Consider the following 224284-nt stretch of genomic DNA (forward strand, 5'->3'; position numbering starts at 1 on the left):
GGGGGTGACTGCCCTGAGGGCCCCGATGACCACAGGCACCATTGTGGTCTTCACCTTCCAGGCCTTCTCCAGTTCCTCTCTGAGGCCCTGGTATTCCTCCAGTTTCTCGTGCTCCTTTTTCCTGATGTTGTGGTCACTTGGTATTGCTACATCCACCACAACGGCTTTCCTCTGTTCTTTATCCACCACCACAATGTCCGGTTGGTTCGCCATTACCATCTTGTCTGTCTGGATCTGGAAGTCCCACAGGATCTTAGCTCGGTCATTCTCCACCACCTTTGGGGGTGTTCCCCACTTTGACCTCAGGGCTTCCAGTCCATATTCGGCACAGATGTTCCTGTACACTATGCCCGCCACTTGGTTATGTCGTTCCATGTACGCTTTCCCTGCCAGCATCTTGCACCCTACTGTTATGTGTTGGACTGTCTCAGAGGCCTCCTTGCACAACCTACACCTTTGGTCTTGTCTGGTGTGGTAGATCTGAGCCTCTATTGCTCTGGTGTTCAGGGCCTGTTCCTGGGCGGCCAGGATGAGGGCCTCTGTGCTGTCCTTGAGTCCAGCTTTCTCCAGCCATTGGTAGGATTTCCTGATATCAGCCACTTCAGTTATTTGTCGGTGGTACATCCCATGTAGGGGCTTGTCTTCCCATGATGGTTCCTCCAGCACCTCGTCCTCTGTTCCCCATTGTCTGAGACATTCGCTGAACATTCCATTGAGGCTTTGTCCTTGATGTATTTATGGATCTTGGATGTTTCATCCTGGACAGTGGCTCTCACACTCACTAGTCCTCTGCCTCCTTCCTTACGGCTTGTGTACAGTCTCAGGGTGCTGGATTTGGGGTGGAACCCTCCATGCATGGTTAGTAGCTTCCGAGTCTTAACGTCCGTGGCCTTTATCTCTTCCATTGGCCAGCTAATTATTCCGGCAGGGTATCTGATTACTGGTAAGGCATAGCTGTTTATTGCACGGATCTTGTTCTTGCCATTGAGCTGGCTTCTCAGGACTTGCCTTATTCGTTGGAGGTATTTGGCTGTGGCTCCTTTCCTTGTGAACTCATCACAACTTGAGATTGACGAGATACAACACAAATGCTACAAGGTTGCCATTTGCTTGTGGTATTCCCAGGTACTTGTAGCTGTGCTCTATGTCTGCTATCGTTCCCTCTGGGAGTGAGACCCCTTCTGTGCGGATGACCTTCCCTCTCTTTGTAACCATCCGGCCACACTTCTCTAGTCCGAATGACGTCTCTTGGCGTACAGCTTGATGCCATCCATGTAGAGGATGACATGGATCCTCTACATGGATCCATGGATCCATGTAGATCCATGTGCCACCTTACCAGAGTGACATTATGTTCAGCATGGTTCCATGACGGTGCACAGGATGTCATAAGTTATAGTGGCTGCCTGGTCTATTATTCAATAGACCAGGCAGCCACTATAACTTTCATTGTTTTTTGTTAAGATAATGCAATTTTTAAAAAAAAGAAACATGTTATCATATTTTTCAAAAAATGCCTGTTAACCATTTTTAAATAGTTATTACTTGTTTTTATTTATTAAATTTAATCCCCGCTATTTTTCATTATTTGTCAAGTTCATTACAGATTTGTGTGGCATAAATGAAGGTTGCTTCTCTGTGTTTGTTTCTGGTTCTGTTCATTGTCTTCAAAGTTTTCTTATTCAAAGATGAGAAAATGACTAAAATCTGAGCTACAAAATGCATTTCAACAGCATTTTCAAGGCAGCAGGAGGACTTTCACTTTCAAGTTAAACCACCTTCAAATTTTTTTACACCAATATTGAATATTGATAAGTCAAAACACAAAGTATTTACACCTCAAAAAATTTGACAATGTGTGAATCTAAGCAGCATTAAGAACAAGATTGTTACATATTTTTGGAAATAAAAATTACTTTGGGTTATACTTAAGATGAAAATGCTTTTTTCAAAGAAAATTGTGCTGCTTACATATTATTTTATTTGGCAGATATGTTTCAACATTTTTTCAAGTTTATGTCACAAAGTATATGCATGGTAATTGATTTGTCAATATTTATTAGCCATTGTATGTAAATACTTTAAACAGCAATTTGAAGTCTGCTGTAAAATTCATGTTTAGTCAACGTGTGAATTTACTACATCAGGATCAAATAACTTATTATTCCTCCATGAGAAATTATGATCATTAAGCTTAAATTTATTTTTCAAACTTTATTAATTTCTACAATATACGTTTTACACAACTACTACGTTTTTCCATCTTGACCAAAGCCCTATCTGGCAACCCAACGGTGCAAGAAATTTACGTAAAGCCTAATGACGACCACGTTATTACGACTCTGCTTTTAGTAGTGATCGAACGTTTGAGAACGCACTGATACAAAGGTAAGTCTTTCAGTTTCTTTTGCAACGCTTTTGATGATTTCAAAAACATGATACATGAATGACACTACAATCTGCCACAGTCATAGGCTACGCTAGCGTTTTTCTGCAACCACATGGGATTTTTTCCCCCCCATTTTTTTTAAACATCGTTGCTAAAAAAAATACCTTCTTGATATATTTATCACCAGCGTATTATAGCGTTACAGTTAACACTATTTTAATCGGGGTTATAATAAAATTAATATTTTTTGTGGTTGACTTTGCTTAGGGTTATAAGCCATCGCATCGACAGCTAACACTCTTAATGTAATTGCGCCTGTCCTGGGAAATAGCATTGGGAGTGTTAGACCGCACATAAAGTGAAGTTATGTACATCCATTATTTTGCCCACAGACATTTATTTATGTGATTATCAATTAATTAGCATGTGCTTCTGCATGTGTATTTGCGTTTTAAGTGTACTGTAACAACAATTTTATTACTCTAATTATTATATTATCATGGCTGATTATGCAACCTACTGAAACAATTTCTTTTCCGTTGTCCTTTCTTTTTTTTACATGCATAGATTCTTAATTCTTTGACTGCTTACAACAAATTTGTGAACATGGACGGTAAGATGTACTATATAATATTTGTATGGAATGAAATTATTCTTATTTGCAGAAATAGAACTGTAACACTCATAACCTATAATGACACTACATTCTGTGTTATTATTATCACACATTTATTGTTTCTTATAATTTCATGTTTTATCTGGATCTTTCTGTGTTTTTTATCACAGCTTCCCATTGTTTTTCTGATAAGGACTCTTTTTTGGCCAGTGCAGCCTCACAGTGTATGTTTTGTGACAAGAAAGAAATTGGAAATGCTTCTCATCTCATATCACGGCATCTCAAAGAGGCAATTTATTATATTAACAACAGTCAAGGTATGATAGAATTTATTTATATCTAACGTCTATTGATGATGAAATTTCTTTTATTTGTATTATGCAATGCTTTATAATATCTGTATATATATTTTTTAAGAAAAATTTGTGGTTGCCTGCTTTTGTAAGGATGGCACAGATTCAAGCAGGAGTCACTACCACTGCCCAATGTGCAAATGTTCTGTTTTCTCAAGATCTCAAAACTTCATAAAGCATTTGGATCGCATACATGGTTTGTAGTTTTGATTCAGACAAATTCTTACCTTCATGTGAAATGGTATGATTAAGCATTACAATAAGTACTCCCAAGACATTTGTATGCAATGCGCTGAGAAGTCAAATTTTAATATTTATCTGGTTATATGAGTGTATGACTTTTTAAGTTTTATTTAAAATTTCTGTAATCAGAATAGTAAACCTTAGAAAAGAGGTAAAAGTATCCTATTGATTATTTTTCTTTACAGGTTCGAAACAGCAGTTTCAAATTTATTAACAACCCTTTTCATATTAAAAATATGAAAAGGGTTGATAGTGTCATGTCATGAGACTGACATGACACTATCAAAAACATGACAACACTGTCATGACCATGAAGAACTCTTTATGAATGTTTATGACAGTTGTCATGAAGTGTCATTTGGTAAATAATGACACTTTTAATGCCAATTTCCTCTAAAAGTTGCATTGAAAGTCCATTAAAAATGCCAACTTGGCATTAAATTATAATTTAAAAAATCATGCTAAATTGGCAGTTTTAATTGACTTTTAATGCAACTTTTAGAGAAACTTGGCATTAAAAGTGTCATTATTTACCAAATGACACATCATGACAACTGTCATAAACGTTCATAAAGACTCCTTTATTGTCATGACAAGATGTTATGTCATGTTTATGACATAACATCTTGTCAGTCTTATGCTCACCCCTTCAAATGAAGTGTTACTGAAAATACAGTTTTTGTTTCTTCTTTCAAGTAACTGTTGGTACCTTTTCAAGGCTAATTCATTCCTATTCATGTTTTTCTCTTTTAGAAAGTCTTGTCACTTCAAATAGAAAAAAAAAATGAAGACCGCAGATGGGAAGGATAACATGGAGTCCAAAACAGAACAGTTTGCCTGTCCACATTGTACATCTATGTTAAGCACATACCGAAATTTAACAAGGCACATTAGGGATGTGCATTATATAGAAAAGACACCGATGACTTGTGTTGACTTTGTACACGGACTATATGTGACTCCAAAACATGACCACAGTCCTGTTTTTCCTATTCACGTCATGAAGTCGACAAACCCACCAAAGATTGACTGCGAGTTGGAGCAATGCCGCAAGTTCATGCAGATAGCATGGTCGTCAGGTAATCCAGGGAAAGAATGTGTTCACCTTGAAAGAACAAAGCATGCCAAGCAGTATGTCAAACCAGCAGTACTAAAGTCAGACTCACTGCAGGACATGCTTAGCAAAGGCTTGATGTCATCAGAATGGGCTGCAAAATGTGAAAACCTGGATCTGGCAGCTAAGAACATCAATGTAGACAGTGTGTTCCCTGTGATTTTTGGAGAGAACACAGTCCCTCAACGTTGTATTTTTTTTTCCATCTTCACAAATGAAACTGACAGCTGGTGTCAATTTGGAAGAACAAGAGTTGTTTTTGATTCAGTGGCTGGAAAATGGAACTGCCAATGCAAGGGAAGTGGAAAATCCCATCGTTGCATTCACAGAATGATGGCAATGTGGTGGATTTACCAGGAGTCACCAAACACTGTGATGATCCAGTCTGATGTGCAGATTGATGATATAGAAGACTTAGAAACTCACATGCTAGACAGTACCATATATTCTGCAGAGCAAAAACTGACCACACAAAAAATATGTTCAATGACTCTCTACATATATACGCATAAGCATATCCCTTGCCTACAGGACTTACCAATAAAATTAAGAACATGTGAGGAAGTGCCACCACCATGCTTTTTGCCTTCTGAAAGCACCTGTCCATCCTGTCCAGGACCTACCCCTCCACAGCTTAGTCCATCCAAGATAGTCACCTCACAAGCCATGGTTTATGGCATTAGTTATGTCAAAAAAGGTGAGTATAAAGCGTTCCTCTGCATTGTTCTGGATATACAAGCCATATTTTGTTTAAGTGACATTATGTTACTATAAATGTATGCATTTTCAGGCAGCTGCGTTGTGTATATTTACTATAAACTAATGCAAGTTATAATTTAATCTATAGGTATCTCAGTTGCCGAAAAAGAATGCCCAGTTTGTGGTAACATTGTGAGATTCCAAGACTATACTTCAGGTTTTCACAATTTCAACAATAATGTCCTTCTTACGCTTCCTTTGTGTGAGCTTCTGCTGTCAGGCCTGGCGGTGAGGAAAATTAAAGCCACACATCAATAATGGTTGTTTTTGAGTTTTTCATTTTTAAAAACTAAAATTTCTTGTTATGTCTGTAAATTTGTGTTTACTCAAAGAACAAGTCAACAAGTGGACGGATGTTGGAGACATTATCCTTCTTTAATGACAACAGATACCATCATCAAACTGTTCGAAAGGCATTTCATCACTTTCTTTCTCTGACAAACTTTAAATTTGACTTCTCGTGTTATCAGTGCGGACACCACCCACCGGTAATAATAGCGGATGCAAACTGGAAACTGGCTTTTGACATACCACGTAAGACTTTTGTTATACATGTACATTAACAAGACAAACATACATTTTAAAAATTTTAGTATTTGGATAAAGTTATGATTTTGTGTTTTGAAAGTATGTATGTACTGGGAATTTTTTTTAGAGAAATTAACTTAAATTTTAATGTCACTTTTTGTATGTTGATACATTGTTATATATCCATGCATTATGAGTGACTTGTTGTTTTGCAGTTGGCATATTTAAAAGACCAAATCCTGATGACATTTCTGACAAGGAACTTGAAGTTGATATTGTTAAGGCGTGGTCCGATGTAGACAAATCAATAATCGCAGATGCCCTCATTTCAGGTATTTATTTATTTGCTGTGTAGAACTGCAGTAAAGAGAAGTCATATTAATGAAAGACTATTTTAAGTCAAGCCATGTTACCGAAGTTAAATAATTATGTCATGATTCATATTTTCATTAAAGGAACAACAGTTGTGAATCCATTCAGCACATCAACTCACCACTCGACTTTGGCACCCTGGATGGGACAGCACACCCGAGTTGGAAACGTTCTTCCAAAAACCGAAATTTTTTTGGAAAAAAAAATTTCCAAAAAATTTGGAAATTTTTTTCCAAATTCAAATGCATTGAAAAAAAACAGGACAACACCACACATACAACGAGAGAGATAAACGAAGACATACTTTTGGAACTCATCTAATCCAAAAAGGTGCATTATGTGTTTCACTTTCAGCACAGTACTCACAATTTTATCTTCTATTAATGAAAACGTATCTCTCAAATTGCCAGCATTCCAAGAAGGATCTTCAAAATGCTTGCCTTTCTCTGGGTGTGTCATCTGAGGGGACAATAGCAGAGCTCATTAATAGACTCCAGGAACTGCTATGTTTTAGAGATGTCTATCCTAAACTTTTCCTGAAGCTGCAGAAAGCTGGTGGTGAGTCTTTGGTTTTTACTTTCCATTTTTGTTAGTATTGTGATGGACAGTTTATTTATTACATTTTTTTTTTCAATTTGAAGGTGGTGTCCTTCACCTCTCATGTATGCATGGTGTCGTTTATTACGTGAACTTCCTGTTCTGGATGGAGTCTGCCAGAGATCATGCAGACGGTTTGCACTTGCGAGGAGACGATTTCCCGTGTCAATCAAAGACATTACCAGTGTGTGCACCTCAGATTTATTAGAAGAATCTTCATTGGTTATGCCGTGGTTGACAGATGATGTAAGTATTGCTTACATGTTTTTGTTTAATTAACTATTCCTGTGTCTCCATTGCTATTACAGAGCTATTGCTATTATTATATCTCTTAATTGTAGGCTGTCAACTACCGAGTAGCACAACTGGCGGCCCAAGACAATACGGTGAATTGAAAAGTCATTTCGTAAATGAAAAAATAAGTTGGCATTGTTAAAGATAATATGTGCTATAATTTTGTAGTGTACTTCCCTGGGTACATATGACTTCATTTTATGGCACCGTGAGTGGACCAAAGATGGAACTGTCCGAGATCAGATTGTGAAGCAGATACCAGTAAGTACTACTTTATTAAAAAACAATTAATGAAATATTAACAATGTATTAATTATTAAATATATTAATATATTCAATTGACAGTTTTTTATGTAAATGACTTTACATTTTTGTTACCTTAAAGCAATGTGGAAAAATATACCTTCCGAGGATTGTGGGTCATTCTTCTCCTGAGACTGGGAATCATTTCATTCTCTGGGTGAGCTATCACAAAGTGTTTTAGGTAGTTTTCACAACTTTATACATACAAAGTATTTAAACAAAGCAAAACAAAAACTTTAAAAAGTGTAACTATTAAGATAATTTTGCAGAAATTATCTCAAATTTTGAAATTTATGAATGTCAACATGCTTGGCCTGTAGGTCTTTGACTTCAGCTGCAAAGAGATCCGGATATATGACTCCCTATCACTTTACAAAAACATAAGTGATGACGACATGGCTTTACTCAGGTACAGGACGACTGATGCACACAACTTATTTGTATATTCATGAGAAGATATTGGTTACCTAAAATGCTAGCTTTGTTTTTTTCAGAAATGTGTTCAGATCTTCTGGTGGTCTTCAAGGTTGGACAGTAATATTTCCTCCACAGTGGAAGCAACAGGATTCTATCAATTGTGTGTGTTCAGTGAGTTGCATTGCTTATGCAATACTTCCATAACAATTTTCTTTCTGTGGTTTAAAGAAATGTTTTTTGTTGTTAGGCTGTTGAAAATGAAGTTCAACGTCACAAGGTCAGTGCAGAGCCTCTGACACTTAGTCAATACCGGACTCTTCGTCTACATCATGCCAGTGAAATGTTGAAAAATGTTGATCCAAAGGTGTTTTTTTTTTCATCCATTACACTGTAATGCACATTACTTCAAGAAATAAGTTGTGAAGCAACATTTGTCTTTGCCAAATAGGATTTCCCCCCAACAATTGCTTCAAAAGAAGCAATTGTAATGGAAAAAAAGGAAAGTAAACTTCAAGAAACAGAGCAGAGAGACACGGATTCAAGTATGCATTGTTTGGCCTGGAAGATCAGGACGTGTTTGTTTCAGCGAGCAACAGGGAAAACATTGTATGTGTTGCACGAATTCAGTCTTACAGTACATTCAACTCTGCAAAATGTGAAGTGTTGTTATTAGGAAATGATATGTTTAAGTTATTTTTAAAAATCTTACTTTAATATGTACTTTTGCTATGTTTTTATTTCTTCTCAGACTTTTCCACGGTCACATTAAGAAGTACCGTTGGGTACAATGCACAACCTGTAAAAACTGGTTGCATTTTCAGTGTGCTGGTTTGCCAGAAGACTGGAATGAGGTGGACTTCTTTTGTGGATGCAGTGCAAACCCTGATATGTAAGAATTACTTATCTCATGTAAAAACTGTGGTTGTAATTGAATCAAACTTCTCTTAATTTTGAATTATAGCTTGAAGGATTGAATGTATTATGATGCACTTTATAATAAACCAGCTTAAGCAATTTAACAGTGCAGACCATGCAATTTTCTAAAATGAAAGCTAAATTACTAACTTTATGTTAAAATTGATTTAATAAAATTAAAGGATTACATGAATATCAAGGACTTATGCTTAGGTTTGAAGAATAATGGAATTGAGAGGAAAAATACATACATTTACTTCTGGGTTGTATCATCACCTGCAAAGTTATGCTAATATTGATTTCTCTTAAACAGTGACAAGATTCTGCAGTCTACTAAAGCTGAAGACATTCTTACAGATTCAGAGATCAAGGTATTATCTTGCATTATGTAAATGATAATTAACTTTTAACTAATTAAATTAAAAAAAATGTTCTTACATATGAAATTTTGCAGGATCTGGAAAAGAAATTGCAGACCGGGGATATTCTGTCAAATAGGATGTATATGTGGAAACACAAAGGATTTGATCTACTCCTCCGCAAATTCTACAGTGACCATGACACCATATTTAATGATGTGATGGTATGTATTTGCTGGTTTAGGCAATATAATCCAAAAGCTTCTATCAATATAAAAATCAATGGATGGCCTTTACCATTGTACAGTATTAGTAAAGTAATGTCAGAATACTGAAAGGAAAAGTGGATCTCAAGCTGTGCAATTTCAAAGTCTGTACAGTTTGACATTACACAGTTTTCTCTTCATACTCATACTTTATTTTTTTTAACTTTGAACAATATTTTGGTTACAAGAAGAAATCTATAATTATATATGAAAATACAATACAAAGTAATGACTTACTTTGATATCTATCACTGAAAGTCAATTGTTACGTGTAGGCTGTATACAAAATTGTAAAATACCAAATTTGAAGTGTGTTCTTACAATAAACATAAAACTAACAGACTGATCTAACAGCATCCCTTCTTGTTACAGACAGACATCCTCATCATGCGACTTGAAGACATCTTTTGCGTTCCTGGCAATGAAACTGCTGACCAACACATGATCACAGAAGTGATTCTGCCAGAGGTTAGCTAAAAAAGGATGTTAACACATCATTAAAATCATGTGTTTAAAATAAATGTATTACTTATCTACTTATCAAAAATTTATGAAGTTGGTCTTGAATGTAAATCACAATTTCTACTATTGTTGATTTAAACACAGCATAATACAGTACTCATTGTCTTTTATATTAGTTTTGGTGTGTTTTCACACTTTATAGTCCAGTAGATTCCATTCGATTTTGGACCAATATTGCAACATTTCTTACATTTTCAAAAATTTACTTCCTGTTCACAATCCACTGAGTCAAACCACCCAAACTAACTGAACAACCTGTCCCCCCATCGCCAGTGGGGACGCAGCACCAACAACTACTCGAATCAGTACTTCGATTATGAACAACTGAGTCAGAATCAAACTGAATCTGAATCAGCTTTTTATATCTATAATACTTGTATAAATACCAGTATTATACATACTTGGATTTATAATACATGTATTATAAATAAAATTATTTCTAATTTTAAAGTAACTTGATCAGATAATAAAATGAAATTAGTAATTTTACAATAACTGTTCTGAAAATTTATATTTCTAGGTTGTGACCCAGTGGCTGCAAAAGAGCATGAGTCTTTGCCGGTACCAAGCAGAGGTTGTTCTTCAGAAAACGGTCCGGAAAGATTCAGGGTAAAGAACATTTATGTGTAGATATAGTAGACCAAGGGGTATGAAAGAATTCATTACCGACTCATTCCTTATTTCTTATTTTTTTCTAGAGATAAAGTGAAAGACAAAACACCAGAAAAGGTAGAAAAAATTCAACAGTTACTTGATATTAAAAACAAATGATTATGTTCAATAAGTATTTCAATGTATGTGTTTTTGAAACCGTGGCTAAATGACAAAGGCACACAATAATTTTGCAATTATTTAGCTTATATGAGGTAAAACTTAAAATATTTAAATCTAGGTTAAATGGCCAATATCTACTATTTAAAGGGAACGGTATAAAGATAATAATTACACAAATCTATATTATTTTGTGCAGGACAGCACAGTCATGAGGGACAGCAAGACAGCAGCCCAATGGTGCCAGAATGAGAATTTTTTGGGACAGCTCACACTTCCTGCTGTTCTGGATTATGATGTTCAACACACAGAGGAAGCTCTCCATGACCTCAAGAACTGGGATGGAGAAACTGATGAAAATTGTCCAGTGGAGCCATTCACTTTTGTGTTTGAAAAAAAAAGAAGACCATGAGAAGTTCTCCTCAGAAATTTGTGACAAAAAAGGACTGAAGGTTTTTGCTAGATTTCAGTAAACATTTAAAATAAAAACATTGAAAGATTTTTTGGTTAATGTTTTCATTGCTGTAGCCTATTTACATATGACATACAGGTAAGGAGGAAGACATAATTACCATAGCTTACAGAGTCTGATTATTATTACTATTATCCAGTTGCAACATGTCAGCCACTGTTCTGCGATATAAACATGGGCAAGGGTTGAATGTCATTTTGATTAAGTAAAAAGTCCTATTAACTATCAGTGATGTGTGATTAACCAGATGTGTCCTTGAACATAGTGACAGGTTCCACTGTAATAGTGACACTTTATAGTATATTCAATTGGCCATTTTGCTTGAATTAAACTCAGTCAAAAATATTCAAAGTGTTAAATGGATAAATAACCAATTACCATTGAAATTTTTTTTATAAACACGCATTATAAGTAACACGTTTTCAAAGAACTGTCACTGCCATCCCCCAAAACATCGGCACCAGTTGTGACAGCTCTGAAACATCCTGGACACCTAACGGCAGCTCTAGTGGAAGCCAGACTCAGCTGTTACAAAGGTGCCGAAACCAATGGCATCCCTGATACCTGCTGTGTATTTGATTAATACGAAGACGAAAGGAGTCGGCTGGATTATTCAGATGAACTTTAGTGAATAAATAGGATGAACGAATCATACATGATATACAAAAAGTGTAGGAATTCAGCTAACATAAGTATTTCTGCGAAAAAAAACTCTTATTAAATTCTGTCTTCTTCGTCTGTCTTTAAGTTCTTCTTCTACTAGTAATAAAGCATCATGGGATATGTAGTCCATTTGCCTAAGTCAGTGGCAACACTGACAGCTAGACCCGAAAACAGTGGCACTAATGGCAGGTGTCAGCGGAAGTGCCAGTACGAGGTGCCGAGGTCAGCCGAAGTCAGCCGAACGCAGTGGCAACTCTGGCAGCTAGTCCCGAAAGCAGTGGCACTTGTGGCAGGTGTCACACCTGCCACCGGAAGTGCCATTAGTAGGTGCGGTTTCACGATTTGCGCTCGGCCCTGCTGTCACCGGTTTCGCTTCCAAGCATTTGAATGGGAAAATGCGAAAATTCAGCAATTTTGAAGAAAAAAAATCATCAGATTTGGTTAAATTAAATGAAAAATAGGTTCCTTATAGTACAAACCACAGAGTGAAAATATCTTTATAAATGATTTTAATGTTATATATTATTTTAAAAAAAAAGGTGAACACGTTTCAGGGTGAGAATCACATAATGAGCATTTTGTGTTAATATCCTTTTTTAATTGTAGCATGTAGTGAATAACTGCACAGTATTTGTGTATAATTTTGTGAGACACCTCTCTAATTTTATTAGTTATTAAAAAATTATATGGAAACATCCAAACTTTTGTCCTATTTATATTTTTAATATTAAGTGACAAGTATAAAATGACATCGGGGGCGGTAACAATGTATTTTTAAAACGGAACACAATTTTCTTTATTTACATCTTTTCTGGGTGCATTGAAAAACATATTTTACCTACAGGACAATCAGTAATTGAAGACGGGGAAAATAATAATCTAGGAGACGGTATAAGTGTGTTCTTAAAGAGCATTATATTATAATTTGATATTATAATACACATGATTGTCCCTTCCGGCATGTCGTACACATTCCGACGAAACATAAAAGTACAATGACCAATCACATGCTGACATTTATTTCCGTGTTTTGGGACTTGTCAGGTGTTGATTGGTTGTGGACTGAAGCAGTGATCTTACGAGCAGAGGCTGAGGATACCGGGTGTGAAAGGGAGCTGCAAACATGGAGAGGTTGTGGTTGGTTCGGTGGCAGCTGCTGCTGTTGCCGCTGCTTCTGCTGCTGTTGTCTAACTGCGAGGGGAGAGAGTCGGAGTTAAACTATGTGACTTGCGGCTCGCTGGTCAAACTGCTCAACACCCGACATAACGTCCGTCTACATTCACATGATGTCAAATACGGCTCAGGTAACCGCAGGCCCAAATGTAAAAACAAAGTTTTGACCAGTAAAGCTATGAAGATTTTGTTTTAACTTTGTAAAGCTGACTTCTGCCACGTGTGTGAAAGCTTCTGGATCCCCTCAAAGGCTCTCGAGCGCCTTACCGTTAATAGCTGAACAATAACAGAGCTTCTCATGCGCATGCAACGGAAGATTAAATAACATGCTACCTTCTAAAATCTGTTAAAGCTGAATATATACAAGACCCGAAGAGATTTCTTAAAAATGTTCAGCTCTTTTTTTTTAATGCTCAGCCTTGTCAATATTGCATGGATGTGAAATAATCAGCTGAACTCGTTTTATGCTTTATTTTATTACTACTGTGATTTGTGTTTGTAATTACCCTATTTGTTTTCGCCTCCTGCCATCTTTAGGCGTTACCATGTAGTGCTGTTTATGTAGTTGTACAGGAATCGGTATCATTTCAGTTTAGTGTCTTTATTTTGAAAGAGTGATGGACGGATGGATGGAAGAATGTATTAATTAGATGGTTACATAACCAGGACCGCTGTAGATATAAGAGCTATGTGTCTTACATCTACAGCCAGTAGAAGTTTCACGGGCCAGTTTCAAAGATTCAAATGCATTTTATTTAGTTTAACCTAAAAGAAGGTTGTGTTTATTGTTGTCCTCAGGGTGGCGCTGTTGCATCACAAAACCTTTCTTTGAAAGATTTTGTTTTTAAAAAATAACTTTATTGGGAAAAAATTAATCAATACAGAACAGTGAATATTCACTCAAGGTACATAAATTAATTGTTTTCACAGCTTTCTTGATGTTGGAGTACTGTTCAAAGTCTTTTTGAAACAACATAAAAATGGATTAGTATGAGTAACTTTAAATCAGTGTATGTGGTATTTCCAGAGTATTATTAGATTAATAATATAAAGTTATTTCTGTTTTTGCTGTTTTTATCATGGATTCCAATAGTGCAGTCCTTCGGACATAACTGGTCCAAAGGACCCAGTAGTGAGACAGTGATGATATCACTGTCTCACTACTTCAGACCCAGTGTTGCAATTATTAGTTTTGGAATTAACAGAAAAGTATATATCGCCCACTGGTGTCACAGAAGGTTCAAATGGTAGAAACTCCATTTATTTAAAATATAAATAAAGGGTTTCCCAGCACTCCTTAATAAAGTTAGAAAATACCAAGCCAAACAGCCTGTCCCAATTTTGTCCAATATGGGGTAATAAGCTGTTTACTCCAGGTGGAGCGATGGAACGTTCAAGCTATGGGCATTGAAAGGCCTAAAAAGTATTTGTGATATTCAGCCATCAAATTCTGATATATGTTTTTGTCATCTGGAGAGTTACAAACCAAGTTCAAGCTGGATAAAAAGCATTATTTTAAATTTCATCAAGTGAGAAGAAACAAGGGCATTATTTCAGACTTTTATAATGTGGTGATCTCTAACTCGTCAGAGAACTCAAATAATAAGCTTATGAACTGGAATATGGATCTATCATCAAATATCAGCGAACAGGATTGGGAAAGGGCTTGCATTAAAACTCACACAATTTCCATAAACAGCCGTCTCAGAATCCTACAATTTAAATGGCTAATGCGTGTTTATGTTACGCCTGTGCATTTAAATAAATACAATAATAACATCCCAGATCTTTGCGTAAAGTGTAATTCTAAAGGGATTTTAATACACTACATGTGGGAATGCAGACAAATCAATGCATTTTGGACAAAGGTGAAAGATATAATTGAAAAAATTCTCTCACAGCAAATCTCACTAGATCCTAAATTGTTCCTGTTAGCTTTATACCCAGAGAAGCATAACTTTAGTAAATCAGAATGTACTTTTATAGATATAAGCTTATTAAATACAAAAAGTGTATTTATTGCTTTGGCTTGGAAAAATATCAACAGATGTAGTGCCACCTACTGGTTAAAGCAGATGTCGTCTATTTTGCAACTAGAAAGAATAGTATATATTAGGAAATCCAAACAGTATCTTTTTGAGAGGATTTGGGATCCTTTTATTAACTTTAATAAGGACTTAGATTTGTCAGAGGGTTTGTTTGAGTTTTGATTTAAGGTTTCCCCCAGAAAATGTGCTAAGCCCGGTGGTTGGGGCACCGTGGTGGTCCACCAGGGTTTTGTATTGAAAGATGTTAAATTGACAGGAAACGTAAAATATTACTGGGTAATTATGTTACTGGAAGACATTCCCGACAATACTTAAACCCACAACTATATAATCTTAAAAACAACAAATCGAATAAATACAATTAAAATAAATATCAATTATTTGCATTTCTGTTCAATCCAAATTAAGTCATCAGTTAGTGAATCTAAAAACATGATGTAATGCTTATCACATTTAGAACTGGCCAAAGGCATAAATGAACTAAGAGAATATCAATGTTGCTAAATTTGATTTTATGGTTTCAGCATAGATAAATTAAAATATTTTAAATTGTTTAACATTTAAATTTAAGATTTTAAGGAGCTGGCAAGGTTACTTTGTAAAAGTTCGGGGAACGATCTCCATAGTTAGATTGTTTTGTACCATAGCTACAATCTGATGCTTTCAGTTTAATCTTTGAGTTTTAGCTGTTCATAATTGCATTTTAGTAAACTACAATTATAACTGACTGCTTTTAAACTTTGCCAGTTAAACTAGGCCCCTCTCCCAGATTTCACTAAATCCATGGTGAAATGCTGTAGTGGTGCTGATGTTCTTAGTAGCAAGAGGGGCCTCACCCTGGACTTTCTGGAACCTGCAGTGCGCCATGCTGAATAGACGTGTACAATTATATCCAACCTGGTTGCAATTTGCTTAATTTTAGAAGTGGTGTTTTAAATTGATTCAGTTTAATCAATTTAATTTAAAATTTAAAATGTTTTGTTTGCATGTTATTCACTTCTCTGATATGAGAAAGAATAACTGTCATGTTATGACTACAAAGAAAACTTGTTCAGACAGTTACATGATTGTATTTTCAAAGTGGAAAATCTCAATGAAAATGTTTTGTTTAAAAAAAAACATGAAAGAACTTCTAATAGACTAAAAGGAAACCAGCGTGCTGTGTGACTTTGTAGTCACACAGCACCAGGTTGGCCACATCGCCTCCACAGGCTGAACCACTTAACTATGCACTGTGTAGTTAAGTTTATCCCAGTTACACAATGCACTGTGTAACTGGGATAAACTTTATCAGCAGAGACGCATGGCCGCGTGCTGGGCAGCGTGTGTGAGATGTACATGCACATGCCGCACATATAGTTCTTTGTTCATAAAGATAAATCATTCCCACTACTTGCTCAAAGTGCACCTCAGAAAGCGTGACTACAGGTTATATCATAGAGCTGCACAAGCAGAGCTAACCTGGTGGGTTTTAAACTTGAATCATACCTTGATGAAAAGCTCTGGAAAGAAACATAATTCCTCACAGGGGGTTGATGTAACTATCCATTCAGGTCACCCTGTGTCTAGTTTGAGGGAAAGGAGGCGCGTACGGTCCTTGTTGAGGTAAACTTCAGAGATCAAGCAGGAACAGCGTGCGAGGCAACGCGCAGAGGCCCCAGGGGTGTGATTGGGCTGCGCTCTGGCAAGTAAAGCCTGGCATACTGTTTTGGTGTAACAGGAATACCAGAAGTTTGGAGGGACTCAGAAAAATGAAATTCCCATTATTGTTGAGTAGCTGAGTTACTAGAACTGTATTGTTGTTACACCACAATTTAAAACACTTGGATTTATTTTTGTATTGGTTGCACCTTCTTTTGAGATCTTTATGAATAGACAAAATTACAATGATATACTTCCAGTGAAGAAACGCGAGTCACCAAAACAACTCGTCCGAGACTGCACACTCTAGGCAGACTAATAACAGTTGTATAAAACGCAAAATGCTCATCAGTTGTTGTGCAATTCAATGAGATTCCAACGCATGGCCACAAACAAAGTGGTTCTTTGATCAGGAACATCCAGAGAGTTTGTCCTTTAGATCTATATGTCTGAATTTAGTGGACACTTTATCTGAGGTACGCAGCCAGCAGAGGGACAGAAATGTTTTAGCTTTTCTCATGAAGCTCTTTCCTTAACTACCTGCCTGCTCGAGTCTGAGACACAGAATAACAAAAATATTATTAAATGTACTACTAAATTAAATTATACATGTAAACAGAATCATTAGAATGATTAGCTTGTCACGATCAGCATGTGAATGGATGCTGATCCATGCATTCACATGCTGAATGGATGGATCCAGCCATTCACACTGCCTTTACACTACAGTGTAAAAGCCTGTAAAAACCTTCACACTGTAGGTTCCTACTGTAGGAAAACCTTCACACTTCACACTGTAAAAACCTTCACACTGTAGTGTGAAGGTTTTTAATTTTAACAAGTTTGTTTTGCAAACACAAATGAAGGCATAAGCTTAAGTCTATTACTTACAGTATGATGTGTCTGTGTGCCTGTGTGTGTAGGTAGTGGACAGCAGTCTGTAACTGGAGTGGAGAGTGCTGACGATGCTAACAGTTACTGGCAGATCCGTGGGAAGCCAGCACGTCCATGTCAGCGTGGGTCAGCCATCAAATGTGGTCAGCCCATCCGGATCACACACATGAAGACCAGCCGGAACCTTCACACACACCACTTCAGCTCCCCTCTGTCTAATAACCAGGTCAAAATTTTCACAAACTTATTTCAGATTTTTTTTATGTCAGCTGTTTCCACTCAAACAGTTCCAGTATCACAGGCCCTTCTTTCTTTGTTAATCTAGTCTTCTAAGGACATAAAGGTCTACCAGCACTTTATTAAACACACAATGCTAATATAGGTTGAGGTTTGTATCAGAAGATGGGTCCACTGTGGTCCTGAAGGGATTGACATAGTCAGCAGGCTGTGACGTTGGTTTCCCCTCCTCCATCCTCCACTACCAGCCTGAGTCACACTCTGACCCCACCAGCTGAATTGGGGTGTTTTGCACCACCTTTTTCCAACCTGTCATTGTCTGCTTCTGATGACTGTGTGAATTGCACCTCAGTTTTCTGCTCTTGGCTTTGTAGATGAGGCATTTGTGCCCTGTCACAGAAAAATGTTCAGATTTATTAATAATAAACTAAAACTGAAAATGTGCAAAGCCCCACAATATCTCCTAGGCTAGCATAGGCTTCAGTTCTTCAGATATTGGTCCCAGATAGGTGACACCTATGGGCTAGTCTGTGAATGCTAACTATAGGAGAACACATTGTGCAAATTAAATATATAATTAATTTATCCACATTTGTAATTACAAGATATTAAAACATGTGCAAAGTTGGGCAAAAAAACCTGTCACAACAATTTGCTCATTATTATGATGATTGTTTTTACAAATCGTGCACAAATCATCAGCTGTGGACGGATCGGTCAACACTAGAGCACAGATCAGCTTTCAACTTTTGAGACATTATTACAACAAAATCTCACTTGTTTGGAGGACCAAAACTGACATAATAAGAAATAAAAGCATAAATATATATTTAGTTTTTCCTTATCCTTACACATGAGTTTCTGTCAATAAATGTATACATTTTCTTTTTCATTTACCCTAAACATGTGTTTTTGTCAAGAAAAGTTGATGTTTTGTTTTGTCTTTTCCTTTTACAAGCCCTCCCTTTGTCATTGCCTCCTGCATCTTTATGTTAATGAGGAGAGCTGCCTTCTATGTCCAGCTCCTCTACTATTGGTCAATAGAGCTTTGGAACCAACGTCACTGCGTCAGACGTTGTGGGGCGTTTAGGTCACGCACAGTCACTCGGTGCCATCTTTACAGGCCACAGATCTAAACAAACTTTATCCCGGTGATTTTATTGTGTTACTGCAGTGAAGTTAGTTTCAAGTTGGATATTGGATATTCCAATATCCGCCGAGTAAGCAGCATTTAGCTCAAGGTTGATCCAATTTATGAACGCTAATTTCAGCCAGCCATTCTCCAGCTCCCTCCTCAAGCGCTCGGACGTTCACTTGGGGCCTGTCGCCAAATCTCCGAACCAAACACTCCTGTAAAACAAATGTTAATAACTGCCTTGCCTTGTGACCAACTGATACAAAAAAGTGGTAATTCATGCTTTTACATGAGACACACTACCCTCTATTAAAATGTCAAGTCATATTCAATATTTTAAATAATTTTAATATTAGATAATATAATGTTTTCTTCAATAGCTTCCATATTGTGTCACATTGACTAGAAATCAGTGTGTAATTGTTGTACTAAACTGTGTATATGAGGCACATGCATTTTTATTCCATTTTAACTAAATTTTTATTTTTGTTACCTATTTTTTTAGTTTGAATTTAGTATTTCTCTTCAATAGCTTCTAGGTCATGTGACCTTTTGAGTTAAAGGCAGTGTGAAATTGTTCTACCAGTCTGTACAGATGCGGTACACTCATTTTTATTCGATTTGACCGTTTTTATTCTCGGACGATACACAGCTCTACATTACCATGTCACCAGGTGACTCTGAACCCCTCCAGTCACTGAACAGATGCTTAAAACAGATAAATGTGTCAAAACTTTCTGCAGCTTAACAGATACAAAACTGAAGTTATCTTTGGACCTAAAGAGGAACAATCTAGAGTTATAGATCTAGAGTTGTAGATCTATAACTAGTGATGGACTCTGACCTGAACCTTCAGAGTCACAAAACAGTCACAAAGTCGGCCTTCTATCACCTGAAGAACATTAGAGGACTTATGTCTCAGCAAGATCTAGAGAAACTCATCCATGCATTTATTTTTAGTCGCATTGATTACTGCAAGAGTGTCTTCACAGGTCTGTCCAGCAAATCAATCATCCAGCTGCAGCTGATCCAGAACGCTGCTGCTGGTGTTCTCATTAAAACCAGGAAGATAGAGCACATAACACCAGTTTTAAAGTCCTTCACTGGCTCCCTGTAGCTCAGAGGATAGACTTTAAAATACTGTTAGTATAAACTAACAGTATTTTATAAAAATCACTGAACAACTTGGCACCACAATACATTAAAGATCTGCTGCTGTTGTATCAACCTTCCAGACCCCTCAGGTTCTGGTTCTGGTTCTGCTCTGCATCCCCAGAATCAGAACTAAACAATGAGAAGCAGCATTCAGCTTCTATGCACCACAAATCTGGAACAAACTTCCAGAAAACTGTGAAACAGCTGAAACACTGAGTTCCTTTACATCTCAACTAAAAACCCACCTGTTTGGAATAGGGATGCTCCAATTAGCCTTTTTGCTGCCGATTCTGATCACCCATGAGGCCGATCTTTGCCGATTACCTGGATTGACTGTTAATTTTTTTGATTTAGATATAAATGCTTCTAAAATGGAAAAATTATCTGGCAATAAATCCACCTAGACATAAAACATACAAAATACTTGCAGGCAAAATACAGCCAACCCCGTACGAGGACACCAAGGCACACTTACTCCACCGCCATTCACCCGGAAGTTGTAAAACAATATTTAACAGTAAGGCTCTCAATAGCCTAATTTATACATAAGTCAAATAAATCTCATAACACTGCCTATATCAAATAATGTCAAGTAAAAAAGGAAACATTTATTCAATGCTAAACACAGGTTGCATCAAAATAAACAGTCCTGAGTTACTAAATCAAAACTTCTTGAGAACATGACTGTTTTGTTCTGGTTCTGATTGGTTGGTTTTGACTGAGTTGAGTAATTCTGCAGAACACAGGAGGAGGCAGAAAAGATTGATTATTTTTTCAGAGACTATCCATCTTATGTTAGGACATAGCGAAAGTTTTAGTACATATTCAAAATATTTTGTCTGTTTAACTTACATGCTGCAGCGTTAAGTTCGTGTGAGAGTTCACTGCTGGGTGGAGGTTGAGCGGCGCTCCGTCAATGAAATATTACTACAAGCAGTGGGTAGCGGCGGTCCAACAACGAGAGCAGAACCAGCGTCTTTCACCACTAGCTCGTTGATTTAAATTATTTTTCAGGTTATTTGTTTAGCTTTCTGACCGTGATGCTAATCCAGGTGAATGTTGGTAGTTGGGCGCTGCTTTATCCTGCTGTCTGTTCGCTTTTTTCCTGCAGTGAGTCTCGATGTAGCCAAACAGGGCCGTGCAGAGACCACTAAAAGGGGCAGGTGCTCAAAAAAAAATGGCACATCTAACTTCGTTTTAGGACAGAATATTAACAAAGCCACACAGCTATTAATAAACAAGATAAATAATAAATATTGATAAATTACAAAATTGTGAGATATACAATCAAAGCTAAGGAAAATCTCTATGTAGAGCATACAACTATGCATATCTAAGATATTTTATTAGTAATTTCTTTCTGCAGGTCTATTTTGTTACAGGAAAGTATTGCAATATTCAAACCCGCAATTTAGCAAGATATATAAATCAGAACTAGACCACCAGACATATTTTGTCTTTACAGAATTACACTATTAAAAATATAAACAAGGGCACAATGCAACCTTTTAGTGACTGTAATCTATAAAACAGAGCTGCCTGTTTGCTGCACTTGCAGTGGAGATGAAGATGGTCCATTCAAGAAAGCAGAGCTGCATCAAACTTTAATGTGGAACTACAGAAAGAAGAAAAAAAACAAAAGCAAAAATTGAATTCTTAATGCATGTCACCATGAGAAAAGCCTACTGAGTTTTGCTTAATAAAACTTGTTTTTAAATTAAAATCACACATTTTTGGCTCATGAAGTGAAAAAAATATTTGCAAAACAAACTTATTTGCATATGTCATAAATCTTTTCTTGCTATTCTAAGTTTTTATTTGTGACTCAAAGTTTTGCTTGTGATTCTCACATGATGTCGTGGACAGGGCCTAAAATCACAACAAAAGTATAAAGTATCTAAAGGACACAAAGTTAGCTGATAATTTAATATATTTAAACTTATACTTTGATATTTAAAAGATAAAGGGACACAGTGCTTTGCTACCATTTGTCAACATTATGACAACTAGATCACAAAGTCGAACAATTCTGTTGCCACCTTGAGTTGTCTTGCTTTTTATAGGAAGTCAGCGCCTTTGGAGAGAATGGAGAGGGTGACGATCTGGACGTGTGGACAGTCCAGTGTGATGGAATCTATTGGGACCGTGATGAGCCTGTGCGCTTCAAACACGTGGGCACGGACGTCTTCCTTGGCATCACAGGCGAGCAGTACGGCCACCCAATCCGTGGCCAACGCGAGGTGCACGGCATGAGCACCCCCAACCAGCACAACTTGTGGCGCACCATGGAAGGTGTGTTCATTCAGCCCAGCCAGGAGCCGCTCCGGCACGATGAACTCTGACATCTGTTCCAGGACAAATAGATTTTGGACATGCTTTCTTCTGTTGTGGGGCTTTTGCAGCTCACCTGAGCCAAATGTTTTTGTGAGTGATGTAGATAAGGACTTTTTATGTGACAAGGTGGAACATGTTCATTTATTCTACACACGCTGTAGTCCCACATGCAAACTTGAATTACCCACTCAACCTGCCATGAATGTTCTCTATTCACTCCTTTGTTCTGTTAATGAAAGATACAGCATCGTTACTTTAAATAGTGAGACTGTGTTTTGAATGCAGTCATTGTTTTTGTTGATTTGCTGAAATGCACTTAGGAAGGAAAAATACGTGATGAAAGTACTAATGCCATTTACACCCAGTAAAGCTTTCTGACAAACTTTGATATGTTCTCTTAATAATGTTGCATGTCATGGGACACCTAACCACTAAAACCCATTAGTGGTTGTAATGCTTACTATCTTGTTTTTACTGTCTTGATCTCTTGGTTTGGTTTGCTGATCATTTGGTTGAGCTTTTAGAGTTTACTACATTTTCCAAAAGAATTTCTAATGCTTTTATACTATCTTTGAAAAATGTTTGAGGTCCTTGCTGAATCCAGATTGTTAGAACTAGGGGTTATAACAAATAATCTGTTGCACACTTCCTATTGGCCATAGGAAGTGTACCATACTTTAGTTGCTTGGTCAATCTCACAGTCCACAGTGAGATCATCTCAGTTTCCTTTGGGTTTTCCTCAAGCTTTTAAAAAGGCTTGAAATAAGAATTGCTATTATGGAAGTATATTAATATCTGACCATGGACCATGCTGTCTTCTATACATAGATCAAAGCCTGATCACAGAAATACCTAGACAGACTTTAATCCAAAAATATCTACAAGATAAAGAATTTATGAAATATGTGGAGAAAGAAATAGACAATTACTTTAATGAGAATACAACAAACGTCTGAAACGATGAGGTGGGAGGCCTTTAAAACCTGTTTAAGAGGACACATCTTAAACCTCATCCAAATCTAAAGAAATAAGACTGAAAAGACTTGGAATCTAAAATACAAACTTTACAAAAACAGTACTTTAGTACTAAAGTCCCTGGAGTAGAAAAGGAGCTGCTACTTTTAAGAGCTGAATCTAATATATTAATAGTAGACAGAGCAGCTTCCAGTATGATCAAACTCAACCAAGCATCTTATGAACAGGGAGGGAAGTCGGCTAAAAATCTGGCCAGGCAGATTAGCAGTTGGAATCAAGACAAAGAATAACTTGTAATGTTAATGATAATAGTGAAACCATAACAGACCCAAGGGAAATAAATAAAGAGTTTGATGTGTATTATACAAATCTGTAAGTCTCAAATTAAATGTGACTTCCTCAGAAAATATTCTTAGAAGAAATAATTATTCCAACCATTTCCCAGGAATTTAGCAAACAGTTGGAGGCAGACCTAACAGAAGGAGAATTGAATGCAGCAGTGGATGGCATGAAAGCAGATAAAGCACCAGGGCCTGATGGCTTTCCAATTAATGCACTGATAACAAACATCTCTGGATTACATCACAAAAAATCATTTCCGTCTGCAGCTATTAGACTACAATGTCCAAGTCTGAGTAACTTAAGTGTCATTTTCTCTGCACTCATTTAAAGAGTATTTATAGATTAACATACTCACATGATATATATATATATATATATATATATATATATATATATATATATATATATATATATATATATATATATAGATAGATAGATATATAGATAGATATATGGGTTAGGGGGTTATTTTTATGGGAGGGGTGTGACATCCCTAAACACTGACATTATTTACCGACTGTCTTTTGGTCATTTTGAAAAGCTTTTCTTCGACCCTCCAAGATCTTTATTCCTCTCTCTCTTGCTTTCTGTTTTGTGCCCCGGAGAGCTTTATTTTCTTCTGCTGCTCCATCTTACCCATATATAGTGTCAAGTGCACTATGTTCGACAATTCAAATTTAAAAGACAAAAAAGCACGCCTGAGCTTGTCCTTGAAGGGGCGCGTGCCCAAGCGACCTGTGTGGGAGGGGAACGCGACAGGAGGGAGATGAAGGAGCGGAGGAGCGCCTCATCAGTGCCATTCCTCTGTTATTGATCATTTCATACATGCTGTTAAATACATAAAATGTCAACTAGAAAAAATGTCCCCACATCGTTTTGGCGCCCCCTCTAGTGTAGCGCCGCTGTGCGTTGCATACAGTGCATATCCACTTTTTGCGCCACCGGAGTGCGATGGTCCCATTTCCAAATATGGTATTGGTCTGCCATGTGGTCTGTCCCCGCCCCTTACTGTTTGCTGCAGCCAGGTCCTTTTCCCCTAAAGTAAATTTTCTTTTGTTTTCTTTTTTCTTCTCTTTTCTTTTCTTCTGTTTTAAGTATAACTTCGTTGTTTTTTTTAAACAGTAACTTTAGTTCTCAAAACTTATAGAACAGTTCCAAACAGAACATCGTAGTATATACGGACCACTGTAGCAATTTTCCATTAAAAGTATCCTGCTCCGGTCTTTAAAGTCTTGTTCCGTATGCGAAAGCAGTGGCGAGATCAGTCGTCTTTCATATGGCCATACCCTGTTACCCCTGTTTCCTAGGAAACTAAGGCGTGGTTAACGCGCTCCTGAAACAGGTGACTAATATGATTGGCTAAAGTGTCGGATGATGTAGTAGCGTATCATCGTTCCATCGTTGTTGACTCCGACTCCGAAAGCTGCTGAAGCTCTTGCTACACAGGCTCAGCGGGTCCAGTCCACCGCAGCAGGACCTAAGGTAAGAACCCCGTTTCCTACCGTTCACTTCTAATTCCAATATCAGTCATCATTCTGCCACCCTACAAAAACTGCTGGCTCGCGCGAACACTGCATTAACTGCTGTTAATGAGATAAGCTGAAGGCATGAAGTTAGTGGCTACAGTGTACAATCAATCTCTTCCGTTACATCTTCATATTTAATTAACAGCAGTATTTTATTAAAATTACTCAAATTACATAAACGTAATTTTTATATATATTTAAAAAGTAGCAAAAAAGAAAGTTACGAAACCTTTTCATAAAATTGGCATCATAGTGCATTTTCTAAATAAAATTAAACCCGATTTCTATGCTGAAAAGGACGCATCAACAGAGATATTTAGGGATATTATATTTATTTATGTATTTATACGGGGAAGTTGGATGAGAACAAAATAGTCGTTCTAATTAATTAATTATGTGCACTTTCTCTTTTCATCCTACATCTTTGCAAAATTTCATCTCAATATTTTCCTGTTTTATTTCTTAGCTTTGTTGCACCATGCTAAGTCCTCTGTTTCGAGCCCACGGCCTCCTGGTGGCCTCACACCCATGGGAGGTGATTGTTGGCACTATCACCCTCACCATCTGCATGTTGTCCATGAACATGTTTACCGGCAACGATCAAATCTGTGGCTGGAATCTGGACTGCCCCAAAACAGAAGAGGTAACACAACCAACAATCCGTCAGTTAATTTTTCATAGGTGCTCACAAGGGCTGGGTAATATGTCTCAAATAAGTTGTTACCACAGTGTCTTGTCATTAATATTATATTAATATCAATAAATCTCAATTCTGAAAACAGATTTTGTTGGCTGTTACTTTTCAAGTGTCTAAAATTCATACAATTCATGCCAACAAAAAAATCAGGCTGTTGGAGCGAGTCGCCCTGCAGCAGATGGTCACACAAGTCACAGGTGAAAGTGTCCAAAATGCTAAGGGTCAAGGAGAGAGTTAGAGATATACAGTACATGGCAGATGACTGAGAGAATAAAATCTGGATTTATTGACTTTGCTATTTGACAGTAGCATCATCATTGCACGACTCCCTATTGTTATGCAGCCCTTGTTCTCATGTTATATTTAAGAACTGTAAAAACTAAGAAGAATAAGGATACTTTACGGTGTCTCTGAATAGTATTCTCCTCCTTTTGTTGCTTTTACAAAAAACTAATTTTAATGATCATGATTGATTAATCATGATCATTAAAATTAGTATTTTTGGCAAAGAAAAATAATAATAAAAAAACTCTTTAGAGTCAAGGTGAAAATTGATTTCTACAAAATACTGGCAATTAAATGAAAATATTTAACATAAAATAGGTGATTCTAAAACCCCCTTCAAGTCAGTATTTAGCTGATGTACCTTTAGCTGCAATCGCAGCAGGGAGTCTGACTGGATTGGTCTCAACTGGACTGCACACCTGGACTCTGCAATTTTCTTCCATTATTTTTTGCATAACTGTTCCATGTTGTATTGGGAATTGACTCCTTTTGAAATCTAATCATCACAATACTCTATCAGTCTAAGTTCTGGACTTTGACTGGGCCACTTCAGAACTTCTGGTTTGCTGGCTTCATATCATTTCTGTGAAGCTTTAGCTGGATGCTCCAGGTCATTGTCTTGAAAACAAACATACTTCAAAGCCATGGTTTTCTTGGAGATGGACACAAGTTAACCTCCAGAATTCGTCTATGTTTTGCTGCATTCATCTTACCTTCTATCTATACAAGCCTTCCAGCGCTTGTTGCCAAGAAGCATCCCCACAGCATGATGCTGCCACCACAGTTCGTCATAGTCAATGACAATGTCAATTTTATTTAAAAAGCACTTTAAAAACAGATATTAACTGCACTGAAGTGCTGTACAGTATTCATAAAACACAAATAAAACACATAAGAATAAAACAAATGAAAACAGACAGGGCAAGTAAATTACAATGTCAGGTCTTATGGAAAAGTTAAAGAATAAAAATGAGCTTTAAGGAGTGATTTAAAGTGTTCCAGACTGGGGGCAGATCTAATGTTAAAAGGCAAGTTGTTCCACAGACTAGGAGCAATGACAGTGAATGCCCGGTCTCCTCTTCTTTTCAGTCTGGTTCTGGGAATATGTAAGAGAAATGTATTATTTGATCAAAGTGTTGTAGAAATGGAATGGTTATGAAGAAGGTCTTAAAGATAAGCTGGGGGCTAAGCCATGTAAAGCGTTAAAAACCAGTAAAAGAATTTTAAAATCAGTCTGATAAGAAACTGGCAGCCAATGAAGAGAAGCCAATATTGGGGTGTTATGTTCTTGTTTCCGGGTTCCAGTTAGCTGCAGCATTTTTAATCATTTTTAGGTTAACAGTGTAAAAAAGATGTTAGGATTTGGGGGGTTTGGTGTTTGGTTTTGCTTTTCATTATGTTTTAGTTCATTTTAGTTTAGCCCTTCATGGTCATTTTAGTTTTATTCTTTTGATGTAAATTATTTTGGTTAGTATTGTCTTGTTTTTTGTTTTCCTTATTTCAATTCCCTTGTAGTGTTTCTAGTTATGTTTATTTCTTAGTTATTTCGTCAACCTATGTTCAGTTATTCACATATGTCCGACTCTTTGTATGCCTTCCTTTAGAGGTCCTAGTTAGTTTATTTCTTTATTCCTTCTAGGGTAGGGTCCTTATTTCAGCTCACTCGCAGTGCGTCTAGTTTTCTTATCTAGCTACCTTAGATTTAGTTCTGTTATGTCTCCATCCATGCCCTGTCTTCCTTTAGTAATCCTAGTTAGGTTATTTCTTAAGACCTTCTAGCTCCCCCTGTAGTGTACCGGGTTTTCTTTAGGTTTAGTTACTTTTTTAAAGTTTAGGTTTACTTTTTGTCTGAATCTATGACCGTCTTTCTTTAGTAATTCTAGGTTATTTCTTTGTTTAGTCCTTATAGTTACTCTAGCTCACAGGTGTCAAACTCCAGTCCTCAATGGCTGGTGTCCTGCAACTTTTAGATGTGCCTCTGCTGCACCAAACCTGAATAGAATATAGGTCATTAGCAAGGAAAACTTATCTACACAAGGAAGAGGTAATTAAGCCATTTCATTCCAGCGTTTTTTTGTACCTGTGGCACATCTAAAAACTGCAAGATAGTGGAGGACTGGAGTTTGTCACCCCTGCTCTAGCTCTATATTCCTTAGTTCTTATTGTTAGATCAGCCTTGTTTCTTTTATAGGTTTGTTTATGTTTTGTTTATGTCTTTTTCTCTTCTAGTTTATCAGGTTTTCTTTAGTCATAGTGTGTCTTCAGCATTAGAAGTATTTTCAGCTCTCTGTTTCCTCCCTTTTGTTTTCCCCAGCAGATCTTCTTTGCTTCCCTGTGCCGCCTTCTCCCTGCCCCTCAGCTAGTTCCTGTGCCAACTACTCACACCTGCAATCAGTTATCTCATCTAATTAGTCCATTGTTCCATTTGCTGCCTCCCAGTATTTAAGGTTCTCTATCTCAGTCACAACTTGCCAGTCTGTCTTGTCACTCCTCTTGCTTCCCTACCTGTATTATGTTATTCCCTTGTGTCTCCAGTGTGCTTTGTGTTTGGATTTTCTTGTACCCTGGACTTTGGATTTTTTGTAAGTTCATTTCTTCACTAAATAGCCCCATTATCCACAAACATCCTTTCACAGGACAATAATGACGGCGTACATAGAAATTTAATTGCAAGTTTGTATAAGATAGGGTAATGTCTTTTTGTTTCCCAGTATTGCAGTGGATCCTGTGATCTAGGTGTGTTCGCCTCAGAGATCCATATTTATACATCGATAATGGCCTCGGTGGTGACATTTGAATTTGCTTTGTTCTCTTCGACTTCCATGTTCACCTGCTGCCACAGATTGTCATCGGAGAAAAAAATAAAATGCATCTGTGTTACTAACTCATTGTAATTATGTGGAGTGATTTGCAAGAACATTAAAATACAAATAAACACAATTAACAATCATGACAAACCTGAACCGGGAGCAGATTGTTTGAAGGTCCGGTTCAATCGCCTGCTTTCTGGAAACACCAGGGTTTATCATGGAGTGTTAACTGGTTCATCCCCCTCATGCTGGGCGCGATGATGCCTCAGCATTGTGGAAGTGCTCCGGTTACAGACAGCACCTGGGAGCAAATCCAACATTTCATCTACAATAGAAATAAAGGTTAATCCATGTAAATTAATTAAAATATTCTATAAAAAGGAACTGGAATAATCCAAAAGAAAAATGATCAAAAGTGGAAATGAGAATGGAATAATCATTTACCTTATTCTCTGTGATAAGATGAAAATGATCCTACACAAGGGAAACTTCCCCTGCCTTGGTTGATCCATGCCGGTATTCAAATATGAACCAAAAACTAACGTAAGGCAAAGAACACATTATCCATACAACAAAACCCACAAACGTGTCAACACAGTTTCTCCCTCATAAATACAATTTGGCACGTTCACATCCAAACGACATAGGAACTGTATTGGTCACGTGGTTTTCCTTAAAACCCTTAAAAACCCAGCACATTCAGCTTTCATGTTTTTTTTATTTTGTTTTTTTCATTCAGATGGCTTCCCGCGCCCCACAGTTTGGGAACCTCTGCCTTAGATCAACATTTAGCTACTTTTATAAACTGTGGAGTATTTATTAATTTAGACCAACATTTAGCTTTATACTTTTAATATTGGAGCAAGAACGAGAGAAACTCCTCTTGGTTCACAAATCTAGAACAAACTTAGAAAGTGCCATCTACTTAACAACCCAGAACAAGAATCACACATGGAAAACCAACACATAGCTCTATATTGTTCAAATTTAGAACTAAGTCCAGAACAACTTGAACCAACATTTGGTTCAAAGATTTGAACCTACTAATGGAATCAAACATGGAGAACCAACATTTAGTTTTATCAGAGCAAGAATCCAGAGAAACCCCTACCAGCTAATAATTATTTACTTCTTATTCTTATTAAACATGGGGAACCAATATATAGTTTTACACTTTTATCTTTTAATCTTTCTTTTGGTTTGTATTTTCTTCTAATTCATGTAAAGGACTTTGAACTGCCTTGTTGCTAAAAATGTGCTATATAAATAAACTTACCTTACCGTAACAACTGTTGAGAGCTTTGAACAGCTTGTGATGGTGTATTTCTTTATATTTTCTGTGACCTTGTTGCTTACAGGAAATTCTAAGCAGTGACATCATCATCCTGACCATCACTCGTTGTATAGCCATTGTCTACATATATTTTCAATTCCAGAGCTTAAGACAACTGGGGTCCAAATACATTCTAGGTAAGATATTGTTTCCACACCAGCATATTTGCAGGATACTGGAAGCATGTAAAATGTAACAGTTTTCAACTGTATTTCTTTGTTGATGCATTTTCTTCTAGGAATTGCTGGTCTTTTTACCATTTTTTCCAGCTTCGTGTTCAGCACAGTTGTTATTCACTTTTTTGATAAGGAGCTCACTGGCCTCAAGTAAGATTGCTCTAAATATATCATTTTATCAGCTTGTTGTGCAGTAAGCTCTAACATGTCCTTGTCCTACAGCGAGGCGCTGCCCTTTTTCTTGCTTCTCATTGACCTTTCCAAAGCCTGCACCCTTGCCAAGTTTGCCTTAAGCTCCAATTCTCAGGTAAAACAAGACATTTTCTTGCAGCTTGTTGAAACTTTCTTTAAAAAATTGCGATGCTTTTTCCCTCTATGCTTTTTCAGGATGAAGTGAGGGAAAACATTGGAACTGGCATGGCTGTACTTGGACCTACCTTCACTTTAGATGCTCTGGTGGAGTGCTTACTCATTGGAGTAGGAACCATGTCAGGTACTTCCTTCTGCTCTGACGTTGCAAAAAAAATGTAAAGTGAGTCAATCAAACCGGTATCACTGAAAAGAGCAGAAAGTGGCCTTTAAAGAGAGAAGTGCCTACCCAGATAGCAAAATATGAGTGAATCAATGTTGAAATATGGTTAGGCAGAAATTTTGAATCCACGTTGAGGCCTGACATTGAAAATATACAGAATATGTATTCATGAATATTTTAATGTTTGTTGACATATATAATCACACATTTACCTAGCAAGCTGCAGCATAGACACAAAACAATGCAGTTATTTTTCAATAAAAGAAATATCACCAAACTTACTGCAAGAGTGCTCAGAATAGAATTCAATTCAGAAGCAGACTGCAAACAAGCCACCAGCAAAGGCGCTGTGTAGTTGGGACATACCACTGGTGTATCAAGGGAGAAGTGGACTGGTCCACTGCTTGTAGTGACTTGTAGATATTTTTATGTTAACACATTGCACACCAACAGGCAGCAATAATTTTTACAGACAAGTAAGAAAATGTAAGTAAGTAAACTTTGCACTTTATATAGCACCTTTCACAGACATAAAAATCACAAAGTGCTTTACAAAAAAGGAAACACATCAATAATAAAAAAACCTCTAAAATCAATGAACAAAATTAACCCAAAGCCAGTCTGAAGAAATAAGTCTTGAGACATTTTTTAAATGCGTCAGTCGACTCGGAGCAGCGCATTGATAGAGGGAGATGTTCCAGAGCCTTGGGGCCTCCACCTGAAATGCTCTGTCACCACGAGTTTTAAAATGAGTTCTGGGAACCGATGGCAGCATCTGATTAGAAGACCTCAGAGTCCTTGACGGACAGAGAGGCTTCAGAAGGTCCAATATATATTTGGGAGCCTCACCATGAAGTGCTTTAAAAGCTAAAACCAAAATTTTAAAATGAGTCCTAAAATACACCAGGAGGCAGTGGAGAGAGGTCAGAACAGGAGTTATGTGATCTGTTCTGTGGGTTCTAGTTAAAAGCCTGGCTGCAGCATTTTGCACAGACTGAAGGGAAGCCATGGAGGATATACTCAGACCCACTAAAAGGCCGTTACAGTAATCTAAATGAGAAGAAATAAAAGCATGGACAATCATTTCTAATTCCTTCTATGATAAAATAGCTCGCAGCTTCGAAATATTCCTTAAATGGTAAAAACAGTTGCAAACTAACAATTTGCAATGATTGTCCAATGACAAAGAACTGATGAAGAGAACACCCAGATTTCTGAGGCTATTTTTATTCAAAGGGTTTAAAAACCCAAGATGCTTCCTGATTTCCATGATTTTATCATCAGGAGATACGATAAGCGTCTCGGTCCTGCCTGCAGGTGGTTGTCATTCAGCCAGATTTTAATGCCAGGCAGGCAGTTACTGAGTTCAGTCAATTTATAAAATTCATAAGATTGAAATGAACAATATATTTGAATATCGTCAGCATACACATGGTATGAGACGTTACTGTAGCAATTTAAAACAAAACCCGGTGGGCGCAAGTACAATAAAAAGAGGAGTGGGCCCAAAACGGAACCCTGGGGCATCCCACAGGACAGCTGAGCAACATCAGAGAAAACATTGTTCATAAAAACAGTAAAAGACCTATCAGATAAATAAGAGTTAAACCAGTTTAAAACAGAGCCAGAAATACCAAAAAGATCTCTTAGTCTTTTGATAAGAACAGTGAGATCCACAGTGTCAAAAGCTGAAGTCAGGTCCTGAACAACAAACACAGTGAACCTTCCAGAATCAGCTGCCATCAACACATCAGTAGAAACTTTTAATCATGCTGTTTCTGTGGAATGCAGTCTACGAAAACCAGGATTGAAAAACACTGAAGTTGGGATTTCAATCATAGGAATTCGACCATGAAACAACATTGATTCCATGAAATCTTTTCAACATCAGTTAAGTGGCCAGAATTGGATGATTGTTTAATGGTTGATCCACTGTCAACCTGAACCATAATTTTAACCTTTTTGATCATAATTCAACGTTGAACTAACATCTCTTGCTATTTGGATAATCATTGTCATCATCAACACAGATTACAAGCAAGGATCTAATTTTAAGTTTTGATCAGTTCTTATTTGCTCTCCACTTTTAAAATGTAAACTCTAGATGGGCTAGAAAATAAACAAAAAATAGCTGTAAAGTGGCACATACTTTTGTGGAAGTTTATAAACAGTTCAGATGTTCCCCACTGAGGTATGAATAATTTCAGGAGCTAAATGATGTCAGATTAGGACATCAGAGTCCAACAAATCATCCAGTTTTAGCTATTTTAGTGTCAAAAGTGAGATTAGGATTTGGTACCCTACAAATAACACAACTCAGCTACTTGTGATTATGGATTACTAAAAAAAAGTAGTTTGAACTACATATACATAGTTGTACATTAGCAACAGCTGATAGCCGTATTAGGAAACTATAAGTTTTATTTCAACTTGACCACACTTCAGCTTGTCAGATGAAAAAGTTCAACATTCTTTCAATGCTAAAATAGATTATAAGTTTCTACACTGGGGCCTCTGTTTTACGCTACATATTTATTTGGTGCTGCTTCTTATCCAGGACTCTTGAAAAAGAGGCTTTTTATCTCAATGCGATTTTGTCCTGCTTAAAGATTAAATAAAAAAAAAACATTGGTAAGAGCAGTAACAGTTTTATGTGGACAAATGAAACAGGAAATGAAAAGTCCTGTTTCATTTGGAAAACAATGCATCTTTTTTTTAATCATATCTTGCAAATTTTATTAGAATACTCCAGATATTGCCTTGATCTTGTTGTAATATTTCCTAAAGTTTTAACTCAGCTACACATATAATATATGTTGTCATTGAAAGAATATGCTTTAAATACTTTGTGATTGTTTGTTTTTGCACTGTGGTTCCTTCTTATGGGAATTACAACTGCTGAAATTTTTTCTTGTGTCTTTAAGGTGTGAAACAGCTGGAAATCATGTGTGGCTTTGGATGCATGTCTGTTTTAGCCAACTATTTTGTGTTTATGACTTTCTTCCCTGCCTGTGTCTCACTGGTCCTTGAGGTAAAACCCACTTTTTGAGCTCCCATAGATAGCTGTACTACTGAAACCTTTTTTTCATCATGTTGATTTTTTTAATATATACATTTGCTCCAGTTGTCACGTGAGAGTCAGGAAGGTCACCCGATCTGGCAGCTAAGTGACTTCTCCAGAGTGATGGAGGAGGAGGACAACAAACCCAATCCTGTAACTCAGAGAGTCAAAATGATCATGGTAATGTTTTGTATGCGAAGAAAATCCTTTCTATGTATTTATTTTGTAAGGGTGTGTGCATCATTGCTGGTTCCTCTATGTGCAGTCTCTTGGACTGGTGATGGTTCATGCCCACAGCCGATGGATTTCCAAACCATTGTCCTCAAATACAACAGGAAGTAATGAACAACTTGGCATGGAGCTGGATCAGTTATCTCCTAGAAGAATCGAGCCAGAAATGCCACTGTGGCACTTCTACCTCAGCAGGTAGGGCTCATCTGAGCACTTTTCTTTAAACAATTTTTTGTGTTTTGCAGTGTGTGCAGAAAACATGACATACATTTGCTTTAACTCTCACCCATTACCAGGATCTCTTTTGTCCAAGGACTTGCAGCGTGAACAATTCTTTGTTCATGCTGCAAGCACATGTGGCCCATATCAGATTTGGATGTGGTCAAGTGTCCAGGCCAGACTTTTTAGAATAAAAGTTAACACTCAGAACTGACCCGTATATGATTTTTCGGAGTTAGATTTGAGCCACTTCCATACGTAGTCCTGAATCCGACTTGTTTCCAGTCTTTTTGAATGTAATTCCATTTGGAATAACCAAAGCAGCTTTGATGTGACTTTGATACCACTTTCCATTGATGTTCCTGATAACTGTGCAGTGGTGGGAGGTGTTAGTATTCAGCAAGATGGACAACACAATCCAAAATTAACACGTTTCTCCACAGAGATGGGTCTCTGTAGATTTACTGATGCACAATGTCTGGCTGCACCCTGGCTCCACTTCTTCTGCTTCTGGGTCAAAGATGTATTATTTCAAGTTTATCTCCTGTAGCACATTTCAGCGAAAGTGCTTTACATCATGAAAGAACATAAATACAGAGTCATAGAACACAGTCAAGAATTGAAACATGACATTTTGTCAAATGCCATCGTTACACATCAGATTGTTTAACAATTAATTGATTACGTTTCAAAAGCAACTCTAGACAGCTGGGTTTTTAGCCTTCATTTAAAGGAACTCAGTGTTTCGTCTGTTTTACAGTTTTCTGGAAGTTTGTTACACATTTGTGGTGCATAGAAGCTGAATGCTGCTTCTCCTCGTTTGTTTCTGGGGATGCAGAGCAGAACCAGAACCAGAGGATCTCAACAACAGCAGATCTTCAATGTATTGTTGTACTAATCTGTTCAGTGATTTATAAACTAACAGTATTTTAAAGTCTATTCTCTGAGCTACAGGGTGTCAGTGTAGGGACTTTAAAACTGGGGTGATGTTTTCTATCTTCCTGGTTTTAGTCAGAACAGCAGCAGCAGCGTTCTGGATCAGCTGCAGCTGGATTTTTTTTGTTTTTTTAGTCAGACCTGTGAAGACGCTGCTGCAGTAATCAATACAACTAAAGATAAACATGGATGAGTTTCTCTAATGCTGAGACATAAGTTCTCTATTTCTAGAAATGTTTTTCAGGTGATAGAAATGGTTGTACCACTGTATGTCTGTAGCCATTTTTCCATGTCTGAGATGCTAATGTAAATGCTCAGTTAGAAGGGTGTGGCCAGCAGCAGCTCACTGGCATAATTTTGTCGTAACCCAGCGCATTCCTTAATGAGCTCAAAACAGGCAGAACTGATTGGGCAAAATCTCAATATTGGAGAATGATTTTGTGTATTAAATGTTATGAACATGTTTTGTTTAGCCCCACAGATCTATCTTAGCTTGTTCAATGAGTCATAATAGTGAACCTTTAAATATATTGAATGTTTTGAGTTATTGTTGCAGAAAATCTCCAATTCACCAAATAATTAAGTTTGTTAAATAAATATGTTGACCATCGCTCAGTCTGTATCTTGAGAATTAAGTCATGACCAAAGCAAAAAAATAAATAAAAAAAAATAACAGCAAGAAGAATACCAGCCTGCAGTCAGTCATGAACCTGATTAACCTGTTTGTCTTGTTTACAGAATGATAACTATGGACATAGAGCAAGTGATCTGTCTGGCCTTGGCTCTGCTGCTGGCTGTCAAGTACATCTTCTTTGAGCAAGTGGAGATGGAATCTACACTGTCTCTTAGGAACCCCATCACCATGGCTGCTCCCAGCCCAAACCAGCAATACAAGACCTGCTGCATGAGGAAGTCTTCTGCACCCAGATCTGCAGCCCCTGCAGCCCCCTGCAGGGAGGAGAGAGGTGTGTCTGCCCTCACTGACGATCATGGAACAGATAAGCTTGTGTAGCACTGTGTCTTATTCCAACTTGTCTCCCTAGATGAAGTTATTCGGCCATTTCCGGCCTCCACCATTGACTGTCAGTCAAAGAGCTTGTTTGTCATTGGGGAAGAAGATGGGGAGATGAAGTATGACAACACTGAGCCCAGTCTGCTGCAGAATCCCAGAGGACTTGATGAATGTGTGTCTATCTTTAACAACCCTGAGGTAAAACAGAGAAGAAATCCTATAATGCCCCTTTAACAATTCACAAGTCATATGATTACATTTTTAGAATTTAAATGTGACTATTTTTTTGTTTTGTTTTGTACACATAAGGTTAGAATATAGACCTTTGAGAATCTGGTGAAAACCACATTATTAGGCTCACGTCTGCATATTTAAAAGAGGGTGTACTTACTTTCCTATGATTCTTACCATTATATTTATATTTATAGCCTCACCTACATTTTAGCATCATAGACACAATCAGAACTATCTAATTGATAAGGCTATAACCACTAAATACATAGTTGATTGGTCAGAATCAATTATAAAATAAGTGTTTTGAAATAGATAATTTTACAGTTTAAATAGGCCACCCATAGGCCTTTCATTGGAATGGCCTATGGGTGGAGCAACAGCTATTCAGACTCCAATAATAACCACCAGCTCCTATAACGTTGAAAAGTTTGGTTGTGTTTCTGCAGCAAGGGCCATATCATCTAAGTGATGCTGAGGTGATGCTGCTGGTTACCTCCAAACACATCCCAGCATACAAACTGGAGACTTTGATGGAGAAACCAGAGAGAGGAGTGGCGATACGAAGACAGATGATCTCTGCCAAGCTTTCTTGTCCTTCTGCACTCTCCTCCCTTCCATACATCAACTACGACTACTCCAAGGTGACATTGAAAGCTATACAAGAAACCCTACAACCACATGAACCTGTGTCTTTAACAAAGATGCATTTTCTAGGTTATGGGTACCTGCTGTGAGAATGTGATTGGTTACATCCCAGTACCGGTTGGAGTTGCAGGACCGCTACATCTGGATGGAAAACAGTTCCAGGTTCCCATGGCAACTACAGAAGGTTGCTTAGTTGCAAGCACTAACCGAGGCTGTCGTGCAATTGCTGTAAGTGTTTGAATTGTTGTTACTGGCTTTTACAGGCACTAGCCCCATAACACATTTAGCTCCATGAAATTTCAATTCAAGAAGGTGAAGTTTTCCTGATGAAATATTACATGCACCAGGACTGGTGTCGGTGTAACAGACACTGATTTTTCCTGTAAACAGGATAGAACAGGTTGAAGTAACGAGGCAGAAACAACTGTACTTCTCAAGTCTTCCTGTAATGAACAGTTTCTTTTAATCCTTCCATATAAAGGCACAACTTCTTCTACACTTCATTCTCATGGTAACTCCCATTCGCTACCCAGTATTTTACTGTATCAACAATATACATTTTTTTTTCTTCTGTACATAAACATTCTCACAGAAAGGCATATGGCTAAACAGATCACAGGTGACATATTCATAACTGATAACTAAAGTAAATTAAACAATGTGTACATGACAACAATAAAACACTAAAACTCTATAAAAACTACGTTAACAATACTAAATAAGTTCCTCAAAAGGTTACGTTGTGAGAGTAAGACGATTATAGACCTTACTAACCCGTAAACAGGATAAAACAGGTTGAAGTAATGAGGCAGAATCAACTCCGTACTTCTCAAATCCTCCTGGAATCTGTTCTGAAGCCAGTTGTCAGTTATTGCTGGGTTTCAGATGACGTAACACTTACGTCACCCAAATCACATAGAGGGCCACAAGTAAATTCCGCCCATTTATTTCTGTTGATCCAGCATCAAAATGTCTAAAGTCTGAGACCCCGTTTACATGACAACGATTTTGGGTGAAAACGGAAGAGTTTTGTTGCGTTTGTGGTGTACATTTACACAAAACCACCGAATGTTTTCTCTGACAATGGCACAGATTGAAAACGGGTTCCAGAGTGCGATGTTTCTGAAACGTACCGATGTCCGTTGTTGTGTAAACAGAGAAAATGGATCTTTTCTTCCAGAGAATCCCCAGCTCATGCATAGTATGACGCAAAACATAGCTGCTTCCTACAATCCACAGAAGAAGAAACTACTCACAATGCTGGTGTTACTACGATTCGTGTTTCCCCATCAGATACGGTTCCCTCAGGATCTCTTCACCGCTCCGCACCGCCCAGGTGGCAAAATACACGGCTGCTTGTTCAGCCTCTTATCTAGAGAACTACCTCCATGAAGTTCTCTAGACCAGCCCTGGCTCCAGACGAGTTTAACAAGGGGGGCATCGACTTTTTTTTTTTTTTGGGGGGGGGGGGGGGGGGGGCATAATGAATGTACGTAGCTGAACATAGACAACAACATCAGTAGCCTACAGGCTACTTGTTAACAAGCTTAGCTAGTCATCTTTTAGCTATCATTACCTGCATCCAACAGCTTTACTCAACTCAAGTCGGTTAGTTTGGGGGGAAAACTGTGCAAAGTTATTTGCGTTTTGCTGGTTTGCTGCCATCAGTGTTGTGTTCAAGACCACCTAACCCGAGACCAAGACAAGACCAAGACCAGAGTGTATCAAGACCGAGACAAGACCAAGACTTTTGGGGTCTGAGACCAAGTCAAGACCAAGACCGAGGGGAGTCGAGACCGAGCCAAGACCAAGACCAGCGGCCCGCGCTACATGACACAATAAAATGTAAAATATGATCGAAATTGCTTCTCAAAATAATCTGAAAGATCCATATTACCATAAAACACCTAGATATTAAATACTTAATACATTTTACCAATATTAAATATTCCATTTATGTGCTAAAAAGTGTGATGGTCTCATGCCATCCCTAAAAACATAACGCCCTGGGCATTTGCCCATATTGCTCATATAAGAAACCACCACTGTTGCACCATTAAACATAGCAATTGAGGCAATGCCCTGACGGTAAATAACGCTCAACCATGACCACTGACCAAGGAGCAACAAGCAAGAAGTAAACAAACAGAAGGCGCTCATCGTGACTGTTTTCACTCTCATTCCCAGTACATGAAGCCAGGTAGTCTGACACCATGGCAGACATTACAGCTGCCACTTTGAACAAAAACAATCAAAGAGCAATGTGCATGCTCTGCGTGCTCTTTCGTTCTTGTTTTAGTTATTTGTAAAATTAAATATCAACGTACATAATTAAATAAAATAATGATGCAGTGCACACAGAGCATTACAAGAACAAAGAACCGGTGTTCTGTCAGGTCAGATCGTCATACGCTTAGCACGAACTCACGGTGTTCTGTCAGATCAGCATACATTGTCAGATAGTCATACCTTAGCTCAGACATGCATACGCTGTCATTACCATATGATTTTATTTAATCAGCAACATAGAATCATGACGTAGATCATCATACACTTGGTTATTAACAGTTGTATGGCATCCAGCTGCAGCCAGACCTGCTTTAAACACACTTAGAAACCATGACAATGCATGTATATCTATCTAGTTATCATATTATGTCATATTATAAACAATTTAATTACTTATTTTCATCATAACTACACTGACGGTCGGACTTAATGCGCATGCGTTGGCATGGTACTCACTGCATGTATGCTATTTTGACAGCGTATGGCTATGTGATAGAACAACGGCTGTATCTGTCAGACACGTCATTACCATAAGATTTCATTTAATCAACAACATAGAATCATGACGTAGATCGTCATACACTTTGTTATTAACAGTTGTATGGCATTCTGACTTAGCGGTTAAGTGAGTTTTACATGAGCGTGTGTTGTAGCTGACTCCAGCTGCAGCCAGACCCTGCTTTAAATACACTTTGAAACCATGACAACACATGTATATCTATATAGTTATCATTGAAAACAATTTAATGACTTATGTTCATCATAACTTGCTGCGTATGGTGAACTGACAACTCCTCTGACGGTCGGATTTCTTAATGCTTACTGCATGTATGCTATCCTGACAGCGTATGGCTATCTGATAGAACAACGGCTCTCCGTGAGCGACACTCCAGTCCTATCTAATAAGTAAAGAGCCGTGGAGAAGAATAGACTGTTTCTGAATGTCACATCACTATATTGCAGACTTTTGGACATAGCGTTGTCCCATATATGCGACAAGTCAGTCAACATCTCCGCACAATAATTCAGCACAGTGAGTGATAACATTTTTCATCACAATGCTTATGTGTCTCTGTACAGCTAGCTTTGCTAGCATCACGTTAACGGATCTTACCTTCTTTGAGCTACTTTTCTAAGTGACGAAAAAAGTTAAGACGTTGTCCCCACCGTCTGTGAAAGCGAAGCGCTGCTGAGTTAGCTGTGGCCATCGGATTTCTTATGATTTATGCAGCGCTATTATATTACTGACGATTAGACAAACATTTTCTGCCGCTGAGAGGAAACCACTGCGCATGTCCTGGAGCGCCCGCGCGAGTGAAAGGTGGGAAGGGGAGGGGGGAGTAACAGAAACACGTAGTGGCTTGGATTTTAATAGGTGTGTTTTGCATCCACTGAAAACAAAGATGTTAACAAATAAACTGGACAGTATGCTGTACATTTAGTGATATTTTCACAGTTGCGGTCTTGACTGGTCTTGAAATAAAATGCCGAGTCCTCAGCGCCCGAGACCGAGACAAGACCGAGACCAAATGCGGTCGAGTCCGAGACGAGACCATCAAAAAATGGTCTTAAGACCGGTCTTAAGACCAAGACCAACTTCGAGTACCACAACACTGGCTGCCATGATTCTTACACACACCTGCGCAGCAGCAGCAGGTCTACTTCGCTCCCGTACAGGTGTAAATCCAGCGCGAGCGTCTCAGCGTTTATGTGGCGTTTGAAGGCGGCTCGGAAAAACAGGTTACGACTTGTTAACAACGGATTAAACTTTTTTAACTGCTGAAAAAGGTGACAGAGGACACGGATTGGGAAGTGTGGAAGCTCCTATTGTATCAAATTGATATTGGCCATTCCAAGGTAAAAACAATAAACAGCTTCCAGTCAGGGGGGGGGGGGGAGGGGAGGTGGAGATCAATGTCCCCTAGCCCTATGGACACTGTGAAAGCTCAAACAAGGAGTTTCAGCAAAGTTATCCCACATTTTTCAACTGCACCCTAATCAGACGCACATAGTGTTTTCTCCCAGTCTATGAGAGAACGGTACCTGATGGGGAAACGCGAATCCACGTGCCTTCAATTTCTTCAGTTTCAAAGAACCTAGCACCAACTAGCGCGCAAGAGCATTACATGTTTTCGATGTGTACCGTTACTGTGTAAACAAAGATTGTAATTAGAACGTTTTCATGTAGATGATCCAACAAAAACGGAACAAAAATTCCGTTTTTGTTGGATCATGGGCGTTTACACCAACCGTTCAAATAAACGTTATTTTTGTATTTCGAAGGTAGTTGGTCACAAGGGAGTTAATTTTAAAAAACTTACTGAAAAAAGAGGAGAAAAGTGGATCAGTGCAGAAACAATGCCAGAGTTTGCAGCACCACTTTCTAACAGGAAACAATCGCATCGTTTAAATTGTATTTCAGATATTTTGTTGGACAGTTACTTAGAAAGACAAGCATTCATATGTAAGGTAAGATATATTATTTTTGTGCCCTAGCGTGGTTGTCCACGCTAGGGCACAGAGTGCTAATGTTGTTAGCAGCTACCTCAGTGCCGAGTCACGGGTAGAAAATATGTTTATTCAGTGGGACTTTCATCCTAAAAAAATAAATAAATAAAAAAGCTAAATAAGTTAAATATAATCTACCCAACCATATAGTCACAGTGAGCTGTTAATATTCCCCCACATGCTTTGTGTCTGACCACGAACTATACTAGCCAGACGAACACGGGGTTTCTCTAGATCGGTGCTAATCGTTGACCTACATTGGACCTGAATCCAGCGTCCTGCAGCGACTCAACATTAACGTACAACTCGAGTATGAATTTGGGTTTACAGAAGCTAAATAAATTATTTACCAGGAGATTCAAGCTCATAAAAAAACATGGTTAGTTCGTTGTTAGCGATAGCATCGTTATCATAGACTAATTACTTAAAATAGCACAACTCACTACTCACCCAGCAGAAACTAGTTGACTGTCATCTTATGCTTCTTTTGATCCTAAATGCTTGACTCAACCTGAAAGTAAATGATTGTATTTTACAGGCTTTTGAAAACTTTCTTCTGGCTCATGGTATAATACGGAGGTTCCCAAACTGTGGGGCGCGCCCCCTAGGGGCCATTGCAGGCGCCTTGCCATTTCAGGTGGGGTTGGGGAGTGGGGGGTGCGGGAAGCCGTCTGGATTTAAAAACAAAAAACATGAACGCTGCATGCCTCGGTTTTTACCTTTGAATGGCCAACTCTCTGTTATTCCTATGTCAATTTGATACAGTAGAGGCTTCCGCACTTCCCATATCTGTGTCCTGTGTCACTTTTATCAGCAGTTAAAACTGCTTAATCCTTTGTTAACATGTGGTAACCTGTTTTTCGGAACCGCCTTTAAACGCAACATGAGCGCTATGACACTCACGCTGGGTTTACACCTGTGCTGCAGCGAAGGAGACCTGCTGCTGCTGTGCAGAGCTACACAGGTGTGTTAGAATCATGGCAGCAAACCAGCAAAACGCAAATAACTTTTCACAGTTTTTCCCCCAAACTAACCGACTGAGTTGAGTAAAGCTGCTGGAAGCAGGTAAAGTTAGCTAAAAGATGACTAGCTAATATCCAGGCACGGAGCTATAGTGGGGGCTGGGGCCTGTGCCCAGATGGGTGCCCATGGTGGCCCGGGTTTGGAGGTGCCAGGGAGGGAGGAATGGTTTCAGGTCACTTTAATTTATGATTATAGACGGAGAAAGTGCGCCATTGTAACAGGTGTAGAATGGATCACGACAGGAACCAGGATTTGCATTGATTTATTCCTGTTTAGAACAAAAACATATTCAGCAGCAGCTCCTGGCTCTGGTTCTCCCACACACACCTCTCCACAGCGCAGCTTGGCGCGAACTGACAGGAATGGGTTAAAATCATCTAAAGTTCACAAATAATAATAAAATAAAATCTGCATTCATACAAAACAATTAAAATAAAACTGAAACAGAAATAATCTGCCCAAAGGTTACAATTTTACACAGTAATATAAAAATATACCAAAATACATGCATTTAACAACCAGATAACATTTTGAAATAATTCACATACCTGTTTAGAACAAAAACATATTCAGCAGCAGCTCCTGGCTCTGGTTCTCCCACACACACCTTTACCATCCAAAAGAACAAAAATAAAATAACCATGTTGGCACGGTAAACTGAATAAATGCAAAAAACGTGGGAATTAAATACCCAGAACAGTGCTGTGCTAAACATCAAAAAGTTAACCAACTATTTACAAGTTATGAGTTGAACAGCATACTTTTTCTTTTTACATTTTTAATATTTTAATGTACAAGCAGAAGACAACTCTGTGCGCTTACCTCTCCACAGCGCAGCTTGGCACGAACTGAGGAAGGCAGCGGGAACACACAGGATGTGACACGGAGACAGGAAACAAGAAAATAAAAGCTTCTCCACCAAAATAAAATACAATTCAAAAACCAAGGAAAAACTAATATGGGGATGGATTTGGGGCCACATTAGGATCCAAAATAAAACAGTATAAAACAGAAATAAGTGCAAAGGTGACAGCAATCATGTAAATTCAACAAGGTGTTTTGAGAAGGTTCATCAAAAAAATAAAAAATTAAAATTAACTCAGCTACACCATCGCCTGTTCAGAAAGGTTTATGTAACGTTGAATTTACTGTCCCTCAATGGAATATATAGTAGTCAGTCCCAGTGACTGTTTCACTGACGGTTTAGCCAATGTGCTTCCTGGGTAAAAATCAAACAACAAAACGCGGAACAACACCCCCCTCCACCCCCCTCAACAGTTTCGAGCAGCGCAAGTGATACACGTGAGGGGCTCAGTCATTGGCCCCGCCCCCCGGCCCGACGCTGACTTGTTCCGCTAGTGCTAATATCAATACAGCTACCGATGTTGTTGTCTATGTCCAGCTACGTACATTAATTTTGCCCCTAAAAAACTCGATTCCCCCTCCTCCTCCTCCACCGTTCTTAGAGATAGGGAGTCTCAAAGAATCCTCTTCCTCCCGCCCCCCTCACACACGTCATTCAACCAGACAGCTATTTGTAATCTACGGAGCCCTCCAGGGGACATGGGGAATTTTTTTTCTTTTGTGTTCCCTTGCAAAAGGTTTTGCGTTCCCTCGGAATAATCTACTGATCATAATTGACACTGTAAGCCTTTTTTACGGTGGAAGCCGTACTTTCTGCTTTAATACAACCTTATAAGGTTTTTCCATGGACTATTGAGTTATTATCGCGGGGTAATAGGTCATCTGATTGTGTCTCTATTGTGTTCATAGTCTGAATGGTTTAAAGGGCTGCTTTCAGTGCCGTTCCATCTTAGCCTTAACAGACATAAACAATAGTAAATATTAATAAATAATAATAAACACGTTTTCACTGAGACTCTATAAGAGCAATATGAATGAAATAAGTAATTATTGATATAACAGGAGCAGCGGCTTTGACACCTGTTGGTGTGGCAGTGATGTGGCAGTGACGTCATCAAGTATGAATGGGAAGGTGACGCTGCTGGCTCTGTGTGTATGAGGAAGCGGGTGAGCTGGGGGGTCAGTCCTCGCAAAGTTTGGAGCATGATAATAAAAAATTAAATAAATCGATAATTGTGACAGAACAAAGAGGTTTGGAGTTGATTGATACACGGACAGATGAGATTCTCTGAGTTAACCCAGTGCGGCCCTCTACCACCATTAGTTTGCTATGTTTTATAATAATAAAATGTGTTTATTGTTATTAACGCTTTGGTGCAAAAAACTGATTGAAAATCGATTTATTTACTGCATGTTTTTGTCAGACGAACACAATAGAGACACAATCAGATGACCTATTACCCGCGATAATAACTCAATAGTCCATGGAAAAACCTTATAAGCTTGTATTAAAGCATAAAGTACGGCGGCCACCGTAACAAAGGCTTACAGTATCAATTATGCCGCATGAACTGATCAGTAGATTATTGCGAGGGAACGCAAAAGTTTTGCGAGGGAACGCAAAAGAAAAAAAATTTCCCATGTCCCCTGGAGGGCTCCGTAGTAATCCATAGGGGGGGCCTAGGAGAAAAAGTTTGGGAACCACTGGTATAATATGAGGCCTACAGCTCCAGGTAGTTAGTTATGTGGATTGCCTCAACACCTGGTAAATCCTCAAGATTATAAGAGAAGTCTTTTTTTATCGCGATAATACGGATCATATCCTAAATATTTCGTTTTTTTTTTCGAGATACCTCGGCTGTTCCAGCCCATTTAGGGCATTAGCATACTCGCTGTGATCAACTTTGCTTTGTTTTGAACTGGAGAAATCCACTTCTGGCCCTCCATCTGAATTTCGTGCGTCATCCGGGTCACATGACTGAAACCAGGAATACAGACTGGAATAATTACGAGAGCACACTGCCTCCTACTGGTAGCTTTCTGCTGCTGCAATAGTTAATTACAATAGATGCCAAATCTCAAAATTATAAATATACATTAAAAAAAACATATCAATTAATTCAATATCAAAATAGAAAATGAAATAATAATAATAATAATAAATAATAATAATCTAACAGAAATCATTACTTTTTGTGTATGCCACAAAATATTATGCCAATAAATTTCTCCTGGTTAATACAACTTAGTGAGGACCTGTGGCTGCACAGGCCAGGAAAATGTTTCTGTACAAGGAAATATCTAATGCCCCTTTTCCACTGGCTCTACTTCAGCAGCCCGGCTTGGCTCGGCTCTGTAGCAGGGTGCCGTGTCCTGGCGGAGGGGGAGTCTAGAGCCCCACCTCCAGGCGCCATGTGCTGTGCTTTGTTACTATACAATCTAACGCGAGTTGTTGTTTTTCTGAGACAAAAGAAGAAGAGAGCTGAGCTACTTTTTATAGCCTGTGATTAGGATTTTTTCTGAGACTTCAAGAAAATGCATGGTGGGAGGAAAGCTGCGATTGTGTTAAGGAGGACAGCTGATCTCTGCCTTGCAGCAGGAGGAAAGCAGGTGGCTCAGACGGTGCAGGTGAGCTAACAATGATTTTTGTCTTAAACTATAATATAACTTGTAATACAGTGCCGAATATACATGTGCTAATTTTAACTAGGGTGTTGCAAATAACTTAATAGTGTCAGAACTGTATGTTGGCGCCACACATTCATAATATGTTCCAATGTGTTTTCAGATGTTGGTAAACTGCCGCCGCAAACCATCAGTGTGGTTCTTCCTTCAGCCTTGGAGTTGCAAGATTGTCTCGTCAGTGTCCGTCTTCCTGACTGCCAGTCGGTGTTTACCTTCAAGATGTCCAGAGACCTTCACCTTTCTGGAGCAGGAATCACATGAGCTCAGTGTGCTGATGAAACATTTCTAATTAAAAAAATTGGCTGATGTTCTTACAGAGTTGAATTGCATTAACAATCTGTTGTTTTTAACTTCTCAATATGTTTAATTATGATTCATTTATACTGGAACCTGTATTCCTTCTAATCTGACTGGTTCTAGTTTTAATCAAACCTTCCATGTTTTCACATTTTGGTCACTAAGAATTAAAAGTTTAAACTCAATCTTGTTTATCACTAAGGTTACAATTTTGGACATATTTCACTTTCTTACATTAAAGATTCTCCAAGAAGACAGCTAAACAGTGAGTGGATAGAATGATGATGTACAAAGTAGAAATAAACAAACATGACTTGTATTTTGAGTTCTTGTTAATAGCAACTCTGATAATAATGACAAAATGTTTGGTTTGCTGAATAATGTATTCACTTTTGAAAGCCTTCATTGATAGATGTCCGGCAAACTAATGGTGTTGTAGAGGGCCGCACTGGGGGAATTTCAAACTGTCCGACACGTTCTTCGATACACTCCAGGCCACTTCTTTGTTTAATCACAATCATCAGTTTATTTCACTTTGACTGTCATATTTCAGTCTTTACACAGATTGACACATACTGACTAGGCCAAACAATGAAATGGTGCAGAAACAATACAACATTCAACGTTTTCTGTTATCTGACAAGTAGCAAGTCTACTCCACTTTATTCACCAAAAACGTTGTTTTTTTTTTTTTTTAATTCACCAAAAACTGTTCTGTAATCTGGATGTTCACTACGTTGAGCTCCACAGTTAGCCACCTTATCTCACTGTGCGAGAGGCAATTGCGTTGTGCGTCATGGGCATAAGTCAAAGGTAACAAGGTGACCGGAGGGCTTATTATGTTGTTTTTCTTGAAAAAACAAAAAACTAATAAATTTAGTACTTGTTATGTGTCAGAGGGCTTAGGAAATAATGATAATAATAATAATAATAATAATAATAATAATAATAATAATTATACAATAAAAAATTTGACCAAAAGGGCACTTGGGGGCAAGGAGCAAAAGGGGCAGGTGCTCAAGACCCCCTAAATCCCCCCCTTCTGCACGTGCCTGGCAACGGGAGTAAGACACTCCGTTTGAATGATGTAAATGGTCTGTCGGGAATATTGCCATAAATATTGCTTGTTTACAACATTTGTTGTCAGTTTACTTTCATAAATAGAACCAAATCTTTTTGTTTAAGTCGTTTTAATTCTGGGATAGTCACATGTCTAATGTTTTACTCCTATCTTTGTCTAAAAACTTAGCTACTCTAGCCACAATGTTGTATTTCATCACAAGGAAATTAAACGGTAGCAAAATGAGCCTTTTTTCTTGTTTAAAGTGTAATGTCAGTGTGAGCAATGGCCACACAACACTTGATCATACTGACCACTTAATGTGTATTATATTATATTGAGGAGAATGGCAGTGCTGTTGAAGAAAGGTGAAGAGACCGAAGAGGCTGGGGAAAGTATAGGTGGGGGGAGGGGTCGTGGAGGGGGTTTAAATCCTACTAATAGTTTTAAAGACAATAGTGAACTACACAAAAACATTACTAAAGTTTTTTTTTGTACTGTGGTAACCATTAAACAATCTCCCCTTCAGTTCAACCATATAAGAGACACATTGTTGATGTTACCATTATAAAATAACTTGTAATTAAGTATTGGCAAAGCTCAATGTAATATTCACAGGTGGTGGAGCGTTGTTGTTAGCAGCAGCTACTGAGAGTAACTAAAAGTTACTTTTAATGTAACTTAGTTATTTTCCAAATCAAGTAATCAGTAATCTAAGTTACTTTTTCAGAGTAATTAGTAATCTGATTAAAGTTAATATTTCAAAGTAACTATTCCATCACTGCATTTAACTTTAACTTTGCCGAACCCCCCAAAATTGCTCTTAATCCCCTGATACATGAATTATGAAATCCTGAGTCAAGATTTTAAAAAAATCTCTTTTCACTCTTCTTAGGGCATGAAAAAAACATTAGATCATTCACATACCTGCTAAAAAACAAAACTTTACAAAGTGCAAATACAATTAAACAAAACAAAATACAAGCTACTAACAGTGCTAATCAAAACAGACATATTATTAAACAATATGCAACATCCTTTAAATAATTTACAACAAATAGTCTGCAAATTTGAATAATTTAGGCAACTTAATTTAAATGGTTCACTATCCATTACAACTCCAATAACTAAAAATGTAATTTATACCAGGTGAGTCTTTCTCTCCTGAGAATGTGGATTGGTACTGGACTGATTCTGAGCCTTCAAATGATTTTAACAGAAGTTTCACATAACTTGGAAAAATAATGTTTGTTTTAGCCACAAAATGATTATGCTCAGCAGCAAACAACATATCCACAACTACAGCATAGAGCAGCAGCTCATCGATGTAGCAGCTATGTAGCCTGACGTAAAAACATTTTGCTAGACAATGTCAGAGATTGAGACGTTTTAATTATTGTTATCAAACGTTATCAAACGTTATCAAACACGGCGTTTTGAAGTCAAAAATACCTCAGAAATGTACACCGCCAACCATGAGAATCAACTCATTTAAAGTTTAAACTCAGTTTCACACAAACACAAAGACGCTAGCATAAATGTTTGTCTGTTGAACTGGACCGTTCACACTAATTTTCTATTAGCAGCTTTACAAATCTTTTACATTACATTACATTACAAAGGCACATTAAAACAAACCTTTATCTTGGCTTTTTTTCTATTCTTCCTCTTTCTTTTCTCCCTCCCTGAAGGATAAGTCCTTTTTTGAGACATTGTTTTGCTTACTTAACTTCTGACCAGAGCTTTGGACATTTGAATGCTCTGCACGTTGCAAGGCAGCTCAAATTACCGGCGAAGCGTGCGGTATACCTACCGCGGCCACCAGGGGGCACCAAGAGCATTTTTTCCTTTTTTATTCATATAATAATGATTTCTACGTAGATTATCAAATATTTATTATTGTTAAAACAAATCACTTAGTGGTGAAATTGTGTGTTTTTGATATTATAATGACATAGAAATTATTACTTAAAAAAAATCAGCTCCACTGAGGAGGCCCCTTAGTGGCCTTGGGGCCCTAAGCGGCTGCTTACTTTGCTTATGCCTGGGGCTGGGCCTGGCTCTGCATTTTGCTGGACGTGGGGGTCCACTGGGTCTTTCTCTTCTGTTTTGCTGAACAGACCCAGAATTTATCAGTGCACAGGCCACAGAAGCTTAGAAAATGAGGAGATTCTTCTTTTCCAATCCAGACATCAGGTAGAGTCGCTAGACATTTACAACAGTCACATCCAAAAAATGAAAGAACACTCTGATGTACCACCACTTGTTTCTACATCTGTGAGGATATATTGCCACACACTGGTCAACAAGATCCACCCCACCCATGAGTTGGTTATAAAGGGCCACCAAGCAGGGTTTTTGGACCCTGATCTTGGTTTGTTCTTTCTTCAGTCGTCTTTGGGCCATGTCTTCAGAGGACTGACCAGCACAGGTTGATACCATGTGGATGACTGAGGTGTCAAGCCAACACACGACAGTGATGTTACTGTTTGTGCTGACAACAGAGCAGGCTCGTCTGCCTTCTTCTTTCAGTTGTTCTTCACTCTTAAGTTTCTGACTCGCTCCTTTCACTCTGTTTGCTCTGCATGTACCTGCCTAGGTCTTTCAAGGCCTTAAGGAGTGGAATACTGCAGAAGAAATGGTCAAAAAACACCTTGTGGTTTTTATGCTTTATGTCAAAACAAAGGCGCATCACTACATCTCCAGCCATTCCCAAACCACTGCTCAGACCCCTAATTGCTGAGCCCTGGTACACTTCAAATCTGTACATACATTTGAGGACGGTATCCTGATCCATACTTTCACTCCCCAGGGTTTGGGCTTTTTTGGTATGTATTGCTTGTTTGACAGTTGGCCTTTGAAGGGAAGATTTGCTCATCAGTTGATTGGAATTCTTCAGGGTTTACTGCCGCCAGGAATGTTTTCTGAAGTGTACTTAGCACTGGTGCTATTTTGAAGAGCCTGTCTGTGTTTGCTGGCTGGTAAGTATAGTTATCCACAAAGTGCAGATAACTCAGAATTTGCTCATATGTGTTTACAGACATAGCATCTGCAATTATTCCAAGACGAAGCCAATATTCACTGGACCAGTACATCCGTGTCCTAGGATACTGAATGTACCCCATGACCACGTTGATTCCTAGAAAAATTTGCATTTCTTCACTTGTCACTGCCAAATTTTCTTTCCCTTTCTGCAGAGCATACATGTTGGTGTTATGCACTATCTCATCAATGATGATGAGATAGTGCATCATCATGCACTATCTCTTTAGGTATTGATGATGAGATAGTGCATTCTCATCATCAATGATGAGATAGTGCATAAGGGAAACAAATACCTAAAGAAATCAATTGCTTCTCTAACGTCAACATTTACTCTCCTGTCTCCTAGAAAAGATGGCAGGTCTTCATCAAAGTTATTGTTTTGGACCTTACCTTCCAGACATATTTGCAGGGTTGAGAGCTAACATGGCCCTTGTGAGCATTTCTCTGAGCAAGTACCGTGTGAACATTTCCTCAGCTCCCTCATCATGCTGACCTCCCTTTGTATCCTGTTTTTCATCATCCTGGCCCTCATCATCTTGACTTTCAGCATCCTGATTGTCGGCATCTCCTTCATCATCCACAACTATGTTTCCAGTGTTCATCATTGCTGTCACTATATTCGTCATCAGAGGGAATTTCCTCGACTATTCTTTAGTGTTCCTTATTCTTTGCTGCACTTGCGGCCTAAAAGTATGAGAAAATTATAGTTTTACGAACACAAACTACAACTGATCTGCATAAAAATTATATATTTTTAAAACTAACTTATAGATATACTCAAAATGAATTTAATTGCAAGCAAAACAGTCATAATGAAAGGTAAATCAACTACATGACTGATGTTAAAAATATAGTCAGCAATGCATGCCGTCCACTGTGTTGGATACATGGTTAATCACAATCTCCTACTTATGTGGAATAAAATTTTCCAAACAAAGTTAATAATGTTACTTAGATACTCCTGCATATCAGCATTTTTTTTTACCTCTAGGATTCTCCTAGAATAGAAGAACTGAGAGGATATTCCAGGAGTGGTCATTGAATGTGTACTCCGATGACATTCACATGCTGGACCTTTTCAAGATTGGGGGGGAGAGGGTCCTGACCCCCCTGGGATTTACATCCATAACAATGATGCCAAAGTTATTTTTGATAAAAATGTGCACTTAGTACCTCTTTACAATTGTACTTTAGTTACTTTGTGATGAGCAAAACAAAGTTCAGCTCATCACAAAGGAAATGAGGACATGTTGGTGTTAAGCTATATTTATTTAAAGGAGCACATTTATAAATAAAAAAGCAACAGAAAATATTATGTGTATTTTAATGGGACATTGATTTCCAATATATTATGTCAGCTGCTGTTTGTTACTCCCATCTAATAGTTTTAAATAACCGACTCCAAACCGATTTTCTGTTGTCAGTTTCAGTCAATACAAATTATAATCACAAGTACCTGATAAAACTGACATTTTCATTTGTTGTTAAAATATTATTCAAGTTTACAATGTATGATAAACCTGCTGCCTATGCTTACAGTTAAACTGATGCATTAAATTCAGCAAGGGCTTTTCTTTTTCTCAGAAGATAACTTGAACTAAACTTGACAGGTTTTCCTTGCTCCTCTGTCTTGTCATTGATGCAACACTATAAGAACCCAGCCAAAAGATCAATGCCATTTTTTCTGCCATTTTCTTTTTTTTATCTTTACTCATTAATGGATATGATTTAAAATGTAACTGAGTAACTTTATTCAAAACAAATTCAAGGAAAAGTAAAAGTTCAGCTTTTATAAACACCTTAAAGGACAAATTAGACAAATTGTAATTACACTAATAAATGTAAATGTAACTTACTACTTTACACCCCGTATGGCAGAACCAAAACACATATTTTTTTCCACATGTGAAGTGCTTCTACTTTCTGCATTATTCATACAGGTAGCCTATAATACAGTAAAATATTTATGATTTTACTTGTTTTGGTTCGCACAATGTGTGAGGATTTGGTTTTTCTGTGTTTATTTAGGTTTCTGTGTTCAGTTGAGTCTCCGTGTTTTCCTGCATACCCCTTGATTGTCTCCAGCTGTCTTTTGTTTCCCCATAATTACTCCCTGGTGTATTTAACTCCACCTGTGTCTGTGTTTCCCTGTCGGGTTCTTGTTGTTTGTCTATCCGGTCTGAAGTCGTATTTATTGCCAGTTGTCTCGCTTGCTACCAGAGTGAGAATCTTTGCTGTTGCTCGACTGTGCTGCCTGGAAAATTGTACCAGTTGCTACCAGTTCACCTTTGTTTTTAGTTTTGTTTTTAAAACATTTAGACATTTATAATTCCGAGTATATGTTTAATTCTTTTTGTCTCCTTGCTTTAGCTGTCCGGAGGAGCCAGCAGCTGTATCCTGGCTGATGGCATGACTCGTGGTCCTGTGGTCAGACTCCCATCTGCCTGCAAAGCTGCCGAGGTCAAAGCCTGGCTGGAGAGTCCAGATGGCTTTCAGGACATCTCAGAGGCTTTTGACAACAGCAGCAGGTAAATCGCTTGGTGTAGCTGTACAGACTCACTACATAAACTGTGTTTAAGACCAATACCAGTAAAAACTTCTTCTTGTCTTCTACAAATAATTTATGATTTTTGCATTTATTATTGGCAGATTTGCTCGGCTACAAAAGTTGCTGGTTGGTCTGGCTGGGAGAAATCTTTACATACGCTTCCAGTGCAGGACAGGAGATGCTATGGGAATGAATATGATCTCTAAGGTAACCATGAGAAAATAGTCTTCAACATATCAACTGTACTTATCAATTTACATAAATGTACCGTAAGCAACCTTTGTTTTAAAGAAAACTTGATTGTCTGCAGGGCACAGAAAAGGCTCTGAGCAGGCTGCAGCAGCACTTCCCTGAGCTGCAGGTAGTGGCAGTCAGTGGGAACTACTGTACAGACAAGAAACCTGCTGCTATCAACTGGATTGAAGGCAGGGGCAAGTCTGCTGTCTGTGAAGCTACAATCTCTGCAAAGGTGGTCCAAGAGGTAAGAGGAGTCAGGCCTACAAGTCAGGCCTACTCTTTACACAAAACTACTATGAAGGTTCTACTTTGCTTTCCCATTGTATTATGCTTTCTTCACATCATGTGCATACAGTTCAATAAATTATTTTCATTGTTTTAGTAGCATGGTTTTATGTTATGCTACATATACTTATAGAGGGTTATTTTTTCCTTTCACTACTTGTCCTACCACAGGGGCATGTCAGACAAAATATATATAAAATTTTGGATGGACCCTGAACTTTAGGTAAAGCTTTGTGATAAAAAGGCAAACATATTTGTATCTTCTTTTACCTAAGTTTTATAACTTGATTATTCTACATTTATTTTCAAAGATAATATTTAAATCTCGTCTTTAAAGCTGCTGTATGACAACAAAAAATAAAATAAGTCCTCCCCATCCATCTCCATCCCTTCCCTCACTTCAGGGTCATGTTGAGGGGCACTCTTAAATTAAAAAAATCCAATGACCTTCATGATCTTAAAATCCTCAAAGTAATTGTATAAAGAATACAACTTTGTCCGAAGTTTATTTAAAATTGTTTCAGATCAATCTTTGATTTCAGTCCAGTAAATTCCTATCATTTGTTCAGATTGTTTATATAGAGTCAAATTCAGTCCAGCTATAAGTAAGTAGGTAAAATTTTATTTGTATAGGACTTTTCACTGATAAAATTACAAAGTGTGCCACTGAGGGTGGCAGCATGTTGGAGTAGTTCTGTGTTAGGGCTGTTGTAAACGAATATTTTAGTAATCGAGTGATCTATCGATTATTCTTACGATTAATCGAGTAATCGGATAAAAAAAAATTCTAAAATGAAATATTGGTAAATCTGGCATAATACCAGTGTTACTATCAGATATCAATATCAGTCCAATTTTTCATATTTGAGCATCCCTAACAGTTGCTTTTTTGTAGTTTAGAAAACTAACCTGTAACAATAATAGCTCACTTTCTAAGTTAACCAGAAGAAAAGTTATAGAAAAATCTGAAATTATATTGAATTTAATAACAAAGAGGCAGGCTCACAAATGTGCTTATAAAAAATGTCTACAATCCAGCTTTTAGTTTATGTATTCATCTTCAGTGAGTTTAATAAATTAAACTCACCTTGTCACCTAACCTGTCACGCTTTTGGTTTGAAAATACGGGAAATGCCGCCTGGAGTGGGAGGAGAGGGCGAATGAAGAATGTAAGATGGGGTGGAGGGGAGGAAATAGACCAGCGGACTGACGAACCGTTAGACCGGGGGACGAACACGGGGGGAAGCAATACGGGATATTTACGACACCTTCACTGGTCACACTCAGAAACTCATCTACCAGCCATGTACGATGCGCTCCGCCACCCGTTTCTTCAGACCGGGATATGAAATTTATTGTGCGGTTCGTCGGTAAAGCTACATTTACACTGTAAGCATCAGCTACTCAGCCGCCCGCCCTGTTCAGGCTATCCGCTCACCTCAGTGCTCTTCCCGCCGTTCGCTTTCAACCAGCAGCCCCGGAGGAGAAATGCTGCCGTACTCCAGGCATTCCCCCAGTCATTTTAAGGATGCTTATTGGTTCCCCAAAAACGATAAAAAGTCGGGCATTATCATCAATCAATAAAATCCCCACGGACCAATCTTGAAGATTGGACTTTATGCCGCTGAGACTTAGCTTTTGTCAACAACTCAGAGGCGGAAGTGAGAGCTCCTCGCAACGCAAATGAAGTCCCGGCCGGAACACGGTGCGCTAACTAATAAAACATAAATTAACGAAGCTTCGAGGCAGGTAAATTTTCCTCGAGGAATTTTTGTAATCGAGGTACTCGAATCATTCGAGGAATCGTTTCAGCCCTATTCTGTGTTTTCATTGAGATTTTGTCTTTTTTTGGCCCAAGCAGCAAAGCCCTGCGAAGGCCTATTGTAATCGTACTGTTTCTTGTTATTGTGCTTCTGCCAAATTAATTGGCTTTTTGGGGGCTTTATCAATTCAAAAACTCACCAAACTTGGCAGATGCATCAAGTCTGCGTGAAAATTGCGTATTTTAAAATCCTTGCAAAAATCATACAAGAAACGGCTCATCAGCGCCACCTGTTGTCATAGTGCAAGTCAAACAGGAAGTCGGCCATTTCGGATTTAAGTTCCGATTTTGATCCCATTTTGGCCGTTTACAGCCTTCGTATTTGATCAAACTCTTCCTAGGGATTTCGATCGATCAGCTTCAAACTTGGTCTGTTCGTTCTTAAGGTATGGCCGATTAAAAGTTATCAAAACTGTGAGTTTTCGTGCATGCTGAAGGGGTGTTATCAGGGGTCAAAGTTCACCTACTCGCCATGAAACACGAAACTGTTATCTCCTACACAAAAACTCAGAGGCACCAAACTTTCAGTAATTGATCATCTGGTGACCTACAATGCCTAATGGTCAAATGATGACATCACTTAGGCCACGTACCCCTGAGAACAGGAAGTGTCATGTTTTACTGTGACCCCTTTGACTTTATCAACATGAAACTGTGTCCAGAGACAGAAGACATGTTGGTGAGAAGTGGATTCCAACCCTGACCGGTATCAATGAAGTGGGTGGGCGTGGCGAGGTGACCTGTAACGCTGTTGCGATACGTTTGGCTTCAAATTCCACGGTTTTGAGCCGAGCTGCACCAAACTCACTAGGATTGATCTTTATCCACCCTCTGACAGGAATCCATAACAAACTTTGGTGGGTGTGGCCTAATTTCTCTACAGCGCCCCCTATAATATTTTAAATGATCAGCCCCAAGCTATGCTTTAACCTAGAATAATGAAACTTGGTACACATGTGTACCAAGGGCATACCAAGGGCATATCAAGACATACAAATTTTTTTCTTGGAGCAATGGTCCAAACCCAACAGGAAGTCGGCCATTTTGGATCAAAGCCGTCATTTTCATTTTTATAGACGTCGTATCTGATTGAACCCGTCCTACAGTTTTTAAGCTACAGACTTCAGAATTACTCAGCACACTCTTGAGGCATCAAAGGTAAAAAGTTATCAAAAGATTTCTCGTACATCAAAGCATGTGGCCGTGGCTAAGTGTCAAACTTTGACTATTTGCCATGAAACATCAAGGTTCAATAACTTCCACATGCAAGGTCACAGCTGCATCAGACTTTCTATGTCTCACTATAGACCAGTCTTGATCACATTCTCATGTTCAATTGATATCACCTTAGCCCCACCCACTTCTGACAGGAAGTCACCCGTTTTTTCAACTGTATGTTTTACTTTTACTCTGATTCAGATGGGTTTAATCCTGTGCCATCTGACATAACTTCTCGGTGTAGAAGGAGCCGCTTGCAGCTTTAATTTTTTTTATTATTATTTTCAAACATTAATTACTGCTTTTTTGGAGAAAAAAATATTTTTTGGACAGCTGTTTCTTTTTTTGAATGCTGTGGTTTGACTGATTTTTGGCAATATTTTCATATTTTTGTTATGATGCATAACTATAGCAACAGAGTGGTTTACAACAGAGAGCAGTTGATCAACATTTTAAAAGCTGACATAATGCCACAGCTGTAGCCAGAAATCCCAGAGAAGTTGAAATGGAGGCATCATAGATGGAGAACAGCAACAAGGAGACAGAGAAGGAGGAAGGTCAAACCATCTGTACCATCCATGGGCAACGTGAGATCGTTAGGTAACAAGATGGAAGAACTTCAAGCCCTGACAAGAACTCAGCAAGAGTATAAGGAAGGCAGCATAATGTGCTTTTCATAAACATGGTTGTTGGATTGTATCCCCAACTCAACATCTCTCTGCCAAGCTTCCTCACTACTTGAGCAGACAGATTTAAAGAGCAGCAGGAAAAAGGGAGGTGGATTAGCAGTGTTTGAACAACAGATGGTGTTATCCAGGACATGTTACTGTGAAGTGTTGTCTCTGCAGTCTAGACCAGTGTTTCTCAACTCTGGTCCTACCGCCCCCCTGTCCTGCATGTTTTAGGTGTTTCCCTTCTGCCACACACCTGAATTGTATCTCTGGGTGATTAACAGACTTCTGCAGTACTTGATGGTCATGCAATCATTTGAATCAGCGCACATTTAAAACATGCAGAGCAGGGGGGCGGTGAGAACCTGGGTTGAGAAACACTGGTCTAGACATTGAACTCTTGGAAGTAAGTTTCCGACCATATTTTTTACCAAGAGAGTTCACCAGTGTTATTTTTGCAGGTGTTTAAATTCCCCCTGAGCTGTTGCCAATAATGCATGTGCAATATCTGGTGATTTTAATCATGCCTCACTCTCTTCTATGCTGCCAATGTTTCACCATTTTGTCAGCTGCTCCACCCAGGAAAACAAGATTTTTTATTTGCTTTACACTGATGTCAAAGATACATATGTCTCCAAACCAAAACCTCCTCTGGGGGAAATCAAACCATAATTGTGTTTTTCTCTGTTCTTAATACAAACCCCTAGTGAAGAGGCTGCCTGTTAGGAAGATGACTGTTTGGAAATGGTCACAGGAAGCAGAAGAGGTCCTCCAGGTTTGTTTGAAGCAACTGATTGGACTACTCTCTGCCAGCTACATGGAGATGACATCAGTGCCATGACTGAGTGTGTGACTGACTATATTATACTTCTGTGTGAACGGCACCATCCCCACCAGAACAGTGAGATGGTTCCCGAATAACAAACCCTGGATCGCCAGTGACCGAAAGGAACTTTTAAACAAGTCAAAAAAAAGAGCCTTTAGGGAACAAGACAAGGAGCAATTGAGAAGTCTACAGAAAGAGCTCAATGTCGAGATTAGAGACAACAAGGAGAAGTACAGGAAGAGGCTGGAATAAACTGCAGAAGGAACAATATCAGAGATGTGGTCAGGGATGAAGAAGGTTACAGGCCTCAATTAAAAGGAGGATCAGACAGATGGAAGTGGGGACAGAGCAAATGAGCTCAGCTCAAGAACAAGCTCATCATTCTCCTCTCCTGACCCCAGACAGACATCCCACCCTGTGTAGGATTCTGCAGCATCTCTTCAAACTGTCGTGGAAGACATCCTCCTGGTCCCAATACCAAAGAAAACTCATCCATCAGTCATCAACAACTGCTGGCCTGTTGCCCTGACATCCCACAACATGAAGGTCCTAGAAAGAATCCTGTTGGCCCACCTGAGTAAGAAGACAAGCTCATATCAAGACCCTCTGCAGTTTGCTTATCAAAATATAGTTTGAGTTGATGCTATCATACATCTGCTTCAACAAACTGTCTTCTGGACAAAGCAGGCAGCGCTGTTGGCAGTTCCTCTGGGGGGAACCTCAGATGTATAATTCTATACACTCCAATTTAGTTGACCATGTTACGATAAAACATATCTAAGAAAGCTCAGCAGATTGCCGTTGATTATTAATTTTGGATGAATTCCTCATCCAGAGGAAGCATATTGTGCCAGTAGGGAGAAACATCTCTCTATTAACAGTGCTCAGTATGAGTGGTGATCTCCAGCACATAGAAACACTATGGAGGTTGTCTCACAATTGATTTCCTTGTTTTTCCTATTCCTCAGGTTTTGAAGACTACAACTGAGGCACTGATAGAAGTTAACATCAGTAAGAACCTGGTTGGCTCTGCCATGGCAGGTAGCATTGGTGGATTTAATGCACATGCTGCCAACTTGGTGGCTGCCATCTACATAGCCTGCGGGCAGGTAAGGAGGTTCTTTTTAATCATTGTTTATTAATTTATTTTATTACATTTCAGCATTAAACATGTCTCTCAATGTGTGTTTATCAGGATCCGGCCCAGTCAGTAAGCAGCAGTAACTGCATTACTCTCATGGAGCCATCAGGACCAACAGGGAAAGACCTGTACATCAGCTGTACTATGCCCTCTATAGAGGTGGGCACTGTGGGAGGAGGCACCAACCTGCCCCCTCAACAAGCCTGCCTCAAGGTACACGCAGCACACCTGTAAACCTGTTTCAGTAACTCATAGTAAAGCTGAGTTGGCAAACAACATGCCTGAATATTATTGTTTCCTCTGTAGAGTTTAACCAAGTACAGCTGGTTTTGTTAGGCCTAACGGTTGCAACGAACTGGATCAGTTTATCAACATATGGTACAGTAATTAGATTACTGTATTTACAGCTCTCCAGCTGTCAGCCGAGCTGGTTAAACACCAGCCTGTTAAAACACCGATTTTAACAGGATTCCTGTAGCTCCATAAACACACTGTTCGTCTAAGTTACCTTTAAAGTTTCACAGATTCAAATGAGAAATTATCATATGGGGCAGTTTTAGTTATGTTTATTTTACTGTTCCTTAATCATATTGTTGGATAAACAAGAAATCATTTTTAATTTGGCAAATTAATTTTTCTTATTCCCAATATAAACAAATAAATCTCCTGACAAAGGCTGTGTTCACGCTGCATCTTAAAGTGGCCCAAGTCTGATTTTTTTTTTTTGCCTTTATGTGACCTATATCTGATCTTTTCATGACAGTTTGAACAACACAGATGTTTTGTTTTTTTGTTTTGTTTTTTTTCCTAATGCGATCCAGGCCACTTGGATATGTGGTTTTAAATCCAATATGTATCCAATCTTTTCTAATATGACCTGTGTGTACAGCCAGGTCGCATTGATACGCTGTGTCATTGATGATTGACACAGAAGCTAGAAGAAAAATCACTAACATGCTGGACGATAATGAGGATTAAGTTAATGTGCTGGCTCCACTTGGGCAACAACTTTAACACACCAGGCTCTGGTCCCCACAAGTGCTGTTTTTGGGCTAGAGGTTAGATTTAGAACCTAAAGTCAATCAATCTTTATTGTCGTTGTAGAAAATGTGTAATAAAAATTACACGGATTATAATTTGGTGATAAATGGTACTAGGTGGCATTTAATGCCCTTATGGCTACTGGGTATCTGCAGCCAGATGGCAGCAGTTGGAATAAATTGTGTCCAGGGTGTAAGGAGTCTTTTAAAATGTTCCTGGCTTTCCTGAGGCAGTGGGACCTGTGGAATACTTCAAAAGAAGGCAGAGAGCAGCCGATGGTCTTCTAGGCAGATTTAATGATTCTCTGGAGAGTCTTCCTTTGTGCTGCTGTGCAGCTGGAGAACCACACACAGACAACAGCAGATGATGCAGATGATGCAGAGCATCAACAGGACACCAGCAGAACTGGGCCTTCTTTGCCAGTTCTGCTGTGTTTACATCGGAGGCCAGGTTATCCATGATATGAACTCCCAGATAACGGACGTTTGACACCCTCTCCGCAGATGTATAGTGGTTGAATGACTCTTCTCCTAAAAATCCACTATAATCTCCTTGGTTTTGCCTGTATAAAGGATCAAGTTGTTGTCTGTCCACCACGCTGTAAGTCACTCCACCTCGTTCCTGTGGGCAGGCTTATCTCCCCCTGAGATGAGACCCACTACAGTTGTGTGGTCTGGAAATACAATCGTGTGTGTGTGTACAGCGTGAAGAGCAGAGGGCTCAGCACACTTCCCTGAGTCGGTGCTGATAACTAAAGAGGTATGCGGGTCCACTCTGACTCTTTGTTTGTGATCTGTCATGAAGTCCTTAATCCAGCAACAGGTGGAAGAGGGGATTCCCATGTCTGCCAGTTTACACACAAATATGTCATGGAGGATGGTATTGAAAGCCAAGTTAAAATTATTGAAGAGGATTTGTGCATAGCGCTCCAGGTGGGACAAGACAGAATGCAGGACAGTGGCAACAACATCTTCAGTTGACCTGTTAACTCTATAAGCAAACTGGTGCATATCAAATGTGTGAGGAATGAACGCCAAGATGTGACTCTTAAGCAGTCTTTCAAAACATTTCATCACCAATGGGGTGAGAGCCACTAGTCGGTAGTTGTTCAGGCAGGTGATCGGTGATGTAATTTCTTATTTTTTTAGGAATGGGAATGATGGTGGAGATGGGCAGGATGGGACTCTGGCCTGAGACAGGGAGAGATGTTAAGATATTTAGTAAATACCCTATCCAGCTGTTCTGCACAGTACCTCAGCACACATCCAGGAGCACCATCAGATCCTGCTGCCTTTCTGGGATGGACAGAGTATAGCAAGCGTCTCACTTCATATTCCTCTACCTTGAGGATAAAGTTGCTTAACTGCACACTGCATTCAGAACAGCTGTCACTGGAGGCTTCGACCCAAAACGAGTAAAGAAGAGGTTCAACATCTCCTCTAGTGAGATGTCACCTTCAGTTGCTCCATTGCAGCTGAAGCTGTTGATGTGCTGGATTCCCACCCAAACCTGCCTGCTGTTATTGCCTGGGTGCTCCTTCATCCTCCTCTTGTAATCTCTTTTAGCCTTTCTAATTCCTCTCTTTTGGTCACTCCATGCAAGCTGCATTGAATTGAGTTTATGTAAAGTTTAGGGTTAAGTATATACTGGTAATGGTTCAGTTTAGTTGGGGTTAGGCGATAGAAATGAATGGAAGTCGGATAAAGAAGCATAACATGTGCATGCATTTGTTCAGATGCTGGGAGTCCAGGGTGCCAGTCAGCAGTACCCAGGGGAGAATGCCTGCCAGTTGGCCAGGATTGTATGTGCCACAGTGCTGGCTGGAGAGCTCTCACTGCTGAGTGCTCTGGCTGCTGGGCACCTTGTCAAGAGTCACATGACTCATAACAGGTAAGAGCAGTGTTGTGTTCAAGACCACCTAACCCGAGACCAAGACAAGACCAAGACCAGAGTGTATCGAGATCGAGCCAAGACCAGCTACAGCTACATGACACAATAAAATGTAAAATATGATCAAAATTGCTTCTCAAAATAATCTGAAAGATCCATATTCCCATAAAAACACCTAGATGTTAAATACTTAATACATTTTACCAATATTAAATATTCAATTTCTGTGCTACAATGTATGATGGTCTCGTGCCATCCCTAAAAACATAACACCCTGGACATTTGCCCATATTGCTCATGTAAGAAACCACCACTGTCTGCACCATTAAACATAGCAATTGAGGTAATGCCCTGACGGTAAATAACGCTCAACTATGAACACTGACCAAGGAGCAACAAGCAAGAAGTAACCAAACAGAAGGCGCTCATCATGACTGTTTTCACTCTCTATCCCAGTACATGAAGCCAGGTAGTCTGACACCATGGCAGACATTACAGCTGCCACTTTGAACAAAAACAATCAAAGAGCAATGTGCATGCTCTGCGTGCTCTTTCGTTCTTGTGTTTTAGTTATTTGTTAATTTAAATATCAACGTACATAATTAAATAAAATAATGATGCAGTGTACACAGAGCATTACAAGAACAAAGGACGGGTGTTCTGTCAGGTCAGATCGTCATACGCTTAGCACAAACTCACGGTGTTCTGTCAGATCAGCATATGTTGTCAGATAGTCGTACGCTTAGCTCAGACATGCGTACGCTGTCATTACCATATGATTTTAATCAGCAACATAGAATCATGACGTAGATCATTATTAACAGTTATTAACAGTTGTATGACATCCAGCTGCAGCCAGACCTGCTTTAAATACACTTTGAAACCATGACAATGCATGTATATCTATCTAGTTATCATATTATGTCATATTATAAACAATTTACTTATTTTCGTCATAACTTGTTGCGTATGCTGAACTGACAACTCCACTGACTTCTTAATGCGCATGCGCTGGCATGGTACTCACTGCATGTATGCTATTCTGACAGCGTATGGCTATCTGATAGAACACCGGCTACATCTGTCAGACACGTCATTACCATAAGATTTCATTTAATCAACAACATAGAATCATGACGTAGATCGTCATACACTTTGTTATTAACAGTTGTATGGCATCCTGACTTAGCGGTTAAGTGAGTTTTACACGGGTGTGTGTTGTAGTTGACTCCAGCTGCAGCCAGACCCTGCTTTAAATACACTTTGAAACCATGACAACACATGTATCTATATAGTTATCATTGAAAACAATTTAATGACTTATTTTCGTCATAACTTGCTGCGTATGGTGAACTGACAACTCCTCTGACGGTCAGACTTCTTAATGCGCATGCGCAGGCATGGTACTCACTCACTGCATGTATGCTATCCTGACAGCGTATGTGCTATCTGATAGAACACCGGCTCTCTGTGAGTGACACTCTAGTCCTATCTAATAAGTAAAGAGCCGTGGAGAAGAATCGACTGTTTCTGAATATCACATCACTAAATTGCAGACTTTTGGACATAGCGTTGTCCCATATGCGACAAGTCAGTCAACACCTCCGCACAATAATTCAGCGCAGTGAGTGACTTTTTTTCATCACAAATTCTTATGTGTCTCTGTACAGCTAGCTTTGCTAACATCACGTTAACGGAGCTTACCTTCTTTGAGCTACTTTTCTAAGTGACGAAAAAAGTTAGACGTTGTCCCGACCGTCTGTGAAAGCGAAGCGATGTTGAGTTAGCTGTGGCCATCGGATTTCGATATTCCATTACTGACGATTAGACAAACATTTTCTGCTGCTGAGAGAAAACCACTGCGCATGTCCCAGAGCGCCACGCGCGAGTGGAAGGTGGGGGGGGAGGGGGGGAGTAACAGAAACACATAGTTGCTTGGATTTTAATCGGTGCGTTTTGCATCCACTGAAAACAAAGATGTTAACAAATAAACTAGATAGTATGCTGCACGTTTAGTGATATTTTCACAGTTGCGGTCTCGACTGGTCTTGAAATAAAATGCCGAGTCTTCAGAGCCCGAGACCGAGACAAGACCAAGACCAAATGCGGTCGAGTCCGAGACGAGACCGAGACCATCAAAAAATGGTCTTAAGACCGGTATCGAGACCAAGACCAACTTCGAGTACCACAACACTGGGTAAGAGTAAAACATGCCAGCTAAAAGATTTAAATCCCCCACTTGTTCAAATCCTCCTTGAGCTGTGTATTGATTTCCCATGTAGTCCGGTCCGTTCTCCTGTGTTCCTGTCATTGTATGTGCTAGCACAAGCATTAGCAACATACCACTGTAGCTTCCCTATCCTGAAAAAGCTAATTTAATTAGTTTTGTGATGTAAAACAAATACACTTATTTTGTGGAGACTTGTAGTTCAGTTAAATTTCAAAATATATTTGTACTTTTGTGCTTGCAGCTGATTCCTCATTCTGTACAAGAAGCAGTTCAGTTTCTGTATGGATTATGACATGTATGCATGGTTCAAAAAAATTATTCCCGGTGTACTCTAAGAACTGTGGTTCTCAATTATTTTCTGTTATACCTTCCTAAGGACAATTTTTTTTCACTGGCACAATCACCTCATTATTAAAACTAATTAGTAAAATGAATGGAACATCTTGCATTTCAAAGGGGGGGGGTATCATGTAAAATTAACTTTTTTGAGTTTACATCGGGTTATAGTGATATTGCCTCATCAAAAACACATTTGGAGTGTTTTGATTCTCAAACATCATTATGATGTTTGAGAGATGAGACCAAACAAAATGGAACAATATAGACAATATATTGGTTGTTACTACAGCATAATTTTTGGACTTGAGAAATCTTTTTTTTTTCTTTTTTTTTTACTATAAATACAAGTATTCTAAGGGAAAATGTTTACATTTGGAAGTATATTTACAATCACATCTCTGACTGTGAACCCATGAAAACCCATTTTAAGGGGTACAAAGCCCCTGTGTATATTTACATTGTACATGGCAACAAGAGACCTGTGGGAATAACCTTGCTTTATTCTGCAAGGTTATTCAGAAGGGAGGTGTTGAAGTTAGGCTCTTATAGTTGCATGCTTTTGAACAGAACAACTTAAAGGTTGTCAGGACAGAATACTGAGAGTGTGATGTTTTGTTTGCAGATCTAAGGTGGACCTACATGGGACTCAGGGGACATGCAGCAGGAGAGGCTCAATGCAGACTGAAAGAAGTTAGGTCTTGTTCAAGAAACTGGATGGAAGCCATAAAGATTAAGCCAGTTTGAACAGATTAATCATTTATCAATGAAGAAAAGATCTCACCTGTCTCCCACAGCTCTTAATACAAGATCATATTTTGATCAAGTATTGTTCAGTGCATAAAAAAATCTTAAGCAACTCAGTTTTTCTTACTGCATCTACTTGTATTTGATGATTTTGTCATCAAGCATTTTTGCCAAACTAATCAAACTGAGATGTACAAAGGTAAGACTTGAGCTCAATAAATGTTTCTTGCTGGGGAGTCATACTCACCAGCAAAGATGCTTTTTACATATTGTTTCCTTTTTCCATCAGTCTTGCTACTAAAATGCTCTGTGTCATAATTGGGGGAACTCACTAAGAACTACAACAGTCCAGATGATCCAATACTGGCTGAGGATATACATTTATTTATGCATGTTATTCATTTTAGCATGTATCCAAGGACAAAGAAGTGGAATAATTCGAGCAGTCAGTCCTAAATGGCTCAAAAATGCATTTTTCAAAGGACAAGAGAAGGGGGGGGGGGGAAGTGGAACAAACAAAATCAAATTTGCAATGCATTTTTGACCTCTGCTATACAAATGCAGAACTGGTCTGCAAGAGGAAATGTGGGGTACTGAACTAAAAACCAGTTTTACTCAAAGGTTCTGCCTGGTAGTTCCCCATACATTGACTAAGTCAATAAACCAGTACTCAAAGTTGGTTCAGTCCTACACTTCGGACTGAATCATTGTTCTAACAATGGTGGGGGGGACCTTAAAATTAATTCTTATTTTTTTCTTGGAGAAATGGCAGATTTACTTCGTCTTTTGCTTCTATTGCCTTTAAATAGTTATAACTTCTCAAACTATTGTTGAAATAACTTTAAGATTTAAATTAATGCCAATTCTGAAAAGGACCAAATATAATAGTATTGATTTAACTCTGCACAATTTGCTGCGTAGCAGAAAAAGATCCAGGTAACGGGTAAACAAATCTACTTTGACCATGATTATCCGACCAAGATTGTCCAAAAACAAAAGGCATATAAGGGCATTAAAAAAATATTGAAGGAGAAAGGAATACGTTTCCAGACACCACTTGCTAAAATCCGAATACACTGGGAGAACTGAACGAAGACAAATGAAAGTGCCAGGACAGCAGCGGAGGACATGAAGGAAAGGGGCTACGCAGTTGTGAGCCAGGAGGAGACGCCGCGGCAGCGGAGGAGAGACAACGAGGAGCCGCTGGGTAGCAGCAAGTGAAGGGGAAAGAATGGAAACGAGATGTGGCACACCGAAAGAGAAAAACTACAAAACTTCCAATGTAAATCTTAAAGTTTTGCTTTAAGAAGATGCTGACACTGCGGGAAAAGGGGTATGGATAAAAAAACAAAACAGACTATCTAAAATGACTAGTTATTAAAGATTGTACGATACCATACCCATGTTATGGATAAAATGACTGACAGAAGAAGAGTGTGGTGGATGCTTCTACCACCACCACATAGTGTTAGCATTTATTTCTTTATTAGTATAGTTTATTTCATTTAGACATATATTTTCTAATGGGTGCACACTTTAGTTAATGTCTGTCTGAATGGTTCATTTATACTTGTTTTTGTTTGAGGTGCCACTTATAGGAACCAGCTGGTGGAGGAACCTGGGGCAAACCATCTACAAATTTCTGAAAGACTGAAGAGGGAGACTTCAAGTTTTTATTTAATTTTGTCATTTAAATATTCACTTATTGTTTGCTAAGTTAGTTTTGCTTTATTTGTTTATAGAATGTTTTAGTTTTTGTATTTATTTGTTTTTTTTTTGTTAGATCAGACCTCCCTCAAGTGGTAGATTTGGGTTACTCCACCCCTATTTAAGCAGCCTTTGTTCTTTGTTTGGTAGGTCAGTTTTGTTTGTGTTTAGAGTTCAGTTGACCTCAGTTAATTTGGATCCAAATTTGTTATTTATTCTTGCTTTAAATCTTAATGTTTTGTCAACAATTTTTTGAAGAATTAAAACCGAGACTTTTTCTACTTTGAACATTTTTTGTCTTTGTTTGAGTCTGGTCCCTCACAAAGAGACTAGAAGGGAGTACCTGAAATCATTCAGACTTTTTTTTTTTTTACTTTACAGGATTCAATTAAAACCGACTGGGAGAGGGTGAGATATTTAAGTTGGACACATCACCAAAAGGGAGTTGGGGAAGAAGGATACCCCATGTTTGAAAGTCTTAGATTTTTGGTTCGCAAAAGTTCATCCTGGTTCTGTTTTGAGTTGCTTGGAAGCATATTTTCAGGGAAAAGTAAATCATAGATGTATCAAGATAATGTCACTGAATGTGACATTTGAATGCACCGAGTAAAAAAAGGGTGATGACAAAACTGAAAAAGGAAAAAGCACAAATTATATTCTTACAAGAGACTCATTTATCCAAATCATGAACATTTTAAAAAGTGTGGCTATAGGAATCTATACCACAGTTCATATAAAGAGAGACGCAGAAGAGGAGTTGCAATATTAATATTGAACACAATAAAATTTGATTACAAAAAGGAATTAAAAGATAAAGAAGGAAGATACATAATTTTATTACAAAAACAAAAACTTTTTCAAGAACCTATTTGATGTAATAGCGGTAGAAACAAACGGAATTCTAAGTTGTGGAGGTGAGTTAAATGAAAAAATATTTTTTCTATTGTTTATAATGCATCAGTGAATAGAATAATTTTTCTCCCAGTACACTAAGGAAGGCTAATTTTGTGATTTAAAAAAAAACTGATTTTAGGCAAACTAAAATAATCACTTCTTTATGACAACAACTTCCCTATATTAAGAACTATAATCATCCATTATTGCCCAGATTTACCACAAGTAAACCTGGACACTAAAGACCCACATCAGTTACTGTGACAGTCGATGAGAATGAGGAACTTATTCCAGAAATTTTGTCAATTGTCAAGGTACCTTGTTTGCTTTACCAATACACCTCTAAAATTATCTGAGAACCTACCTTTGTTGGCCACTGATTTCTGGACAAATGCTTCCACAGCCATGCTATTGTAAATAGATTATGGGTGAAAGGAAAGAGACCTTTCCCCATTCCAATCCAGCTGGTGGTAGCAATGAACATTAAGCTCAGGGTTTCAATTCAAATTCAAAAATACTTTAAAATAAATGTTCTTGTAACTCATTAAGATTCTTAAAAAGAGTTACTGAAGATGGTGATGGCTGTTGGCAGGAAAGATTTTCTGCACCAATCTGTATTACAGTAAATCTGAAGAAGACTGACTGAAGATGCTCTGCTTTCCCAAGACAGTCTCATGAAAAGGATGGTCAGGGTTGATCAAGCCACGACGATGTAAAGAGACCAACCTTTGGTGGCGCCAGCGGTCTGATTGGTGCGCGCTCTGTTCAATGCAACAACTATAAAAACTATAAACCCATCTTTTTTTCAGGAATAATTCTGCCCTGCTAGTGAAATGCTCACCGCAGAAGAGACGGTTGCAGTCCTACTTATTAAGAAAAGTCTGGCTTTTCTTAATAAGCAGACAAACTAAAATAAGCAGACAAACCACCGGGGGCACGTAAAGCATGGCGACCCGCCAGGCCTACAACCCCTGGCAAAAAGTATGGAATCACCAGTGTTGGATGAGCAGTCATTCAGACATTTCATGCTGTAAAACAAACTCGGATCAAAAACATGACACAATATTAAGGTCGTTCCAAAGTGCAACTTGTTGGCTTTCAGGAACACTCAAAGAAATGAAGAGAAAACATTGTGGAAGTCAGTGAATGATACTTTTATTGACCAAACACAGGGAAATAAATATGGAATCACTCAATTCTGAGGAAAAAAGTATGGAATCATGAAAAACACATAAACAAAAGACCATTCAAAATACATCACTAGTATTTAGTTGCACCATCTTTGGCTTTTATAACAGCTTTTAGTCTCTGAGGCATGGACTTGATGAGGGACAAACAGTATTTGGTGCCTACTCTCTTTGATAGCAGTTGCCAGATCAGCTTTGCAGGTTGGAGCCTTCTTGTGGAACATTTTTTTCAATCTCCACCACAGGTTTTCTATTGGGTTGAGATCTGGACTATTTGCAGGCCATGACATCGACTGAATGTGTCTTTCTTCAAGGAATGCCTTCACTGTTTTTGCCCTATGGCACGATGCATTGTCATCTTGGAAAATTATTTCATCATCTCCAAACATCTGTTCAATTGAAGGGATGAGAAAACTGTCCAAAATGTCAATGTAAACTTGTGCATTGATAGAAGAATTAACCACAGTCATCTCCCCAGTGCCTTTGCCTGACATGCAGCCCCATATCATCAAGGACTGTGGAAATTTGGTTGTTTTCTTCAGGCAGGCCTCTTCATAAATCTCACTGGAACGGCACCAAACAAAAGTTCCAGCATCATCACCTTGTCCAATGCAGATTCTTGACTCATCACTGAAGACAACTTTCATCCAGTCATCCACAGTCCATGATTGCCTCTCCTTAGCCCATCGGAATCTTGTTCTTTTATGGTTAGGTGTCAATGCTGGTTTTCATTTAGCTTTCCTGTATTGAAATCCCACCTCCTTTAGGCGATTTCTTACGGTTCGGTCACATACATTGACTCCAGCTTCCTCCCATTTATGCTTCATCTGTTTAGTTGTACTTTTTTGGTTTTCAAGACAAATGACCTTTAGTTGTTTGTCTTGACGCTTTAATGTCTTTCTTGGTCTACCAGTACGCTTGGCTTTAACAACCATTCCATGCTGTTTGTATTTGGTCCATATCTTGGATACAGCTGACTGTGAACAGCCCACATCTTTAGCAACCATGCGTGAAGGGTTACCTTCTTCAAGAAGTTTCACAATCCTCTCTTTTGTTTCAAGGGACATTTCTCTTGTTGGAGTCATGGTTCTCGCCACTCCACTTCGTCCAGCAGCCCTCCAAGGTGTCATGACTGCAGGTGTTTTGAACTGCACACTAACGGGCACATCTAATCTGGGGCAGGTGTCCATTTAGGGAAAGGAAATAGACTGGGTGTGTCCTTTTTTCTACCTCCAATTTGAGTGATTCCATACTTTTTTCCTCAGAATTGAGTGATTCCATATTTATTTCCCTGTGTTTGGTCAATAAAAGTATCATTCATTGACTTCCACAATGTTTTCTCTTCATTTCTTTGAGTGTTCCTGAAAGCCAACAAGTTGCACTTTGGAATGACCTTAATATTGTATCATGTTTTTGATCCGAGTTTGTTTTACAGCATGAAATGTCTGAATGACTGCTCATCCAAGACTGGTGATTCCATACTTTTTGCCAGGGGTTGTATAATACACTGGGGGAAACCCTGAACTGTGGTCAAAACTTTTCGAATTGTAATATTTCTTTTTAAGCAAAATAAACCAATTTAATTATATTATGAAATTAAACCAATTTAATTTCATAACATAACACAGCAAAAGGCACACTGCATCTAATTAGAAATAAAGCTAAACACAAGATGTGTACACAGTAATTAACTCTTAAAAAAAGACATAAATTATGTGAATAATTATGTGAAGCCTGTGATCTACCAACTTGGTTTTCATTTTGCATTTGGAATAAAATATATTTAAGAGTTACATTGCCTCCCCTCATCCACAGCACTGATTAGGTGCTTGGTAAATAAATAATCTGTTTGTACAGTCACTTGATGTGTGGTGCAGATTAACGTGGACCTAATGACACACACCTTAGCTTCAATGCTCGTTAATACACACACATATTACATAACAGTTTTTAACACATATGTCCTCCAGATACAGTTGGTATTTTGCAACGCTTATTGCAACTCAACAAATGTTCAACATAAAGACAAGTAAATATTCACATTCTGTGTCCCATCACTCCCATCACTACGGTGGCCGACAAGTGCAAACGCGCAGCAACAGAGAAAAGATGCAAACAAAAAAAGAGACGCAAACAAAAAAGACTACAACCACAAATAAAATGTAGCAAACAAAAAGATGCAAACAAAAAGTGCTGAAAACGGAAGTGCTCCAGACCACTAGGGGGAGTCTAACAAAAAACAGCTGTGTCGGAATTCTGACACTCCTTTAAAGCGGGTGTCAGAAAAGCAGCAATGGCGACAAAATAATTTTTGCTGTATTACACTTAAAATTACACAAAATGATTTCTTACAATGTTTTTAGGCGAGAATGTAGATGTATAGATCTCAAATATCTGCTCGGTTCATTAATAAATCACTTAATTACAATATTGCTCCGACGTTTTCGGAGATGTCTGATCCCGCTGCATTAACAGCCAGCTCCCCTCGCAAGCTGTCAGCTGGCCGGGCGCTCCAGGTTCGATACACCGAGAGAGAACCCGTGTCTCCCGGCAAATCGTTTTAAAAACTCCCGCTAGTATTCCCCTATGAGTGGAGGTGAAACACAGATATTAAGTCAGGTAGTAGTAAAATATTTTGGTTCACTAAAGTATTTAATTTATTCCTGAGCAAATGGGTTTGACTGATTAAAGTTAAGCCTTCAAACATAATAGTTTTATTTAACTGTAATGTCTTACTACCTGCGATCTGGAGAGTATCTGAAAATGAATAATATCCCTTGTATACATTAAACCAGAGGTTCCCAAACTGTGGGGCGCGCCCATTAGGGGGGGCGCCGTGTCATTGCAGAGGGGGGCGGGGGGGAGGCGTCTGGATGAAAAAAAAACATGAACACTGTATGCGCTGGGTACCTTAGAATGGCCAACTCTCTGTTATTCCTATGATACAGTAGAGGCTTCAACACTTCCCATATTTGTGTCCTCTGTCACTTTTATCAGCAGTTAAAACTGTTTAATCCGTTGTTAACATGTTGTAACCCGTTTTTCCGAGCCGCCTTTAAACGCAACATGAGCGCTACGACGCTCGCGCTGGGTTTCCACCTGTGAAGGAGACCTGCTGCTGCTGGGCGGAGCTACATAGGTTTGTGTTAGAATCACGGCAGCAAACTAGCAAAACGCAAAGAACTTTTCATAGTTTTTCCCTCCAAACTAACCGACTGAGTTGAGTAAAGCTGTTGGATGCAGGTAATGTTAGCTAAAAGATGACTAGCTAATATCAATACAGAACCTTAAGCTTAACAAGTACCTTGTAGGCTACCGATGTTGGTGTCTATTTTCAGCTACGTACATTCATTTTGCCCCGCAAAAAGTCGATGCCCCCCATCACACGCGCGTCGTTTCAACCAGACAGCCATTTGTAATCCATAGGGGGTGGGGGGGAGGGGCGCAGAAAATGCTTGGAAACCAATGGGGGGGCGGGGGGGGGGCCGCAGAAGAAAAAGTTTGGGAACCACTGCATTAAACATTTTAGAATCAGGTTTCTTTTTTACTATGGAACAACCTTTATTACAAAAGGTGAAGAATAATACAGAAATAAAGATACATATATAAATATATATTTATATAAATAAATATATAAACATTAAAAATAATGATTAATACTGATTAATATACATTAGGCTATATGCTTATGCGTGCACACATCGGATTTTGGACCCAATCTCAGCTGCTGAATCACTCTTAAGCCAGAACTCGTAGGCTTAAGAGTGCCAGAACTCTTAAGCTATATATCTCGTTGTGGTGGATGTAGCAATACCAAGTGACCACAACATCAGGAAAAAGGAGCATGAGAAACTGGAGAAATACCAGGGCCTCAGAGAGGAACTGGAGAAGACCTGGAAGGTGAAGACCACAGTGGTGCCTGTGGTCATCGGGGCCCTCAGGGCAGTCACCCCCAAACTGGAGCAGTGGCTAAAACAGATTCCAGGAACAACATCAGACATCTCAGTCCAGAAATGTGCAGTTCTAGGCACAGCCAAGATACTGGAGGAGAACCTCAAGCTCCCAGGCCTCTGGTAGAGGACCCGAGCTCAGAGGATGAGAGAGACCACCCGCGGAGGGTGAGAAGGGAATTTATATGTGTGTGTGTGTGTGTGTGTGTGTGTGTTAGGGGTTGAGCGACTTAAGATATTTTCTAGTCGACGTCAACATGATAAAAGTCGAGTCGATGTCGACTAGTCGATGTGACGTCATAGCAACGCAAGACGTTTAGCTTTGGAGTGACGTACAGCTTTATTACCCGTTTTCATGGAAAAAAAACGTAATTTACACAGAACAGCAACAAGTGAAACAACAAAACATCGGGATAGTTTATTTATGATAAATAATAAGTTGCAGGGAAACCAAAACTATTATTAATATTAACATTCAAAAGGAAACGCACATGTTCTGGATGGCATGTAAAAACAATAAAAAGAAGGGTAGGTGGCACGGGGGCGAGGGGGAAAATAAAGTTCACTCGCTGTCAATATTCTCTTCGCTAAGAGTTTTTGGGGGGTTTTCTTGATTGACATGTAGGAAAACAAGGGCATCAACATGAGCCGGATGAAGGCTTGCCCGCTTTCTCGCAATTGTCATGATCCATGTTTTCTGTGTATTTATTTTTAGAGTTTTTGTGTTCAGTTCCTTCCTGTAAGTCTCTGCGTCTTCCCCGTTGTGTTGCGTCATGTGTTACCTGTTCCCCTGTGCCGTCAGTTGTTCCTCCGTGCTTGGACTATTTTCATTAAACTCATCACATCATCATCATCCTGAGTCCTCCCTGCGTTCTTCCTCACCACCTCTACCACTCATTATGACAGTAGGATCCGACCACAGAAAATGTGAGGGACGCATGTGGCAGGCCCACACCCGACGGTGGAACCCCTGGCGGGTGTTTGGAGCGGTCTCCCTGGAGGAGTTTTGTGGAGGGGCTCTTCTGCAGCTGGGACCGCTATGGGGATCGCAGCTGGCGATCCGCCCGCCGGGGGTCGGACCCCTCCGACACCGCTGCCCTGAGCCGCCGGAGGTCCCGGTCCACGGGCTCCGCTTGCAGCTGCCTCCGGTCCCAGCTCCGAGGCGGCGTTTGTCTCCGCCCGCTCCAGAGTTTCCTGCGTCCGCTGCATGTGAGCAGCCGTCCGCTCCAGAGTTCCCCGAGCTTCCCGAGTTTCCTGTGGCTACGCCCCCCGAGTTTTTGGACGCTCCCCCCCCCCGAGTATCCTGCGGCTCCGCCCCCCGAGTTTGGACGCTCCTCCCGAGACTCCTAGTGCTCCTCCAGAGCCTCCAGCTGGCCTTCCTGCCGGCCTTCCTGCCGGCCCTTCAGAGCTTCCTGCCGGCCCTCCAGAGCCTCCAGCCGGCCTTCCTGCCGGCACTCCAGAGCCTCCTGCCGGCCTGCCGGACCTGCCTCCTCATCTGTGTTTCCTGCGCCGACGTCGCCACCCTCCGCGGCTCCTGCTCCGCCTCCGGCGTCGCCGCCCACCGCGGCCCAGGCTCCGCTTCCGGCGTCGCCGCCCGCCGGGCGTCCCGCGGGGGGAACGCGGGGGACATGTCCCCCCCCAATATTGGAGAGAGCCACATTCGTCACCCCCAATAATTTCACTGCAGTTGCAAAGAATTTTAAAATCTTCCACTCGCGTGCTTTTATTTTGAAGGCGCACAACAGCGCATTCAGCAGAGCGCTTCCTGCCCCTCCCCCCTCTGAACGGCTCAGAGTAAAGGCAGCAGCAGAGAAACTCCGTTTGAATGAGGTAAACTGTCTGTCAGGAATTTTGCTATGAATATCGCTCGTTTATAACATCTTGTCAGTTTACTTTCATATATAGACCTAAATCTACGGTGGCCCTGAGGTGCAAAACACTACATTAACGAAGCACAATTACAAATACAAAAACACTTCAACATTACGGAAAGCACAACATTTAGGAAAACACAACACATTAAGAAAAACACAACACATTACGGAAAACACAACGACATTACGGAAAACACAACGACACTTCGGAAAACACAACGACACTTCGGAAAACACAACGACATTTAGGAAAACACAACGACATTTCGGAAAACACAATGACATTTCGGAAAACACAACGACATTTCGGAAAACACAACACATTAAGAAAACGGAAAAGGTAGGTCCCAGTGGGAGACATAGGAGTTTGCTGATTGGACTACGGCTCACAATGATTTAGACTGAAACAGCAGCAAAATGAGCCTTTTTATTATTTAAACTGAGCAACACCTGATCATACTCGACCACTTAACATGTGTTTATATATTATATTATATTATATTATGTGACCTTGGGTACAGCTTTAGATCTTTTTACCAGATCACTCAGGTAAGTTTGTAAAAATGGACAGAGGCACTGCTGCAGATTACAAACAGTTTATTGAATTCACAAATGTTTCATGTGCAATAATAGTCAACTTATTTTATTATACCAAATGACCACACTAAAGGTGGAAGTCTATGCTGGCCCTGGGATCCTTAAAGCTGAATAATTAAAAACTAGATAAAAATTTGACTGTTTGGGGGAGGAATAATAAGAAAACAAAAGTATAACCAAATACACCTAAGTGTTCCAACAAAAGCACACTCACACAAAAATCCCTAGTGAATACAAAGGAAAAGAAACAAAGAAACTCCTTCCACTAGTCTCCTCAATCTAAATAAAACAGCCAGGACCCAGGGACAGCATAGGTCCCAGTTTAAAACAAGTCAGCGGGCTAAAATAGAAAGTCCCTTTCCCTAAACAAACCCCCAAAAAAAAAGAAAAGTTATTTTTAATCAACAACCTCTAAAAATAAGTAAATTGAAATAAAAACAAATCAAAAACTGAAACAGTAGCAGGCCAACCTACACACAAAAGAAATCAAGTTAGACAAGAACATTAACCAGCCAGATAAATCATAAGAAACGGCCCTTACCTTCTCTACAGTGAAACCAGTAAATGTTGCTCTTGACGTCACTCTCTAAAGTGCGTTTCCTACAACAATCAGTGGCAGAATCAGACAAATTCTAAACTCACTCCATGATTGATGTTAAACATACCTGTGCACAAGTTCTCAGCCTGCATCTGATCATCTCAGTGATCTACCTGCTTTTAAATGCAAATGCTGATCACCTGTCTCCCTAACAAGCCAGCTGCGCTCTGTCACAGCATCTTCCATATATGGGCAAGAGGAAGAGGGCGCAGCAGCACACATTCAGGGGAAACAATATGCCCCGGCTACAATCATATTATATTATACATTTAGGAGAACAGCAGGGCTAGAATGATGTTGAAGAAAGGTGAAGAAGCTCTGGTGAGGTCTTCATTTAGCTTATTGAAATATGTATTAATTGTTTTTAATTTTTAAATAAACTAAACTATTTTATTATGAGAGAAGCAGGTCAGGGAAGACATAGGAGAGCCGGTTGGCGTTTCAGGGTGTGAAGATATAAAAATTATATTAATTATAATAGAACCAGAAAGGAGAACAGGAGGAGACTGATGTCAGGTTGATTTCTTTCAACGTGTCAATATTTTTTCATTATTTCCACACCATAAGGTTAATGGTTAGAAGACAATAAGAAAAGTGGTTTAAAAATAAATTTGTGAAAATTTTTGCTACACAGTAAATAAAGTTGAGATGTATAATAATGTATACATCTGAAAATTAAGTTGTTTAAATTCTCATTCTGTATGATAAAAACATACTTTTTATATTTAGTTCACATTCTGACACTGTACATCACTGTAGTGTCTGTTGTAAATCCATGAATCCATGCAGGAACATCAGGCTGCAGAGAGTCAGAGGGAGGCAGAGACAGAAACACATATCCGTAGATATTTTAGTTAAATGTTTGCGGCTGAAAATGACAGGAGAAAAAAAACATTTAGTCTTTTTGCCTCAGTGTTTTTCATGGATCTTTGGTAAGTTACTGAATGCAGGGCTGGAAAGTGAGACTGAGTTAACAGTGAGGAGCTAAGGTGTCTGTTAGACGTGAAAAGTATAATTTTTGTTTATTTTGTAGATCAAACTGTTGCACTGATGTAGAGAGATGTTCAAGAAGAACAAAACTTGTTTTTTTAGATTTTATTTTTGTTGGTCAAACTGCTGTATTGAGTTTAAAACTGTTGTGTCTTATTTTATGAGCTGTTTTCTACTTTGGTTTTAGAAATAAGTAGAACTTGTTCAATTGCCAGTCAATTTATATCAATGCATTTTGACCAATAAGATACATCAGAATCTGGTCGGCTCTGTGCTACCAGAGTATGTAGCTTGCTAGTTGTGAGGCAAATGCTAAAGTGAGTGTTCATCCTGGAATGACAGTCATTGTACTGCATAACTTTAATCTGATTATTGGATTGTAAATAGTAACGTGTTAGAATACTTGTTACTGAAACAAGGGTCAGATTAGAGTAACGCATTACTGATGTGTTGATGGCATAATTGTTTGACAATTCTGCTCAAGCTATTTACTCATCTGTCAGGTTTCCGATATGCGTCCCCCCCAATGACAGACTCGTTCCTACGCCCTTGCTTGTAGGTCTTACTGATTCCTTCAGCTGCTAGAGACGATCAGAACATGAGGATGGAGAGACCAGCAAGTGTTGAGTCAGAGAAGGCCAGGTAGGGAAGTAAGTGTTGCTTTTAGGTGTGTTTGGCTAAATATATTTATACAAGTCAGTTTATTTATTGGTTTTAAAACTAATACCTCTTTTGCTGTTACATTTTGTGCATTATTTTTAGTACAGATAATCAGCGTACTGTACTGTCTCTGCTGGTGGTTTAAATTGATTTCAGCTACATTAAAAAGTATTCAGATTTTAACATGCATTTTCTACTTACTAAATATTTCAGTTTTACTCTCAGTAACTTCAGTGTTACACCTCTGCAATATTTTTGCAGTTTCTCTTATTGTGATATAGTAACTGTTTCACTTGAACATTTAACTTCCTGAGATATAGTCAATTTATTTTCAATTAAAACTCTTAAAAGACTTTAGGGCTTATTGGGTTTTGATTATGTTGTCTAGGTAAATATCATCACTTACTCTTATTTTTATTTTTTCAGGTTTGCGTCATAAAGCTTCTTGATGCGTTTCTGAACCATGATTGAGACTCTCCATGATGTTCACCCAGGACAGAGAGGAACTCGTATCAACTCCACTTCATCGACCCCTTGAGACCTTCCTGTTGTTAAATTGCCTTTCCCTTGGATCCAAGCACCTGCACCTCGCTGACCACTGCAGTGACCATCAGTCCACAGTCAACTGGATCATCACAACATTGACTAATTTTTTATTTACAATTAGGATCTGAAAACCGGAGGACCAGATACGCAAAAATCTACCTGCAGACTTTAAGCAGCTACTCTGACACTGCAGTGATCCTGGACTGGGCTGAGCCGCTCTTCCTCTCTCCTCTTCCTCTCTCCTCTCCCTCCTCTCTCCACTTCCTCTCTCCTCCAGAGTGACGAGTTTTCATTTCACATTTCACAAACCTTACTCCCTCATCTCAGTTGTAACATTATGTTAAGCATTTGCATGTAATTCGGCTTTCATGCGAGATATTAAAATGAAACACTGTCAAGTAATACCAGCAAAGAAATCTGAATATTAAGTAATATTCAGTTAGTAAAATAATTCAATAATATCAATAATATACTGAATAAGGCTGGATGATATGACTGAACTGTTTTTTCATAACAGATTTAATTTTAGTCACCCTCTATCTTTTCTAAAGAAAATACAGAAAATACTTTCACAAAGTGGCTTTATTTCTATCATTCCTCTTGTGAGTTGCATAATGGAGTGTTATGGCCAGGTTACAAGTATTTTTAATTATCAGAATGCAGTCATATTAGCATCATAAAGGTGCAATTTTACCAGAAGAACATCTTAAAATATGGGAAGTCATTTTATCAAAGTCTTAGCTCCCTCTGACGAAACCAGCTCAGTCCAGGTGGTTCTGATACATTCAGTGGTTAAGAGGATCAATTGGCCACCAGGTAATCATTGATGTCAAAATAACAAACAGAGCTACTGATGTAGGAGTATTTTCCATGTTGAAGAAAAGCTAAGTTTATAATGGGAGAGGGAAAATGTTGCGTTTAGGTCAGCCGATGTCTCCATCCAGGAAGCGACTAAAGCCATCAGAACTCCAGTGCAGCTCCAGCTGCTGTGAGGATGAAAAAGGGAGAAATAACATTAACATAACAGGGAATAAAGCAAATTTGGTAATTCGCTTTTAATGTGTTCCAGATGCAAAAAGAAAAAGCTCTGATATAAACTTGTTTATTTACTTCTGCCAGGATGTTACAGTATGTATTTATAATGAGATTTTTAATCGATGCATATTTTTAGAACCACCTAGTGGTGAGATGAGTAACTGCATGCAACGAGTCCTTCAGGTACGGTGGCCGACAGGTGCAAATGCGCAGCAAAAGACAAAACATGCAAACAAAAGAAAAGACACACCCCCGAATTAAATGCAGCAAACAAAAAAGAAAACACCCCCGAATTAAATGCAGCAAACAAAAAAGAAAACACCCCTGAATTAGAAAACACCCCCGAATTAAATGCAGCAAACAAAAAAGAAAACACCCCCGAATTAGAAAACACCCCCGAATTAAATGCAGCAAACAATAAAGAAAACACCCCCGAATTAGAAAACACCCCCGAATTAAATGCAGCAAACAAAAAAGAAAACACCCCCGAATTAGAAAACACCCCCGAATTAAATGCAGCAAACAAAAAAGAAAACACCCCCGAATTAGAAAACACCCCCGAATTAAATGCAGCAAACAATAAAGAAAACACCCCCGAATTAGAAAACACCCCCGAATTAAATGCAGCAAACAAAAAAGAAAACACCCCCGAATTAGAAAACACCCCCGAATGAAATGCAGCAAACAAAAAAGAAAACACCCCCGAATTAGAAAACACCCCCGAATTAAATGCAGCAAACAAAAAAGAAAACACCCCCGAATTAGAAAACACCCCCGAATTAAATGCAGCAAACAAAAAAGAAAACACCCCCGAATTAAATGCAGCAAACAAAAAAGAAAACACTCCCGAATTAGAAAACACCCCCGAATTAAATGCAGCAAACAAAAAAGAAAACACCCCCGAATTAGAAAACACCCCCGAATGAAATGCAGCAAACAAAAAGTGTTGAAAACGGAAGTGCTCCAGACCACTATGGGGAGTCTAACAAAAAATAGCTGTGTCCGAATTCAGGCTCTGCATCCTTTCAAGGGCCCTGAGAAACTGATCCTTCGAAGCATAGACATAATAAAAGAGTACACCCTCCCCCCCACGATTGGCTGCTCCGGCGCAAATACACTTTGCTTTGCTCAACCAAAACAGCAGAAGATGCCTTCAGCACTGCGGAATATTGTTGATCGGATCGACGGACTACTGACGTGAGGGCTCGACAGACTTTTCGCAAGTAAGATGGACATATTACTGTGTATTTTTGTGATTAGAATATTACTATACTGTATTTATGTCCACTGGCGAAATACCAGCTAATGCTAGCTATAGTGCTTGGTGTTCAGCCCCCGCTCTGACAGCTAACCGAGATTCCGTAAATCTTAAAATGTTTCAGTCATTCTCCAACATTTAGATTATCTGATACAAGAGCCTACTATAGAAATGAAACAATATTATAAAAATCATAACATTCACCAGCAAAGTTTACACAGATGACAATGGCTATTATTTAATTATTTAACTCAGTCAACGTAGGATAACTCGAAAATGTCCCGTTTTTGTTTTGAAGGTTTCCTACGACGTGAGGAAGAAGGGAGAGACAGATTCACTGCACAGCACGGATGAATCTCGTATCGGATTTTGGACCCAATCTCTGCTGCTGAATCACTCTTAAACCAGAACTCGTAGGCTGGAAAACATTACCCAGATAGCACAGAATGATTGAAACAACATTGAATCAATGTCAGCCAGAAACATTGAATCAACGTTGAACGCTGACATTGAAACAACATTGAAAGTGGTCGGTGACTTGTATGTTGAATCAACGTTAGGGTTTCAACCATAACTGACATTATATCAATGTTGATTCAACCATCATCTGTATGTCAACTTGTATGCATATTTGTGTTGATAGTACATTGAATCAGTTATGAATCAATGTTGATTCTACATTATATCAATGTTGAGTCAGCCATCATCTGAACGTGGATCTGCATCCGGATTTCGGTTGATTCTACATTGAATCAATGTTGATTCAACACTCATTTGACTGTGGATCTGCATGCATATTTGTGTTGATTCTACATTGAATAAGTTAGGAATCAATGGTGATTCAACCATCATCTGAACGTGGATCTGCATGCATATTTGTGTTGATTCTACATTGAATCAATGTTGATTAAACACTCATTTGAGTGTGGATCTGCATGCTGATTCTACATTGAATCAATGTTGATTAAACACTCATTTGAGTGTGGATCTGCATGCATATTTGTGTTGATTCTACATTGAATAAGTTAGGAATCAATGGTGACTCAACCATCATCTGAACGTGGATCTGCATGCATATTTGTGTTGATTCTACATTGAATCAATGTTGATTCAACACTCATTTGACTATGGATCTGCATGCATATCTGTGTTGATTCTACATTGAATCAGTTAGGAATCAACGTTCATTCAACCATCAGCTGAACGTGGATCTACATGCAGATTTGTGTTAATTCTACATTGAATCAATGTTGATTCAACACTCATTTGACTGTGGATGTACATGCAGATTTGGGTTGTTTTTATATTGAATGAAAGCTAAGGATTTATGTACATTTTACGTCTGATAGGTCTACATCATAACATGCCACTAAAAGTTTCTTCACTGGTGTTAAACACTGTATTATTGGCAGATGATGCGTAAACTGTGTACAAAGGTTTAAAAATGACAACATGGGTTTGATTTAACATTTTATTTAAGAAAAGAGGGACAGATCTTTAAACATATTTGATTCCTTTTTGACTGTCAAAACAACAGTATGTTGTCCACAGAAGAACAGAGTCCATGAAGTTAAGCTTTGTACTGTATGAAGTAGGGAAACAGTACAAGTTGTGGTATCCCCAGTTTGACTCTGGTTGGCGTCACTTTGATTCCTTGTGATGTTTTCCTCTCGTTCTGGTGCATAATGAAGCCACTTCTTGACAATTTTGCTGCAGTCCTCAAGAGTCAGCTTTCGGTCAAACTGCAGAGCAACAGCTGAAAAAAATAAAAGTGAGGAAGGTGCCAGTTAGAAATATGATAAACATTTGAAAAGTTCTGAAACACAATGAAATATTAAACAGTGTACTGGTTACAGGTCTGAGAACAAATACAAACCATATAGTTCCATGTGCACTCACTGTTAAATTAATATCTTAATCTTTCATTAATATTTATCTTAATGTTTACATATACAACTCCATTTACCCATCAAGCTGCAGTATAGTGTAGGATTTATGATATTGATATTAAATCAATATTTAAAATAAAGGGCTGTTTATCAGAAAACCTAACAATAAAACTCAGGGAGGATCAAGTTTATTTAACACACCAGAGACAAATAAATCGAACAAAAGGTGATTTATAGTGTAGTTGGAAAAATTATAATTTATACAGAATAAACTTCCATCAAATAGCTGGTTCAATCTTCCATCAACTACAAATATTTCCAAATAAGTTGATTAAATTCCTTAAAAAGTGTCTATATGCTAATAAAGATCCCACACAAGTAACAATAGTCCAGTTCAATTTAACCAGTTACCAATCCAAGGATCAACAGACTGAATCAGTCATTAGCAGGTTTAGTTCAGTGTTTCACCTGCCTTACATGTTAAGTGTTTCCCTTCTGCCTCACCTGGATTGAATCTGTGGATGATTAACAACCTTCTGCACTTCTTGATGGCTGCAGACGGTCATGTAATCATCCAACTCAGCTGTTCTGGTACAGAGGCTCATTTAAGCACGACCCTAAGCATATCATAATAAAAAGTTAAAAACAAGTGATTACTATCACAACAATTTAAAGCCCACCTGGACCAGCCAGCCTTACACTTCCTTGTCCACCACATGTTCTCCCAGACCAAACAATAGGCCCCGCCCTATTTTAAAAACTCAAATCCCACAAAATCTCGCAGGATTTCATACTTAGGCGTGGAGTGGTGGGTAGGATGAAAATAATACAAAAGGAGACATGACCTCAATTATTAAAAATATCCGTTTTGCCCCAAAATAACCAGGATTACTATGGGCACAAAACAATGCCCTTATTTTTCAATAAACACATTTAAGATCAAAGTAATATTGAAAAACTTACCATAAAAGTGCTCAGCGGAGAATTCAATTCAGAAGCCGGTAGCAAACAAGCCAGCAGCAAAGTGGCTTTTTGGTTGGGACAAACCACAAGTGTAAAATTGGGGAGGTGGACTGTACAACTCCTAGTACAGACTTGTAGATGTTTTTGTGTCAACACATTATGCACAGTCAGTAATAATATTTACAGACAAGTAAGAAAATGTACAGAAAGGAATCACAACCCACTGTTCTCAACATGTAGTGCTTAATTTGAAACATGATTAACCCCCACCTAGTAATAAAATGTTCTGACCCAGAGCTCAAGGAGGGGGAGGGAAGAAGGAATGAGAGGGGGTAAAGAGGAGAAGGTTGGGAGGAGCGGCTGGGTGGGGGAGGTTTGGGAGGGAGTAGGGGGAGATGAGGAGGTAATGAGGGCTGCAACAAACTGCCCAGATTGCACACAACGGTAAATAAACGTTGAATTATAGTTAGAATGGTTGATTTTTGGTTGAGGTCAACAACTGACGGTTGATCAACCATCAAACAACCATCCACCTCCAGCCAAGTAACCAATGTTGAAACTGTGTCATTGAGTCAATGTTGTTTTGTGGTTGAAATCTAATGAATGAAATGCTAATGTCTGATCAACGACTGATCAATGTTGAATTAATGTTGAATCAATGTCAGCTCTTTTGCCACACCCCTTCCCCTCCTCTCCTCCTCATCAGAGCTCTGGGTCAGAGCATTTTATTAGTGAATGGGGGGTATTACATTCTAAATTAACCTCTGTAAAGGATAGTGGGTGAAGATTCATTTCTGTACATTTTCTTTCTTTTTCATAAAAAAGTCCTACTGACCATTTGTGTGTGATATATTGACATAAAAACATCTACAACTTACTACAAGGAGTAAGGAGTGGAGCGGTCCACCCCCACCATTTACATGAGTGGGATGTCCCAAACACACAGCCACTTCGCTGTTGGCTTGTTGGCAAAAGATGTTAATTCAATGTTGAATTGCCATCATGTGCAATCTGGGCAGGCGCAGAGCTATGGGGGGGGTGGGGCTGGGGGTGCGGTTTCAGGTCGCTTAAATGTCTGATTATAGACTGAGAAAGTCTACCGCCTGTTGAGAAAGGTCTATTTAATGATAAAGTTACTTTCCCTCAATGGAATATATACTAGTCAGTCCCAGTGACCGTTTCACTCACGGTTTAGCCGATGTGTTTCCTGGGTAAAGATCAAACAAAAAACGCAGACCAACCTCCCCGCCCCTCGCTCAACAGTTTCTGGTAGCGCAGGCGATAAACGTCAGGGGCCTGGTGATTCGTTAGGGGTCCGGTAATTAGCCCCGCCCCCCGGCCCAACGCTGACTTGTTCCGCTAGTGAATCTGGGTACAGAACGGAATCACAACTCAGTGTTGTCAACACATAGTGCTTAAGTTAAAACGTGATTAACCCTCACCTAAAAGGGGTTGTGCTGTGGTGGCGCAGGGGTTAAGCACAAACCACAATCAAGGACTCAGTCCTCAACACAGCTGTCACAGGTTCAATTCCTGACCTTGGCAACCTTTGCTGCATTACCCCCCTTCTCTCATTACCCACTTTCCTGTCAATTAACTATCAAATAAAGGCCACTAGCCAAAACAATCTTTTAAAAAATAAAATGTTAAAAATTAAAAACCCTCACTTAAAATTAAAGTTGTTTCACCCGATTGAGGGGTAGATGGGCCCAGGTGGGGGGAAAGAGGTGTGTGTGTGTTTTTGGCAGGTGGAGGGAAGGGGGTTGGGCGTTTGAATGGCAGGCAGTGGTGAGGGGTGCAAAAAACACCTGAACACTTTGATTACTAGTTTTTCCCCAAACCTTATCCTCAAGGCAAACTGACCTGCATGCTTCAGCAAAACCTTGTTAATCAAATGTTAATTAAAATCATGTGTGCTGAATTAGGGAAATGGCTAAAACTTGTAGGGCAGTGTGCCTGGTGCCGGTGCTGAAAAACACTGGATTCGATGTGGCATTTCAATCAATGAATGTTAATTGGCTAGAATTGAATGGTTGTTTGATGGTTGATCCAGCTTCTGTCGTTGACCTGAACCATACATGCAGCCTTTGTGATCATTATTCAACATTAAATTAACATCGTGTGCTATCTGGGTAGTTCTTCCCCAAACCTTGACGTCAATCAAACTGACCTGCGTTTTTTCAGTTCAGCAAAACCCCGTTAATCAGACGTCAATTAATATCATGTGTGTTGAATTAGGGAAATGCCTAAAACTTGTAGGGCCTGAAGGACCAGTGCTGAAACACACTGGATTCGACGTTGGCATTTCATTTATTTGATGTCAACCACAAAACAACATTGATTCAATGACACAGTTTCAACATTAGTTAATTGGCTAGAATTGAATGGTTGTTTTATAGTTGATCCACCATCAGTTGTCGACCTCAACCAAACATGCAACCTTTGTGATGATAATTCAACATTGAATTAACATATTTTCCAACAAGCCAACAGCGAAGCAGCTGTGTGTTTGGGACATCCCACTCATGTAAACGGTGGGGGTGGACCGCTCCACTCCTTGTAGTAAGTTGTAGATGTTTTTGTGTCAATATATCACACACACACAGTCAGTGAGAATTGTTATGAACAAGTAAGAAAATGTACAGAAAGGAATCACCACCGACTATCCTCTGCAGTGGTTAATTTAAATGTGATAACCCCCGCTCAGTAATAAAATGCTCTGACCCAGAGCGCTGATGAGGAGGAGAGGAGGGGAAGGGGTGCGGCAATACAGCTGACATTGATTCAATATTGATCAGATGTTGATCAGACATCAGCATTTCAGTCATTAGATTTCAACCACAAAACAACATTGATTCAATGACACAGTTTCAACATTGGTTACTTGGCTAGAGGTGGATGGTTGTTTGATGGTTGATCCACCGTCATTTGTCGTCTTCAACCAAAAATCAACCATTAATCAGACTTCGGCATTTCAGTGATCAGATTTCAACCACAAAACAACGTTGATTCAATGTCACAGTTTCAACAGTTTGATTGGATGATTGTTTGATGGTTGATCCACCGTCATTTGTCGACTTCAACCAAAAATCAACGATTCTAACTATTTTTCAACGTTGATTTAACATCATGTGCTATCTGGGTATATATATATATATATATATATATATATATATATATATATATATATATATATATATATGTGTGTGTGTGTGTGTGTGTGTGTGCGTGCATAATCATGCATAGCCTAATGTATATTATTCAGTATTAATGATTATTTATTTATGTTTGTATACTTATATAAAAGTATGTATTGATAAGACGAGAGCGGTCCATTAGGCGTCTGTCCTTTTATTATGTCTATGTGAGAAACGGCCCGATCTACAGAAGACGGGTCCTTCGAAGGCCACGAATATGGACCACCAGAAGAGAGAAGCTGTAGCCTCCGGCTAGCTGCCTAGCCTCCATCTCGGCGTTATGTTGCTTAGCAACCGTGACAACGTGAAGCACAGAGCAGCGAAGGAAAAAAAACGGACTCAGTTGTTTTTTACTCTTTATTTCTGTATTATTCTTCACCTTTTGTAATAAAGGTTGTTCCATAGTAAAAAGAAAATCTGTCTGATTCTAAAATGTTTAATGTATACAAGGGATATTATTCATTTTCAAATACTCTCCAGATCTCAGGTAGTAAGACATTACAGTTAAATAAACTATGTTTGAAGGCTTAACTTTAATCAGTCAAACCCATTTGCTCAGGAATAAATTAAATACTTTATTAATATCTACATGGCTTACCTGACTTCATATCTGTGTTTCACCTCCACTCATAGGGGAATACTAGCGGGAGTTTTTAAAACGATTTGCCGGGAGACACGGGTTCTCTCTCGGTGTATCGAACCTGGAGCGCCCGGCCAGCTGACAGCTTGCGAGTGAAGCTGGCTGTTAATGCAGCGGGAGAAGACATCTCCGAAAACGTCGGAGCAATATTGGAAGTAGGTGATTTATTAATGAACCGAGCAGATATTTCAGATCTACACATCTACATTCTCGCCTAAAAACATTGTAAAAAATAATTTTGTGTAATTTTAAGTGTAATACAGCAAAAATTATTTTGTCGCCATTGCTGCTTTTCTGAACACCCGCTTTAAAGGATGCAGAGCCTGAATTCGGACACAGCTATTTTTTGTTAGACTCCCCCTAGTGGTCTGGAGCACTTCCGTTTTCAACACTTTTTGTTTGCTGCATTTCATTCGGGGGTGTTTTCTTTTTTGTTTGCTGCATTTAATTCGGGGGTGTTTTCTAATTCGGGGGTGTTTTCTTTTTTGTTTGCTGCATTTAATTCGGGGGTGTTTTCTAATTCGGGGGTGTTTTCTTTTTTGTTTGCTGCATTTAATTCGGGGGTGTTTTCTAATTCGGGGATGTTTTCTTTTTTGTTTGCTGCATTTAATTCGGGGGTGTTTTCTAATTCGGGGGTGTTTTCTTTTTTGTTTGCTGCATTTGATTCGGGGGTGTGTCTTTTCTTTTGTTTGCATGTTTTCTCTTTTGCTGCGCATTTGCACCTGTCGGCCACCTTATTCAGGCGCTTTCACGGCTCCCCCACCAGAATTCTGAGGAATGCTGGTGGAGGCAGCTCCTCACTATTATTATTTATTTATTTTTACTTAGGGTCATATTTTCTAGTTCAACAATTAACGAAATATTGTACATCTAACATCTACGAATATAATTTGTAAAGTTTTCTCGTGGTTGAACTGAATATGACCCTTTGAGAGGGAGCTTTTTGTCCAGTTGGTGTTCGTGGCTGACCACTCAGTCAAGACGCTAACTGTCTTCTTTTATTTTTCAGATGAAAAGATGAGAGAAACAGAAGGGTAATGATCAGATTAGGAGTAGGTCATACCTATTTAAATGACATTTTATGTCTAATAGGGAGGGAAAATAATGATAAACGTGAAAGATGTGGAGAGAAAGAAAATGTAGAACATGTATTGAATTGTAAAACATATGAACCTGAAAGGGAGAAATTGAGAAGAATGGTTGGAAGGACAGGTCAATAATGGAGTCTTAAAGGAATATTTAGAAATGAAGGAAACATAGTGGATATTTACAGATTAAGGAAAGCATTATTTATTTATCTTCAGATTACAAAATTAAAAAAATAGATTTTAATAGATGTAAAGTAGTGCTGCTATACACTCGTGTATAGTAGGTGGCGGTATGCACCTTAAAGTTGCTGCGATCCGCCATAATGAAGAAGAAGAAGAAGAAGAAGAAGAAGAAGAAGAAGAAGAAGAATGCTCCTTTTTACAAAAACATGGAAAATTTCTCCACAGATCTGCCACCTTGCAGGTTCAAAGCTTCACCTGGGGACAGCGAAGAGAACTGCGGGGACATACTTTCATCAGGTAACACCCAGGGATAACATCCACACAGGAAATTTCTGTGTTTTTGAAACTGCTTCATTGTGTAAACTCGACCCCATTTTCTGAAACGGGATAAGTGATAATCCCGAGTAAATTATGGGGTAACTATGTGCACATCCTGGGTTTTCGGTTTCAAAAAGCCGTTCAGCCGTTATCCCGGGTGAAGGTAATCCTTACTTTGTCTTACTTTTTACTTGAGACCTAGCACGAGGAAAGTGTCAGAAGAATGTGATCACACCGCGATTAGATGGTTTATCGTAAGACATCTTGTGCGAAATTCTGTTCCCCTGTGAAAATTTGTTCCCTCTGTATCGGGAGTCAGAGAGATGGGTTTGACCACTTTCACGGCGCTTTTGATCAATTAATCAGTAAAACAACTCATATAATCATCTCAAGTTTCAGTTAAATTGGCATATAACAAAATTGTAAAATAAATAAATAAATAGGTCTTGTGTGGAGCTTTTCTTCAGGGCCGGCCCAACCCTCCATGGGGCCCTAAGCGAAATTTGGTTTTGGGGCCCTTTAGTTCTGCTAACAATGTGGACTGGGTGCAATCAGCAGTCCGATCATTAGATCATTCACATTCCTGCTATAAACTTATTGCATCTCTGGCAGTGCTGTTTACATTATATACATGTATAACACATTTATTGGCCAACTGATTTATCGACCAGTCGATTTCTGGGTGCTGATTTCCTTAATTTTGGGGGATTGAGATTGGCCGATACTTACATGTGAAGCTGATCTTTTCCCTAATCTTAACTTCGTCAGCAAAGGTTTAAAGATCAGCCTCTGTCCTTTTCTGCTCTGCAGTCAGAGGTTTGACTGACAGACCAGCCCACCAGGTCAGGTCTGCATGTTTACAGTTAACAATATTCACCCCATTGTTGCCAACTCACTGACTGTTTTGCTATATTTAGACATTTAAGACAAAAAAATCATATCAGCCAAAGTCACAATCGGCTGATCTAGGCCTGACACAATAAACAATAAATCAATTAATTGCACGATAAATTAAACCTATCGACATAATTTTAATTATCGGCTTTATCGTCTCTTCCTGCCCTTTTTTCCTTTCTGACACTGAATGAAAAAAAGTGAAACCTCCTGTGCTCTCCACTGACCTTCCCTTCCTCATTTCCTTAGTGTAATGTCCAGCGCACACTATGCGAGTTTTCGGCCGACTGTCGGCCCATTTTCAAAACCTGAGACCACACATTAGCCGACAGAAATCCGGTATAATGGTTCGATCGGGTTCTCGTGCCGTGAGGGGTCCAGCCACATGGGCACAAAATAATGGCTACAAGTCCAGTTAATTTATTTTAAAACCAGGCATTAATCAATGCTTTACTAGAATATACCTGTGACCCATGTGGCTAGAGTCAACGTAAAGTCCTGACTGAATGAAAATCATTATAACCTATTTTTGTCACGTTAACGAAGAAAAGCTGAAAAGTTACCAGGATTATCAACTGCGGTAGCAATTTGGCTCCAACTCCTCCCCTTGTCATTTCTATCTTCTTTGTACGAAATGTTGAATAAATAATATTGTTGTTTCCACATATTATCTCCAATGTCCACTGGACTTCGGGTCAGCTGTTTGGAATTCCCCTCCGTAATTTCCCCTCAGAAAGCACAAGGAGAATCTGCACGTTCTGATTGGCTACCTGTCACATTCAACAGGCTGCATTAAGCTCCCAGTCGGGGAAAACCCCTGATTTAGATCAGGAGGATCTAAATCACACTACATGATGATCGGTTATGAAATCACCAGCGATAATATTAGAACAGCCAACATTCTAAGATTGTCGTAAGGGGAAAATAGGGGCAAAAAAACGTGAAGTGTGAACTACAGCATTAGGTGGTCGGATGTGCCCATCTTCTCTATTTAAATCTAGTGATTACTGAAGGGCAATACAGACTTCATAATCTGCACTCTTTTGGTTGAATGGAGTATTTATTTCCACTTTGGCTTCAGTTTTTATTCAAGTACGTTTTTTGTTAATGGAGACAGAATCCATTTTATTTTTGTTTTTGGTTGTTTAGTTTATCAGTTCCAGTGTTATGTGTTCTTTTGAAAATAAAGTGTATCTAGCTATGGCAGGAAATCGCATGCATTATTACGTCATTTCCATTAAATCGGTGTCAAAAGGTCTTGAAACAATATTATCGTTTATCACAATAATTTTTAGACAATTAATCGCTCAGCAAAATTTGTTATCGTGACAGGCCTAGGCGGGTCAGGCTTTTTAAAGATCGGTAACCAGGGATGGGCCAGAAAACTGCAATTGGTGCAGCCCTACACACATATTCATGACATTCTACGATTAAATAAATTTCTCGTAAGTGTTACTCCACTAGGTAAAAATGTAATTTATACCAGGTGAGTCTTTCTCTCCTGAGAATGTGGATTGGTACTGGACTGATTCTGAGCCTTCAAATGATTTTAACAGAAGTTTCACATAACTTGGAAAAATAATGTTTTAGCCACAAAATGATTATGCTCAGCAGCAAACAACATATCCACAACTACAGCATAGAGCAGCAGCTCATCGATGTAGCAGCTATGTAGCCTGACGTAAAAACATTTTGCTAGACAATGTCAAACATTGAGACGTTTTAATTATTGTTATCAAACGTTATCAAACACGGATACCTCAGAAATGTACACCGCCAACCATGAGAATCAACTCATTTAAAGTTTAAACTCAGTTTCACACAAACACAAAGACGCTAGCATAAATGTTTGTCTGTTGAACTGGACCGTTCACGCTAATTTTCTATTAGCAGCTTTACAAATCTTTTACATTACATTACATTACCAAGGCACATTAAAACAAACCTTTATCTTGGCTTTTTTTCTATTCTTCCTCTTTCTTTTCTCCCTCCCTGAAGGATAAGTCCTTTTTTGAGACATTGTTTTGCTTACTTAACTTCTGACCAGAGCTTTGGACGTTTGGATGCTCTGCACGTTGCACGGCAGCTCAAATTACCGGCGAAGCGTGCGGTATACCTACCGCGGCCACCAGGGGGCACCAAGAGCATTTTTTTTTTTTCTTTTCATCCATAAAATAATAATTCCTACATTATCAAATATATATCATTGTAAAAACAAATCACTTCATGGTGAAATTGTGTTTTTGATATTATAGTGACAGAAATTATAACAAAAGAAAAAAATGAGCTCCACTGGGCCCCTTAGTGGCCTTGGTGCCCTAAGCAGCTGCTTAGTTTGCTTATGCCTTGCTTATGCTGAAAATGTGCCATATCAATAAAATTACCTTTACCTTTAAATATGGTAACATTTGCTCATTATTTGCCAAAGTTACTTGGGGGTGGGGGAAGAGACTAAATATTTTAGCTCCCTGAAATAACCTGTTTCCCTGTTCAACACTCTTTGGAGGGTGTTACACTGAGAGGTGTGGTGTAGAAGGAAAAAATCAGCAAACTTGTCTGTACAATAATCAAAGCTGGTTTATAGGCCTCCAGCATAGTTCACACACAATTCAAAATGGCAGCTTTCCCAACAGTCAGTCTCTTTGCTACATCCAGCAGTCCACCTGTATACTGGTTATCCCCACCTTATCAATTTACCCCCAGCCAATCAAACTCCAGCCATCACTGCTATCTCCATAAAACAACTGGGTTTGAGGCAGGCCTCAAGATGGCAGCTGCAATGACACACCCACAAGGTAACAAACATTTCACAGACAAAGGATCATATACACACTCCAGAATTCAAACATTACAAAAAACCTTATTGTTTCTTAACAAAGGGGGAACAGGTTATTTCAGGCAGCTAACATATTTGGTTCCCCCTCTTAACTCTGGAAAATAAAGAGCAAATGTTTTCAAACTTGCAGGATTTATTGTTGTTGATGAGAGGAAGAAGCAGAGTTAGTTTCTGAAAAAATAATTTGTTCCCATGTTATGGAGGGGAAACTGATTATTTCATACGGCTGAAATATTGGTTCTCCCTTCATAACTTTGGCACATAAAGAACAAATGTTTACAAATTCTCAATTATTGTTATGTGTGATAGTATGATTGAGTAGGCCTGTCACGATAAATTCTGCTAAGTGATTAATTCTTAAAAATTATTGCGATAAACAATAATATTGTTTTTACCTTTTTACACTGATTTAATGGAAATGACATAATAATCCAAGCCATATCCTGCCAAAAATAGATAAGTTATTTTCAAAAGAACACTAAACACTGGAACTGGTAAACAAAACAACCAAAAACAAAACTAAAATGAACTCTGTCTACGTTAACAAAAAATGTACTTGAATAAAAACTAAACAACATAAAGCCAAAGTGGAAATAATAACTACATTCAACCAAAAGAGCATCCTTCAATAGATTTAGATTGAAAAGATGGGCATATCCAACCACCTCATGCAATAGTTCACTCCTCCCTTATGCCCAGTTCATACTACAAGATTTTCTTGGCCTGATTTTCCCCTTACGGCAATCGTAGAATGTTTAAAGTTCTAACATTGTCACTTGCGATTTCGTAACTGATCATCCTGTAGTGTGTCGTGTTACGAATGATCGGGTCCAGTCGTAGAACCTCGTGGCCGCTCCGATCTAAATCAGGGGTTTTGCCTGACAGAGAGCGAGAACGCAGCCTGTTGAATGTAGCCAATCAGAAAGCGCGGATTCACCTCTGTGCTTCCTGCGGGGAAAGCACGAGGATGGTGGGGGAGGAGGGGAATCCCAAACAGCTGACGGCACAACCCAGAGTGCAGCGGACATCAGAGATGATATGTGGAAATAACATTAATGTTTATTCAACATTTTGTGCAAAGAATATCCACTTCCTCATTTCTTGAGCATATTACACTAAAGAAATTTGAAAGGGAGGGTCAGTGGAGAGCACAGAAGTTCAGCCTTTTTTTTCATCCAGTGTCATCAATAGAAAGGGAAAAAAAGGCAGGAAGAAACATAAAGCCGATGAATTAAAATGAGGTTGATAACTTTCATTCATCATGCAATTAATTGATGTATTGTTTATTGCGACAGGCCTATGATTGAGACACCGAAAATTAACTAGAAATTTATTTTATCCAGTAATCTGTCATATTTGACATTAGAACGGGATTTTCCAGAAAGCTTACACTCTCCTCTTTTCAGGAAGCTTAATCTTTGTGCCCTGCCATCAGCCAGCTTCCATCCTCTGCTATCCGTAATGAAAAATCATAGATACACACAAAATTGTGTTTGGTGACTGACTTTTATTTGTCAGGCGTAAGTGACAAAAGTTGGAAAAAGACAGATTCTCTTGGCAATTTAAAAAACAACACAAAAATGGTAAGACCACCACACAAGATCTTGTTTATTTATTGTACCATTTTGTTAGCTGCCGATTAAACTGAAAGTTACAACCTTGACATGATTATACGAGTTGTTTTACCAAGAAATCGATTAGAAGCACAGTGGAGATGGTCAGATCAATCGGATCCGCCTCTCTGGCTGCAGTGTGCACTCCCGGCACAGGGGGAACAGATTTCCACAGGGGAACAGGATTTTGCACAAGAACTGATTAATATATTTGGAGCGTTACAGTCTTTAGCCACAGACAATTTATCTCGATTAAACTTAACGCAAAATGTTGTTTTCTTTTCAGATCCAGGGTTTCCCCTAGGCCTGGTGGCCCGCCATGCTTTGTTAGCCCCACTGCCAGGCTAAGCCTTTCTTGTTTGTGTTTTTAGGTAAAACACAAACAAGAAAGCCGGATTCCAAGTGTCTCTGTTGCTCTGAGCGATTCACTAGCGGCAGATTTATTCCTAAAATATAGATAATAGATTTATAATTTATGCATTTAAAGCCGGATCAATCACACCGCTGGCGCCTCTGCGCTCTGGTTGTGTAACTCTACGTGAACTGCAGGAATAACTTGTTCACATGCATGTAGTCGTGCTTTCAGAGGTGCGTTGAGCGAGCAGTGAGAATGATTTATATTTGTGAACAAAGAATTTTGTGCGGCTTTTCCATCTCAACACGCTGCCCAGCGCCCGGCTCTGCCTGCACTGATAAACTTTATCTATGTATTCTGGTTGGCCGGTGTATTAGTTAACGAACTAGCGCTAACCTGATCATGCAGGTTCAGCCTGGTGAGGAGCTTTCGCGCTCTCCTGTCTGTAACGCATCGCGCTGATTTTATATTATTATATTATTATTTTTAGTATTATTTTTCCGGTTACACAATGCATCAAACCGTATCAAATGCTTTGTCCACTTAGTCAGATAGAGTTAATGTGCGCGGCCGTGCAGAGAGATCTGAGAAACTCGTCCCATAAACTCAACCAACCAGAATAGTTTCTGTGACACTTATTAAAAACTCAACAGAAACTAAATGAAAGAACTACGAAAACCACATTAGCAGCATTGAATTAAATCTCTTGTTTGTTCATCTCTGCGTAGTGCAGCAGATTACCTCAATCATGCAGGGCCAGTCCAAGGCTGTATGAGGCCTTGAGCAGAATTTGATTTAGGGGCCCCTTTTGTTGCTAAATACATCAGCACCTTTAACAGATGTGTTGGGAGTAGTTTAATTAGCCAACCTAAAAAGCAATCAGTTATAGTTACAATTTACTAAATTGTTTTTGTGAACAAACAGCTCAAACTTAAAGATTAAACTCAGAGCATCAGATTGTAGCTAGGGTAACAAAACAATCTAACTATGAATATTGTTCTTTAAACTTTTACAAAGTAAACTTGCCAGCTCCTTAAAATCTTACATTTAAATGTTAAACAATTTAAAATATTTTAATTTATGTAATTTGGATCAAAGTTAAAATTGAAAATTGATTTGTAAATTGAATCAAATTTAGCAGCATTGATTATATTAATAAACAAGTGTTATATTCTTGTATCTGTGGTCTGTGTTAAAATTTTAGCATTTATAGGGCCCCTGAAGCCCTGGGGGGCCTGATGGCGCTGCTGACATAATTTGGATTAAACAAAAGTGCAAATAATTGATATTCATTTTAACTGTATATTTTGATTTGTTGTTTTTAAGACTAATTGTGGGTTTAAGTGGTGTTTCACTGGCGGTGTTTCCCCGTAACATATAATTACCCACTAATATTTTTAAATTTCCTGTCAACCTAACATCTTTTAATACAAAACACGGTGCCAAAACCTTGGCACCCTGACCACCGGGCTTAGCAAGGTTTCGGGGGAAACCCTGAGATCTTTTCTTTGGATTTTGTTAGTGGCGTTTTTGGCATAAACTTGTATGAGAATTGCTCAGACTGGATGCACAGACGGAGAAGAATGAAGATGATATGGGTTTTGATTAGAGATGTGCCAATCAGGTTTTTTCCTCCCGATACCGATACCAATCACCCATGAGGGCCGATCACCGATACCGATCACATAATTATTATTATTATTATTTTTTTTATCATAAACACTACCGGTTACATTATGTGGAAGAAGGAACCATGAATTCACCTTAATTTAGACAAAAACTTGTTTTTAATAACTTTTTTCAAGAAGAAAACTAAACAAAACAGGCATTGTGCAAATTGTACTGCTATTGATATGCTATCTTTAACAGACTGATAACATATGAAGGCTCTAAATAATGCAAAGAGCCAAAATAAAACCTCTCAACATTGCCAAAAAAATTCAAGTATAAAACTTAACATTCAAAGGCAAAAACAGGTTCCATTACAATAAACAATCCAGAGTTACTGAATGAAAACTTCCTGATAGCATGGCGGCTAGCTGATTACTGCTAGCTCTGATTGGCTGTTTCTGACTGAGCGGAGTAATTATGCAGATCAGGGAGGAGATAGATTATTTTTTTTAGAGATTATTAATACGTATGTAAAATTGATTTTTTTAGGTTAGATGCTGCAGCTTTAATCAGAGGTTCGGTGTGAGTCACTACCAGGTGGAGCAGAAGCGAAGCTCCGTCTGTCAAATATTACTACCTGTAGCGTAGCAGCGGTTCAACAGGAGAGCAGAACCAGCGTCTTACATCGCAGCTCGAAGACTTAAATAATTTTGCGGGTTATTTGTTTAGCTTTCTGACCGTCATGCTAATCCGGGTGAGTGTTTGTAGCTGTGCGCTGCTTTACCTGCTATCTGATCCTCCGTATGTCTTTTTTACTGCAGTGAGCCTCGATGTAGCCAAACTCCGTCAAGTATGTCATTGTTTTTATGTCGTATTAGCTTCGTTGTGTTGATGCATTTTGACCTGCTTCAATTTTCCACCGCAACACGCAAACTTCCCCATTCATTCAGTGCGTTATAGTTCCACATCGCTTAGGATTTGTTGCTGCGCGTTTGAAGAGTGTTAGACAAACAGAAAACGAGAGGTAGATGGAAGTTGTTCTGAGGAGACAGTGGTCAGACGTAGGAGATGGAGGACTTTCAAATAATACTGAAGCTTAGAAATGAGGAAGAACAGACCAAAATAAGCCCAAAATTTTGTGGTCTACCGAAATAAAATAAAAAATAGGGAAGTAGATATGGTGAAAGTGTTGAGATTGTCCACTTTTCCACTTTTATTGGTTCTATTTAATCTTGCAGTGAGTTTTCTTGTGTGGCCCCCTGCAGATCAGATTAAGCTGTATGCGGCCCCTAAACCAAAATGAGTTTGACACCCCTGGTATAAATTGTTGCTCAAATAGTATAGTTTATCCGACACTCTATGAATGCATCACTAGTCCCTCCCCCCTCCCAACCTGAAAATGTTCTACCAATCACGCTGCAAGGAGAAAACAAACAACATGGTGATGGCAAGAGTTTGAGCTGTGAATGAGACAGTAACTGAAGAGGAATCAGATGAACTAGTCTAGTTCCAAAGAGAAACGGCGCTCGATCAATAATTTGGCAGTGGTTTGGATTTTTTATGGAGGATGTCGAACAAAATGAAGTAATTTGCAAGACATGTTATAAAACTATTGCCACAAAAGGCTGTGCCACAAATTTATTTCGCCCCCTAATCAGACTATTCTTTTACACGCTGTTCATAGCCGCGCTGCCGCGGCAGAACTGGTCCGTTAAAGTGAAACCTGGAGATGTAGGTAGGATTCATTAGAGTTAAGCCATGGGGAAAATAACTCAAAACTACTTATTCTTTTTTTTCTCGCTCTCGTGTCGGCTTTACGATACACATAGACTTGTTGTCGTTGCCATAACAACTGACAACAACTCAACTTTTTTTATCAGGATTCGGCACCAAGAACACTCAAACTTTACCCCCTCTAGAACAAGAACATTCAGTTCGTTAGTTTTATGCTTTTAGACTTGATGTGTATTTTGCTTTTATTAAGTAATCACTGTTGTAGATTAGCCACCGCTGCTATTAGCCAAACTAACACAGCGGTGGTTGATTAGCTAATTTAAACACCTGCTTTACTGATGATCTGTCAGTTTGTGTGTAGGTCGCTTTTTTTATTTTTAACCCTTGTATGTAGAAATGGGGTCCAACCTACCCCACACACGTAAAACTTGTATCATTTGCCATAGTTCTCTACGTTTGCCTCAGTCCTCGCACGCACAAGGGTTAAACTGAACCAAAACACACCTCCTCATATCTATTTAAGTTTGTCAAAGTCAAGCAAGCAACTGACCTACTTCCCTCTCCCTCGGGAAGTAGGTCAGATTATTTCTATAGTTTAAATAACATTGGAGCTCATTTAAGAATATCTTGATATATATCATGTATTGTGATATAGCAAAAATATATCAGGATATTAGATTTTCCTCATATCCCCCAGCCCTACTCCAACATAGTTCCTAGAGATGAACTGACAGTGAGGCTTTTGCCCTATTTGCTGGTCAATATTGTGTGTACATGATTTGTTTATTTATTTTGATACACAGCAGACTGATGGTGTTCGATAAAAGTGTGTGGTAGAAATTTACTGTTTTAAAGATTGGGTTTTGAACACAAAGGTAGTGATGGCCAAATGAAGTCTCATGAAGCAGTGAACCTTTCCAGCCCTTTGCTTTCCAAAAAGGTTCGTTACTCGATGCTTCATTCATTGCTCATTAGTGACATCTGCTGGTGAAACTGTAACAGTCTTGTCACTCAATTGGATCATACTTCCAAAAATTACTAAATGCAATATTGTCACAAAGTTTTCATCAAACTCATGTTTAGTAACAGGATAATCATGAAACCATATTTAATTGTCATATGTTTTAATTATTACAATTATTTGCAACCAATCTAATCCTGGTTTATGTTGAACGTTAGTGGTTGTGTTGGGTTTTCTTTTATGTCATAGATGGATTTGACAATAAAGACAATTGATGTTTTAATGTCTTGAGAGTGCAGTGTCTGTTGGGGCGTTCACTTTTTCTTGGATTTCTAATTGGCTCTGATCCCTCATATTTGGCTACATGTTGAATTTTAGTTCTGCAACAAGTTTAAATCTGTTTCTGCTGTGCAAGACTGATATATCTTTGCTAATCAGACTACAAATAATAGTGGAACTTTGCAGAAGGTGAGAAATTGGGAGGTGGAGGGTTAATTATTGTTATCTAAGAAGAATTTTATTGTGAGGATAATCTCAAAGTATTCTCAGATGTCACATTTTCCTCTTGCTGGCTCCATTTCAGACAATCAAGTTTATTTGTGTAGCAGGTTTCAGCAACAATGCAGTTCAAAGAGATTTACATCATAAAATCACAAAAATATAGTTATTAAAAAACAACATATTCTACAATTGAGAAAACCATTAACAAACATTTTGATGAGTGCCATCATCAATACACATCGAATATGTTGGTCAATGTTCATTTTATTTGGCCACTGAAGACAAATATCATCCTCTGATGAGACCAAATGGACAACAACCCATGACACAGCAAGGCTCATCGTGCTTTTATTTTGAAAACTGACGCAAAATGAAGCAGTCACGTGACCCATGCAATGCGAGGCCTCGTTTGTTGCCAGTCACGTGGTTTTCAGCAAGACGACACAAGACTAGAAGCGGGGCGTCAGCGGCCACGCCCCCTTTTAACTCGGTACAAGCCTCGAAGACCTGAGTGAAGTTGGCCCCCCCACCTTCTTCAAATCAGACAAAAATGGTGTCAAACGTTTGTGCTACGTTTGTGCTGGTTTGTGCAGCAAAAATTTTCATTTGTGCCGCTATCATTTTAAAGATATAAAGAGATGTTTCTAGAGGTCATCCAAGGTCAACCAGCCCCCCCCACCTTCTTCAAATCAGGCAAAATGGGTGTCAATCAACTCGGCTATGTTTGTGCTGGTTTGTGCAGCAAAAATTTTCGTTTGTGCTGCTTTGGCTTTGAAGATATTAATGAAAGTGCAAAGGTCAACCAGCCCCCCCACTTTCTTCAAATCGGACAAAAATGGTGTCAAACGTTTGTGCTACGTTTGTGCTGGTTTGTGCAGCAAAAATTTTCGTTTGTGCCGCTATCATTTTAAAGATATAAAGAGATGTTTCTAGAGGTCATCCAAGGTCAACCAGCCCCCCCACTTTCTTCAAATCGGACAAAAATGGTGTCAAACGTTTGTGCTACCTTTGTGCTGGTTTGTGCAGCAAAAATTTTCGTTTGTGCCGCTATCATTTTAAAGATATAAAGAGATGTTTCTAAAGGTCATCCAAGGTCAACCAGCCCCCCCACCTTCTTCAAATCAGGCAAAATGGGTGTCAATCAACTCGGCTATGTTTGTGCTGGTTTGTGCAGCAAAAATTTTCGTTTGTGCTGCTTTGGCTTTGAAGATATTAATGAAAGTGTAAAGGTCAAAAGGTCAACCAGCACCCCCACTTTCTTCAAATCAGGCAAAATGGGTGTCAATCAACTTGGCTACGTTTGTGCTGGTTTGTGCAGCAAAAATTTTCATTTGTGCTGCTTTGGCTTTGAAGATATTAAAAGAAAAGTTTCTAGAGGTCATCCAAGGTCAGTGAACACCTGTTCATGGTGAAACTGTGAATTTCATTTAAATTATAAGTTGCTAACCTATGAACATGAATAATTAAATTTGAACCTGGAAGAAATTCATTTCATACTAGGTCTTATTTAGAATGAACAGGTAGGTACAACCATAGACATAATATAAGAATAGACCCTCATGGACCGCTCTCGCCTATTGCCGCTGACAAGATTTAGGGCAGCCATCTTGGAGCGGTACACCACTCCACTCAGCGTTATGTGTCTGGCAGGCACATAACATAATGTATTTAATCGATCATAACACACTTTTTTGTTGCTGGAAACCTTATTCAAACATCTATCAAAGCAACATTTATAAACAATTGTATTTTTTTAAATATTTTTTTATTTCCATTGATACATACATAGTTCAGTCTATTTAAATATGCTTAGTGGGGAAAACAATAGAATAGGAATAGAATATTCTGATGTTGATGCATTATGAGCATTTTACAAACCACACAGCCGTTCATAATTTATTTAATAAATTATACATATTCATATGACTATACAAACACAAATAAATAATGATTAATAATGACGCAAATAAATAATGATTAATAGGGTCTAACCCTACCTACTCTTATATTATGTGTATGGGTACCACACCTCTCAAAACAATCTCGGTGACCTGTATCGTAGCTTCTGATCACTAGAGGGTGCTATTAGACAAACTGTACATTTGAAATACAAAAAATAAGAATAAAACCAAACATGTGCTTGGCATTTACTCAGCCATTTTGTGCTTAATGTTATGATCAAGAGCAATCATCAACACTTCTTCATTCTAAATAAGACCTAGTATGAAATGAATTTCTTCCAGGTTCAAATTTAATTATTCATGTTCATAGGTTAGCAACTTATAATTTAAATGAAATTCACAGTTTCACCATGAACAGGTGTTCATTGACCTTGGATGACCTCTAGAAACTTTTCTTTTAATATCTTCAAAGCCAAAGCAGCACAAATGAAAATTTTTGCTGCACAAACCAGCACAAACGTAGCACAAACGTTTGACACCAATTTTGTCCGATTTGAAAGTGGGGGGGCTGGTTGACCTTTTGACCTTTGCACTTTCATTAATATCTTCAAAGCCAAAGCAGCACAAACGAAAATTTTTGCTGCACAAACCAGCACAAACCAGCACAAACATAGCCGAGTTGATTGACACCCATTTTGCCTGATTTGAAGAAAGTGGGGGGTGCTGGTTGACCTTTTGACCTTTACACTTTCATTAATATTTTCAAAGCCAAAGTAGCACAAACGAAAATTTTTGCTGCACAAACCAGCACAAACGTAGCCGAGTTGATTGACACCCATTTTGCCTGATTTGAAGAAGGTGGGGGGGTTGGTTGACCTTGGATGACCTCTAGAATCATCTCTTTATATCTTTAAAATGATAGCGGCACAAACGAAAATTTTTGCTGCACAAACCAGCACAAACGTAGCAGAAACGTTTGACACCAATTTTGTCCGATTTGAAGAAAGTGGGGGGGCTGGTTGACCTTTTGACCTTTGCACTTTCATTAATATCTTCAAAGCCAAAGCAGCACAAACGAAAATTTTTGCTGCACAAACCAGCACAAACATAGCCGAGTTGACTGACACCCATTTTGCCTGATTTGAAGAAGGTGGGGGGGCTGGTTGACCTTGGATGACCTCTAGAAACATCTCTTTATATCTTTAAAATGATAGCGGCACAAATGAAAATTTTTGCTGCACAAACGTAGCACAAACGTTTGACACCATTTTTGTCTGATTTGAAGAAGGTGGGGGGGCCAACTTCACTCAGGTGCCTCGAAGCCTGGGTTCAGATGGTCCATCAGCACAAAGGAAAGTCTTGCAAGATATGTTGTTAAATGCTTCTCTGGCAGATTTATTGGTTGACATATGGTGGCCGACAGGCACAAACTCGCAGCAAACAAAAAACAAAAGCAACAGAAAAGTGCTGAAAATTAAAAATGGAATAACAGAAAATGGCAGCAAAAACCATCAATCAACAAAACAAATGCAAACAAAAAATGCTACCCCCACAAATAAAATGATGCAATCATGAATAAAATGCTGCAACCGCAAAAAACACTGTAATCACAGGAAAAAGTGGAGGCTAATGCAACTACAAACTCATTCCACAAAATATAAGTGCTCCAGACCTGTAGGGGGAGTCAAACAAAGAACAAATATCACATTTTGTAGAGCAGTGTTTCCCAACTCTTGTCCTCAAGGCACACTGCCCTACATGTTTTAAATGCTTCCCTGCTTCAATGCGCCTCATTCAGCTGACTGTAGTTCAAACACCTGTTAATTGAAATCACCTGGGGTGAATCAAGGAAACACCTAAAACATGCAGGCAGTGATGCTGGAGGACCAGGGTTGAGAAACACTGGCGTAGAGGCCCGTTTGAGTACATTTGTCCGAACCAGCAAACAATTAATTTAATCATAATAACTTCACCCAGAAAACCTGACTTTGCTTTGTATGCAAAGCTAAAGTTGGCCTCTGATTGTAGCTTCCAATTTGGTAAATGACTAAAGGGCTGGTCCACTCAATTTTACACAACCTTGAGTGTCTGCTGTTGCTTAAAAACTGCAAGACACTTTAACCGTGACTAGAATATTGTGGCAGTTTTTAATGTAAGTGTGGCTGAAAAGAAAATGATTCCAATAACAGCAGAAGTAAGGGAGCTCAACATCTGGCTTTCTGCAATCTAACCAATGTTTTGTCTTTACTTTTTAAATTAAAGTTTCTGGAATGTTTTTTTTCACACCCTAAATAATTTGCTTTTTAAATCTTTAACTAATCCGGTTTTGCCCCTGATTTTAGCTCCACATGCTCTCTGTCCTGCAAAAGGCTCGAGGTTGGACATCACACCACCTGCATCCCAGTGTCCTTCAACCCGTTGGGGAGGTCAGACAGTTCTCTGCTAATCACACATTTACATTCACATAATGATGTTGGTCTTTAACAGTTTTGCTTTCTCAAGGTAAAATGCAACATACAACTACTATTTAAAACCAAAATCACACTTTGATGTTTAAGCTCCACATATGGGCTTAGATACATCCATTTACTCTAAATAGAATTATTTGTGCTAAGAAATTTGGGGGCTATGTTTATGACAAAGCCTGTCACAATAAGCAATAAATCAGTTAATCATGAGATAAATTAAAACAAACTCAATTATTCCCATTTGTATGATTTATCGTTTTTCTCTTTTCTGTCACTTTTTCTAATGAAAACTGGCTGACTAAAATCTTCAAGCTGGTGCACTGACATCAACTAGCCCTTTTTTGAAGGACAATTTTGTGTACAGAGACTTCATAATTCTTTTTGCTATTTCAATTGGTTTATTAATTTTAGATATTTAAAATATCTTCTGGTTCCAGCGTCAAATGTTCATTAGAGTTGAAAGATTATACATTTTTGAGAATGTGTTCTTGCTTTATTATGCCATCAGAATTTTATAAACAATAATATCGTTTATTGCAATAATTTCTGGGACAGTTTATCGTCTGGCAAAATTTCTAGGTTTGTGTCAGGAAACCAAGCAGTTTAACCCTTGTGTTTACAAATGGGGTCCTACTGACCCCACACCCGTATCACTTGTATCGTTTGCCTCAGTCCTCGCACGCACAAGGGTTAAATAAGCTTCTGCTGTGGTTTTATGTCATTTTGGCTGTGTTCACACTGCCGTCTTACGTGACCCAATTCTGATTTTTTTCTTTTTAAAGTGACCTGTATTTGATCTTTTCATGACAGTCTGAACAACACAGATCAGATTCTTTTCGAATGCGACCCATGCCAAGTAGATATCCGATACATAGGTCACATTTGAATTGGATAACGTCCAGTTTGCATCCAACCAACCTGAACATTATGCATACTACAGAATAGTAAAAAGCCACTATTCTGTATGCTGATATGCGCAAGCGGGAAGAAAAACAACAACTATGGCTGACTGTAATGAGGATTAGGTTGTTAATATGCTGGCTGCAGACAGACAACTTCAAAGTCGTAAGCTGAGCATTTGAATGGGAAAATGCGAAAATCCAGCGATTTTGAAGAAAAAATCATCAGAATTGGTTAAGCTACATAAAAAATAGGTACTTTATAGTACAAACCACAGGGTGAAAATAGCAATATAAATGATTTTATTATTATATATTATTTTTCCATGTCGATAGGTGAGGCTCTGCCTCACCTGCCTCCCCTGACCGCACGTCACTGACAGAAACACAGATCATGACAGTCAGATTTATTAAATGATAATTTACAATCTATGCTGGTCACCTGTCAAAATATCAAACACAACAAAAACTCAAGTCTCTCAAACGTTTAATGGTCTTAATTAGTAGCCAATAAACACATTTTTATTCTGCTGCAGCATTCTGGAATAACAGATTTCTATTAATAGAGTGGATCTGACATTCCAGCACCAGAAACAGCAGCACTCCAGAGGTCAAATTTACTCTGCACCAAGGCTGTTGATGCTCATTATTTGCTGTAAGTTTTTCAAAGCTACATCCTCTTAGATATACATCATCAAAGTCATTCGATATAGAATGTGATCACCAAGTAAATAAGTCAGTAGATCACATAGTTTCTTTAAAGAAAAACTGTGCAAAGAGCCATTCCTAACTGTAGATCCATGTTCAAGCACACAAGACCAAGCAGAATTCTGGTTTGATTTCATTATGTTGCAGCATTTAAAAATGATCTGTGAAAACCTTAAAAAAGTGACTAGTAAAAATATTGATTTCAACTAAAATCAAACAAGTACACAATAGTAAATGAACACAGAAAAACTTTTTTATGAAATATTAAAAAGAGCCTGATTATATTTAAATCCAATGATAAGTGTTTTTACTATAACAATTTGAATCTCTTAGAGCTATTTTCATTGTAGAACTTTAAATTATTCAATTTAAAGTTAAAGCAGAGTTTGAGTAATCTGGGAGAATGAGGTCTGAGCATGATTTGCTTTCAGTTTTATTATAGGCTCTGGACAATCTGATCACAAATAACATTTCAACCAGAATTCCTGCATAAAATAATTGATCAGCTTTATTAATAAAGCACTTTAACATCAGCCACAACTGAAACAAAGTGCTGAACATGAGAGAGAATTCAACAGATGTGGCTTCTGTGGATTTCTCGGACATTGGCTTTGACCCAACAGCAATTCAAGGACACCATGTATGGAGGGACCTAAACTAATTGTTGGTGTAAATGTGGTGTCAGCTCATTTGACTGCAGTGACTTTTCAACAGGATTCCAAAGGGGCTTCTAGTGGACCGCTGAGTGTTTACAACAACAGTGAGTGCCTCACGGTATTATTCAAACCCCATGAATATTTATTTAGACAAAATCTAAATAGAGCAATGTTACACTGATCTAGAGTGATAGGGTAATGTAACATGTATTGTAAAGTTTGAGGAAAATAATGGTTTATTTAATGAATTAAAAAATAAAAATCTGAAAAGGTGGAGTGTTTATGCTTAGCCCACGAGTCAATAGCTAATACTTCTGCTAATTGTAGTTACACCTGAAATTCTTTTGGGAGTCTATTTCTACCAGCTTTGCACAGCTAGAGATGTGTCTAATAACTGCTTTAAAATAAAAAAGGTTGTCTCACCCAGTTAGCTTTTTACACTACACTGATAAACAGGCTAAAACATATTCACACATGAATGTTCTCCTTATTGCAGGTTCTTCATGCTCATGAGTCAGTTGAGCATGAAGAACTCAACTGAGTTCTTCACTATGACATAGTGAAGCATAGGTGCTTCACTATGGGTGCGTTCACACTGCAGCCTGAAGTGACCCAATTCCGATTTTTTTACGTAATGCGATCTGTATCCGATCTTTTCATGGCAGTGTGAACAGCACAGGTCGGATTCTTTTTCGAATGTGACCCGTATCCGATACGTATCCAATTCAAATGCGACCTAACGTCCAGGTCGCATTCATCCGAACTGAACGTCACTGATACTCAACAAATCTCACTATTCTGTGTCCTGATACGTGCAAGAGGGAAGAAAAACAACAACTATGACAGACAATATGAGGATTAAGTTGTTAATGTGCTGCTCCGGCCGGACAACAACTTCAAATATGTAAGCTAAGCTCCACCGTTAGCCTCCATGTTTACTTCCACGAACACTGAGCACTTCTTCTTTTTATGGCGGTTGGCAGAACACTGAGAACGTTGACGCTATTGCGCCCTCTACTGCGCATGCGGGACACTTTCAGGTCGTTTGCCCGTTCACACTGCAGAACGCATACAGGTCGCATTTACTGGCAGTGTGAACGGCCCCGGCAAAAAAATCGGAATTGCCAAAAAATCGGAATTGCCAAAAAATCGGAATTGGGTCACTTCAGGCTGCAGTGTGAATGCACCCTATGTCATAGGTGATGTAGTGAAGCACCTATGTCAGCCTGACATAGGTGATCCTACAAAAAATACTGTACCATCTTGACCACTGACCACTTCTAGTCTTTCCATTCTGGACAGTCCACTCGTTTGTAAAAGACTTTGTCTCCAGTTTCGTATCACTCATCTGTGGACTGCAGCTTTTTGCCTATACTTTCTTAACATTCTGCTTCTATAAAAGCTTTTCTTTCAGCATTTATGACTGAAATGTGCTTGGTAACCCATTCACTCTTAGTGGTGCCCTCTAGAGCTGGGGCTTTGTCTATTAATACAGAGGACAGGTTGGGATTCTGCCTGAACACCAGCTGATGTGAGTTGTATCCACAGACGCTTAGCATAGAGTTCTTTGGCATCAGGACCCAGTCCATGGCAGTGCTCCAGTCACATCCAGTACTTGCTTTGACTTTCATTAGGATCTCAGTCAGAGTTTGATTATGGTGCTCAAACAGTCCAATACTTCATTGGCTGTAAGCAGGTGTTGTCTTAATGTCAGTATTAAAGTTCTCAACCATGTTCTTCATTATTAAGCTCACTACCATTGGCACTGAATAACTTTTGTGGCGGGCCATGCACACTAATCCAATCACGAGTAAAGCGTGCAAGTATTTCAGAAGACGTCTTGGTTAAGACTAGGGATGCACCGTTTGCAGTTTTTTGGCTGATCGCCGATTACTGATCTTTAAAAAGCCTAAACTGCTGTGTCAGATTTTGGCCAATGCCAATTATTTTGTCTGAAATGTTGCTAAATATAACAAGAAAGTTGCTGAGTTGGCAACAGTAATATTGCAGTTAATGCAGTTAATATTGTTAACTGCAGACATGCTGGTCTATCAGTCAAACATCTGTCACAGACGAGGACAGTGGTTGATTATTAAGAGTTTTGCTGAGGTAGATTAGAGTGGGGGGTAAGATTTATTTCATATGTTTTAGTCTTCTTTCTTTCCTTTCATTTATTTTGTTTGTATTTCCTTTTTAATTCATGTAAAGCTCTTTGAATTGCCTTGTTGCTGAAATAGTGCTGTATAAATAAAATTACCTTACCTTACGTGTAAGAATCGGGCGATCCCCATCTCCAGAGGAGTTAAGCAAGGAGAGTAAATGAGTTTTCATTTTAATATAAATACATAAACTTTTATGCAACCTTTCAAATAAAATGACCATGTTTATTAATACAAAACAAGCAATAATGATATAAACAGTGACGTATAAAATGTTGAGTAATTATGTTCAGATTTGCATAAACATTAGCTCATATGTTGCTGAAATCTAAGAATCTAATGTTTCCCGTCTCTGACGTCTATTTATTTAAATGCAAAATTAATCTACTCAAGTAAGAGTAGCAATTGCAATATTGTTCCAGTAAAAGTAAAACATTCAGTACAGTAAAACTACTTGTATAAGTACCTTTTTTCCCAAAAAAGTTACTCAAGAAAATGGAACCAGTACTACCCATTTTTGAACATGGGTAAAAATTAGTGTTCTTGTTAACAAGCTTAATCTGATATATTGGCATCAGCTAGTTATCAATTAGCTAACATTACCTGCATCGACCAGCATTAATCAACTCTCTTGGTTAGTTTGGGTTAAAAAAAACTGAGCAAAGTTCTTTGCCTTTTGCTAGTTTGCTGCCATGATTCCAACACACAATGCGGGAGTTTCTATTATATGGAATCGAGATATGAATAATAGAAATTTGGACAGCTTCCATTCCAGCTGGCATAGCTAACTCTGTTGGCGGGCAACGCCCCCAATGCCTCCCCTTTCTGCCGGGCCTGCCCATCTCCCAAAATTAAAAAAAATCAGCAGGATAAATCGGTGCACCCCTAGTTCAGACGCTATCAGCACTGAAACAACTGAGACTTTACTCAAAATCAATGGAATGTTAGCAGGTTCCCCTTCAGTTTCTATACTACACTTTGTGTTGCCAGTTTTAGCAGATATCTTTACCTTTTTGATGGCATAGTAGACAACTTTTCTACCTCCATTCTTGAAGGGCCTGTGACTTTGTGTTTCTGTCTCTTTTTTGATCTTTTCGTTTTTAACATAGTACTGTAGATGTCTAGCCACTCTTGTCCACAAACTGTCCTAGTGCAAGCAGTGTCTACTATTGCTGAGCCCAAACACTGTATCATGAACATTTGTGGGTCATTCTTTGGTGTATGGAGTTCTATTGTGGGTGATGTGCTACTTGGGAAAGATTCAACTGTTTTTGTCTTTGTCTCGATTAACTTTTTTTTATTATCTTAGAATACTCTCACCGGCCACTTTATTAGGTGCACCTTGCTAGTACTGGGTTGGACCCACTTTTGCCTTCAGAACTGCCTTAATCTTTTGTGCATAGATTCAACAAGGTACTAGAAACAGAGAGTTTGGTCCATATTGACATGATGGCATCATGCAGTTGCTGCAGATTTGTTGATGTGAATGATGTGAATCTCCTGTTCCACCAGATCCCAAAGGTTCTCTAGTGCAGTCGTCCTCAACCCCTGTGCCGCAGACTGGTACTGGTCCATGGATCAATTAGTACCCGGCCCTACAAGAAATAATTAAATATTTCCGTTTCATATATTATCTGAGTCTGGAGGATCTTTTATTTTGAAAATTATTTAACTGGATTCTCTCAGTTACATCTTATGTGCCAACATTGAGCCCACAAGCAGCAAAATGAGTAAGAAACAGATCAGGTGTCTTTGGAAAGTTTCTTTGCGAAGGGGAAAAGGCCAAGAGAAGAGACAGGAGAATGGATTTATCCCGGTAGGTGATTCCCACATTCCAAGCCCGCTCTGCATGATATGCGACGAGGCAATTAAGCTTCAAACTGCTTCGCCACTTAGAGACCAAGCACCGTGTGCATAAGCAACACTTCGGGTGTCATTGTCTCCCCTAACTCACAGATGGGACCATCTTTGCAGAGAAAAAGTTCAGGGCGAAAAAGTTAAGGGCTCCCATTGATTAGTCGTTGTCGTGAGTTAAAATTTTCATCAAAGTAAAATGTTTGTTTTTGTGGTGTATCTGTATCTTATTTTGAAGGGATGTGTAAATGATACCATAGTGACCAGAGTCAGAGAGCATTAGGGCAGTGGTAGAGAAGAGAGGAGAGGAGTACAGCTTCGGCCGATTTTTCCAAACCTCTGTGGCCACAGAACTGATTAAAGTACAACAGGTTCAATCGAATTGTGTGTCCAGCCACACGGCAGGACCAACACACCACACATTAACCAATTTAACTCACGAACATCCCGATTTCAGAAGAAAATCCCATAAAACCCTCCGATAAACAAACACGGATGACGATGTAGAAGCAAAAATAAGTTTTGGACTTATTTTAAGCGAGTTAGTCAGTGTCAAGCCTTGGTTGAATGAACAGCCTTGTCGTTATAACCTATTTATGTCACATTAATGATGGATAGCTGAAAAGTTACCGGGTTTATAAATTACTGTAGCAATTTTGCTCCAACTCCTCTCCTTATCACTTCTGTTGATATTTCTTGTACGAAATGCAGAATAAACATTCATGTTGTTCCCACCAGACTCTCGGTTGCACCATGTCAGCTGTTTGGGATTCCCCATCCATGCTTACGTCACCGTGCTTTCTGATTGGCTACCTGTCACATCAACAGGCTGCATTCTCGCTCCCAATCAGGGAAAACCCCACATGCTGAGATAATCAGGCCAAGACAATCCAACATATTGAATGTGCCCGATTTTAGATCGGAGCAGTAACACACCACACACTGCAGGATGATCGGCTACAATTATCACAAACGACACTCGTGGAACGCGGAATGTTCTAAGATTATTGTAAGGGGAAAATTGGGGCAAAAAAATTTAAATTGTGCCATGTGAACTAAGCTTTAGCGGGCACACTAACATGAAGAACCCACCGACTTCTCTGACGGTTCATCCCATCCCTCAGGCCGCAGTAAAATTGCCAAGCCTTAACCAGTCCGCGGTGATGAAAAGGTCACCACTGGTCTATTGGATTGAGATCTGGTGAATGTGGATTCAGTGAACTCATTGTCGTGTTCAAGAAACCAGTCTGAGATGATTCTGAGACGATTCGCACTTGATGACATTGTGTGTTATCCTACTGGATCCTAATGGTACACTGTGGTCATAAAGGGATGGACATGGTCAGCAACAACACTCAGGTAGGCTGTGGCATTGGCACGATGCTCAATTGGTACTAATGGGCCCAAAGTGTGGCAGGAAAATATCCCCCACACCATTGCACCACCATCACCAGCCTAAACTGTTGATAGACAGCAGGATGAATCCAGGCTTTCTTGTTGTTGATCCCAAATTCTGACCCTACCATCTGAATGTCACAGCAGAAATAGACCTCCTCTGACCTCAACAAGGCATTTGCGTCCACAGAACTGCAGCTCACTGGATATTTTCTAATTTTCAGACCATTCTCTCTGTAAACCCTAGAGATGGTTGTACGCGAAAATCCCTGTAGATCAGCAGTTTCTGAAATACTCAGACCAGCCCGTCTGGCACCAATAAACATGCCACGTTCAAAGTCACTTAAATCACCTTTTTCCCCATTCTGATGCTCGCTTTGAACTGCGGCAGATTGTCTTGGCCATGTCTAAATGCATTGAGTTGCTACCATGTGATTGGCTGATTTGACATTTGTGTTAATGAGAAGTTGGACAGGTGTTCCTAATAAAGTGGGCAGTGAGTGTATGTTTTCCATGTCTGTTGTGCCATCAGTAATTTTAACACTCTGCTTTGTGCAGACAGCCAAAGCAGTGAAAAGTATTTTGGCACACTGCACATTTTTATCAATGTCCGCACTTATCCAGCAGGCTTGTGCCGGTCTGTGGAGTTTTTGACGAGAAGCAAATGTTACGTCTGAGCATGCCGTTGGAGCCAACTGTCTGTCCGAATAACACTGCTCAAAATCAATAACATAGTCTGCCATTGACATGTTCATTTCTTTTATGATCCGATCAAACTCTGAGTATGCTTCATAGACCCCTCTTTCTCTTTTAGGAACAAATCATCTATTTTATCTACCAATGTGGTCATTCCAGTGTCGTTAGATCATCTACTGGAATTTCCATAGCCGTGTCAAGAGCTTGCTTTTTCTTCTCCAAATCTCATCCAAATATTGACTTCATTCTTCCAAGTTTCATAAGGCTTTCCGTCTTCAAACGCTAGTGGAACTCGAGTTACTATACATCCTTTGCTTGCCAATGTTGCTTAGTAAAGAATAATTCTCTTTTGGATCTGGTGAAGTTTATTCCGCTATGCGCTTCACAGAAACGCATATAACATGCGCTACTGGCATGACGAAGCCCCATAGCGGATTGGCATGTCATATAAACAAAACAAAGGAGTAATCATTTATCGGTTGATATGAAACGTATTGTGATACATTTTTCAACCATCTTGTCCAGCCCTAAGATCAGTCAAATCAGTCAAATTGGATAGATCTGTGAACGGCAATTTTCAAACCTTCCTACACATTCACCAATGGATGTGTGTCTGGACTTTAACTGAACCAGTCAAACACTGTGGCAAAACTTTTCCACTGTAGCTGTCTGCACGTTCAATGTTCAAAGCTTTGGATATTATTCGTTTCTGTGAATATTGTATTATAAAAAACTTCACAATTGTCCCTATAGAAGACAATGTCAACAACAAAACACATCAAATTTCACCATTAAGTTACTTATATGAGGTTTTCTTTCCACATCAGCATGGCTTGAGAAGATTTGATGATGGGTTAATCAGAACTCTTTCTCTAACATCAAGAAGAAAGAAGAAACTGACCCATGTGCATATAAGGTATTCCTTTGTTATTGTTCCTATGTAATATCGCTAGTAATTATTGAATTGCCCAAATAATTGATATTTTTGTGTCTTTCTCTGGAAGAGAGCTGTCAGAAGCAGCCTATGAGAAGCTGGCAGATGAGACGCTGGATGCTCTATCTGATTACTTTGAAGATCTGGCAGACGAAGCTTTCACTGGAACAGAATACGATGTTGTGTTTTCTGTAAGGCATTATAACATCAAGTGGTCAGCTCAGAACATCAATTATTGTAGGAGACAGAAAACTCGACGGCCCAAATAATCACGGAAGAACTTTATATAAATTATGTTCTGTTAATAGCTGTTTCAATTCCTTTTTAGCTTATTATTTTGCAAACTAAATAACCTAAAGGAGAAAAGGCCATCCATTCATTGAATCACTATTTCCCACTGGAATGTTTACAATTTATCTATAATGTGAAGTTTTATAGATTGGAAGACCTCCATGCCTCAATTGTTACTCCTAAAATACACTGCAACCGGCTCCGCCACAGTGTAACCTCTGCAATAAAATGTACACGTTATTATCAATAACAGCACTTGCACTATGTGCGTGTGGTGACGTAGTCCACCACCCTTCTGCAGAGCTATCCTTCAAAATTAAAACCAATTCTATTGTTGCTGGACGCTGGCAAGTACACTTCGCTGCAGCCAACAGAAAGGGGCGGGGACGGACCACTGTCAGTCTCATACCTTAATTGGAAATGGGACCGTTGCACTCCGGAAGTGAATAGGTCGCTATTTCTTATATTATCCAAGGCCTTCCATTTTTTATTTCTTTTGAAATCTGTGATATATCGTTATTTTTAAGAAGGATTTTCACTCTTGGTATGTTTTTGAACTTCTCTCTCTTATTTACTTCAGCGCAGCTCACAGTTTTTAACAAATTCTGTAGTTTTCAGCGTACTTCTAAATCTGCTCCTTAGTCGCATTCTTTTGGTGTCTACTGCTGCCAAATTTTAAATACCTCAGGCCATTCCTGGACAGTCAGCTCAACTTTGCTGAAAACACTGACTATATCTTTAAGAACTGTTCTCAGAGACTCAACCTGTGAGGGATTTACTCCCTCCCTAACAGGTGTTGTTTTTGTACTTCTATATTCTAATTTATCTGGTAAATGTATTTCTTGTTTGGAGGAAGTAACTTGCTTTATTTAATATTTTTGTTTTAATCATTCTCTCTCCTCTTTGAGGTCACTTGGTCATGTGTTGCCATGGAAGCGTGCACATGAGCAGTGCTGACAAGTACCTGGTGTTTTCAATCAGCCTCACTAGGGAAATTTATTGAGAGGGAGGGGAGATGTTTTTGGATTTTGTTGGGCCCAGATTGTTTTTGTTTTAGTTTTGAAGTTGTTAGTGTTCGTTGTAATTATGTAAATATTTTTTCTAGGAATATAGTTTAGTACAATTGTGACTTTTTTTCTATCTGGAAATGTAAATGTCTCTTTCCCTTAATTAGTCCTGGTAGGAGCCAATCCTTTAAAAGCCAGGTGGTTTAAACTCTCCCTCCTGATGGTTGAATTCATGTCATGCTGAGATACTGGAGTGAAATGTTTCTTAAGAACTGCATAAAAGAAAAAATTCAGAGCTCTACAATTTCTGGATCTTGTCTGATTTTTTTTATTTATCGCAAACCAACACTACCTTCTAAGAAGACATAGTGATCTAGGGGTTACCCAGCTTGAGTTTTTGTATAACTTCTAGTTAGGTAGAGGTTGTTGAGCTAAAATGTTTAAACTTAACATTCTAACTTGAGTTTCAGCTCAACTCAAGTTAAAATAACATTTTAACTCAAGTTTTAACTTTTCATCTCCTCTGCTAGTTTGGTCACATGAGCTGCAGACTAACAGACAATCTTTTAAGAATACTTTCAGTGGCAAGTATAACAGCAGGTAAATAGTGGTGAAACCAAAAACAACTCTGTCTCAACTGTTTGCTGAAAGAACATGAAAGATGGCAAGAAATATTTTAGCAGAGAGCATCCATTGTTTTTCATCAGTTTGAACCTCTGAGCTCATGAAGGTGTTGCTGTGTTCCTCTGGCAACTAAGAACATCTATTAGAAGTTATTTATTGACAGCACAGTAATTATTCTTAACCAAACTAAATTATAATATTTACCTGTAGCATGCTAAGTATTTTTGCTTTATTCACAAATTGTTGATAATGTGATTCTATGAATATGATTCATCGTTTTAGTCGAAGGAAAATTTCCACCTTGATAGATTAAATAATTTCATTTTACTTTTTCCTATATATAAGACTCTACCAACAAAAAGTCTCAGAATTTTTGCTTGTATCTGTTTAACAACCCTGGTTATTCTTCTGTACCTAATTCATCTGTTATTGACTTTTGCTCAATTAAATTTCTTACGTATACATTGCAAATGGTATTTTTATTATAGCTGATCATGTTGTTTTTAGGTCTCCTTATTTCCTTGGTTCCTCCTATAATTGATGAGATATATAGATATCATTTATAATGTATAAAAGTATTGTCATTTAATTAGCTCTACATTCTTAAGAAAATGAAAAAAATATGTTTTAAGATAATTTATCTTTTACTGGCAAAAGATAAATTATCTTTTGCCGAAATTAATAGTAAATAATAAAGACGTTGTGGTATCCTGATTTAGTGTAATGTAATTATATTAGTTGTGCTATCACCCCCACGCCACTAGAGGCAGTAGCAAGCCCGAAAAGATGCAACTAAGGAGCAGATTTAGAAGTACCCCGAAAGCTACAGAATTTGCTAAAAACTGTGAGCTGCGCTGAAGTAAATAAAAGATTGAAGTTCAAATACATTCTGAGAGTGAAACTCCTCCCTAGAGGTGAAAATGTAGCACAGATTTAAAAAGAAAATAAAAACGGAAGGCCTTGGATAATATAGGAAATAGCGCCCCCTTCACTTCTGGAGTGCAATGGTCCCATTTCCGAATAAGGTATGAGACTGACAGTGGTCAGCATAGACATAAGGATAGACGCCTCATGGACCGCTCTCGCCTATTGTCGCTGACGAGATTTAGGGCGGCCATCTTGGAGCGGTACTCCACTCCACTCAGCGTTATGTGTTTAGCAGCACAATGACTATCAGCGGATTTAATCGATCATAACACACTTTTTTGTTACTGTAAACCATATTCAAACATCTATCAAAGCAACATTTATAAACAATTGTATTTTTTAAGTATGTTTTTAAGACATAGTTCATCATATTTAAATATGCTTAGTGGCTATAACAATAGAATAGGAATGGAATATTCTGATATCGATGTATGAAGAGCATATTACAAAGCACACAGCCGTTCATAATTTATTTAATAAATTATTTAGTAATAATACATATTTACATAACTATACAAACACTAATAAATAATAATTAATAATGGCACAAATAAATAATGATTAATACTGAATTGTATATAATATATATATATATATATATATATATATATATATATATATATATATATATATATACAGGTGCTGGTCATAAAATTAGAATATTGTGATAAAGTTAATTATTTTCCATAATGTCATGATAAAAATTAAATTGTCATATATTTTAGATTCATTGCACACCAACTGAAATATTTCAGGTCTTTTATTGTTTTAATTTTGAGAACCTTTTCATAATATTCTAATTTTTTGAGACAGGGATTTTGGGTTTTCAAGAGCTGTTTGCCAAAATCATCAAAATTCATTGCAAACTCGATGGGGCTGTGGAAAACCACCACTTGCACAAGTGTCCATCAAATGTGGCATATACCAAATCATCAACAAGACTGGCTACGGATACCGACTCAAGAATGGGGCCACAATCAGTCACCTCCTCTACATGGATGACATCAAGCTGTACGCCAAGAGCGAGCGAGACATCGACTCACTGATCCACACCACCAGGATCTACAGCACTGACATTGGGATGTCATTCGGACTAGAGAAGTGTGGTCGGATGGTTACAAAGAGAGGGAAGGTCGTCCACACAGAAGGGGTCTCACTCCCAGAGGGAACAATAGCAGACATAGAGCACAGCTACAAGTACCTGGGAATACCACAAGCAAATGGCAACCTTGATGAGATCACAAGGAAAGGAGCCACAGCCAAATACCTCCAACGAATAAGGCAAGTCCTGAGAAGCCAGCTCAATGGCAAGAACAAGATCCGTGCAATAAACAGCTATGCCTTACCAGTAATCAGATACCCTGCCGGAATAATTAGCTGGCCAATGGAAGAGATAAAGGCCACGGACGTTAAGACTCGGAAGCTACTAACCATGCATGGAGGGTTCCACCCCAAATCCAGCACCCTGAGACTGTACACAAGCCGTAAGGAAGGAGGCAGAGGACTAGTGAGTGTGAGAGCCACTGTCCAGGATGAAACATCCAAGATCCATAAATACATCAAGGACAAAGACAATGGGGAACAGAGGACGAGGTGCTGGAGGAACCATCATGGGAAGACAAGCCCCTACATGGGATGTACCACCGACAAATAACTGAAGTGGCTGATATCAGGAGAAAGCTGGACTCAAGGACAGCACAGAGGCCCTCATCCTGGCCCTAAACACCAGAGCAATAGAGGCTCAGATCTACCACACCAGACAAGACCCAAGGTGTAGGTTGTGCAAGGAGGCCTCTGAGACAATCCAGCACATAACAGCAGGGTGCAAGATGCTGGCAGGGAAAGCGTACATGGAACGACATAACCAAGTGGCGGGCATAGTGTACAGGAACATCTGTGCCGAATATTACGGTGGCCGACAGGTGCAAATGCGCAGCAAAAGAGAAAACATGCAAACAAAAGAAAAGACACCCCCCCGAATCAAATGCAGCAAACAAAAAAGAAAACACCCCCGAATTAGAAAACACCCCCAAATCAAATGCAGCAAACAAAAAAGAAAACACCCCCGAATTAGAAAACACCCCCGAATTAAATGCAGCAAACAAAAAAGAAAACACCCCCGAATTAAATGCAGCAAACAAAAAAGAAAACACCCCCGAATTAGAAAACACCCCCGAATCAAATGCAGCAAACAAAAAAGAAAACACCCCCGAATTAGAAAACACCCCCGAATCAAATGCAGCAAACAAAAAAGAAAACACCCCCGAATTAGAAAACACCCCCGAATTAAATGCAGCAAACAAAAAAGAAAACACCCCCGAATTAAATGCAGCAAACAAAAAAGAAAACACCCCCGAATTAGAAAACACCCCCGAATTAAATGCAGCAAACAAAAAAGAAAACACCCCCGAATTAGAAAACACCCCCGAATGAAATGCAGCAAACAAAAAGTGTTGAAAACGGAAGTGCTCCAGACCACTAGGGGGAGTCTAACAAAAAATAGCTGTGTCCGAATTCAGGCTCTGCATCCTTTAAAGCGGGTGTTCAGAAAAGCAGCAATGGCGACAAAATAATTTTTGCTGTATTACACTTAAAATTACACAAAATTATTTTTTACAATGTTTTTAGGCGAGAATGTAGATGTGTAGATCTGAAATATCTGCTCGGTTCATTAATAAATCACCTACTTCCAATATTGCTCCGACGTTTTCGGAGATGTCTTCTCCCGCTGCATTAACAGCCAGCTTCACTCGCAAGCTGTCAGCTGGCCGGGCGCTCCATGTAGATATTAATAAAGTATTTAATTTATTCCTGAGCAAATGGGTTTGACTGATTAAAGTTAAGCCTTCAAACATAGTTTATTTAACTGTAATGTCTTACTACCTGAGATCTGGAGAGTATTTGAAAATGAATAATATCCCTTGTATACATTCAACATTTTAGAATCAGACAGATTTTCTTTTTACTATGGAACAACCTTTATTACAAAAGGTGAAGAATAATACAGAAATAAAGAGTAAAAAACAACTGAGTCCGTTTTTTTTACTTCGCTGCTCTGTGCTTCACGTTGTCACGGTTGCTAAGCAACATAACGCCTAGATGGAGGCTAGGCAGCTAGCCGGAGGCTACAGCTTCTCTCTTCTGGTGGTCCATATTCGTGGCCTTCGAAGGACCCGTCTTCTGTAGATCGGGCCGTTTCTCACATAGACATAATAAAAGGACAGACGCCTAATGGACCGCTCTCGTCTTATCAATACATACTTATATAAGTATACAAACATAAATAAATAATCATTAATACTGAATAATATACATTAGGCTATGCATGATTATGCACACACACATATATATAAAAAAAAAAAATTCCCCTCTCACCCTCCGTGGGTGGTCTCTTTCATCCTCTGAGCTCGGGTCCTCTACCAGAGGCCTGGGAGCTTGAGGGTTCTGCGCAGTATCTTGGCTGTGCCTAGAACTGCACATTTCTGGACTGAGATGTCTGATGTTGTTCCTGGGATCTGTTTGAGCCACTGCTCCAGTTTGGGGGTGACTGCCCCGAGGGCCCCGATGACCACAGGCACCACTGTGGTCTTCACCTTCCAGGCCTTCTCCAGTTCCTCTCTGAGGCCCTGGTATTTCTCCAGTTTCTCATGCTCCTTTTTCCTGATGTTGTGGTCACTTGGTATTGCTACATCCACCACAACGGCTTTCCTCTGTTCTTTATCCACCACCACAATGTCCGGTTGGTTCGACATTACCATCTTGTCTGTCTGGATCTGGAAGTCCCACAGGATCTTAGCTCGGTCATTCTCCACCACCTTTGGGGGTGTCCCCCATTTTGACCTCGGGGCTTCCAGTCCATATTCTGCACAGATGTTCCTGTACACTATGCCCGCCACTTGGTTATGTCGTTCCATGTACGCTTTCCCTGCCAGCATCTTGCACCCTGCTGTTATGTGCTGGACTGTCTCAGAGGCCTCCTTGCACAACCTACACCTTGGGTCTTGTCTGGTGTGGTAGATCTGAGCTTCTATTGCTCTGGTGTTTAGGGCCTGTTCCTGGGCGGCCAGGATGAGGGCCTCCGTGCTGTCCTTGAGTCCAGCTTTCTCCAGCCATTGGTAGGATTTCCTGATATCAGCCACTTCAGTTATTTGTCGGTGGTACATCCCATGTAGGGGCTTGTCTTCCCATGATGGTTCCTCCAGCACCTCGTCCTCTGTTCCCCATTGCCTGAGACATTCGCTGAGCACATCGTCCGTTGAGGCTTTGTCCTTGATGTATTTATGGCTCTCACACTCACTAGTCCTCTGCCTCCTTCCTTACGGCTCGTGTACAGTCTCAGGGTGCTGGATTTGGGGTGGAACCCTCCATGCATGGTTAGTAGCTTCCGAGTCTTAACATCCGTGGCCTTCATCTCTTCCATTGGCCAGCTAATTATTCCGGCAGGGTATCTGATTACTGGTAAGGCATAGCTGTTTATTGCACGGATCTTGTTCTTGCCATTGAGCTGGCTTCTCAGGACTTGCCTTATTCGTTGGAGGTATTTGGCTGTGGCTCCTTTCCTTGTGACCTCATCGAGGTTGCCATTTGCTTGTGGTATTCCCAGGTACTTGTAGCTGTGCTCTATGTCTGCTATCGTTCCCTCTGGGAGTGAGACCCCTTCTGTGCGGACGACCTTCCCTCTCTTTGTAACCATCCGGCCACACTTCTCTAGAAGTGTCTCGCTCGCTCTTGGCGTACAGCTTGATGTCATCCATGTAGAGGAGGTGACTGATTGTGGCCCCATTCTTAAGTCGGTATCCGTAGCCAGTCTTGTTGATGATTTGGCTGACACTTGTGCAAGCGGTTTGCAGTTGGCTTCAAGGGTGGTTTTCCACAGCCCCATCGAGTTTGCAATGAAGGCTCTTAGAGTCCTATTGATGTTGTACATCTCTAAGCATTCAATGATCCAGGTGTGTGGCATTGAGTCATAGGCTTTCTTGTAATCAATCCAAGCGGTGCACAGGTTGGTGTGTCGGGTTTTGCAGTCTCGGGCGACTGTGTGGTCTACAAGGAGTTGGTGTTTGGCTCCTCTACTATTTATGCCGATGCCCTTCTGTGCCGTGCTCATGTATTTATCCATGTGTCCGCTTATCTTAGCCGCTATGATGCCTGACATGAGCTTCCATGTTGTAGAGAGACAGGTTATTGGCCGATAGTTGGATGGGACTGAACCCTTTGAGGGTAGCCACTGTGCCTTGCTGTTGTGGGACGCCTCCCTTTCCCATATGCCTTTCCAGTATTGTTCAGTCTCCAGCCTTGGTGGGTCTGCTCTGTTGTTAGTACCCTGCCATTGAGAGTACACTTTAGCTGGTTGGCTTCATTCTCTCTTGTGTATCTCTTTAGGCGGCTGGCCAAGGCCGCCTTTGTTTGGCAGTTTCGAGTGCTTCAGGTATGGGCATCTGGCTGTACTTCTTGGGTACTGATCTTTTCATTGCAGCTCTGACAGCTGGCTCAATTCCCTCCTTGTTATCTTGATCTTAGCCTCTAACCGTCTTTTCCATGATGCTCTTATAGCCGAGCATTTCAAGGATCACTGATGCTGAGTTGTATATCAGCTCATTGGTTTCTGTTATGGTGTTGGTAGGGATTGTTCTCAATGCTGCATTCACATCTTCAATGAGACTTTCTGTCGGGGTTGCCTGGTGTTCATTCGGGCCACAATTCTCTCTCTCAGGTCAGTTGCTGTCTCGTTCAGCTTTGATAGTTCGTTCATTACTGGGGCTGCATACCCAGTCTCGGGGTGGGGAGTAGTTAACTCCCCCCTGACCTTACCTTTGGGCTCCTCCCTTATGCCGTAGCATTTGTGTTGTACCTCGTCAATCTCAAGTTGTGATAGCAGTTGCCGTTTGCGGATGTTGGAGCACTGAGCTACTAGTTGTTTGGCAGTCATTGTAGACTGTGGGTGTCGAAGTAACCATTCCACCCTCAGTCTTTGCATGTAACCCCTCTGACTAGGGTTACTTGAGTAGTAGCATTCCAACAGATCCATGTTTTCGTCTCTCGCCCATTTCCGTCTTGTTCCAGTAGCCCATTTTTCATCAAGGTGCTCTGGTTCCCCAGCACCTGACGCAGACCTTGTTTGGCCGGGCGACGTCTGAGCCGGCATGTCATGCTTATCAGTGTCTCTCATTGTATGAGGTAGGCTATATAGCTCCAAGGGTCTTGCCTAGGGACCCACACTGCATAGCTCAATTGCACTGTTGTAACTTGCCCCAACCTGGATTCGAACCCCGGTCTCCCAGGTGGTAGACTGGTGTCTTACCCACTGAGCTATATATATATATATATATATATATATATATATATGAAACATCTAAGATCCATAAATACATCAAGGACAAAGCCTCAACGGACGATGTGCTCAGCGAATGTCTCAGGCAATGGGGAACAGAGGACGAGGTGCTGGAGGAACCATCATGGGAAGACAAGCCCCTACATGGGATGTACCACCGACAAATAACAGAAGTGGCTGATATCAGGAAATCCTACCAATGGCTGGAGAAAGCTGGACTCAAGGACAGCACGGAGGCCCTCATCCTGGCCGCCCAGGAACAGGCCCTAAACACCAGAGCAATAGAAGCTCAGATCTACCACACCAGACAAGACCCAAGGTGTAGGTTGTGCAAGGAGGCCTCTGAGACAGTCCAGCACATAACAGCAGGGTGCAAGATGCTGGCAGGGAAAGCGTACATGGAACGACATAACCAAGTGGCGGGCATAGTGTACAGGAACATCTGTGCAGAATATGGACTGGAAGCCCCGAGGTCAAAATGGGGGACACCCCCAAAGGTGGTGGAGAATGACCGAGCTAAGATCCTGTGGGACTTCCAGATCCAGACAGACAAGATGGTAATGTCGAACCAACCGGACATTGTGGTGGTGGATAAAGAACAGAGGAAAGCCGTTGTGGTGGATGTAGCAATACCAAGTGACCACAACATCAGGAAAAAGGAGCATGAGAAACTGGAGAAATACCAGGGCCTCAGAGAGGAACTGGAGAAGGCCTGGAAGGTGAAGACCACAGTGGTGCCTGTGGTCATCGGGGCCCTCGGGGCAGTCACCCCCAAACTGGAGCAGTGGCTCAAACAGATCCCAGGAACAACATCAGACATCTCAGTCCAGAAATGTGCAGTTCTAGGCACAGCCAAGATACTGCGCAGAACCCTCAAGCTCCCAGGCCTCTGGTAGAGGACCCGAGCTCAGAGGATGAAAGAGACCACCCACGGAGGGTGAGAGGGGAATTTTTTTTTTTTTTTTATATATATATATATATATATATATATATATAGGGAGCTGTGCAATAAACAGCTATGCCTTACCAGTAATCAGATACCCTGCCGGAATAATTAGCTGGCCAATGGAAGAGATGAAGGCCACGGATGTTAAGACTCGGAAGCTACTAACCATGCATGGAGGGTTCCACCCCAAATCCAGCACCCTGAGACTGTACACGAGCCGTAAGGAAGGAGGCAGAGGACTAGTGAGTGTGAGAGCCACTGTCCAGGATGAAACATCTAAGATCCATAAATACATCAAGGACAAAGCCTCAACGGACGATGTGCTCAGCGAATGTCTCAGGCAATGGGGAACAGAGGACGAGGTGCTGGAGGAACCATCATGGGAAGACAAGCCCCTGCATGGGATGTACCACCGACAAATAACTGAAGTGGCTGATATCAAGAAATCCTACCAATGGCTGGAGAAAGCTGGACTCAAGGACAGCACAGAGGCCCTCATCCTGGCCGCCCAGGAACAGGCCCTAAACACCAGAGCAATAGAAGCTCAGATCTACCACACCAGACAAGACCCAAGGTGTAGGTTGTGCAAGGAGGCCTCTGAGACAGTCCAGCACATAACAGCAGGGTGCAAGATGCTGGCAGGGAAAGCGTACATGGAACGACATAACCAAGTGGCGGGCATAGTGTACAGGAACATCTGTGCCGAATATGGACTGGAAGCCCCGAGGTCAAAATGGGGGACACCCCCAAAGGTGGTGGAGAATGACCGAGCTAAGATCCTGTGGGACTTCCAGATCCAGACAGACAAGATGGTAATGTCGAACCAACCGGACATTGTGGTGGTGGATAAAGAACAGAGGAAAGCCGTTGTGGTGGATGTAGCAATACCAAGTGACCACAACATCAGGAAAAAGGAGCATGAGAAACTGGAGAAATACCAGGGCCTCAGAGAGGAACTGGAGAAGGCCTGGAAGGTGAAGACCACAGTGGTGCCTGTGGTCATCGGGGCCCTCGGGGCAGTCACCCCCAAACTGGAGCAGTGGCTCAAACAGATCCCAGGAACAACATCAGACATCTCAGTCCAGAAATGTGCAGTTCTAGGCACAGCCAAGATACTGCGCAGAACCCTCAAGCTCCCAGGCCTCTGGTAGAGGACCCGAGCTCAGAGGATGAAAGAGACCACCCGCGGAGGGTGAGAAGGGAATTTTTTTTTTTTATATATATATATATATATATATATATATATATATATATATATATATATATATATATATATATATATATATATATATATATATATATATATACATGGATATATATATATATATATACATGGATATATATATATATATATACATGGATATATATATATATATATATAAATATATAATGTTTTCCAGCCTACGAGTTCTGGTTTAAGAGTGATTCAGCAGCTGAGATTGGGTACAAAATCCGATACGAGATTCATCCGTGCTGTGCAGTGAATCTGTCTCTCCCTTCTTCCTCACGTCGTAGGAAACCTTCAAAACAAAAACGGGACATTTTCGAGTTATCCTACGTTGACTGAGTTAAATAATTAAATAATAGCCATTGTCATCTGTGTAAACTTTGCTGGTGAATGTTATGATTTTTATAATATTGTTTCATTTCTATAGTAGGCTCTTGTATCAGATAATCTAAATGTTGGAGAATGACTGAAACATTTTAAGATTTACGGAATCTCGGTTAGCTGTCAGAGCGGGGGCTGAACACCAAGCACTATAGCTAGCATTAGCTGGTATTTCGCCAGTGGACATAAATACAGTATAGTAATATTCTAATCACAAAAATACACAGTAATATGTCCATCTTACTTGCGAAAAGTCTGTCGAGCCCTCACGTCAGTAGTCCGTCGATCCGATCAACAATATTCCGCAGTGCTGAAGGCATCTTCTGCTGTTTTGGTTGAGCAAAGCAAAGTGTATTTGCGCCGGAGCAGCCAATCGTGGGGGGGAGGGTGTACTCTTTTATTATGTCTATGCTTCGAAGGATCAGTTTCTCAGGGCCCTTGAAAGGATGCAGAGCCTGAATTCGGACACAGCTATTTTTTGTTAGACTCCCCCTAGTGGTCTGGAGCACTTCCGTTTTCAACACTTTTTGTTTGCTGCATTTCATTCGGGGGTGTTTTCTAATTCGGGGGTGTTTTCTTTTTTGTTTGCTGCATTTAATTCGGGGGTGTTTTCTAATTCGGGGGTGTTTTCTTTTTTGTTTGCTGCATTTGATTCGGGGGTGTTTTCTAATTCGGGGGTGTTTTCTTTTTTGTTTGCTGCATTTGATTCGGGGGGGTGTCTTTTCTTTTGTTTGCATGTTTTCTCTTTTGCTGCGCATTTGCACCTGTCGGCCACCGTAGAATATGGACTGGAAGCCCCGAGGTCAAAGTGGGGAACACCCCCAAAGGTGGTGGAGAATGACCGAGCTAAGATCCTGTGGGACTTCCAGATCCAGACAGACAAGATGGTAATGGAGAACCAACCGGACATTGTAGTGGTGGATAAAGAACAGAGGAAAGCCGTTGTGGTGGATGTAGCAATACCAAGTGACCACAACATCAGGAAAAAGGAGCATGAGAAACTGGAGAAATACCAGGGCCTCAGAGAGGAACTGGAGAAGGCCTGGAAGGTGAAGACCACAGTGGTGCCTGTGGTCATCGGGGCCCTCAGGGCAGTCACCCCCAAACTGGAGCAGTGGCTCAAACAGATCCCAGGAACAACATCAGACATCTCAGTCCAGAAATGTGCAGTTCTAGGCACAGCCAAGATACTGCGCAGAACCCTCAAGCTCCCAGGACTCTGGTAGAGGACCCGAGCTCAGAGGATGAAAGAGACCACCCACGGAGGGTGAGAAGGGAATTTTTTATATATATATATATATATATATGTGTGTGTGTGTGTGTGTGTGTTTCAGCCGACGAGTCCAAAATCCGATGTGAGATTCATCCGTGCTGCAGTGAATCCGTCTCTCTTTATAGATTTCTCCTTCTTCTTCCTCACATCGTGTCTTTAGGAAACTTTCAAAACAAAAACGGAAGATTTAGGATGTATCTTACTTTTGACAGAGTGAAAGAATATAAATAATAGTCTTTACCACCTGTGTAAACTTTGCCGGTGAATGTTATAACACATAATATAAGTTTTATAATATGTGTTATATTGTTTCATTTCTAATATAGGCCCTTGTGTCAGATAATCTAAGTCAATGTTAGAGAATAATTAATTTTTTTAGATTAACAGAATCTCAGTTAGCCTTCATAGCGGGGCTGAACCCGTATTACACCAAGCACTGTAGCTAATATTAGCTGGTATCTCGCCGGTGGACATAAATACAGTAAAGTCATATTCTAATCACAATATATACACAATAATATGTCCGTCTTACTTGTGAAATGTTGTCTGTGGAGCCCTCGCATCAGTAATCCATAGATCCGAACAACAATATCCCTCAGTGCTGAGGCATCTTCTGCTGTTTTGATTGAGCAAAGTAGGAGGGTATACCGCTCCAAGATGGCCGCCGTATTTCCTGCGACGGAGTGGTCCATGAGGGGTCTATGCTTATATTATGTCTATGGTGGTCAGTGCAGCCCCCTTCAGTTTACTGCAGCGAAGTCCTTCTCGACGCTGGAGCAAGTATGGAATCAATTTTTAAAGATTGCTGATCCAACAGGAAGCTGCACGAGCACCACATCTGTATTTTCAAAATAATTCACCAAGACAGACTATATTTGCTGAAAATATTATGTTAATAAAAATATGGGTATATTGCTGGCAGCATGTATCACTTATGGCTGCGCATAAGTGATACGTGCGTTGTGCAAGTCACAGCAGGAGCGCCAGTCAACACAGACAGAGCAATGGAGGGAAAATGTTAATTTTGGAAGTTGAGAACTACAGCATTTTATGACACCATCCATCTCTTCTATCACTGGCTTTATTGCACAATCTCTCATTTCCTGCACATGCGTCTTGCAGAACCTTTCTGCAGTTCACAGCGGAGCATCGCTGAGAATGCATTCAAGCAGAGGAAAATGGGGTACTCTCGAACTGCTGCAGTCTGCCTGGAAAGTGGAGAGCAGCACAGAGCAGTGTGGTGCGGAACAGGTGTTCTAACTATCTGTGCTAACCATTGTTAAGGAAGATTTCTCTGAATTAGTTAATTTTGGAAAAAGTTTGGTTCTCTCTCTCTTCCTTTATGATCCTGGGTCCTCCCGCGTGTAGCCACACAAAAACAACAATGAGTGCAGACGTCACAGAATTGCAGTTTAATCCAATAGAAGACAATGCATAAAATTACAACAGAAACTGCAGAACAACAGAGACATACATTCATTTACCTGAGACAAAGAGGATAGAAAAAAGGCAAAGACGCATCTTTGGAGAGTGCTGATGCAAAAAAGCAAAACAAGGCAGCAATCTGATTTGTTACTCCTGTGTACAAACTTTTATAGTAAAGGCGTGTTTTTCCTCTTTAATATGTTCAAATAAGGCGTACCTCTGCTTGACCAACTGGAAGCTGTCTTGGACCCTCTTACAAGTTAGAACCTCCTTACAATTTGCTTCCAAGATCAAAAGCCATTTTGTCCCCTTTGTTTAACAAAAGGAGAGCAGAGCTTGTCCTGAACTCCTGTGGTTTTAAGGCCATCTGGGCAAAGAAGAACATAAGAAAAGTATTTCACAGATAGCTGTGAAATCTAAAGTTTCTCCCGCTCTTCTCCTTACATAGATTCTCAGGAACAAATTTAAATTCGGTAATTTAGTTCAGGGTTATCTCCACAAACCCAATTTTGTTCTTCTGCACTCAGCACCTCAAAAGATTGAGTCCTGCCTTAAACTAAAAAGTGGTTCATACAATCAACAGAATAGAATGGAGTAAAATTCCTTTTTTAACCTATCCAATATAACATTCAATCCTAAGTATAAAAGTTAACACAATCATTCTCTAAAACCCTTTCACCATAAACCTGAGCAATTTTCTAATACTAAACAAAACATTTTCCTTCACACCATTTCCATTTGAATCTGATATAGTCAGATAATACAATTTTCATTAAAAGCATGCTATTAGTAACTAAGAAAAATGTCTTACAAATCAAATGTTAGTGGTTTTAACATTCTATGTTGTATTCAGTTTTACACTGTCCCAGATGTTAGTTTTGGAAGACTTTTGATCTTCCATGAACCGAGCAAACTTCTCTCTCCCACGCTCATCCAAGTGATACAGCCTTCCTGCAGATGCTAATTTTATGGCCTCCTGTCCTCTGATAACACAACAGGAGCCTCAGTCAGAGTTCCCTTTTGATCTCTATTTTCCTTCCCGTAAGTTGAATACTTACCCAGCAATAGTTTTAGTTTTAAACCATTAACCCAAACCTGTTCAAAATTAAGAAATTTGTTCAAAATGGCCATGCTCAATATACCTTTTACACATAAAAGGTATATTGTGTAAAGATTAACTGTATTAAACACTAAAATAATCATTTTTCCTCAACACCATGAATCCGTCCTACCTTGTGGTAATGCGCACATCGATGTTGCATCACATACTGCTTACTCAGCAGATTTCTTATAAATACATCCTACCTGTGGATGTTTCATCCTTTTTATTTAATCAAAAATTAAGGTAAGCTTTAAATAATTTATTTTATCCCTGGCTTTCATTAAGCTGCTGTATTACTTCATGTTTTAAGTTTACATGACAGGCAGCTTGTAACCATATTTATGGCTTTAGTTTGCCGTCTGCAATGTTGTTACTATACCGTATACTGCAAACAGAGTCATTGCTTCCCATCAACCATGTGAATAGGGACAAAATATGTTATGTACTTTAAACATTTTTTATTTAATAACACTCCTTCTTATGGAATAGTCCTATATAGAGCATGTTGATAGCGATATTATGTGAGGTTGAAGCTGTGTAATTTTAAGCATATCCTATCATTTCAGGTATACAGTGACCTGCTCAGTTCGGTGGACACATTGTGACTGTCATACAACCATAACTAAAAGAATGTTATCCAATATATTTAACATTAACACAACCTGTTATAGTTTTTGGTTTGTAAATATGACGCTAGCAGTTTTAGACAAGTTTATCACCGACACATAGACATTGCTATCTATCCGTGCTACAGTAGGAAGATCTGACAGAACAGTAGGATGCAGTGTATTTTAGGGGTTAATTCCCTTCACAGATTAGTAAGACTGAAAAATAGACTCTGGTTTCGTCCACCCCACAACAGTAATATTACTACCAGAAAACAAATAAACAAACAAAAACGTGTTTTTGTATTAAAAAATGTTACATGTTACAAAAATTCAGAGGCATTCAAATGAGCAGGCATGGTAATTCAGATCAATGGGGAGGAACGTGCCAAGTTCTATGCATCAACTATAAACCTAGTTGGTAACACTTCATTTGAAAGGTGAGCATAACACTAGCATGATGTTGTCATAGACATGACAACACTTGTCATGAACATGGAGTCTTCATAAATGATTGACTGTTATGTCATTCGGTAAATGACACTTTAATGCAAAGTATTGACTTTGTATTAAAAGTGTCATTATTTATTAACAGACACTTAATGACAACAGCCATAAACACTCATGAAGACTCCTTCATGTTTATGAAGGAGTTGTTGTCATGTGGCAAATGTCTCTCTTTCACAAGAGACAGAAAAATATTATCTTGATGCAGCTGGATGCTCACAAAACCTCACCTGCATCTCTCATAGTTCATTTCCTATTCATGCCAAACCACTTGATGTTTGTCAAATTTCAACCATGTTCTGTCATCCTGGAGCCCTGCTGGATCTGCCTTGGATCACCTTTTTGCTTAAAATGTGATGGATGGTACAATCAGAACCATTCAGGCTGTTTTTCTTTATCCAGGAGACTTTAACATGGACACTTGTAATAAATAGTTAACTCAATAGGCAGCCGTTCACTTCATCTAAAAAATGTTTGATTGTAATTTAAGTTTAACACATATGAATGACTGTGTAACTATGTGTTCTGAATGTGTGCACAGAGTGGTGTGTTGACAGTAAAGTTGGGTGGAGGCCATGGAACGTACGTGATCAACAAACAGACACCGAACAGACAGATATGGCTTTCTTCTCCTACCAGGTAGCACTACAGTGTTGTCTATTATTGTAGAATATAATATATAACCTATATTTAATTATTTTGTTTGAAGCTTTATTTCTTGAGATTTTTATTTTTATTTTTTTAGAATTTACACTTCTTGAGTTATTTTTTTTTCATATGTAATTTATTTTGAGGGTTAGGGTGTGGCTGTGGGAGGAAACCTACAGTGCTGTATTTGGAAGTGAAACTCCGTGTGCAGAGAACAACATGCGAATGCTTCAGATGCATTCTGTTTAGCTTCAGATTCCCTTCCTGAAGCAGCGAATCTGAAAGTCTTATAATCTTGCTAATTTTCAGCACCTATCCATAGAAGGCATTTGAAGGGTAAAAAAATGAATGAAAGGAAAAAAAGAGGAGTAGGGAAATTATAGAAGTTAAAATTGCAAGGAAGAAAGTTTGGCCAGCGTTAAAATGACCTTCATTCCATTTTCCCATGTGAGCAGCTTTGCCCAGATTTAACTCATTGCCTTTGGACTCTGTAAAAGACGTTAAATGTCCATCTTTAGCTTTAGGTGAGTGGGAAGAGACTTCTGAGTTTGAGAACCCTAAAGGAGAAACAAGACTGTCCAAAGGATGTTTGAAGGGGGGCCTTGAAGTCCCTACTGACTTCAAGGTCTAAGAGCACTATGATGTCTGATGACAAGAGTGGAAAACTGTGACAGTTTTAACCTCAAATTTATAGCATTTTCAAAAGACACATTAGTACAGCTCACAAAAATGTCTGACCTTCTCTAGTGTTTGGACTATGACTCCAGTGGCGCTCTGATTTTGTTATAAACTGAAACTCATACCAAATGTATCTACTCAAAGGTTTCAAAACATCTCTAAAAATCTTTTCTTGCTAAGTTTTCTGGCATTTAGCAAATATAAATAATTTGGGTAATTCTAACTGAACTAAAACAAGAGAAGCTTGGCCAGATTTGACTTTATACAAGTGAAAAAAAATATGCCTTTGTGTATGTAAATATCTGGTTTCAGACTCTAATTTTATTCCCCGCTTCTTTTTCCTTTTGCGTTCCCAGTGGACCGAAACGCTACGACTGGACGGGAGAACGCTGGGTGTACACTCATGATGGAATTAGTCTTCACCAACTGCTTTCTAAAGAGTTTTCTGTTCTCTTCAATAAAAACATCCATTTGTGTCATTTGCCATATTCCTGAAGCAGCGAATCTGAAAATGATGGACTGAGTGCAGCATGCTGACCAGGATGTTTCTATAGAAACCAAAAGACCTGTATTGTCTGTTCCTCCCTCCCTTTTGAAGTTCATTACAGTCCAAACAGAAGGCCCCACAGATTCTCTCATTCCTGGTGTGGGGTTGATTTGCTTCCATATTCCAAAGCCTTCTGCTCTAATGTGTTGTTATGCCTGACTGTACTTGAGTTTGTGTTCACTGCTCTTCCTTGTATTTCCTTCCTGTAGAAAATATAACAATAAGGAAAGTTCATTCATATTTTCCAATCTGTTACTGTTTTAAACCCATATAGTTGAGCTTTTATTTTGAAAATGTGCATTTCTTTATGTTATGTTCCCACAGTCCCAATTTGTTTCACAGCCTCCCTGTTATACTTTAACTCAGTCTAACCAAGATTAAGAAAATGTTACTAAAATGAATGAGGAATGACACATAAAATACAATTTATTTTTATAAGTATTATAAACATTGGAAGTGTTTCTGTGAGCAAAATTACACATAATAGTGCATCATTGACTTTCTTCTCACATTTGTCACAAGTTTCAAGCTTGGTGTAAGGTAAATAGAAACCAGCAAAATCCCTGTAGTAATATAAGAATTTATCTAAATTATTTTTGATGCTGAAAACAACGTGGACTTGTAATGCACTGTCAGCATAACATAGCATTCTTCATAAAGGCTCTGGCTGAATGTTACTGATTATTGGTTATACTGATTATTGCTGGTGTTGGTCAGAAGGGCTGACGGTGCAAAATTTGCAGCTTTGTTTTTGTCAGCCTGCCCTGGGCCGACACTGATGATAGCAAGCTACAATCCGGTAGGTTGCTATCATCACTGTGTGAATGAGCCCTTTGAGATTTCAACTGGAGATATAAAGGGCTTTATAAATAAAATTGATTATTATTATTATTACTGACAAAGACATCTCCATGATGTGTAGCTGTTCTGCTCTACACCCACTCACTGTTTCATTCAGTTTTTTTGGAGTTCAAGGTCACAGGAGGGTTAGAGTGGCTTCATACACCCAACCAGTGAAAGAGGGGTTCTCCCACTTGCCGTTAACAGATGCCAAAAAATTAAGCTAGAATAAAAACAAGTATTTCAGTAGAGATTAAAAGCTTTCACACTGGGAATGAATCCATAATGCAAGGGGCTCAAATATATAGGAAATGGGCTGAATCAATACAAATTTCATTTTATTGCCATTTTCCTTTCCCCCCACCCCCAATTACATCAGCACACAAGGTTAGAACGCAAAGTGAAAGCAATATGTGTTTCTTATAACACAGGTCTTGGCTCATATAGTTATTCCACACACTAAGAGAACTGTCTATTTTTCATTTCATCTTGTAGTTGCCTAAACAGCAAAGAGATACTAAAATGTTTCTTATTTTAAGTTGAGGTTAACTTTTCAAACAGCAACAGCAAATCACAAAGAGAACAACTTTATACTTTGTTCAGCTGGAGACTCGCATTCAATAAAGTGCCCTCATCCTTTCCAATATAATAAACCCAAAAAAGAAGTATTGTAGTAAATACAGTTTAATTCTGATTTTAAGTTGCACTAGACAAGAAAAAAAGCTCCACTTGTGAACTATCATTTTATGTAGTAAATAATGGAGCTGACTTCAAGCAAGGCTTAAATTTTGAAAAGTTTATCAAATGTAGAGGGGCTGCTCCTGAGCAGTCAGCAGGCGGTACATGGCTGCAGGCATGGTCTTCATGTGAATCTAAAAAACAGGAGTAACATTTGAAAAGTGCAGTCAAAGGAGACATTTTACAGAAGACAGGACAAGAAAATAAGGAAACGAAGTCAATTTTATCAAGCTCCCAGAATGGTCATAAAATTAAAATATGAAGTTAATTTAAATTAGTAATTTCATTAAGAAAGTGAAACTTGTATGTTATATAAATTCATTACACACAGACTGATATTTTAAATGTGTTTTTTGTTTAATATTATTACTGACAACTAATGGAAACCCAAATTCAATATCTCAGAAAATTAGAACATTAAGACCAATACAAAATAATATTTTTTTAGAAATGTTGACCAAATGAAAACATGAACATGTACAGTACTTAGTTGGGGCTCCTTTTGTCTTAATTACAGCAGCAATGCAGCGTGACATGGAGTCCATCAGTCTGTGGCACTACTCAGGTGTTATGAGCCCAGGTTGCTCTGATAGTGACTTTCAGGTCTTCAACCTGGAGTATCACATCTATCTCTTCACAATACCACATAGATTTTCTATGAAAACAGGTTTGCTGGCTAATTAAGAACAGGGATGCCATAGTCCTTAAACCAGGTACTGGTAGCTTAGGCACTGTGTGCAGGTGCCAAGTCCTGTTGGAAAATTAAATCTGCATCTCCATAAAGTTGGTTAGCAGCAGGAAGCATGAAGTGCTCTAAAACTTCCTGGAAGATGGCTGTTTGACCTTGAGAAAACACAGTCGACCAACACCAGCAGATGACATGGCACCCAAACCATCACTGACTGGGGAAACTTTGAATGGACCTCAAGCAACATGGATTCTGTGTCTCTACTTTCTTCCTCCAGACTTTGGGACCTTGATTTCTAAAGGAAATGCAAAATTAATTTTCATCAGAGAACATAACTTTGGACCACTGAGCAGCAATTTTTCTCTTCAGCTCAGATGAGACACTTCTGATGCTGTCTCTTGTTCAGGAGTGGCTTGACACAAAGAATGCAACAGCTGAAACCCATGTCTTACATATGTCTGTGTGTGGTGGTTCTTGAACCACCGACTCCAGCTGCAGTTCACTCTTTGGGAATATTCCCCACATTTATAAATGGATTTTATTTCACAATTCTCAAGATATGGGTATCCCTATTGCTTGTACACTTTTTTCCTACCATAAACTTTCCTTCCTTTCACCTCTATGAATATCTTTGGACACAGAGCTCTGTCAACAGTCAGTCTCTTTAACAATGACCTTTTGTGACTTGACCTCCTTGTGCCAATGGTCATCTTTTGGGTAACCGTCAAGTCAGCAGTCTTTCCCCATGATTGTGTAGCCCAGTGCTTCACAATCTGTTCTTTTGGTCATGACCTAAAGCTCATGATCATAGCTCTCTCTTCACCACGACAGACCAGTACAGCCCCCCCTTCACTGCAGACGCTTGTGAATTTCCCACTCCATTTTTTTCCCCTTATTCGTGAACAAGATCCCGAGATAGGTATCTCGGGAGTTTAGGTAAACTCCTCCACTTGGGGCAGGACATCCCCCCAACCTGGAGAAGGCAGTCTACCCTTTTCCGGCTCAAGACCATGGCCTCAGATTTGGAGGCACTGATCCTCATTCCGGCTGCTTCACACTCTGTTGCGAACCGCTCCAGTGAAAGCTGTATATCATGACATGATGAAGTCAGTAGTTTCTACAAAAAGCAGAGACTCGATCATAAGGCCACCAAAAAAGATCTCCTCAACACTGCACCTAGAAATTCTGTCCATAAAAGTAATGAACAGAATCTGTGACAAAGGGCAGCCTTGGCAGAGTGAAACTTTCACTAGAAAATAGCCCAACTTACTGCCAGCAATGTGGACCAGACTCTGACACCGGTCATCCAGGGACCTAACATCTATATCAAAGGATTCGGTACACCATATTCCTGGAGTACCCCCACAGGGCTGCTCAAGGGACACGGTCGAACACCTTCTCCAAGTCCACAAAACACATGTAGAATGTGTTGGGTGAACTCCAAAGCACCCTCCAGGACCTGGCTGATGGTGTAGAGTTGGTCCATCATTCCACAAACAGGATGAAAACCACACTGCTCTTCCTGAATCTGAGGTTTGTCTATCCGACAGATCCTCCTCTCCAGGACCCCTGAATTGACCTTTCCAGGGAGGCTTTGTTAGAGGAAAATGTTATTTGTAATGCTGTTTTGCAAGGAAAAAGTTATGGCAGAGATTCAGGTCACTGACCGGAAAGAATATTTGTAGAAAGCCAGTTGAAGCCGAAAGAAGGGAATTTTTGTTTGGACAGATAAGAAAAACAACTTGACAAAGTGTTATGGGAACCTTCATGAGATGGAGATGACCTTTTCATTTATGGTAAAATGTAATACACACACAGTATGAATTGTGCCAGGATGACTGCATAAATGAAGGGAAACAATGCCATTGCTCGAAACTTTCAAATACACACCTATCCACCTTATTCCTAGCCCCCATGAGGCGTGATTTATGGGCGCGACTTCTGCCCCTAACTGGAGCCGCCATTTGTTTACATGCTAGCAACTCGCTAAACGGCTTTCCACAGAGGTTTTAGGCTATAAAATATGTGGAAATTCCAGCTATCACCGCTACCTACAGCGCAGTGACGTGCGGTCAGGGGAGGCAGGTGAGGCAGAGCCTCAGCTGTCATCATGGAAAAATAATACTAATAAAACTATTTATATTGCTATTTTCACCCTGTGGTTTGTACTATAAAGTATCTATTTTTTACTTAGCTTAACCAATTCTGATTATTTTTTTCTTCAAAATTGCTGGATTTTTGCATTTTCCCATTCAAATGCTCAGAAGCGAAGCCGGTGAGGCAGCAGCGAGCTGAGCTTCACCTGGGATTGATCAACCTCTCGCTAACTGCACCGGCTGCCATTCTATGGGAGCATGTTCCTCCTGTCTGTACGCCAGGAATAAAATGGCTAAAAAACATTTAATATATGGAGTGATTTTCCATAATTTCGCTTATGTATATAATGTACTGGTTTTCTCGTCTTTATTACCATCAGAGAAACGAGCTGCTAGCAGCGATGCTAATTCACGGTCATTCCGTTACAAAACGTAATGATCGTGTTCCTGTCGCTCCCTGTGATTAAACTCACAAATACGATCCTCTGTACTGAGCAGCTCTCTGATAGCAGACGGTGTGTCCGTGAACAAGTTTAACTTAATATGGTATTATAACCGAAAAGAGAGATGTAACTTCTGTCATTAATATAGATTAGCAAAAAACCCTACAAATTACAGTGAAATACTGTTACTTCCCGTGGGCGCCGGAAGTAAGACCCATAATTGTTTCCCCAGTAAGCCTCCCAGGAATAAGGTGGATAGAGATGAAATCCTATAAAAAGTGATGTAACCAACAAATGTTGGGAGATTTTGGATACTTCTAGAAGATGTGTTGTATTGATTTAACATTCGCAGATGTGTAATTAAAATCTCCTCCCATTTGCTGGAGCAGTGAGAAATACGAGTCATGCATGGTTTTTATAGAGTCTGATTTTGTCACTTTTATTCCCCAAAAGATTCCCCTTTGGGATCAATAAATTCTAGTCTATTCAATTCTATTAAGAGTGTGACCCCCTGTAGTTAGAGAACACTCTGCGTGGGACCACCACTCTTGTCTGCCAATCCAGGGGAACTGCCCCTGATGCCCATGCAATCTTTCAGAGTTGCATCAACCAACACAATGCCAGAGCCTTAAGGAACTCATCCAACTCAATGCCCTTGCCACAGAGGAGCCTTTTAACCATCTCGGCCACCTCGTCCCCAGAGATGGGGACTCTGGCCTGACCCAGTCCTCAGGCTCCGCTTCCTCAATTGCAGGCATGTTGGTGGGATAGAGGAGGTCTTCGAAGTATTCTGCCCATCGGTCCACAACGTCCCCAGTCAAGGTCAGTAGCATACCATCCCCACTATAAACAGTATTGGTGCTGTACTGCTTCCCCATCCTGAAATGCTGGCTGGTGGACCAGAATCACATTGAAGCCATATGGAAGTCTTTCTCCATGGCCTTTCCAAACCCTTCCCACACCCAAGTTTTCGCCTCAGCAGCCGCCCGAGTCGCATGCTGCTTGGACTGCTTGGACACACCAGCTGCTTCTGGGGTCAAACAGGCCAAAAAAGCCTGATAGAACTCCTTCTTCAGTCTGACAGCATCCCTCACTGAAGGTGTCCACCAGAAAGTTTGAGGTAACCAACAAAGGTTGGGTGTCCGCCGCGACGGACACACATAACCTTGCGGCCACATCTCAGATAAGCCACCTTGACACTGGAAGGTGTGGAACATAGTCCATTCAGACTTGATGTCCTTCATCTCCCCTGGAATGTGTTCAAAGATCTGGGGGAGATGTCTCACAGAGTTAGAGCTCCGTTTCACTGGAGACTCTGCTAGACATTCCCAGCACACCCTCATAGTACGCATAAGTCCCCCAGCAGAACAAGTAGCCCATCCAAGGACTCCAAAAAGGATGGATAATATGAACTGCTATTTGGCACGCAAGCACAAACAACAGTCAGAACCCTACTCCCCACTTGTATGGGGAGGGAGGCTACGTTCTTGTTCACCGGGGTGAACCCCAATATACAGGGACCAAGATGGTCCTGCTCAGAGCCTCTCACCAGGAGAAACTCCAGAGTGCAAGAGTGTCCAACTCCTCTCAAGGAGACTGATTCCAGGACTTGAGAAATGCATCAAGGTGAGGCCGACTATTTCTAGCTGGAGCATCTCAACCTCACACTAGCTCAGGCTCCTTCCCCACCAGAAAGGTGAAATTCCACATCCCGAGAGCTAGCTTCTGCAACAGAGGATTGGATCCCCAGGGTCCCAATCCTCGGCCACCACCCTCCCACACTGCACCCTTTAACCCTGTGGTCCCTTCCACAGGTGGTGAGCCCATGAAAAGGGGGACCCTCAGATCCCGTGTCCCAAAAAAATAAAGAAAACAAAACCCCAAAAGTATTAACAGAAAGTTGGACCTGGTGAGCCGGTCAAACAGAACAAAACGGTACAGCAGGGGGCCAACCCTATACAGGGCCGTCAAAGCCCCTACTAGTACCGGACTAAAACAAAAAGAACCTAATGCAAAAGAAAGATCGAAAACAGGACAACCGGTCCCACCAGGCCAAACACACAACGAAAAAACAAACAAAGGCTAACAGAGATACCACATGGCAGGCTGGAAACCTCAGCTGCGGCCCACAGCGGCTGGTTTAGCGCACACCGAGCCTGGTGGTGGTGGAGCGAGCAGAAAGGCGGAGCCCAGGCGGGAATGGAGAGGAGGCTCTCCACATGCCGAAAGCCAGCCTATTTATAGGCGGACTAACAGCGCCACAAATTAACGTAATTAAATGACCAAAAGAAATTATCCAAACTCCAAAATATATTTACAAAAGGTCATTTAATCAAGGTCTATAAGAAAACAAAAATCATAATGTGCCCGGAGCACATAACACCCCCACCCAAAGACTCTGAAAGGGGATTGAGGTAAAAAAAAAACTCAACCCATTCAGAAAAAAAAAAAAAAAACAGAACTAAAGCCGGGAGAGTGCATCGGCCACTACGTTGTCTTTACCACGAATATGCTGGATAGAGATGTTAAATGATTGGAGTCGCAGAGACCAGTTCATCAAACAGCGGTTTTTATTACGCATGCGATCCAGAAAAACTAACGGATTATGGTCCGTAAAAACAACCACAAATCCGCTAGAACCTCCAACATACACCTCAAAATGTTCTAAAGCCAGAACCAACGCTAATGCCTCCTTTTCAATGGTGGAATACCATCTCTGATACTTGTCAAGTTTCTTTGAAAAATAAGAAACCGGATATGTTCCACCCCATCAGTACCATCCTGAAGAAGGACAGCTCCGACGTCAGAATCACATGCGTCCACAGCCAACTTAAATGGTACATCAAAACGAGGGGCAGACAACACGGGAGCATTAACTAGCAAATGTTTAGTTTGCTCAAAAGCAGATTGACACTGATCAGACCATATAAAAGCTACTTTAGGGCTAAGTAGGTCTGTTAAAGGAGCAGCTACAGAGGAAAAGTTTTTACAGAACCCCCTGTAGAAACCAACCATCGCTAGATAGCGGCGTAGCTCAGTACGAGTGGTGGGTACTGGAACAGACAAAATGGCCTCTACTTTAGCCTCAACGGGGCGACCCTTTTTCCAAGATAGGTCACTGTCGCTTGGCTGAATTGGCATTTAGAGAGACTAACTGTCAAATTAGCCTCACTCAGACGCGCAAACACAGTCCTTAAGTGATCAACGTGCTCAGTCCATGTAAAACAAATCACCAAGTCATCCAAATAAGCCTCACAGAATGATAAACCTGACAAAACAACATTCATTAGCCGTTGAAACGTCGCTGGGGCGTTGCGCATCCCAAAAGCCATCACGGTGTATTGAAGGAAATCATCGGGTGTGACAAAAGCGGAAATTTCCTGGGCTCGTGCTGTTAAGGGTACCTGCCAGTATCCCTTCAGCAAATCCAGCTTTGTCACAAACTGGGCAGCCCCCACACGGTCCACACAATTCTCCATACGAGGGAGTGGATAACAATCCGTCCGAGTCACCCCATTCACCTTCCTGAAGTCCGTACAGAAGCGGTCCTCTCCATTGGCTTTAATAGTCAGGAGGCATGGCGAACTCCATGCACTCCTGCTGGCAACAGCAAGTCCATTTTTCACCATGTACTCCACCTGCGTCTTCAAACGGCGCCGCTTGTCTGGGTTCACTCTGTAAGGATGTTGTTTAATAGGCTTGGAATCACCAACATCAATCTCATGGCTGAGCACACAAGTCTGAGTGGGAATGAATGCGACCTGAACGTTAGGTCCAGTGACGTGCGGTCAGGGGAGGCAGGTGAGGCAGAGCCTCAGCTGTCATCATGGAAAAATAATAATAAAATCATTTATATTGCTATTTTCACCCTGTGGTTTGTACTATAAAGTATCTATTTTTTACTTAGCTTAACCAATTCTGATTATTTTTGTCTTCAAAATCGCTGGATTTTCTTATTTTCCCATTCAAATGCTCAGAAGCGAAGCCGGTGAGGCAGCAGCGAGCTGAGCTTCACCTGGGATTGATCAACCTCTCGCGAACTGCACTGGCTGCCATTCTATGGGAGCATGTTCGTCCTGTCTGTACGCCAGCAATAAAATGGCTAAAAAACATTTAATATATGGACTGATTTTCCATAATTTCGCTTATGTATATAATGTACAGTGTTCTTTGTCACTAACTGTGTTTGTATCGTGTTTTGTGTGCGGAGGAGCGATCAGAAACGGCTGAGAACAGACTCGAGGTGAGGCAGGCAGTTCTCTTGCCTCATCGCTAGGGGCGCTCATGATCCCAGATATTGTGACTGCACAACTGCAGAGTACAGTGAGATAGCCATGGAGCTAGCCACACAGCAAATAAGTAAAGTACAGCGGTATATTTGTTTTCTCATCTCTTCCGACGTCAACATGAAAGACATTTCTACACTTTAACAGTTTTCTAAAGTGGATTTTCAATTGAAGCTGGAAATAATAACTAAAGGAAGACCAACACTAGAGCTGAAAGTTTTGCTTCGAGACAGTTTGATGATTCTCAAACGGAGTAGAAAAGACATGCTGAGAATAGACTTGGCTTTGGATGAACAGGTGTTTCATCAATCCGCGTTTCCCCATCAGATATGGTTCCCCCTTCATCTTCTTGCCGCTCCGCGCAGATCGATCATTCATATTAGTAACTGACAAAGAGTATCAGAGACTGAGAGAACGATGAGATCCTAGCAGTCTAAGAGGCAACTACTCAGAGATCCAAGCAGGGGGGAATAGCGGCGCTGCAAGGACTCATCACTACGGGGTGAGGCAAAGCCACTCCCGAGGAGCCAGTAGTAAACAGCTTACACCCATGGCTAACTCCGGGAGTCAAAGTAGAAAGCCCAAAAGACCTTCTTTTTTTTCACTGCTTTTAATCAGTTTTCAGCTAATTAAATCCAAGTCTATGGAACACAAAATGTCACCAAAATCACTCTGTCCCTCTAAAATCTTTCAGAAAATCGTAAAAGAATCGTATTGAATTTTATTGTTTGCCAAATATCTTGATATATCGTATCGTGATCAGAATATGGTATATTCTTTCCTGAGATTATTGTATCACTATACCCATAATTTAGGGGTCATTACTTTTTCACATAGGGTTATTTTGGATATGTTTTTCCCTTAATGAAACTGTCATTTGAAAATTGCATTTTGTTTTTATTCAAGTTGTCTTTATCCACTTTGTTTGATGATCTGAAACATTTATGTTGGAAGAAAAAAAGAAAAATGGAAGAAAAAGGAAGGAGTCAAAAGTTTTTTTCACAGCATCAGAAGCACCAGGGATCTAAATTGGGATTTAAAGTTCATCTTTCACTGATGTCAAAATTAATAAATCCCCAAAATTGTGTAAATTTTTCTGCCATCCATTTTTCTGCCAAAGGAAACTTTGGAAACAATGTCAGCACTCTCATGTTCAAGTTCTAAGCAGCAGAATTTAAATGGCATGTTTTTTCCTCTAAATAAAGTATTGTGCAGTGTCTCACCTCTCCCACAGCGTTGGACAGGATCTGGACAATTTTTTCATGGGGAGTTGCCACCACACTCTGATTATTGATCTCAATGATGCGATGGCCCACTCTTACACCTCCTCTTTCAGCAATTCCACCACGCATAAGGCTACAAATCTGATGAATAGATGCAGTAGTTTTTTCAGACGAAAAATACAACTTGAATTAAAAAGTTGACAGATTATAAACATATCTTTCTAAAAGAGTAAAACACCAGCCCTACTCACAATGCCATTCTGTACACTGAATCCCAGCTGGTAGCGCATATCTGGCCGCCTGATAAGGACTGTAGTTACTGGTGGACATCTGACAATATTCAAATTTATCCGAGACTGATTCTTTAGACCCTATACAAAGGAAAGCATATAGAATTTGTTTACTCTCAAAATGTACAATTCATTAAAGATATGAAAGAAATTTAAAATTAGCATAGGATGGTAAAAAGAAAACTAAGGGGCCACAACAACATGTGCCCCTTTAGTTTTTGTATTGTGGGTTGTCAGGGCAAAAGGTCTGACAAGTCATTGACGACCTATATATGAACTTCCCTTGGTACCAGAACCAGGTAGGATGTCTTCCACAATCCTGGAACCTTCTTTTGAATCGAGCTAAGTTTGAAAAGATTTTGTAGAATCTCATAGAGCTGTTCTGCACAGGCCTTTGGGACTCTGGAACTAACACCATTAGCCCTGCTTTAGCTCAGTCTCTCCAGTTTCCTCTTCACCTGACTTCTAGAGACAGAAAAATGGAAGGGGAAGGCAAAGGGACCAGCAGCGTCTTCTGATATGTAGACATAATATGTAGAAGCAGAAGGATCAGTAGTTGAGGTGGAATATAAAATATTTGAGGTGTGACCAGTCTAAATGTCTCAAAGGATGGTAGGAGCTACAATTGGCTGGGGGCAGGAGTTCCTAAAGTGAACTGTTGCATAATGTATTCAGTTCATTTGCCCTGTCCAGACTTTCATCTATCTGATCCTCCTTTTGTTTAAAGCCTGTGATCTTCTTCATCCCTGATCACACATCTCTGATATTGTTCTGCTGGACCTTGTTCTCCAGCTTCTTCCTGTAAACCTCCTTATGGTCTCTAATCATGTCTTTAAGCTCCTTCTTTATACTCCTCAATAATTACCTGTTTTTCTCCCAGAATGCTCCTTTGTTCCTTATTTAGCAATTCCTTCAGAACACTGATGATGGAAGGTTAGTATTAGTGAAGCATCTCACTGTTCGGGTGGGGTTGGTGTTGTCCCCAGAGGTTTATATAGTTAGTTATACACTCAGTCAGACACTGATGTCCTCTTCATCTGGATGAAACAGTGTATCCCAGTCTAAAGCCTCAGAACAACTTTACAGGACTTGCGCAGCTTCATGTGTTGCAGTTCTTTGCAACCCAGGCTGCCTCTGAACAAGGGGTTTAAATTATTCCAAGCAGAAAAACTAGACTGTGATCAAATATGGCCAAAAGAGGTATTGCTTTGGAAACGTATAAATTCTAAACACTTGCAACAAACAAATCCAACATTTGTTTTCTCTGGTAGTGTGGCTGACAAGGTGAATTGTCTCTGTTGTATTATTGAACAGAACCATGCAACAGCTTCTTCATCAGCTTGTTTGAGGTTTTTTTTTTAAGTCACTGACTCTGATGCTGATAACCCCAACACAGAGTAGACGGCACTCTCCACAACAAATGTAAATGAGATCTGCAGCATCTTGCTGCCAATACCAAAGGACTTAAGTTCCCTACATACAGTTTTATGCATTTGTCTCTTAACTAGATTGAATTGTGCGTTTTTATATATACCAGTATATTGTTTTTATGTGGTAGATCAGATCTACCATATCAAGGGTGGCTCTCAAGTTGGTGTGGTAAACCGGAGAGCGAGGGTTTATCTGATGCAGGTATGCAGTGTTTTTAATGTTTTTAGATTGACTTAATTAAGGTGATTTAATAAGTATTCAGTAATTTTTGTATTTTTGTTTTTTACAGTTATATCACTGCTCCTGATGTTTCTTTTTAATTTGATTTCTTTTTTGTTAGTCCGCCCAGTGTTGGATTGTTTCTCTTGTTTTAGTGTTTGTGAGGGCGGGCTAACAATTTTTTCCCATTTATTTTGTTTTGTTTTCAGGTCACTTCCTTAAAATGCACACCTTATTTGCATAACAATAAAATTTACTAATTGATTTTATGCTGGTGGTTCATTGCATTTCGGCGGGGTGAGTCATATAAAAACAACCTTTAACAAGAAGAAACCTCCAGCAGATCTGGATTCAGGATGTAACCAGGTGGTTTATTAGTTGTAAAATGGTGTTTATGTATTAGTGGCTGTAAATTCCCACCCATGACGGGCCCATAAACCTTTCCCCATATTCACTTACACCTGTAGTCCTGCCTGGCTCATTAGTATATATGGCCAACAGGTGCACACGCCAAGTTACTGATTCTACGAGCATTGGCTGTTAGGCCAGTCACTGCATATGGTTGGAGGTGTGAGTCGGATCTTTACTAGGTGAGCGCTGGCGCCGTGCTCATCAGGCTGACTGTAACAAGCCCTGTATCATTGGTATTGTTAATTAGGTAAATGGGCTTTTAATTTGTCACTTATGGCTGGTTGTGTGCTATGTCGGTGTCATTTTTGGCATGTCTGTTGTGACTTCTAATTGTTTTTTAGGATGTATGAATTTGGATTGCCACTGCAGCTGTCTAAATTTACCTCTTAGTGCGGTTGTGACTGATTAAGGTACATGTTTTTATTTTTCGCTTTTATGGTTTTATTGTTAGCAGGCACTTTATTAATTGTCATTTTGTGTGCTACGGATTGTTCCCGTTGCATATTATACTCTCATCTACGTGCCTTTTTTTTCTGTTGCTAGGAGATTTGGAGTTTGTGCAAGGTTGGTTGTTGCGCTTTAAAATATGAAGTTAAATTTGGTTCACAATTATTCAATCAAAAAAAAATCATCTATCCATTCATTCATTCTCTTACACCCTTGTGCCTTATTGGGGTCAGGAGGGGTGCTGGTGCCTATCTCCAGCTAACGTTACGGGTGAGAGGCGGGGTCACCCTGGACAGGTCACCAGTCTGTCGCAGGCCAACAGAGACGGACAGGACAAACAACCATGCACATGTAACAGTTATGGGCTATGCAGCTAACTGTGGCTACAAGAGCAGCATCAGAAGGTGGTTCTTTTAGGGAACCTGAGGTGAGAGTGAAGAAAAGATTCAGCAGTTTTAGTTTTGGTGAACATATTAGTGATCTGGATTTAAAAAAAAACAATTACAAATGCACAAGGAGAGACAAATTAACTCAAAATAAATCGATTCCAAGATCATAAAGTTTTTGTACTTTTTCCTAGCTTGCCATCCTTAGATTCAGAAGAGGATCTGATCCATCTGGAATAAAAAAAAACCAACCTAAAAGGCCAGAAAACCCATTGTTTTATCAAAACAATCATGGACAAACACTAAAAGGAAATGAATATTAAATGCAATGCAATGATTAAATTGATAATTAAACTAAACATTTCAATCAGGTTAAATTAACTGTAATTTAAATAAAGTAAAACAAAAGAATATCAATCATATTTCAAACTAATCAATTTAAAGTTGAAATCAAAGTTCACTTCCAAAATATCAATCAAGAAAAATAAATTAACTCAAATACTCAGAGTGAGAAAATGAAAAAAAATTAATTAAATAAATAAATATACTGTGCAATATCAACTTAAATGTAGCTACATCCCATTTTGATTAATTTCATTTGAAACTCAATATCAACACAAAAAGTGCCAGAACATGCACAAAATCAGCAATCAGGTTACCTTCTGGAAGAGAGTGGGGCATACTAAACTGCAATCAGCTGTGCATCAGCTGTGAGGCTCAGGTAACAATTCTAATAAAACAATGCTCCAATGAGCAATCAAGCAGAAATTTCATGTTAAAGCAATAGTGCTTTAACATGAAAACTCACCAAAGAATCAAATCAGTGGATGCAAAGATTTGGGTGATTTGTCAGGAAGACGCCAAACAGCCAGTCACAATCACAGTGAAGCAGGTGATGTAGTTCAAACTGCGCTGGAGTCGGGGCTTTAAATCAGTTGGCAGAGTTTGGGGCAAAACGGGACGTGGGCCCGCAAAAATAAAAGTCTTGACTAATTGCGGGTTACACACACACACACTCACACCTAGGGGCAATTTGGAGAGGCCAATTAACCTGACAGTCATGTTTTTGGACTGTGGGAGGAAACCGGAGTACCTGGAGAAAACCCACCATGCACAGAGAGAACATGCAAACTCCATGCAGAAAGACCCCGGGACAGGAATCGAACCCAGAACCTTCTTGCTGCAAGGCAACAGTGCTACCAACTGCGTCACTGTGCAGCGCCCCCAAAAAATGTCGGATAAAAAAAATTTAATTGTAAGTAAAACTTTTGGATTTGCAAAAAAAAAATAAATAAATTGTTTCAAACCATAAAACACCACTACTCAATAAAAACAAATATGAAACTGTGGTCAAAGCTTTCTGAATTGTAATAATAATTAAAAATAAAAAAAAGCAAAAAAAAATTAAATCTTTTATTAAAATCACTCATTTTTGTTTGAAGTGAGAGTTTTTTGCAGAACAAACTTTTATTTGTGTTTGTCATAGCGTTGTAGTACTCGAGACCACTTTTTGATGGTCTTGTCTCGGACTCGACCGCATTTGGCCTCGGACATTGAGGACTCGGGATTTTATTTCAAGACCAGTCAAGACCACAACTGTGGAAATTCAGACACATGACCCGAATGATGCCCGAAATTCAGATGGAGAGCCAGAAGGGGATTTCTCTAGTTCAAAACAAAGCAAAGTTGATCATGAGTAGCTAATGTCCTAAATAGGCTGGAAAAGACAAGGTATCTCGAAAATATATGCATATATTTAGGATATGATCCACATTTTCTCGGTAAAAAGAGACTTCTCTTATAATCTTGAGGATTTAAGAATAAATTGCAGGTTACTTTTCAAATTTTAAAAGACTGTTGGCGTCTCTACCAGAGGACAGTTAAAGAGGCAAAAAGGGAATATTTGGCAAATATAATTTTCTCAAACAGCCACCCACGTGTTTTATTTAACACCACTGACTCTGTGCTTAATATCCCACAGAATGCCTGTTTGGAAGCTTCTCCTGACGTGTGTGATAATTTTCTATGTTTTTTTTATTAAAGATTGGTAGTACCAGGGCTCTTATCACAGCTCCTGACTCTGACCCCTCTGTTTCATTCATTTGCTCTGCTGCTTTCACTTAGTTTGAGCCTGTGACCGTCTCACTTTTAGAGGACGCAGGTTCCCCCCGTGATCCTGTCCCTCCACGATTTTTTAAAGATATTTTATCTAGCATAGGGCAGCCTGTTCGTGCAATTATAAATAGCAGTCTGTCCTCAGGTGTGGTCCCTGCTACTTTTAAACATGCAGTAGTGCAGCCTCTGCTTAAACAACCTTGCCTTGATCCTATTGTTCTGGCTAATTATCGGCCTATTTCGAAGCTGCCTTTTCATTCTAAGGTTTTAGAAAAAATTGTGTACCGTCAGCTGACAGTTTTTAGATGAGAATGGCATTCTGGAGGTTTTTCAGTCAGGTTTTAAAACTCTTCATACCACAGAATCTGCTTTAATAAGAGTTTTTAATGACATCCTTCTTGCATGTGATTTTGGTCAACATGTTGTTCTGATTTTACTTGACCTAACTGATGCCTTTGATACAGTAGACCACGACATTTTAATATTGTGATTACAGCACATTGTAGGTATTGGTGGCACTGTTCTTAAATGGTTCAGGTCTTACCTGGAGGACAGAATAATCATCTGCTGCTTCAATGCCATATGGTGAACCGCAGGGCTCAATTCTGGGCCCACTGCTTTTCTCTCTTTATTTATTGCCACTGGGTTCTGTCCTCAGGAAACATAGGATTTCATTTCATTGTTATGCTGACGATTGCCAGATTTATTTGCCCCTGAAGCAGAACGATATACATTCCATCAAAAATCTCCTGGCATGTCTAGGTGATATTAAAGCTTGTTTGGCCTTGAACTTTTTAAATTTTAATGAAAAGAAAACAGAGGTGATGGTGTTTGCACCCAGTGGCTCCTGTGAGTCCTCTTGTGTTGACCTGGGACCCTTGGAGGTATATTTTAAACCTGTTATTACTAATCTTGGTTTTAAGATGGACAGTGATTTTAAATTGAACAGCCAAATCAGAGCCGTGGTTACGTCCAGTTTTTATCATTTAAGGCGATTGGCATCAGTGAAATCTTTTCTTTCCAGGCAGCATTTTGGAACAGTGATCCACGCTTTTATTTCGACTCGATTGGATTACTGTAACTCACTTTATCTGGGAGTCAGTCAGTCGCTGCTTTCACGTCTGCAGCTGGTTCAGAATGCTGCTGCATGACTTTTGACAGGAACTCAAAAGAGAGAGCAAGTGACCCCTGTCCTGGCCTCACTTCACTGGCTGGATATTTTAGGATTCATTTTAAAATTCTTATGTTTGTTTTTAAATCACTGCATAATCTTGCCCCGGCTTACCTCTCTGAGCTTCTTCACCCCTACATACCCTATCGGTCTCTCAGGTCCGCAGATCAGCTGCTCTTGGAGGTACTGAGATCAAGAAGGAAGCTCAGAGGGGACAGGGCTTTCTCTGTCATGGGTCCTAAGTTATGGAACGACTTGCCTTTGCAGGTTAGAGAGACCCCTTCACTGTCCACTTTTAAAGCTCGTCTTAAAACCCATCTATTTTACTTGGCTTTCAACTCCAGTGGGATCTAGTTTTAAATTATATGTTTGTTTTTAAACTGTAAGAGTTTTTATTTTTTTAACGGTTATGTTGTGTTTTAATGTACAGCACTTTGTATCAGCTGTGGTTGTTTTAAAGTGCTTTATAAATACAGTTGGTATGGTATGGTATTTACCCGGTGTCAAGGCGATCCACGCTTAGAAGGGCACAGGTTGCTGGACTAATCCTGATGTCCTGGCCCCAAACACGTCAGCGAGGCCGGATCCAGAGGGGTAGCAGAGGGAAAACTCCGCTCAGCTAACCCCTCCACCCTGGTGATAGGCACATAAGTGGAGACAGGCGCCCTCAGCTTCTCGAGCTCAGCCGCTGCCTCAGTTATGTAAGCCATTATGACCGGAAAATGAGGCCAGATAGCCGTCCCGCCAGGTCATTCGAACATGGCGGAGGAGGCTGGAGGACGGGAAGCCCCTTAGCGCTAGCCGGCTCCTCGATCAAGGTAGGTAGCTCGAGGAGGATTGACCCCGAGGTTGACTGAGTATCCGCTCAGCCGCCTACCTTCCACCACAGTGCTTCCCAGCTGGGAAGCAACATCCGAACCGTCCTCGTCACTATTGTCCTCTCTGCCAGTGGATTATCCGATAAACGCTCAGCATAGCTAGCATCTCCCACGAGCAGCGACCGAACTCGGTGGGCCTGTCGCCTCGCCTAGCGCTAGCCTAGCTCCGGCTCCTCTCTTCCAGTGGGAGGAGAGCACAGGAGCAGCAAGAGGGCTGAGGCGTCAGGGTATGTAACTTTAATAGAAAATAGGTTTTCTCTATATTTGTTAAAGCTGTTAATGACGTAATAGTTTGTTATGAGACTGATAATCCGTGAAAACAATCTCCTCCACCTCCTCCCTGAACTACTGTTGGCTAAAGTAATGCACCGTTCTGACCAAAAACAACCAATCAGGGTTTTGTGTCGTTAATCAACTTCATTCACTCACTGCTACATATGCTAATAGTGGAGAAACAACTTGCTACAGGAAAACTGTTTATCTGCCATCATTGGTACCTATGCTAACTAAACTGAGCATTCAGAATTTGAATTTGCATAGCTCTGTGCTATGCTAGCTGTAGCATAGCACAGAGCGAGGGGGTAGAACAGTGGTGGGCAACTCCAAGCCTGGAGGGCCGGTCTCCAGCAACTTTTAGATGTGTCTCTACTTCAGCACACCTGAGTCAATTAATGAGGTTGTTAGCAGGACTCTGGAGAACTTGACTGCACTTAGGAGGTGATTCAGCTATTGGATTAAAGTGTGTTGGACCAGGGAGTCATCTAAAAGTTGCAGGACACCGGCCCTCGAGGACCAAGATTGCCCACCCCTGGAGTAGGAGGATGAGCAGCAACATGAGATTGTGATAGATGGCGCTAAAACCTGCCTTCTGCCTCTGATTGGTTGTTTCTAGATGGCACTGGGAGAAGGCAGAGGAAATAATTTTTTCACAAATTATCTCTCATGTCACACCATCACAACACAATGACAGTTCAAACAAATATATATAAAAAAAATTTATAAACGTTACATACTGCAGCTTTAATTTCACTTAGGTAGAGGACGGGTCAGGATGGACGTGGCAACATATATCTGTAATTTAAATGCAAGCTAAGGTAAAACTGTTTGGCCTGGCTGCAGACCAGTCAGGACGCTGTTTTTTTATCATCATTTTATAAAGATTGAGTGAATTTCTATCAGCAACAAATGCATTGTTTTTGTTGTCTAATTGTAAAAAGAGAAGACACAGAGAAATCCCGATGATTTCCTGGAATAATGCTAACTACGTTGTCATTGAACACAGTGTTGCTCACCATTTTCACTGGGACGGGGGTAAGTGGTTTATGTTGGTATCGGGGATTAGAGCTGCCTCTGACTGACTCACCTGTTGTCAAGTGTGGTAAAATGTACAGGGACAAGTTAAATATATGAATATCTTGGTATTTCTTTTCCTTAATTCATTAAAAGCTATGGAGGCAAACAGTAGTCTGTAGCTAAGCCAATTATGCTAAATGGTTGATAATCTCACACAGTCTACTCACCTCTCTTGGAGAAAAACTGTTGCAAATGGACACTCTTGTCTTTTTCTCTCTCTTATCTTTCTATTTTTTTGAAAACTTGACTATTATTTTTCTAGGCAGCATAGTTACTGCCACAGTCGTTCTTGTTTTGTACTGACTGCTGCTGAAAACGTCACCGTCAAGCATGCTAAGCAGGAATGAACCATTTAACGCAGATACGGGGGGAGTTCAGTGCAAATATGGATGTGTGCTTTTTGGTCTGGGAGGGGTAACATTAAATTTTTACAGCTAAAGACAATTTTTAAAAAAAAACCACAATAACAGTAATTGACATGGCCTCAATTATTTTTCTATTTCTGTAAAAATAAATAAATAAAAATTTGTGGGGGGGCACCTGTGGTCAAGGGCCCTTGGAATTGTCATAACTTTTCCCCTCTATACCACACCCCTGGATCCACATAACTAACTGCCTGGAGCTGCAGACCTCATATTATACGATAAGCAAGAAGAAAGTTTTCAAAAGCCTGGAGAATACAATCATTTAGTTTCAAGTTGGGTCAAGCAGTTAGGATCAAAAAAGCATTAAATGGCTGTCGACTTCTTTCTGCCAGGTGAGTAGTAAGTTGTGCTATTTTAAGTAATTAGTCTATGAAAACAATGCTATGCTAACAACAAACTAACTCATGTTACTTTATGAGCTTCAATCTCCTGGTAAATAATTTATTTAGCTTCTGTAAACCCAAATTCATGCTGAAGTTGTACATTAAAGTTCCTCCAGATGCAGTTGACATTTTTGCAATGCTTATTGCAACTCGACAAAGGTGCGCTGGTTAATGAATTGAACATTGTGTAAATATTACACAAGCCTAGTTTACGCACTCTACCTACTGCTAACATTAGCTAGCTTGATATAACGGGGACAGTGGCAGACAAGATATGCTACTGTTGTCATAAGTTGTTTAAGATTTTTTCTTTGAGAAAAGGGTGGACACTTTAGTAGCTGTTAAACGGTGTAATTTTGTGAAGATTACTTGGCATTCATATTCTGTGTCCCGTCACCGAAGTGAAGCAGAAAGCCCTGCAGTTGTGGAAAGAGTTCTGAGATAGCAGGGAGTCGGAGTCAATCGCTTTAGTGAGCGCCACCCAATAGGAACAAGTCTTACATTGTTCGTCTTTAGGCCCCATCCAAGATGTTCATATGAGATTGGCAAGCAAAACTTGAGTTCAACCAGAAAAAGGGAGCCTCAAACAAAACTTTGAGGCTCCCAAAAACTTGAGAATCTCAACCAAAAACTTTGGCTGTCAACTAAAAAATTCTGACATCCGCAAATAAAAGTTTGTTCGGCAAATAACTTTTTTACTTCAAACAAAAATGAGTGATTTAAATTGAAAAAAGAAAAAGCTTTTTAAACACAACTGTTTTTGTTTTAAAAGAATTATTACAATTCAAAAAATTTTGACAAGTTTCATGTTCTTTGATTGAAATTTTTTTTTGTTTGAAACAAATATTTTTTTGCAAATCAAAAAGTTTTGATCACAATTTTATTTTTTCACTTTTTTTGAATAATTGTAAAATAAATTTAACTCCATATTAATATCAGCACTTTACAACTCTTCATGTTCTACTTAACCAGAGCCATCTTTTATGTAGAATCTTGACAAATAAGCGTATTATATGCAACTCTGCAGGACTTTGTGTAAACTTGGATTTACATTTCTTTTTTTATTTTACTTATCTTTATTTTACGCCATTAATTTATGTTGTTACTAATTTGATTTGTAGTGGTTTTTGTTTTAAATCTCAAATTACTTCGTTTTTGTCTTGGGTTGCTGTTCTTTATTGGGTTAAAAATTACAATAATGAAGTTTATTTTTAATATTGTAAAAATAAAACATTTTGTGCACTACTTCGGCTTTTGTCTGGTAAGTTTGAAGCCAGACCTACCTGGGTACTGTTAATAGTGAGACCGTTGGCCATCATTTGAGAAGTCTACCAGTTGGCTTTAGTGCCACGTCTTCTGCCACAATCCGGGTCCTTCCTCCGTTTTACAAGTACAAGAAGCAATCTACTATGACCAACTTTAGGTATCTATAAGGATCATTTCAAAACTCTGTGGCACATCAGTGGCAGTGACCATCTCTAACAGCAGGGGTCCCCAAACTTTTTCCTGCGAGGGCCACATAACTGTTCCCTTTTCTGGCCGGGGGCCGGTCTTAGTTTTTCGAGAAAGAAACCTTAGAAAAGTTTTGTTGACGGGGGGAGGGGTGTGGGGGGGTTGGGTGGTATTGGGGGGGGAGGAGAGAGAGTGAAACTGTGGACCGGGGGGGGGTGGGGGTTGGTGGCTGGATTACTGCCGTTTGTAGATAGATTTTTACCCAGAATGCAAATGGAAAAAAACCGTGAGCGAAACGGTGACTGGTACTGACTAGTATACATATATATCTGCTCAAGAGCCCCCCTGGTGGTTGAAGAAAAATCCACATATATATGAAAAAAAAACACTGACTGCTCTCTGGTATTGTTCAGGAGGCTGGACCAAATGAGGAGGCGGGCCGGATCCGGCCCACGGGCCGTAGTTTGGGGACCCCTGTCTAACAGGATAGTACACCCTGGAAACGCTGGCCAATGACAGTCTGGAGCGCCTGACTGTTAAATATCATGCACATACCTTTATGATGCTCTGGCAAGTTGACAGGGATAGTCCAACGAGACTGGTTCCATTGATTGACATGATCTGATCCCCTATGTTGACTCTACCAGACCTCTCAGCTGGCCCAGCATGCATCATATTGGCAATGATAACAGTAGGTAGAATGGAGCCCCATCCACTCTCCACAATGACCACACCCAGAATCTCACCTTTAGCTTTTTCTATACACACCTGAGATAAAAGAGAGTAACCCAAAAGGAGATAACATAAAATTAGTACACATAAAAGACAACACACTGAAAAACTTTGGAATCAGAATCCTAATTCTGATTCTGACCTCTGGTTGTGTTCAGCCGAAGAGTTCAAGCTCTTCCTGAAATGTCTTGCAGAATGTTTAGGATGCCTAACTAAGGGAGATTGCTGTCAATCTCCCCTAACAAAGGGGAAATTGGCCGTGGGAAAAGACAAAAGATTGAAACAGACCCACTTTATGTATTTTTTTTAATTATTATTTTTCAGTCAACTTGAATAACTGGATCCTGAAGGATGAATATTTGAACCCAACAGTATGTCAAATTAATTATTTTTCTTCTATGCATAGTAGTTCTGACAAAGAAAAATAGAATCCAAAATATCATTGAATAATTCATTGCCAACTTACATCTTTGCAGTTTTCAGACCTGGAGAAGTGAACAAGATCCTCATTATACATGTCCTGAGTGCTCATCAGGTCACTGTATTCTGTCTGACTAAGGTCCTCAGGATTGATCCCATTTGCCCTTAGGAATTCCTGGTATGCCACACTGAAAGCCTGACCAATGGACTGGGCAATCAACTGAGCCTGGGAAAATTACAAACTTAGAAATAAATAATTCAAGAGTAACCCAAAGGGAGATAACATAAAATTAGCTAAAATGCCATGATAATCGACAGAACTCACATCTTCAGATTCAAACACATAGCAAATCATCTTGTGCTGGTGCTTACTGTCCTGACTTGGGTCTGAAACTTCCACATTCTCCTGAGAGTCACAGTGAGGCAACCTTCTCCTGGCCATCAGAACCACAATGTTGCCAATATCAGCAATGTAGGAGATGGTTCGCAAAGCATTGTCTATCATGGTTTCCTTAAAAACAAACCAAAAAATAAAAATAAAATAATTTTGTGGTTCTCAAAACAGATTGTGACTGCAAAGTGGAATGTTTTGACATGATCTCCAGAAAACAAATTAAATGTAACAATTATAAATTAAAACAAGAAGAGCATTTTTTATTAGATGTTTTACAAGAGAAGGCAACATGAGTCAATCAGTTGATTTCTCTTTTGGTTTACATTAAGCCCATTTTCATTTGGCTGCTGCAAGATCTTTGGATCTGTCCATTCCTGGTATTAACTTTCATCCTGACAGAATGAGATAAAAGTACAGACTAAAGCTTGGTAATTCTCATCCGACGGGATTAGACTTCAGTTAGCCTCATAGTGCAAAGAAACACTGAGACACTCCATATGCTGATGGCATCATCCACAATTTACTGATGTTTTTGTAAAATCACTAATGTGATATGTCACTTGCACTGTATTATTGTTTTTAACACTGTTGTGGCTGTATTTAAATGTAGCTCAACAGACAGTGAGAATAAAAATGTTTGACTGCACTGAACTCTGCTAAAGGCTTTATCCTCCACTGACTTTACAGTTCCCTGGCATCTGTCAAGTGTTTTATACACCCCCGGTCTTACCAGTGTGTAATGGTGAATGATAGCATCACACAAGACCATAAAGCTCATATTCTTATGTGATTGATAGGATATTTAACTATAATTTAGGTAACATAAACCCCCAAAAAGGTCCAAATAAGCTCACTCCAGTTCCTCAATTCACTGATCGATAAAATAAAAAAAGGGCAGTGTTTCCCAACCCTGGCCCTCAAGGTAAACTGCCCTGCATGTTTTAGGTGTTTCCTTGATTCACCCAGGTGATTTCAGCTGATGGGTGATTAACAGGTGTCTGCTGAACTTCAGTCAGTTGAATCGGGTGCATTAAAGCAGGGAAACATCCAAAACATGTGTGCCTTGGGAAACACTTCTTTAGAGTGTCCTCTTAGAAAGCGTAGAAATATTTAAAAATTGTCAGAGATTTACAGTTACAAAATGTTTTTTGTAAACTCGGAGATATCCAGGTATTAATTCTGCCACTTAAGTGCGGGGTCTGAGAATAACTCTCCAGAAAATGTTTTGAGATATGAATTTATTCACAGCATGGACATGATATAATCACCCAGGATGAACATTAGTGTCCAATATAAACAGGGTCAGTGTAATCCCTTCCTAATCTAGTTATCTTGGTTATTCCATTTGGAAATTCCTTCCTCCCTGACTGCAAGGGCTTTCTAATAAATATCAGGGTTATATTTACTAAAAGGAGCATGAGATAACACAGTCAAGACATTAATTTCATCTTTAGGATGCACTGGGGAAGAATTTGTGCAGCAGCCTGACTACCATCATCTATACAGGATCTTGGTGAAAAATAATACAAGTTTGGACAGAAATAAATGCCAATTAAAGCTAAAGGCAGTTCAGCAAATATCAAAATGTGCAACAGGCAGTGTATAAGACTTAAAACAGTGAGGAAGCCACATTGCGTTTTGCGTCCGTCTGAATGTTTACCTGGGAGTCTGCATTGAGCACCTTGATTCTCTGAGTGGAGATAAAGAGATCCACTTCTGTTATGGGCTGAGGCTCAGCCTGAGGTCAGAAACAAACAAGTAGTGATTTCTACAACACAGAGACATAACTGTAAAACAACTGCAGTGGTTAAAATGGTTAATCTGGACTCCCTGTCACAGATTTCAGTAAATCCCTATTTAATAACTCTTAGTGATGCTGAGGTTCTAAGTAGGAGGGGGTCATGGAGCCTAAGTCATGATTCTGTCTAAGGCCCCATATTACCTTGGGCCAGCCCTGCATGAAGAGCGAGCTGCTGCGCTGCAAATCTCTGTGCTGGAATCTAGCAGGAGTCTCTTGGTACCCCCTATGCCAGTCCGCTGATGCTTTTGGGACATTTTGATTTATTTAATTGTGGCATGTTTGGCTTTTGCTGCGGTCCAAATTGTTGGTACAGTATTTTCACTTACGTTTATGTGATATTTTGTGAGCTCCAAATGCTATGAGCCGAATCTGCTCACATTTTTCGGTCGATTCAAATATAAAAATGTTCTGCTTCTTTTGCTCCTTTATGCTATTTGTTTTGCTATGTTTCACTTCTTCAAATATTTCTGGTTTTGTACTAATTTCTGCTTCTGCTAATTTATGCTTTTTGCTATGTTTCACTGTTCAACTTTTTCAAATATTTCTGGTTTTGAACCAATTTCCACTTCCTGTGATAATTATGCTATTTCTTAAGCTCTGTTTCACTTTTTGACTTTTTGAAATCATTCAGTTGCACAAAAACATCTGCTTCTTCTGCTGAATTCTGTTATACCTTTGCTAAATTTCATTACTGAGCAAAGGTTTTCTACAATGTATGACTGTAGCAATCTTCACTTTTTTCTTTGTGTTTCTTGCATTTCTCCATCATTTATTCTGCAAATATGGTTCTTTTGCTCCTTTATGCTATTTGTTTTGCTATGTTTCACTTTTTCAAATATTTCTGGTTCTGTACTAATTTCTGCTTCTGCTAATTTATGCTTTTTGCTATGTTTCACTGTTCAACGGTTTCAAATATGTCTGGTTTTGTACTAATTTCCACTTCCTGTGCTAATTATGCTATTTATTAAGCTCTGTTTCACTTTTTGACTTTTTCAAATAATTCAAGTTGCACACAAACTTCTGCTTCTTCTTCTGAATTCTGCTATACCTTTGCTAAATTTCATTACTAAGCAAAATATTTTGACAATGTATGACTGTAGCTTTCTTCTGCTTTTTCTACTTATTGTTTGTTCTCATGTTTCTTGCATTTCTGCATCAATCATTCTGCAAATATGCATTCTCACAGCTGTTTCTCTAGGAACAGCAATTTTTCTAGTTAGTAGTTGAGGTTCTGCAGTAACTTCTATTCACAACCGCTCACAACCGTCAACAGTGGTACAAACCGCCTGGTAGTACTAAAGTTAGGTTAAAGTGCGCTCACACTGAGTAGAGTAGAGACTCAGTAGAGACTCAGCAGAGGCTCGGAGCAAATCTTCGCTTGCAAAGCTCTCTTGTTCACTTGGTGGAATTTTCCTGCCATAATTCAAGAGCACACATTTTCAATCTGAAAACAGGATTTTATTCCTTTTGTTCTCAAAGTGTTTATACTGTAACGATTCTGTGTTTTAGTTCTGCTGGTGGTGTGTTGGCTTCATTACAATACTTTTGCTTACATTTTTATTTTGAAAACAGGATTTCATGTCTTTCTTCTCAAAACTTGTAATGCTTGTTGTACTCAAAACTTCTCCTGGCGCTCAGACTTGGTCTCTGCTCGGACTCTCTTATGAAACATGGAACTGGTTTTTGGCACAGTCGCATAGCAACCTCTCAGCCAATAGGATGAAAGTGTTGTACTGGGAGTGTTTGTTTCCTTCTGTGCCTGTGTGGCTATCATCATTTGTAGCAACCTGCGCCACCTAATGGATGTAGGGACAAACGACGTCAGCTTTCTGCTCCATGTTAAGCTAAACATCCGCCAGCAGCTCGCTGCTGATCACTAACAGTTAACCCAATCAAAGACAACATAGTCACGACATGATGTCTGTCTATCTCATAAATATTGTACTGTATTATAACCTACCTGTATAAATAACGCAGACAGTGGAAGCACTTCACAATGTGAAACAAATATTCTGCTGTTTGGGGTTTAAAGTAATAAACAGTGATGGCATAGTTGCTTTGAAAAAGTAACTTTAATCGGATTACTGATTACTCCTTGAAAAAGTAACTTAGTTAGGTCTGCCTGCGTCCTACCTCACCACCAAACCACCAGATCATGACAGTAGGATCCGACCACTGTCATGGACCACTGTCAAACTTGAGGGATGTAAGATGCGGGCCCAGAATAGACGGTGGAGCCCTTGGCGGTGTTTCGGAGCGATCTCGTTAGAGGAGTTTTGTGGCGGAGCTCTGCTGTGGGGATCGCGGCTGGCGAGGCGGCGCGCACCTCAATCTCCGCCTCCCGAGTTCCCCGTGCCCGCTGCTGGTGAGCAGCGCCCCCGAGTTTTGGGACGAGCCTCAGCTTCCCTGTGCTCCGTCCGAGCCTCCAGCCTGCCTTCCTGCCGGCCATCCAGAGCCTCCGGGACTCCGCTTCCTGCGCCGACGATGCACGCTGGACTGTTTTCTGCAGGCTCCGCCTGGACCGTTTTTTGTTTCCGTTGGGCTCGTTATTCTGTTTTTCGTTGGACTCGAGCCCTCCTTCTTTCGCCCCTCCGCCCACCCTGTTGGGTCGTTTTTCGTTGTATTTTTAGTTATTTAGGGGCATCTGGTAGCTGCCCTTGAAGTGGGGGTACTGTTAGGATTTGAGTTTTCCGTGTTAATTTTGAGGTTTTTCTGTGTTTATTAGTCTGTTCCCCTGTGAGTCTCTGTCTTCCCTGTTGATTGTTGTTGTTGTTGTTGTTGTTCTTCTTCTTCTTCTTTTTGTTTTATGGCGGTTGGCAAACAACTTTCAGGTACATTACCGCCACCTTCTGGACTGGAGTATGAACCAGATGTCTAATCCCTATAGTCTCCCTATTAGACCTGTTTTTCTAAGAAACCTAAACACGGAATTAAAAACCACATCTCCAGATGATTTTTGTAGCAGATCTCTAATATTTAATTTAACTTTATTCCTATTTAACTCTTCTACTAATTCCTCTCTTTCTAGATTATATTTATTACATTCCATAAAAATATGTATAACTGTTTCCAGCTTTCCACAAAAATTACATAACCCCGTACTATGTTTATTTATTATTTTCAAAGTACTATTTAACCCTACATGTCCAAATCTTAACCTAGATATAATATCTTCCTCTTGTTTATTCCTATTTTCTTTTCTACACTCCCCCACTTTTTTTTGAATATTATAATAAAACCTTGCTTTCTTTTCACCCTCCCATTGTTCCTGCCACTTCTTCTTGTAATATATTTTACTTATACTCCTTATCTAATTTTTACTATACTTAACTTCCAATTCAATTTCATTTCTCTTACTCGCACTCTTTGCAAATGTATCTGCTAATTCATTTCCAACTATTCCGGTATGAGCCGGAATCCAAATAAATTTAACAGTAGATCCATTTTTTCCCATTTTATGTATTGATTTATTTATATCTATCAGAATGTCTTGTCTTGCTTCCGACTCTTGTTCCATAATACTTATTAATGCACTACTTGAATCAGAACAAATTAACACTTTCTTTTCGCTTAATTTTTCACTCCATTTTAACGCCATTGAAATAGCCAGTAACTCTCCTGTGTATACATTCAAACTATCCGTTAACCTTTTATTTTCCATAATGTTTAAATCTGGAATTATAAATGCTATTCCTACTCTATCATTTATCATTTTTGATGCATCTGTGTATATTTGTAAGTATTCTCCATATACCCTTCTTATGTATCTTTCCACCTCTCCTTCTACCGTTTGTTTTCCTTCTTCCAACAATGTTAAATCAACTTTCATCTCTTTTTGTATCCAAGGCAGATTACATGAAAAATCCACCACCGGGCTAATTAAACATTGATTTAATCCTATTTCCTTTATTTCCTTATTTATTAGCCATCCAAAACTATTTACATTTACATTCTTAACACTTTCTTGGCATGGTTGTAATATATTATTTATAGGATAATTTCTTTTATGCCCTTTTACGTTTGCCCAAAACCCTACTCCTAATTGTTTCCTTCTTAACTCCAATGGCATTTCCCCCATTTCTACCTGTAGTGCTGACACTGGTGTCGTCTTCATTGCCCCACAGCAAATTCTTAACGCTTGATACTGTATTTTATCTATCTCTTTTAATAAGTTACTTGAGGCAGAATTATATACCACACATCCATAATCTATTACCGATCTAATAAGTCCAATATATAATATTTTCAAAGTTTTCCTACCTGCTCCCCATTCTTTGCCTCTTAAACACTTCATGATATTTAATATTTTTTTACTTCTCTCTATTATTTTACTAATATGTATTTTCCATGTAAGCGTTTTATCGAACCATAAACCTAAATATTTGAATTTATCTACCCTTTCTACTTCCTTATCATACATTTTTAATTTTATATTAGCACCTACCTTCCTCTTAGTGAAGTTAACAAATTTAGACTTTGAACTTGAAATTCGAAATCCCCACTCTAGCGCCCAATCTTCTACTTTACCTAACGCTTCTTGCATTTTATAATTTATACATTTTATATTTCTTCCCCGTTTCCAAATAAGACCATCATCCGCATATAAAGTCATTCCAAACTTACCTTCGATTTTACTAAAAATATCATTAATCATTATTATAAATAACATTGGACTTATAATACTACCTTGAGGAGTGCCATTTTCAGTTAAATATTTTGAACTTACTTCATTTCCTATTTTAACTCTTATACTTCTATCAGTTAAAAAATCTTTAATCCAATTATAAATTTTACCTCTTAACCCTATTTGTCTAATTCTAATCAGTAAACCTTCCTTCCATAACATGTCATATGCCTTCTCAATATCCAAGAACACTGCCATTAAAACTTCTTTATTCACCTGTGCTTTTCTGATTTCATGTTCAAGCTGTACCATAGGATCTGTTGTACTTCTTCCTTTCCTGAAGCCATATTGATATGATTTTATTTTTTCTCTCGATTCTAAGAAGTACATTAATCTATTATTCACCATCCTCTCCATTACTTTCCCGATACAAGATGTTAAAGCTATTGGCCTGTAACTTTCAGTTAACTGAGGATCCTTACCTGGTTTACAGATAGGAATAATAATTGATTCTTTCCACTTATCTGGCAAAGTTCCTTCTTCCCATATTTTATTATATAATTTTAGTAAAACTAATTTACTCCTTTCACTCAAGTTTTTAAGCATAACATAATTTATTTGGTCCTCCCCTGGTGTTGAATTTTTTGTATTCTTTAATGTTTTATTTAACTCTGTCATTGAAAACTTCATATTTATAGTATCATTATCAACCATTTCCTCATTTATCCTTCCATTATATTTTCTCATCGTTAATTCTCTTCCTTCTTTCTCTTTTTTACTAAGATTTTCATTACTATGCACTTTAGCTAAAACTTTTACTAATAATTCTACCTTATCTTTATCTTCTATAATCATATTTCCATTATTTTTCAGTATTGAAAAATTGTATTCCTTTGACTTTCCTGACATTTTCTTAATTGTATTCCATACTCTATCTAATGCTGTAGTATTTCCTAATGATTCACAATATTTACTCCAATAAAACTTTTTCGCATTTCTAATTTTCCTCCTGACTTCTGCTTGTTTCCTCTTATAACTAATTAGGTTTTGGAAACTGGCATCTTTTTTAAGTGTTTTAAAAGCCTTATTCCTTGCTTTAATTGCCTTTGTACATTCTATATTCCACCAAGGGACTATTCTTTTCTTTTTAATCCCTTTACCTTTTGGGATTGCTTCTTTTGCTACTTCAATAATACTCTTACTAACTTCTAAATTTAATTCGTTTATTGATTTATTTATATCTATATTTATCAATCTATTTTCACTTATATCTTTATATTTCCTCCAATCAGCATCTTTAAACCTCCATCTTCCTTGACTATTCACCTGTTCTTTTTCCGTATCTATCTCAACTTCAGTAAATATTGGATAATGATCACTGCTTATTGTACTATTTTTATTTATTTTCCAATAAAACTATCTGCCATTCCTTGTGATACTAGGGTGAGATCAATGGCAGATTCCTTACCACTAATCATATCCAACCGAGTTCCTTCCCCATTATTTAATACTACCAGTTCTTTTTCCTCAATTATTTCTTCTAAAATTCCCCCATTATAATCATCTTTCTCACCCCATAAAGTGCTGTGTGCGTTAAAATCCCCACACCATATTAGCTTCTCTCCCCTGTGTTTAATTATATTTTCTATCTTTGCTTTATCTATTTTCTTACAAGGATTATAATAATTTATAATTTCTATACTTCCACTTTTTGTCCACATTTTAATTCCATGAATCTCTAATTCCGTGTCCAATTGTATCTTAATAAATTTTATCTTTTCTTTTATACATATAGCACATCCTCCTCCATTTCCATTTCCTCTGTCTCTTCTTATAGTTGAATACCCAATAATACTAAACTGTAATGTTTGTTTTAACCAAGTTTCTTGAATACAAATTACATCTGGTTTCTCCTTTAATCTATTAATAAAACCTTTAAACTCTTGACCATTAGCAATTAGACTTCTAGCATTCCATTACAATATTAAAATTATATGACTATTTGATTTGCTTCATTTTCACCTGATCCCTCTCCTTGTCTGAGTTCCTCCTGAATTCTTTCCCATGATAAATCCGTGACATTAAAGAATCTTACTGCTGCTTTCACTATTATTTTAATTTTTTCAGTTTTAGTCCTCGCTTGTTCTGAACAATTTATAATGTAGGCTAAGAACGGGATCAGTCTTTCTAGCGTGACATTATTTTGACCTTTATCTATCATCTTCTTTTCTACTTTTGCTCTTTGATTTACCCCTGCACTTTTCACCTCCTTTACTGCTTCTGCATATGACATTCTCTTCTCTGTTTTTAGTTTTTGAATTTCTGCTGCTTCTTTCCTCACCATACACCCTGCATATGCTGCAGTATGATCTCCTCCACAGTTGCAACATCTTATCGGCTTCTCTCCACACTCCCCATAAGAATGTTCTCCTCCACACCTACCACATCTTTGCTTCCCATTACATACTTTTGCTGTATGTCCATATCTCTGACACTTGTAGCATCTCATCGGTGGAGGAATATAATTCCTAACACTGAAACTCAAATATCCAATCATTATTTTATCTGGTTTTTCTTTTCCTTTAAACTCTAATAGCACAGAAGTGCTATCCACTCTTTCTCCATTTCTAAAAGCCTGCAGTCGTCTGATATTTGTCACTTCTCCTCCTTTTATGATTTTCTTTAACTCATCCAAGTTTTCTCCTAATGGAATCCCTGATATTACCCCTTTTATTCCTCTCTCTTCTCCCAATATTTTCCTCTCCATTATTTCTCTTTTACAAATCGACTGTATTTTTAACGCTTTGTTCTTTTGTTCAGCATTTTTACAGATGATCAACAGGCTTCCATCTCTTAGCACTTTAGCTAATCCCACATCTCCAATTACTTTCTTTAAACCAATAGATAGCGTGATTGGACTCACTCCTGTCAAATCCTGTCCAGCTCTGAATTTCAAAATTACCTTGAACTCCTCCATCATTACTTTCTTTCGTGTCTCGACGTTTTCCTCCTCCTCTTCGAGAGATCTTTTTCCTGTATTTATCCCTTTCTTGCCCTTATCTTTTCCTCCTCCCCCTTTCTTATTTTCTACCACCGACCAACTTGTTTCCATTCCTTCATCCTCTGAGCACCCTCCACTACTACTAGCCATCTTAGTCCACTCACAGTCCAGATTATGCCTTTAAACCGCTCTTCCACTTCTTAGCTTCTCGTGACCGAACCACGCTCCGTCAGAGTTGCTGCTCCCTCCCAGCTCTTCTTACTTTGTTTCTCCCACAAGAAATAAAAGAAAAAGAGCGACCCCTGTTGATTGTTCCCAGCTGTGTCTCGTTTCTTTGATTACCCTCCTTTGTCTCTTGTTGGATCCTCGTCGTGTAATGTCATCAGTCTGTTTCCCTGTGACGCCTCTGTTGGACTTTCATAAAAAATTTTTTTCCTCTGTTGGACTTTCATTAAATCATTCATCACTTCAACCTGGGTCTGCCTGCGTCCTGCTTCTCACTTCACCAAACCACACCACCTGTGAATATTACATTGATCTTTGCCAATACTTAATTACAAGTTATTTTATAATGGTAACATCAACAATGTGTCTCCACTTATATGGTTGAACTGAAGGGGAGATTGTTTAATGGTTACAACAGTACAAAAAAAAATCTTTAGTTATTTGTGTTCCAGTATTGTCTGGAAAACTATAAACAGGATTTTACCCCCCCTCCCCCACCCCACCCTCCAGGTTACAGCTTTGCGTTTGGTGTCAGAGCTCCTGCTGCCGCTCCACAACTCAGATGGCCGCTGCACAGATTTGTGACACTTATCTTAATATTAATAATTATAATGGCTTTAAGTTGCACAACTTTACGAACACGTTCATTCGTGGCTGTTTTCACGTTTATTGCGCTGTTCATAATAGTCTCGAAGTTTGCAGTTTTCTGGAGCGCAACGCGAAGCTCGACGTCATTCAGAGGTTATATATTAACATTAACAAAGACACAGCAGGACGGATCATCTGGGAAATGATGGACAAGGAGAGTCTGACTAAAACTAACTGGATGTCAGACAAATTCTGGGGTCTGTCTGCTTATTTCCAAGCCCAAAAACAGCAATTGTCTTTTAGAGAAAGACGTGCCATGCACTATCATTGTGAAAACTACAGTCAAGTTAATAAGCAGTAGTTTTCGAGGTTTGCTGTGTTTTTAATTGAGAAAACATGAAACCAGGGGTGCTGCAAGAAATCTTGGGACCTCTGACAAAAAATGTGTTTGGGCCCCCCTGCGCAGCTGCTGTTACAATTTTTTGAATCTATTTGACCCATAAAAAGCGTAACAATTTTAAAGGCTTGCATCTGCCTTGCTTTCTTTGGTTCAATGCACAATATTATATATTAATATTAATAATATTAACACAATATTTACTGCTCATGAATTTAACATCCAACAGTCCACATCCAGTAAGCAAGTAGGTTGCTTAAACTTTTTCTTAGTTTTAGATACTGAAATGTCTCTCCCCATGAGCAACAGTCAAAAACAATGTGGAACTACACATAAAGCAATCCAGCTTAAGCTTCAAGCTGCAGTAAATAACTTTAATAAAAAAATGTTTTCTCCATATTTGTTAAACAAAAAAATAATTAAATTGTGGAGGGCCCCCTGTTGGTCAGGGCCCTTCTAGAACTGTCATCACTTTTCATGCAAGTTGTGTTTCATGCACCCCTGCATGAAACACAACTAGATACTCTCCGTTTGTTTTTAAATGGGACATTTTGTAATAAGAAGAGATGTTAAATATAGAGGAGAACGGTTTGAAGGGCGCTGACAAAAGCTACGAGCTCCAGGAGGGAGATGGAGGAGAGAGAGGGAGACTGTTGGAGGGGTAGAAACTCTGCACACAACAGTTCAGAAACGACAAGGAATGAGAAAAAATATATTAATAGACATATTAACTCGTGTTTTAGACTGATCGTATATCTACTTTGACTCAAAGTGCAGCTGTTCTGAATGACGGCCTTATTGCAGCCGTTTTCCTGGCACTGCGTATCGGCTCAGAATATTTACCGGAATGTAGTACTGGACCGTACCAGCTTACTTTCACCCCTGCCTTTGTCCCCACCTCAGCCCCAGTCCCCTAGAACATTTTGTTTGGAGGTCTTGATCTAGGGGTTAGAGGTGGGGGATTGACTGACAGAACAACAAAACTGTCAGCCACAGGCATATAGACATTTAGGTCAACATGTGATTCTCATTACCTAAAGGCTCATTCATGTTCATTCTGTGGGATTCCTTTTAAGTGTTTACCTTGATGCGATTAACTGCTTCCTGTGCTTGGATCATGCGAATGTTCTTCGATGGTGTCTTCTCTGATAACATCTGTGTGGATCCAAGACAGTTAGCTGCAAAGATGATCCCATCAATTAGGTCCTCTGGATCACAGGGGCCAGGCACTGTAGACAGAGATTCAGTCTGTTTATTAGTCTCACCACATCACTAGTCAATGTGCTACATTTCCCCATAAGGATTAAAGTCATTTAAAAGTTACCATGCACACCAAACCTAAGGGCACTCTTAAGACCAATTAACCTAACAGTTAGGCAAAAGAGCTGGAGTACCTGGAGAGAACATGCAAACTCCATGCAGAAAGACCCCTCCTCAAGATTAAAACACTGTGCCATTATGCAGCCTAATATTGTTTAAGCCCCCCAAGAAGGAAAACAAAACTTTTCTCCAAAATCTTTTAAAAACAGTAAATAAAGGATGAATACCATCCATTTACCTTCCATCATCTGCAAAATGTTTTTTAATTAGAGCTTCAGTGATCCAGATGTCAAAGATGCTAAAGGATCCACTGTCTGATATGCCAAATCACAGCAAAACTGTAAACTGTAAAGCACCATTGCTGCATAACTTGGATCTAACTTGAAACACCATCGGTCAGTCTGGGGATTTTGGCAAGAAACAGTCAATCAGGTTTTCTGACTCTAAATTGTTTCTAGTGGCTTGAAATTTTCCTTTTTGACAGGAAAGCTTCAAGCCAACCAAAATCACGTAAGAACGCTCAATCTGTTTATTGGTCATTAGAGTCCAGAGTGGGAGAACCAAATGTAAATACAGAAATAGATTCTATGTTGCAATCTTGGATATAATCACATCAATTGTGTGTTTCCCAGTACCATTTCTGGTAAAATGATCTGTATAGAATACCAAATGATTTTGAGAAGATGTCTTGAAAGTTTCATGTGGTTTTATCCTTTACAAAGAAACACATGGCTGTTTATAAATTTGTTGATTCCAGCGCATCCCAAAACGTGGGATGGCGCTTAGCTTAAGCTTGTAGTGTACAGCTGTTCTGGATCGAGGTTGGATGACATTCGCACCAAAAATGAATCATTCTAGAGATCATTTGGAACCAGACACTAACTCCTTTGAATGGTTTCAGGTACACCCTATAGTAAAATTGCTGTGTTCACAACTACACAAATGAACTAGACCAAAGAGGGAGAGTTTGTTTTAAACAACTCGGGTGTAAAAGCACCATAACTTAAAATGAGTTGAATTAATAACTTATCCACATTATTACAAACAGCATTAATTTTTCACCTTATCGATGTGTTTCATTTCAGTTGTTTAAAACCTTGTCCCATGTCTCCTGAGATGAAATCACTCATGCTCACCTTCTACATATGTGGGGAAGGAAGTAAGCCTTTTCCTGGACTGTGAAGAAAAACAGTTAAAACAAGAGTAATGTTTCTACTGTTACTTTGTCAACTGAATAAAAAGTGAATATTATACCAAAATAGTTATATACAGAATCAACCTCTTTTTGAGACAGAGAACCTCGAAAGCTTTCATCCTGTGACAGAAGCTTGCTGGATGACCCAGCTCCTGGAGGGGAAGAAGAGCCTGAGCCAGGGGACTGCAGAGACAGAACAAGAAAGTTGTCTTAGGTTTAATGTTAGAGGAGAAGGAAAAATTTAATCCCAGAGAGATTATATCTTATTATATTACAGAGATGGATCAACAAAAATTGTGACAAAAGTGCATATTTGTGGAACCTAAAGTTCCTCTTTTTCTTAATCATACATAAAGTTAAGAGAAATCCTACCTAACCCTAATCCTCGCAAAACTTTTGCGTTCCCTCAATAATCTACTGATCAGTTCATGTGGCATAATTGACACTGTAAGCCTTTTTTACGGTGGAAGCCGTACTTTCTGCTTTAATACAACCTTATAAGGTTTTTCCATGGACTATTGAGTTATTATCGCGGGGTAATAAGTCATCTGATTGTGTCTCTATTGTGTTCATAGTCTGAATGGTTTAAAGTGTTGCTTTCAGTGTCCTTCCATCTTAGCCTTAACATATATAAACATGCAGTAAATAAATCAATTTTCAATCAGTTTTTTGCACCAAAGCGTTAATAATAATAAACACATTTTATTATTATAAAACATAGCAAACTAATGGTGGTAGACGGCCGCACTGGGTTAACTCAGAGAATCTCATCTGTCCGTGTATCAATCAACTCCAAACCTCTTTGTTCTGTCACAATTATCGATTTATTTAATTTTTTATTATCATGCTCCAAACTTTCACCCGCTTCCTCATACACACAGAGCCAGCAGCGTCACCTTCCCATTCATACTTGATGACGTCACTGCCACATCACTGCCACACCAACAGGTGTCAAAGCCGCTGCTCCTGTTATATCAATAATTACTTATTTCATTCATATGGCTCTTACAGAGCCTCAGTGAAAATGTGTTTATTATTATTAACACTTTGGTGCAAAAAACTGATTGAAAATCAATTTATTTACTGCATGTTTTTGTCTATTGAGGCTCAGATGGAACGGCACTGAAAGCAGCCCTTTAAACCATTCAGACACGAACACAATAGAGACACAATCAGATGACTTATTACCCGCGATAATAACTCAATAGTCCATGGAAAAACCTTATAAGCTTGTATTAAAGCATAAAGACGGCGGCCACCGTAAAAAAGGCTTATAGTATCAATTATGCCGCATGAACTGATCAGTAGATTATTGCGAGGGAATGCAAAAGAAAAAAAATTCCCCATGCTCCGTAACATTTAGCTAAACCTGTGAGGGTCTGTGTTGGATTTTATTTTAGCATACCACAGTAGAGGGATTTAAACAAATGCTGACCACACTCCGATTGTCAACTAAACTTTGCCTTTGTGTGTTGGTCGTGTCAAATTGGATTGTTTTTTGAATATTTTTTCTCTTAATTAAGTGACTGGCTAAATTAATTTCTCCAAGAAACATTTATGGATCTTCTATCTTCAACTTTTACAATGGAAAGACTCACACACAGAGAAAATAGTTATTAGAAATTTTATTTAGCAAGTAATAATCTTTGGTGCTCAAACTCCAACAGAGGACATGGCGTTTGTAACCGCCATCAGAGAGGATGAGCTGCTGTGAAGAAGGATTAGAAATGTCTTCCTCCAGACACTGGTGGATGCCGAAGGACTGAAGAGATACTGAAGAAGTCGAGAGTTGAATGTGAAGGTGCAGGTGGGTTAAAGATTGACCGTGGAGCAAGTAGAAAACCAGACTTTATGAAGGAAGAGAAGCCTAATGATTGGAGGAGATAAGGAGAAGACCGACACCAATAGACCACGAAGGAGGAGCATGATTAGCTGGTAGGTGAGATGAATAGTATTCCAGCTTGAATTTACGCCGAGGCTTCATGTATCAACCTTACCTAAGTGTAAACCCGACCACTGTTGAGACAAGACCTGCAGTTTCTTCTTAGTTTTCATTTATCATAGTTTGTTGTCATTAACATATTGTTATCACCATACATCAACTACTGATAATGTAGGCTGGTCTTGCATTGACTAGCCTGTCAACGTTTAAAAAGAATAATATTTAATACATACTTGAGATAAAAAAGAAAAAATCAAATAATTATTTTTTTTTTACCAACCAGTGGCTTTATTGTATCATCTGAATTTGATTGTAGTTGGATTTAACTTCATTGTATTAGATATCAGAATATATTTTAGTAGATTTTGCTGAAATGAGTCTGATTGACTTCAACTGCCTGCTCTGTATGAGGGACTGCTGTAAAGTCAATGACATAACTCAACCTTTGCACTATGTGCTCTTACAGGAGGAGCAAATGCTGCAAGCCAATGACTTGATGCAATCTTCTGGGTTTCCTTAGGAATAAACTTTTTAATCTACTTTTAATAATTAATAGAGCATACTGCTCTGTATGATAACTGGGATCAATTGGAATGTATGTGTGATTGAATTTTGTGCCTTGAGACAACATCTGTTGTGAATTGGCGCTATATAAATAAACTGAATTTAATATAATTTAATTTAGTTACTGTAGAGAATTCTGTACAATTGAATATGAATTGAACTATTTTGTGTGTGAAAAGTGCCTTTAAATATAATTATTTAACATGGCTGAACTTAACTAATTAACATAAATATATTAGATCATTGCTCTTTTGACTTTAATGCTGATTGTTAAGTTCTGAATTCAAACTTATAACGTTATAGCTTTTCTGCCAAAGGCCTCTTTATCTGGTTTATCCAAAAGATATATTTTTCTATTTATTTTTTTCACAAAAAAACTGTAATTAATGTGCGAAGGACAACACAAGAAATAAATCCAGAAATCATAATTTAGCACCTTACAGTGAGTAAGAAATAAATAATTTAAGGAGTTAAGCTGTTAAAGTGGAGTTGAACATCTAAATTCTTTAGCTATTTCAGAATGTCCCACTCCACACAGTAGGATATAAAGAATCACCACGCAACAGGAAAACCTAAACAAAAAACTCAGACTATCCTCACCTCACTTTGAGCACACTGGTCAGTCTGTTCCTTCTGCTTGGCTTGTTCTTCCTCGTGCTTTTCTACCTGATACAGCCAAAAATTTTCCATAGTTTTTGGTTATTACCTGAAGGTAGTTTAATCTTAAAGAGTCACAGAAGAACATGCACATGAAGGGCAGAGTAGGTGAAATGCATCAGCAAAGTCACTAAAAGTAAGCTCAGGTGACACATTCAGGTTGGTCATGGGTTGGTCACGTCATCCTGTTTTATTCCTCTGCAAAATTTCAAACATAAACCTTAATTCCCCAAAAAATTTATGAAGCAAGTAACCACAACATATAAGTAAACCAGCATTCAAACAATAAAGAATACAAGAAACTTGTAATTAGAATTAGTTAGAAAAAGGAGAAAGGTTAACAGGTCATTCCATGCTGCTACTAGATCCCAAATTAAATATTTAGTTTGAGTTATCCAATACGCTTTTCTTTTTTGTTCCATGATGAATAAATTATTAGGTGGATAGAGGTAGAAGAAAGGGAGGTAAAAAAGACTTTGCTGGAGTAAACAAATGTAAGAAAGCAAACTGATATTGAGACTAGAGTTTAATATAATAAAACGGAATCACCATTGATTAAATGCAATATCACGATTGTAATTATTTTTAATTTTGATGCAAATTCATCCTGGCAATAGTACATTTATTCAGCTAAAATAACTCATCACTAATATGTGGCTAATATTAACCCACATATTACAAAACAGAGAGCGTCTTTCTATCTTTATTAAATGTTTATTATTTCACAAAGATAAGTCTTTTTTAAAATTCCAACTTTCATAACCACTATGGATCAATTGGAAAAGTAGACAAAATACATCTCATTACTCCTATCTGTCTAAAACAACTAAATTTTGCTAAAGAACCATAAAGAATAACAAAAGCCCAGATAGTGATGGTTACTTTAATGAAAATATTCAATAAAGAAACTTGACACAGTCAAGCTAGAATTTTTAAAGTCCATATTAAAGGTCCTTTTGAATAGTAGGAAAATATTTTATTTTCTCAGGTCAAATTGTAAACCTGGTTGCTGTATTTGGTCTTTAATTAGCTAGCAAATGTTTTAAAGTGTCAAATCAACAAAAAAGCTCTCCTAGATAAATTGTGCATTTGCGTGACGTAACTGGTGGAAAACTGAGCTCAACGGCTGTGGTCTGAAAAGGAACAGAACTCTAGGAGGTTTTGTTTGCTCAGATGTGATTAAAACTTGTTTATGTGGGTGTGCTGTGGTGGCGCAGGGGTTAAGTACAACCCATGTATGGAGACCTTAGTCCTCAACACGGCTGTTGCAGGTTCAATTCCTGGCCTAGCAACCTTTGCCGCATGTCTTTCCCAATCTCTCATTACCAACTTTCCTGTCAATTAACTATCAAAAAAACATAAAAAGACCACTAGAGCCAATAATTAAATAAAAAAACTTGTTTATGTGCATAAACAACAGAAAAAAACTTATTTAAGCCTTGGGTGAGATTCATCCAGCTGAGAAAGGAATGTTTTACCACTAGCAGTATTTCAACTAACATGGTGATTTTCAGTACACTCTTCTGCGAGAAGGTTTACAACAAAAGTGACCCGAATGAATATTAGATGAGAAAGATGAGAGTGTATGCTTTCTGGAAAATGAAGCCCTAGGCGAAAATTCAACCTGTAAGACTCTTCCTACATCACCTATCACCATGCCTTCACCCCAGCCAATCAGGACGCACCACCTCTCTACCTCGATCCAATCAACTGGCAAGAGCTCCTTCAAAAAGGTGAAGCAACCACGGATCCACCCGCTTCAGCTGTGTTTCAACCCACCTCCTCCCCGTTTCCACCACCAGTCTCCCAGACGCCTCCAGGACCCCTCAAGACTCCTCTCTCCAAGCTCCGCTCCACCACCAGTGACTGGGCCCGGGGGAAGACCTACCTGAGCGTCATTCGAGCCAATCATTCAAGCTCGCTGCGATTCTCAGCACACATCTTCCGCCGGTGTCAGAGCGCCATATTCTCTGTCCAATAAAATTGTCTAACTGCTGTTTCTCTCTCTGTGTGAGTCTCTACAGATTGAAATCCCCTTCTAGATTACTGGATAAAAGAAATTTCTAGTTGCTAAATTTTAGTGGTTCAAACATACTTTCACACATAATTTGGAAACGGTTGCTCTTTATTTGCCAAAGCAATTAGGGGGGCGGAGAGATATTTCAGCTACCTGAAATAATCTGTTCCCCCTCCATCTCATAAGAACAAATTAATTTACCTACAAGTCTTTAACGGTGCTTATTCCTCTCAATTTTTGCCAAAGTTACGACGAGGGAACCATATATTTTAGCTGCTTGAAATAATTGTCATGATGCAGTGTTAAGGTGCAGTGAGGATATACGCCATGGACCCAGGTAAGAGTAATAATGAAAGTTTAATAATAAAGATGGCTTGCACAGTCCCAAAATCTGGCAACACGGAGGAGCGAAAACACACAGAAGCTCAGCACCGATAGCAGCAGTAACAGACTGGTAATGAGAGCAGGTGCTGAGACAGGACTAGCACTTCTACTACGACGGCTGACTAAGTAACATTGAATTCAGGACTTTACAGTTCTACTGAGACAGCTATCACTGGATGCTTGATAACACACACTATGCGAACGACAAGGACCCGACAAAAGACCAGGACAAGATGTGGGCTTAAATACATGGAGGGTAATCAACAAGACGAGACACACCTGGGAACAATCAGGGAACAGACACAGGGACACACAGGAAACACAGATCTAAATAAACACAGAAAACCTAATATAATTACACAGAAAAGTCAAATCCCGACAGTACCCTCACCCCCACCGAAGGGCGCCTTCCAGACGCCCATAGTGTAAAAAAAAAAACTAGGTTGGGCGGAGGGGTGCCGGACGGGGGGCTAGAGTCCAGAGAATAAACAAAAAACTAAGGGTGGGCGGAAGAACACTAGGTGAAAGACAGTAGCTCAGTCAAAAACAAAACAAGAACACGGTCAGGACGGACCTGCCGTGACAGTCTGGGGGCCTGCAACGACGCATAAGAAACTTGACACAGTCAAGTTTCTTATGCGCCATGACCATAAGACATGGCATGTCTTATGCCATGTCTTATGCTGGTCATGGCATGACCAGCTGGTCATGGCACATGACCAGCTGGTCATGTGCCATGGCCAGCTGGGGGTGGCCATGGCACATGAAACGGACCCTCTGAGGAAGATCTGGGGGCTGGTAGTGAGACAGGGGGAATCAACGTCGGAGGCACTTGGGCCTTGGTGGGCATCTACTGAAAGGGAGCTTGTGGCTCGGGAGGCGACAAAGGGGCCTCAGGAACCTTGGGAGGCGAAGAAGGGAACGCTGGGGCCTCTGTAGGCGGCGAAGGTGCTGCTGGAGCCTCGAGAGGTGACGAAGGGGCCGCTGGGACCTCAGGAGATAACATAGGGGCCGCTTGGGCCTAGCACTGGTCTCTGGGGGAGCTCTGGGAGGAGGAGTCCCTGAAGGAGCACTAGGGGGCAAAGTCTCGGGGGAAGCACTAGGAGGCCGAGACTCAGGAGGAATACTAGGAGGCGGAGACTCAGGAAAAGCAGTAGGAATTCGGATACTCAGGAGGTGCACTGGGAGACGGCGTCTTGGGAGGAGCACTAGGAGACAGACTCGGGAGGAGCCTGGGAGGCGGAGTCTTAGCTGCAGTCTCAGGACGTGGGGTCTCAGGAAACTCAGGGGGCGGTGCAGCAGCAGACTCAGGGGGCGGCACAGAGAATCCCCCTACCTGGGCGGGTCATGCCATCAACCATGCCACTTAATAACTACGCGGCAACTTAACCACCTGGAATCCCATGGCCATGGGAACCATAGCTGGAAGCGGGTTGGCAGCTGGACGTGGACAGGCTGTGGTGGAAGCCGGAACCAGAACAGGTGAAAGGGAGTCAAACCGAGGTGTTGAGGCTGATGGGGCTGAGACACGGGAACACGGAATCAGCTGGTCTCGGGAGATCTGTCTTTTCCCTCAGCACCACTGCCGCCGTCTGAAATTCCCATTCCACATCCCGACGTATTTCTTCCAAAGCCGGGAGGTGGGAGGCGACGAACTGTGTGATCCACTGTGTTATCCACTTGTCCAAGCAGACCAGCGACTGCCTGGAATGTACGGTTTCGCCAACTCGGCGGCATAGAATTGGATGTCTCTCAGCAACTCCCGCCAGTTTGCTGGGTCCAGGTAGGTAGTAGGGGCGTTCCTCAACTTGGAGTGGACGGGTCCTTCTGCCATGATGCGGTGTTGCGGTGCGGTAAAGATATACACCATGGACCCAGGTAAGAGTAATAATGAAAGTTTAATAATGAAGATGGCTCACACAGTCCCAAAATCTGGCAGCACAGCAGAGCAGAAATACACAGAGGCTCAGCACCGATAGCAGCAGGAACAGACTGGTAACGAGAGCAGGTGCCGACACAGGACTAGCAGTTCTACTATGATGGCTGACTAAGTAACGCTGCTGAACTGAGGACTTTACAGTTCTACCAAGACAGTTAACAACAGTTAACGCTGGACGCTTGATAACACACACTAAGTGAACGACAAGGACCCGACAAGATGCCAGGACAACAGGTGGGCTTAAATACACAAAGGGTAATCAACGAGACGAGACAATCAGGGAGCAGACGGGGCGACATAGGGACTCAGATCTAAATAAACACAGAAAATCAAACATTATTACACAGAAAACTCAAATCCCAACAATAATCTGTTCCCCCTCAATTTCATAGGAACAAATTAAGTTACCAGCAAGTCTTTAACTGTGTTTATTCCTCTCATCAACAAATCTTGTGATTTTGGAAATTGTTATTCATTATTTCCCACAGTTAAAGCGGGGAACCATAAATTTTAGCCACCTGAAATAATCTGTTTGTATTGAAGGTCTTCATTACTTGGCTGTACAACACTTAAAATGTGTGTTAAATGATAAAAGAAATGCATGTTGAATGATAAAAGAAATGGATACAAACAGATTGAAGTATTTTGTTGATTGTGTGTTTTTATGCAGTGGCATCTCAGCTGGAACTGATGGTGTCCTGTTGAAATACAACAAACAAAGGGATAATATAAGTATTGTGATTGTTTGAAATGCACTGAAATGTTTGAAGGCTTTGTGTGGGTGTGGCTTACCTTTGTCTCTTCCTCTGCAGGGTGTTCAGGCTAAAAGATTCCCCGGAGGCCTGAGCACCGTTTAAAGGTTCCAGAAGAGACCAAAGCAGATGGAAGAGGGAGAGCAATAGAGCTATGCACTTTATAAATTCAATGTTGGATTTATTTTTATTGATAGAGATGTGTTTTTATCCATCCATCCATCCATCCATCCATACATCCATTTTCTTCCGCTTATCAAGGGTCGGGTCACGGGGGCAGCAGCTTCAGAAGGGAGGCCCAGACTTCCCTCTTCCCAGCCAATTCTTCCAGCTCCTCTGGGGGAACCCCAAGACGTTCCCAGGCCAGCCAAGAGACATAGTCCCTCCAGCATGTCCTGGGTCTTCCCCGGGGCCTCCTCCCGGTGGGACATGCCCAGAACACCTCACTAGGGAGGCATCCAGGAGCCATGCTTACCAGATGCCCGAGCCACCTCAACTGGCTCCTCTCGATGTGGAGGAGCAGCGGCTCTACTCTGAGTCCCTCCCGAATTACCGAGCTTCTCACCCTATCTCTAAGGGAGAACCCAGCCACCCTGCGGAGGAAACCCATTTTGGCCGCTTGTATCCGTGATCTCGTTCTGTCGGTCATGACCCAAAGCTCACGACCATAGATCGACCGGTAAATTGAGAGCTTCGCTTTTTGACTGAGCTCTCACTTCACCACCGGTACAGCGCCCGTTTCACAGCAGACGCTGCCCCAATCTGCTTGTCGATCTCCCGTCCCTTCTTCCCTCATTTGTGAACAAGATCCCCAGATACTTAAACTCCTCCACTTGAGGCAGGACGACCCCCCCTGACCCGGAGAAGGCACTTTACCCTTTTCCGGCTCAAGACCATGGCCTCAGATTTGGGGGCACTCATCCTGGCCGCTTCACACTCGGCCGCGTACCACTCCAGCGAGAGCCGCAGATCATGATCTGATGAAGCCAACAGGACCACATCATCCCCAAAAAGCAGAGATGTGATCCTAAGGCCACCAAAACGGATCCCCTCAACACCTCGGCTGCGCCTAGAAATTCTGTCCATGAAAGTAATGAACAGAATCGGTGACAAAGGGCAGCCTTGGCAGAGTCCAACTCTCACCGGAAATGGGCCCAACTTACTGCCGGCAATGCAGACCAGACTCCGACACTGGTCATACAGACCTGATACGGACCTGACAGCCCGTATCAAAGGGCCCGGTACCCCATACTCCCGGAGAACCCCCCACAAAACCCCCCTAGGGACACGGTCGAATGCCTTCTCCAAGTTCACAAAACACATGTAGACTGGTTGGGCGAACTCCCATGCACCCTCCAGGACCCTGCTGAGGGTGTAGAGCTGGTCCAGTGTTCCATGACCAGGACAAAAACCACATTGCTCTTCCTGAATCCGAGGTTCGACTATCCGATGGACCCTCCTCTCCAGGACCCCTGAATAGACCATACCAGGGAGGCTTAAGAGTGTGACCCCCCTGTAATTGGAGCACACCCTCCGGTCCCCCTATTTGAACAGGAGGACCACCACCCCAGTCTGCCAATCCAGGGGAACTGCCCCCGATGTCCATGCGATATTGCAGAGTCGCGTGAGCCAATACAACCCTACAACATCCAGAGCCTTAAGGAACTCCGGGCGGATCTCATCCGTATACAGGATTTGTTGTTGATAAAGAGAGATATAAGCACACTTGTGAAAAAAAGAATTTGTCCTCATGTTATAGAAGGGTAATGGATTGTTTCAGGCAGCTAAAATAGCTAAAATATATGGTTCCCCTTAATAACTCTGGCAAATAATGAGCAAATGTTTTCAAACTTACAGGACTTATTGTTGATGATGAGCAATAACCACAGTTAAAGATCTGCTGCTAAATTAATATTTAATTAACTAGAAATTTCTTTTATCCACATATATTTAACATTAGGAGGGGATTTTCCAGAAAGCCTACTCTCATTTTTTCAGGAAATCAAATTTGCGTGCCCTGCTATCAGCCAGCTTCCCTCCTCTTATATTAGCAATGAAAAATTATAAATACATACAATGTGTTAGAAAACTGTGACTTCTTTGGCAGGCTTGAGTGATAAAAGTAGGAACAAGACCGCTTCTCTTGGCCATTAAAAACAACACAAAACAGTGTAAGAAGTTTATTTATTTATTTTACAAATTTGTTATTGCTTCATTTTTAAACAGAAGCTGCCGATTGAACTGAAAGTTACAACCTTGACTTGATTAGATGAGTTGTTTTACCAAGAAATCGATCAGAAGCGCCATGAAAATGAAAGGATCCAACTCTCTGGCTGCAATGCGCGCGTCCGACACCTGAGTGAAGTTGGCAACCCCACCGTCTTCAAATCAGACAAAATTGGTGTCAAACGTTTGTGCTATGTTTGTGCTGGTTTGTGCAGCAAAATTTTTTGTTTGTGCCGCTATCATTGTAAAGATATAAAGAAATGTTTCTAGAGGTCATCAAAGGTCAACCAGCCCCCCCCACCCCCCCACCTTCCTCAAATCAAACAAAATGGGTGTCAATCAACTCGTGCTGGTTTGTGCAGCAAAAATTTTTTGTTTGTGCTGCTTTGGCTTTGAAGATATTAATGAAATGTTAATGGTCAAAAGGTCAACCAGCCACACAGGAGAACAGAATTCACAGGGGAACAGAATTTCGCACTAGACCTGTATTACACCAAGCACTATAGCTAATATTAGCTGGCATTTTGCCAGTGGACATAAATACAGTATATTCTATTCTATTCACAAAAAGTAAACGGTAATATGTGAATCTTACTTGTGAAAAGTTATCCTCCAAGATCTCACGTCAATAGTCCGTCGATCTGAACAAAAATATCCTGCAGTGCTGAGGCATCTGCTGCTGTTTTCTTTTAGCCAAGTAGGAGGGACCATAGACATGAATACGTGGGTCATATTCATGTCTATGGAGGGACGACGCTCAGGCGGCAAAATATGTGTGCGCTTGTGCAGCACTCTTATCTAGAGAACTACAGACACCGTGAAAGTTCAAACAACGTGTTTCGGCAACATTACCACACTTTTTTCACACAAATATATATATATATCAGTGACGTGCGGTCAGGGGAAGCAGGTGAGGCAGAGCCTCACCTATCATCATGGAAAAATAATATATGTGGTGCACCTACAAATGGCACCACAGTATTTTGTTGTTTTTTTTTATTATTTGCAGTTCACTATGTTCATCTGTCTTTATTTATAGTGCTTTTCTGGGAAGGGGACAGGAGCGGTAATGGCGACGCGGAACCTTTGTTTGGGGGGGTGTTGCTTCCAGGTTGGTTTTGGGATGGACTTCCGGTTTGTCTCAAATACAATCTGGATGTTAACAGCAACAGTAGTCGTCATTGCTGACTCCTTGTCTATTTCCTCTTCAGATTGTGTCAACTCTGTTACAGCAGTTCTGACACCCGGGACCTGTAACAGATCGTGGGGGCTCGTCCGGGATTAGCACGCCACACATCCATGGGCTACTGCTGATCCAATAATATTGATCACCAGGACCTCTCAGAGCCAGGAGTGACCCAGTGTGCAGTAGAGGCCAGTAGCCAGTGAAAAGGGTGTACCAGCCTACAGAGTGCAGCACTGTGGACTTGAGTGTCCGAGAGCAGCAAGATGTCTTCTGGTGAGAGAAAACAACTGCTATGGAGCATCAAAAAAATATTACACCAGCTAACAGGTAGTGAAGCCCACCTCACTGCAACTTCTCTTGGCGAGGTGGAAGGACTGGACTCCAGTCAGCTGACTCAGAATGATGAAGAAAGTTGTGTTGAATATCTGACTACCTACCTGTCATGTCTGACAATCCTGGATCGGGAGGACCAGGGTTTGCCATTATTAAAGAGACTGGAATGTATCATAGAGGGGACCATGATGAATCGTGGACAAACTACAGTGTCTTTTGAAGCTGAAGCAAGTACAAGTGGGCAGGCCATTTCCCGTGTTCAGTCACAAGACGGCCATGGTGACACAGAGATTATTGGCCCGCTATGACACTATTCAGGCTCAATTAAACCAAGCCTTGTCCACTTCAGCTTCTCACACCAGTCAATCTCGCAACCAGCAGACAACTTGGGCATCGGTTCCACCAGCTACAGGGGACCCACGTCTCCCGACTTTCCAAAATCATTAACAGCTGTTCTCACCTCAGTACTCTGTTCCTCATGCAGGGAACATCCCAAGTCACACTGGTGAGAGTATGATAGCCATGAAAGATTTGCCACTGCTGTCCCGCAGAGAATTCAAAGTGCATGGGGGAATGATTAGTGACACAACATCAGAAATCAGTTACAATAGCATCTGTAAACAGATAGATGAGGGTCTCAGGGAGAATCACACTCCAAATGAGATGATTAGAGGAATATTACGCGCTATTAAGCCAGGTAACTTCCGAGATATGTTAACAATAAAAGACGATCTCACAGTTTCTGAGCTTAAAAGTTTCCTGCAGTCTCACTTAGGTGAGAAAAGTAGCACAGAGCTTTTCCAAGATTTAATGTGTGCTAAGCAGTTCGAAAATGAGACGCCTCAGCAGTTTTTGTATAGAATGATTGGACTGAAGCAAAAGATCCTGTTCTCACTCAGACAGCCAGACTCAGTTGTTAAGTACGATATATCTACAATCCAGTGCATCTTTCTCAGCACTATTTGCCAGGGAATAGGGGAGAAGTATGACAGTGTTCGCCGAGACCTCAAGACCCTCCTAGGTGACCCCACTGTCAGTGACGAGGCACTGTTTCGCCAAGTAATAAAGACAACGGCAGAGGAAAGTGAGTGGAAGCGTCGACTTAGCCGAAGTTCTACCACCAAAGTGAGTCATGCCCACGCAGCAAACAGTGAGTTGAAAGAGAAAACAACGGACAATGTGAAAGTAAATCAGCTTAATAATGACTTCACACTCCAAAGACTCAGCGCACAAGTAAAAACACTGACACAAGCTCTAGAAAACCTGAAAGCAATGATAGCTCCTGTTCCAGCATCAGAGCAGAGGAGCTCTAAACCCCAACCAGAAAGAAAACTTCAAAGAGAAAGAAAAAGCTGTCAGAACTGTGCTTCTCAAACCAATCCGAACTGTAACCACTGCTTTGTCTGCGGAGAGGAAGGGCATCATGCTGTCGGGTGCCTGAAGAAAACTAAGCCGTTGGGAAACTGGAGACGATCGGAGCAGAGGGACCACCTCTGATCGGCAAACCTCAGCAGTCCCGCCCAAAGAAAAAGTCCAAGAGCACTACTGGCAGAGAGACGTTGGGTGCATGTTCACAAGAAACTGACAAAGAAACACCACGTGGTTTAGTAGCTCCCTTAGTAGGTCGCCAGTCCCTTCTCAAATGTATGATGGCAGGTTACCTAGTAACGGTGGTATTAGACACAGGAGCAGGGGTAAGTCTTTTAGATCATGCGTGGCTAAATAGATACTTACCCGGACAACAGGTTAGACCCTTAAGTGAACTGATGGATGATGATCTTAGTGTGAAAGCAGTCACGGGGGACTCAGTACCTTTTGATGGGTGCGTGGAGGTTGTAGTCAACCTCGAGGGCAACGACAACCCAGACCTATCTATACGTGTACCCTTCCTTGTGAGCCGCTTGAAGATCGAAAGACCCATTGTAGGCTTCAATGTGATCCACGAGTTCATTAAAGACAATGGGGGGAACTACAAACTTATTGAGCTTATTGGTAGAGCCATGGGGATCGACATTTCTGCTTTAAGCACCCTTGTAAGCTTCATCCAGACCCAAGATCGTCCCATACATGAGCCAGCTACTGTAAAAGTAGGCTTCAAAGGGGGAATAGTCTATCCTAGTCAGGTGGCTTACATTAAGTGTAGAGTCCCAGACGGTATTAGCTCCACAGAGTCACTTGTGTTGTTTGAACCAGTACTAGATGATGTCCGCTTTGAACAGCTTAGTGTTGGAGCACGACTTTTACAAATAGAAAAAACATATAGGCCGTATATAAAAGTACCTGTGTCAAACTATTCTAGCCAGAGTGTGACTTTACCCAGCTTGACAGTTTTGGGTTCTATTGAGCCTATTGTAAAAATAGTTCAGACTGATCAACCCGAAAACTCTTATGAAACAGCACCAGTCTCTACCTGTATTGTGGACTCTGTGTCCAAATCTAGTCAAGTCCAGGAGCAATCCAATATTGCTCACTGGCACCCCCCAGTGGACATTAGTCACCTGACACCAGAACAACAAAAGGAAGTAAAGCAAATGTTATTTGAGGAATCAAATGTTTTTGCCCGAGATGATGGAGACATTGGAAATATTCCGAGTTTGAACATGACTATCAACCTGAAAGATGACATCCCAGTCCAACGCACATACACTGCCATCCCCAAGCCATTATACAAAGAGGTGAAAGAATACATCCAGGACTTATTGGCTAAAGGCTGGATAGTCAAGTCAAAATCACCCTTTGCTGCACCTGTAGTATGTGTAAGGAAATGTGATGGCACGCTAAGACTTTGTATTGATTACAGACAGTTGAATCAGAAAACTATGCCTGACCGCCACCCACTTCCGCGCATCCGAGACCTTCTGGACACGCTGGGCGGCCACAGCTGGTTCAGCATTCTGGATCAAGGTAAAGCTTACCACCAGGGATACATGGCCGAGGGTTCCCGCCATATGACTGCCTTCATCTCACCCTGGGGCCTATACGAGTGGGTAAGAATCCCTTTTGGTCTCAGTAATGCCCCTGCTGCCTTCCAACGCAGTATGGAAGAGATGCTGGGCACCCTACATGATGATTGTTGTATTCCATATCTGGACGACATCCTTTGCTACTCAAAGAGTTTCACTGAACATGTTGAGGCGCTGCGCAGACTCCTCAGAGCTCTCCAACAACATGGGGTCAAGCTTCGCCCAACCAAATGTGAACTGTTCAAAGCAGAGGTCAGATATGTGGATAGGCTGGTTTCAGAAAATGGAGTCCGAATCGATCCAAAGGACTATGAAGCTGTCAAGTCTCTTAGAAGACGCCAACAAATGTGGGTGAGTTAAGAAAACTGCTTGGGTTCTTAAGCTATTATCGGGCCTACATTCAAGATTTTTCCAGGATCGCCAAACCTTTGTACAGCCTCCTACAAGTTAAAGGGAATCCTGAAAACACTCAGACCAAGTCCAGGAAGAGCCAAAGTGCTCAGCTGCTTTCAAAGACTCCTATCAGCTGGACAAGTGAACATGATCACATCCTAAGGCAGCTCATTGACACTCTGGCCAATCCACCTGTGCTTGCCTACCCCAACTTTGAACTGCCTTTTGTTTTACATACTGACGCCTGCGAGAAGGGGCTTGGGGCGGTGTTATATCAGAGGCAGGGGGGAAAATTAAAAATCATAGCATATGGCTCAAGAACTCTGACCCCAGCTGAAAAAAACAATTGTTTACATTCCGGTAAGTTAGAGTTCTTAGCTCTTAAATGGGCCATTTGTGAAAAATTCAGGGATTATTTATTTTATGCCCCAGAGTTCACTGTGTACACAGACAACCCCCTGACGTATGTAATGAGCACTGCAAAGTTGAATGCAACAGGACATACAACCCCTGGCAAAAAGTATGGAATCACCAGTGTTGGATGAGCAGTCATTCAGACATTTCATGCTGTAAAACAAACTCGGATCAAAAACATGATACAATATTAAGGTCATTCCAAAGTGCAACTTGTTGGCTTTCAGGAACACTCAAAGAAATGAAGAGAAAACATTGTGGAAGTCAGTGAATGATACTTTTATTGACCAAACACAGGGAAATAAATATGGAATCACTCAATTCTGAGGAAAAAAGTATGGAATCATGAAAAACACATAAACAAAAGACCATTCAAAATACATCACTAGTATTTAGTTGCACCATCTTTGGCTTTTATAACAGCTTTTAGTCTCTGAGGCATGGACTTGATGAGGGACAAACAGTATTTGGTGCCTACTCTCTTTGATAGCAGTTGCCAGATCAGCTTTGCAGGTTGGAGCCTTCTTGTGGAACATTTTTTTCAATCTCCACCACAGGTTTTCTATTGGGTTGAGATCTGGACTATTTGCAGGCCATGACATCGACTGAATGTGTCTTTCTTCAAGGAATGCCTTCACTGTTTTTGCCCTATGGCACGATGCATTGTCATCTTGGAAAATTATTTCATCATCTCCAAACATCTGTTCAATTGAAGGGATGAGAAAACTGTCCAAAATGTCAATGTAAACTTGTGCATTGATAGAAGAATTAACCACAGTCATCTCCCCAGTGCCTTTGCCTGACATGCAGCCCCATATCATCAAGGACTGTGGAAATTTGGTTGTTTTCTTCAGGCAGGCCTCTTCATAAATCTCACTGGAACGGCACCAAACAAAAGTTCCAGCATCATCACCTTGTCCAATGCAGATTCTTGACTCATCACTGAAGACAACTTTCATCCAGTCATCCACAGTCCATGATTGCCTCTCCTTAGCCCATCGGAATCTTGTTCTTTTATGGTTAGGTGTCAATGCTGGTTTTCATTTAGCTTTCCTGTATTGAAATCCCACCTCCTTTAGGCGATTTCTTACGGTTCGGTCACATACATTGACTCCAGCTTCCTCCCATTTATGCTTCATCTGTTTAGTTGTACTTTTTTGGTTTTCAAGACAAATGACCTTTAGTTGTTTGTCTTGACGCTTTAATGTCTTTCTTGGTCTACCAGTACGCTTGGCTTTAACAACCATTCCATGCTGTTTGTGTTTGGACCATATCTTGGATACAGCTGACTGTGAACAGCCCACATCTTTAGCAACCATGCGTGAAGGGTTACCTTCTTCAAGAAGTTTCACAATCCTCTCTTTTGTTTCAAGGGACATTTCTCTTGTTGGAGTCATGGTTCTCGCCACTCCACTTCGTCCAGCAGCCCTCCAAGGTGTCATGACTGCAGGTGTTTTGAACTGCACACTAACGGGCACATCTAATCTGGGGCAGGTGTCCATTTAGGGAAAGGAAATAGACTGGGTGTGTCCTTTTTTCTACCTCCAATTTGAGTGATTCCATACTTTTTTCCTCAGAATTGAGTGATTCCATATTTATTTCCCTGTGTTTGGTCAATAAAAGTATCATTCACTGACTTCCACAATGTTTTCTCTTCATTTCTTTGAGTGTTCCTGAAAGCCAACAAGTTGCACTTTGGAATGACCTTAATATTGTATCATGTTTTTGATCCGAGTTTGTTTTACAGCATGAAATGTCTGAATGACTGCTCATCCAACACTGGTGATTCCATACTTTTTGCCAGGGGTTGTAGGTGGGTAGGAGAGCTTGCAGATTTCAGGTTTAACATCAAGTACCGGCCTGGTAAAGTTAATGTGGACGCTGACACTTTGTCACGCCTTCCGCTGGACATTGATAGTTATGTTGAGTTGTGTACAGAGGAGCTTGGCCGAGACATTGTTTGTGCAACATGGGAAGGGAGCGAGGCAGCAAAGGAAAGTATGTTGCTTATGTAGCTGCTTTAAATCTGGCTCAAGACACTAGGTCAGACACACCAGCCTTACCTAGCATTAGCCACGAGGAGCTAGTGAGAGCACAAAGACAGGACACAACAATAAAAGAACTTCTCCGGTTAAAAGAGACAAAACCCACACTAACTGATAGAGACAGACAAAATGCAGATGGGTTAGTGAGGAGGTTAATGCATGAGTGGAGAAAACTTAAAGTGGAGAATGAGCTACTTTACAGGGAAGCTGGGGGTAGAAAGCAGCTTGTACTGCCTGCAGAGTACAGGTCCTAGGTGCTAAAACACCTTCATAAGGACATGGGTCACCTTGGTGCTGAAAGAGTTATCAACCTAGCCCGAGATCGCTTCTACTGGCCCTTTATGAAGAAGGACATTGAGGCTTATGTGACAAGACAATGTCCCTGTATAAAACAAAAGAAACCCACCACGCATATTAGGGCACCCATGGGAAGTATCAGTTCCAGTGCACCCATGGAGCTAGTATCCATTGACTTTATGCATTTAGAAAAGAGCAGAGGTGGTTACGAATACATACTTGTCGCAGTTGACCACTTTACGCGTTTCACTCAGGCATGGCCAACCAGAAACAAGTCAGCCAAAACTGCTGCGGAGAAACTATATAGCGATTTTATTCCTCGCTTCGGTTACCCTGCTAGGCTACATCATGACCAGGGCCGTGAATTTGAAAACTCACTGTTCAGGGGCCTACAACAGCTGTCAGGTGTCAATCACTCACGTACCACACCATACCACCCACAGGGAAATCCTGCCGAGCGATTTAACTGCACCCTGCTGCAAATGCTGAGAACTCTGGAAGAGACAGAAAAAGATAACTGGAAAGACTTTTTGCCTCAAGTTGTTCATGCATATAATTGCACAAAGCACGAGGCCACAGGGTTTTCACCACATTTCTTAATGTTTGGACGGCACCCCTGCTTGCCTGTGGACCTCATGTTTGGACTCAACACAGAGGAGGAGAGTGAAACACCAAATGGATATGTGCTAAAGTGAGCAAGGAGGATGAAAGAGGCTTATCGCATTGCTACCAACAACAGCCAGCGATCGAGTGCTCGCGGGAAGAAACACTACGACCGATATGTGAGAGGAGTTGTCTTAGAGCCAGGTGACCGAGTGTTAGTTCGCAACCTTGGAGAAAAGGGCGGACCTGGAAAGCTCAGGTCATATTGGGAGCAGACTATATACATTGTCAAAGAACAGATTAATGACAGCCCCATCTACAAAGTATATCCTGAGAACAATGCCCGGAAAACCAGGGTTCTCCACAGAAATCTCCTGCACCTGGTGAACGACTTACCTGTAACTGTTGATCACAGAAAAGATAAAGCACCCATTAGAAGCAGAGTCAAAGGTCACCGTGTCATTCCAAGCCAAAGTAACAGAGACAGCGACTCATCAAATTCTGAGAGTGACTCAGGAACCCGTTATTGGCTCAGAGTACCTGTGACAACCAGACTACAAGAACCAGCCACTCAAACTCATCCAGCCTCAAGCCAAGTTTTCACACCTGTGGAGCAAGGGAGGGACTCTCAACTGGACACTGCAGATGAAAATGTTCCAGCGGAGCATCCACATCCAGTTGAAAATGAACTGGTCCAAAACTGTGAAACAGACATTGCACAAGGAGAACAAGAACTGGAAAGAGACACTGAACAGGTTGAACTAGAAAACAAGGAGGAGGAGCAAGTACAAACTCAGGAGGGATTTCTCAGGAGATCTACAAGAGCAAGGAGACCACCTCAGAGACTCACCTACAACACTATGGGCCAGCCCTCCTGCATACCACAAGGGGTTATGGGTCATGTTGGACTGTGTGGGTTACAAGCTTCACCATTGTGGGTAATGCAACCTGTACAAGGACATTTCTATGCTCCTCATCAGACTGTACCTTATGCAACGACAGTGCTTTTTGCAATGCCTTATAATTTTGTATACTGAGATGTGTACACTGAAGGTTAAGGTTCTTTGGGTGAGGTTCCTGTGATAATAACCAAGTTGTTTATATTTTGTGAATTGTTATCACTGACTTTGATGTGTCGGGAGCCACCTTTTTAAGTTGGGGAGCGTGTGGTGCACCTACAAATGGCACCACAGTATTTTGTTGTTTTTTTTATTATTTGCAGTTCGCTATGTTCATCTGTCTTTATTTATAGTGCTTTTCTGGGAAGGGGACAGGAGCGGTAATGGCGACGCGGAACCTTTGTTTGGGAGGTGTTGCTTCCAGGTTGGTTTTGGGATGGACTTCCGGTTTGTCTCAAATACAATCTGGATGTTAACAGCAACAGTAGTTGTCATTGCTGACTCCTTGTCTATTTCCTCTTCAGGTCAGTATGTGGTTGGGGAAAAGCACCAAGGCTATCGTGTGGGATATTTAGCATCTTGGTTAACCAGAATAAGTAGTGTAGTTAGGTTTTGTGGACCGTTTGGCTGATTTTCTGAGGCGGGTTTTGGCATTGGCTCGCTCTGAGGGCCGTTGGATCTTAACGTCTCCATGGAGGACCCTTATGTCCCAACATCTCCATGTTAAATACGTGTTATTTTGATCTGTTCTTTTTATTGTTGGCTGTTAAAGCAAATTAAGTACCCTTTTCCCAAAATATGGGTTGTATTGTGGGCCAAATTCAAGTAATGCATTAAGAGGTTCAAAGTGGGTTAAAAGTTTACTTTTTAAAAGTGCAAAGAATAATATTCATTGTTTGATTTTAGAGTTACCATAGTTATAAACAGAGGTTTAGCCCTTTCTTTTAGTCATTTCATTGTATTTGAACTCAGATGGTTTACTAATACAAGTCAGTGAATAAAAATACAATCTGGATGTTAACAGCAACAGTAGTCGTCATTGCTGACTCCTTGTCTATTTCCTCTTCAGATTGTGTCAACTCTGTTACAGCAGTTCTGACACCCGGGACCTGTAACATATATAATAATAAAACCATTTATATTGCTATTTTCACCCTGTGGTTTGTACTATAAAGTATCTATTTTTTACTTAGCTTAACCAATTCTGATTAGTTTTTTCTTAAAAATCGCTGGATTTTCTTATTTTCCCATTCAAATGCTCAGAAGCGAAGCCGGTGAGGCAGCAGCGAGCTGAGCCTCACCTGGGATTGCGCAACCTCTCGCTAACTGCACTGGCTGCCATTCTATGGGAGCATGTTCCTCCTGTCTGTACGCCAGGAATAAAATGGCTAAAAAACATTTAATATATGGACTGATTTTCCATAATTTCGCTTATGTATATAATGTACAGTGTTTTTTGTCACCAAGTGTGTGTGTATCGTGTTTTGTGTGCGGAAGAGCGATCAGAAACGGCAGAGAACAGACTCGAGGTGAGGCAGGCAGTTCTCTTGCCTCATGGCAGGGGGCGCTCATGATCCCAGATATTGTGACTGGACAACTGTAGAGTAAGACACAATGAGATAGCCATGGAGCTACCCATACAGTAAATAAGTAAAGTACAGCGATATATTTGTTTTCTCCTCTCTTCCGACATCAACATGAAAGACTTCATTTCTACACTTAGACAGTTTTTTAAAGTGGATTTTCAATTGAAGCAGGAGATAATAACTAAAGGAAGACCAACACCAGAGCTGAAAGTTTTGCTTCGAGACAGTTTGATGATTCTTAAACGGAGTAGAAAAGACATGCCGAAGATAGACTTGGCTTTGGATGAACGGATATTTTTGTGCAGAATTGTGTGATGACGGGACGTTTTTGTAAAAAAAATTTTTTTATCACTTTTTGAACTTGAAACGTCAGATTAAGTTAACTTTTGTTTTCAACTAAGCTGAAAGAGACTTTTAGCAATTATTTTGTCGATATTTTTACAAAAAATAAAGCAAATATATTTTTTCAAACAATCAAGTCGGAAGTGCTTGCAAGAATTAAATCGAATGTTGCCACCCACGGCCTTTGTTGGAAATGTTTGGTTTTGGAACCAGCCTGAAGTGACTCAATTCCTATTTTTTGGCAATTCCGATTTTTTTGCCGGGGCCGTTCACACTGCCAGTAAATGCAACCTGTATGCGTTCTGCAGTGTGAACGGGCAAACGACCTGAAAGTGTCCCGCATGCGCAGTAGAGGGCGCCATAGCATCAGCTAACTGCCGTAAAAAGAAGAAGTGCTCAGTGTTTGCGGAAGTAAACATGGAGGCAAACAGTGGAGCTTATTTGAAGTTGTTGTCCAGCCAGAGCAGCATATTAACAACTTAATCCTCATATAATCCATCATGGTTGTTGTTTTTCCTCCCGCTTGTGCGTATCAAGATGCAGAATAGTGAGATTTGTTGTGAAACAGTGACGTTCAGTTCGGATGGATACGGCCTGGACGTTAGGTCGCATTTGAATCGGATATGTATCAGATATGGGTCACATTCGAAAAAGAATCCGACCTGTGCTGTTCACACTGCCATGAAAAGATCGGATACAGGTCGCATTATGTCAAAAAAATCGGAATTGAGTCACTTCAGGCTGCAGTGTGAACTCACCCTTTGTGTGTCTGATGAGAACGCATCTGTAAAAACGTGAAAAAATGTGAACTTCGCTGAAACACATGTGCACTGGGTGGTGCGGAGCCGCAAGGAGATGCAGGAAGAACCATATCTGATGGGGAAACATGGATCGAGAGGGGATTCCCCACTGGGGACATGTCCACACCAGTCCTTCAGGAAGTTAAGCCTTCAGTGCATATGCAATGAATATCAATGCAGTTAAATTTGATTTAATGGTTTAGTTAATTTAGTTCAGTTCTCTTACTTCATTTACGTCTTGGGCCGATTCTAAATGTGATCAGCTTTACTTTGTGCTTTTAGATCCACTAACTGATGATTTGATTTGGATTTAACAAAAATGCAAATAATTGATATTTACAGTATTTTAATTGTATTTTTTTGATTTGTTGTTTAAGAGTCTATAGTTGTGGGTTTAAGTATGGTCAGCAATGTCTTCCAGTTACATAATTACCCAGCAATATTTTACATTTCCTGTCAACATTTTTTAATACAAAAACACAATGTTGCCTCCATGCCACGACCACCAGCCTTAGTAAGTTTTCTGGGGAAAACCCTACACCATCATTATATTTTCATTATGGTGTTGCTGGCTTATTCTGCATGTGGGTTAAACAACTCCCTATGAAAATGACATTTAGGATGTGTAATGCGTAATGCAGTGACATTATTGTTATTCACTGCATACACAAATTGTGTGTGGAAAATGTCTTTAAAAACTACGGAAAGACAGGAAAAACTTTGGGATTCAAATGAGCAAGAATATCCTAGAAGGAGAGCAACTTGCTGAAACTTGTCAAAGAGAAGGCTAGAAGGAAAGATCTCTGAGGGTAACCTTGCCTTCAAACAACAGCTCTTTAAGAACTTCAGAATTTTCAATCAGAAATGACAGTACAGCCTGCTTAAAGTTCCAGTCTCCTGAGCCATGCACCATGTCTCGCTGTTTCACTGGTCTTAAAGCCTGGACCCAATGACTCGGACAGTCTTGCCAAGGCAGATTAGAGGTAAGCAGTGATTAATTTCACAGAAGCAAACAATTCCAGATATATTTGATTATATTTTTAAGAAGGTTATACATTTTCAGTCTTTGTTGATATTGTAGAAAACCTTGTCAGTGTTGTAGCTACTATGATGACTGATTGAGAAGATGCATGTGTGCAAGGATGAGACAAACATTTAAGCGAATGTTGAGTTCACGTGACGTTCATGAAGTGCATCATTCTAACTTTTTCTTTGTATCTGCTTTCCAACTGTAGAGAGGATCTTGTAGTGAACACTTGATTGACATCATATGAGTCTCAAGCTCATAAATGGTAACTTTGAAGGCCACGTCCATGTTGCACACCCTCCTCAGTAAAGTCTGGACTCATTGGTCTTGGTCAAGACTGAGTCCTTTTGTCACATGTATTAATTCTGACCTTGGTCAATCCCTCATGTGGACACATGCTGTGTTTTTTTTTTTTCAGATCTCAGTAATACTTTGTGAGGATACAGGAAGTTGAATTAGTTCTGTTTTTCACAGAATGTTTAAATGGAAATTGTTTCTTAAAATGTACAAATCATAATCTATTATTTAAACCTTTATTATTATTATTATTATTATTATTATTGTTATAACAAATTAACAAAAAATATCTTTAACCAAAAATTGTCAAACTGTTTATGTAACTGTGTGACTTCTTTTTTATGTACATGTATGAGCTCATTTTTTCTACTTTCATGAAATTTGGAGGTCAAGTGACAGTATACAGCAGTGGTCCCCAAAGTGGGTCCTCGAGGGCCAGTATCCTGTATGTTTTAGTTTTCTCCCTGCTGATAGTAACAACCTTTTCAGCATGTCAATGCCTGGATCATTTGATCCAGGTGTGTTAAACCAGGGAGAGAACTAAAACATGCAGGATGCCAGCCCTCGAGGACCCACTTTGAGGACCACTAGTATACAGTATACCTTATATATTGTTATTGGATTTGTTTGATTGTAATGATATTTTTCCCTTGAGATACCAGGTATGCAATCATGATTTTTATTTTTGTCTGTCTAATTACATAATTTTTACAAATTAAGTCAGATGTGGTCATGTAAAAGGTGTTGACCTTTTTATTTGAGTTGCCTTTTTTAAATACCAATTATGTTTTGACTCTTACTTGAGTGATTTCTTTTTATTTACATTTTAGTTCTGTTAAAATCACAACTGAAAACTGATTATGAGTGATGGTGTCCCGTCTGTTCTACATCTTTGTGGAATGGAATGGAATGCATTAAACTTATTCATCTATGAGAGGATGCATGTCAGTGTTCTGATACTCACTATCAGAACATTGACTGAATCCTGGAACATTGATTTCAATGAAAACCTGAGGAAATATGGATGTTTTCTGTTAGGTGGGAATTCACCAAGAGAAACAAATGTGTAAAGCAATCCTTTGTATTCCTACAATTTTTTCTCACACATCTTAAATGATAGTCACTTGATTTACCCTGAGTGTAAGAACCCTAGACTTAAAGTTAACTGTTAACATAATTCAAATAATCATGTGTGGTGTAAATCAGAGCTTTGTACTTACATAATCCCCAGGCCATGGCTGGAAATCATACTCTGTATTTGAACTCAAATCCTGTCTCATCACCCAAACAGGTTCCTTTGGTTCATCTGGTGTATAAGGGGATCTTATAGTTCTCGTCTTCACCTCTTCAATAGCCTCCCTAATGTCCTTAATGACCAAAGAGATAGCATCTGCCTTCTCCTGGCTATTCTTCATTGATAAAGTCTCAGCCACAGAACAATTCAGAACCTGGTGTGTGACTGAGTCCTCCCGGTTTGCGGCTTCGGAGTTTTTGTTTGAACTGATTTGAGTTGTAGGTTCAGAATGATCTTTTAGGGACAGTTTTTTAGCTTTTCCTTTGCTTCCAAGATTTGGAGGGCCTAGACTTTGGTTGACCTCAGTTACAGATTGTTCATTGTCCTCATCCAGTTCACAGCTATCAGTGCTTTGGTACTGGGCAAACTCTGCATTCTTTTCTGGGCTATCTGACTCACCATCTGAGCGCTGGGTATAGTGATGCAATCTTGAGCCAACAGCCTCTTTCAGATGGTGATGCCTATCTCTCTCTTTACTTTGCAATTGCTGAATGCTGATTTTTCTCTGATTTAGAGACTGTTTTTCAATTGAAAAAGATGGAAAAAGTGAACCTGGAACATCACAGATTTCTTCATAAACTTGGTCAGAGAATGAATAGATCTCATACAAATCAGTATATACATTTTCTGAGTTTTCACAGGCTGCACAAATAGCTTGGCCTGCAGAGTAGCTAACTGGTTTGGAATAGACATTGCTGGTGTAGTCAGAATTCAGCATCTCATCTGTTTCATTTGGTCTTTCAGGATCTTGACTGTCTTGCATGGGATTGCATGTCAGAGGCAGAAATTGAGAGGGGGTGTCATTAGGTGGATAAGGACGTTGCTGTTCAGCCATAGCACTTTCTCTGTGTCCTTTCTTTCTATATTGTCCTTGGGGGACATTGGTCCTCACCTGGTCTTTTAACAGTGATTGTTCCTCATTTACTGGCATTAACCCCCGACCACTATTTGTCTGCTGTGTATAGGGAGATCTCTCTGCCTCTCCCTGCTTCCACAATGTTTGCCTCTCCCACTTATCTTTCATCTGGGCTTTACTCTCTCCTTGCCTACAATAAGATTTCCCTGCTGATTTGGTGACACGATAAGTCATCTGTGATTGAGGAGTTTGGAGGTCCATGTCTACCTTCTGTGGTCTGCACTGATCAGGAACCCTAAGTCTTCCACCATTACTTTCTGCAGTTGAGGTTTCATAGCATCTAATGCATTTCTCTTGGTTGCCCAGGTTACAGTATTGGCCATTTTGGCACATGTTCTGATGACAAAATCCGGTGTCCATGTCTTCCATTGTTCCCTCGTCAAGTTTTGATTTCTGGTGGGTTTTTGGTATCTGGTGGACTTAATGGTGTGGAAAAAAAACTCTCACCACACAACCCAAAGACATCTGGAAAAAAAACTGAAAAGAGAAAAGAGAACACATTTTCAGATACAACATAATAATCAAGACTTTGATTTTATAGGACACCCAAGTTAGTCTTTCATCCACTGCATGCTCTGCTGCACCTCTTACAACAGTTATATACCTGTGAATTCTGAAATAATCAACAAACATCCCCACCAGCATAACAAATGACTCTGACTAACTTGTCCAGAATAGAGAAACATCTAGCTGAACACAAGTTGATGATTTGTGGATTAAGGAGAGATTTGTCATGTTTGGTTCCAGTTTACGAACCCACATGCACGAACACAGTCAGGAGACGTCAGTACAAAACAACAAGTTTATTGAAGTGGGGAAAGGGTAGGGGAGAAAACACGGAGCAGGAGTCAGGAAGGGTTCACCAGTTCAGCCATAGGAGCAGATGAAGTGTTCTCTAGGAGCAGAGGTGAATCCAGAGGCAGCGTGGAAGGTGAAGAACCGTTGGAGGGCGGACAGGTAGGTTTGGCTAGGTGGAGGAGCGAGCCGACAGCAGTCCGGAATAAAACGATCCACGTAAATGGTTTCTCCGGGAAGGTCCAGGTAATCCGGGGTAAACAAACACTCAGGCAAAGGAGTGTCCGCTCGCTGCTTCTTAAATCTCCACAGCCTCCGTCAGGTAATGCGCCGCAGGTGTGTCCCTGGGTTCGACCACGCACCTCTCCAGGGGCTCTGCTCCTAGGCGGCATCTGGTGGAGGAAGTGGGAAGCAGCAGGCTCCCAAAACAAAACCAAAAGCACAGATCCTGACAGTACCCCCCCCTCAACGGACGCCCCCTGGCGGCCGAGAAGAGGTGGATGGCTGAGAGGCAGTGTAGTCACTAATCAAAGAGGGATCAAGAATAAAGGAACGGGGAACCCAGGAGCGTTCCTCCGGGCCGTAGCCCTCCCAGTCGACGAGGTACTGAAAACCACGACCTCGCCGACGGGAGTCCACAATACGGCGGACGGAGTAAGTCGGGTGGCCATCAACGTCGCGGGCGGGAGGAGGGGGTTCGGCTGGAGGGCATAGGGGGCTCGACTGGACTGGCTTGACCTGTGAGACATGGAAGGTGGCATGAATACGTAGGGAGGGGGGCAGACGAAGACGTACAACTGTCGGACTAACAACCGACAAAATCTCATATGGGCCAATAAATCTAGGTGACAGCTTCCTGGACATGGACCTTAGGGGAATATCTTTAGTGGACAGCCAAACCTTTTGCCCCGCCGTATAGACCGGAGCTGGTCTCCTTTTGCGGTCGGCCAGACGTTTGTTTTGTGCGGCTGTGTGATTGAGTGCAGTTACAGTTTCCTTCCAGATTTTATTGCAACGGCGGATGTGATGTTGAACTGAGGTTACGGAGATCTCGTTTTCATCCACGGATAATAAAGGCGGCTGGTACCCCAGGGAGACCTCAAATGGAGACAACCCAGTGGCAACAGAGATGTGGCTATTGTGGGCGTACTCCACCCAAGGGAGATACTGGGCCCAATCTTCGGGGTTGGAGGAAGAGACGCAGCGTAGGGTAGCCTCCATCTCCTGGTTCAGCCTCTCGGTTTGCCCGTTTGTCTGGGGATGATAACCGGAAGAAAGAACAGTTTTGGCACCCAACGCTGAACAGAACTGTTTCCAAACCTGAGATATGAATTGGGGGCCCCGGTCCGACAGGATCTCCTGAGGCATGCCATGCAGCTTGAAGACATGCTTGATCAGCAGCTGGGCGGTCTGAGCAGAGGTGGGAAGCTTGCGGAGAGGAATGAGATGGCAGGCTTTCGAGAAGCGGTCAATGACAGTGAAAATGGTGGTCATACCTTTAGACGGGGGTAGTCCGGTAACGAAGTCTATAGCGATGTGTGACCAGGGTCTCTTGGGTGTAGGAAGAGGCTGTAATCACCCTGCGGGCGGCTGGTGAGAAGACTTATTTCTCGAACAGACGGGACAGGCGAGAACAAACTCCTTCACATCCTTGTGAACCGAATCCCACCAAAACCGTCGGTTAATTAGCCCAATAGTGCGGCTTATGCCTGGGTGTCCAGAGAATTTGGATGAGTGTATCCATTTAAGGAAGCGGGATCGGATGGAAGTGGGGACATACATTCTCCCTTGGGGGCAGGACTCGGGTGGAGGTTCCAGACGTTGAGCCTGACGGATTATATCCTCCATCTCCCATGTTACGACCCCCACAGTGCAACTAGGGGGTAAAAGAGGTGCTGGACCCTCGTCAGAATCATCAGGGGTGTAGAGTCGGGAGAGGGCATCTGGCTTGACATTCTTGGATCCTGGTCGGTAAGAAATTGACAGGTTAAAGCGAGAGAAGAATACTGACCAGCGGGACTGCCTGGGGTTGTTCTGTTTAGAGGACTGCAAATATGAAAGGTTCTTATGGTCAGTCCAGACAACTACAGGATGTTCAGCTCCCTCCAGCCAGTGACGCCACTCCTCCAAGGCGAGCTTTATTGCCAACAACTCCCGATCTCCCACGTCATAGTTTCGTTCAGCCGGGGAAAGTCTGCGGGAGAAAAAAGCGCATGGGTGAGTCTTGTCATCTTGCGGTGAGACTTGGGACAGGACGGCCCCTACTCCAGAGTCTGATGCATCAACCTCCAGAATAAACTGCTTAGTGGGGTCTGGTTGGATGAGGACAGGTGCATTAGCAAATAATGACTTTAACCGTACAAAAGCCTCCTCTGCTTCGGGCGTCCAGGTAAACGTTGTCTTGGTGGACGTAAGAGCTGTCAATGGAGAAGCCGTCTGGCTGTAGTTGCGTATGAAACGGCGATAGAAATTGGCGAACCCTAGAAACCTTTGCAGTTGCTTATGGGTTTCTGGTTTGGGCCACTCCAATACTGCTTTTATTTTGTCTCCGGATGGCCTTACCTGTCCGCCCTCGAGCACATATCCGAGGAAGGTGACTGAGGGTTGATGAAACTCACATTTCTCGGCTTTGACATAAAGCCGATTCTCAAGGAGGCGCTGGAGGACTTGTCGGACATGCTGTTTGTGTTCCGTCAGGGAGCTGGAATAAATCAGAATATCATCCAGATAGACAAATACGAAATCATTTATAAAGTCTCTTAGCACGTCATTCACTAAAGCTTGGAAAAAGGCAGGGGCGTTCGACAGGCCGAAGGGCATGACTAAGTACTCATAGTGTCCCATAGGCGTCTTGAAAGCCGTCTTCCATTCATCTCCTTCACGGATTCGAAGGAGGTGGTAAGCATTTCTTAGATCCAGTTTGGTGAAAATAGTGGCTCCCTGAACGGGTTCAAAGGCGGAAGAGAGGAGGGGTAGTGGGTACTTGTTCTTAATGGTTATCTGATTTAATCCTCTGTAGTCAATACACGGCCGTAATGAGCCATCTTTCTTTCCGACAAAGAAAAATCCTGCCCCTAGGGGCGAGGTGGATGTTCGGATGATGCCTGCTGCTAGGGAGTCATTGATGTATCTCTCCATGGTTTGGCGTTCAGGCCGGGAGATATTATACAAGCGACTGTTGGGTAGTGGGGCGCCAGGCAGAAGGTCGATGGCGCAGTCATAAGGACGATGAGGTGGAAGTGACAGTGCTTTATCCTTATTAAATACGGCCGCCAAATCATAGTATTCCATGGGTACCGAGGAAAGATCAGGGAATTCATTCTCAGCCGGATCTCTAGTCGGGGAGCTCAAGGGAATAGCTGAACGGAGGCAAGAGGCATGACAGTTGGGTGACCAAGACTCAATGTGAGCCTTAACCCAGTTAATGTGAGGGTTATGGGCTAATAACCAGTTAAATCCAAGAACAATGGGAGAACTGGCTGCACTGAACACAAAAAAGGTTATAGATTCCGAATGATTACCTGAAACGATGAGGCAGACTGGCTTGGTCTTGTGTATGATGCGAGGTAATGCTTCACCGTTAAGAGCAGCAACCCGGAGAGGAACCGGCAATGGTTCTACTTCGATGGCCATCTGTTTGACAAGAGCTGAATCGATTAGATTTTGTTCACAGCCAGAGTCGATTAGTGCTGACAGGGGGAGAGACAGGTGATTGTTTATTAGAGTTGCAGGTAGGATGAGACGAGATTGAGCTGAGTGCATAGGCTCCGACAGTTTCCTCGTCATTACTGTCGGACCTGGGGGTTTAAACGGACTTGGCAGGTAGCAAGGAAGTGGCCAGACTCACCACAGTATAGACAAAGACGTGAACTTAACCTCCTACGTCTTTCCTCCGGGGTTAGGCGAGTATGCCCCAACTGCATGGGTTCTGGCTCGGGGAGAGTTGTCAATGCTGAAGACTCCGAAATAGCAGGTGGGTTCTGAAAACGAGATCTTGAAGGAGAGTGACGACGGCTTCGTTCTCTGGCACGTGATCTGATGCGGTTATCTATCTTTATGGTAAGGCTTATAAAGTCCTCTAAAGTCTCTGGTTCATCTATGGTAGCTAGTTCGTCCTTTATCTGCTCGCTCAGAGCGTGGAAATAAGCACTCTTTAGTGCAGCTGCATCCCAACCAGACGCTGCAGCCTTTATTCTAAAATCAATTGCAAACTCAGAAACAGTTCCTTGACCCTGCCTGAGGGTCCACAACTCTCGGGAAACTGAAGTCTTGTCTGTGTCACGGCAAAAGACCTGTTTGAACTCCTTCAAAAACTCTGAAAATGTGCAGCCAAAATTGGTGGGGGAGGGAAACTTAGCCTCAGCCCACTCCAGAGCACGTCCAGTTAACAAAGATAACATGTAGGCTATTTTTGCATTATCATGGCGAAAACTCTGTGGTGAGTGGTTGAAAATAATTCCACATTGCAAAATAAACCCCTTACACTTCCTCACCTCGCCACAGAATTTTTCGGGTGCTGGCGGTCGTACCTCCGAAAACGTGGCGTGGATAGCTGGATCCGGAGCTTGAGGAGCCGCTGGGGGTGCGTTCGAGACCTGTTGGGCAGGAGCCTGGAGGAAATTGGATATTTCAGCAAGCCGGCGATTAGTTTCTGCTTGCCGACTACCTAGCTCGCGCAGGGCTGCATCATGCGACTGTATTAGAGTTTGTTGTTCAGCCAAGGCTCTCCTAATTGCGTCGGCAGGGGTAGACTGTTGGCCTGAGTGTTCTGTCATGTTTGGTTCCAGTTTACGAACCCACATGCACGAACACAGTCAGGAGACGTCAGTACAAAACAACAAGTTTATTGAAGTGGGGAAAGGGTAGGGGAGAAAACACGGAGCAGGAGTCAGGAAGGGTTCACCAGTTCAGCCATAGGAGCAGATGAAGTGTTCTCTAGGAGCAGAGGTGAATCCAGAGGCAGCGTGGAAGGTGAAGAACCATTGGAGGGCGGACAGGTAGGTTTGGCTAGGTGGAGGAGCGAGCCGACAGCAGTCCGGAATAAAACGATCCACGTAAATGGTTTCTCCGGGAAGGTCCAGGTAATCTGGGGTAAACAAACACTCAGGCAAAGGAGTGTCCGCTCGCTGCTTCTTAAATCTCCACAGCCTCCGTCAGGTAATGCGCCGCAGGTGTGTCCCTGGGTTCGACCACGCACCTCTCCAGGGGCTCTGCTCCTAGGCGGCATCTGGTGGAGGAAGTGGGAAGCAGCAGGCTCCCAAAACAAAACCAAAAGCACAGATCCTGACAAGATTGAATATTTCATGATCTGTTTCTGAACACAACATAGCCTGGCTATGGGTGCTTTGTTTGGACTGATTTTAGATCACATGAACAAATGTCAACTTCCTGTTTTAGTCAAAAAATGGGAAAATCAATTGACTGAGCGACATTTTAATGTCTGACTTGAGCCAGCCTGGTGCATCTTCATATTTAAAGTATTTGTTACGATTTAGAAATAGAAGTGCCAGGGGTGTTATGGTGGTGCAGGGGTAAAGCACAACCCACGTACGGAGGCCTTAGTCCTCGACGCAGCTGTTGCAGGTTTGAGTTCAATTACCTTTGCCACATGTCTTGCCCCCAGGGCCGGCCCAACCCTCCATGGGGCCCTAAGCGAAATTTGATTTTGGGGCCCTCTAGTTCTGCTAACAATGTGGACTGGCTGCAATCAGCAGTCCGATCATTAGATCATTCACATATCTGCTATAAGCTTATCGCATCTCTGGCAGTGCTGTTTACATTTATATACGATTTCTGGGCGCCGATTTCCTTAATTTTGGGGGATCGTGATTGGCCGATACTTACATGTGATGCTGATCTTTTCCTCTAATCTTATCTTCGTCAGCAAAGGTTTAAAGATCAGCCTCTGTCCTCTTCTGCTCTGCAGTGAGAGGTTTGACTGTCAGACCAGCCCACCAGGTCAGGTCTGCACGTTTGCAGTTAACAATATTCACCCCATTGTTGCCAACTCACTGACTTTTTTGCTATATTTAGCAACATTTGACACAAAAAAATTCATATCAACCAAAATCAAAATAGGCGGGTCAGGCTTTTTAAAGATCGGTAACCAGGGATCGACCAGAAAACTGCAATCGGTGCAGCCCTACACACATATTCGTGACATTCTACGATTAAATATATTTCTCTTAAGTGTTACTCCACTAGCTAAAAATGTACAAACCGGATTCCAAAAAAGTTGGGACACTAAACAAATTGTGAATAAAAACATTTTAAAGGAAAAATATGTTGATTCAAAATTTCATAGTGTCTACAAATCCCAAAAACGTTGGGACAAGTAGCAATAAGTGGCTGGAAAGAGGAAATTGAACATATAACAAACAGCTGGAAGACCAATTAACACTAATTAGGTCAATTGACAACATGATTGGGTATAAAATGAGCTTCTTAGAGTGTCTCACCATCTCTCTGAAGCCAAGATGGTGAGAGGATCACCAATTCCACCATTGTTGCGCAGAAAGATAGTGCAGCAATACCAGAATGGTGTTACCCAGCGTAAAATGACAAAGACTTTTAAGTTATCATCATCAACCGTGCATAACATCATCAAAAGATTCAGAGAATCTGGAACAATCGCTGTGCATAAGGGTCAAGGCTGTAAAACTCTACTGGATGCTCGTGATCTCCGGGCCCTTAAACGTCCCTGCGCCTGCAACAGGAATGCCACTGTCTAGGAAATAAGAGCCTGGGCTCAGGAATACTTCCAGAAAGCATCGTCAGGGAATACAATCCACTGTGCCATCCGCCACTGCAGAGCAAATTCTACAGAGCAAAGAGGAAGCCATTTCTAAGCAGCTCCACAAGCTCAGCCGTTTGCACTGGGCCAGAAGTCATTTAAAATGGAGTGAAGCAAAATGGACGACTGTTTTGTGGTCAGATGAGTCACGATTTGAAGTTCTTTATGAAACACTGGGACGCCATGTCATCCGGACCAGAGAGGACGAGGATAACCCAAGTTGTTATCAACGCTCCGTTCAGAAGCTGCATCACTGATGGTATGGGGTTGGATGAGAGCTGGTGGCCTGGGCAGCTTGCATGTCTGGAAAGGCCCCATTATAGCAGAGAACTATGTTCAGGTTCTAGAACAACATATGCTCCCATCTAGACGTCATCTCTTTCAGGGAAGACCCTGCATTTTTCAACAAGATAATGCCAGACCACATTCTGCAGCAATCACAACATCATGGCTACGTAGGAGAAGGATCCGGGTACTGAAATGTCCAGCCTGCAGTCCAGATCTCTCACCTATAGAGAACATTTGGCGCATCATAAAGAGGAAGGTGCAATAAAGAAGGCCCAAGACGATTGAACAGTTAGAGGCCTGTATTAGACATGAATGGGAGAGCATTCCTATTTCTAAACTTGAGACACTCGTCTCCTCTGTCCCCAGACGTCTGAATGTTGTAAGAAGAACGGGGGATGCCAAACAGTGGTAAAAATGGCTTTGTCCCAACTTTTTTGGGATTTGTTGACGTCATGAAATTTTGAAGCAACATATTTTTCCCTTAAAGTGATACATTCTCTCAGTTTAAACTTTTGATCTGTGATTTGTGTTCTATTGTGAATAAAATATTAGATGTTGGCACCTCCACATCATTGCATTCAGTTTTTATACACAATTTGTTTAGTGTCCCAACTTTTTAAGAATCCGGTTTGTAATTTATACCAGGTGAGTCTTTCTCTCCTGAGAAATGATTTTAACAGAAGTTTCACATAACTTGGAAAAATAATGTTTGTTTTAGCCACAAAATGATTATGCTCAGCAGCAAACAACATATCCACAACTACAGCATAGAGCAGCAGCTCATCAATGTAGCAGCTATGTAGCCTGACGTAAAAACATTTTGCTAGACAATGTCAAACATTGAAGTTTTAATTGTTATCAAACGTTATCAAACACGGCGTTTTGAAGTCAAAAAATACCTCAGAAATGTACACCGCCAACCATGAGAATCAACTCATTTAAAGTTTAAACTCAGTTTCACACAAACACCGACACTAGCATAAATGTTTGGCTGTTGAACCGGACCGTTCATGCTAATTTTCTATTAGCAGCTTTACAAATCTTTTACATTACATTACATTACCAAGGCATGGCAGCTCAAATTACTGGCGAAGCATGCAGTTACCTACCGCGGCCACCAGGGGGCCCCAAGAGCAATTTCTTTTTCTTTTTATCCATAAAATAATGATTTCTACATACATTATATATTATTGTAAAAATAAATCACTTCGTGGTGAAATTGTGTGTTTTTTGATATAATGACATGAAAATTATCACAAAAACTAAAGCAGCTCCTCTGAGGGAGCCTCTTTGCTGCTCCGTCTGTTGGTTTCCTTATGCCTTGGGCCGGCCGTTCTCCCCACTCTTTCATTACCCTCTTTTCTGTGTGATCATTTCAAATAAATCCCACTAGAGCCAACAAAACTCTTAAAAAAAGAAATAGAAGTGCCAGAATTTACTTATATAGAAGCAAGATCAAGTGAAATTGTGTCAAATTAAAGAAGGTGCTAGAAAACTGGGGGCACGACCCAAATATATATATATATATATATATATATAATGTAATTCAATATTAAAAGTGGCAGTTCTATGCCAAGGCTTTAAAATAAATATTTTAAAGAGGCACAATTCTTTCAATTGGCCTTCAATTTTCCTTTTTTACAGCTGAGTAAAGTACTTAGCAAAAATGTGAGTTCACAACTAATGAATAAACCGTTTCCTAATAAGGTAATATTTTGTCCAAATCATCCATTGTCAGAGGGGGACCAGTGGCCATCTCCAGATGTCATTAGGTGAACTCCCTGGAGAGGTCACCAGTACCTCACTAGGCAACAGAGAGACACATAGAACAGACAACCACACATGTTCACACTTAAGGGTGGTTTGGAAAGAAAAGTTACCTAAAAAATAGAGTGGAAGGAAGTCAGACTACCTGGAGAGAAATCAGACTTTCAGGACTCTGGAGTTTTGGGATTTTGTTTATTTCTGTTTTACTAAGATCTTACATCTATGTGTCCCTGTCTCAGCCCAGAGTCCCATCTTGAATGAAATCCTCCACCATCATTCCCATTCCTAAAAAAATCACCAATCACCTGCCTGAACAACTACCAACTAGTGGCTCTCACCCCATTGGTGATGAAATGTTTTGAAAGACTGGTTAAGAGTCACATCTTGGCTTTCATTCCTCACACCTTTGATACACACCAGCTTGTTTATTCATTTTTCTTTTCAATCCTTATTTTGGACAAGTAAGGAAAATCTATTGGCACATCAGCCCCACCATTTTTTTTTCACCACTTGCCACTGGGCAGCACATCCCCACAATGCAGCTAATAGACACATTGCAATACATAAACACACTAGCGCACACAGACACGTAAGCGTATTTCTTCCCATTAAAGACAACTCATAATCACAGCATCATCCAGCGCCAGTATTATCTATCTATCTATCTATCTATCTATCTATCTATCTATCTATCTATCTATCTATCTATCTATCTATCGGGATAGAGACGTTGGTCTGACTATCTGAAACAGGATCTATGAAAACTAACTGCGCCGATTAAGGCGCTTAAGGCCGATTCATCCAAGAAGGCATCAAGGAAACCAGCTCGTCGTTGTGAATAGGATGTTCTAGCTTTGCAGTCAATTTGGATCTGAGGATAGTCAATCTTCGGAAAGCCTGTAACTGCTCCGTTAATCAGCAGTGTGGGCGGCGAAAGAAACCCTCCTCAAAGAACACAGCTTGTTGGGATATTCACAGATTTTAGGTCTATTAGACAGTGAAAGAATTTCAGTAGATTTTTGGACAAACTCACCAGCTGTAAGTAGGAATGTTAGCATTGTGTAGCGGTTTATTCCACCACCAACACGCGGTTGTTCATCATCCACGAAGCGACTGCTATGTGGAGGAGAAGGGGGGAGGAGGGAGGAGGGAGGGGGGAGGAGGGGGGGCTGCTCTCTGTCTTCCAACCTCTTTTTATGATGCACGGATCAAAACTGCGGATTGCACCTCCATGCTTAAGTAGCCACTGCTCGTTTATATGAAAGGTGCTGCCTTCCTATTATTATATTATTTTTTGATTTCTATATGAACATAACACATAGCATATCAACCAAATAAATGTCAAATTAATGTTTTCACAAATAATCTGCAGGAGGAACAAGAGGCAATTAAATATTCTCCCCATTTAATCCGTAAATTATAAAAAAAAAAAAAACAACAACAACACTCAATTATCATTCATCCCTGCTTTAACCTTGCATGGTCACGGGTGGCTGCTGCCAATCTGTGGTCATTGGGAAGAGAGGGAAGGATACCTGTGTCAGGACTCTGGGTTTGGTTTTACTTTTCCTTATCTATCTATCTATCTATCTATCTATCTATCTATCTATCTATCTATCTATCTATCTATCTATCTATCTATCTATCTATCTATCTATCTATCTATCGTTGAGAATGAAAATCCTAATCAATGAATCATAATTTGTATTGACACACGGAGCATAAAATCAGCCAAGAAAAACATTCAGACTTTACTTATTTTATTAACTTTCAGCACTGAAAGGAGACACTTTACCATTACATCCGAGAAGAGTTTCTAAAAAAGTCTGTGCAGCGTCGAGGAGAAGGAGGAGGGTAGCTGATTATATGGACTGAAGACACTCCCTGTCTCTGTCACTTTGTCTCTGTGTCCCTGATAAGTTTCTGTTTCTCTGAGGAATGAGTGTCTAACAGAATCAAAAATGTAACTCTTTACTATGGGCCTTTTGTCTAACAGCATGTGACTCTTTCTCGACCTTGGTAAAGTGTCTTGACACTATCTATCTATCTATCTATCTATCTATCTATCTATCTATCTATCTATCTATCTATCTATCTATCTATCTATCTATCTATCTATCTATGTTTATTTTTCATCCTAGTTTCAGTTATTTTTTAGATGTCTGAGTTTATGTATATCTTTCTTGATTGATTCTAGCTAAGTTATTTCTTTAGTCCTATTCCTTAATTCAGCCTATAGTGTTTCTAGTCATTTTTATTTCTTAGTTATTTCATCACCCCAGGTTCAGTTATTCTTGGATGTCTGAGTCCAGGTATACCTTTCTTTAGTGGTTCCAGTTAAGTTATTTCTTTGTAAGTCCTTCTAGTTCACAATCTTGTGAGTGATCATCTCGAAGTATTCCCAGTATTCCCAATCAAGTTTATTTGTGTAGCACATTTCAGCTACAATGCAGTTTCAAAGTGCTTTACATAATAAAATCACACAAATATAAAGTAATAAAATACACCATAATCAATAATTGAGAAAACCGGTAACAAACATTACATTTTGATGAGTGCCATCATCAAAATCATTAATACACATGAACTATGTTGGTCAAGGCTCCTTTTATGTCAGCCACTGATAAAAACAAATATCCTCTGATGCGTGATCAAATACAACAACCCATGAAGCAGCAAGGCTCATCACGCTTTTATTTTGAAAAACGACACGCAAAATGAAGCAGTCACGTGACCCATGCAATGCGAGGCCTCGTTTGTTGTCAGTCACGTGGTTTTCAGCAAGACGACACAAGCCTAGAAGCGGGGCTTCATCGGCCACGCCCCCTTTTAACTCTGTACACGCCTCGAAGCCTGGATTCAGATGGTCCATCACTGGTCATTTGGTCGCGCATCAGAAGAGAATGTTTGTCTTCAGCTGTGGCCAAAATAAAAGGAACATTGACCAACATATTTGATGTGTATTGATGATGGCACTCATCAAAATGTTTGTTACTGGTTTTCTCAATTGTCGATTATGGTGTATTTTTAATGACTTTATTTTGTGATTTTATTATATAAATCTCTGTGAACTGCATTGTTGCTGAAACATGCTACAGAAATAAACTTGATTGATTGTCTGAAATGGAGCCAGCAAGAGGAAAATCTCTGACATCTGGGAATACTTTGAGATGATCATGCACAATAAAATTCTTCCTAAATAAAAATAATTAACCCTCCACCTCCCAATTTCTCGCCTTCTGGAAATTTCCACTATTATTTGTAGTTTGATCAGCAAAGATATATCAGTCTTGCACAGCAGAAACAGATTCAATGCTGTTGCAAGACTAAAACTCTGCATGTAGCTACTTATCAGGGATCAGAGCCAATTAGAAATCCAAGAAAAAGCGAACGCCCAAACAAGTGCTGCACTAAGACACTAAAACATCAAATGTCTTTGTTGTCAAGTCCGTCTATGACAAAAAGAAAACCCAACACAACCACTGACTGTCAACATAAACCAGGATTAGATTGGCTACAAATAATTTTAATAATTAAAACATATGTAGTGGTATAGAAATATACATAATTCCCCACAAATAGTTTCCAGGTGAGAAGTTCCGGTTCTTGAAGTGGGCGTGGTGTATATAAGGAGCTGCGGCGTTCATTCAGGACATGTGTCTTTGTTCTCCCACTGTGTGGTTCGCGTCCGGTGGACTCTAGCAGCGGAAAGCAACAAATCGCTGGCTGGTGCATGTTGCGCTGATATCCTGGTGGTAGGTGTTCTCTCTCTCCCTGCACTTTAGCTGATCTTGGTCAGAAAATCTAAACTGAAGTGTGATCGTAGGTAAAACGCCACTGCGCTGCGCTCCTTCTCTTCCTCGGTCTGCGAGTGTGTGTGTGTGGCACTATGAAAGTGAGTCACAAAACTAGTAGCCCCCCCCAATTTTGTTTTTGTGATGATCAGTCTCAGCCAGAAACTAGCATTAGAATTTATTAGATGTAACAATGTTTGTATTTCACCATCGGAGGGCGCTGTGTGCGGCAGCGGGTGACGCTCTGGCGGGCGGAAGAAGTTCGTCAGTGCTTAGAGGACAGCTTGTTGCAGCAGATGCTCGGAGCAGATCTGTAACCGCTGTATTTTTTTGTTGCAGGTAAGCTGAGCATTAAAATGCATAGCTCATAAAACCAGTAGCCGCTGATGGGTACGGAATGAAAGAACAAAGGTGCTTCAGTATAGCTGCATTACCGAACTAGATGTAGAGCCGCAGTTAGCACCAGGCTAAAGGAGATAGGCTAAGGAGCGAGGCTAACGGCTCGCGCTTGGCTCGCTTATGTAGGCTCAGTGGGTCGGCTTAATGTGTTCTAAAATGTGTTCGAAACTTATATATTATTTGAGTTCAGTGAGTTAATGAAAGTATGTTTGTGTAGTTGTACGGTGATGTCAGTAGGGAGTATTTCTATTTGTTGTAGCGCTGTGTGCGGCAGCGGGTGACGCTCTGGCGGGCGGAAGAAGTTCGTCAGTGCTTAGAGGACAGCTTGTTGCAGCAGATGTTCGGAGCAGATCTGTAACCGCTGTATTTTCTTGTTGCAGTTTCAACTAAATAAATGTGCTACCAGAGGAGTGACCCGGCCCATCATTCTCTTCAGTGTAACATGTGCATGTTGTGTGGATCAGCAGGTAAGAAATTAACACTCATCTAAGGTCCAGTTTCTTGTTTTATTTAAAATGGTGACAAATTTTTTATAGGTTCCCCACAGTTGAACCATTGCTGCTCTGTCTACGTTGGACTGCGGCGGCGTTATCTGCCCTGATTGGAGCGGAGTTTGGGGTGTGGCATCGGCGCGCCCGTTTCATCTCCCGCTGTGGCGTGGCAGGGCCACGCCTGGTCTTAATGCTTTAACTTGTATTGTCTGATTTTTATTTTTCTACTTTTGTTCACAGCCCTTTTGTTTAGTCAGGCTGATATTGTTTTTTATTTTGTTTTATTTTTTTTATTTGCTGTGTTTGGATGTCGTCCCCATAGCGCCCCCTCCGGCCGGTAACCTCAGCTGCTGCAGCTCTTCTATTTTCTTTGATTCCTTTAGCTTAATTTTTAAAAAGAAACTGGTTTTAAAAACATTTTCAAAAGAATTTAATAAACGTTTTTTTTTTTTTATAATTTTGAAATGGTCTCGGATGTTTTAATCCATGCATAACTGAACCTGTGTGCCTTAAACAAGAGGTAATATTCTCTGGGTGAAATTCCCAGGGTGGCGTTGTTGAGCAATTTACTAAAATTAAACTTCCACAAAATCTGAATTTCCATCTAGTGTCGCCACACGTATGACAATTAAATATGATTTCATTGACTCTCCTGTTTCTAAACATGAGTTTGATTTTGTGACAACATTGCATTTACTAATTTTTGGAAGTATGATCCAACTGAGTGACAAGGTTAGTGTCGCTAGTGAGGGATGAATGAAGCATCAAGTAATGAACCTTTTTGCAAACCAAAGGGCCGGAAAGCTTCATTACTTCATGAGGCTTCATCTGCCCATCACTAGTTTTTTGTTTGTGCTGCAGAGCCACAGCAAGCTCCTCACTTCAGCAGCTTTAACAGAGCCTGTACAGTTCAGCACTGCTATTGCTCCTCCTACACTTTGAACTGAACCATTGTTCCAATAATTAGATGAATGGGAGATTTATTTCATTCTTTGTTTCTATTGCCTTTTTATATTGATATTGTTTAAATAGGTTTGTTTTGACTTCTTTGGGGGAATCATTCTGGACTTTTCCAAGATTGGGGGGGTCTGAACCTCCCTGATTCCCTGGGATTTACGCCCATGGGTTTACCTTAAATTCTGTTATTTGTAGCTGCATTTCGGCTGCATCTTTAATTCCTTTCCATTGAGTAATACCTTTGCAATGGGGTATATGCCACGGACTTCCGTTTTAGCACTTCCGCATTTTTTAGCCACATAGAATGCTTCCGGTGCGCAGGCAGCAGTATGTTAACAGTGGCTCCTCAGTCGCTGCAGGACTATTAATGATGCCTATAAAATTATTCAGACGTCCTGAAACGCTCCAACAACAACAAAGGATTTAAGCTGGATGTGTCAAAACTTCACAATAACTTCAAAGGTAAGTTAATAAATCGTTTGTATTCACCATTATGCCTCATGTCTGACGTAGCTAACAGGGACAAGCTTACAAAGGTGCTATGTAAACGTTCAGTGGTTTGATTATCTGTGCAGTGTGGAATCTACATATCTATGCTTTATAGATAGATATAGATATATATCTATATAAACATATATAGATCTGTCTATATTGTGTCCAAGCTATCAGTCGAAGCTGAAGTTAGCTTCCGAATGTAGCATCTAATTCGGAAAATAGCTAAAGGGCGATTACACTTAATTTTTCACTATCTTGAGCTTTTTTAATATGTTGTACTTTAAAAACTATAACACCTAGTCATTTCAAACCTAACTAGATTATTCTGTACTAACAACAGAATAAATAAAACATTTGTGAAACCTTCTAATTGATTTGTGAAATTTGTAAAATATCAATAATAGATTCCAGAACGCATTAGATCTGAATTATTAAAGTGGCATTGTTATTTTAACTTCCCGTTTTCTTTCTTTTTTTATCTTTATTATAGTTGGAGTTGGACTGGAATTCTGTTTGATGGCTTCCTGGAGGGAGAGATCAGCTCAGCTAATGTTACCAACAACTTTTCTCCTGCTATTAACGTTTTTGTTTTTCTTTATATAGAAAGTATTTCTATCAGTTGCTTTTTCCATTTTGTTTACAGTATTTGCTCTATTTTTTATTTTTACCTTAATGCTTACCTGGTCAGTTGAGGTGGAAATGTACATCTTCTTGATTACTGACAAATGTCAGAACCACCTGGACTGAGCTGGTTAGTCAGATCAATCTGAATCTTTATTTCTCATTAAAACGACTTCTTGTAATTTTAAGACATTGTTATAAAATTGCATCTTTATTCTGCTGTAACGATGACTGCATTTTTGCAATTAAAAAATCTTGTATCCTGACAGAAGACTATATGAACACCCTTCTGTCAAATTTTAATCGGAGTTTGATGGATTAATTGATATTAATTGATATCAAAGCCCCTCCCCCACATGGGAACTATGTGACCTCTTGACCTCCCCCCTCCCCCTCCTACGGAAACTATGTGACCTTGTGACCCCCCCCCCAAAAATAAATAAATAAATAAACAATAAATAAATAAAATAAAGTAAAATTAAAAAAAAAAGTGAATATTGAATTAATAATTATATTCTAAACAGATTGTCTTCATGATACACAGTGCTGGAATTAAGGTGCCTTTAACTCTTGTTCCAATAGAGAGACACAGGCTGACAGAGAGGAAGGGGCCAGGGAGAAAGTCTTACTGTTGCGTGTGCCTGCGTGTGTATCTGTCCTCAAGGAGGAGGGGGGACCGAGGAGAGTCTTACTGCTGCTGCGTGTGTGCGCATGCATGTCTGTCCTCAAGCATGAGAAACCTGCAGGATACATCTGATTTGGTATCGGACTATAGATAAGTGCTGCATCATGATCTTTAACAGGACATGAGAAAAAACTTAGAGCATGGCAGACAGGGGTGACCTCTGACATCACAGCCTGTGATGTCCTCAACTATACGAAGTCCTAGATAGAACTGATCTTTGGTCCTACAGCCTCTGATGTCGTAAAGTATGCGAAATCCCTAGAATATGTGAGACATTCCTTCTGACAATAGCTTACACTGCATTATTTGGTGTTAGACAACAGACTTATAGCTAGTTAAGAGGGGCTGACCTCTGACCCTGCAACCGTTGATGACTGTCTCAGGCAATTGTTCTGAAGGAAAACAACAGTTTAACTGTTTTACTGCAATATTTATGTGTAACACCTGCTAGTGTGATATATTTCAGTAAAAGTTCCTCATCTGTAACTGTATTTCTTAAGGATATGTGTCAGGTAGTAAACAGGTCTATGTGAGGCTGCTCAAATTTAACTTTTAGCTTTCTGTAGTTAAAGTGAAAGACAAACTAACATCGATCCCTTTCCAGAATTTGTCCTCACATCATTGTGAATGCTACTTTGCTTCAGTCTTTTTCCTGTTGTTGAATCAACACTAATCTTCTCAGTGCTCCTTGGTTTCTCCAAAATAGTAAAGGTTGGTTTAAGTACATTTGAAACTCATAGATTTTTTTTTCTTCAACAATCGCTAGTGTGATGCATTTCAGTAAAAGTTCCTCATCTGTAAATTTTATTTTTTGAGAACATGTGACAGCGACTAAACAGGCCCAGGTGAGGCTACTGCTCATATTTATTTTTCAGTTTTCCCCAAAGTTTAAAGTTTTTTTTTTTACACTGCACAACCACACTCGAAGAGTTGCTCCAACATGGTAAATTGTTTTGTTACCTTTAAAATTATCTACAGCTTTTGTCTCTGACTTATACGTTGTTTGCTTTTATTGGCCCTAATGATTATTTTACTCCACGCGTTATCTTACATGCTTAAGTGCTCTAACAAAATATAGTTCACCTGTAGTTGTTAAGGTTCCATTACTAAAAAATTATAAATGATCAATGTGAACCATCAGTCTTAAAATATTTAGTACGATTTCTATTTATTTAGATTTGATGTTTTGATGTGAGCACTTGGATTTCTATCGATTTATTGAATGATGCTCTATGTAAATATTTATCAAACTGAATGATCATTCAGGATTTATATAGTTTTTTGCTTTCCTTTCAATGTTTGTCGCACAAATTCAAATATATGCAGGCTAGGCTATCGACCAACAATTCAATCAGTGAATCTTTCCTTTTTTTTCTCAAGTAGCCCTTCTCACAGAGACTTACTTACATCTTCTGACACCTGGCCCAGCTTATAATATAACATTAACCAACTTAGCTGTTGGTACACTTACCTAAAGAATAAAACATCCTCGCTACACAACCAAGCTCCAAGAGTTGGTCACAACGTGGTAAATTGTTTTGTTACCTTTAAAATTATCTACAACTTTATTTTTTCCTTTGTCCTAATGATGCTACCTGTTCATTATTGTTCACTAACAGACAGTACACCTCTTGTAACTGATAAGTGTATAAATGTGAAGCATCAGGATGCGTTCAGGAAGATCACATCAGTCAGATTTCGTAAAATATCATGAAACTCCAAGGAATCAAAATTATAGTTCACAGAAGGTAATCTATCCCTTTTAGGGAGCTTTGACTGTGAAAGGAATGAATGAAATATACTATGAAAAAATTCAATTTGCAGAATCCTGATTATAAAACTTCAATTGTGAACTGAATGATCAGATTGTATCTAGACACAAAAGAATCGACTGTTAATTAGTAATAATACTATGGAAATGACCACCAAGATCTGAACAAACAAGAAACTTGACTACCTCAAGAGATTTCACTCGTTGGAGAACGAACCGTCTGCCTTTCTTTAGTCGACTAAATTTAATCTTACCAAATTTTTGCCGTAGAGCAAACAGGTACTGAGTTTGAAGTGGATCAGATGCCTCCAGCCGTCTGCTAAAGCTCCGGCCTTCCTCACTGTAAAATAAAACATTCTGCTTAATTAAAGAGTTCAAGTGAACATCACTTCATTCTCAACAACTTGTTGTTTGTTCTCATCTTAAACAAGCGGCAGGAACTTTTGGATTTAAAAAAGAAAAAAAAAGATGCTTTATAAGTTATTCCATTTAAGTTGAGTCTGCAACAACTAGAATAAAATACAAAGTGAACTATTTGAAAGTAGTGAGGATTTTGGGTGGTAAATGTTTAACATTTTAACATTCACAGACATTACTGCATTTCTACTCAAGCAAACCAAAAGGTTTGGAACAGAACCGCTATGTCAAGTAACGACATGCAGTAAACACATGCTGCTGCTGCAGCTGCTGCTGCTGCTGCTACAGCTGCTGCTGCTGCTGCTGCTGCTGGCAGAAAGTAAAATAAATTTTGCATTGAATAATATTTTGGATGAGTTTAAGAATATCATTTGCCAAAATCACACAATGTAACTACACTTGTCTTTTACATGTTGCAGTAATTGAATCTTTTGGGGCAATTGGTTTGCATAAATTTAAGTAACTACAACCTATTTTCCTGCTCCACATACTTGGCTAGCAATTTTCCAGTTAGCTTCCCAGTCTGAACTTCTGCACAACGTCTCGATTCAGTCAAATCTTCTATCCTGTGTCTCCTGTACTTTGATATTCTACTACATCCACTCTGTGAATGCTTTGCTTGCTGGTCTTCTTCATGCTTTGAATGCAGCATCAGGTTTCGCTTACTTTAACCCGCCCAACATGCAGCTGATTGGCTTGTTAGCCTTTCCATTCCCTCCCAGTGAGGCGGTGCTTCACAAAGCAAACTGTTTGTCAAACTGTCGATGTCCCTCAGAAGATGAGAAGACACGGTGACTGAGTTTTAGACACTAGTAGCCAGGTCATACGGCTTTTTACTAAACAGCAGTCCTAAAAGTATATATCTTTAAATTATGAATAAATACGTACAATTTCATAATTATTCAATCCAGCGGTTATAGAAGTTTGGTAATATTGTTGTTTCTTAATGTCAGTGTTTCTGCTACTGGAGTGAGACAGTAAGAAGACAAGGAATAGGGTTAAACGAGGATTTAGAAATAAAACTACAAAGATGATAGTTGTATTTACTGGGAGAAAGGCTATGACTAGTTATCAGGACAGAATGAGACCCGTAAAACTGTTGGGTCCAAATGATCCAAGGAGCGAACCGGTCATCTGCTCCAACAATTTATTACCCTTTAGGAACTATGTTTCGACACAAGGAGCAGGAACATCACAACATCCTTATATCAAACATTTTTCGTCCTTACATCAGTGATTTAAAACTATTTCTAATTTCTGATACCATACGGCAGGCTGCAAAGTTGTGCATGACTGTAAAAGTCAGTTATTTTCTTCACCGATAGAAAAGTGTAATGTGTTTATTATGAGTAGGATTAACCGAGCTGAAGGAAAACAAAGGAGAAATAAATATTCAACGATACAGAACCGAATCAGCAAATATGAACTTATGAAACTATTGAAAACCTTCAAGACACATGAATTTCTTTATTTGACTGTTATCTCTAAACTATGTTACTTTTTATGTTGAACACCAGACATCTCACCTCTTTCCCACAGTTTTTTGTTTAGTTCTACAACTGCAGTGGATTTTATAGTCAATGTTTAAAGCAGCAGCACAGAGTCTGAACCGATGGAGGAAATTTACGTCAACATGGAACCTGTTGGACAAACTGCATCTAATCACACGGGTAAGAATAAAGTTACAGATAAATCTAATATGTATTTAATTACATTTTGGTAAAGTTCAGGTTTTCGTTAAGGTTCGAACGGCTCCAAAGAGAGGCTCTGCCTCTGTGTGGCTTTGGGATTCCTGAATGTTTTACTTTTGGCTGAACTCATCGCCATCAGTGAACGCAGTGAGTCTTCTTCAAGATGAGTACATTTTAATAGAGTAAATTTCATGTTTCTGTAATAAAAAATGTCATCGGCTCTTCTGAAATCATACTGACCAAATAACAAGGGTTTGAAAAGCATAAAGCTTGGTGACTCAAAGTGTTGCAGAGAGGTGAATCTGTGTTACATGAGTTTGATTCATTTTGAGCAATGGATGCATTTGCAGCCATTTAGGTTAGCATGTCTTTAATATCTCCTCTTTTTCACACTATCTACCCAGCAATTTATTGTTCAGTGTTGCCTCAGTTTAAATTCTACAGCCATAACCAAAATCATAAAACTATTTTATGAGTCTTAAGTGAAAATTCAATGTGACTTTTATTTTTGCAAACATGCTTGTTGATTTTTTTTTCCAGCTCATGACATGACAGCAGATTTTTCTGACATTAGTAACTTTCTGACTGAGCAGAACAGTGACAGCAAGTTTCCCTCCACGAACGAAAACTTCACTGAAACGACTCCACGAGCTGAAGACACTTCAAGGTTTGTCAAAACTTTAAAAAAATTTGGATCTCATTAAAATGTCTAAAACCTTTTCCCCTCTGAATTGTAGAGTATAACTAATAACTTTCCTTTTGTGGCTAAATGAATATAATGTAAATGACCAACTTTTATTTTAATTTATTAAGTACTGTATAATTTGTGTGTTCTAAAAACAATGGAAAATAAATAAAACTTTTTTTTTCTTACAGAACGGACAAACATCAGTTGTTCCTGTTAATCCAGGGGCTGCAGAAGAAAAAAGGAGCAGATCCAGTAGAGATTTATGATTAGGATTTGTGTTCGGTGTGATATTATTTACCAACAATCATGTAGCTTATTAGTATGGTGTTACATAAAACCTAGAGATAAAATGTACACTTGTTGCGACTTATAAAGCAACAACTTTACCGGTTGTACTCTTTCTTGTTAAAACTCTGACTTGATAAACAAACGTTGGAGGATGGTTGGTTGTGGGGAGAATCGGTTCAGCATGAGGCTTTCTGATTGTGTCTTAATGTGACTTTTACTACGAGACTTTATGGAACTCCATTGGTGCCCAGTAATAAAGAAACAAAGAAAGAAGGTAGCATACGTACATGTTGGTTTCCCTGAAAATATGGATAAAATCAGTCATTACAGGGTAAAAGTAATTTGAAGAGGGGGACACATATAAACAAGTCAAGTCAATAACATGATGTAATCCACATTTTTAACTCGGATAACTTTTTTTTTTTTACTGTCTTAAATAATACATTATAAATAATAATTGCTGCACTGTTAAGTAGAATGGAAATTACTTTTTTGTAAATTGTCTTAAGATTACCTATTGTAAATTAGTGTTATATAAATCAAATTAATTGTATTATGAAAGGTTTTAATTTGCCCAACGGACTGGACTGAAGAAAAATGATGAGCAATGTTTTATAGGATGATGAAAGCAAAAATTTGTATTTTTTTTGGTAACATCAAAAGTTCATTTTTGAGGTCAAACTAAAAATATGTACATTTCTTTCCAATACATTTTTCCACATACCATGGCCTGGTGTCTGAGCAGATGAAGGTCATCCCTATTGTCAGAAACCGTGATGTTAAGTTTGACTTACGAACCAGTTTTCAAAAACACTAGTCATAATATCCTGTTCGGCATAATTCACAGTACACAAAGTCTAAACAGTCTAAAAACAAGCATAAGAATCACCATAAAGTCATGACCTAAAAACGCTTGTGAAAACATTCTTGCTCCTGAATCTGGCTCAGGAAAATAAAGCTAGAGGAGCAAACTCTTCCTCAATTTAAATTTACATTTTAATAAATAAAACAATGTATACATAACCATTGTATTTCATTTGCCTGGTGTTCTTTGTTGGATCATTTTTGTAGCTTGATGTACTAGTACTAGTAATATCATGTAGTGCGATCATCATGTAGCAACATCAAAGTTTGCAATAAGTTTTGCATTAAATCAATGGCGGGAAACTGAGTTGTCATTATGGTACTTTTATTTGAAGAACTTTTATTCCTTAGATAATAGTGCTGCAGGAGGAGGTTCAATATTTAGAACCTTGTAAATATATAATGTATTTACCCCCATATTCCACCCTCATTTGTTTATTTTACATCAATGGGATGTTAAATGGGCAGGCTGTACACTGTGATGGAGATATTTGTGTCTTTAAAGACCTGTTCCAGGATCTTTGACACCTCTGACCACTGCAGCTTGTCCAGGCCACAGCCGATTCTGAGGGGTAGACACAAGACAAACAATTATTTCCAATATAGAAGAAGATTTAAGGATATATGTCACAGTTATGTATCCACAGTTGTTCCTACAAACCGGGGTATTGATATCCTATTGACACCATTTTGTAAGCAGTGAGACTTCATGTCTTCCAGACTCTGTCTCAGGCTGTCATATGTGGGTTTCTGGATGGCTTTTTTCTTTGTGATCTGAGACACATAATAGGAAAGATACAGTTACCAGATTGAATAGTGAACCAACTCTGGTCCTATGCAGTATAATTAACCATGGTATGTTTACCAGATAGTAGATGAAACGTTGATCATGTTCCAGTACAGCACACTGCCCTGGCAGCTTCTCTGTTAGGACATACATAATAAATTTTTTTTTAAATAAAATTTAAAAAAAAGGATATGATTTAGTACCTACTGTTGAAATCAGACATTTCAACGAAGTGCATAAACATGAAACACTTTTTTCCCAAACAAAGACTTGAGTAACTAGTCTGACTCACTCTGATCCTTTAACTCTGAGACTCAGCCAAACTTCTTCTTGAACATCACCGCTATGCCTGCTCCCATGCGACAGTCTTCACTGATGCAGTGGGCCAAGGATTCATCCCTCGGGCAGGAGAACAAATCTCCAGTGATATACTTCAATGTCCAGCTGGTTGATTGGTAGAGTTTCTCAGTTTTGCACATGTTGATACTCTCTTCAAGCAGGACTTGGTGAAAACTATAACAATAAAGTACAGAGTTCGTAACAGCGCTTACTAAAGCCTTGGGTAACTCCTCTCCATCTACCCCAACACTTGGCTGTGTCACTCTGTACCTTAAAGCACCACCCACTTTAGCTGATTTTTTATATATAGAAAGAGAGTATCAACATGTGCAAAACTGAGAAACTCTACCAATCAACCAGCTGGACATTGAAGTATATCACTAGAGATTTGTTCTCCTGCCCGAGGGATGAATCCTTGGCCCACTGCATCAGTGAAGACTGTCGCATGGGAGCAGGCATAGCGGTGATGTTCAAGAAGAAGTTTGGCTGAGTCTCAGAGTTAAAGGATCAGAGTGAGTCAGACTAGTTACTCAAGTCTTTGTTTGGGAAAAAAGTGTTTCATGTTTATGCACTTCGTTGAAATGTCTGATTTCAACAGTAGGTACTAAATCATATCCTTTTTTTTAAATTTTATTTAAAAAAAAATTTATTATGTATGTCCTAACAGAGAAGCTGCCAGGGCAGTGTGCTGTACTGGAACATGATCAACGTTTCATCTACTATCTGGTAAACATACCATGGTTAATTATACTGCATAGGACCAGAGTTGGTTCATTATTCAATCTGGTAACTGTATCTTTCCTATTATGTGTCTCAGATCACAAAGAAAAAAGCCATCCAGAAACCCACATATGACAGCCTGAGACAGAGTCTGGAAGACATGAAGTCTCACTGCTTACAAAATGGTGTCAATAGGATATCAATACCCCGGTTTGTAGGAACAACTGTGGATACATAACTGTGACATATATCCTTAAATCTTCTTCTATATTGGAAATAATTGTTTGTCTTGTGTCTACCCCTCAGAATCGGCTGTGGCCTGGACAAGCTGCAGTGGTCAGAGGTGTCAAAGATCCTGGAACAGGTCTTTAAAGACACAAATATCTCCATCACAGTGTACAGCCTGCCCATTTAACATCCCATTGATGTAAAATAAACAAATGAGGGTGGAATATGGGGGTAAATACATTATATATTTACAAGGTTCTAAATATAGAACCTCCTCCTGCAGCACTATTATCTAAGGAATAAAAGTTCTTCAAATAAAAGTACCATAATGACAACTCAGTTTCCCACCATTGATTTAATGCAAAACTTATTGCAAACTTTGATGTTGCTACATGATGATCGCACTACATGATATTACTAGTACTAGTACATCAAGCTACAAAAATGATCCAACAAAGAACACCAGGCAAATGAAATACAATGGTTATGTATACATTGTTTTATTTATTAAAATGTAAATTTAAATTGAGGAAGAGTTTGCTCCTCTAGCTTTATTTTCCTGAGCCAGATTCAGGAGCAAGAATGTTTTCACAAGCGTTTTTAGGTCATGACTTTATGGTGATTCTTATGCTTGTTTTTAGACTGTTTAGACTTTGTGTACTGTGAATTATGCCGAACAGGATATTATGACTAGTGTCTTTGAAAACTGGTTCGTAAGTCAAACTTAACATCACGGTTTCTGACAATAGGGATGACCTTCATCTGCTCAGACACCAGGCCATGGTATGTGGAAAAATGTATTGGAAAGAAATGTACATATTTTTAGTTTGACCTCAAAAATGAACTTTTGATGTTACCAAAAAAAATACAAATTTTTGCTTTCATCATCCTATAAAACATTGCTCATCATTTTTCTTCAGTCCAGTCCGTTGGGCAAATTAAAACCTTTCATAATACAATTAATTTGATTTATATAACACTAATTTACAATAGGTAATCTTAAGACAATTTACAAAAAAGTAATTTCCATTCTACTTAACAGTGCAGCAATTATTATTTATAATGTATTATTTAAGACAGTAAAAAAAAAAAGTTATCCGAGTTAAAAATGTGGATTACATCATGTTATTGACTTGACTTGTTTATATGTGTCCCCCTCTTCAAATTACTTTTACCCTGTAATGACTGATTTTATCCATATTTTCAGGGAAACCAACATGTACGTATGCTACCTTCTTTCTTTGTTTCTTTATTACTGGGCACCAATGGAGTTCCATAAAGTCTCGTAGTAAAAGTCACATTAAGACACAATCAGAAAGCCTCATGCTGAACCGATTCTCCCCACAACCAACCATCCTCCAACGTTTGTTTATCAAGTCAGAGTTTTAACAAGAAAGAGTACAACCGGTAAAGTTGTTGCTTTATAAGTCGCAACAAGTGTACATTTTATCTTTAGGTTTTATGTAACACCATACTAATAAGCTACATGATTGTTGGTAAATAATATCACACCGAACACAAATCCTAATCATAAATCTCTACTGGATCTGCTCCTTTTTTCTTCTGCAGCCCCTGGATTAACAGGAACAACTGATGTTTGTCCGTTCTGTAAGAAAAAAAAAGTTTTATTTATTTTCCATTGTTTTTAGAACACACAAATTATACAGTACTTAATAAATTAAAATAAAAGTTGGTCATTTACATTATATTCATTTAGCCACAAAAGGAAAGTTATTAGTTATACTCTACAATTCAGAGGGGAAAAGGTTTTAGACATTTTAATGAGATCCAAATTTTTTCAAAGTTTTGACAAACCTTGAAGTGTCTTCAGCTCGTGGAGTCGTTTCAGTGAAGTTTTCGTTCGTGGAGGGAAACTTGCTGTCACTGTTCTGCTCAGTCAGAAAGTTACTAATGTCAGAAAAATCTGCTGTCATGTCATGAGCTGGAAAAAAAAATCAACAAGCATGTTTGCAAAAATAAAAGTCACATTGAATTTTCACTTAAGACTCATAAAATAGTTTTATGATTTTGGTTATGGCTGTAGAATTTAAACTGAGGCAACACTGAACAATAAATTGCTGGGTAGATAGTGTGAAAAAGAGGAGATATTAAAGACATGCTAACCTAAATGGCTGCAAATGCATCCATTGCTCAAAATGAATCAAACTCATGTAACACAGATTCACCTCTCTGCAACACTTTGAGTCACCAAGCTTTATGCTTTTCAAACCCTTGTTATTTGGTCAGTATGATTTCAGAAGAGCCGATGACATTTTTTATTACAGAAACATGAAATTTACTCTATTAAAATGTACTCATCTTGAAGAAGACTCACTGCGTTCACTGATGGCGATGAGTTCAGCCAAAAGTAAAACATTCAGGAATCCCAAAGCCACACAGAGGCAGAGCCTCTCTTTGGAGCCGTTCGAACCTTAACGAAAACCTGAACTTTACCAAAATGTAATTAAATACATATTAGATTTATCTGTAACTTTATTCTTACCCGTGTGATTAGATGCAGTTTGTCCAACAGGTTCCATGTTGACGTAAATTTCCTCCATCGGTTCAGACTCTGTGCTGCTGCTTTAAACATTGACTATAAAATCCACTGCAGTTGTAGAACTAAACAAAAAACTGTGGGAAAGAGGTGAGATGTCTGGTGTTCAACATAAAAAGTAACATAGTTTAGAGATAACAGTCAAATAAAGAAATTCATGTGTCTTGAAGGTTTTCAATAGTTTCATAAGTTCATATTTGCTGATTCGGTTCTGTATCGTTGAATATTTATTTCTCCTTTGTTTTCCTTCAGCTCGGTTAATCCTACTCATAATAAACACATTACACTTTTCTATCGGTGAAGAAAATAACTGACTTTTACAGTCATGCACAACTTTGCAGCCTGCCGTATGGTATCAGAAATTAGAAATAGTTTTAAATCACTGATGTAAGGACGAAAAATGTTTGATATAAGGATGTTGTGATGTTCCTGCTCCTTGTGTCGAAACATAGTTCCTAAAGGGTAATAAATTGTTGGAGCAGATGACCGGTTCGCTCCTTGGATCATTTGGACCCAACAGTTTTACGGGTCTCATTCTGTCCTGATAACTAGTCATAGCCTTTCTCCCAGTAAATACAACTATCATCTTTGTAGTTTTATTTCTAAATCCTCGTTTAACCCTATTCCTTGTCTTCTTACTGTCTCACTCCAGTAGCAGAAACACTGACATTAAGAAACAACAATATTACCAAACTTCTATAACCGCTGGATTGAATAATTATGAAATTGTACGTATTTATTCATAATTTAAAGATATATACTTTTAGGACTGCTGTTTAGTAAAAAGCCGTATGACCTGGCTACTAGTGTCTAAAACTCAGTCACCGTGTCTTCTCATCTTCTGAGGGACATCGACAGTTTGACAAACAGTTTGCTTTGTGAAGCACCGCCTCACTGGGAGGGAATGGAAAGGCTAACAAGCCAATCAGCTGCATGTTGGGCGGGTTAAAGTAAGCGAAACCTGATGCTGCATTCAAAGCATGAAGAAGACCAGCAAGCAAAGCATTCACAGAGTGGATGTAGTAGAATATCAAAGTACAGGAGACACAGGATAGAAGATTTGACTGAATCGAGACGTTGTGCAGAAGTTCAGACTGGGAAGCTAACTGGAAAATTGCTAGCCAAGTATGTGGAGCAGGAAAATAGGTTGTAGTTACTTAAATTTATGCAAACCAATTGCCCCAAAAGATTCAATTACTGCAACATGTAAAAGACAAGTGTAGTTACATTGTGTGATTTTGGCAAATGATATTCTTAAACTCATCCAAAATATTATTCAATGCAAAATTTATTTTACTTTCTGCCAGCAGCAGCAGCAGCAGCAGCAGCTGTAGCAGCAGCAGCAGCAGCTGCAGCAGCAGCATGTGTTTACTGCATGTCGTTACTTGACATAGCGGTTCTGTTCCAAACCTTTTGGTTTGCTTGAGTAGAAATGCAGTAATGTCTGTGAATGTTAAAATGTTAAACATTTACCACCCAAAATCCTCACTACTTTCAAATAGTTCACTTTGTATTTTATTCTAGTTGTTGCAGACTCAACTTAAATGGAATAACTTATAAAGCATCTTTTTTTTTCTTTTTTAAATCCAAAAGTTCCTGCCGCTTGTTTAAGATGAGAACAAACAACAAGTTGTTGAGAATGAAGTGATGTTCACTTGAACTCTTTAATTAAGCAGAATGTTTTATTTTACAGTGAGGAAGGCCGGAGCTTTAGCAGACGGCTGGAGGCATCTGATCCACTTCAAACTCAGTACCTGTTTGCTCTACGGCAAAAATTTGGTAAGATTAAATTTAGTCGACTAAAGAAAGGCAGACGGTTCGTTCTCCAACGAGTGAAATCTCTTGAGGTAGTCAAGTTTCTTGTTTGTTCAGATCTTGGTGGTCATTTCCATAGTATTATTACTAATTAACAGTCGATTCTTTTGTGTCTAGATACAATCTGATCATTCAGTTCACAATTGAAGTTTTATAATCAGGATTCTGCAAATTGAATTTTTTCATAGTATATTTCATTCATTCCTTTCACAGTCAAAGCTCCCTAAAAGGGATAGATTACCTTCTGTGAACTATAATTTTGATTCCTTGGAGTTTCATGATATTTTACGAAATCTGACTGATGTGATCTTCCTGAACGCATCCTGATGCTTCACATTTATACACTTATCAGTTACAAGAGGTGTACTGTCTGTTAGTGAACAATAATGAACAGGTAGCATCATTAGGACCAAGGAAAAAATAAAGTTGTAGATAATTTTAAAGGTAACAAAACAATTTACCACGTTGTGACCAACTCTTGGAGCTTGGTTGTGTAGCGAGGATGTTTTATTCTTTAGGTAAGTGTACCAACAGCTAAGTTGGTTAATGTTATATTATAAGCTGGGCCAG

General features: G+C 39.8%; 4 protein-coding genes, 5 long non-coding RNA genes and 1 pseudogene across 12 annotated transcripts; 7 read left to right on the forward strand and 3 right to left on the reverse strand.

Annotated features, from left to right (window-relative positions):
* Positions 1-2975: 2975 nt before the first annotated feature.
* LOC148157791 (uncharacterized) lies at positions 2976-5732 on the forward strand (annotated as a pseudogene).
* A 3013-nt stretch (positions 5733-8745) lies between these two features.
* LOC148157792 (uncharacterized) lies at positions 8746-9989 on the forward strand. Its single transcript, XR_015764204.1, has 4 exons — positions 8746-8874; positions 9214-9271; positions 9355-9483; positions 9898-9989. It is a non-coding gene; the product is annotated as an uncharacterized LOC148157792 (long non-coding RNA).
* Positions 9990-13015: 3026 nt separating this feature from the next.
* On the forward strand, positions 13016-22956 carry sdf2l1 (stromal cell-derived factor 2-like 1). The gene is made up of 3 exons (XM_014976816.2): positions 13016-13257; positions 17739-17935; positions 22300-22956. The coding sequence occupies exons 1-3, from the start codon at positions 13077-13079 to the stop codon at positions 22576-22578; spliced, it is 657 nt and encodes a 218-aa protein (XP_014832302.1). The 5' UTR covers positions 13016-13076; the 3' UTR covers positions 22579-22956.
* Positions 22957-25261: 2305 nt separating this feature from the next.
* Positions 25262-66614, forward strand: LOC106910235 (3-hydroxy-3-methylglutaryl-coenzyme A reductase-like). The gene is made up of 20 exons (XM_088009175.1): positions 25262-25369; positions 25880-26056; positions 30564-30675; positions 30777-30864; positions 30937-31021; positions 31102-31207; positions 34171-34277; positions 34371-34487; positions 34573-34733; positions 36432-36658; positions 36737-36903; positions 37386-37580; positions 37654-37812; positions 53726-53883; positions 54005-54110; positions 54214-54384; positions 59931-60071; positions 60158-60316; positions 62880-63034; positions 66226-66614. Exons 2-20 carry the CDS (start codon positions 25892-25894, stop codon positions 66296-66298), a joined length of 2652 nt encoding a protein of 883 aa, XP_087865301.1. The 5' UTR covers positions 25262-25369; positions 25880-25891; the 3' UTR covers positions 66299-66614.
* Positions 45895-50271, forward strand: LOC148157793 (uncharacterized). The gene is made up of 2 exons (XR_015764337.1): positions 45895-46896; positions 47057-50271. It is a non-coding gene; the product is annotated as an uncharacterized LOC148157793 (long non-coding RNA).
* Positions 66615-75402: 8788 nt separating the features above from the next.
* On the forward strand, positions 75403-81232 carry LOC148157794 (uncharacterized). The gene is made up of 3 exons (XR_015764340.1): positions 75403-75915; positions 78704-78786; positions 79231-81232. It is a non-coding gene; the product is annotated as an uncharacterized LOC148157794 (long non-coding RNA).
* A 1868-nt stretch (positions 81233-83100) lies between these two features.
* Positions 83101-84317, reverse strand: LOC148157795 (uncharacterized). The gene is made up of 2 exons (XR_015764338.1): positions 84037-84317; positions 83101-83399 (listed from the first exon to the last, which is right to left on the reverse strand). It is a non-coding gene; the product is annotated as an uncharacterized LOC148157795 (long non-coding RNA).
* A 5402-nt stretch (positions 84318-89719) lies between these two features.
* Positions 89720-133298, forward strand: fxn (frataxin). 3 transcript variants are annotated; one of them, XM_088009178.1, is made up of 6 exons: positions 89728-89900; positions 104670-104753; positions 113990-114078; positions 114167-114287; positions 131285-131382; positions 132426-133298. In XM_088009178.1, exons 1-6 carry the CDS (start codon positions 89790-89792, stop codon positions 132562-132564), a joined length of 642 nt encoding a protein of 213 aa, XP_087865304.1. In that variant the 5' UTR covers positions 89728-89789; the 3' UTR covers positions 132565-133298. The 3 variants fall into 3 exon arrangements, with proteins under 3 accessions (XP_087865306.1, XP_087865305.1, XP_087865304.1); XM_088009180.1 differs by lacking the exons at positions 131285-131382; positions 132426-133298 and adding an exon at positions 128227-130530 and having other exon boundaries at positions 89720-89900; XM_088009179.1 differs by lacking the exon at positions 104670-104753 and having other exon boundaries at positions 89727-89900.
* LOC148157797 (uncharacterized) lies at positions 125602-126449 on the reverse strand. Its single transcript, XR_015764339.1, has 2 exons — positions 126076-126449; positions 125602-125742 (listed from the first exon to the last, which is right to left on the reverse strand). It is a non-coding gene; the product is annotated as an uncharacterized LOC148157797 (long non-coding RNA).
* Positions 133299-134220: 922 nt separating the features above from the next.
* apba1a (amyloid beta precursor protein binding family A member 1a) lies at positions 134221-194918 on the reverse strand. Of its 2 annotated transcripts, none has more exons than XM_088009177.1 (12): positions 193475-194918; positions 171695-171760; positions 168673-168771; positions 168530-168569; positions 167157-167302; positions 157098-157175; positions 155369-155554; positions 155090-155269; positions 154447-154659; positions 143182-143301; positions 142931-143071; positions 134221-134328 (listed from the first exon to the last, which is right to left on the reverse strand). In XM_088009177.1, the coding sequence occupies exons 1-12, from the start codon at positions 194831-194833 to the stop codon at positions 134257-134259; spliced, it is 2700 nt and encodes an 899-aa protein (XP_087865303.1). In that variant the 5' UTR covers positions 194834-194918; the 3' UTR covers positions 134221-134256. The 2 variants fall into 2 exon arrangements, with proteins under 2 accessions (XP_087865303.1, XP_087865302.1); XM_088009176.1 differs by having other exon boundaries at positions 168664-168771.
* Positions 194919-224284: the final 29366 nt, after the last annotated feature.

The sequence above is a fragment of the Poecilia mexicana genome, unplaced genomic scaffold (assembly GCF_051168715.1).
Source record: "Poecilia mexicana isolate PSO_F unplaced genomic scaffold, ASM5116871v1 scaffold_9, whole genome shotgun sequence".
Taxonomy (NCBI): Eukaryota; Metazoa; Chordata; class Actinopteri; order Cyprinodontiformes; family Poeciliidae; genus Poecilia; species Poecilia mexicana.

Coding starts and splice junctions, on each gene's coding strand:
- sdf2l1 (XM_014976816.2), top strand. CDS start 13,077: ATGGAGAGGTTGTGGTTGGTTCGGTGGCAGCTGCTGCTGTTGCCGCTG. Junction 13,258..17,738: donor TGATGTCAAATACGGCTCAG/GTAACCGCAGGC, acceptor CTGTGTGTGTAG/GTAGTGGACAGCAGTCTGTA. Junction 17,936..22,299: donor CCCCTCTGTCTAATAACCAG/GTCAAAATTTTC, acceptor TGCTTTTTATAG/GAAGTCAGCGCCTTTGGAGA.
- LOC106910235 (XM_088009175.1), top strand. CDS start 25,892: ATGCTAAGTCCTCTGTTTCGAGCCCACGGCCTCCTGGTGGCCTCACAC. Junction 36,904..37,385: donor CTATCTTTAACAACCCTGAG/GTAAAACAGAGA, acceptor GTGTTTCTGCAG/CAAGGGCCATATCATCTAAG. Junction 60,317..62,879: donor CTCAACAAGCCTGCCTCAAG/GTACACGCAGCA, acceptor GCATTTGTTCAG/ATGCTGGGAGTCCAGGGTGC.
- fxn (XM_088009178.1), top strand. CDS start 89,790: ATGCTCCTTTTTACAAAAACATGGAAAATTTCTCCACAGATCTGCCAC. Junction 89,901..104,669: donor CGGGGACATACTTTCATCAG/GTAACACCCAGG, acceptor CCCTGATTTTAG/CTCCACATGCTCTCTGTCCT. Junction 114,288..131,284: donor AATACGATGTTGTGTTTTCT/GTAAGGCATTAT, acceptor ATGTGTGCACAG/AGTGGTGTGTTGACAGTAAA.
- apba1a (XM_088009176.1), bottom strand. CDS start 194,833: ATGGAAGACATGGACACCGGATTTTGTCATCAGAACATGTGCCAAAAT. Junction 143,302..154,446: donor CTTGCCAGAGCATCATAAAG/GTATGTGCATGA, acceptor TCCTTTGTATAG/GGTCTAAAGAATCAGTCTCG. Junction 134,329..142,930: donor TGTCCAACGCTGTGGGAGAG/GTGAGACACTGC, acceptor CCTGTTTTTTAG/ATTCACATGAAGACCATGCC.